This window comes from Trachurus trachurus (genome assembly GCF_905171665.1).
Source record: "Trachurus trachurus genome assembly, chromosome: 19".
Taxonomy (NCBI): Eukaryota; Metazoa; Chordata; class Actinopteri; order Carangiformes; family Carangidae; genus Trachurus; species Trachurus trachurus.
Window position 1 is genome coordinate 6,239,550 of NC_139913.1, and position 246,546 is coordinate 6,486,095.

A 246,546-nucleotide genomic window follows, 5' to 3' on the forward strand; every position below is an offset into this window, starting at 1 on the left:
ATTGGTTAACTTTATAAGCTTAAACTTGTTTAAACTTTTCATTTATTTTTTTATTGTCTAATTTGTGCTATCACATCTAAACCGACCTGGAGCTTTGCCTGCACTTTCATAAGTAACGTATCTATTGTACTTTCTGACCTTTGATACCATAAAGTCAAAGTAGATTTAAGAAGTAAGTCAGATGTAACATGTGCAATAGGTAGAGGAAGTAGGGATGCAAACAATTAATCGACTATCGATTAATTGTCGATAAGAATTTAATCGATTAAATGAAATTACTTGCAATTAATCGTTCCTTTTCAATGGGAGTTTTACTGTGAAATGTAAACAAGCAAAGCCGACATAATGTAGCGGATCTCTGTGTAAACGTGTGCAGCGCAGCGCACTGCAGCACTCAAGGGAGAGAGGGAGAGGAGGTGAAAAGAGACAACAACACCTGTTGTAGCTTTACGGGACTCAGGCTGTACCATCGCTAACACACAGACAACCAGTGAGTAACGAGTCAAAAAGCCGCCGACACGGAGCTGCCTGAGGAGTTGTAATGCAGCCTGAACGCAGCTCAAACCCATGGTGCCTCAGCACGGCGACCAAGCTTTGATAAACACACCGGATCCGCGCTGGTTTTCAGTATCCTTCCGTAGTTTAGCCGGTCGCTACCGGAGCTTAATTTAAAAAAAAAAGAAAAAAGAAAAAAAAAGCGCTCGTTGCGGAGCCGCGGAGAACAGCGCGTGTGTCCACGCTGTGTTGGTTTATGTAACTTCAGGGGACAAATGAACCACATATTTATTGTCATGCATTGCTGACCTGGGCATTGTTTCTCATTAAATTAGAAAACCCTTTCCTATCATTCCCCTTTTCCGTGCATGGTTGAAGGAGACTGGCTCGCATCCACACTCCCACTCCCTCCTGCGCCGACATGTCACCTTAAGTCACATAAACATGTACGGGTGTGTGGACACAACCACCTATATTGTTGTCAGCGCCTCATCACCGCTGGTGTTAAAAGGCTCCGTTCTTTCTGCAGTCAGGTTAAAGCGCACATCCGCCGTGTTGGTAAACAAATAGTCCCTCTGTATCAACGGAGGAAACCGTGCTTGCAGGCTTGGGTTGGAGGTGGTGTGAGTGCGGGCCAGCGAGGGACAGAGGAGGGGGCATTAGAGCTTCAGCGCGGTACAGAACAACTGGCCCTAGTGTGAGTGCGCCCTTATCTGTGGCCGCTGCAGCGCCACACGGGCTTTGCCTTTCAGCAATCAAGCGCTGTTTTCGTCAAAGTTAAAAACAATAACAGCAACAGCTGTCGGCAGCTGAGATCGCTGTGCCGTCACCATAGAAACGCAAGACGCATTACGGCTCATTAGCAAAATACCTTTCAATGGAAACACCCGCAAATGGCAATTGCACTTTTTCGAAGTTTCAGAAATATCGCTTTTATTTTGCAAAAATCTGTAATGGAAACGCAGCGGTGTCTCTCATCTCATCTCATTATGATAGGACTTCAACCTCAGAGCTCTATGTCCCAATAACGTGCTACTTAAACATTTTCATTGTGCTGTGCTCTTAAAATAAACTAACAAATACTAGTGTAAGTCCATAAGGAATGTTGATCTTAAATTTTCCCCTTAAATTTAGGTTCTCAGGAAAATCGCCGCTTATCAATTAATCGATCATCGATCGATAAGGTCTATCAACTATCGATTAATGAATTACTCGATAATTTGCATCCCTAAGAGGAAGGTCTATCCATTTCATCCTTACAAAAAGCCATTACATTATTATTACATTGCATCATGTTATTAATTATAAATAAGTGCTCTAATGACTTTATGTAATATTAAAACAGTTTACAGCCTGTAGGCTACTTGCCATGTTTGAAAATGCAGTTTTGTACTTTTGTGAATAAAAGCCAAAGTTATGTTTAATGTTTAATTGATGATTGATTGATTCTGGTATCAGTGTTGAACATCTTTTGTGCTTAGTTAATCATTTGTTAATGTGATCTTCATCTGCACTTGTCATATTATTCAATTCTGAACTATGAAGCCTCTTGAATATTAAGTGTCACATGTAAACAGGCCCAAACTGCAGCTCTTCTGATTTGCATAGCGTTCTTAAAGCTACATAAGGTACAGTATAAGGCAGAAGGTGAAGCTAAAAATCATCAGGAAGGAACTTAACCCTTAAAACTGAGTCAATACATTTGAATCCATCCGCATTTCCTGCTACAGTTTTAACACACAACTAATCTGCAACAGCAAATACGTTGTGGAGGAAGCTGAGTTAGTTTTTCGATTAGTTGATGAAGTAGTTGTTGATTAACGTATCTGGCAAATGACAAATGTTGACACTGAATATATCACTAAACTGTTTAGAGACAACATGTTTCTTTTGTTTTCTGACAAAATATCTAATGTTATAGATGTGAATCCTCTTGACAACAGCGTTATAAAAGTTTATGGTTTTTATCATTATCAACAATATTTAACCCAAACCACCATCATCATTCAGTCGCCTTAATGAAAGTGCCTCTGTTGCCTAAACCAAGTCACAGTCGGGACTCAGTGATGTGAACCCTGGTCTCTGGTCTCAAAGTCCAGTGAGACGTGTATCGCTTCATTTACTCCAAGAACAGAACTGGGAAACCAAGTTAATCATCTGTAATTATATCATTTCTAGTGAACGGGGTTGTAAAAAACATTTCTCATTTCATGAGCCAAAACATGCAACTTTCAACAGTCCTGCTTTTTTTCTAGTACAAAATCTCAATATGTTTCTTTAGTAAATAAGTAAACACATGATTTCAGTGCTGAGAAAGAAGAAAAAAAGCTGAGAATCACCAGTGAATTTCCCCACAAGACTTCATACACTGGCATCTTTCCCTCCGTCTGTGAGTCCTTATCAATAGCTGCCATTCACAGGCTCTACTACTGTGTATCTGGCTCAGCTAGTCACAGACTAGCACACGCACACACACACAGACACACACACACACACACGGTTGTCCACAGCAATGAATACAATTGCTTCTACACTCACAGTTAGTATATTCTAGTATTTCAGTATTTCAGAAATAAAATGCCCTTTTCATCACAACTGAGATCTGCACAACAAATTAAACCTTGAAGCAGCAGGAGCGGCCACAGCAGCAGTAAGACAACACCAGGAGCCATCGCTCTCAGCTTTGGGTCCCTTAGTACAAACTGAGCATTATTTAAAGGGATAGTTCGACATTTTGGCAAACCGGCCCATTGCCATAATCCCTATAGTCATAGCAGTAGGTTCGTTACCTTTGATTGTCAGTGCAAGCTATTTTTAGAGCGGCGGAGCAGAGTCGCGAGCTGCTCAGAGCTACGCTACGGAGGCTCATGGGATTTCTTGGTTTCCCTCATCAAACTCAACAAATACACAATCCAACAACTCCAAAACGCTCCGGTGGACAAGTTGTGACCTGCACATTCACCACACTATGAGATAATAACGGACCGATACGAGACAGAGTTGTTTTAGAGGTAAATACAGAGACTGCTTGCTGAAAAACTGTCCCTGAAGGCAACGCGCATCAGCTGCTTTGCATGAATTTACCTCTAAAACAACTCTGTCTCGTAACGTTCTGTTATTATCTCATAGTGTGGTGAATGTGCAGGTCACAACTTGTCCACGACAACGTTTTGGAGTTGTTGGATTGTGTATTTGATGAGTTTGATGAGGGAAACCAAGAAATCCCATTAGCCTCCGTAGCGTAGCTCTGAGCAGCTCGCGGCTCTGCTCCGCCGTTCTAAAAATAGCTTGCACCAACAATTAAAGGTAATGAACCTACTGCTATGACTATAGGGATTATGGCAATGGGCCATGAGCCAACTTGACCATGTATATATCGTTTTATAACCACAGTGTACCTTCATCTGATGGTTACTTGCAGCAGGAGAACGCACCACGTCACAAAAATACTAACCTAATAAAGTGGCGAGAGAGAGTACTGTATATTAACATATACTAATATAGATTTGCACATTCCACTGTGCATGCAAATAAGCACTGATACTTGAACTAACCCGTCATGCTGTATATCCACGGCCTCAGGGTCATGATACTGTGACAGAGGCCGGGCGCGATGCCAGACGCCAGTGTTTACCAAATAACAAGTCATCTTGTCCACAAACAAACACTAATTCAGTGACTTGATGTGACCTCATCACAGCTGAGATCGTGTTTACTCGCCTCAGTCATTACAATACCCTGCACTGAGTCAGCTCAACTGGAGCTTTCTCACTATACAATGACATTAATTCATAGAAGCACGATTAACCAACTGTGCTGGTGGTCACATGACCTTTCATAGTTGTTATTAGTCATCATCATACATAACTACACATACTGTGTGCGTAAAGTTTGATTTGTTGCCATGTTTCACTGCAGTACATCAAAGATCATAATTTACAACGATCATATTATAATCAGAATTAAAATCAGCTGTTTGTGTCTGATCAACAGAGTAAACCTGGAAATATTTGACTTAGTTTGCATTGATCAACTACATTAATTTAACATTAGCTCAACCTGAAGTATCTCACAGCCTGATCTGACCTTGGCAAGAGCTGCGGCATGAGCCTTGGTTGTTAATTATAAATCTAAAACACACTAAGCATTGTAATAGTGAAACTACATTTATACTGTAAGGGATTAGTGTGTTTGTTGGACGATAAGATACAGTACAGTAGGAAGATAACAAGGCTTCAAGGCTTCAAACAGCATCAACATGACATAGTTTATCCACAAAACAGCAAAGACCAGGATATTTTTCAACTATAGAAAACGCTGATATACAAATATATATGATCCTCTTCATTTCTGTTGATGCAGCTAATTGATTCTTTAACAAATTGTTGCTGCTCTACTAACAACACAAACATGACACTGACAAATACGACACTCTCTCTCACTGTTTGTAGAGAGGATTAACCACCTCTCAGCCTCTTTGCAGGTGAAACAGGCCATGTAACCGGTCATCAATAATCCTGACAGCACAAAAATATGTTCCTAATTATTTAGCATTTACACAGCAATTAAAATAGTTACATTTCTGTGCTGCTCTGCCTTTTAATCCGGTCAGACTGGCTGCACAGTAACGCTCACATCCAGGCTGTGGCGTCCATTTACTTTAGTCCAGGACCTGGGTGGAGTCTCGCTGTGTTTGCTCAGCCACAATAAAAACCTCCTGCACAGCGTCGTCTTTGACAACAGGTGGTTATTATTACTACCACTACAACAACCACTACTGAGAAACTGAACCGCCGTCCATTTCCCATTGCACTCTGTGGTCAAACATTAATGGACCGATGGGAGGAAGCACAGATAGAGAGGTGCACAAACAACAGGCTGAGATATACACACATTTATAGACACACACACAGGCATCAGTCGTCTCTCAAGTGGTTTTTTATGAAATATTTTCAAATGTGCAAAAGATTGACCAAATAAAATTCCCTCATGGGACTCAAACCAATGACATCCCATTACAAAAGTCAAACAAACAAGATATCTGCCAATTCCAGCTGTTAAAATATGCTTTAGTTCATTATGCACCACATTATTTTATATTTTATTACATCTATATATTACATCTATATCTACATAAAACAAAAGTGAAACTAATCTGTCGTTAGAAATGCATATTTCATCTGCTGATCATGACACACTCACAATTTATAATGGAGCTACAATCTTCTGCTGTTGCTAGTTTATTCATGACTGACAGTGCACACGCCATTTCCTGATAACACAACAATGCAGTCTATCAAGTTCTTGTGTGCTTGATGTCAAAGTGGCGCATAAATACTGGCACAGCTGGCCCTGACTTCAGAAACATTTTCATATCTTGTCTTCACACTTTTTCCTCAGAGGTGCATCATAATCTACAACCATTAGACCGCCATTCAAAGCAGCATGTTCCTCTTAGTTTGTGGACAGGTTTCATTCATAAAAAAAAGGAGAATTTCACACCATAGAGCTACAGCAAACAAAGTATGCACTGTGCAGTGTCACAAACTGGCCAGTATCCTGCTGCTTATGATAAAAAGGTTATGCAACACTCTCAAATATTAGGTTTATATACTGTATATTAGCCCACAAAAGGTCATGATACTGAGGAAAGACGTACATAAACATCCTGAAGCAGCTGTGAAAGTTTTCCAACGACTACTGACATGTAAAAGTTGTTGTACCTCAGAGAAATGCACAGAGCCTGTATTTAGAAACTGAGCCTTAAAATCAGCTGTCAGGACCTCTGTAACTCTGTGATGTCACAAGTTAACGAATCAGCCACCACGCCACAAGCCCTGTCCCCCTGGAGACACCATCCAACACTTGCAGGATTTGGTTTTACCTGAGCATCAGAGCCTCTGGAGTTGCTCATTTAATTTAATTCATTTAATTCATTCATTCAACCATGCATTCATTCATAATGGCAATGTATTTAAAGGGATAGTTCAACATTTTGGCAAACTGGTCCATTGCCATAATTCCTATAGTCTTAGGAGTAAATTCGTCATCTTTAATTGTTGCTGCATGCTATTTTTAGAACAGTGGAGCCGAGTCTCGAGCTGCTCAGAGCTATACTACGTAGCTACGTTACGAGACGGTGTTGATTTTGAGGTAAATTCATGCAAAACCGCTGAAGCGCGTTCCCGTCGGGGCAGTTTTTCAGCAAGCAGTCTCTGTATTTGCCTCTAAAACAACTCTGTCTGGTAACGTTCTGTTATTATATCATAGTGTGGTGAATGTGCAGGTCACAACTTGTCCACCAGAGCGTTTTGGAGTTGTTGGATTGTGTATTTGATGAGTTTGATGAGGGAAACCAAGAAATCCCATTAGCCTCCGTAGCGTAGCTCTGAGCAGCTCACGGCTCTGCTCCGCCGTTCTAAAAATAGCTTGCACCGACAATTAAAGGTAACAAACCTACTGCTATGACTATAGGGATTATGGCCAATTCGCCAAAATGTTGAACTATCCCTTTAAATGACCTATATGTGCTAAAATAATAATTATTAGACACAAGTCAAAAGTGTTCAGCTAAGGAAATGTGAGCTGAGAAAAGACAAGAATCAGTCAGAGTGAAGGACACGCCGGCGAAGCAGAAAGACAGGTACTACAATATTTACAGACTGGTTGTGACATATTGTTGATTCTTTGTAAACACTGATAACAAGGGTCAACATGGCAACGCCTGCTTGTTATATTGCACCTGCTATAAAAACAGCTCCTCACTCGGGGTCAAGGCTGAGGCCAGGACGGTTTCACACAGTCTGGGCCGGTGCATTGGTCAGAGACTGAGGGGAGATTTATGCAGAGCGGCTGCAGACGATGACATCGGTCACCTGAAATGCACCACTATTGTGAAGAAGGACAACCAAAACACACCCACTCGCAAAACCACAAAGACAAAACACAACGTGTATCTTATAATTTCAGTTTCATTTTAGTGAACAGGAGGGTGTTCATAAGAAAATATAGAAAATGTCAGAGCATGTTATGAGAAATGTTTTGCCCCTGCAGCATTTATATCTTAGATAGATCTAGTCCAGATAATCTCTGATCCAAATCTCATCTAAAACATGAGGACAGTAGATTATGAGACACCACACTCAAAGATCACACCAGCGGTTTCTGCATTAATGCATACACAAGAAACCATATACTAAAAGCTTTAGATAACTGTTCAAGTGTTTAAGAAATGTAGATCCATCTTTCCACTACTGTTTCTGGCAGCCACTGGTTTCCATTCATTCCTGGATGAGATGAAAACTAACAGCTCATCATAGTGAACATTAAATTAGTTTTTCTCACTTTGATTATCAAGTACTAATTCATTACAGTGTGCAGGACTGCAGGTCAAGTTATTATTTCCTTACTGGATCCTCTAGGAAGAGCAAAAACAATCCTTACATTTGTTATTAAGGCTTCTAAAGTGTAATGATATATTGATCCGATGACTGTAGTCAGGCTAAAAGCAAGGTAACTAATTGCAGATTTGAACAATTATTCATCTTAGCTCTCAAATGAATGGAAATCAAAAGGCTGTCTGGAAAGATAGGGATAAGAAACCATCAAAAAAATCTATAAAAGTATGAAAAAGATGAGCAAAGGTGTTTTGTGTACATGATTTCTAAAAATAGACCAGTAAAATATTCATATGGCCTTTTAATGTCAATATTCTAGTTAATGCACAACTTTTTTATGAGAAAGTCTCTGGTTAACTGGCCTCAACATGTGATATATGTGTGTTTAGATGAGGACAGATGCTTCCAGGGTCATTTTTTATGGAGTCATATCGATTAACTCTAAGAGGATAAGCTGTTATGTCATATGAATTAATCATGATATCACAACAAACTGTGGCTCTGCAGGCTCCATAACTGCAGACTTAACGCGGGTGTCAGAGTATTTGCATACCAGAGTAAATGAGCCATACAGGCAGACCTGTAATGAAATCCTTTGCTTGCTTGCTTTCCCGGTTATTTCTCTGCAGGCTGCAGCAGAGAAATAAAACTTTATGCTTCCACCGGCAGGGACTTGGCGGTTCACGAGGAAATACAGACAAGCTCCTCTCCACTTTGTGGTTCAACTGTATCAACAAACTCTTGACACACACCACACCACACCACACCACAGGAGAAAACTCTCCGCTTTGGAGCTGGAAACTTATTTAAAAACAGCAGAAAGAGTTGTAAAAAGTCTGCTTACCTGTTCTTCGCAGTCACCTGTGGCGGAAGAAGCCATGTTGAAGTGTGCCGTGCAGCTGCTGCGGTTCTCAGGTGAGCTCGATCACAGGAGTTGAGGAGTCCTAATAATGAGCCAAAAAATCCTCGCACCGACTGTGAAGTTGACGCCGTAGAAACGCATAAGAGGAGCCCGACATTTATTTATTCACAGCTTTCTTTCTCTCACTCCTCTGGGTCTGGGAGGACTTGTTCCCTCGGTTGCTTCCTCTGCAGCCGGAGAAAGCGTCGGTTTGTCCCCGTGGAAACTCCAGGTGAAGCGGAGGAGCAGTAGCCGCCTATCCAGCTGCTGCAGGCAGTCCCGGAGCGACTCCCAGTGAACCCGGCGGGGAAACTCAACGCAAGGTGGCAGCATGGTCCCCTCCTTCACTCCTTCAGTCCACAGTATCACTTGGTGTAGGCCTACTTCTAGGCCTACTAGAAAAAAAGAAAAGAAAAAAAGAATGCAACATAGGTCTATTTGAGAGTGTATGTAAATTTGAATACAATAAAGTTTTTTTTTTAAAGGCCTACCCATAGACTGTAAAAAGAGGGCCTACCCCATGCATGCCCCATTGTCCAAAGCCTGTGGATTGACAAATAAAGGTTTAAAAAAAAAAAAAATCACTTGGTGCACTATTTGTTTGTTTGCAAAAATATAGCTTAAATATATAAAAGCAAGGTTTAAAGGAGAATTCCGGGCATTTTTGACCCCTAAATCGTTTTCCTAATGGTCACCCAGTGTCGGGGGGAGCAAAATGCTGCTCATTCATTTCCTGTCTCACATTATTGGACAAACTGATTAGCCTAATCCAGGTGTGTCTGAGGAGTCACAATGGTCAGACACACCTGGATTAATCAGGTTGTCCAATAATGTAAGACAGGAAATGAAGGAGCAGCATTAAGTTCAGGAAGTAGTGGAGCTGTGCAAAAAAGAGCCCAAACCGGAGTTAGCCTGGCCCTACATCATGGCTAACTTAGATGGCGCTAGCGATAGCAACAAGCTAAACTATGGGGGCACATTTTTCAACCACAACAAACACTCAAAAAACAATCAAATATCTATGGTACATGACTCGAATCCTTATGACACATCACTGAACTCATATAGTGTACAAGTATAAACTTTGTGTTTTTGCAAGTAGGTAGGTATCACCATAGAGGTATCACTCACCTCAGACAGCCGAACTCTGGTCCTAGAAAGACATTACTATCCGATCACAGAGCGCCTTCTCTTCCCGCCACAGAAACAAACGTTTTTTCCCTATGCAGAGGCGTTTCTAGACATTCCAGAGGCCCCAGGCAGGAAGCACCTTGGAGGGCCCCCCTACCCCCACCCCAACCGTGGTCACAAACACATTCCGCCAAAAGAGTGCCATTTGCTCATTGTAACTCTTAAAAATTAAACTTCATTTTTCATTCCATTTCAGTATAGAATTTTTTAATATACACATTTACTCATTCAAAATGAGTAGTGGTCAATCTCAGGCTACTTTATTTAATTTATTGCTGCTTTTATCATTGCATTTTTGAAGAAAAAGTAACAGCAATGAGGGTAACAGCAATGAGTTTTTAGCATAAAATCAGCAATTGTGTGAAATCTAGCCAAATAGCATCTATACTAATAGCTTGAGCACACAGAGCACATTCTTAGGATTTAACTGAATATTTTACTTTTGATATCAACAAACACTGTCTAGAGATAATTTAGGTAACAGGAATGAGTTTTAAGAGTGACGGACCCTGACATAGCTACAATATCATTCAATTTCAGGAAAAATAAATTACAGAATTTAATGTTGGTCTTCCCATGACTTTCAAAAGACCTAAATGACGTCACTTCCAGCAGAACATGTCACTGGTGGAATGTTCCAAAACTTTTAGAGTTAGTCGGGGAGCCACAGGCTCAAAAGCTCAAGGAAATGGGTTGAACCTGACATCGTCCGTTATACTTTTTATTTGTGTTTTTTCTGTTAAATTTGACACTAAGGAACAATAATTGAGGGGTCTGCTCTGCCGGAAATATCGCGAAAAAAAATTGTGGCCATTTCACTGTATGCACCCTTTATTTTTCGACAGGAAATTGTAAAAAATGATTTTTTTCTTCAAATCCTCAGTAGACTGGGTAGGCTGTCAATTAATGCATTTCAGATACACAGAACACATGTGGTGACAACATCCACTGAAAAAATAACTCTTAAAACACATTTCTACATGATTTTGTATCAATTTTATGGAAAAAAATTAGGCGTTTTCTCACTTTTTCCCAATATTTTCATCTTTACTTCATTGGCAATCAACTATGGGTCCAGGTTATGACATCAGTCAATGTGTCATCATTTTCAGCAAACAGTATACTCATTCCAGTGAAAAAATTATAGAAATCCAACCAAAATCATTGGTTCTATGATAATTTCACTACTAGCTGGCGATCAACAGGCTCAGAGCCTCAATGGAATTTTAGGCTAGGCCTACTCTCGAAATTCCAAAAGACATACTGGATGTTTAGCATCATGGTACACTCACAAACACCAGCTTAGTATTTGAATGAGTTTGAAACAACCAACAGTTACCAGTGTTTCTAGTTTAGCTGTTAGTTGAAATTCAACTCCCGTGGGAAACCCCCTAAAAAAAGTAGTTGGGGTACCTGTAACCAGACTTTCAAAAATTCCGAAATTTTTAATTTGGCCTTAAGTAAGTTGTGAGGGGTCAAACTAGGGGTTTTTCACGATTCTGAGTTGATTGCAAGCATTAGCTTTTCATCCAAAACACTCCTTGGTGTAAAAAAAAACAAAAAACAGCCACACCCACTTTTCCTGTTCATCGGAAAGGAACAACCCCCTCCCCCCACCAATAGAATGTATTAGAAGTTATTCCTTAGCATGGCACAGGTTGTCTTTAATGTCACATATACTCAATATAATATAACTTACATTCTACCCCTTTTTCTTGGTAGGACCCTCCAGGATTTTACAATGTTTTAATTGCAACTATTAACGCAAATTCAACCAGTCCTCATGTATTCTCTTCCGCCACGCAATATATCACCACAACCTCTCTTTAATTTTGCTATCATAGACCACTGTGGCTAGTTATGGTCACAGGAATTAATGATGTGATGTTGTCAATAGCTATGTGATTTTTTTTTAAATTAATAATAATTTTTAATTATTGTTTTCATATATTAAGCTATTATGCGGATTGGGAGTGTGAGAGAGAAAAAAAACACTGGGTGCACACCAGATTTCACATACCAGTAAAAGCTGAAATGCACACACACATCTCACTGCTGGGTATACATGTAAATTAAAAAGTTGCTTTATTGGTTTCTTTTTTTATTATTTGCCATGGTAAATAGGCCTAAATGTTGCTTAGTGGTAGTTAGTTGGTTGACAATATACAACTTTTTACGTCTGATACATTAATATTATCTACATCTTTTTTGAAGAACTTGATGTTTTTCATGCCACTACATTAAAGCAGAAGTAAGCGATCCGGTCGTTTTGGCCAATGCTGCGTTCCAGGCAGGTTTTTGAAACCGTAAATTACAGCTTCAAGTCACAACTTACGACTTTGTAGCGTTCCAGGCAACCCACTCGTGTTTCTCCGACCTGTTTTACCTGTGAAAGTCACTATAACGGCCACTCGTAACTTCCGACCCGTGAACTCGTACCAGATCGAACTGGTACGACTTCACAGGTCGGAAAAACACGAGTTACGAGCTGCCTTGAACGCACCATAACAGTCCTCGTCCCTACGTCACCACATTCACGGCGTCCCTTGGCTGCACACACAGCCCTGCATGCCGTTCTCTCTCCTCATTGGATAAAAACTGTAGGATATGATAAATGTTTTCTCCTCGGCTCAGAGCAGAGCAGAGTGACTGAGAGACCCGTGTTTCGGTCCAAACACTCTATAGAAGTGATTGCTGTCGGAAGATTTAACTATTTAAGACTTATATTAACACAAATATATCACTTACTTCTGCTTTATAACATGCATAAGAAACCTATTGTCAACTTAGCTTAATTGTTAGTTGACACAGGTACAGGTTCCTTCCAAACATTTAACTCATTGAGTGCCAACCACGTAATTTTACGTTTTTCGTTCCCATGTGTTGTGTGCCAAAAAACTAATTTTGCGTGCCCTCTAGGAGACAAAACGCGTTCTCAAGTGCGCTCATGGCAGCCAAAACATGTGCTAAAGTGCCCACTAGGAGCCAAAACGTGTGCTCAAGTACCCTCTAGGAGCCAAAACGCGTGCTTAAGTGCCCTCATGGCAGCTAAAACATGTGCTAAAGTGCCCACTAGGAGCCAAAACGTGTGCTAAAGTGCCCTCTTGGGAGCCAAAAACGCACACTGAAGTGCCCTCTAGGAGCCAAAACGTGTGCTAAAGTGCCCTCTAGGAGCCAAAACGCGTGCTTAAGTGCCCTCTAGGAGCCAAAACGTGTGCTAAAGTGCCCTCTTGGGAGCCAAAAATGCACACTTAAGTGCCCTCTAGGAGCCAAAACGCGTGCTTAAGTGCCCTCATGGCAGCCAAAACGTGTGCTCAAGTACCCTCTAGGAGCCAAAACGCGTGCTAAAGTGCCCTTATGACAGCCAAAACATGTGCTAAAGTGCCCTCTTGGGAGCCAAAAACGCACACTTAAGTGCCCTCTAGGAGCCAAAACATGTGCGAAAGTGCCCTCTAGGAGCCAAAACGTGTGCTGAAGTGTCCTCTTGGGAGCCAAAATGCGTGCTAAAGTGCCCTCATGGGAGCCAAAACGCGTGCTAAAGTGCCCTCATGGCAGCCAAAACGTGTGTTAAAGTGCCCTCATAGGGGGCAAAACGTGTGCTAAAGTGCCCTCTAGGAGCCAAAACGTCTGCTAAAGTGCCTTCTTCAGTGGTGAGGACGCGCTATTATGTGCCCTTTTTTTTCCTTTTCGCCCCTGCCCTTGTGCACGCCACTGCTCCAGCAGCTCGGAGCCGAAACAGGAAGCTCTCAGCCGAGAGTCCTGCCCGGTCTTCATCTGGAGCAACACCGTGTCCTCCCGCGGTAAAATGTGATGGTCTCTCGGCCAAAGCAGGCTGGCACCACCGACCCGTACCACAGAAGGACCGCGACCACCGGTGGGACCGGTGTTCCCGACCTGCTTTGGCCGAGAGACCATCACATTCTGCGGCGAGAGGCTGTGACACGGCACGGTGCATCTGTGTTATTGTTGTTTATTTTTAACACCATTTTAACATCACCTTATTTTAATAATAATAATATCTTTTTCTGGAATCACAATAAGGTTTCACCAGCTTTATCATATCTGATATTCTCATTTTGCTTGAAGGCATCATTAATGAAAGAACGTAGTTAATATTATTTTCATTCAATATATTCACATTTTATTTTTATTGAGAAGATTGTATGCTAGCTTTTCAAAATCATATTCCTGTTCTGGACATGTGTGCTGCTCATATGTCAGGAGTCAATGTTGCTATTTACTGGATTGCCAGCCCCAGGTGTTTTACAGTTCTTCTACCTGGCATGTCACTGTTTACATTACAAAATAAAGTTTGTGTAGTGCCTGCATGGAGCTGACCTGCTGACAGATGTGTAGCTGACAGTGACTTTCCTCATCACTAAATCTATTCCTATACCCTCAATCTTAACCCTCAATCTCAAAAATGTGCGCCCCTGCTAGTGCTAGTGCTGTCCTGATTCTCAGAAAAATTAAGTGCAAGTTTAAGGGCTGTATAGCCCTCAATATTGAGATTTTCCGACACCACCCTTGGGAGCAAGGGCTATCCAGAATGCAGTATTTTCTTTGTTAATAGAGATATGAATATTACGAAAACCATTGTATTATCTAAGTCTAGGGCCATTTTATGGAGTATTTACCTCATTGTTACATAACATTTATTTTCTTATTTTAGGGGTATCGGCATTTAAGGGGTGTCCCATTTCTAAGTCACAAAATAGGCCTTAAAGCTGTACAGAAAAGAAAAATTAATTTGAGCCCACTGTGGGTCTTAACATTAGTGTAATAACTCATCTATCAGACGATGTAGCCCAAACTTTGTGCAAAATTCTATTTTCGAGTAAATCTGGGATGAAAGTGTGGTAGTTTTTTTCAGCATTGGATAATGCAGACGCACGGGTTATGCGTCACGCTGCTCACGATTCATCAGCCACTGATATTGGATCCATTATCCGTCAATCAAACGTCTGAGACAACACACACACACCGAGCTTGGTCTCGCCCCAAACATTGAATATCCCGCCCGCTCAATAACGACCAATCAAATTTGTTTTCCTGGCTCGGGTAAACTCGTGTGGCAACTTGTGGAAAATCGTAGAAGGAGGCGACAAACAGGACAAACACAAGCTTGAGGGTTGAGGTTGAGGGTCCTGGAGATATCTGTACAGTGCTCAACATACATCAGCACACATGTTATGAGTTTTTAACTCATAACATTAAAGTAAGGTTAATAACATTACTTAGATTACAAAATCTTTAGCACTCTATTAGTTGATGCAAAGATGTATACACCCCACAACAAAAGCTGGTACCTGACAGCACTATGTGTTTTTTGTGTCCTCTCTTCATTTCTAGCAAACTTGTTTCAGTTTTTGCTGGTATGTGAAATCCGGTGCATGTCCAGTGTCTTTTCTCTTTCATTCACTTGCTACCGATCCATGTAATAAATTACATTTAGCCTATTGTAATTTTTTAATAAATTTTGCGACATTGCAAAATCCTGGAGGGTCTGTATAATGTCCTACAAAGAAAAAAGGGTAGAATATAAGTTATATTATATTGAGTATTTAGTAGTGATATGTGACAGACAACCTGTGTCATGCTACGGAATAACTTCTAATACATTCTATTGGTGGGGGGAGGGGGTTGTTCCTTTCCGATGAACAGGAAAAGTGGGTGTGGCTGTTTTTGTTTTTTTTTACACCAAGGAGTGTTTTGGATGAAAAGCTAATGCTTGCAATCAACTCAGAATCGTGAAAAACCCCTAGTTTGACCCCTCACAACTTACTTAAGGCCAAATTAAAAATTTCGGAATTTTTGAAAGTCTGGTTACAGGTACCCCAACTACTTTTTTTAGGGGGTTTCCCACGGGAGTTGAATTTCAACTAACAGCTAAACTAGAAACACTGGTAACTGTTGGTTGTTTCAAACTCATTCAAATACTAAGCTGGTGTTTGTGAGTGTACCATGATGCTAAACATCCAGTATGTCTTTTGGAATTTCGAGAGTAGGCCTAGCCTAAAATTCCATTGAGGTTCTGAGCCTGTTGATCGCCAGCTAGTAGTGAAATTATCATAGAACCAATGATTTTGGTTGGATTTCTATAATTTTTTCACTGGAATGAGTATACTGTTTGCTGAAAATGATGACACATTGACTGATGTCATAACCTGGACCCATAGTTGATTGCCAATGAAGTAAAGATGAAAATATTGGGAAAAAGTGAGAAAACGCCTAATTTTTTTCCATAAAATTGATACAAAATCATGTAGAAATGTGTTTTAAGAGTTATTTTTTCAGTGGATGTTGTCACCACATGTGTTCTGTGTATCTGAAATGCATTAATTGACAGCCTACCCAGTCTACTGAGGATTTGAAGAAAAAAATCATTTTTTACAATTTCCTGTCGAAAAATAAAGGGTGCATACAGTGAAATGGCCACAATTTTTTTTCGCGATATTTCCGGCAGAGCAGACCCCTCAATTATTGTTCCTTAGTGTCAAATTTAACAGAAAAAACACAAATAAAAAGTATAACGGACGATGTCAGGTTCAACCCATTTTTGAGCCTGTGGCTCCCCGACTAAGTGTAGAATGTGTCCGGGTAACAGCACTGAGTGAAAACCTGGGGACGGGACTAAAATGTGAATTTTAACCAAAATATAATTAGGTTTTAATTTAAAAAATGTTATATAAGTGTAGATATAATATAAAGTCACACTAATATGCAAAAAAAATGAGATTTTAGAAGGATTTTATTCATAATGCATTGTGGTAAACTATAGCGTTTGGCTCTGGGGACATGCAACAAAGGCTATGTTTCAGTGCTTTGAAAGCCTTTTTATAGTAATTAAAATTTATATATCTTTAATTTCTACAGTGATTCATGTGTATGGTGCTTTGTTTATTAATTAAATGCAATTTATATTATATTATTACATGTTTTTATACATTTAATATGCTGGGGACAGAAATGGCACTCTTTTGGTGGAATCGCCCGATGATTGGCTTTTATTTTGCATAATGTTGTGTGTGCACATCCATTAGCAGCACCATGTTGTAATTGATATGGACCAATTTTGGTCCATTTTTTATGGACATTTAATACACTGAACAATAATTGTCAGATGTATTGACATTGTATGTAAAGTGGCTTACACTACTTCTATATAACACATAACACAGTAACACAGTCTTGTCAGAGATTTTCATAACTTGATAGAAACGAACAAATCAGAGCAATATGCACAAAATTGACCCTACTACAAAAAGATGGAGTAACCACCATCATTAGCTATATTGATGTTTAGCCGTGCAAATTTTCTTACATATCTCTGAGCCATATTAGAAAAAACATAGCCTACACCTTGCAGTGAATGTATGAACAGAATTTCATTTATGTGGCTACGACACTAACAAAAACAGGGAATAATAAATTAGAATAGAGCTATATAAAAATATATAAATACATAAAAGACAAAGTATTGGACACCAGAACTGTTTTTGTGCGATGTCCTGGATGGGAGGAAGTGAAGTTCCGATTCTCTCCGCCGTCCTCACCACTCTTCAGAGACTTCCAGGCAGCCGACCAGACAGAGATGCAGCAGCTGGTCAATATGCTCTCTATAGTGCCCAAATAATATGAAATCTGGCATTTGAGGTCACTCGGGTGTCAGGGAAACCTCCAGCCTTAGCTGTAAGTTTTTACAATTTACTTTTCATTGCTGTTAAAGCAGGAAAACTCTTAAAGATAGATGAGATTATGAGAGACCACACGTTACTCTTCATGCAGAGATAATTGACTATCCTGTAATTATGATTCCAAACTTTATTAAACCCTTTCGGCAATGTTTCCATTCATTCCTACAGGTATTGACATGACAGTTAAAAATTGCAAGAGGTCAGAGCAGGTCTTGGCAATGTTTGTACAGAAACACACGAGGGCAGTGTTGAGTCAGAAAAGGCTAAAACCCATTGAAGCAGTTGAACCGATTTATCTCCCATGTTCAGACCAGATTTAATACTTGTAAATCTGGACAACCTTTGTTCTTTATGGTTAGCCTGGCAGATGTAAACTTGCATTGCATTATACAGGTGTTCTGTGTATGCTAGAAATGGATGGACAAAATGGAAACATCTTGGTATGAAATACAATTCAGCAGTAACCTCAAATGGCTGTTGCATTAGTTTTTGCTGGATGTACCTTAATGTGTACTGTATGTCACCATCTGCTTTGAAGAGTCAGAGCACAACCCTGATGATGTGATAAGACAGATTTACGTTCCTCTGGTAAATTCCTGCCTCCTTGTCACCATCCAAGTTATTATTACAACGGCGAAACAGATTTTCCTCAAAAGCACCGATCGATCAGATTTGCCTGCCTTGAAACAAAAAAATACGGAAAGGCCTCACAGCAGCCAACAGTAGTCATTCGTTAATTAATCAAATTTAATTTCTAGTGGCATGTTGATCCAGAGCTTTGAGCGCTCAGCTGCAACTGCTGACGGATGATTCACTCAGGTTGTAGACAAGGAGTCTGTCCAGCTGACCCCGGCTCAGCGCAGCGGGAAGACGAGTTTAACAGAACCTCATTGTCTCAGGTGACTCAGGCCTGATGCCATGAAAGCCAAAAACACAGCAGCTTGGTCTCTTTATGGACATTTAGGAAAGGCTACTGCACAATAGAACCGATTCATGTTTAAAACACAGACAAAAAAAAGAAAAATGGGGGAGTTGGTGGCATTTGTTCGTTCCTTTTTATTAGATGTTGGCATACAGTTTGTCGATCTGAGGCTGGAAGAGAGCTTTGAGCTCGGCCCTCTTGGCCTTGAGTGTGGGAGTTAACAGACCGTTCTCAATGGTGAACTGCTCTGGATGGAGGTACAAATCCTTAACCTGTAGAAAAAAAAGGAGCAAAAACATGAGGATGGGGGACGGATTTGGGGTTGTGAGGAATGTAAATGGGGCAAAGGTCTAAAAAAAAAATAAAAAAAGAGAAAGTCCAAGTTTAAGGCAAAGCTCATTTAAACCACTAGAGGGAGAACTAATACAGGAAATATGTGCTCCAATGTTAATGACCTCTTGAAGTTTCAGTTTACCTATTATGTTGAATGAGAGTAGATGCTTGAACAGACAATTATGCCAATTATTTTCTGTATAATTACAGATAACCATCATGTTTTTCTAATACCATCTGACTTGCATAGAAGCGCTCTTACCTGCTCAAACGACTTGAGCCCCGCTTCTTTACCCAGTTTGGTCAGGTCTGAAAGGATGGCTTTCTTAATTTCCTGTAATGAAAGAGACGAGTTAGAAATCAGTCCAATAAGTAATTCTCGAGCTGAAGAAACAATTCAAACGCTGCTCTACTTTTGAATATTCAATTAGATTTGCAGACATCGTCCCTTATGGGTTTTACAGTGAGCGTGCAGGACCAATCCAACTGGCCTCTTTTAGTGTTAATGACTGGGTTTACTGCAGATATTCTTTCGCAGGAGTTTGAGCATAAAAGCAAACCCGAGGAGACATTTAAATACAGTATTGTAGTTTATAGTGACCCCCAGATTATCTGTTAGAGTTATTCAGAGAAAGAAAGGCCCTTCTAACACATGTGTGAAAGAAAAAGACAAGGCAGAAACATTACTGTGTTTTTGCAGAGGTCTTCAACGGAGCCTTGGCAACCTAGATTTTTGGCAAAACCTGGCAGGACCTCTGGGTCAGGGACTACAACGGCAACCAGGCAAGACTGAAGATGAAAAAAAAGAGAAGAGAAAAAAATAGGTGAGTGCCAGTAGTGATGAACAGTACATGCAGAAGCTGTAAAGATGCCAGCATTAACTTACCTGTAGGCTGTCTCCATGCACAAACACTTGGGCCACAGGTCCACTGCGTACATACACATTCTCAATCTTCTCTGGAGCGATGTACTCGCCCTGAGCCAACTTGAAGATATTCTTCTTTCGGTCAATGATCTTCAGTACTCCACTCTGTCGCAAAACAGATTACAGAAAAATAATATAAACCTCTTTGCTGTAACTTTCAGACATTGCAAAACACACACTTATTTTTGTTTAGATTAGTTAAATCATGAAGTGTCAGGATCAAGTTAAGAGGCCATTTCCTAACCTACTTGAATTAAACTCTTGGGAAAAATCACTTATTTATCAATTTATCCTACCTAAATCTTATCTGAATCTTTAAAAGCATGTTGTTTGAATATTGCAAAATCGAAAAAGAAAACAGGGCAATATGTGTTCCCATGGGCCAGATGATGCCCGTCCCTTCCACAGCTAAGACATTTCCTTCCAGGGAACTCAAAAACTAATGATTCCCAAATAAAGATAAAGTCATCTGTTTTGCAAAACCTCAATTATGAAACTCAGATTCCACTTGATATCCTCTTTACTTCAAGCACTGAACTTGATACACTCTGCCAGGCGGCCTCATCCACAAAGAGTGTGTGCATCTGGTACTGAGAAGCTTGTGGTTGTACTTAAGTCAGTGGTTATGATGAAAAAGTTGCTTGATTCATTTACATGTAGCGGGGAGAGGGAGGAGGGGGGATTTGCCTTGCATTGGCTTTTCTTACCGGAAGCCATTTCCCAATGTCTCCAGTGTGGAGCCAACCATCTTCATCCAAGGCCTCTGCAGTCTTCTCTGGGTCTTTCAAGTACCCTTTGAACACATTTCTACCCTTGATACAGACCTGAATAATTGCAGGGAATAAAAAATAAAACAAACAAGACAATTGGGAACATTACTCAAAAACATAAGCATTGTATATTAAACATGAGAATCTAATCCACAGATTTCAACCTTCATTAACGTTATGACAAAATAATCGGTAATGTCTTTAGTTTGTTAAAGATCAAGTTTATGTGGTTTAATGTTATTTCAAAAAGAAAAACTCTTAATGCGTGATAATTGACCATGTGTGATTATGGTGCAAATTGCACTTCACGAGGATCTCATTAAATGGCCATGAAGGTATAATGAACGCCAGACCTGGCCTAAAAAACCCCAACACATTTTAACATCTTCTGCAGAAGCAAAGTAAAATAGTGCCAATTAACTTCAATGGACACATTGCAAACAAGTAGCTTGGCAACTTAATGGTGTCAGTTTGTCAAAATGTAAAAGAATATAGGCTATACATAAAAGCAAAAATCACAAATCTCCCATATTTACTTCCATAACTTAGCTACATTAACATGATAGTCACGATTAATGGAGGTGTGATCTGTGCACTTTTTGCAGTTGAATCCTGCTCTGACTTTTATGCAGTTGGATAATTACTTGAATGACCCAGATTTACCTCGCCTTCACCATTTGATGCAAAATAGTTCATTTCTTCAACATCCACCAACTTCACAATGTTGCAAGGCAGTGGCGACCCAACATGACCTGTGGTTAAAAAGATAGAAGCAAGTGAAGCATAAAGTTAATTGCTTATTTAACAACACTGATGATCTGCATCATTTGTAACAACAGAAATTAAATGATTTAAATTGTAAAGGCTATAAAGCAAAAGTCAAAATGACAAGTTAAGTTCAAACTGGCGAAGTTGAACTCTGGTTGCCTCTGAACTACGTACCTGAGGTGGCGTCTCCTGGCATGGTGAAGGTGCAGCCGGCCGTGCACTCCGTCTGGCCATACGCCTCAAAGATCTAAAAAAGCATTGCAGTCAAATCAAAGCGGAGTTGAGAGCAATGCGCCCAGGTTATCATGACAACATGGAGCAATCGGCACCAGCTGGTCACTGTTGTGCAACCCTCTTTCTTTACTCCCCAAAAAAACAAGCATTACTGTAGCAGCGTTTTGGTTGCCAACACCTCAGAGTTTACCAAAGTTCAGGCATCGTATGACTGATTTAGAAACTAGGTCAACATTTTCTTGCAAACCTTCCAAAATGTTTGGAGAAGCCAAATTACAACCCAGAAAATAACTTAAGTCCTTAAAGTGAACTGAATTTGGCTTTTGCAAGAGGTTATGTCAAGAATATGTGAATGATGTTCAAAAAAAAAAAAAAAAAAATGGATTTCCTAAAGTGAGATTCAAAATCAAACAAACATGACCTGCTAGTAAAATGAAAAATACCCACAAGTATTATAGGGAGAGGATTTAGTTTATTTATTACCTGACAGCCCAGAGAAGCCCTGAGGAAGTTGAGCACAGGGGGAGAAATGGGAGCTGCTCCAGTCACCATGACCCTCACTCGTCCCCCAAAAGACTCCTACAATCAAGGTGCAGCACTTTAAAAACACTTTGTCATTTGTGTCACATAATCTGTCATTTGTGTCACATAATCTGCATTTACTGTAATAGAGGTAGTACCTGGACTTTGTGGAAGATGAGCTTGTCCCATATGCTGTTCTTCCTGATGATGCCCTCCTGGACTTCAGCATATTTCCTCTCCACGGCAAAGTTCAGAAGCCATTTCTTGAAAGGTGTCTTGGCTCCACTCTGGACCTAGACACATAAAAGAAAAAAAAAAAAAAATTACATATAAAAAGACAGTGGAATTTCTTTTTTTTTTGAGTTGATGTTTAAAGCAGAAAGGAATGATGAGACGGGGATGTTGTGTCTACCAACTTTGTCATAGACACGGTTGAGAAGCCGAGGAACGACTGGGAAAATGGTGGGCTGCAGCGTTTTCATGTCATCTGGCAGCAGCCTGATGTCACCCTGGAAGAATCCCACCTTACCCCCAGCACCATACATCACTGTCTGCAGGATCAGACAGAAAACAAACATTAAGGGATGCTCTGAAGTCTCATTTACAGATCCAAACGACTGTAAACACACTTTTTTTTTTACGATCTGATCAAGTTCTCACCTGGACCACTCTCTCAAACATGTGAGCTAAAGGCAGGAACGAAATGCTGACGTCGTCTGTATTTGGAACAACTGACGACTGTGGGACACACACAGAGGCTCCGTTAGCAAAAGCAAAGCAAAGCTAGCATTTATACACCAAGTGTCCATTTCAGCCGTTTTGGCATGATAATTAATCTGTATTTTGGGACCACGGCTACCTCAAAGCTTTTGATGACACCTGCAGCATCAGACACCACATTCTCATGGGTCAGCATTGCTCCCTTCGGGTCACCTGAGAATGAAATAAAAAAACGTTTTTGTCTATTTACACTTGCATTCAGCTTTAAAATCAGGTTATACAAGAAGAGTGAGAGTAAAACCAGTCACAGGTTCCCACAGATTAATAGCTACAGCAGTCAACCCAATGCCATAAGAAGACACACAAATGTCAACCTGATGGTGGCAATCACCAGAGATGGACAGAGTACTCGACCCCAGTACTTGAGTAAGAGTACAAATACTGCTAAAAAAAAAATAAAAGTAAAGTAAAAGTAGCTCAGTCGACATGTTACTCGAGTAAGAGTAAAAAAGTACTTGCTTTTAAAGGTACTTAAGTATCCAAAAGTACATGCTTTTAAGTAAAAATAAGAGTAAGAGTAAATTTCTTATTTTTCACATCAGTGAATTACTATAATTTTTTCTAAATTACCTTTTAACTCTTGTTTCTGAGAATTAACTCTTTGAAACCAGCTGCACTGATGTGCTGCTTTTAGGGGTTAGGGTTTCCTTCTTTGACAAACACAGCTTATGTCCAATAGGATTTTAGAAAAAAAAAAGAAGAGCAGACCTGAAAGTAATGAGTACTTTTCAGCCTTCCTAGAAATTAACTTGAGTAAAAGTAAAAATATTTGTCTTGGAAATGTATTCAAGTAAGACTAATAAGTACCAAAAAAATCGAATACTCTTGTACTTAAGAACAGTACTCAAGTAAATTTACTCTGTTACTGTCCACCACTGGCGATCACCAGTGTCCTTATAGTAACTCATCCTCTGGAGACCATGAATCTATTTGCTAGATTGAAAAAGGCAATCCATCACAGTGAGATATTTCAATCTGGACCAACCGACAAACACCGGCCTCCCCGACTCAACCGTGACCAAACTGAAACTCAACCATGGCTGCTCTTAGTTTTCATGGTTTTCATCAGTTACATGGTTCATTCTGTGCAGCCACATCTAAGATAGATTCATTTAAACACCATGATTTTCTCTTTTAGTAAAGTGGCGTTACATTCCCTTTGATTAAAAAGAAGAAAAGAAATAAATGAATAGAAATCAAATGCAAAAAATCATCACCTGTTGTGCCACTGGTGAAGCAAACAATGCTGAGGTCCTCTGGCTTTGGTGGCTGTTGGGGACATGAAAGCGGCACCATCAGAACAGCATGCGGCTTGTTAAAGCTCATAAAAATAGATTACATGGATATATTAGAAACTTACAACTGGCTTTTGAAGATTACTCTTCCCCAGAGCCTGAGGAGGGAAAAAAAACAAAAAACATAAAACATGTTTCCAATAACGTTTGTGTTTCTTGTAACAGAAACAGTTGCAAATATAAAAAAAATATATAATAAAAAAACAAAACTTCTTCAATTCTAAAAGTGGCGCCAGCAACGATGAGTCACCAGCAACCGCACTTGTTTGTGTTCGGCGTGCCGTTACCTCCACATCCTGCATGGACACGATGTCCACCCCACACTTGGTTCCTCTCTCGACCAACTCGGAGTTGAAAGAGTCCATGACGACGATGGTTTTGAGGACGGAGCTCTGGCCTTTCTCCCGGTTCTGCAGCAGCGTTTCTGCCTTCTTCTGATCGTCGCACAGCACCGTGGAGATCTCCGCTGAGGGGCGAGAGAAAGTCTGAGTCATATCGCCACCAGTAAAGTTTATGGTGCAAATAACCAGCAAAAAAAGTTGACACCAGTGCTGTTATGAGGCAAGTATGTCAACACTGTTGGGTTAAGATTCATAGAGTAAACAGCAGGATTTATGAAAATAAAGATAAAAACCCAGATCAGCAGTATTTGTAACAGCAGACGTGTTGTTTTAAGTGATCAGATAAAAGAAAATTGGAGCACAGGTTAAAGGAGAGGGTGTAATAAATAAGAGAGAGGAGATTAGAGCACACTTGATATCAATCCCTTTGGAGACCAGCGAGCCACTGGACTCCGACCTGGCTCTGCAATTAGCAGCATTAAGAAGTGCAGAGAGACGCTCCAATTACCTCGGTCGATAATGAACACGAGAGCCTCAGGACCCAGGGTGTCGTACAGGGGAACTGCCACCATGGAGTAGGTGTAACAGGCCAGCTCGCCGATAATCCACTGCCACAAACGACACGAAGACACACGGCAGAGTTAGAGAGAGCAGCCGAGGTGAAGCCAAGATAAACCTCGTCATAAACACACACACACAAACACACAGTTCCCACTTACCTCAGGTCTGTTCTGGGCAAAGATACCAATAAAGGTCTTCTGGCCTTGCTCCAGTCCTCTGTGAATCAGCCCTGACCCGAGGTGCTCCGCCCGGTCAGACACCTTCATCAGGAGGAGGAAGAGGAGTCAGAAGGTCAGACAAAGTGAAGGACAATTTTCTCCACTTTTTTACAAGAGTTGAGGGACTTTTTTTTACCTGCTTGTACTTCAGCCACTGGTATGGTCTTCCTGTTTTCCTGTAGCCCAAGCACGGTCCATTACCTGCAGCAAGACACAGGGCCAACATCAAACTACATGTAATTAAGAAGTATAGAACAGTAGAGCTTCATAGCTTTTGGTCTCAACCCCCCAAAAAAGTTAGGCCTTATCATTTCCCCATCTGAAATCCCATCTTTTTAAACAGGTATTCTCCCTCTAACTTTTCTTTGTTGACCTTTGCTGCTGCAGATTTCTGATTTGTTTTACTTCATCTTGGCTTTTACTGTTGTCTTATTACAAATTTGTTTTATTGTTGAAGTGTTTTACATTGTCTTTAATTGTTTCTGTAAGGTGACCTTGACTGTCAGGAAAGGCGCTTCTACATAAAATGTATTACTATTATATATTTTTTTTAAAGAAACAGTTCAAGATATGAGAACTTCATGTAATGCTGAGTGTAACACGAGAAGATTTATACCATAGCATAAACATACTACAGTGACTGAAAATAAGTCCTCAAGCTCATCATTATACTGTAATGTTTTACAATTTAGCGGTTTATTCCAGCTCTTTACTAAAAACGGTAAGTGAATGCACCAACATTCAGCTCTCATTCTCCTCTACCATGTTGGATGCATCACTACTTCAAGCTGCTACATTCAGTTCAGCCTTTTACAAGCGTCGCACATAAGGTCAACAGCTTTGCTGCAACAATGTCCATGTCAAGGATGTTTTGCTTCCGCAGCTTTCATTAGCCTAACCTTTAAAACAAGTAGATATATGCTGTGTATCCACTGTTTAAAAGCTGGGCACAATGGTGATTCAATGGTCAGATTTTCTAGTACATGTACTCTGATGAAGAAGTTTCAGAAATTGCTGAAAAAAGAGGAAGTTCTCAGTCACCTGAAACTCTGGTCCCCCTCCTAAACACATCATAGAGGGTCTGGGCGTCCACGTAGCAGAAGGACATCAGGTTGTTGTTGCCTTCAAGCAAAGCCGTCTTTCTTGCTCCATCCTGAGGACAATAAGCAGATGCCGGTCACTGGTGAAACCGTGAACTTAACCGCCATAAACATCTATACAACTAACACATTGACAGCACTTTTTTACCTTGATTCCCAGAGTTTGGCAGTTGAGGTCGGTCGGGGTGCGGAGGGGACTGGGCCGAGTGTTGAGGTAGAACAAGGTGGCGGCTGCTAGTGCAAACAGGGAGATGATGGCCGGCGTCGGGAGGGGGGAGAACAGCAACTGGAAAAGGAATTCCATGGTGGTGCCAAATCTGCTGGGATGCAAAGAGAGAGACTAATGAAGTTAGACCTACAATAAAAAATAAATAAAAAGACACCAAAACACCCAATTCTAGTTTAAAACTTCACCGTAGTATAGATATATTGTCCTATTATGCAACTCTCAGCTCCTCGTCACTGATCTTAATGTCATCTCCACAATAACTTGAGGTCAAAGTCAACACAAGTTGTGCAACAGTTTTTCCTCTAATCACTCACGATGACTCCAGCCCATGAAAGATTAGACGAACGACAACATTACAGTCAATACATACAGTAACAGCAGCTTTAAATTCATATTTAAATGAGTTAAACACATTGAGCAGAACAACTGCTTCTGCACAAGATCATGTCTGAAGACAAATTCTTCCATGTCCAATAAGACGGGGAAGAAGGAAAGATTTCTTAACCTTTGAGGCACATTGGTTCAACCACACGGTCAAGGTTAGTTATTTTATGACAACATGGCATGTCAAGGGTCAAACTAGGTGCCAGCATGTTTTATGACATTTGTGTGGCCGTTGATAAATAAGATGAAAACATGGCAACTGCACATTAATATGAAAACAGAAAAGAACATTTCATATGGTACAATTTGGGTATTTAGGCTGCTTAACACGACTGAACTGACAAATCCAGTGTTGGGACACTGCAAATTGGATCCTGGCCATTTAAAGTGAGCGTAATAAGTTGCGTTATTTGGCTGTCCTACCTGCTGCTGGTCCTCTCAGGTGTTCCTCAGCTGCCAGTTGACAGGCAGGTGTGTGTGGTGGTGGTGGTGCTGCCGGTGGTGTGTGCACAGCAGAGCGTCTGCTGAAGCTCTGAATGAAACAAGTCCGACAGTTAAACTCAAACTTTGAACCTTGACCAGCATCACTACTACTGATAAAAAAAAAGCACAAGCACAGAACCCATTCCAGCTTGTATGTCATATTATTAAAGTTTAGATTAGGCAACTTACTAAGATGATTGTGTTTTTTTTGCCTTTGATTTCAGTCCAGGCAGATAAACTTTACACTTTATCTCAGGTAATCAAGTCAGACGGTCAAGATGCTGCAGCTGATGAAAGGTCAATACTTTTAGCTGCCGTTTATCATATCATGTAAATAAGTTGAGTGTCACAACCAGGGCCGTTGCATAGGGGAGACAGGTGATGATAATTCTAGGGGCCCAGCAGGCAGTAGGGCCCACAAAAACCCCAGTAATCTAATCTTTGTATGACTTAATTATTCTGCATAAGACCCTGACTAATACTCATAGTAATGCTGCATTAGCATCAAAACAAAGTAAGCTAAATAAGAAATGATAATACATACGTAGTCTATGAAAAAAAAGTGGAAAAGTCATGGGGCAGGGGCCCACTTTAGTATACTTTCAGGGGGCCCAGAATTCCTAGCAACGGCCCTGGTCACAACCAATCACAGTTCACTCAAATGGTAAAGAAGTTTTTACAGTTGTACACTTTAAAAAATGAAAGCAATGTAAAATCTCTGAGCACTGAAGGTCTGTTGCTTCTCAATGTGACAGGAGTCCAAATTCAGGCCAAGGACAGTTTAAGACACATAAACAACTAACAATGTTCCAGTTCATTAAAAAGCAGGAATCACTAAAGATGAGTCATCAAGTTTTACTTTTTAGGCGTCAAACGACAGTCTTTTTTTTAGTACTGTTACCAAAAGTTTTAATAAAATATCCTTTTAACTGTAGAAACAAGGAGCAACATTTTCTATAAAACCTTCTTAATGTCATTGCAAATAAGTCCCAATTAAGAAGAATCAAAAGATAAAATCAATCTGAGGTCTGATTATTACTTAAGTTTGAAATAAAGCAAAGTCTTTCTCTGGTCTCAGATCTGCACAGATCTCATATTGAAACCAAAACAAAATATGAAACACTGAACATTCACTGATTAATGTGTGTAATCAGTAGATTCTGTACAGTCTCCGTCTGTTATTTGACGTAAAGTACTAGACGGAGATAGAGAAATTAAACAGACATCTAATCACACTGAGACAAAGCTCCAGCAACTAAACCACTCAGGGTATTGATTCGAGTGAATCTGCATTTCATTCATTCGTCAGTGACACTCGCACTGCAGCACAGAAAATACTTTCATTTAGTTGAAAAAGGTTAAGTTGAGTTGCTTTTTCAAACATTTATGTGAATCTGGACAAACACACAAAAGCTGAACTCCCAACATGTCCTCCTGTGTGTGAACGGTTTGATTGTGCAGGTCAGCGAGGTGAGAGAAAGAGAAAAGCTTCATTAGGAGAAGATTTGAGTGGTTACCTGGTGGGATTAGCAGAGCTGGTTTGGGTCCAGGCTGAGCAGGGATCGCCTGGGGGGAAAAAAAGCAAGGTGAAGCCAGCAACACCACTAATGTACAACCTGAACCATCTGTCGTCATTAGCACCTTTAAACTGCACACAGGTGTGAGCAACTCCTCTGCACCCAGCAAGGCTCAGCCTGCCAGCCTCGCCTTGTTCCTGCAGAAAATGCACTCCCTGGAGATCTGCCACACACTTCTTCTCACTTCAGCTTTTGGCTTTAAGTAAAAAACTTAATTAAATTAGCTCGCACTCTGTCAATAAAACAAAAGTCTACAGTCATTTTCCACTCCCACTTCCTCTGTGTGTGTGTATGTGTGTGTGTGTTTGCATGCAGTTGAAGTTAGAGATAAAAAACCTGCGATGAACTTTGACACAGAATTTATGACTGATACCTATCTAGAATTGATAAACTAATCTTTAGTTGATATACTAATCAAGGGCTTATCTTGACAAATCTGACTTCATTATATCAGATGAGTGTCACACCATGAATTCAAAAGATCCATCCTGGAGGTAAAGTTACAGATTAGTGAGTTTTTATAGTCAGTATTTTTGATTTATGTGAGGATTTCCTTCACTTTAATATGTTATAGGATATAAACCTGAATATATTTGAAGATATCATGTTGGGAAGGGAAAATAAAATAAAATTTTATTTAAACATCTTACACATTAACAGAACATTTTATAATCCTCTGTACATGGACCTATTAATGAAGAAAGAAAGTTAAAACACCAGTCCTGCTCTTTGAGAGTGACTCTTTGGCTGCTCTGTGGACGTCCACTGACCATTGTTAACAAGAACATGCAGTCTGGTGTAGGATGCACCCTATAATGAAGAATGAGACCATAGAAAAGAATAGAAAATGATGGACTCGATGCTCCTTTCCTTTGTACCTCCCACTCTCCTCCACATATTTACATTGTCTCCTCCCTGAACAACTTCCCAGCATCAGCACCCAGGATGCTGAGTATTTAAGCCCTGTGGCATCAAACGACTAATAAGATGAGAGGGATGTCAAGGGTGGTGTGTTATTCTGGCATGAGCCACACACTCGTGCTCCACTTCACACTAGTAGTGTTTGCTGCTGCTGCTACTGCTGCTGCTGCGGCGGCCGCGGTCATTAACAACAGCACAAATGGGACTCAGCCTCGCACCCGGCTGCTCGTCGGCTTTCAGGTTCCCTGGAACACGTCCTTCCCGTTCAGCGCCCTGCGGCTGGGCTCGGCCATGCAGATAGCCATGGACAAGGTGAACTCAAATCCCTCCTTCCTGGGAAACTACAGTCTGGACTTTGTGTACATGGACACAGACTGTAATCCCAAAGTTTCCCTGGGAGGATTCATCCACCAGGTGTGGAAAGAAAACGTGTCCGCGCTCTTCGGTCCAGCATGTCCAGGAGAGGCCGAGGTATGAACTCCCTCTGACGGTACATGGTGTTGTTGAACTTGTTTTGTGTCCTTTAATTGGTAGCAGTTTATTATAATAACACACTATTAAGCATAATTGAAATCTAATTAATCATTTATAAAGCATTCTTCCTATATTGATACTAATTAGTCAACCAGGAGTGGTCAGTGTTCATAAGATCATTTGTAAAGAGTCAGTAAATGATTAACAAACTGTTTAGATGAACATTCATGCTGCACTTATACTTAGACATGAACTAATGGTCACTGAGCGTGTTAATACCGTATTTGTTTTATAAACACGTTTATACTGCAATTTGTGATTAATTACTTAACTTAAGCAACATTTTTCATGCAGCATTTTTTATTTGTATTAGAGTATGTTTATATTGAATTGCTGTTACTTTTACTCAGGTACAGAATCTGTATACTTCTTTTAACGCTTTTCAGTTGTCTTTCTTTCTTTCTTTCTTTCTTTCTTTCTTTCTTTCTTTCTTTCTTTCTTTCTTTCTTTTTATTTATTCCAACCAAGGCAATTTCACAATTTGACAATATCATCACAACATTTCTTCCATTGGTTGGAAGGGAGCAGGGAGAAGATACATCTTATATTGCCTGCCCCTCACTCAACAGACACTGAAAAATTACTCTTAACATGTAAAAATACATAGCATTTGTCCATATTAATAACTTGTCTCTGTCGTAATAGGAAAAAACATAAACAGGAAAAAATGAAGGTTAAAGAGACCCCGAGAAGTTTGCTTTTGGTTATAAAAGAGTCTCATATTAATGTAGATGAATCTACATTACCCACACTTGTTAATGGGTCCATTTTCGATAAACATATCGTTTTGTCTTTATAGTTATTTTGATTTTATTTAGTGGTCGACTCGCCCAGCATTTCCTAGTTTCGGTTTCCTGGACGCTGCCCGGCGGGTCATGGGAATAACGGCGCCGGATCGCTAGTTGGCATCGTTTATGGTTGGAACTACGACGGTATCTGATCGTCTTCGAACCTCCGACTTTCGTTCTTGATTAATGAAAACATTCTTGGCAAATGCTTTCGCTTTTGTCCGTCTTTTGTCACCGTGTGCACAGAGGCTCATGGGAAAACACTTCGCTATCCAAAAGTCCTCGTAGTCCCTTTAAATATATGTATTTTGGAGTCTGTTAAAACCTGTAGTTTTTGCACCCAAACATTAGTACTGCTTGTGAAAATATCTCCTTTTATGATAAATGTACATTCCTCGTGCTTCTTAGGTGACTGGTCTCATTGCATCAACATGGAACATCCCCATGTTTGGCTTTGTGGGACAATCTTCCAAAATGGACAACAGCGATATCTACGACTCCTACGTAAAGATCGTGCCCCCTCTCAAGAGAAGCTCAGAGGTCCTGGTGAAGACGTTGGAGTTCTTCGGGTGGAGTCACGTGGCGATGATCGGCGGGGGATTAGAGTCAAACACCTGGGACAAAGTGGACGCGCTGTGGAAAACCGTCGAGACTCCACTGAGGGCCAACTTCAAACTGACGGCAGCGGTCCAGTTCGACACCAGCAATCCTCAGCTCATTTATCGAAACATTAAGTATATCTCAACAGTCGCCAGAGGTGGGGAAAGTATTTCTACCTGCACTTTTTTGTCTCTGTACCACCATCCCCACATATAATCACATTTCTACTTCTGTATGTATTCATAACCATTTCCTGCTGTGTGGTCACCCTGCGTCCTCCAGTGATTGTGGTGCTATCAAACAAAGACGACTCGATGGCTTTGCTGCAGGAGGCTGCACGACAGGGTCTGATGAACGGTGACTATGTGTTCTTCCTGGTGCAGCATTTTGAGGTCAGTGGCACCGTGGTGAGTAAAAACTTAAAAACGCAGTTACACAGGAGCAGGAAACATTTGAATGGCTGTAGTTGTTTTGTGGTATAACGCATCAATATTTGACCTCGTCGTCTTATTAAAACATCTTTATTATCTTATTTTACTACTTTTATATCTTATTTGTTGTAAAATTCGCTGTTCACAACAAGACTTAAAAAAAAAAAAAAAAAAAAAAGACGTGGGGCGGTCCTTTAAAAGATTATTCACAACTAGAAGTCTGGCTGAGATGCGTTGATTCTTGAGGCTGACAAACACAGGCTTCTCATTTCAAGCACTGATTTTTGTCAACTGTTGTTGGCAGATTTTACAAGCTGTAGCCTGCAAGTTAAGTACAGTAAGCTAACATTAGCCCCATTAAGTTGTTTGAAAATGCCACCTCCAGCTGACTCATTTTAAAACGATCTTGTGAAAGTGGACTCAAAATTGCACTTGACATTTTGCTAGAACGCTAAGTATACTGTCGGCTAATGGGTCCCAGGAGAAAAGTCTACACTGCAGCGTAAAGACAGTTTAATTGGACAGCTTGTAATCACTCAATTGCAGTCAATCAAATAACCAAATTGATTTCCTTCTATGTCTATACAGTATACTAACTTGCTCTGTATGTGTATCAAATCTTTTTCCTGAGCAGGATAACTTGTGGAGATATGACATAGACAGCACTGCCACGAGAGCTTTTGACATGGCCTTCATCATAGGCCAGAAATCCTACGAGGGCTACGAGTATTATGACTTCTTTGAACAAGTTTTTGAGAGACTGAAAGGACACCCATTCAGGAGCAACCTGACATCCAAAAGAGAGGTGAGCATCCATCATATACACATGTATGTATGTATTTGTGCTGCAGTGTAAACACTTAAACATTCATTATCCTCTCAGGTGAGTCCATACTCAGCCTACCTGCATGACGCTGTGCTTCTTTATGCCATGGGGGTGAAGGAAGTCCTCAAAGATGGGAAGGACCCTTATGATGGACAGGAGGTGCTACAGAGACTGAAAAATAAAAATAGCATTCGATTTTATGGTTAGTAGCTGCTTTAACAAATACTGCAATGCCTTATATGCAAAGAAACTAAAATTCACTTATTTTATTTTCTTGGTGCAGATTTCTTCTGTTTTTTTTAGCTGGTGTGTTGGATAATGGAGAACATATTCTGTCACCATACCAGTGCAAATACATTTCATTGCATAGCTGCATCAATTAACCCTTTCCCAAACTCAAAATGGTCCTGGGGTCAGTTCATATAATATTTTTCTCTCTTTTTTTTTTTATTCAGAAGTCTTTTGTAATATGCACTGAATCTCTGAAGCCCTGAATCTCCTACCAAACTGTTGGTGGTCGGGTTGCATTTTGGTTCATGTAGGCAACTTGTTTTGATAGGAAGGAAAATGTGTAGAATGGTATATCTGGTTCTACTGCACTGATTGTGTTCCCTATTCAAAAATGTAGCATCCATATCAGTCAAGTAAACTTTTTAAGAAGTATTAATGTAATCCTGTTCTAGCAATCTAAAATTGGGTAATCCAAAGAACAGTTTTCCTATTAGGACTGTTTCTTTGGTTGCAAGCAGTTCTAAGTGGTTCCATCTCTGGTGGTAGTTTCACTCTTTTATTAACTGGTAGTGCCTTAACCCTCTAACCACTAACACTGAAACACAAGGCTAGTACATGACTGTCAGAGTCGGCTTGTCAGCACAGGTGCCTCTGGACTGGTTCACTTTGATGAGGACGGGGAGCGAAATATGGATTACTCCATTTATGACCTGCAGCATACGGGAGTCACCACCAAGTTTGTGCCCATTCTCCATTTTGACAGTCATGCCAAAAATATCCGGTAACAAACACTTTTCTGCCATTATCGATTTCATAATTGACAGCACAGAAAAGTTTCTATCACCAAATACATTACAAAACTCTTTACAGGCCGACATCTATGTTTGCTTCTGTGGTTTGGCCCAAAGGACGACCACCGTCTGATAAACCAGAATGTGGTTTCAACAACGAACTCTGTGAATGGCTGCTCAATGGTAAACTAATACATCTGAGTTAACAGAAATGCTCTGTTTCAAACCAACCCTGCTTTAATATCTATTAAACTACACATCCAGGTCAAGCTAACAACCTTTATTATATATTCTCCTGATGGGGTGTAGACATCACCATGCTGGCCCTGCTTGTGACCTTCCCCGTGATCGGTGTGCTTGCGGTTTTGTGCATCGGCGTGCTCTTTCAGCAGAAGTTACGACTCCAAACGAAGCTTGATGACTCCTGTTGGTGGCTCATCAGCTACAGCGACATCACCATCATCAGGGAGCGCTCGGTATGAGCACTAAAGACAGATGTGTTATATTACTGTATGTGTTTGTTTGTTTTTACAAGCATGTTTGTGTTTCGTTTCGTCCAGGCAATTCATGATTTATCTCTCAGCACCACAAACAGTGGGAGTGGAGGCTCTCAGTCCAATTTCTCCAACAACAGCTATGGCCTAAAGGATAAGACTGGGAAGGAATCTGTCTACACCACCATAGGTCTCTATCAGGTACCGGTGTGACTCAGAGTTTAAGTGACTCTGTTTATCATTTGCAGGAACAGTGGCCACATCTGGCAATTTCAGGTTGATGGTAAAAACAGAGAAGAGTCTTATCAGCCATTTGCATTTCAGGAATGTAAAGACAGCTGTTATTGTGATGGGTTCTGTTTTTGTTTCTTCTTTTTCTTCCTGCAACAAAGAATTTGGGATCGATAAGTGCCTAAAATGTTTGCACAGTGATACTTAACGTCTGGAACATTGTCGTCTGTAAAACAGAACCTTGAACCTAGAATTTAAAGGATTTCACAGGTTCAGGTCACAAAACGATCGAGGCTACATTTTGTTAAGTTGTTGTCTGAGAAAAGGCCTGGGAAAGTCAGCAACATTGGTCTTGAGTGTGTCCGCATCTGAATCCACAAAATAACAAGATTCTCTGTCTATATGTGGTAAAAATCATTAAAATAATGCTCCTGTTTATGTGCCACACTACTTCCTTCTGTCTAATGCAGTTGTTCATTTGTCTACAGGGGAATCAAGTGGCAATCAAGTACATCAAGAGCAATGTTGGGTATAATTTCCAGAAGCCCTCAATCATCATGGAGTTCAGTGTGGTTAAGTTCCTCCCGTTGCAACTAGACCAAACATATTGATTGTTGTTTTGTTTTGTTTTTTTGATTGCAATATATTGCTGTCTAATCACGTGTAACCTCTTTAAGACAGATGAAAGAGATGAAACATGAGAACTTGGTGCAGTTCTTTGGTGCATGTATTGAAGCACCAAATATCTGTTTGGTCACCCAGTACTGCAAGAAGGGCAGCTTGAAGGTCAGTGTTGTAACCTGTGCAGCATGAAATTGGATATTTTATTTATTTATTATTATTTTACATTGTAAACCATCATTGAACAGAACTGTCACTTTTGAATGCTTGATTACGTCTGTTTCATATTGTTACTATATACCATTGTTAATCCTGCAGGATGTTTTAAAGGCTTCAGATGTTGAGCTGGATGGGATGTTCAAACTCTCTTTTGCATACGACATTGTAAATGTGAGTCAGTTCATTTATGCTGCATCTTGTAAAGACACTAAATCAACTATATAGGCCTACTACTATGACTGCTATAGCTATTTTCTGCTTTTATTTAGCATAATTCTGAGAATATATTATAATTTGCAAATTTTCGGTTTGGTTTGGTTTAAATCTGTTTATTTGTCAACCAGGGAATGGAGTTCATTCACAAGAGTAACCTGAAATATCATGGGAACCTGAAGCCCAGCACATGTCTGGTGGATAGTCGACTCCAGATCAAAATCTCTGGCTTTGGACTGTCGGAGTTCAAAAACAAGATGGCCCGACAGGAAAATACCAACTATGACGGTCAGTGTGATTGGGGTAATATCCTCAATATATTTGCATTTATACAAGTAAAATGTTTGAGATCATTGAACCTAACTGTTGTTGTAGAGATGTACTGGACAGCCCCCGAGCTCCTGAGACAAGTTGGTGTTTCATCCAAAGGAACACCTAAAGGTGATATCTACAGCTTTGCTATTATCATGTGGGAGCTCATGTACAACTCTAAGGCTGGCCCATACTGTTCCCTCAACCTGGAGCCCAAAGGTGAGGCAGAAATACTGAAGATAAATCATGAATCTGTTACGTTTACATAGAGGTTTGATCAGAGGACGGTTGATGTTTAGCCGTTAGCTAAATGCATCAGCTAGTTAGCAACTGTTTGAGTTAAAAACAAAGGTCCGAAAATACAGTTGTGGATCATATATTTCCAACATTCAGTAACCTAGTACAATCTAAAAAGGTGCTCAACAAGTCACCAAAAATGCTCGGCTAAGGGTCAAGATAGCTTCTTCAAAATGATCAGAACAGTTAGAGCTAGGCGCAGTGGGGTTTATCCCACTGGGAAATGAGTACAGTATAAACCCGAGCCTGTTCAAGACCAGACTGAGTTGTTAGTCTCTGTACCTCTCTTTTAATGCTTTACAGAAAGCACTACCTTCTATTCAAATTTGGGGAGGTTTCCTCCCCAATTTCTCTTAAATCCAATATAATGTGTCCAAAAATAATGGTGTAATGATATCCCCGCATTGACAATCTATGTCAATTCAACACACCACCATCATTGCTGCTTGCTATATTTTTTCCTGCAGAGATTATTAGGCAGTTGCGGACACCTTTCCAAGGGGAACCACTCCGACCGGTGTTATCTGAGCAGCTTTGTGAAGACAACATCAACACACTGCTGACAGTCTGCTGGAGTGAAAACCCCGACCACCGACCACCGTTTGGGTCGATACGGAGACAGCTGAAGGACATCAGCCCAGACAGGTCAGGTTTTTTCTTACAGAAAATACTGTGCAAAATTAAATTGTTCTCCCTGTCTCTCATTTAGGCTCAAAACTAATTACTTGTCCCGTGACCCAAAGATTTACTTATACCGAATTCAACTAAGATCTAACATTTTGAGATGTCTTGCAAACTAACAAACAAACTTGACAGGAAACTCCTAAATGGAGGTAATAATGATTATCTGTACTGTAGTCATGCAAATATACTGGATAATATGGTGGATAAGTTGGAGAAATATGCAAATCACTTGGAAGAGGTGGTGGAGGAGAGGACCAATCAGCTCACAGCAGAGAAGGCCCGAGCAGACAAGCTTCTGTCCAGCATGTTACCAAGGTACCCCCAGATGTTACTGCACCAAGCACATGAGTTGAATGGGCGTCCATGACTACATCAACAAGCGAGTAGACAACCACACCCTTACCTTGTCAGTGCTCTTCATTCAACGGTTGTAGATACATTGCGGATCAGTTAATGGCGGGGAGGTCAGTGGAGCCGCAAAGCTACGAGATGGTGACCATTTTCTTCTCCGACATCGTGGGTTTCACCTCCATGTGCTCTATGAGCTCTGCAATGGAGGTGGTCACGTTCCTCAACGACCTCTATAGCCTCTTTGACGACATAATCAAGATGTACGATGTCTACAAGGTAAGACTAAACAACACTTTTAATTTTTTTACATTTATCGTAGGTACGAGAGCGGTATCAATCATCTCCCGATTCCCAAATAATGATCTTTTAAAATCTTTGCGTCTTTATCAGGTGGAAACAATTGGTGATGCATATATGGTAGCCAGTGGCCTACCTATCAGCAACGGCAATAAGCACGCATTGGAGATATCCACAATGGCTCTGCATTTCCTGAGTGCCATTAAGGTCTTCAGAATCCGCCATATGCCCACTGACAGCCTTGCCATTCGCATTGGGATACACTCTGGTAAAATACAGTACCATCATCAAAGAAAGAGTTTGTTTCTTGCTGCTTCATTTCTTGATTCCTCATTTAAGACATTAGAGAAATCCAAACATGCATATACACAGTTTTGTCATGGGTTTTGTAGGTCCGGTGGTTGCTGGAGTGGTGGGCACCACTATGCCTCGCTACTGTCTGTTTGGAGACACAGTGAACATGGCTTCTCGGATGGAGAGTAACAGCCTTCGTGAGTAAATAATCCTTCCTTATAAGACCTTAAAGGGGAACTATGCAAGTCCAGTCTTTATTCGCTGTTTTGGGCGCTTATTTTCTATACAGAGCTCCCCCTACAGTTTCAGAGTGCATATTTTCACTGTTTTAAGGTACAAATCTTGCATAGTTCCCCTTTAAAAGTGACTGCCCATTTGTTAAATGGATGGTTGGGCCAACTATTGGATAAAGTGTCATGAAACATTGTATTCATCATCCTACTGATTTGAGGGTTTTCAAGGATCCTCTGAGTTTTATATATCAATCAACATGAACCACCATGAGGCTGCCATTTTTATATTGATTTAACCATCATTACATTTACTACAGCTGAACTATGAGTTTAATGCATTAACAGTGTTGTGTACTATATTGTGTGCAGCCCTGAAGATTCACATTTCTCAGTGCACTGCAGACATTCTTGTCCAGGTCGGATCATTTGAGATGGAGGAAAGAGGAGAAGTCGAAATGAAGGTGAAATCTGGTACCTGTCGGTATGTTTGTTTGTTTTTTAAGTTGAAGTGTTTGACTTTTTTGTGTATGTTTGTGTCCATGACAGGGTAAAGGGAGTCATAAGACCTACTGGTTGCTGAGCAAAGAATCATTTAATCCTCCTCTTATTGCTCACAACTCTCCACCCACTGATGGCCTCAAACTACAAATAGAGGTAAATAATTAACAATAAGTAATGATGTTTGTATAATTTGTAGGTAAACCAGTGTTTTAACCAGTCATTTTTCATTTCTGTTCAAGAAACCAGGGGTGGCCAGGCCTGCTGATAGAAAGGCCCACAAAGCACTGACTAAAAGTCACATGACAGAGACTCAGTTTCCCTCAGTTCACATTTAAAAAACAAGTGGATATTCTGACCACACTTTGACTAAATAAGCATGAACATCTGGGAATATGTCTTGGAGAAGATCCATGCAAAACAAGTTGTGAAGAAGAAGACAAAGAAGACTCAAGACGAACGTAAAGAACGACGTCACATGAAACAATCGAGTCTGGATCATGACAGAGGATGAAGATACTTCTTGATCTAAATCATTTCTTTCACACAGGATCTGATCGATGCTAATATAGAAAACACTGTTAGCTGTTCATTGCAGCATTTGTTTGTGCTTTTATTTCATTATGCAGGAGTAGTTCATTTCTGTTAATTTGTGTTGAGTCCCATCCAGCTACAGGGACATAAACCAGAGGGATATTTCAATATATAAACACTTGCATCTGATTGTTTCGTTTATCAAAATAAAATGTCACAGATAAAAAGGACGTATAAGAACAGGGGTGCAGGGTTTACAACTTGGAAAAATGTATTTTCCATTTCACTGTCTTCAAAAACAGACAGTGATCACATGTATTTATTTATCTTATCTTAAAACATAACATATTCTGGTGAATTTTGGTTTAAGAAGTGATTAAAGCATGAAATGTTGTGTTTTACTGAGTTACTGTCATGTCAAGACTTTTGGTTTTAAATTCTGGGCAGAAAGTGTGGTACAATTTGGTAAAAACATACAGACTATGTAAAAAAATTTTTTTTTTTTTTTTACAAAAGAGATCACACAGATTTTATTATTTTTATTCTTTTAATTTTTAATTCATATTTATTGGAGAAGGCAGTGAAATAATATATGTAACTTTAAAAAAGATGAATAAATGTGCTATAAATGAATAATATCTTGTAGAAAATAAAACAACCATTCATTTCTTTGTGGGGGGAGGACTGTAATCATGTACTCCCTGAGTCCTGGGTTGCACTCCCCTCAGTGTATGTGTGTGTGCGTTTGAGTTAATATAGATGAATATTGTGCGGATGAAAATGAAGCTTTTACTACACTCTTAATCCACTCAGTAGATCACAACATGTGTTTATCAGCACGACCAACAGCACGGACAGTGAGGTGCCTGTGAGGAGGAGAATAATAAAGTCAAACAAAACAGCAAAAGAACATAACTAAATTTCATAATTTTAAAGGAAAAAAAAAAAAAAAAAACTACTAAAGGCAGCACATACAGCATTTAGGAAATAACAGAAAAAGGATAATATATGGAATAAATTAAATGTGAATCACAATCTACAGCTCTGAAAATGACCTTTTATTTGTCCATTATTGGAAGAAGCACGACCTGAAAAAGATAAAGACAACACTACATCACACGACATAAAAGTCGGCTTTCAAGGCAACTTGATTTGAAATAAGATGAGTTTTTTTTTCATAATTAAATAAGATGAATGTCTCAAAAACTTTATTACAGTGTTTCAGAAGCAGAAAGAGAGACATATTTTATTTATCCATAGAGAGAAATTGTTATTCTATTAAAATATACAAATGTATTAATAAAAAATAATAACAGCATTATAACAATATATACATAATTCAATATATTTAGGCCACATGTTGTTCTGTACCTTTAATATGAAACTCGGTGGTGAGGACCCCCCCACTTGGATCTGGCTCAGCTGACAGACTCCTCACAGAGCAGGGGCCCTTCAACAAAGAAACAAAGGAAACGTGGCGTCTTGAATTAAAAATGTCAGTAGATTGACTTCATAATTTAATATTCAGTTGATAGTTTCCTGTAAAGAAAATCTGTGTTTTAACTGAGCTGCTTTGGTTCATGTCATGACTCACTGAGACTCTTGAACCGTTGCTGGTGTTATATAATTTCCACCTGTGACTCTCAGAGGAAGAAGAAACTGAGGACATGTTCCAGCCTGATGCTGTGAAGACGACGTGCGCTACTCACCGGCAGACAGACGAGCCTCTCTCCGTCACACACCTGGACCTCGCAGTGCAGCCACACGGTCGACACCTTCTCCAGCCGCTGGAAGCGAAACGAGTTGAACTTGAACATGGAGCGGCTGTCTTTGGCGTTCTCGAAAATGGTCACGGTGTTGTCGGAGGAGCAGCTGTGGATGTTATTTCATTATTAGTGCAAAAGAAGTGGAACGACTCTAACACGTCTAACTGTCTTTAACTTTACTCAACTCACCTGTTGATGATGAGACTCCACCTCTTCTTGTCTGTGGAGTACGGAGTGGGCGTGGCCCAGCAGTTGTTTATCACAACCTTGAATCTGAAGAGGAGATCGATGAAGATGGATCAGAAATCCTGAAGCATCAAACCTTTAAAATTCAGGATTTATAAACTGTGAATGTTGAAATGATCCCAGGTGATGTGATTCACCTGTTGCTGAGTCCTTTGGCCTCGATGCCGATGAAAACTTCAGAGCCGATCTCAGACGTGTCGATCACATACGGAGCGTCTTTGGCGTACAGGAACTTTGAATTCTAGAAAATATATTTGCTCTTTTTTATTTTCCCTGTGCATCTCATGGCCATTCAAAGTTGTCGCACACACTTTGTACCTGTTTATTCTTATCTAAAACAATCATCACATCATGAAAGTCGCTCCAGCCGGAGACGGAGCAGCTACTCACCGTGAACACGTTCATAGACAACTGTGATCTAAAAGTGCCTAAACTCCCGTTGTTGACATAAACTGTAGCCACTCTGTAAAAAGCAGAGGGTTTAGTAAAAACACTGCAAGTCATTGTGTTAGAAGGCACATGACGTCCACACTGTGACTGCGGCCGCCGCCCGGCCTGGACTGATGCTTACCTTTGGCTGAAGACGGCGTTGTTGACCAGGTAGGCGGCTCGGTACATGCAGCTGAAGGTGTAGTTGACCGGCTGGTTCCTGACGGTGAGCGACGTGTCGTTGGATACGATGGCGTTGTAGAAGACGTACTTGGGGTCTTTGCCGGGCATATACTGCACAGAAGGTCAGAGGTCGACTTTTAAATATATTTATAATTTAAGGTTTAATTTAAGCTTGAAAAATGTTCTTTCTTTCCACTTAAAGAAATACATTGATACCAATTAGTCTCACGTGTGTTTAATGTATTTTTACACTAAATAAATGATGTATTCAGCATTTTTATTATAAATATAATGTCATATCAATGACAAACCAGTTATTTATGAGATGTCAGAGATTGATAAGATCATTAATAATGTAGTAAGTAAATGCTGATATGATAAAGTAAATAATTAATGCATGAACTAATGTCAGTAAATGTGTTAATAGATGTTTTTTAAACACTAATACTGAAATTCATGATAAAAAAAAGCTGCTGGGCGTCGTCTCACCTCGGACTGTGTGCCGCAGTATGAGTGGTTTTTGGGAGTCAGGTCTGGGATGATGAAGCGATAGTAGCCGGGGCTGTGTATCCCAGTGTAACACAAACCACCCAGAGACAACTGATCGATCTCCCAGCCGTACGGACACTCTGGGACGTTGGCGATGATGGCGTTTGGAAAACACGACACCATGACATAATCTGAAAGAAAATAAAAAATACTGCTTTTTATCTTCTTGTGCAGAAAAGCTGAGATTTATTATCTATTGTACATTCTACTTCCTCCTCTTTATTTCTACTTCTACACTTTCCTGATGACAACTTCACTTCAATAATATTGCAATTATGCATTTTATTACAATTATATGGCTGCTGCTTATGTTTACATGAAATCCATCTTTTATTTCCATTGAAAAAAGAGATTTTTCCTCATTTGAATCAAGATAATGTCAACAAACTCTAAATTAATCCTCAACTAACTTACTTATTAATGATAAAATATCGATTGTTTGCAATATATTGGACCATGCAGGACGAAGTGATTTGACTGAATCCTATGAAGCAGCTACGAATCGTTACACTGGAGAGTCGTTACCTGCTTTTTGGGGGGAGCAGGTCCAGGCAACAGGCAGCAGCACCAACAGTGCACCAAGAGAGGCCATAGTGTGAAGCTGCAAGAGAGATGGGAGAACGTAAGAAGAGGAAGAACAAAAAGAAAAAGAAACTGTATTTACATCAGTAAACTGTTGTAAATCGAGTCAGTCGGACTCACCTGTGGGGAGGAAACACCTGGGTCTGGTCTGAGGTCAGAGGATCCTCATGGCTCTTCAACAGGTCACCAGCACCAGTGACTCGTGTTGACAGCTTGTCGAGCTGTTTTATACCGTCACAGGTGAAGGTAATCAACTTTCTCCCCCATTCTTCCATCACGACCACCTCCTCCTCTTCCTCCTCCTCCCTCCTCCCTCCTGCCCCCCGCTCCTGGCTGGACAGGTTTAAGAGCTCTATTGTGGAGCTGCTCACAAAAGCTCTCTGTGCTTCTCAGACATTTGACTTTCAAATGACCAGCGTCTCACAGGATTAACACTCGGGCTGCTTAAGTCACATTCTGTGGAGACGTGTCAGTGTCACAGTCAGTCAGCAACGTAAAGTAATGATTGGTTCGACACAGGAAAGCTCATCAGCACCGTCGTCTTGACAGAAGAAGAAACAGCAGAAAATTCAGATTCAAATAAGAGTCGTAGCTACGTTTTTCATCCTGGTAATGTTTTTGTTCAAAAAGATAATTAACAAAAGTCAATTTTTTAGAAACTGTGTGTATTTATTTAATGGTTGCACAGCGTCTTTACTGAGGTTTTAATACTATTTTTCAACGTTTACTCAAAACAAAGATTTTACATTTTGGGAAATCTGCTCTACTTAGTCAGCAGCTGGTTAGCTTAGCTTAGCATAAAGACTTGAAACAAAGGGAAACAGTTAGCCTGACTAGTGTCCTCTAGGACGTCAGAAGCTGATTTGTTTATACGTTATATGTTGCTTTTTTTTAAATCCGTAAAGAAATGTAAGTGTAGAAATAGGAACTGTTTTGAAGATTGTTTCTTTGAGTGGGTCCATAACTTCCTTGTCCAGGTCATGACCTCATGTAAACCAGGAAATTTCTGATTTTGTACAAATTAAGGACAGAACTTATTAAATTGTGAGTGTTTTTTTTTTTTTTTAACTTTGGAAAGAATAAGTGAAACTATTTTCTGTTTCCATTCTTGCTAAGCTAACAGATGTGAAACTGGTTCATCTAAAACTCCACCGGAAAGTGAATATTTCTCTCAATGTAACTGTCTCGTGCAAATGTCTCTCAACATATTTTTAAGGTCAGATATAACCTCTGAGGACAGAGAATCAGACAACTCTGTTTCTCTTTGTCCTCCTGGTCAAACGGGACAAAACGCCATGCAGGGAACAGAAAACCATTTAGGAAGCTGAACAGTGCAAACAGACATGTATGGATCCCTTCAAAATGTGATGCTAGCTCCGATAAGAGCCGACGTACACTGGTCACCAGTGTCCTGAACGACAGGACATTTAGTTATTCAAGGTTTCTCACGGCCTTGTGCTATTAGATGTCACTTTGGTCTTGTCAGTCTTTTTTTATGTGAGTGAAAAGAGTTCCCTAAAACCTCTGTAGCTTCATCTTTGATCACGATTTAAGTTATTTCTGATGTGAGAGCTTCTTCTGTCTTGTTTTTCTGCTGTAAATCAAATTTAAATTCTCTGGTGAATTTAGCTCGAGTACAAAAAAGTTTCAGCAAAGTTAGACAGGGTCACTCTGGCTCCAATAAAGTTTTAAATCTCTCATTATTAAGATTTAAGAAGTTTCACAGCACCAAATACCTCCTTGCAAAGGACTTGATGATAAGAGCTGTAAACCGATAGCAAAGAGGTTAGACACTAATGTCCTTCACAGAACAATTCAAGTCACCCAGCAATTGAGGGGGCAAACTGCAGGCGATTAGCATCTGAATGGAGCGACGGGGGAATTGGTGAGGGGCAGTCCGAGGAAGATACCGATCTGAGAAGGGGTCAGGGGACAGGTAGCGTTACAGCACCTGGTGATGCTAACAATCGGGAGCCACCAGATTCCTCCACGTTATGTAACGACGGCCCGAGAAAGCACGCAGAGAGGGGACGGAGTTCATGAGTCTGCAGAATCCTGACTCCTGCAAACAGACTGTTTAAAGGTATAAAACACAGAAAAATAAATAAGAGTGTGGAGGTTTTATTACAACTTAACATTAAAATTAAATAAGAGACTCGGTTCAGTGCCAAAGAAAGAGAAAGAAAGAATGTTTTATTCTTGATTTTATCTACAGTATCATCTTCTCAGCAGTAAAATCTTCTCTTCTGTTCACTTGATCGGAGTAGATAATATGAAAAAAAACAACAACTATAGACTCACTGCTTTTGTAAAACTTCTTTTTATTCTTTCAGCTGACAAGGTATCAACATTTATAACAACCACTAAATGCATGAGGAGGTCACTGTAGAAGACATCGAGGCTACGTACAGTACAGTAGTGCTTTAAGAGTGAGGGTAAACAAAAACATCTGTACTGTAAAACAAAAACAAAAACACATCTGGAGATACATACATTTACATTATATACAGTCATATACAACATTTTTACATAATAAATAGAGTCAGTGTTGAGGGCAGATTCAGGCTTTGGGCACCTGACACGTCCAACTGGTTCGTTCAGGTTGATAAGTAAAATCTCTCCTGAAAGACAAAGAAGTTCAGAGTTAATATCATGAAATTAAAAATGAATGAATAAAAAAACAACTAATAGCACATTTTGTACTTCTCAGTTGGGATGAAAGGAATCATGTTTAGGTTTCACACACCTACTATTATAGTGTTAAATATATAAATATATCGATTAAATGTGTCAGTTATGTTGAGAAAATCTGAATAAATATACAGTGGTGGCCAAAATTATTAGAACAGCTGACAGATCTGAAAATACCTGACCTTTTTTGCCTCCAAAACATGATCTCATTTAGTAATGTTCATTAACATATGCAGATGGTTGGTCAGATGAAGTGAGTCCTCCTGTTTTTATCCACTTTCAACTTTAATATTTGGTCCGTCAGTAATTACAGCAGCACATTTATCTGATCAAGATATTTACTGAGAACTTCAACACTAATGTTATCCCATCATGCTTTATGCTACTCAAGCCAAATGTTATCTGCCCAGTTTGCTCCATTGGGTCGAGGTCCAGCTTTGTAAATTATTTGGCTTCTACTGTGAAGGAACATGATTGTGGGACATTGACAGTGAAACAGGCCTAGCTTGTTTATTTATAAGGAAAATTACCTAAATCGTCTCACAATGGCTCTGTTTTATGGTTTATAGAGCATAATGATGATGAATGACCGATTCAACAAAAACAACTGAAACCTCTTAAATATGTCAGGTGATCCAATAATGTTGGCCACCACTGTATATATAAACATTAAATAACTGATGGTTTTCTCTGACTTTTTGTTTGTTTGTCCATTTTAAAAGTCGTCGGTCTTTGAGTTTGTGTGTCGTACTCACTCTCTCCTGCGCGTCGAACCGCTGTCTCGACACAACAGACCTTCGTCGCACGGACAGATCTGGTTGATGCTGAACGCCAGGCCGCCGTCGGGCACGTAGCAGCTTTCTCCGCGGATCAGCCGCCTCTTGCACACCTGTTCACCGTGGTGTCGGGCGCAGCACATGGATGCCCCACAGTCCCTGTCGACTTTACACCTGGCACCTGGGCGAAGAGGAAACTGGTTGATTTTTTTTCGATCAAATTGGTAAAAATCTGATAAAACTGAGATCATCGTTTTCGCTCGTACCTTCTTGTCCGTTGGGGACGTTGCGGTGGCATTTTCCAAACATGCAGCTGAGGCCTCGGACGCACTGGGAGTCCCTCCGACAGTAGAGGCCCTCCCCTCGCAGAGGGACGCACAGACCAAAGTGGCGGTCGCAGGAAAAGCCCCGCCCACAGGCCCGGTCATGCTCGCACACAGCCTGGAGACAAGAAGGCAGATGATGTTTTAATCTTTATTAATCACATGAAGACGTTACAAAATAAAAGCTCCAAAAAAATCTTGCACATGCAGCGGCGTAAAGACTAAATTGTGCTTGTGCAAAAGCATCAACATGTTTTAGTTAAAGGAGAACTATGCAAGTCTGGTCGCTTTTCCTCTGTGTTGCTAACCCTCCTCTCGACCATGTGCATTTGTTTTTAATAAAGCCGGCGAAAAATCAATCAATGGAGCGGTGGATAACGTTACATATCATATCAAATGTTAGGACGTCTATATTTATCTAGACTTATCCGTCATTAACAAGAGATTGCGGGTTACAGGGCGCATTTGTGTCACAGTGCCACCGAGGTTGTTTTTTTTCGGTCAAGAGACGCTAGGTGGAAGGCAGAGAGCCTCCATTCTCCATGGAACAACTCATTTAACCATCACAATTACTCCGAAGCTGTTTAATTAAGCTAAAAGTCTTGTATAGTTCCTCTTTAATTCAGGATATACATGCTCAGTGTCTTACCGTGACTGCTTTGGCGACAGGAGTGTTTTCTCTAAGTGCCTTTGCTCCCTCTTTGGGAGGACTGTGAGGCATGTTGAGCATCCAGGCCCAAATACGAGCTTCAGCCCAAGAGACGCACAGACACAGGCAGAGCATCCACAGATTCTTCGTCATTTCCACCGACCACGAAAAAAAAAAAACCAAATCAGAAAAATAAGAGCAAGACGAGCTGAAAATGTTGTTGATGCAGAGGAAGAGGAAGGGAAAATGAAAAAATCCCAAGCTGAAAAGTCCCAGTGCATGTGTGGAAAGTGAAGTGAAGGTCTTTCTGCAGGCGCCTCCTTCTCCTTCACCAGCAGCTTCACTTTTATAGGTCAGCGGGGCTTGACTTCCCCCCACCGGACTTGTTTGTCCAAGCAGTGGGGTAGGAGGAGGAGACAATTAGTTGTTAATGGATTAACTTAAATTGCCCAGGTTACCCCCCGCAGCCAGAAAATAGTGGCAAAGTGACCAGTCGTGGAGAAGCGGGGAGAGAGAGAGTGGGACAATGGCGCCACCTCGGCCAGACAAACAAACCACGGCCGGGACAAAGGCAGACAAATGCATGACATGTTTCACTGCTCGCTGACTGACAGGTAAAGCCACCACAGGGTCCCCGGCCCCCCCACCCCTCCTTACAAAAAAAAACACTGGGCAAACACTCCTGGCCCCGTTGGCCCCTACCCTATCCCACTTGAGACCCCACGCTGGGAGCAATTTGCAGAAGTGCACCCTGCAGACGACCCCATGATCTCATTAAATGTAATTACCATCAGCCATTAGTTCTCAGGGGGAGAAGGGGAGTGAGTGAGTGAGTGAGTGAGTGAGTGAGTGGAGGGGAGACGAGTTGCTCTGAGGGAAACAGATTCATTTTTAACTGCATCGCACTTTATTTAAAGGGACAACGAGGAGTTTCTATTTGGTTATAAAAAAGTCTCACGTTAATGTGGATGAATCTACGCTACCAACACTTGTTAATGGGCCCATTTTCGATAAATATATCGTTTTGTCTATATCGTTATTTTGTTATTATTAGTGGTGGCGGAAATGCTGGTCGAGCCGACCAGCATTTCTTTACTTTCGGTTTCACGGCGAGTCATGAGAATAACGTCGCCGAATCGCCGTTTATGGTCGGAACTACGACGGTATGTGATCGTCTTCGAACCTCTGACTTTAATTCTTGATGAATGAAAACATGAGTCTGTCTTGCGCCGGTCAAAGAATTTCACGGTGCGCGCGGAGGCTCATACATGTAGTTTGAAAACGCTTCGCTTCTCCAAAACTCCTCGTTGTCCCTTTAAAACACTGAATAAAAAAGTTCACAGCTTCACATTTCACATTTCACCTGGTGACTCCTCAGCATCACGGAGTAGAAGTCAGTGTTGCCAGGTTGGAGACGGTAGGAGTGTGTTTGTCTTTCATTCATGTGGGATTTCTTTTTCTTTAATATTTATAACCTCCTCCTTCCTGCCTGAATTTCACCTTCTGCGTTGAGATTTATAACTTCCCTCACAGCTGCACTTCTACCTGCAGGCGCTGAGGTGACGGCGTGACGATTAAAAACGAATCAGGGCGGCTGGGTGGAGTAATAAATCCAGACTGGGACCAGACTCCACAATGAAGCCCAGATGGTCCACGATACATCGAGAGAGCGGATTTTTACAGGATTTCGATCTTTAAAGATATCATGGAGACAGTTCACTGGGAACGTGCACTTACCTGTATTTGATTAAAACTTTTTAGCTTTGTTTCCCCCACCAAAACATCCAAGTTTAACAGTATAAGTTCATATTTCTGTGGATTTTCTTCTGTCTAGTTTGGCTAAATCTGTCGATCTACATGTACAAATAAAATAAAGATTGAAATAATTAAACAAAAATGCAAACGTTGCCATAACATCAACTCTGAACCCCTTAATTTTACTGTTGAAAGTACTCTTTTCATTCTGCTAAATTAGATAATTAAAGGTTTAAAATATCTACTTTCATCCAAGTTTAGTTTCTACATCACTCATTTGTAGTAGTTGGTAATTAGTGCCTGGATTTTCCAAACTCCCATTTGGTTTAAGTTGGGGATAAATTGTGGTTTTTGTTAATTATTTAACACGTCGTCTCATGTTCCAACTGTTGACTTATTATTTAACCAAACCAATGTTTCCTTGATGTGAACCAGGCGAGTTTAGTGTTGGAATAAACGCACCAATCGAGCTGCAGATGGTAAAAGTGGATATTGTCGTATTGTGGTATTGTATATCATATTTAACTAGAAAATATTGTCAGTGGATGTTTTGTAGCGATATTACTTTCAAAACACTCATCATTATGTTGATAAAATTATAATTCAATCGTGTTTCAGCCAAAATCTGTTTGTTATTTAAAGTTCTGTGGTGCACATTTTAGGAACTGTACATCTTATTTTAAGATTAGAGCCAATTAATTAAAACATATGCACATCTTATTTGTTGATACTTCTAGTGTTGATATTATTCTTGTCTATCATAGCGAACACATTGATGGCGTTAACGTACAGAACCGCACAGTGTGTACGTAATCTTAACTCAAACTGTCTGATTAGCTTTACCTGGCATTAGCATTCACTGTTTCATTAACACTCAGGTTTTTTTTTTATCACACACACACAGGCCGAGATGCCTGGGTAATTGTTGGTCATTTACATGTTCCCAGTGGCAGACAGCAACAGATCGGTTACGTAGATATCGCGGGGTCTGCACCAGTAGTTAAGTCCTTATCACGACAGGCTAACACAGACTAATGACGTAATTGGCGGTCAATTAGTTGGCACAATGGCAGCAACCCGGATCAATTAGCAACATGTAAATAAGTATTGTGTCGTAATTATGCAACCTCAGTTTAATTATTGTTATTCATGTGTATTGAGGGTTTGGTATAGTGTTCTGTTTCGGATTATTTACCATCTCTGTTTGAGTGTTGTGGAGAAATGTTTGATTAAAATGCACTAATGTCAGATTTCTTCTGTCTGAGTCACAAAAATTTATGAGTTGAAGTGTTTGCAAACTCATCATAAGTTTTTATTACTCATAAACAGAACATTTCAAGCCAGTAAACTCCTAATGAGGTTCGCATTGTGTTTTTGTGATGTAAAAAAAGACAAGAAAAACTTCGGCTCCTCCACCTCTTCTCTTATCACGTTAATCCAAGCATGTATTCTTGTTCTACGTCCCTACTTACAGCCAGATATCCCCCCTGTTATTTACCCAGCGCGAGCAGAAAGATAACTGTCTCCAAACAGTCCTGAACATGCTCTCCCAGTGTTAATGACTCTGCTAATGACGTTCGTATTGAATGTGCTCGCTGTCACAATCAACATTGCTGTGGGTCTTACAATTAGGGACAAACAAAAACAATGGGCAGGGTGACGTGTTGTCATTGTAATGGACCTTGACCCCCCGCAGGGAGCTCTGAATGGTGGAGGGCACGAGGAGTCTGTCCTTCCCACAAACCAACAACACACATGTCCAGGGCAGGAGTGGATGGACGGACGGCAGCACAGTGAATGTGTGTGTGTGTGTGTGTGTGTGTGTGTTCAGGGCAACAATGAGGCGTTTCTTCAGGATTCAATGTGCCGTTTTAGTTTTAGTCTGTTAAATGAAATAAAAGTGACTTGTGTTGAAACTAAAATATGTCGGTGTGGATGTAGCTTTAATGGCCTGAAGTTAAGACAGCGTACGAGGGGCACTGTTGATGAAGAAAAACAAAAAAAAGAGAAATTAGTTTTTAAAGTTTAAATCTGAAGTTTGAAAAAAAAGAAAAGAATGCTGGCCAAATAAAAATTCAAAAATCTCAAAAAATTTTACATTCACAAACTTTCACAAATACCAATTTTTTTTTTTTTTTTTTTTTGCAAATTTGAGTTTTTTTCTTGTACGTTAATAAACGTTTTTCTTGCAAATTTGTGAGTTTTTTCTCCATAAATGAGTGTTTTTTTTTGTACATTTGTGATTTTTTTTCTGCCCAATTTGAGTTATTTTCTTGTAAATTAAATATCTCACAAACTTAGTTTACCATGTACATTTCTGAGTTCTTCTGTTGTAAATTTGTTCTTTCTTGTACGTTTCTGATTTTATTTTCTTGCGAGTTTTTTTTCCCAATAAATTTGTTTTTTCTTGTATGTTTGTGATTTTGTTCATGCGAATTTGTGACTTTGTTTTTTTTTTTTGGTGAATTTGTGACTTTTTTCCCACTATATTTGTGTTTTTTCTTGTTGGTTTGTAATTTCGTTCTTGTGAATTTGTGAGCTTTGGGGTTTCGTTTTTTTGCTAATTTGTGCATTTTTTCCCCCATAAATGTTGTTTTTGTCTCACAAATTTGTGAGTCTCTGAGCACTCATCACAACAGAGCACAGCTGAGGCTGTGGAGGATATCAGTCTGTATCTGGTCATAATATTCATTCTGGGAAGATGTTACCCATCCAGTCATATTTCCAAACTTTGTACACATAAAATACGTAAACATTACGTACACAGTAATGGAAAGGAAAACAAAAGCAGAGGTACGCCTGCTGGGACTGGAAGTTAAGTGAGACAAAGTGCTGACACTGGAGCTGCTGAGCTCTGTCATCAACGCACTGATTTGTGTCCAGCTGTGTCCAAGTGTGAGCACACGGTGTTCTAACATTTATTTACTCCTGGCCTTAAATCGAAGTCACATCTTTAAACGAGGTGCTGTAAATACCTCAGAGGCGAATCTCTCTCAGCGTTCGTGGACCAGACGTTGCATGCCCTCCCTCCCTCCCTCCACAGATAGGGTCGAAGTTTTATATCGCTCCTCATGAAGTGAAGTGAAGGGTGAAATGAGGCCAGTAAATGTTAACAGAGAGAAAACACTGCCACAACAAGCTGAATATTGTTAACAGACAGAAAACTGTTTCATTACAAGCTGAATATTGTTAACAGAGCAAAAACATCGCTATTACACGCTGAATATTGTGTCCATTCAAAAATCTGACTGTTATTATCGTCAACTTCAAAGTCATGTAGAGTTGTTTCTAATCAATACATGGAGCAGGGATGTACACACATGACACATGTACTATACAATTTATATACAGTAATAAACTGAAAACCACTGTTTCTTGCTGTATAGTATCTGTTAGTTTCATTTCTGTTATTTCGATCTGCCAGGACCTTTGTTGAAATTAAGTGTCCTCATGGTCATGTGATATTTTTATAATTATAAAATTACCATAAATTAGAACCAGGCCATTGTTGCTGATCATTGTTTGTTTAATCTGCACAAAAACAAAAAGTCTCAATTTTTACGGGGGTTATGTACCGGGCTATTTCTTTGCCTTCTAGGCAACAAGCAGGAACTCAAAGTTACTGCATCTCACCAAGAAAACATCCAACAAATACACCCCCTCATAAAAAATGATTGGTTTTACACTTTGTTTTTTTTATGAGGAGTCTCAAAACTCTCAACATGAAAGTGAATATGAACTTTTTTTTTTTGCAAAGGTCAAACTCTTTCTTTCTTTGCAATAGCTCAAATAACCAGGGATCCTCAGCTGGCCAGTTCTTCATCTTTCTTTTTAAGATCGTAGACATTAGAACAACTAATCCCTCTCCTCATTTTGTCATCAAAGTAAAAAAAAAAAACCATCAGAGAGCAGAGCTGAACTCTCTTCACCCATTTGGCTGGAAAGATGCAGTAACGTCTGCTCCGCTCATTAATTGTGTATTGTCTCAAAAGTGAGGTATCTTTATAGTTGCTGAGACAGATGTGAGCTAATAATAAAGTTAATAATACCACCTACAGTATGTTTATTATGGCTCTTTGTTAATTAGTGCTTGCTGCTTTAGAGCTTTAAAGACCTTTCGTGTAATAAAAGTAATTGGATGCTGGTATTTTAAGGCAGAAAAGGGTCCTGATATTGATTTATTCTGTATTGGTTACGTAACACGTGTGTCCAGCCTAAATAATCAATGGGAAATCTTTTCATATAATTGCCCATGAGCTTCCAATAACCAACTCCATATCTGTCCGGTATGATTATTTAAACACGACGTCCCTGTCAAAGAGTTATTGATTTTAAAATTAATAATAGATTTGTCTTTGTTTTGGGGGTCAACGGACAGAATAAATAGATCCACGTCATCATTAAAAATAACCTCAATCAAAAAGCCAAAGTTGTGTTTCTCAGATGTCTGAGCTGCATTTATGTTAAGGCTTAAATAATGTTCCCTATAACCTGTTTCCAATTGGAAGGAGACAGATGAGTGTGACTCCCTCTGTAATGGGAAACAGCCCCGTGTCTCCTTTGTGCCAGATTACAGAAAAGAAAAAAAAAAGAAAAATAAGGAAACAAGAAAAAAGGGGGCAAGATGAAAAAGTGGAGCAAGGGTCACCAGTGAAAAAAATTCAGGTCATATTATTCCAGTTATTATTATTTATATCTATATTTCTGAATCACAACAAATGTCCTGCGGGGAATCTTGATTTGTGACGTTTTTAAGTTTAAGTTTAAACAGGGGAATTCTCCTGCCTTCTCATTTGGACCTGCATGTTTGTTATTTAGCCTTTTGGCAGTCAACCTCCATGAGAATTACTGACCCCCCACCACCAAAACCACCTCCATCCCTTTCCCCTTTAATACAATTTGACCATATGAATGCCAGACTGAATTACACCCCAGTGCCACTGATGACTCAGTGATGGCAGCTCTGGTAATGGGCTTTGTGTGTGTGTGTGTGTGTGTGTGTGTGTGTGTGTGTGTGTGTGTGTGTGTGTGTGTGTGTGTGTGTGTGTGTGTGTGTGTGTGTGTGTGTGTGTGGCTTCTATTGTTGTTTCCCCCAAAAACGTCTTTATCATAGGCCTGTTCTGGCTAAAGAGGGGGCGACAAATTAAAAGGAGGGAAATAAAATTAAATAAATAAATAAATAAAAGCACATGCATTGTCTGAGTCAGATGTTGATGACGGCCTCCATAACAACTTCAGCCCTGAACACAACAGGAGAAGCTTCAGAAGAGACCACACAGTGCTCACAACTACATGTTTTGTTCTTATTTGGCAACTGGTACAATTTTCTTTTATCTAAACAGATAAATATTTTATTTTACTCAGTTTTTTTGTGTATAATTAACGCTTTTAATACCTTACATTGTCCTGTCTTTATGTTTAATGTGATTGCTCCTTTACTGCCAAATGAATCTGTTCCTATGGGACAATAAAGATGTACAAACTGTTGTGTTTGCATCACGAACATTAGTTTGCGGTAGTCAGTCCTGGGTTTAATTTCTATTTAAAAAAAAGAATTACATAAAAAATATTTCACGAGGAACTTAATCAACATGATTCAAAGTAAGATGTCACCGAGTGTGGCTGCTGTTTATACAACACAAGTATTTAAATACTTTGGTAAAAGGGTTGGTAATGAGTTTAAAGTTCAAGTGACACTTTCTCTCCATCCTCGCGGCTTCGCTCTGACAGCTCGACGACATCATGCGGACATGTGCAGCCCACAGTTTATGTGCGTGGTGGACCGTATGTGCCGGCTGCACACATGTGCGGGACCACATCTGCCTGTTTAGACGCCCAGTGCAGTATAAACAGACTGCAGGCTGCAGGGCTTTGAGCCTTAAAATGTCAGACTCCGTTACTCATGCTGACACCACGTCCTGCTTATTAAAGAACTAATTTGAAGAAGTTCACAGATAACGAGAACAATGAAAGTAAAGGTCGGAGGTCTGGCTGAAATTTAGCAACTCTCAAGGACGTTTTTAAGTAAATCGGCTTTAATGAACTTCTCACATCCATCGACAAACTAAAGGGTTTCTAAGGAAGTCATTTGGTCTTACTGGCCCCATAAAAAAAAAGAATTCCCCCATGAAGTCACTGTGTTTGTTTTTTATCAAATGAAGGAAAACAAACAGTTTATGAGGAAGCACAAGGTGGAGCAGCGTCAGCGTCGTTCCCACCGGATGGTCGGAGCGTGTGTGTTAGATTTAGTCCAATTAGGCCAAGTTGTCGACATGGAAATGGAGCTTCCCCCAAAACAATCCTAGTCCTGTTCAATTTCGAAAAGTTTTTCGCAAAGGAAAGTCTGCGTACATACAAATCCACTGAAAACGACTGAAGTATATCAGGCCTGTAGGTGGCGCTGTAACGCTGCAATACAAACACACCAAAAACAGAGAAGCTGTAAACAAACTTAAAGCAGAAGTAAGCGATCCGGTCGTTTTGGCTAATGCTGCGTTCCAGGCAGGCTTTTGAAACCGTAAATTACAGCTTCACGTCACGACTTACGACTTTGTAGCGTTCCAGGCAACCCACTCATGTTTTTCCGACCTGTTTTACCTGTGAAAGTCACTATAACGGCCACTCGTAACTTCCGACCCGTGAACTCGTACCAGTTCAAACTGGTACGACTTCACAGGTCAGAAAAACACGAGTTACGGGTTGCCTTGAACGCACCATAACGTCTTGTCAGCCGATGGAGTTAGCAGCCCCCGCCCTCGTCATGGATCTATTGGTCGTCGTCCCTACGTCACACAGCCCTTCATGCCGTTCTCTCTCCTCATTGGATAAAAACTGTAGGATACGAGAAAAGTTTTCTCCTCGGCTCAGAGCAGAGCAGAGTGACTGACAGACCCGTGTTTCGGTCCAAACACTCTATGTAAGTGATTGCTGTCAGAAGATAGAACTATTTAAGACTTATTTTAACACAAAAATATCGCTTACTTCTGCTTTAAAATATTATAAGTCGAGCAAATATTGATCGGGAGTCCAAATATGACGATTGATGCCGTTTTCATCACACATTTTAGGTGTGGTGTCCAAAGGACCTGATAGTCGTCCGCCATTGTTGTTGTTGTGACGTTACATCTAGAAGTGTGGCTCAGGTTACAGGCTAAACATCTGTTTCGGTTGTCTACATGAAGATGTTGACATTTACCCACTCTTCTTTCCAAAATATACAGTTTTTCGGCCTCCCAAAACATAGTTTACATGTAAACGAAACACCGAACGATGAAAAAACCAACCCTCAGAAGCAGCAGAAAATAACTGTTTCATTTGCCTTTTTCAATTAAAATGAAGTCTCCTTCATTCAGGTGACAATTTGTCAGTTCTGTCATTCTGACTGGAAGGTGGCTTATAAAATCTCATCTATAATCAGTTATCAATAGGTATTGGAGTTGTTTATACGTTTACTATTCAGTTTTTCCATAAATGACAGTCAAGTATTTGCTCTAATAAACATTTCACGGGACTATCGAAAAGTCTTTGTTTTTACAGTATATTATTGTCCAGAGGATAAACACGAACACACCTCACTCTGCTCCTGAATCCACATGTTTATTCTAAATGTGAAGTCAGAGCCTCAGTGAGTCTGAATAACTCTCACATCTGTGTTGTTAATATCAGGCCCAAACTGCCAAAATCCAGAGTTTTGGCCTTATAATAACAGAGAGGAGCGACTCATGAGAAAGAAAGAAGAGACGATACCTGCTGGCGCAAAGTGGCTGAGACAAAGACATGTGGTGGTTTCGGCTTCATAAATGTGACTTTAGCTTCTTTTCTTTCTTGTATTGTGAGAGTCTCTTTAAGTCTGAAGTTCAGATGGAGCGGCTGAGAACACAATACTTTATCACCTGCAACAGGTGTGCAGCAGTTTAATAAGACTCCTACCTGTGAACATGCACAGAGCATTAAACATTGTGTGAAGATAACAGCAGCAGCAGCAGGGGAGCTCACGACTCATTCAAGAACTATATTTGTCCCAACACTAGCGCGCCCACTGATATTTCATCATCACATCCCACTGTGAGTTATTATCATGAGCATAAAAGCATCAAGCTATTTTTTTTTCTTTCCCAACTGTAAACAATAAAGTGATCGACTAACAAATGTGGTCATGGAGCTTCATTGTTCCTCCTAAAGCGATTAGAAACACATCGATGCACCACAGAGTGAATATTCCCTCATTACAATGAACATGAGGCTGCAGTGTACTCTGAGATAATATACCACTTAAAATACACCGTCCAAGCCACGAGAGTATCTTGTCTGTATTGGTCCGCAGTTGAAAATAGTCCCCAACAAATGTACTTCTCTCAGTCTGAGTAATTATTCAGTCATTTTTTGCAGATTATATCAGAAACCTGTGGCTGTTTTAGATTTAAGAGTGAAACTACTGAGACAATGTTATTAATTGTTGCCGTCAGAAAACATCAGAGTCAAAAAAAAAAGTTGAATTCTTTGATTGATTTGTTTTGTCCAACTAACTGTCCAAACTCCAGAGTTTGCATCCAGTCAATTTTGGGGGGATTTTGCTTTAAAAGCGACTGATTCATTTCCTGTCAATCGACCAATCAATTAATCAGCCTGTCATTTTGACTCCACAACAAGACGAACAGATCATTTCCTGCTGAGGAAACTAACTCATGGTCTCGATTTTAAACTGTATGAACTCTTTAGACTCTGATGGCGTTCAATTTAATTTAGTTTAATTTAATATACAATCTATATTGTTAAAGATGAAGGGGGGGGGGGGGGGGTGTATGATCAATAAAGATATAAAAAAACATGGGACAGACAGAACTTTAACAATGCCAAACAACTAAAACCTCCTTTGCCTTTTCATATCCCAGCTCTATAAACTGCTTCATCATCGTCTTTCAACACAAAAACGCACAAATTGCATGAATCCATGTAAAATGTCTCCACACAAACTGCAGGGGAAGCTCTCCTAAAGATGTCAACCATTTAACTATCACATTTGTTTTGGTTCAACGTGCTTCCACATGGGGGAGACATGCTCCTCCCAACTCCAACCCCCACTTTTCCTTTTTTTTTTAAAGGTTTGAAAGGAGAGAAAAAAAATAGTGAAATACATAAATATTTCCTCTTTGGGGAGGAAAGTCTTACAAAAGTCCAGAGCTGGGTTAGAGACAGAAACAGAACAGAGAGACGGACGAACAGACAGTGACAGTGAGGATATTTAAAGCTGCAGAAAATAATCTGTTAAAAAAAAGAAAAAGAAAAAGAAAAAGAAAACCTCAGCGTTTGAGTCTCGGGTTGTGTCTCAGCTTTTTTTTTACTACCATGGACCAGTCAACCTTGAAGTTGCTCTGAGGGCCAAACAAGGACACAAAGCTGAGAGGAGAGACAGACAGAGGAGGGAGAAAAGCAGCAAACCTTAGCAGAGGTGAAGGAAAAGCAGCTGTGTGGGAGAGCAGAGGCAAAGAGAGAGCGACAACAGGCGGGGGAGTGGAGGAGTGAGGAGCCCCGTTCGTCCTGCAGAGTGAGAGAGAGGGGGAAATAACAGGGGGAAATAATAAAAAAGAAGAAGAAGAAAGAAGAAGAAGGAGGAGAGAGGAGTGATTAAGAGTTGGGTGAAGGAGGGAGAAGAGAAGACAGAGTCGCTGGCTGGACATGGGGCTTTGTGCTGTTCTCCTCATCTGTCTCTCCCAGGCTGAGCTGGGCAGAGTCTGGGCTCAAGAGCACGAAGGTAAGAAACAAAACACACTCAGGTATTCACACACACACTCACACACACAGACACACACACATAGAAACACACACGGTCGAATGTAAACACCATTTTCACTGCTTTTCTTCAGGACAAACATCAGAGCTGCACACCTGACAGGGTTAAAAACCAAAAACCTGACCTGAATTCTTTGCTGCAAATTCTGGCACGAGGCGAACTCAAAAAGTGTTTTTGTTTTTTTAAAAGTATTTTTATGCACTTTTTTTTTCTTCCTATTCTTGGTTCTTGTGTTTATATGTGTGAGTGAAGCTAACAGGTCTCCTGACATTTCTCTGTGTCAGTCGAAGGAAGCACATGATGAAAGGGCGTGTGTGTGTGCAGGTCTGTATTTAAGGTTTAAAAGAAAAAAAAGAAAGAAAGTGTCATCTCAGTGTTGCATCTGTTTTAGAAATACAGGTCACGTGATCGGAAATCCGACGTTTTAGTAAGTAAATGTTTGAGGTTAACCAGTAATTCCAGTGATGATTTACACTTTCATTCCTGTAGGAGTTTTATAGAAGTTTAAAAAAAGAAAAAGTCAACGAGAGCAGCAGCTGAGAGTTTCTGGCATTTTTTTGTTGTTGTTGCTTCATTTCACCTCAGTGTGTTAGTGTGCATCTCCTGTATATGTTCTGTATACTGCTGTCATCCCGTGTGTGTGTGTGTGTGTGTGTGTGTGTGTGTGTGGGGATGTGTATGTGCGTGAATGTATTTTTGTTCTCCTTGGAGATACATTATTTTTAGCCAGCCCCCGTTCTTCCGCTGCCTCTCCTCCTCCTCCTCCTCCTCCTCCTCCTCCTCCAACAATCAGCGCTGCTCCACTTTCTCTGGCCTCTCCTGTGGTCCCAGTTCCTCTGATCAGGGGCCTCGCTCTGCAGAGGACAACCCGGCACACTGTGCACACACACACACACACACACACATACACACACACACCAGAGTGACAGCACACCCACGACATACGGCGACTTTAAAGTCCATGTTCATCTACAAAGCCACTACAAAAAAAAGAAAAAAAACCCACCAAATCCAGTTGATTTGGTTCAAGTTGTCACCCTGACAACTTCATCCTCTCGCTGCAGAAAAAGTGGAACAAGTCTTTGCTAAGTAGGAGCTGCTGGAAGCTGTGGAGATGTTGTGATGAGTGAAGGGAGCAGCGGGTTTTTGTGCCATCCATCTCTGCACGATGCCAAATGTCTTTTGCAGAGCGGCAGAGTTACATAAAAATGGTTTGCATGGCTGCTCCTGTTCCCCCAAAGGTCAGAGCAGCGTCTGCTCTTCATCAGCAGCTCAGGGCGTCAGAGCCAAAATCTTACAAAAGTAGAATTAACTTCCAATGACAGGAACAGATTCTGGCCGGTACGAACGCAGGTGTGGCTCATAATCATTCATGATGAGCAAAGACAGGTTGGGTTGCTGGTTTTTAAAAACAAAAACACCCCTTTAAACACAGTAAAGTGTAAAAGTAATGCTCCTTTGTTGCTGTTGTGTTGATGGTGGCTCCGCCCAGAGCTTTATCTCTAGTTCTCTAGTTCAGTCAGTGTCCTGATATGATCCAATAACAGATATATTATCCAAAAAAGATTGATGGATGTGACTTCATCCTAAAATGCTGGAGTCATATGTTATTGATTCAAATCTAGAAACAGCTCCTTTTAAATCAAACTCAATGTGACGTTTGGTTGAGTGAATGTTAAAGCAGTTTATTTTAGGTGATGACGGCGAAGCTACGATGATTTAACACAAATGTTCCTGGAGTCAACGCAGACCTGAGACGAAGAGGCAAAAGTTCAGGAGAAACATGAGACAATCACACACTGATGGATATTGATGATCACTGATCTGCACCGGGACCATTTTTGATCTAAACCTGCACTGATCAATCGACAAGGTGGGACTGAGGTTCCAGACGAATGACCTAGATGAGCTAAAAAACAAAACACCCATTTTAAACTTTTTCTAGGTTAAAGAGAGAGAAAGTCTTAACGAGCTTCAGTCTGAAGTAGAAGAACCACACACGACAGGAATCTAACAAAGGCCGAAAAGTTCTCAGCTTTCTGGACTATTTGCATTGGAGCTGCTGGGTAAACCACATGTGTTTGAACTTCAGAGCTGCAAAGATTTGCATCAATTAGCCGATACAATCATAAAATAAATCACAACTTCTCTGATAATCATTCGTTAACCGTGTGGTTTTTTGACTCGTATGAAACATTTCCCGGCTCCACTTCCAGTTCCTGTGAGGATTTATTTCTATTCTTCGCCCTTAAGTGTTTTTAGTAAATTTATTATCTTTGGAGAAACTCACTGTTTGTCCAGGTGATCTGATGACATCACCTCAGGCTTTAGGAAACTGTTACACATACTTTTGACAAAGGATTGATCAAGAAAACAACTGGCAGATCAATGAGACGGTCGTTAGTTGCATCACTTTTTCACTTTGAGCCTCAAACTTTCAACTAAACTGCATTTCACTACTGTACTTTTCTTACTTAGAAGATCTATTGTAAAAACTATAAATACCACAGCACTGAAAAAAAGGAAAACATCTGTCCGAGTCCATCTGCAAACCTGATCTACATGTCCTCTACAATAAAAAAAAATGGACCATCGGTTCCAAATGTAAACAAAAAACAACTCAGCGACAGTTCATCACTTAAATCAAACATTTTATAAACTCTAAAATCGGATCCATTCGTTTCATATTTATCTGAACGCAACAATTTTCCCCTTTCTGTTTCGGGTCCTTATCAGTCCAGCTGCCAGTGTTTGTGATTGTGTGTTATGGTTACTGCTGTTCCTCTCGGAGCAAGGTGCCAAATGGCTTCCTCCCACGCCATAAGCTCCGGGCTCTCCGTTTTAACACAGATCATCCTTCTACAATAAAAGCAGTGTATTAAACCAAAACCACAATGACACACATAGCAGTGACCTGGCTCTCTGTGATTACTCTTTCACCAATCGCTCCGTTTGCCAGACGACCGCAGGTGCTTTCGCTAATCCCCCCGTCCTGATACTGACTCTGGGCCTCGTCCTCACAGCACAACACAAAACAACGCAAAACAGGACTGTGACAGTTTGTCCAGACTGTTTGTATCCCCAGATTTAATCACATCTCTCTTCAGCTGTTTGGATGCTACAATATCCTCTCTGCATTGCATCTGTATCTGTCTCTAAAGCAAAGAAGCTTCTACTCTCTCTCTCTCTAGGCCTGATGATAACTTTCCTTCCCTACATGTTACCACGGTGTATCCTCACCTGCAGTTGCACTTTGATGTGTTTTGAAGTTAAACAGAGAAAGATTTTTTTCAGGCGGAAATTTGTTTTTCATAAATGGACTTCATCCAGCTGAACAGACTGAAAAAACATTCAGCTTTTGTCTCCGAGGCCGAGGAACGTGGATTCGATTGCCGCCTAGTCGTCAAATAGTAAAAACGTGACTCAGTGTGTTTCTTAAACGTCTGTCATCAGCGATAAAGAAGAAAAAAATAGAGCTGGAGATTTAAAACCGAGTAACCAATGGGCACGAAGCATCAGTATATTTTGGGAAAAGGACAGAAAGAGACCATGTGAGATCAGTGGGATGAGGTAAAAAAAAAAAAAAAGGTGTGTGTGGGAGACGGTGATGCCATGAATGAAGACAATCTGAACATCCACACAGCAAACAGTATTAGGCTCAAAGCGCTGTGGCCTAGTTCGGTGTGACTCCCAACACCCACTAGATTTGCAAGGTGGTTGCTGCAATGCAGACACATCTGAGGAGGCAGATACGGCGGACACCAGGTGCCATCGCAACCAGAAATAGCCAGTTATATAATTACTGCTATAACGATACAACACAAACCTGCTGGATTAGCGGTTTCTTTCACACCCGGGTCAATGCTCCTGCCGCTGTGAGATACGATGGATTAAACAGTGGGAAATGTGGCATTTTGCAGATGCACCAATGTAAACTGACACCGCTCTGGCAATTGGCAGCAAAACCTCTAAATTTAGAGGAAAAGTCAGTGGATTTTTTATTCTAATATAAGCAGCAGCAGAGTGTGTATTTACAATTAAACCATCTGCTCTTCGCTGGCAAATTCATCACATCTGTTATTCTAGTCGTTCAGGATTTTTTTTGGACCCTGTTTCAAAGTCACCAGGATGTTTTTCTGCACCACTTTGCACATTCCCAGTGCAGGTTCCACACACACACACACACACACTCACACACATGTGTCTGCCAGACCTGACGCTACTGAGGTCGGGCCTGAGTCGAGTCCTTATGTAAAACCCCACCCACTCTTGAACTCTTGTTAGCCCCGCTTTGTTGGAAGTTCATCCAGGCCCACATGCAGACAGTTAGAAAAGGTCAGAGATGTTCCAGGAAAAGAAAAACAAGTTCAACGCTCAGGACGTTGGAAAACCTTAAAAAAAAACTGAATCTGTGGAGAAAGTTGATCATATACGAGTCGTCTTTTACACTTTCTGTGATAATAACTAATGCACAGTCTCTGATCTGCCTCCTCCTCACTGCTCTTCCTTCCCCCCTGCTGTTTGACGCCTCCTCAGCTGTTTAGTAATGATGGCGATGAGTGCTACCAATCTGACCCAATTAGCAGCCTCTTGTTCTGGTGCTGGTGGAAATAGCTTCCACTGCACCATAATCAAACAAGATTCCTCATTAAAAGCCGTCTCCCCTGTGTGTGCGATAACCTCTCGTTGTTTCCGTCTCTTGTCCCATTTTGTCTCTAAAGTCTCTTTGTCAGTCATTTTTTATTTCACTTCACACTAGAAATGATCTTAATTAAAACTTTATGCAATAAGTGCATCGAAGTATCTGATGATAAAACATTACATGACAGCATGAGGAGCAGTGTTCAGCCATAAAATAGTTGGATAAGCGATGACCTGCAAAACTATAACTTGATTACACATTGATTTATTTGTCCTGATTATGTAAATGAGATATAAAAATGTCAATTTGTGAGTTTACCTTTGTTACCTTTAGACAAAGTCAGAGTAGAGGTTTCCCCCCTTTCCCCTGTTTTTATAACTTTAACTAACAAAGAAAGATGATCAACAGGTTTCCATGGTGTTGCACTGCTCCTTTAAAAAGTTAACAACTAATTTGTGTCCACATAACCAACATTCAGGAGAATGTGGTGATAAAAACACTCACTTTTTGACCATGCAGGTCAATATAATGCAGACACCCAAACATCTCAGTCATATGTGACTGTGCTGCTGTAACAGAATCCACTCTTCTGCTTCAGGACTTCAGACCCTGGCTGCAGGAATTCGCTCCCATCGGCCACAGGAGCATTAGTGAGGTCCAATACTGATGTGGCGAGATAAGAACCGGTTCAGTCTGCGTTCAAGTTGCTCTCAGAGATGTTGGATGGGGTTGAGGTTAGGCCTCCGTGGAGGACAGTCACCTTCCTTCACACCAAACCAGTGGGAAAAACAACTTTTTTATTGGGCAGTGGCCACAAGGATGGATGCAAACTGTTGCCTAAACTATAATTAATGGTGCAGCCTTAATTGGCACAAAAAAAGAACAAAAGCTCTGGACCACAACTAGGGAAAAAAAGCCTAAACAGGATCCAGGGTGTCTACAATATCTCTGGTCGTGTGTTAAAAACACAAAAATTCAAAAGTAAGCGGCTGGGAGGTCCGAAACCTCAGGCCAGCTCTCGTCTTTCCCCCTGTCAAGATGTTCATGACATGAACTGTTGCTTCAGTTCAGTGAACTAACAGCTCACATAAAAATCCAGACAGCAAAAAACTGGATATCGTCCCTCGACTTGTTTCCTCGGTAGGAAAACAGCAGAGATCTTCGGCCTCGCTGTTAAACAATCGGTCAGTTCTGCTGATGCAGCATCTCAGCCGACCATAAATGTGCACAGAACTAGTGAGTCATGGATCAATTTACTGTGAACACAGAAAAAAAAAGAAAAAGAAACGAAGGAAATACATTCCTGAAGGCAAATGTGAAAAAATATAAACATCCATCTATGATCTGTTGAGCAGATGACATGAACACCCACACAAATGTAGGTGGTGAGTTGAGGTTTGGCCCCTCCGGGCGGCGCTGGCAACAGATAAAGGACACGTCGCGCTTCGATTAATTAATAACAAGCTAAAACACACGTGACATGTGATTAGTTTAAAATATTTTTAAAAATCATCAAAAGATCATGGCTCTGTATGACAGATGTAAAGAAAAAAGACACTTTCTATATCTGTGAGTTATGGATCAAGAAACTGAAGATGGGTTTCATTTTTTCTGCGTACATGTCTGATTGTTAATGATCCAAATTATGGAAACCAATAAATAACAGATGTGACCGGCGGGTTGAAAGGCAAATACATTTCATTCCTTTCATTCACCAGCTCATTTTCACACATCTTAGAGGTTTCAATAATGCTGATTATTTTCTCAAAAGCATATAAATGCATCATTAACTAACAGTCTTGGATACAGATATCTGGTACTTCATTTGTTGAGGATAGTTTGGCCAGAAGCGATGGTCAACAAGTGGCGAGGGATGACTAAAAAACATGGACAAACAACAGACACCAGTTCAAAGCACATCTGTGTTCATGTGTCTGAGCGTCAGGCCTCCGTGTGAGTGTTGACATTACTCAGTCACCACAATCCCTGTTCCTGTTCTAGATGCACTGAGCCGGACTCCTCTGCGGACAGATGGGGATCCGTCCGGCTTTCACAGAACCAGGAGGGACCAGCAGACCGCACACAAGCACAGAGAAGCCCGCGACGCACCGGCCGAAGGTGGAGGAGCAGGAGGAGGAGTTGATATCAGCCCCCTCCCCGATGACATGACTCGGATACTGGTGAGATCGGTAGTTACTGTGGTGACGCTGTCTGCTCCTGCACGGGACATCTGCAGTTTAATACGATGCTGACATGACAGCAGCTGAACTTTACCACATGATACTGTAATTTTTCAAATTTAATTTGATTTGATTTGATTTAGGGATGTGCACTTACATTAATCATTTAAAATACAAAAAGATGGGATGCACCAGATTTAGCACAGAGCTAATTTCCATCTGTAGTCCATAAAACATAAAATACACACAATGTTTTGTACATTCCCACACACACACCATCCAATATATTCCAAAAAAACAAAAACAAATTACATGTGCAAATAGCATTAAAATTGCACTGTAGAATTGTATAGTAATTAAAATGTGTATGATAAATACCTGGTCCTTTCATTTCCATCTAAAGCAGCTGCTCAGTGTCGACTGAGAGTTGGATTGAATGTAGATTGATGAGAAAGCAATTTCTTAACACAGTAAAGTGTTAAAAAAAGAAGTGAAGGATGCTTTCTGAAGCCTCTTTACATGAGATCATAACTGGACTGAGACTAAAACCACCACAGGTCACCGGTAAAATGTTGGCATCCTCATTATTTGAACTAGTAAAAGACATGGATTTATGTCACAACAGCTGGTATTATGAGAAAAGAGACACATGTAACTTCAGATAATTGAATTGGTCAACTGGTAAATGTAATAATTGATCCTAAACTCTTATAAAGTGTCATGTAACAAGCCTGCTACTCAGGGTAATATGAGCTAGCAGCTAGCAGAGGCTAACTTGCTTTGTGAGAGCCAAGAGACGACCGAATGGGGATTTCCATAAAGATGCTTGATGTGAGTAGTTGGACGTATCAATAGCAGCCTGTAACAACTCATTACAAGCTGTGGTGAAAGTGATTTACAGGCATAATAACCTGATATAAATATGTCAAGAGTATGACATTAAAACGTCTCATCTCTTGAGTTTCATAAGAACGTTTTGTTCACCACTCCTAGCAACTGCTGATGTGGCTTTTGTTTCAACTAAAAATAACATTGGCCTGATGGGTACGTCACACGCTGCTGTTTACTTTGGGAAAAACAAAACATTTCCATCTCCCAACAAGAACCTGGCCAACACCACCAACACCATGTCAGGAGAAACGATTCAAGGGAAACCAATTATTATTATTATTATCTGGTTTCACCTAAATGACACTGCAGGAGCTTTAATACTAACAATGAGTTGTGATACCGCTGTGCAGAAAGGTCAAGCTGGGTTATGATCTTTATTCTCACACAGTTAAGAAGCTTTGAGTGCAGGTCATTGTTATTAGGTGTTTGCCAGTTGGACCTATCCTGTGCCATTTTCCATTCATTACCTTTCAGATCCGTGTGTGTGTGTGTGTATGTATAATGAGGTTTTATTTGTCTTATGTCTCCGACTCGTCTTTCGCTTGAATCAGCCTCAGTAAAATTCAACCCCAAATAAATTGTGTTGTACTTTTTTCCCCCCGCTCTTTCTCTCTCTCTCTTTCTCTCTCCGAACAATTCAAATTGCAAACAGACGACAACCCTGTCCTGCCAACTTACAGTGTTTGTTTAAGCGTGGCTGTGCGTTCGTATGTGCACACGTGTGTGCTCGTGAATGACTCACTTGGACAAGATCACAAGTAGCCCTGTTGTACTGCTGCTGTGGTGGGTTTTTTCTCTCTTTTCTTTTTTTTCTGGGGAGGTCTGATCCCAATTTCCGAGGCCCTCCATCTCTTGTCCAACGGGAATCTCTTCAACAAATCAGTCAGCTGTGAGGGAAAGAAAGAAAAAAAAAAAGTATATGATTGTTCCCATCTCCTCACCTAGAGATCCCACACTCCCCCCTCCTCTCTAGAAAACACAGGCTGGTGTCAGGCAGTAGAGATGGGAGGAAATAAGTGGGTCACTTTCTGTATATGGAGCAGCCGGAGAGGCAGCGAGAGCGCTGCATTTAACTGCTCCACTTTCTGAGCCCACACTAAACCCCAGAACCATTGCTCTCTGTCACCTTCAACCGTGGCATACATTAATAATGGCATCAAGACGAGATATGTGTGGGAAGACGCAGGTCCTCGCTGTCAAAAGCATTGTGTGTAATGTGTAAACAGCTCCCCCAAGTGGAACGGTGTGGACAGAAATAAGAGGACACCAAAGCCTCAGACGCCCCTCTGCAGTGGCTCCCAGTTTAATAACTTATCATGGGTCCATCTCCTCTTATGGTCGGATGGTCACTCTGACCTTCTATTCCTTCTTTTATTTATGCTTATGTTTAGTCTTTTTTATTATTATTTATCATTTATGCTGCCATGATAGGGACTGCTCTCAAAGAAAGCCTTGTATAGAAATATGCAATGACAATAAAACATCTTAATCTTAATAATTAATAGCTCATGAGCAGCTCAATCAAAGACTAAGACTAAGAATAATTTGCATTTAGAAGAATCATTTTTGGGTGAAGACCAGTGTATTTCTTACAATCACTGTCCTGGTGCGATGTCCATCCTGACCCTCTCCGGTTCATCATGTCAAAATGTCTATAAAAAGTCAATTGAATCATATTATTAATGCAGTTCAATAGATTTCAGGCTGCTGACCTCTACAAACATAAATGTATCAAATTAGATTTAAAAAGTGTTTTAAAAAGAGGGTGTACATACATTGAAGGATTATTATGTTCATTATGAATATTATGGCACTTGGAGAGTTGAAAACTGGCAACTTCAATAATTTGCCTGCAGAGGAAAATCATGTGAAAAGGTGACTTTATCAATGAATTAAATGATTGGTTGTCAGAGAGCAGGTTTTCTCACCATGTTCTGACATGTTCGCTTTCCTAACGAGTGCCCTCTGCCTCTCAGGAGGACTCCAACAGGTACTACAGATGGCAGAGCTTCGGTCCCACTGACAAAAAGACTGAGGAATTGTGGGTCGATATGAACACCCTGCACAAGAGCCAAGTCCGAATCCATGGGATCCTGTCCAACACACATCGGCAGGCAGCGGTGAGAAGAGAACATACACACATATACAGTATATACTGTATATACAGTATATATCTGTCTGATTTCACATTAAAACATGTCTGATATTTCTTTTTCCACAGAGAGTGGCACTTTCTTTTGATTTCCCTTTTTACGGACACTACCTGAGACAAATCATCGTAGCGACTGGCGGTGAGTTTTAAATTAATTTACATGACTTGGTATCATGACAGCACTCATCAAACTGCTTTCCTCTTCCAATCAGGAGTCCAAACCTCTACCAATGCACTGAAGGAGACTTTGTCCTACCCTGGGGAAATTTTCAGGCATGCCAGGCCATAGTATATCTAATTAAATGTACATGCCTTCATTTTTTTGTGATGATTTTAATTGCCTAAAGGCCTGATGTGCATGTCCTAAATTTTTAATCCAAAGAAGATTGAGTTGTTTGTTGATCCAACATTGATTGAATGTCCAGTAGTGGAGATAAAAATAGACACTTTCACTGTCTCACAGTGACACATATACAGGTTTACACATTTATAAAGTATTTATCTAAGTAATCTTAACTTATCTATCTATCTATCTATCTATCTATCTATCTATCTATCTATCTATCTATCTATCTATCTATCTATCTATCTATCTATCTATCTGGAGATAATGTGAAATTCAAAGTTCTAATGTGTTTTAACAGAGGTTTAAATACAAGAAAATATTCAATAATTAATAAATTACAATAGTCTCTTTATTTCATATGTTTTCATGGTTAACATTGTTGTAGTAAATAGGAAAAATGCAACATGCATTAGAAGTGTATGTGAAAGCATTTTTAAACACATGTACCTGTGTTTCCGTCACCCTCCTCCACTCTGCAGGGTTCATCTTCATGGGGGAGATTACCCATCGAATGCTGACCGCCACTCAGTACGTTGCCCCGCTCATGGCCAACTTCGACCCCAGCTTCTCCAAAAACTCGACAGTGAGGTACTCGGACAACGGTAAATGGGAGCTCCTCGGTGTCGTGTGTAGAGTCCGGGAGCTCCTGGATGTCTCTGACTGGCCTCTGTGTCTCGCTGTGCTCAGGTAATCTATTCGTGGTACAGTGGGACAAGGTGCGGCTAAAGGACCGAGAGGCCGAGGGGGCTTTTACGTTCCAGGCGGCTCTCCACAGAAATGGAACCATTGTTTTCAACTACAGAGATGTAGGTTATGATTTCCTCACCATCTGTCTTGTGATCAAATTAATCACTTTTATGGTGAAATTGAACAAATCTTATTCAGTGTTAAAACAAACTGCTGCACTTTTTCAGGTCCCTGTGCCTGTGGAGAAGATTAATTCCACCGAGCATCCGGTGAAAGTGGGACTGTCTGATGCTTTCATGGCGTTTTTGACCTCCACACAGGTCACAGGTCAGCTCTAAAAAAAAACATAATAGTCTATTTCTCAGATTTTAAACTCACTTCAAAAACTCTGGATGTCTATTGGTGCCATGGTGACTAAAAAACACATTTCTTCTTCCTCTAATAATAATGCCATATGTTTCCTGTTATTATTACCTATTACATATCAGGTGTTTTCATTGTCAAAACAAACATTTCTTATTGTAACAAACTAGCAGACTGGGATATCAATGCACATGTTGCATGTTTTGTCCATATTCTAACATTTTATAACGTTTCTTTAAATTGTCTTGAAGATCCTAAGCGGCGAACCATCTACGAGTATCATCGTGTGGAGATCGACACGACAAAGATCGTTAGCGGATCTGCTTTTGAGTTCACTCCTCTACCCAGTGAGTGTTCAGATTACCAAGCCTTCAGATGACAACCTGTTTTAATTCATCGTTCTAACTCCAGAACATTGTATCTCTCATTCCTTATAGCTTGTCTTCAGCACACCTCATGTGACCTCTGCCTGACATCAAACCTGACAACCGGCTGTGGCTGGTGCAACACACTTCAACGGTAGGTGTGTAAGTGCTAAAGATTTAGAGAAGAGGAGAACCTGGCTCTTCTCATTATGTTCTTGCTGTTTTCCAGATGTTCTGACGGTATCGACCGGCACAGACAGGAGTGGTTAGATTATAACTGCCCTGAAGAGGTGAGATAAATCTATCCATGTATATACAGCGAAGACATGCTGATGCTTATACCATGTCTCTTGAGTCATTCCTGTGGGAATTCCCTCAGGCCAAAGGAACATGTGAGGACTACAACCCGGTTCTACCTGAGGGATCTATGAGCTCCTTCAACCACTCCTCCCCGGGTCCAACGCCTTCTTCGGCGGTGCTCGAGGACCAGCCGGTCACTAGAGGTGAGTTTCTCCATGGGAAGGATCTAAGGGGAAACACAGAGTGAAGATATGTCAGTAAAGGTTAAAGGGATAGTTAAACATTTTTGGCAAATTGCCCCATTGCCATAATCCCTACAGTTTTAGGAGTAGGTTTGTTACCTTTAATTGTCGGTGCAAGCTATTTTTAGAGTGGCACAGCAGAGCTGTGAGCTGCTCAGAGCTACGCTTCGGAGGCTAATGGGATTTCTTGGTTTCCCTCATCAAACTCATCAAATATAATATAAACAACTCCAAAACGCTTTGGTGGACAAGTTGTGACCTGCACATTCACCACGCTATGAGATAATAACAGAACGTTACCAGAGAGAGTTGTTTTAGAAGTAATTTCATGCAAAGCAGCTGATGCGCGTTTCATAACGTTCCTTTATTATCTCATAGCGTGGTGAATGTGCAGGTCACAACTTGTCCATAACAGCATTTCGAAGTTGTTGGATTGTGTATTTGATGTATTTAGCTAAGTTATCTGAGAGCTCAAGTCTCCTGGGTGTCCCATTCTTTTGCAGGCTGATGCTTTATTTCCCCTTTTCACTCTAAAATTGTGGAAAACAAAAATAATACACTGATATTGCTTAAAATATTGCAAAAGAGACAGAAATTTTGACCAGGGGTGCCCAAACTTTTGCATGCCACTGTACATGTTGAAACGTTTGTACCAGCAGTGCCTCAGCCTTTTTGCCCTAAGAGTCTCTGATTTCCTTCCTCTCAGATTTACAGACGGGTGCTCCAAAGCACAAGGGGATAACAGAGAACACAGCCATCATAGCAGGTGTAGTGGCCGCCCTGGTTCTGCTGGTGGCTCTGACCTTACTGGCTGTCTACTACATCAACACACACCCTACAGTGGCTCCACCGTTCTACCTCATGCAGGTAAGAAAAGACAACCTCAGTTTACACACCTACCACTACCTGGCCTTCAGTAACTTACTGTCTGGTGTTTTGCAGCGACGCACCAATAACTACTGGCCCTCCATGAAGTTCAGAAACCAGGGCTGCCACTCCAGTTACGCTGAGGTCGAGCTCGGGGGTCACGAAAAAGAAGGATTCATTGAAGCTGAGCAGTGTTGCTAGAGAGTCCTTGCAGGACTTGCAGGACTCAAGTCAGAAGAAGAAAGGACACCATCTTGAGGATTGTAGCGGCACTACAGGAGGAAGAACATGGACGACAAGGATCAGGCAGACCATCAACACAGGATGCCCCCCAACTACTCCAACCTTGGCGGCTGGACAGTGTTTTTACTGTAACCCGCTCTTGTAGCTCTTGCCAGCTTTCTCTGTGTATCTTGCTCTTTGCCATCACATACAGGAGATTAGCCATATCGGCCAAAGGTTGGAGGGTCTGAGAGGAAGTCGACTGTACAGAAACGATGAGATGCAAAATGTGTAACTGTACAAAAACCCATCGATCCAAGGGGATGTCAGGGAATGTATTGAACTAGCCTTCATACTGCAAACCAATGTACAGCTCAACTTAACAATGTGTTTTGTTTTGGTTTTTTTGTTTGTTTGTTCATTTTTATCCAGTCTATGGAGTTATTTTTTTGTTTCTTGAAACTTCTACGCGAGCAACGATTGGTTCATAAAATGTTATATCTCTGGACTACAACAGATATTTAGCTATATAACTGATAGTGATTATAATGATCATCTCGAAACATCTCTGGAGAAACTGTTTGGATGAATTTTAGAGACATCAAGTTGTTATGACAGTTTTCTTTGGGACCTTTCTGTTTAAATGTCTTCTAATAAAAGCTGGTGGTGAGTGTCGGTATTTATCCTGTGGTTGGTGAGGAGATGAAAACGAATGGCACACAGATCACCTTCAGGTTATTACAATGAATATGTCAGACACACATGTTAGCAATAGTCAAGGCTGTAACTTTGGGCTAAACATTGTTAATCAGTTGTGGTGATTAACACGTTTATTCTGACAGGACTAATGTTTATTCATTAGTTTATCACTACATACCACTGTGTAGCTACTGTATTTCTCACAAGGCAGGTAAACTAATGGCACAATTTGTGATTTAAGAAGCCTGTCTGCAGAGGAATTATGAACATAGCACACCTTACCATGTCATTAATACAATGCAAAGACATTTATTCTGTGGCCTCCTCTCCTAGCTTTACCTCCAGCCACTAGCAAACGAGAAACCCAACAATTCACTTGCAAACTGAATCAAATGACTGTTACCTCCTTTGGACAGTGCTTCTCCTTTTATGTGAGGAACCAACTATTTAAAATTATTTTTGGCCTTTTGGCCTCTTTTCATTATGTTTCTGAGCAGAATATGGGCTTGGATTTGATTTTGGGGGGTTATAAACCTCCTAAACCCCGCATAAATTACAACCTTGGTTACAGTTATAGCATCTATATCAATATGCTGCTCTATCACTGAGGTAAATGACCTGGGGGGAAGAAACTGCCTCCACTGTAACTAACAAATCACTGCCACATGGTGGAGCCATGAGAATACAGTAGTTACAAAAAGCACACAGTTATTCCACACGACAGATTAAGCTAAACCTAAATCATTATACAGTATATCCCAGAGCATATTGAGGATGAACAAATGGAGCTAAATAGCAAGCAGAAAGTCCTGTAGCTAGTGTTTCTTTAGCTATTACAGACATATCAAGTTTAATATTTACATACGAACATGCTGACTTCTTATAACTAATATATAATTATTGGTTAACCAGGTCAAACAAGTTTTCTCATCCGTTGATTTAACAATGAAAACGTCCTGTTAGCTAACGTTAGGTTCTTCTTATTAGCATAAATTAACCAATGCTGGCAGGCCACAAAATACAAATCAAATTATCTTAATTAATGACACACAAACAAGTAATTATGTTAGAATATGGATTACAGGTCGATGAAGAAACATTAAGAGGCAAAACAAAGGTAGTACTGACTTACTGTGACCTCATTTTGCCAATTTAAATTCACTTTTGTAACTTACTTTACCATTGTTACCATTAGGTAGATCAAGCTAGCGCAGGTGGAGCACGTCATGTTAACATTAGCTCTTGTGGGTTCTTCTAATTAGCATAACCAATGCTGGCACTGCAGGCCACAAAATAGTCAAATTATCTTAATTAATGACACACAAACAAGTAATTATGTTAGAATATGGATTACAAGTCGATGAAGGAGCATTAAGAGGCGAAACAAAGGTAGTACTGACTTACTGTGACCTCATTTTGCCAATTTAAATTCACTTTTGTACTTTACCATCAGGTAGCCTAGATCAAGCTAGTAACGTTACAGGTGGAACATACCATTTCCAGGGAGGGGGGGCATGAGTGGGGTCGACGACCAAGTTATGATAACTTTAGTGATTAAATATTTAGTTTCAATGAATAATAAAACAACGAAACAACGTAAATATTAAATATATGTGTTTGGGGTTTGGTTCAAAAGCTTAAAATGTAACAATTCAACCAATGTAACATGGTACGGCTGCGTTTGTTGCAGCGGTTAACCACAAAAAAAACATCTTAACGGCTAATGTTACTTCACGTTAGCTACAGGTTACGGTGAAAACAAAATGTTGATTTACTACGGCGGTACAGAAAAGAGGGGGCACCCGGATTTGAACCGGGGACCTCTTGATCTGCAGTCAAATGCTCTACCACTGAGCTATACCCCCGATGCGTTGACATGGAGCTGTAATCTGTATATATCTTGAGATGGGATCAACATTTTCTGGTATGATATTGCTTTTTGGTGTTATTGTAACGTTAACCCTAACGTTAGCATTGTCACTAAACGCTGTAGTTTATCACATAACGTTAACGTTAATTTAGCATTTTGCTAACGTCCGGATTACACGTTGGTTGTGATTTATCTTAGTGTCCAGCAGAGACCGCCAACCACACACAGTTTTAGACCGTGTCCATCCAAAGTTACAACAGATTTATCGTTTATTCAACCATTTTTATCACTAGTGTGTCTTTTTTTTTAACCTACAGCCATTGTTTCTGACCTAGTTAACATGAGCGTTTCACACCTGACGAAGAACTTCATAACGGGGTTGTATTAACTTCTCGTGGGGAAACAACCTCAGACATCACAACTAAATTAAACTTTTGTGGCCATGAACGGGTATTATAAAGTCTTTAATGTATTTTAAACGGCATTAACTTACTTTGTGGTATCGTTTGTGTCTCCTTTTAAGGTTATTGTAGGCTACACATCCTAATGCATTTTAAGCCATCTTCAGGTACCTCGCAGAAACTCGTAATTCACAACCTCTCAGTCTTATGTGGAAATATCGCTCAATTGTAAACATAAACAGCCTTTGTTATTGTTGTGATCTGTTTAACAGTTACACAGTTCCCATGAAATCACTACTACAGTCATTCGGCGTTTATCTACACACTATTTCGAGGCCCATTTTGTAACTTATTAGCGCACATTCAAAATAAATGTTCCTAAATCCGACTGTTCCTGAAGGCGTCACGCTGCACGCTTGACTCCTCCTGCCTTTAGGTCGCCTCTGTATATTAATGAAATGCCTGAAGGCGCAGAGGAGGACGGTCCCTGTCCCAGCTGCTCATCACTGCCTGTACTTCACTTCTCAGAACTTTTATTCTGGTGAATCAGTGATTTTTTTTTTTTTAACTTTTTTTTCTTTTTCTATTTTCTATTTTTTTGGTTTGTGAAGACTCCCTTCGCCATCATGAATCCGCCCTGTGGAAGATGCAGAAAACCAGTTTACCCCACAGAGAAAATAAACTGCCTTGATAAGGTAAGGTCACACCGGGTTAACCCCATGCAACGATAAAAGAAAGAACGAAAGAAAAAAAAGGTTTTCCTGATGACACTAAGATTTAACCTGTGATATTCGTAAAATATAATAAAACCATTTCATTTTTCTAAGTTGAATATTCTCACATAAGGTGACACTTGATTACAGTAGAAGTTACTTTTCTCTTTAGTCATGTTTACTTTCATGCTAGACCTGTTGTTATTGTTATAATTTAATTTTAGCCCCCCAAAAAAGTTGTATTTTTGTTCACTTGTGCACAACCAATATAAGTAAACAATTATACCATATTCACACACACAAGGGAGTGATGGGAAGTAAAACCACATCCGGTAGATAAACATGGGTCAGAATAAACCTCTAAAATATGAAAATAAAGAAAGGAAAATGATAGGCAGGCTACAGTGTGTGTGTGCCTGTGTGATTGTGTGTCTCTTATTATCTGCAACAGTGAGATGTGATAATGTATCTGTAGCAGATAAAAGCAAATCTCAGTCTTGGTTAATTTAATCAATTTAATCAAAGATACAATAAGAGCAGATTAACCTGACTCCACTGAGCTGGATTACTCTCTAATGTTTTAAATTTCTGATTTCTTCCAAGATATTGAATGCACCACAAAGGTCAGACAGTACACCTCACTGCACAATGTTTCTACTATGCACAGTTGCACAGGGGACAGACATTTGTTAAAGTATTGCACATGTTTTTGCACAAACAGCCCAACAACATAGTTTTATAAGAAAAGTCAGAATCATGCAATTCATATTTTTAGATATTTATCAGTGCAAATCACTGACAAATTGAGGATTTTATTCTTTTTTTGAGTTATGTTCCCTTAAGGTTCATCGTTTTGGACATAAACCCAAACAAAAAAATCATATACAACATTTTTTTGATTAGATCAAAAATGCTATTCTCTTGCCTCTATACTGTAATTAATATTAATCTAAATTTACATTATTCATTCTCATATTGACATTTTTGCAGTGTAACTGTCGCTTATTGGCAGCCGCTCAGTGCAGCTGTGGTCTCAGGGATTTTCCCACTGTGTCCTGTGTGTTCTTTTCCTTTCTTTTTTTTTACCATGTGCATCAATTTAAAGTATCAGCAAAACCAAATGAGAATTCAGTATTAAGAGTTCACCGCAGGCCTCCAGGATGTTTATTTTCTAGTGGCTAGAACTTCAACCTGTTGAACTCAGAATCAGATTTTAATACATTTTCATATTTTATCCCTTTCTCTCTCTCTCTAGTATTGGCACAAAGGTTGTTTCAGCTGTGAGGTTTGTAAGATGGCCCTGAGCATGAACAACTACAAAGGATTTGAGAAGAAACCCTACTGCAGTATGTGAGTGTCCACACCACACTGACCTCCACATTATTATTCAGAGTTTTGGTAGTTTCACGTCAAACACAACCTGTCACAACACGAGTAATCATCAGGGTTCGTGTGTGGACGTGACAGAAAAGAGAAGTGTGAACAGACGGACTGAGTCATGTGATACCAACATCTCTACAGTCCAAGTCCTGCCAGATGTTTGCCACATTTGTCTTTTCTCAGATGTCATCGTCCATAAATTGACAACAGGCAAAATTAAATTTCATCCATTTCAATCTGTTATGAAACTTACAAAGATACAAAAAACAAAATGATGCAATAATACAGTAAACAGGGCTCAACAAACTGCCCATGTGAACGCCTAGAGGTCTTGGATATTACAAAATCAGTCAGATTATCGCTTTGTGCCTTTAATAGCAGAAATAATGATAATAGAATCAAGTGGAAAAAATACAAATAATGAGATATTAGTTGCTTATATGAACATTAAAAACAAACGCAACTGAATTTTTCAGAAAATATCTGCAGTTTTGTTTCTTTCCTGGATTGAAAATAATAATTTTAAAGTGTGGAATCACAATTGTTTCCAATCTTTTCATATTATGATGCTATAAAACAAAGTACACCCTCTTCATTCAATATCCAGAGTTGACTTAAGTCAGATTTTTCTTCTGTTTTTGCATTTTTCTATTTGAATATTAATGTAAAAGTAAAAATAAGTGTTAATTTGTGCAGCAGGATTTAAATACTTGTGCCAATCTGTTGAAGAAATTACGTTTTAGTTTGGAAAATTTCTTGCCAAAAAATGATTTCATCTATTTTCTGTTGTTTTTGTTTTCAATCGAACAAGGAGATGGAGACATTTAAGTATTTATGTTGTTCCTGTGTTTTCAGGCATTATCCCAAAACCTCCTTCACCATAGTGACCGACACCCCCGAGAACCTGCGCCTCAAACAACAGACCATGTTGAACAGTCAGGTGAGCGATCCCCCGGCTGATCCGTCCTATCTCGTCTGTGCTATATCACTGCAGCAGATATTCGTCCTAATCTGGTTTGCGTCACCGTGGCTCGGTGTATCGTCTGTCTCCTCCGCTCAGCCCTCTGTCTGTCTCACAGCAGGAGACTGGGACGCTCCTCTCAGCTCTGCACTCGTGACAATTGGATTCCTCCGATTAAATCAAACGAGCCCTTTGAGCAAATACCAAAAAAAAAAAGGAAAAACCCACAACAGAGCTTCGGTTTAACTGTGGTATGAAGATTTGAGAGCTTCAGTGAAACCAAACTGAGCTTCATGTAGTGTGAATGTTCCTCCTGACTGATCAGAAAGTGGACAGTAGTTTTGATTAAAAAAAACCCCACCAGTCTCTCATGTGGCACCGGCTCAACTCGGCCTCCTTGGCTGCCTTCACTGTTCTTAATCTCTAATCTACTCACACTGTTCACGCCAGCACCTTAACCTGATCAAAGGGATAAAGTCCTGCAAGTCACGCAAAATTAAACAACTATCTAAATGATGAGAACAAATCTCATCCTACTTTTCTGTTATTTTCTAACAGAAAAGTACTTGCACATCCAAAAGGTTACATGCAGGTTCGTAGGAAAGCGTCACTCACGTCTCTAGTCATTTAAAGGTCCAGTGTGTAAAATGGAGGGAAAACCGTGACATCTAGCGTTCAGATTCTAGATTGCAGCACTCGCTCGCTCACTCGCACAAACGTCTCTGCTCGCACTCACCCCAAAAAAACTTGTGGTCCATTCGCAGACTTTCAGGTTTATAACTTCTCACTATTCTCTACCGACTAACTATCAACTCACTCTCTCTGCTGTTTCCTTCTGCCTATGGTTTATTTAGGCACGCAAAACTCACAAATCTTGCTCTCCGGCTGGCTGGATTTTCCGTTCGGGCTGCCGTGTAAACATGGTGGTGCAAGATGGCGACACTCTCTAAGCAAAACCCTATAAAAGAACAATTATAAGGACACAAAAACCAAACAAATTTTATTTTATAGCGATTATACACTTAAACAAATATATTCATTGGTAGTATATTCAGATTTTGCCAATAAATCGTGCCAATTATTACACACTGGACCTTTAAAATACATTTTAGAAAAATTCTCAAATGTTGCACAAAAAAAATTGCACACACTTTAGGGCTCTTAAAATTAATCCGATAATGTTATGCAAAGTTGCGATAAAAATTGTGCAACTGGAGCATCTGTTGAAACTTGAAATCAGCTGGTGTTAGCCAACAATGCTAACAACAACAACGATAGCTAAGAGAACAGTTGCGTTTCCAGCTTGTTAGCAACTCGTAACACGGTCGGTCAACTCAGATGTGACGTCATTGTAACTTTGCAAAACGTCTTTGTGCATCGACGTGCACAAAGAAAACAGAACCACTCGTGTAACATTTGAGCCCAGTATGTGATGGGAACAGTTTGAACCGCCTCCGGTGAATTAGAAGCATTTCAGGAACCAAATGATTTTCATGAAACACAAGATTACAGTGAGGTCACTTTTCAAAACAGTCACGTTAATCTCATTAAAAACCTCTAAGCTGTTTTTCTTGGACCGCTGCACCCTGACTGTCCATTTTTGGGTAAAACCATTTGAAAGCATCATGTAACATAAGTAACTATATCACTGCTACATGGTTGTTATGATAACATCATGATCACATTTACACCCAGAGCCGTTTCCTCCTCCTCTGTCGGTCCTCTCCTCTGGTCTCATCCAACCAACCCTGTTCATTGTTTATAACCATAAAAGTCTCGGCAGTCCAGCTCTCTCACCGAGACAGCATATTCCCCATAGCAAGAACATGACTCACTTGTGTGTGTGTGTGTATGTGCATGGGTTTGTGTGTGTATGTGTGCAATGTGTGGGGATCTCAGATTTACTTTCAAATAAACATTTCAGCGTTGTTTAATGTTGCAACTGTTTCCTGCAGGCATGAACCTACAAGGAAGTAGCTGCACGAGTGTGTTTATGTATATTTGTGAGTCAGGTTTAGCAGAAGTGTGCGTGCGTGCAGCACAATCAACAACATCTGACCTTTATCATCAGGTCCTTTTTAAGAAGTCGACCTCAGGTGTCTTGTCTCTCTCTGTCTCATCTTGAAAATGGTGAACGGTTGAAGTTTCCTGAATCCGTGAATGATGAGTTATAAATTCACAGGCGCTCTATAAGGAGGACTTTGAAAAGAGCAAGGGGAAAGGTTTCAGCGTGGTGGCCGACACTCCGGAGATGCAGAGAGTGAAGAAGACGCAGGACCAGATCAGTAATGTACGCCTGGTTCGCCTCCAAAACCCGCCGAGCCGACGAACCCCCCCTACCCCTCCTACCAAAAAAAACAACAACAACCCACTAAACTCAACTAAAAACTCAACTTCAGCTCTTTATAACGTCTCCACACGAATCCATCGACTGTGATCTTACCTTTCAGAGGCATCATGGGAGTTTTAGATGCAACTTTACTATGTGCCGTGTCTCCAGCCTCTAACTGTGTTTGTGTTTATGTGTCTGCATGTCTGCATTCACTTCCAGAGCAATCTGTCTCTTTACACTTCAGTCTTGTTTGCTAAATCCTTCCCAAGTGGTTTCAATCTGATGCTGCATTCAGGGTGTGGTGGACTTTTGGTTTCTGAATGACTGCGAGTGCAGTTGTTCCCAAACTAGACAAATAAGACGCATGAGTAAGAAATTGACAGTTTTTGGCTTAAAATTATATTTATTTTTCTGATTTTTCTCTAATCTTTTAGTTTTCTGTTTGAAATAGCGTCAATTTTTACTTTGTCAGGTCTCTAAAAGTGGAACTTTTCATGAAAAGGAAATCAATAAAGATGTCTATTTAGGAAAAACGGTTTGGAAAACACTGAGGTGACTCTTACTTACCATCTCGTAACAGACAGATGTGTGAATCACCTGGTCCATACACCATGAATGCAGCTCTCATCTCCCTGTTTTCAACTAGAATGAAGATTAAAGTCATGCATGAATCAAAACATATAACAAATGTAATTAAATTGTTCCTGCCATTTAACATAAATGTCAGCAACTTACTTTTTGCTAATTTATTTTAACTTGCAGGCTCTTTACAAGGAGGACTTTGAAAAGAGCAAGGGGAAAGGGTTCAGCGTGGTCGTCGACACTCCAGAGATGCAGAGAGTGAAGAAGACACAAGACCAGATCAGTAACGTAAGTGCAGCTTCTTAATGAAGAAACATTTTGTTATTTCTCAGTGATGATTGTTCACACATAGGTCTCATTGCCATGTTCCATCCGGCAGGGGGACTGCCAACGGAAATTAGCCTATTGGCTATAATTGGGTGCATTTACATTTTATCCTTTTAAAATGTTCATTAATGTACACTGTCCCTCTCAAACAAATAAAGGAAAATGAAATGAAAAAATTTAACATTTTCATGATCCAGTTTTTCTGGGCTAGAATAACACATATCTTATTGCTGGATCCAAATCAAAAACAAAACAATTTGATCAGATCTCCCACTGCAGACAAGCAACATTTGTCCAACTTCTTTGTTTTTAAATTACAAATGAATCATGGATTATCCAATGATGTCGACACTATCGAAAACCGGGTTTTAACCACAGATCACTAGTGTTGTAGTCAAGACCACCTAACCCGAGGCCGAGACCAAACCAATGCAAGACCATTTTAAAGACCATTTGTGTATTCAGTGCCAGTACTCATAATAATCATTCCTCAGCTAAAAGGAAAAGATAATTTTATATAAAATCTACACTATATTTGATTAAAACAAAGTTTGGATTGAACAGAAAACTCCCATTGTTGACACTGGTGTGGTGCAACCAGATGGTTACACAAGCATATTTTAATTATCTTAAAGTTATTGAATTACATTACATAAATGACAGAGATCCATTTGTGGTTAAGAAAAAAAAAAGAAAGATGTCACTGCAGCTGTGGTCTTGACTGGTATTCAGAAAAAATCTAGAGTTCAGCTCGACCGAGACAAGACCAAGACCTTGAAAATGTAGCACTCAAGACCAGTCTGTAGTGTTGTGGCACTCAAGACCGGTCTTGAGTGCCATAACACTACAGATAACAGTTTATATCTTTCCAAGGAGAGCATGTTTCTAACGGGGGGTTAAGAAGTTTTCGCTACAAAACAAATTCCTGTTGCTAACTAACTTCACATTATAACCTCTAGAGAAGCAGCTCGTCCTGAATCTAACTTCCCAGCAGTGCAACATCTGGTCGATCTGTCACTGTAACAACACTTATAAACAGAGCGGACCGATTATTTCCTGTGAGGGATAAAAAACAAAACAAAAAAACAAACACGACATGACATGACCAGATGGAAGCAGCAACCGGGTCGACGAGTCGGTGCAACGTCTGATTCTGGTTCTGCAGCAGCGAGAAACAAAACTGTGTGAGGGACGTCGGAGAACGATCCTGCAGAGACACACAGGCGCATTTCAGACATTTCTCCTCGTCCACCGAGGAGCAGCTGCCCTATATGGTCAAAGTCTCTCAGCTGTGGACACAAAGTGAACGTCCGCTCTCTGCTGCACACACACACGCACACACACACACACACTGGTAGACACATGCATACCACACTGAAACACAAACTTTCTCTTTTTTTCTCTCATGAGAGCAGCAGTTGCAGAAAGGAATGACGGGTGATAAGTTGCATGTCAAAAGGCCAAAATCTAGCAACTTATTTTTCCACGAGCTGCCTCCGTCTTTCTGTCTTTCCTTAACTGCGTGTTTCAAGTCGCTCTTTTTTCCCACCATCCGCTCCCGATCTGTTTGCTCCTCTTGAGGTCTGCTGAGGACACAGGAGGCTCCTTCTGTTTCCTAAATCCACGTCCAGTTTCCTCTTCCATCCATCCACTGAAAGCTGGAAACATTCACTTCATTTCACAGAGCCTGGGTCATCCCGTCTGTCTCCCATCTCTGTCTCCTCCTGTGGCCTCGATACATGTTGCAAAAACATCTCACTGCTGGAGTTTCTCCATGTAACTGACATAAAGCCACATTTCTTTTAACAATTTTACAAGTTTAATCATCATAGATTATCCCACAGCACAGCTAACACAATATGTTGTTTTGAGTAAAATAGAAAAAGTCGTCAAAGACGGAGCTGCACTAAAAAAAAAAGAAAAACCGCAGAGAACCAGTGAATTATAGAAACCATTTATTGCGTATTAAAGCTCTAAATGCTCAATAAAGGAAATTATGAGTGAACAAACATGTCTTTTACACTGAATAGGCAATAAAAGTCCAAAAGAGATGAAGACTATAATGGGTTTTGCACATTATCTGAGTTAAATCACAGATTTGTCATAAAAGACAAATCAAAACAAAGCATTTTTTGTCACACTAGGCAGAGAGAAAGATGCAACAACAAATGCTGCATCAGAGAAAAACATTTGTTAACGATTCGTATTTGTTTCTGTTGGTGCCTTTTTCTGCTTTTTGTTTCTGTGAAGTTTTATTACAAGAGGTTTCCCTCGTGTGAGAGTTTAAGATCAGTCAGAAGATGTTCAGCTGTTTGACTGTGAGAAACGTCCTCCCCACTAAAAATCTGTTGCCTCTGTAAATCCTCATCATCTCCCAGAGCCACCTCCTAAAATGGTGAGCTGCTTCTCACAGAGGGGGGAAACCTCCAGGGTTGCTGTTCAACTCCAGAGCACTGCGCCCTCTAGTGGGTTAAATGTGTGTGTGTTTAATGTGTTAACATGTGTATACTGTATGTGTGTGTAGATAAAGTACCACGAGGAGTTTGAGAAGAGCAAAGTCCGAAGTGATGCACCTCCTCCTGAAAACAGACAAGGTGAGACACACATACGTTTAGAGCAAAGTCCGAATACACAGGTTTACCTCTGCATGTTTGTGTTAACATGTGTGTGTGTGTTTGTGTGTGTGTGTAGACTATGAGGAGCAACAACCCAACCCTGACAGATTCAGGCAGCAGCCAGCTGGACAGATGAACCCTGCTGCCGTAGCGCCACCTTGTGGAGGGGTAAGGCTGCTACATACACTGCAAAAAACTTAAAACTCTTACCAAGAATATTTGTCTTATTTTTTGTCAAAATGTAACTTCTAGTCAAAACAAATCTCATTATAGCCTACTTGAAATAAGACTATCACATAAAAAGTAGCATGTTTTTTTTTTATTTCTTTCAAGCATATTTTCACTTGAAATAAGTAGAAACATCTGATAGTGGAACAAGTTTTTCTTTCTTATTACGAGCACAAAAAACCTGCTTTCACTGGCAGATTTTTCTACTTATTTCAAGTGAAAGTTTGTTTGAACCAAGTGAGAAGTATCTAAAAACAAGGACATTTTTAGGTGATGAGTCTTATTTTAAGTGGAAAGAGATTAGTTTTGACTAGAAATGAGACATGTTGACAAGAAATAAGACAAATATTCTTGGAAAGATTTTGAGTTTTTGCAGTGTAATGTCTGATATTATGGCCAAAAGTATGTGGCTATGTGGATGGATATTAATGTGCTGTGTTGCTATAAAAGCTTACAAAAGGTTTTGCAGCAGATATTAAAACCCAAATTGGCAGCTATTGATTGATTATTTGTCTTTTTGTCACTTTCCTGTTGTTCTAAACTGAACATCTTTGGTTTGAGACTGTTGGTTGGACAATATGATACACGTGAAGACATCACTTAGGACTCCCATGAAAAATTATTGAAATACGGTAAATAAAGAATAAATTGGTTAAAAAAAAAGAAGAACAGAAATTACCAGATTAATCAATAATTAAAATAATTAGAGGCATCAAGATTCAAAGAGACGACAGTGTCCACATATTTTTGGCCAGGTGCATTAATTTGTACATAGCATGAGGTTACCTATAGGATTTTTAATGTATTGTATGTAGTCTTTTACATTATTTTTTATGTTCATTGTATAATTTATATGAATTTATTCAGTTCATAATGTTTGATCATAGTTTCAGTTTCATGTTGTGTCAGTGCAGCTGTTACATGTGTTTGTATATCAGATGTTACGAGTGTGTTTATGCCTCCAGGAGGGAAATTCAATGCAAAGTAATCAGTTTGAACTTTGCATGTTTTGCTCTACATATTATATTACATCTCTATGTGTGTGTGTCTATGTGTGTGTGTGTGTCAGAAGCGCTACCAGGCCATGTACAGCTACACGGCAGCAGAGCAGGATGAGGTTTCTCTCCTAGAGGGCGACCTGATCCTGGACGTGGAGCCGATCGACGAGGGATGGGTGTTTGGATTCAACCAGCGCACGGGGCAGCGGGGGATGCTGCCCGCCAACTACGTGCGACCAGTGTGATAAACAGACATTAGGCCGTCGACCAGCAGCAGCAGCAGCAGCAGCAGCAGCACGAGCTACGCTGTGAAAGAAAAAGAATATGTTGTAAAATCTTCCCTGTCTGGTTCAGCTTGGCCTTTTTGAGATTAATGATGAAATTTCACTTTCAATGATAAAGGTTTAAGTGGTGGGAAAACAGGACAAATAAAAAATATTTAACAAATTAATCTTATAATTTACCACTCAGGTAATATTTACCTTTTTATGTGCAGGTGCAGCCTTTAGCCTTTAGCTTTGGACCGACAGGGAACAGCAACAGCTTCCTGTTTGTATCACCAACTGCTTAGAAATCCCTTAAAACACTTGTCTGATATATCGAATGAGGAAAAACTCAGATGATTAAATCCATTTAAGCTGATTTTGATTAAAGAAACGTGGAATATTTAAGTTTCTGCATTGTGCGACTCCAATGACTTCTGCTACATTGATCATGAAATACACACCAAACTTAAAGTACAACATATCAACACCTTTATTCAAAAACATATTGCACATAAATCACTACATGTAAAATTTCACCTAAATCAAACTTGTTTAAAATGAGACAAAAACACTTTATTTACACATGATAGTTCCTTAAGTTAAAAATAATCACACTTTAGCACCATGTTTTTCTTTTAAATTCTCCTGATGTGGAGAAAACATGAGGGTTTTCTTTTTTTAATAACCATCTGGCTCAGAATCACGTGGCTCTAAAAACAGTCACCGTTGTCGTCGTCAGGCTGTGACGAGTGGGTTCAGGCTGGAGAAAAACGCCACTCTCTTCTCCACCCGGCTTCTCAGCTTCGAAGGCAGCGACTCCAGCTGCCTCCTGAACAGCTCCGGGTTTTTACCCATGAAGTCCTCACAGAGTCTGCAGAAGAACAGAAACATGCAGCTGGTTGTTAAGATAAAAAATACTTAATGCAAATATCTAATAGACCAATAACATGGCAGCAACTCAATGCATTTAGACATGGTCTGCTGAGGACTCAAACTTAAGCATTTGAACGAGGACGAAAGGTAATTTAATGTGATAGTTCAACTTTTTGTCAAACTGGCCCATTGCCATAATCCCTATAGTCATAGCAGTAGGTTCGTTTCCTTTAATTGTTGGTGCAATCTATTTTTAGAACGGCGGAGCAGAGCCGAGAGCTGCTCAGAGCTACGCAACGGAGGCTAATGGGATTTATTGGATTCCATCAAACTCATCAAATACACAATCCAACAACTCAAACGCTCGCGTGGACAAGTTGTGACCTGCACATTCACCACGCTATGAGATAATAACAGAACGTTACCAGACAGAGTTGTTTTCGAGGCAAATGCAGAGACTGCTTGATGAAAAACTGCCCTCGATGGGAACGTGCATCAGTGGTTTTGCATGAATTTACCTCCAAAACAACTCTGTCTGGTAATGTTCTGTTATTATCTCATAGCGTGGTGAACCAAGAAATCCCATGAGCCTCCGTAGCGTAGCTCTGAGCAGCTCGCGGCTCTGCTCCGTCGTTCTAAAAATAGCTTGCACCGACAATTAAAGGTAACAAACCTACTGCTAAGACTATAGGGATTATGGCAATGGGCCAATTTACCAAAATGTTGAATGAACTATCCCTTTAAGGTTTTGTGTTTTTTTTTTCTTTTTTTTTCTTAAAAGCAACTACAAAGAACTTTCATTTTGTGTTGATTTTAGTGACCCCTGTGGACAAAAGCGGTAGCGTTTTGCTGCAACGAAGACTACCGACCCGATCACTGCCTCCTGAAGGTAAAGAGTTACACTATTTAGAAACAGCTTATCTTCCCACCGGTGGCCTCGTTTGCTGTTGTAGGTCAAACAGAGACATCAGCAGAAAAGAGAGACTTTTGCATATCCAGTAACATCCAGTTCTTTAAAGTTTAACAACCACACCACTTAAAGCAACTGCAGAGATTGTTGTTTGAGAAAATTCTAGTAGATCAACAGAGACACAATAGTGAGCTGCTGCAGCTCTCTGGCAAGAAATGGCTTGTTGTCAGAGGAAAACAACAGGCAAATTGGTTCAAGCTGATTGAATGGCCGCAGTGAGTCAAATAACCACTTGTTACAGCCAAGGTCTTACAATTACAAGCCACTAATTGACCAAGTGAGCGTGTGTTTGGACTGAGGGAGGAAGCTGGCGAACCAAGAGATAACCCACAGGCATAGGGAGAACATGCAACCTCCAATATTATTTATCAGACTGTTATGGGAAAAAAAACAAAATAAAATGGTTTAGAGACGTCTTCTAAAATCTGGACTGTGATATTATCTACAGAGGATGAACCCTAATGAGTTTGGTTTTCATTATTTAGCTCAGAGCTGTGCCGTGTGCAGCCTCTCAGAGCTGCTAATGAGGCGATGCAGTAAACTCCTCTGCTGTTTTTATGACCTGCTTCCTGCTACACCTCTGCCCTCGCACAGAGCAATTATTTATATTTAGTTCCCGTTTCCTGAAGAGCACCATCCAAGAGCTAAACATCCACACACAGCCTGAACTTTAAACCTCACACACCAAAACAAAATGTATATAAAACATGATGACTCCTTTAATCGGGTGTGAAGTTTTCAGTGTCAAATGAACACTTTACTTACTCTAATTTGAGTAACTTTAATCCAACAATGTTAGTTGGCATTGTGTTTACCCTACCCATATATAACATAAAGGTAAAGCTCATTAACATAACACTGTGTCCCTCTGTTGTGCGTGAGCTGGCACACACACACACTGCAGGGCCAACTGGGAGCCGTGCAGGGGAATAAATAGCTCAGAGTGTTAAACGGGTCCTTGTGGACTTTGTTAAAACTGCTTAATCATGTGTGAACGGCGAGGACACACAAAGCAAACACGCTCTCACACGTAGACGCCGGTGTACGTGATGTGCTGCACGGGACCGGCAGACACACAGACAACAGGCAGCGATCGTACATGATGGGTTCATCATCATCATCATCATCATCCTCACCTGAAGAGGGAGTAGGGCTGAGTCTGGAAGACGATCACGTCGCTGCAGTGATGCTGCGATGGCGCCCTCAGTACAGCCACCTGACGACAAGAGGGTTGACAATAATTAATCACATGAGGATGGATGATAATTAGCTACACAATCTTTCCTCTAATGCCACCATGAGGTCAGTAAGAGTGATCTTATAAATGTGAAATATCTTAACTACAATTGAATGGCTCACTGTGAGGTTTGGTATTAGGTGTCCATGTTGAAATCTACATTCGGATTGGGATTAAATACAACTATTACACCCTCCAAGAGATTCCCAAACCTTTTCCAACTCATGGCCTACTTAAAAAAAAAAAAATCTCAAAAAATATTGGTGGCTTGGCTCCAACCCTTTTAATTGTTCCCACTGCTAACAAGCCATCACTTTTTGATGCTTCAATTAGCCTACATAAACTGGTCCAGCAGCAACCAGTGCTCCTCTCATGTCTGGCTGCATACTAGATGATTTTCAAATAATCACTTTCAATAAATAAATAGTTTCAATCGATTTCAATCAGAATTTCATTTAAATTATATGAATGAATATTATAAGTTCATATAATGCATCCCTGCATTAGCTGGCTGTCCTGGCGTGTGCTCTTTTATGCAGCGAAAAACAACAGTAGAAAAGAAAGTATAGACATTTAAGTACGCAACATCTAGTTGGTGGCGCTTCCCGGTTTGCTCGCTCTCACGGTTGTTAACTCTAACTTGTTTACTCTGATGTCACTGATTCGATCGGATTATTTCACAAGGCAGCGACATTTTCACACTCTGAACACGACCTCGTGCACACTGTTGGTAATCCAGCCCAGTTTCGTTAACATTCTTCAGCTGCACATGTGAAATCATTACATTAGCACATAAGTGCACTTTGAGCCCCTAAACCACTTAAGATTTTATGACGCAACAGTTTTTTACTGGACAAAAACAACAACAGTCTATAATTAGTTCACTGAATCAAATGACATTTACATGGGAATAAAGCTGCAATGGGGAAAAAACAACACAGTGCAACTAAAAATAAACCTGTAATCTAAAGCACGGTTGGAGGTTAATTTCTAAATCCTTGAAACTATTCGCAAAACAAACTATTCACAAATAGCTCATTAAAGTCGTGACTGGACAAAATCAAAAGAACAAAGTGAAATCGTAAAAACTTTTGTCATCACATACCGAGTCCATGAGGATGCAGAGGTGGCTGCTTCCCCCGAACACCACAACGTCGTCGTCGTTCCCCAGGCACGCCGTGTGACACACCCTGAGGAACCAACACGGGTTTAAAAATACAATTTGTTTTTGACTGGCTGGTATAGAAATTTAGTTTCCTGTTTTTTTATGCACATCATCTGGTTTTATTCTCAACTCGACTGTGCATCATTTTTCTGTATATTTAACAGTTTTTCCTACCTGGGCTTGTCCTTGTGTGGGTGTGTCATCTTGGTCCACTCTCTTTTAACCGTGTTAAACTGCCAGGCGTCATCTGGAGGAAAATGGGGTCAGAGATAAAAAAACGTCAAGCAACTTCACTTTCACATCTCTGGGAAAAACTAAAACCACAGTGACGATATCTCTTGTTTCCACAGATGCACTGAAACAGAAACGTCCTTCAACCTTGTGCATATTTGTCCGAGGCAGATAAGGGGTAATGAAAATTATATAATGCAGATAAAAACGTTTTTCCCTGATAATTTTAATACGTTAAAAATCCTTGAAGTTAATTCCTCAACGGCTCTGTTGCCGTCCTCATTTTGGGCCTTAAACGCACACTTCCTGAAAGTCTGCATTTCTGCAAAATTTGCCTGAGGAAACTACCCATAGTTCATAGCTGTTGTTGTGATGTTAAACAAAAAGGTAAACATCCGCTATGCAAACAGAAAAGATAAGAGAATCTGTTTCCAAACAAGCACAAAAAGGAGGAACCGAAACGTTAACAAAAAAAGTTGACATGATTTAAATATAAACACAAAGGTCACGGATGATTCAAAACCAGAACTGTGTTTTACCATCTGAACTCTTATCGCTCAAATATTCATCAACTTTCTACTCATTTTCTTGTACAAAAACAGAAAACTGCAAAAATGCAAAAATCTAAACCTTGTAGGAACGTGTTCTGCCAAGTATGTTGAATTTGACTCGGTTTGCACAGCTCTCAAATAAAAGACGTACAACAAGAAGTGAACAATAAGTTAAGAATAAGAATATAAAAAAATAGTTAAATAAGATAAGATAAATAAGGTAAAGTGGTCAGATTGTACTGTAATCTGACCATTAAAGATGCAGATAACCGAGACTCACTCAGAGTGTTTCCGTCCGTGCCGAGGCCTCCGTACACGAAGAGCGCGTGATCTGAGACGGGCGTCATGGTGTGCATGGAGCGTCCCAGAGGTGAACAGGACGACGAGATGTCACTGGTGAAGAGAGCAATAAATACAAAGATAGGGAGAGACAGAAAGAGATGAATCAGTGGAAGAGAAAACAAGAAGCAGTGTGGGAATGAAATGTGTCCATTACGAGTGTGTGAGTTTTACAATTGAGTCCAGGTCCAGGTCTCCAGGTCTAAACAGAACAGGTCCAACTCTGCCGTCTCCTGTAAACAACCACACACACACACACACACACATTAGGTTTTATCTGTGTTTAGTAAACAGACTGCAACCTGTTTACAGATGCACTGCATGGCCAAAAGTTTGCAGACACTCGTTCCCACTGTTAAAGTCTACTGGACGTGTGCTGCTCTGGTCTCTGTGCAGCTCCGGTCACGTTCTCCTTCACCAAACTCAAAAGAAAATTTTAAATAAAAGAGTCTGACTTTGAGCTCAAGGGCATTGTCATCACGTCAGAAGAACAGGAAAGGGATGTTGAAACAGGAAAGTGCCTCCCAAAACTGTTACCACAAAGATGGAAACGCGCTATTGTCTGCAGAATACTCCCTTCCAGAATTAAAAAATTCCTTTAATTAGAAACTGCGTGCGGACGCCCAAATTAAACCACGGAGCAACACGACTGCACACATGACATGTCCACATACTTTTGGCTACGCTGTGCTCACACAAGTGTAGAAAAGCTTCTCAACAACTCACCACACCACCGGAGATGTAACCTTTGTTCCCCAGCAGGGCGGCGGCGTGGCAGCCTCTGGGGCCGGGGGCCGGACCCTGCACGTCAAGGAAAAAAACCAAAACCACAGTCGCACCAGAAAACTCACATCGTCGTTACCAAAAGGTGGATAAATTAATATTAAACCCCGTTATTGTTAGACTCACTCGTGTCTCTGGCAGGCTCCATGTGGCGGTGTGCGTGTCAAAAACATTGACTTCATTGTTCCAGCCCCAGCACCTGAATAACGTGTCTCCAATTGTCGTCTTTACAAAAAAACAAAGTAAATAAAAGCATCAATCATGTTTCCATATGAGTTTGTTTTGATTTGGGCTCAAACTTTTTGAATTTATTTCTTACCCAAGACATCTCCTCCACGACGAAGCTTGCCGACGATGTGTTTCGTACTTCCCCGATGGTTTTACACCCATATCCACCAAAATAGATTAATCTGCAAAGCACAAAATGATGATTTCTTGTACATAATTCACACATCAAACAGCAAAACACACAGCAAATAATGTGGACACTCCTCCAAAAACCACCCATTTTGACATTAAAAAGTTAATTTGAGTGTATAATTAAACCACTGACCTGTCTCTGTGGACCCAGCAGGAGTGTTTGTTTCGTGGCGACGGCGTCGTTCCTCTGGTGTCGGTCACTTTCTTCCACGTGCAGCTCGGCTCTGTGAGGTCGACGCTGAACATCTACAAATTAAAACAAGAGAATCATCAAATAAGAATAAAAAAAAAAAACATATATACATAAAATGATCCTATGATAGAAAAGCACAAAGATTCCTGCTGTGCATCTTTATCCGACTTCCTGTCTGAATGTCTGTCTGTGTCACGTTTCAGTATCGGTTATCAGAGCAGATGATCAGTCTGGATTATCTGCAGAGTCCACAGTCTGGTATGAGCTCCATGTGAAAACACAGCCTTCAATACCGGCCGTTCAAACCGCGTCTTATGAAGATGACACTGCAGTTTTTCTAGCCCATTTTCAGGTTGTACCACCATGTAGCCGTGAATTAAAAACGTATATCCTCTCTCATTTTGTCGTACAATAAAAACAAAGCTAAAAACTGTGTCAAGTTGCAGTTTTTACATCCATGTCTGTCTGTTCACACTCTCTGAACCGTGTGATGTCACAGTGGGGTGGACCTTTGACATCCAGGATATTAATAAAACCCATTTTAAAGTGCAGTTTTGTGAAGCACTTTGCAAACTTGCAACATTTGTGTAATTTCATTGCAATTGTTGTACAATTTTTCTTGAGTTATGGCTCAAAAATGTGTATTGTGAGGTCACGTTGCCCTTGATCTTTAATCTTGCACCATGAAAGTCAAGATCAGCTCATCTTCAAGTTCAAAAGGACAATTCAAAAAGGGAATTTCCTTTAGGATTCTCTGGATAATTGTGTTAAAAAAGTTAAATTAATGTTTTGTGAGGTGACTGCGACCTTTGACCACTGAGTTCTTATAAATTTGTCCTGGAGATGAGTGAAAAAGTGGAATATTTTTGTAAAATGTCATATTTATCGTTTGAATTCTTGAATTATGGCCCCAAAACTGTGTATGGTGAGCTCACAACCCCTCTGACCTTTGACCTTACACCACTAAAATCTGTTTCTTCCTCAGGTCTCATTGGACGTTTGTGCCAAATGTGATGAAGCATCCCTCGAACAAGGAGTCGGCTGCTTTAGAAACGTCCGCAGCAACCCACCTGGTTGGTGTATCCGGCGGAGTCGCATCCCGCAAAGATGTAGAGCGTGCCGTTGACGTGGGCGCCGCATGAGCCTTCCAAGACTGGAGGGACGTCGCCGGTGATCTGAGTCCGCCGCCTTCACACACACAGAGAGAAAAGGCCACAGAGAGAGAGAAAGAGAATATGTAAATGTAAAACACACATAGAAAACAAATAAACACAGGAGTGTGAAGCACATGATCATAACTAGAACAAAAACACCTCGTGGTTTCAGGTCAGGTCACATCCGTGTTTGATTAAGCATTTGTTGTTGTGAGTGACCTGCAAAGTCCAACCAGCTCTTCCTCAAGTCCAAATGAACATTTAAAAAAGGAAATTTCCTTGGAGATAATTGTGGTAAAAAGCCAAATTTTGCCAACATTTCATTTCATTTGTGGAGGTTTGTGCCAATGCTTGTGCACAAGTGAACTACAGGAGTTAAAGATGGAGCCCGACCAATATGGGATTTGATGTGAGAGTAAAACAATTCTGATAATTAATCTGTCGATATTCCTCATGTTTATACTAACCTACTTCTTTTTTTTTGCACTGATTGAACACTTGTGATAAAGTTTGAAGACACAAAGAAAATCAAAAAGTACGTTTTTATTAACGCAGACACTGATCATTTTGAATCTTTGTGATGTCACTACACCCTTGACCTTTGACTTCCAAAATCCATGAGTTCATGTGGAGGTTTGTGACAAACTTGAGGAGCTTTATAGTGAAAAAAAATGGGACAGGCAACCTACAGTATGAAACAGTACGAGCAAAACTTCTCATCTTCTCCCTTCAACCGTCTTTATTTCTAATCAGACCTGCGTGGTCACTGTATCTGGTTGTTACCGTTTTATCAGAAGCAACACACACACACACACACGCTATGAGGCCCTCAACCACTGCTACAGGGTCAGGGTGACATGTTGCGATAAACAGTTCTTACCACGTCCCGCTGTCTAAATCGCAGAGCCATATCTCATCGCTGGGCAACATGACGTCCTCTCGGTTGACCACCTGTCAGGGAAACATGGAGGACATGGAAATGAACATTATACATTTCAGAAAATCAAAAACTGTGACTTCACAGCTCATGTTCATGTGCATCTTTTGAGTCTGTGCCTATAGCAACAACCAGGATGCAACCAGATATAGAGGGACACATGTTTTCCCTGTTCAAACATGTTCCTGCACTGAGCTTTCTTTCTTTCTCACACTCACAGGTTGTTATTTGGAGTTCCTGCACAGCTGAACACTGGTCTCCAAATCCATTTTACACATACATATAGATACTTACACACTATAACTACCAGCAAAACTAAAGTCAGCCCCAACTGTAAGCACTTTTAAATCCAGGTTAAAACATTTCTCTTTTCATGTGCTTATAGCTGAGCTCTTTTTAAGAACTTTTAACTTTATTTATTTTCTTTTATTTAACTTTTTTATTCCTCTTTGCTCCTGCTTTTAACTGTGTTTTTTGTTTTTAATGCCTGTTTTGTCTTTATGTAAAGCACATTGAGTTGCCTTGGTATGAAATGCGCTATATAAATAAAGATGCCTTGCCTTGCCTTGCCTATAAAGCAAAAATAATTCAACAGCCCTGAAATAAACTGCAGTTTTTCCAGTAGTTTGTCCCCCACACTTTTAAAATTGTCAATAAAAGTTGACAAAAACGCACCTTTTAGTGTAATTTAATGTCATGCAAAGTGACCACAAAGTTCAATCAACAGGTTAAAAAGCTCCTATGAGTCAGTAAGTTATAAGCTGCACTGGCTGACTCAGGTGTACCTAATAAAGGGGTGACGTGGCTCCTCTCTACCTGCCGTGCTGTGCAGTGCAGTCTCTCACCTGGTAGCCTCCCCACACATGCAGGGTGTTGTTGTCGATGAAAGCCGTGTGGCTGCTCCTCTCCTGCGGGCACAGCGGCGCGTCTCCCTCGGTGGCAGCAGCATCCATCATCCCTCTCTCCGGGCTCTGCGCACTGGCTCTCCCAGTCGGCGACGCTCAAATAAAAACAAACTAAAATGGATTACCAGCGTGGAGCAGCAGGAGGAGGAGGAGGAGGAGGAATGTGGTGGAGCTGGTGCAGCAGCTGAGATCTGATCCGACGCTCTTGCTCCGGCTGCTGCTGCTGCTGCTGTGGAGGAAGAGGAGGAGGAGGAAGCCGACTGGTCCGGCCGCCCTGAGAAACGTGTTTTTCAGGCTTGTTGTCGTTGTTTACTCCTCCCCATTACCATGATCCTCTTTGTTATGCGACTTCACCTCCACCAGCAAATCATAGCTAATACACAGAGAGGGAGGGAGGGAGGAGGAGGAGGAGGAGGAAGAGGGAAGGGAGACTCTACAAACTTTTTATTAAACATCTTTAAAAGTTGCAGGATATTTGATTTAAACGTGGAAAAAGGGAACAACATACAATATAAATTATGAAACTACATTTTCTAATTTCTGCTTCTTCAAGTTTGCATCTAATAAAGTAACACGTGATCTCACCAGTGTCATTAATTACTGATGTGATTGGATGTGATTCACTGCACCTGAGCGTTTTCTGCTCTGAAGACAATGGGAGAAGCAGAAGAACAGAAACTCACCACCTCCTCCTCCTCCACCCACCTCTGTCACAAAGGAGTGAGACACCCACAATAATCAGTTTTGGTTGCATAAAAAGAAAAAAAAGTGCTATATTAAAGTGTGAAAATATGCATTTAAAAACACAAAACTCAATTAAATGATAATTTACATGTGCAAATTCAAATTAAAAATGATTATTGCATTTTATCCACCCAGAGAAGAGGTGTCTGCTTCAATTAGTTGTCTTTGTGTCTTTATGTGTCACATTACTTCTGTTTTGAGTCTTTGGAGCAATGATGATGATGAGCAACGCTGCTGAACAAACAGCAGCAGCAGTGAAGGAGGTGATATAAGCAACGCGACTGAGAGAAAGCGTCACGCCCATGAAATCCAGACTAATCATCTCTAATCCAGATTAACTTTGGTCTAAAAGTGTCTGAACATCAACAACACGGAAGCACACACACAATGTGACACTGACATTGATTTTATTGTATAATAGTCATTTATACAACATACATACTGAACGAGATGGTGACAGTTCAAATCAAGAATAAATGAACAAACAGACAAACAAACCAGGAATAACAGTACTGAAGTATTTCTTGCATGTGATATGTTCTGCATATATCAAAATTAATTTGATAAGTAAACTTTTAGTTATCTACACTATACTTTTTATTCCTTTTGATGCAAAAATGAATCTCCCATCGTCTCGTTTGTTGCTTTGTTTCGGGGTAATTTAAATGTGCTAGTGGATATTTCAGCTAAACTGTGGTTGAAATATCCATTTAACAGTCAAAGCTTTAGTGCAAATGTGCAAAAATATGTTATGTTTTCACTTCAGAATCACTGTGAAATGCGTCCGCCACCCACACACCTTAATAAGCATGTTTATGATTTATTTACTTTATGAAGTTTCTCAAATCTTTGACTATTATTTTGTAAGTATCCCCTTTAGATCTTAAATCAAACACACCGACCGACGCCTGATTGTAAGTTTAAACTGAGTTAATATACAAAGAGAAACATTCAACAAAGTCTTAATGGCGACTGATTTCTACAAATCTGTATCTGTGTAATTTCCAACCTACTGATTATGGCGATTTAAATAAAAAAAAACACAAAGAAACAGCCTGTGTGAAGCTTTTTGGCCCCGTCTTCGTGACACACACAAGAGGAAACTAGTGTAAAGCTTAAATTATAACAAAGGCACGATTAAAAATGTGAGTTAGAACATTTCAAGTGCTGTGTTCATCGGCGTGCGACGTTCGCAGCCTCCGCTATTCTGTTCTGTTTAAATACGCAACTTTTTCTCTGTGCATCCGACACAAATTCTGGTAAACATGATGCTTCAGGAAGTTTTTGTCCTCACAATGAAGACAAACAAAGTAAAAAAAGAAAAGAAAACAATAAAACCCACAATGTGAAAATGTTTCGGAGTCGACTCTGGGCGGCGGCCGTCACCGGCATCCTGTCCTCCCCCTCCTCCTCCTCTTCCTCCTCCTCCTGGTCATCGATGCCGTGGCTGAGTGAGAGTTCAGAGAGGTATTGAAGTCGGTAACATTTGGCTGCAGCGCTTCAGCATCACGACGTAAACTCTGAACTAGTGCAGGAGAGTGGAGCTGCTGCTGCTGCTTCCTCCCCGGCTCTAAGGTCAGCTGGGTCAGTCAGGTGGTTAATTCTCTTCATAATCGCGCTCATAATTGCACTTGAGGTTACTTCATGTAAAAGCTAGATTTTGTTTTTTGTTCTTTCTTTAAGTTTTCCTCCTCTTTTCCTTCTTCTCCGTCAGACGCCGGCGTCCTGCTGCCTGCAGCCGCTCAGTCGTCCTTCAGGTCCCGCTCCAGGTATTTCTTCATGCGGAGGCAGCGAGGACACGAGTCCTCTGGAGATTTACAGGCCCGGTGAAACACGGCTTTACAATCTTTACACCTGAGACGGAGACACAGAAGACAAATTTAATCAGTAATTGATACAATATCATCAACATATCTAGAGAAGTTGATTGTGATATTGAATCACCTATGAATCACAATCGTCTTTTATTTGTTCATGTGTTTATAAATGGACAAATATGCTGCTTAATGCAAATGTAACTATACTAATATTATATATCAACCAAAAACAAGTAAGTATTGTCCAGAAACCCACAAAGGCTTCACTGTATTTAGTAAATAACACGACGCTGCCATCCAAGTGGAAACTGAGGCTGCAGCCAATTCAAACTATGGGTCAAAATGAGAGAATAACATATTATAAAATCTCATTAACTTTAACAGATATACTGTAAATCTGTCCAAAAGTTGGTGTCTGCTTCATCTCAGAGATGAAATATAAAACATAAAACAAACATGTTCTCATTCTGTTTTCTGGTTTTAATACCTCATGTAAAAATTAGGACCAAATCAACATTAAAAAAAATTAAGCATCATAAATGTTCTTCAATATATCGTTTCCATTTAAATATGATACTTCAAATCAATTTTTATGGGAATGTGTATGGTATTTTATCTATTTATTGCTTCCTATATTGTTTTCACAGCAGAAATATGAATTCATTTGTTGCATAACTCTTAAACAAACAGGCCAATAATGTTTTTTTATGTGAGAGAAACTTGACTTAATACTGGAAAGGAAATGAAAGCGTTTTCATCTCTGAGGCAAAGAAGTGAAGTAAACAGCTGGATCTTATGTGTGAGATAAAAACAACGGTGAACAGGTGAAGCAGTGAGTGAGTGCGTGAGGACTTTTACCTGGTGGTGCTGTCGAACTGGAAGGGGAAGATGGTGTCGTCGGCGTGGCAGATCTGACAGATGAAGCCGCGCTGCGTGCACAGGTCACAGTGGAACACGTGGTTGGAGGCGAACTGAGTCAGCGTCGTCAGGTACGGTGAATACTGACCCTCGGCGATCTGGAGGAACAGCAACACACAGGAGTTATTAGGACGTTTATAATGAATGAAATAACGACACGATCAAACCGGTGGAGGGAGGGAGGATACCTGTCGTAGGTCTGCGACACTGTACAGGTGGCTGGACTCAAACAGGTACGTTCGCTGCCCCACTCTGCACCGGACAAACACAAACACAAACACATTTTAGTTACATAAAAGCAAAATATTAAAGAGTTTCTGCAGTTTCTGTTTCTGCTGAGTTCAAGGGGTAGAATTACAAAGTGTGATGAGTAAACTGTAGGAACAATATGGCCTTTAATCATATCACAGGTGAATTAATTCTCAATTATATAAATATTTACTTCAAGTGTCCAGGTGTAAAATAATCCACAGACAGTTTTTGGTTAAAAATCGATGCTAAAAAGACACAGATATACAAACACGGTGCAATGTAGGTCCATGGAGAGAATAACATATGTCTTCACAAATAAATTGGATTCTTGAGTGGAAACACCTGGAGCTAATTTGAAAATAATGGTGAACCCTGGTATGTTTTGAAGCTGCAGTCTAACAGTGTTTGTGTGTTTTTGTGTGTGTAAATGTGTATTATTTATTGATATTTGTGGTAGTGGTATTCAAAACTGAATGAGCTTGTTACACAAAGAGAGAGAAGTTAAGCTACATATCTGTAACGTTTATAAAATGAAAATCCAATAAGTCTCTCAGCCACAGAAGCTACTTTTAGCGCTAAAATGCTTCTTTAATCACTGTGACTAAAGACTTTGTTGATTTTGTAAAAACATACCATGACATAACCAACAGTTTTAAAATTGCTTCGTCTAATTAGGAGCTACTTTTAACCTTCTTCAACATTATTCACTTTTGCTGTTTCTGGTCACTTCTCTCACCGTCTCCCTGCAGGATTTATATCTGTTACGTTTATAAATATATATATATATATATATATATATATATATATATATATATATATATATATATATATATATATATATATATATATATATATATATATATATATATATAAATATTTTAGTTACATAAAGCAAAATATTAAAGAGTTTCAGTTTCTGCTGAGTTCAAGGGGTAGAATTACAAAGTATGATGAGTAAACTGTATGAACAATATGACCTTTAATCATATCACAGGTGAATTAATTCTCTAATATTTTCTTAAAGTGTCCAGGTGTAAAATAATCTACAGACTGATTCACCAGTTAGAAACCATTGGTTCTTTTGAGTTCAGTTTAAAGGGATAGTTCAACATTTTGGCAAATTGGCCCGTTGTCATAATCCCTATAGTCATAGCAGTAGGTTTGTTACCTTTAATTGTCGGTGCAAGCTATTTTTAGAACGGCGGAGCAGAGCCGCGAGCTGCTCAGAGTATTTGATGAGTTTGATGAGGGAAACCAAGAAATCCCATTAGCCTCCGTAGTAGGGATGGGTATCGAAAACCGGTTCCTCTTCGGAACCGGTTCCAGCTTGGATCAATTCTTGGAATCGTGTGCGTGTCTGCTTTAACGATTCCCTTATCGATTCCGTTTGGTTCAGAAACTCGCGCATTAATTGATTAATTACGTGACGTTACGTTAAAACCAATCATCATTATAAATGAGGGTGCTTAGTGTTTATATCCACATGTCACCGTTTGTTCTCACAAAATAAAGTTAGTGAGGTGTCTGCGTGGAGCGGAGCTGCTGACAGATGCAGCTGACAGTGACGTTTCCTCATCACTAACCTGTGAGCCAGAGCCACCCTCCGGTCCTCCCTCCCTCACGTCGTGAGGACAGGACAACGTCTCCTGAACAGGCTACATGTCTATTCTTTGTGTTTTTCTCTCTTTATTATAACCACGTCCTTTCAGGTTTCGTCGTAGCCACGTGAAACGGTGCGCCGTGTCTATTCTCTCGCGCGCTCTCTCTCTCTTTCGCTCGCTCGCTCGCTCACTCCGCATAAAAACGAACGTTATGAAAACAATAACTAGTGAGAAGATACAGATGCGTGAAAACCATGTAATGGAAACATTGTTAAATTCCTCCTGTGAGCACAGCTGCCCCACAGCCACAGTGGTCTAGTGTTAACCTGTCCAGGCAGGTCGGTCCTGTCCACTTTTTTAATGTTAGAGCCATTAATGCAGTGTTTTCAACCTTGGGGTTGGGACCCCATGTGGGGTCGCCTGGAATTCAAATGGGATCGCCTTAAATGTCTAGTAATTGATTTTTTTTTTTTTTTTAAATAAACTAATTATTTTTCACAATCTTAAACAACTATATTCTTTATACATTCCACTTTCTTGAATATAAATCAAGATCAAATAAAATGCAGCATATACAAATATCTGAGCTTGCTCATCTTGAATGAGGGTCACCAGAAATTTGTGATGTCAAAAGGGGTCATGAGCCAAAAAAGGTTGGGAACCACTGCATTAATGCAAACAAACCCATTTCTCTTTTACTCCCTCACCCAATGAGAATCGATAAGAGAATTGATAAGGAATCGAATCGATAAGCAATATCGATAATGGAATTGGAATCGCTAAATTCTTATCAATACCCATCCCTACTCCGTAGCGTAGCTCTGAGCAGCTCGCGGCTCTGCTCCTCCGTTCTAAAAATAGCTTGCAACGACAATTAAAGGTAACGAACCTACTGCTAAAACTATAAGGATTATAAATTGTAAACTGTAAATTGTTAAACTGAATAAAAATACCTTGATCAAAAAAAAAAACTATAGGGATTATGGCAATGGGACAATTTGCCAAAATGTTGAACTATCCCTTTAAACTGTAGTCTAACAGCGTATGTATGTTAAGTGGTATCATCAAACTGTTTGACTGAATATGTCAAATTTGAATGAGCTGTTTATGAAGAGAGTTACTGTAAGTTACACATCTCTCTCTCAAAATTCAATAAAGAAATTATAAAGATACACAAAGACTTTACACATAGAGCAGCACACACACAGACACACACACACCTGGCCTGGAGCTTCTTGTAGGCGCCGCTGCGACAGGTGAGCAGGTAGTCGCCGAGGAGACGCAGCCGCTGCCGCAGGTCGTCGGCCTCGGCCATCGGCTCGGCGTGTCGCACCAACTCAGGGTTCAACTGCTCCACGTTCAGAAGAGGCTCATGCTCCACCTGAGCCAGCAGCCGCACGGCCTTCTTACACACCTACACACACACACACACACACACACAGAGTATGTAAGTAGTAAGTAAGTCTAACAGCCTGACAACAGTATTTTGTGATCTCTGTGTGTTTGTGTGTGTGTGGCACCCACTTCTCGTTGCGTGACGTCCCAGTTGTGAACCATGCGTGAGGGGATGATGGAGGTGTCGCCCTGGTGACAGGAGTCGCAGTAGTACTGGCCAGAGAAGTGGCACAGCCGGGCTCTGCCCCGGGACGGACCGATCTGCTGAGGACACCCTGCGTACAACACACACACACAGACAACAAACCTCAGCCTCTGACTTATAAACACACAAACACACACACACACACACACACACACACTGCTGCTGCCGAGTGGAGTTAAATTAATTTTGGCCACTTGAGGGCAAAGACGGTTTATAAACCAAGACCTTTCATGACGAGTCAGCTTCCTGTATGCATGTCACGTGGGCTTCTGCACGGCCACGCCCCTTTAGAGAGACCAGAGGCAGCTTGGATTGTATTGATTCCTATGGGACAATTTAATGTGAACACCGATTATGGTCGGGTCTTTCTCCCCACGGTCACTGAAGCAAATTTTGGACTCATTTTTCACAAGCCACATCTCTTCTGAACAGTTTGACACCAAAATGGTAATTTTCAGACGGAGAGATCCGGAGAAAATCCACTTTGTTCCAGACCTGTCTCTGTCTCTACGACACACTCTCGCGAGATTTGGCACCGATCTCCTAGGCAACGTCAAACAAACGGCCGCGAACTCCCGTGAAAATGATTTAAATTATTTTTGTCATGCTAAATATTACTGTTAGTAGTGTAAATATTTAATGTTATCATAAGAAAATATAAATATCTCACTTTCATCTACGTAAAAATTGTATAAATCCACACACACGTTCACAGACGAGGTGGGGTGACGGTTGGCCACGCCCATTTAGAGAGACAGGAAGTGTATACCATTTCATATCATTGGAGCAGCCGCTCATGGAGTATCTTTCCATTTATTGAATATCTTTGTTGAGGGCAGTGGAAACAAGATGTGATGACAACTCTGACACATCAAGTTGAATCTGGGGCAACAAAAAATTCAATACAAAAGAGGAACTATACAATTTTTTCCCGGTTTAGTTCTGCTTTTTATGTTTATGTTTTATGTTTTTTTTTTTTTTATACTTTATTTTATGTTTGTAGTGTTGATAGTTGTATTAAATGATGACTGACTGAATAAAGACTGAAGTCAATTAGTCCAGATGCTTTTTCACTGTTTTGCTAATCCTCCTCCCTCCCTGATCATGTGGATTTGTTTTCAACGTAACCGGTGAGAAATCAATCCATGGAGCGGTGGATAACTATATTTATCATATACCATGTTATCATGTGTATATTTGTGTAGTCTTATCTGTCATAAACAAAAGATTATGGTTACGGGGTGCGTTTGTGTGGCGGTGCCGCAGAGACGAGAGCTGGGACACCGGGTCGGAGGCTCTGATCTTACACGGTTGGTTTTCAGCCAAGAGACGCTAGGTGGAAGGCAGAGAGCCTCCATTCTCCCTGGAACTAGTTACAAGTCATTCAGTACATTTACATGATACCGTAGTTGAAAAATGAATCATTGCCTTAATCCAACTATGACTGGACAACTTGAGTGCATGTTTTTTGTGGGGTTTTTTGTGATTGCTATGATGCAAGGAGGGCAGCATTACAATGGCCGGCGTAAATCAAGAAGAAGAAGATGAAGAGAAAAAAATTCTGGGTTGTATGCAGGCGTGTGTGTTGTGTGGCACACTGCCACCTAGACGCCTGGCGTGCATACAACATTGAATTCCACAGACTTTTGCGTCACTGTATGCACGCAGATTGACCACCCCAAAAACGCTCATCTAAACGCGATATGAAAAGTGAGAACGCAACGCCACTTTTACGTTTTCTGTTCAGATCGTTTCCGTGTAAACGTAGCCCGAGACCCATGATTTTCAGGCGGACCAGCGTTCGCTTGTTTGATCCGCTCCAGAGTTCAAATGAGCTTTCACACCTGAACAAAAGAAGCGGAGTATCACAGGAAACGAACCCTGGTCCATTTAAAGTGGACCAAACAGCTCTGGTGTGAAAGTGGCCTTAGCTTCATTTTGGGTCTCCACCAGCATATCCTGAGGGAAACATCTGGCTGCTAAATGTAAACACAGCGATGAGATGGAGCCAAATGAATCCAACACCTGAGTTTTTTTTTACCTGCACACTTGAAGCTCTGGGCGTCGAGGCCTTTCTCCGAGGCCACGGTGCAGAGATGAACCAGCAGAGCTCCGTTCTCCTTCAGTCTGTGCTGCACCAGTCTGTACAGGTTCCCCGTCGTCCCCGTGTGCACCGCCGCCGCCGGTTCCTCCGCGCCCTCGTCCTCGCCGCTCTCCAGGTACGAGTCCAGAGCGCCGCGGATGAAAACCCTCCAGCACTGAGCCTCCTGCGGGCTCTCCGCCCTCAGCCTCAGCGTGTCCTTCACCGTCAACAGTTTGAAAAACGCCGGCCCGCCCAGCGACACGTCGGGCACCACGTCGCGGATCTCCTCGATGGGATGCGTCAGCTGCAGCAGCTTCCTGTCGCCCTGAGTCCTGAAGCCTTTCAACGCCTCCAAGGAGAGCGAGAAGATCAGAGGCGACCACGTCCGAGCCTCGGCGTCTGTGGAGAAATACAAAACCGCTTCTTTGATGGCGTCCGTTTCCAGATCGCCGGTTCGAGTCCAGTTGAACACCTGGTTGGGAACGGGAGGAGGAGCCTCTGGCGCCGCACACGTCCCCGCGTTTAAGGAGGCTGATGATGATGAACCTTTCTCCGGGCTGGATGGCGCCGGGGACGGAGAGAAGGAGCGTTCATCCACGCCGTTCTCCACGGTCGGCGTCAGCACCTCCCACAGCTCGTCGTTCCGAGACGCCGGCCGACATTTGTTGACGGCCTCGAGGATCCGGTCCACCCAGTCCTCGGCCTCGTCGCGGTTGGCCGCCCGCAGGTACAGCCGCTTGCCGGGGAAGGCGAGCTCGAAGCGGCCCTCGGGCGAGGTGACGCGCGCCTCTTCGCAGCGCACCAGGGAGCAGTTCTCGCTGCACGTGCGCTCCTCGGCGTTGACGTACAGCCGGAACTCGAAGGGCGACAGCTCGCAGTAGTTGTCGCGCCACATCCCCATGGCGCTTCGTCTCTCCAGGTGTCCGAGCTTCAGCAGGCCGCGGAACGGGTTGAACAGCCCTGAAAGAGACGAGAGACGATTATATATTATATTTTTAACTTTGAAGTCACAAGATAAACGTGGCGACAGCGGTGAACAGGAAACAGATAAGGTTTTAATTCTGTGAAGAGGAACTCAACTGATTATCTCAGTTGTTATTCATTCTCTCTTTGCACGACACTCAAGATTCAAATTAGCAGATAAATAACTGCACACAAGCTTTTATGTGTCATATACAGCGGGGAAAATAAGTATTTTTCTCAGAAAATATATTTCTAATAGAGCTAGTGACATGAAATTTTCACCAGATGTTCGACAACAACCCAAGTAATGCACACATACAAAGAAATCCAAACATGTATGTCCATAAATGAAGTGCAATAAGGTGAAAAGACACAGGAAATAAGTATTGAACACATGAAGAAAAGCAGGGGGTGCAAAAAAGGTCTGGAAAGCCAAGAAAGCAGCTGGAGTCTGTCTGAATTTAGAAAGTAATCCTGTCTCCTATCAGTGCAAAGTAATATCAGCTGGTTTAGTCCAGTTGGCGCCTATAAAAAGGTTTCTCATCACCAAGGTGTCACACAAGAGGCATCTCATGATGGGGAAAAGCAAAGAGCTCCTCAAGACCTTCAGAAACTGATGTTGCAGAACAAACTGACGGCATCGGTTACAGACGTGCCTGAATGCACCGTTTTATCCATTAGTGCCGTTAATCTGAAACTAAAAAGAACAACATTTCACCATAAACTGGCCACAACCAGGTCCTCACTAGATTTCTGACAGTCAAAAGAAAACTAAGAAGAGTTGTCCATGAGCCGAGGAGACTGACAGAGAGCTTTAGAGAGCAGGGAGAATTATAAAAAAAAAAGCATCTGATAAGATTCACTTTATTATTATTCGTCACAAAAACAGTGAAATGTGCCCTAAGACTGCGCAATAAAGTTCACAAATAAATTGAGTAGAGAAATGCAAAAAGCTAATTTAAAAGAAAGAAATAATTTTTTCAAAAACCTGCGTTGAATCAAGCTGATTATAGTTTGAAATGTTCATTATCATTATAGTTTAAAAAAAATTACAAAATGAGATGCTTCACTTGCAGCACGTTACTGACTGAGGGTCAAAGTGATTTAATAATCCTCCTGACTCACGTCTCTCAGCCTCAGAAGCTACTTTTAGCGCTAAAATGCTTCTTGATTCACACTGTGACTAAAGACAGTTGTAGTTCCTGGAATAAAGCCGACAATCGATTCTCTGTCGCCCGAGAACTTCCTCACAATTATTCACTGTTGCTGTTTCTGGTCACTTGCAGGATTTTTTCACTGTGAACTTCTGCAGCAGCAGCAGCACGTTTGCTTTCCCTTCATTTCCTCTTCATAATGAGCCGACTGACTCATTCCCAAGTGACGTCTCACAAGAACCAGTAGTGGTATTACGTTTACGTTCCTGTGAGATCTGGCCACAGCCCAAGACGTGATGCAACAGTAGGTGTGTTTTCCCACTTTACAGCTGATGGGCAAAACACTCGCTGTGTCAGTGGGGAGAGGCCTGAAATGCAACAGGCTTCGGTTTCCAGAGCTGCAGGAAGTTCTTGCTGTGCTCAGCTGACGCACATGTCAACGATGTTGTTTGCCTTTTGGATTAATTCATTTGTAACTACATCACCTTTGCTGCTGAGGTGTGTTTACAGTGTTTAACCACAAGAAGCACTACAGCACAGAAGCACTACAGCACAGAGAAACATCAGGAAAATAATGTAAAGTAAAAAAAATTGTCTGTTTTGCTTGAGTTACACTGATGTTGATGAGAAAATTAAACAAAGTGCCTTCAAATGATTGAAATTATTATATTTTTATTTATTCCTATTGTATTTTATCTTATTTTATTCTGCTTTTAATAATAATAATATTTTATTTATCTATGTATATCTCGCTTTGTGTTGATTTCTCTTACTATTCAGGAGTTTGAAACAAAGAAAAGAAATTCCATCTGGGGATAAATGAAGTAATTCTGAATCTGAATTTCAGTAAAACATCGTTTTCAACAACCTGAATCCGGCCTGAGGCTGCGACTGAACATTTTTCAAAGTCAAACTGTAAGAAAAATGCCGATCACAGCCTCCAAGAGTCTAATGTGACATCTTCGAATATCTTGTTTCGCTTGAGTAACAGTCCAAAATTTCAAATATATCCAGATTAAAATAGCGTGTGATGGAGAAAAGTGAGAAATTCTCTCATTTGAGAAGCTGAAATCACTATTTTTACTTCAGACATGATCTAAAAACAATGAATCGATCATTTGAACAGCTGTCAATCCTTCTATCAACTACTTATTTCAGATTTATGGAGGCGGGCGGTAAAAACCCTGTGACAGATAAAAAATAATCATTTCACACATGGAGATGGTTTATAAATACCGATCTGCCTGCGATGGACGACGCTGGGAGGGGACGGGGAGACACTGGGCTCAGGCGTGGCGGCAGAAGGAGGCGTCGTCTCGTCGTTGTCCGACACCTCCTCCAGATGTGGCTTGTAGATGTCGTCCTCGGAGATCCAGCAGAGGGAATGCTGCAAAGGAAAACGACAACAAGACAAAGCTTTAGCTGGAGCACACATGGGAGTAAAATGTTTTCAAACATGTTGGTCCACTCAGCGGCTAGTTGGTGACATATTTTTGGCAGATGCTGCGACTCAAACGCACATTTTTTTCCATGACTCATCAAAAAGCATGTGTTGATTTTCCACCACGGTGACACAGCAGGTTTGTCATTTTTCCTCAGAGGGAAAAAACCCAGATAGCAACACATGGGCGAGGCCGGTCCTGCATTTAACCATCTGTGAGATCATCACTGAGTAATTGTGAGGAATTATTAGTCGTCAATGACCAGAATCAGTCGCGTTTTTGTTGCTGTTTGTAGATTTTCCTTTCTGATACTGATCCAATCCAATAGCTTTGCGAACATGAAGGTCCATTATCTAATTTGACTGTAAAATAAACTAATTTACGGATAAATAACACATCATAACACTAGAGACATGCATTGAAATAAAATACATGCTGCACAAATTGTCTATTAACCGTTGGGACTTTCCAATGTAACATTTGGCCAAATTGCTTTTACACTATTCAGCAGACATCGTCAGCTGTTTTAGTAACAAAAATGCAAAGAAAACAGGATTTTTTTCCAGATGCGAAACTATAAAATATTAATAAACCTGATCCAGTATTTAAGATCGTATCAGGGACATTTCAAATACTAGAACTGGTGTTGGACCAAATCTAGTACAGAACAGTTTAGATGCAGATTACATTTGTTTACACTGTATTTTCATTTTGCCTCTGAAGGTTTGTATTTATAAGAAATGTTCCTGCTTTGTTAAAGTGGGATTACTCATGTTCATATGACACAAAATGGATTTGTGAGTAAAGGTGGAAGTAGAAACTACAGACAGAGTAGAGACAAAAAGCATCGATCCACTCTGAGCAGCTTGCAACTGTGTACAGAGCTGAAAACTTTACGAACTTGACTGTTGTCTTTAAAAAAAAAACGACCACAGCCACAGAACTGACCACAGTGGAAGTGGAGACGTGTGAAGGAAACGCAGATCAGTACATCACCGACTTGTTTCAGTTCTGTTCAGTTTCATTTGGCCGCTCAGTGGGAACCTCTTTGTTTTCACATCCCAGATTGTGAACAGGGACGTTCAAAACATGAGCTTTGAGTTTTGTTTGTGTGAAGACAGGAGCCTCAGTGGTAATAATAAGGCCTGTGGTTATCTGGATCAAGGGATGTCACGATTACTTGTTTTCACAATTAACCGCAGTATAGTAGTAACAGCACAATTAATTAATTGTAAAGATTCCTAAATAACGTCACTTTCCAAACAAGTAGTAACTTTGTTTTCGTTCTATCCGAGTTGCAGAACAGAGACGTGACTGAGTGGTAAAGTTTGGCAAAGGAAGACATATTCTCTCTAAACAAACGTATTAAGTCGACAACAGATCTCCAGGATACCCACCCGGCTTTGTTCACCAAAGTAAATGTAAATACACACTGTAAATGCATTTGATTTTACAATTCATAGTGTTGTGAAAATAATCAATGCAAATTAATCATGATAATTGTAAACCGTGATTATTCGCTGACAACAATTGTACCAAGAAAATCTATAATGGTGACATCCCTCTCTGGATTTTTAAACTATTCATGTGTGAATTTTTTACTTTTTTTATTCTTATTTTTTAATTTATTCATTCCTTTTTATTCTTTTTAAATTATTATTACTTTATCCTCATTACATTTTCTTACCATTTTGGGCTCTATGCAAATCACTGTGCAGCACCTTGGTAAACTTTTATGTTTTGAAAATGTGCTGTATAAATAAAATGGATTGAACTGGATTTAATCTACTCACACATGTGGAGTCGTTGGACAGGTTCCTGCTCAGGATGCTGGAGGAGCGGCGTGGAGCTGGATGCACCGGCGGCTCGGGGACGCTCTTCTTCTTCTTCTCCTCCTCCTCTTCTTCCTTCTCTCTCCTCTTTGTGTTCACCGTGTTCACCACCTCCACAGACTTCACAGACTCCACAGGGTCGCTCGCTGCGGGGAGCACGTCAGCGTTCGAGCGCCACTCATCAGACGGGCTGCGACGTGCTTCAGAGGGGGCGTGGTTAACGTGGCGCTCGTCCTGCTGCACAGAGGAGGAGGAGGATGATGGTGGCGGTGGTGGTGGTTGTGGTTCTGAGTCGGACAGAGCAGAGTCTGTGGGCTGGTCTGCGAAGTCCTGCGAGGGCGTAGCGGGACCCTGGGTCTCGCTGTCGGAGCTGCTGAACACGGCCGTCTCCGACAACTGATCGGGACCCGAGCTGGAGACGAAGGAGTCCTCGCGCATCGAGTCCTGACTGCAGTGACCGCTTTCCCTGAACTCAGTCAGCGAACTGCAAACAGATAAAACACAAGACGTTACTAACTACACATTGCATTATGAGTTTAAGATTAAAAATAGTTAAAAAATCTATTATCAATTCTTTTCATTGATCTTATTTTGAAGAAATCAGTGGCGGGGATGAAATGAAATGCACAAAATGGTCACGTCAGCAAATCAAAGGAAAAGAAAAGACCAGAATAATCTGTCACTGTTCTTATCAGTACTTTCGCTTCCCCATTTTCTGTGCAGATACACATCTTAAGAAACGACTCATACACACACACGTGTACATATATACAGTTTCATTATTATTTCCGTTTAAGTTAGGATACTTAATTTGTTCCTCAAGAAGCAATTTGAGAGAGAAAATCCTCGACCGAAACTCATGCAAACACGACAAGATGAATAGTCGACATACTGAAGGATGAGGCTGAACATTTCTTCAACTATGACCTTAAAATATAAGTAAAACCAACCTCCCTCCAGTTTATTCATTGGTTAACAGTTGGTTGCTGTTGTTTTTAGAAAAAGATTTATACAGCAGGAGTAAACAGTGTTTGTTGGAGACTATTCTCAGCTGCAGATTAGTACACGTACAGTGCTGTAGTAAGTATTTACAGCAACAGGGCGGAGTGTGTGGGATTATCCTCAGATAAAACTACAGTGTGTGTGTGTTTATTTCTGGTTTTGTTTTGTTTTTTTAATGGGATTTGTTGCCAATTTGAAAAATCTAGAGACTTACGACACTAAATTGTTAAAATACTTCAGTGACGACACAATATTATTGCTATTTTGTGATAATTTTATGATCTCCGTATGATCTGAACTGTGAATTATGTCTTTAAAAGAAAACTTTGGTCACATCTGTGTAATGCATCGTTTAGGAGGAGATTAGATTGGACTTTTCTTACCTGCTTTCTTTTATCTACCTCTTGCTTTTAATTATCTATGTTTTCTCTGTGATTTTTGTTCTTCTGCTGCCTTGTAAAGCACTTTGTAACGCTGTTGTAATGCTGATGGCTGTTAAATTCTTAAGTGCACTTTAAAAAGTAGGCATATGTGCAATATAATGATTTTTAGGTATCAGACTTTTCATAATAAATCTCTTTGAGATATTTATTTATCATTGTAACGAATTTATATATTTATTGGACATATTGGTCTGTGTTTTTTCTGAATTTTTACTTTAGTGATTGTTCTGTCTTCTGCCTTGTGTCTTTCGTAATTTTGTTCCAGTACATGCAAATTTACTATGAATGACAATAAAATGAACTCTGAAGTGCTCCATAATAAAGATTATTATTATTATTATGATGATGATAATTATTATAAGATAAAGTTCTCAGTCTGTCATCTCACTTAATTGATGTTACTCCGGCAGGGTGACACAGTTGAAGCAAACAGACTGACCAACACAGTCAGAAAAAACACTCGTAAAACTAATACTACAGATTTGAGCATCCAGCAGATGAACTCACTCTTTCTGTGGCCTCTTGCCGCTGTGGGTGAAGTCCAGGTCACACGAGGACCACTGCTCTCCGGGGGGGCTGCGGAGGTCCTGCCCCTGCAGCAGGCTGTCGGAGCTCAGGCTGGAGGAGAGCTGAGAGGAGCCGGTGGTGTCCAGGCTCAGGTTAGACGAGTTCAGCGCCGTCCTTCCCCCTTGCAAAGCGTTCGACCCCCTCCCCGCCAGCGAGCCCCGCGTGTCCTGAGCGTCGGATGAGCCCGACGACTGAGACACGGTGTCCCAGGAGTCCTTGCACGAGGACTTGGAGGTGGGATGGTCGCCGCCGCCGCCGTTGCCGTTCAGCGTCAGGTCGAGAGCTTCCATCTGGAGGAAGGGGCAGAGCCCGGCGAGAGCCAGCGGGGTGGTGGTCCACTCGTTGAGAACGGCCGACTTGTAGGACAGGTTGAAGGTCAGCGAGGCCAGGCCCTGCAGGTAGCTGAGCAGAACCTCCCGCTCCTCGGCGTCCAGCAGCAGGGCGCAGGGCTGGTAGTGCCCCCGCAGCTTGGAGTCCTCCCGGAACAGCGAGGCCAGGTAGCACTCCAGCAGGCCGTGGTTGAGGGCGAGCCGCAGCCACGCCCGACAGCGGCCGACGTCCGTGCCCACGAAGCTGATCTTCTCCAGCTCGGTGATGACGTCACTGGGGATCAAACACAATGGACGATGACACTTCAAATCAACTTGGAAATGATCCTGATACCAAAAACTGATCATGTTAGAGGTTCAAATTGGTGAATAGGTGTAGGGAATAGGGATAGACCCATTATCGACATGACAGATAATATCGGCCAATATTCTGCATTTTTTTCGATAATCGGTATCGGATATGTTGGAAATTAAAAGTCTTTTTATCACAGATTTTCACGATGTACAAAAAAGAAACTGTTTACTGTATTCGGTCTAACCCCAGCTGTGTTATTCTAAACTCTGACACTTTTACTGCGAATGAATATCGTTCTAAATATCAGATTACTAACAGAGGTGGGTAGAGTAGCCAAAACTTGTACTCAAGTAAGAGTATTGTTACTTTAGAATAATATTAAAAAGTCCCCATCCAAATATTTACTTGCGTAAGACTAAGAAAGTACTTGGTAAAAAAAACAACTACTCAAGTACTGAGTAACTGCTGAGTAACCTCTGATTTATTTGTTAAATAATCAGGGCGTGAATGTAAATGTAAATACACAAAAAAATTAAAAAGCAATGAACAAATTCAGATGTTGCCAAAGAATAACACTTAACAACTACTTGCATACAGAGGTCCATGAACTGTCCATAAACTGTGTGGATAACAGATCAATAAAAAATAAGTCACGAGTAGCGAGCAAACTGTACTGTAGCTCAACGTCACAGAGTAAAAGTACGGCTTCTTCTTCACAAATATACTCAAGTAAAAGTAAAAAGTTTGCTGCAATAAAACTTCTCTTACAAGTACAGTTTATCTGAAAAGTTACTCGAGTAAATGTAGTGCATTATTATCACTAATAATCACTACTTGTAGAAGCTAAAATATATTTTTGCCTGCCATTTTGCTTTAAGTTTTACGTCATTGCGTTGATGGCATCATTGCATTGTCACATTGAGAGGGTGTGGTTATTTTTCTTCACTTATTGTGTGTGGTGGCGGGAGTTTTGAACACAAAGAGAGAGAGAGAACTAGAAGCTCATATATTTTTTGTCTCACCATTATCGTCATTATCATTATTTATCGAAAGGGCACGTATTATTTTCCCTTTTGATATAGGACTGCTTGTTGGCTCCTTTTGATTTTTGTCACAATAAACACTTTAAATTGATCGTGGACTCATGGAGTTTTTGGACGCGTCACAAAAGAGCTTTAAGTTCCTCGGTGGCTGAAGTATGTTGAAAGACAGCCGCGCAACACTACTAATAATTTTGTTTTACTCTAGTATGGAATGATGGAGTAGTTATTAAGGGGTGGGAACTGATAAGCTCGGCTTCTTCCTGCTCCTTTTCGAGCGTTCTTCGTTTACCGATTTGAATATTGAACTTGTTCTTTGGGACACTATAATGTGTTACTAATTTTATATGCCTTTTTTTCTCCTCTCTCTTTTTTTAATATGTTTGAAATAAAGAATAATCAATCAATCAATCAATCAATCAATGTGTCCTACCGGTGGGTGACGGTCTTGAGGAGGCTCCAGAAGAACGGCTGAGGGAGGGGCCCCCGGAGGTCGCCCTTCCTGCCCCGGCCCCCGGCCTCGGAGCGGATGAACTTGCTCTTGATGCCGTGGATGAAGATGGCCTCCAGGGCACAGCAGAGCACGTTGGCGTCGCCGTCCTCGCTGGTCACCACGGCGTCGGACGTCACGTAGCGTTTCTGCAGCGCCTTGAGCGACTGCGCCAGCTTCTCTTTGATCTACATGCAACAACACACACAGACACAGCGACAGTTGTGAGGGAACAGGAAATGTTGATCAACTTCCTCGTTCTTTCACTGGAGACGGGTCAAACTGAATCTGGGTCCCACGTTTTAATGAGAACTATAAAATACAGACAGAGCGAGGTCAGCGGCCCCGAACGTAGCCCACTGTCACATGATGACGCCTAAATCATAAAACAAGCAGCACGTTATGCAACAGCCTGCAGAATAAGAGCCCTTAAGTTCTCCTCACTAGACACTGAAGCACCCGTATTTTACTGTGCTTGAATAAGCAGCTATAAAACTTCTACGGGGACAAACCCTCACCTCATCAACCCAGCAGAACAATGTGCGCTGTCTGCAAAGCTGCACTGTTAATACACTGTGTTAAAACTGCTAAAACTATTACCTGAACAAGGTCTGTGCTCCATCTCTCTTATAGAAGCTGTTCAGAGGTTTGGAACGATTTTCAATCATATATTGAATTTCCCCTCTAACTTCTCATTTCATTGCTTTGCTGACTGCACAGTGCACCTTGATGACATGTTACATAATAAAACTTTGAACTGGTGTTTATGGGCAGCATCATTCACTGAAACACAGAGTATTTCTTTTTAAAGCTTTGTAAAACTGTGCCACCCAAGTCACATTTCACCCGAGAAGGACAATAAATTATCTATGTATTGATCTAATATGAGAATACAGGTCGAGCTCAATAGATTAGAATATCATGTAAAAGTTTATGTCAGTAATTCAATTCAAAAAGTGAAACTAATATATTATATAGCTCCATTACACACAGAATGAAACATTTCATGCCTTTTATTTATTTTAATTGTAATGATTATGGCTTACATTTAATGAAGACCTAAAATTATCTTTAAAAGTTTTTATTTAATAGTTATAAAATTTAATATTGCAAAAGACAAATAAAAAAAAAGCATTTTTAATATGGAAATGGCCTTCTGAAAAGTATATGTCCATCTATATGCACACTTGAACTACTGGAAATTGACTTTTCCATTATATTCTAATGTATTGAGCTCCACCTGTATAATAACATTATTTAAAAAAATATATAAGATATAATCTACAAATCAGAAGATGAAACCCACTCCATCTGCAATAAATTCAATTAAATAAATGGACAATAGAGGAAGATCTGATCTTGTCTCTTTAAAAGCACCAGACAGTCTGCTCTAAATACACTGCAATAAGACACTCAAGCAATTACAACACTCAAAGTGTAATGTAATGTTGAACCCTGCTCTGCACAGCTGAAACAGTATAACTACAACATACATTATTATTATCCTGCTTCAGTGGCACAGATTGAACCATGTTAGGCAAAGATCCATTATGCAAATTTCAGAGCCCATCCCCAGGACATCATAAGCTTTGCTGGATTGTTTTTTGTTGTGTTCGCCTGATTGTTTGTATATTCTGTTTGTCTATGGTGTTTTCTAATGTTTGGCACGAGGAAACATTGAGAAACGAATGAACACAGAAGCTGAGGATAAATGGCCGTGAAAAGAGAAACAAACCAGAGAGAGAAGAGGAAACTACAGGGCGACAACAACAACAGGAGGTGGTAGTTTTACAGTTGTAGTTTTACCTGTTTGACATCTTTAGCCTCAGGTGGCGCGTCCGGCATCTGTGTGGCTAACATGGCACCGTCCCGGCAGCTTCACTCCCACATGGCACGCCGACTGGAGGAGCATAAAAACAATGTCATCTCATCTGCAATTAAAGCACTCGTCTACTCTACTCTGCACTGAGCTCTGTTTTCCTGTTCAAATGACATTTGACACTTGTGATGGGCCAAACAAGTAAGACGAGGTTGTATGTGTGAGTGTGAGTGTGTCTGGGTGGAGCAACAAGACATGTGATGGTGGAAACAGTTTCTTCCTCCTCTGCTACTGCTTCTTCTTCTTCATGGTAGCAGCATATTTTCCATCTATAGTTACATTCGCTCCATCACAAGACTGTATTCTTCTCTATGGCATATCTGCAATTTCATGGTTTCAGTGTGTAACCACTTCTAAGTGAGTCATGTGAGCAGCTGATTATACAGCGGGTGTCTGCAGGGAAGTAGCTACACAGGCTTAACAGCTAACTTCCCCAATCAAAACAAAAAACAAACAAAACAAAGAGAGATAGAGAAGAAATCAGGATGCAAACAGCATGACACTCACTCTGTGACACAATCACAGTCAGATACTTAACCTCTGTCCACAGTAAAATGACTGAAACACATGAAAAGAGTGAAATCTTTTGTTATCTTTGCTCTCATTTCACTAAGCAAACAAACTCAGCTACTTCACATAGTAAACTGCCTCCAGCGAGCAGTGGGACAGAAGACGCAGCTCATTATCTCACACTGTGATTTATTCATTTATTTTTTGTTATTTACAGGATAATAAGACGTATTATTAAGTTTTCCTCTTTGGCACTGCAGCACAACCAACTCCCATTCAATCTCTTCCTGCTTTCTGTGGTCACCTACATTGTGCTTTACTGCAGCAGAAGTGACAATACAGTTTTTCTCATTGTCATATTTTTCTTTTTTGTTATCGTTGTTGATAGATTAATATATATTTTATTTATCCCCACAGGTAAAGTATTGTGTATGAATGCAGAGACTATACAGTCGGTTTACCTGCAGCTATTTCAGACCTGCATTGAGAAAATACTACATTGGTAAAAAGGTGTAGATAGATAGATAGATAGATAGATAGATAGATAGATAGATAGATAGATAGATAGATAGATAGATAGATAGATAGATAGATAGATATAACCATGAGAGTAAAACACATACAGGATAGAAACATATATATTATTGACTTGTTTTCGGCTATTTTGGCATTCAGAGTGATCGATGACAGAGGAAGTTAGAGGTCACTAAACAAGGTTGTCTGCAGCTTTCAGTGCCAAGCTACTGTCAAAAATAGACTTAACAGGGAGGTAAAGTGGGTTAAGTATAACTTGTAAAGGACAGTTTGTTTATATATTGAACCCGTTCTCGGCTTAATTATCTAATACTACAAGTCAAGTCCTTTCTAATCTCCTACATTACCTGGCAGCAAGTGAAGTAGACACTGTTAACCGTTAACGTTAGCTGGGCGTGAAGGCAACTAACGTTACCGAGGAGACCGACACATCTTGACTGAAATAAACTAAAATAAAACGAAAAGACACATGTTGTAAACTTAACTACGACCTGTGCAGCTGTTATCAACCTGAATGTGTTGTTAGTTATTTAGTTAGTAGCGTGTTAACCTGATAATAACATCATGTTGTGTTAAGTTAGCCTGTTAGCTCCGCCGTCCTTACCCGACACAGCTCGGCGGACTTTTGGCACTCAGCGTCCGAAGACAGCAGCGTCTCCGCCGGGCAGCGACAGTGAGACCAGTCGGTGTCTCAGTCAGTGGTCCGTACAGTCGCTCTCCATTGTTTCCGATAAAACGTCGAAAAATGAACAAAAATCAAACGTGAACGAGCATTTGTTCCGCCTCGGAGGAGCTGGAGTGTGTGTATGTTGTATATATGTCTGTGTGTGAACGTACAGCTGAGCAGCAGAGTGAGCACAAATGCATCATGGGAACTTGATTAGCCTATGCGCGGTGCGTTCACGGATATAACGTAAATCTGTATTACGAGCTTTTACCGTCTTTTTTTTTTACCTTTAAAAAGCAGATTGAATCCTACATTACATTACACCTGCAACACAAAAGCAGTGAAAACGTCAAGTGTGTGCTCCAAATTCAATGTTTTCCTGTATCCTTATTACACAGATTTTTTTCTTTATGTTTTATTTGCACCATTTATTTTCTTTTCATTTCTATGCAATATACATCTGTGTTTAATATGTTCTCTTCCCATTTATGTTGTTCTGTGATTTCCCATTAATTCAGAACAAATAAAGTTTATTGTTTAAAAAAAATTTATTCAACACTGTTCAATTCAACGAGATTAAGCTGATTTTAACACCTCAATCACTTTTAGTCTTTCAAACAACAAAATCTGATGATTGACATTAGAAAACACAGCAAAGTAGCAAAATATTGAAAGTAATTACCAAATTGAAATAGCCTACTTTTTTTTTTAAAGCCATATAGGATGTCTGAAAAGCCAGCAAAATCCTGGACGGAGCAAGTTGTTTTCCCTATATTTTCCTAATGCCAACATTTTAACGCCTAAACCTTTAACAGTATGATACTGTTAAAGTTGATAGTTGCTTTCACAAATAAACTTCCTTCACCATCGGTAAGGCTGTTTTTTACGAGCTGCACCTAAAGGCAGCGGAGTTTTCAGGCGTGCTGATGTTGTTGCTTTTGCAGACATGTGAGAACGTGATGTTCTGTCCCCTCTCTCTGCTCTGCAACAGCCCCGGTCCCCCAACACCACTAAAACAGGGTTTAATTACACACACACACTTCACCTTAAAACGATGCAGAAACTCCTGTACATTGCTGCTAATTTTAGAAATCAACCTAGAAGGGTGAGACACATAATAATAAACAGCAGTTTGTTTACTTGTTTGTGTGTTTAATGAAGTAAACACGTTACACGAGGGAAACACTGCGGTCAAGCCAGCCCACAACTAGAAACACTTGGTCAAGCCAACCCACACGTTTTGCATTAATGCACATAGAGAGAAAAGACAATCGTTTCAAATCATAGACTGTATGTTTCAAATAAAAAGTGACCTTTCAAAATAAAAGCCCGTTCCACGTTCATATTTCATTTACATTAAGGTTAACGTTTTATAAAAGAAAACCCCGTTATTACTCGACCATTCCACTTCAGACTGGTAGTACTAGACCTCAGGATGACACCCAGAAAAAATCAGGTCAATCTGATGTGGAATTTCAGAATAAAAGCCCTCTGAACTTGCATATTTTGCCGTATTCTATGAACATTAGGATTCATGACTAAATTTAGCTTTGTGTATGTGATATTTCCCTCATATTATTATGACATACTGTTCTTTCTGTTTCTTACTTTTGACATTGTGGACACCAAAAAGTATATTGTTCCAATCTTAAGAAAAATCAGAGTCAGTCAATCTTCAATGTGATGTAACGCATTACTACTTCTTTCCAGAAGGTGGCAGTGGAGTGACAGTGCCAAAACAGATAGCCTACATCACAGTTTCAGGCTCAGACTCACACAGAGAACAGTTCGCACATGAATCTTTCTTCAATTTTAACAAACAATGTTTGGCAGGGTAATATCTATGAATTAGTTTGTAAGACACTTCTCTCACTTTATTTGTAATTAGGTATTTGTATGGAAGGTTCCATATATGGATTCAGTTCAGTCCATTAACAATATTAGACCAGTACTGTAGCCTACAGCAGATGGCGTAGTGGTTATATCAGTTTGAAACAGTGATCTGATGAGATAATTCCTTTTTTTTTTTAGTTTTAACAGAGAAACACATATGCCCCACTGGTGTTAATATGGGATCTAAAGGAGGACAAACTGGATTTCCAGCACCTCTTAATAGAGTTAGGATACCAGAAGGACATCTATCATTTTCTAGTTTGTTTTAATATTCAATTTTCATAGATAGATTTTGTAAAGTTTACATTTGCATCTTGTATGTTATCTAACTTCTAAATGTCTGAGTCAAATTCATACCGCTGACTTATCTACCTATAAAAAAGTGAGCCCTGTGAATTTCAGCCTAATATTCCCAAAATTCAGCATTATCACAGTGGGGAATGACCTGAGCTGCTGAACATGTAATGAATCCTTTTTTTTTTTTTTTGCCTCTGGCTATACATTAGTCCACAGAAACCCCTTCATCATCTCTGCTCCTCAGAACCTGCAAAAGATCAGAGAGAAGACTGAAACCTTTGATGCTGCCGGACTGTAGTGGAAACCATCAGTCAGGGACATTTGCAGTTCACTCACCTGTTTCATTTCCACGGTTACAGCTGTTCATGAAAGAAGGTCGGACATAAATTATGTGGTGATCATGAAATAATGATTTTCTTTACTGTACGTCTTTGTATTTCTTATTTTAATTTAGACCAACCTGCCCAGGACGAGGGTAACACCAATAAGGGTCCATCAACGGACACGCCATGGACCAGCTCAGCCAGCCACAGCATCTCAGCCGGGTCGTCAACGAAAACCTCCTCTGGTTCCTCAGTGTACCACTCAAACTCTGTCACAGTAACATTAAGGGGAGACACTACAGGTGAATAGGGTAAACATTTTAAATACCAGATATTGCCATGAAATTTCCCAAGTTTATCACTTACATTAAGACAAATATTTTTTGTATTACAAGTTTTGTCAAATTTTATGTTTAAATATGTAAATGAGGCAATATCTGATGAAATATGTGCTAATTTGCATACATTTCCAGAACCGAAATCTGAAAAATGGATAAAGCCCCTTTCAAAATTCTTGTTTTATTTTGTTGACATATTAGAGTCAGAAGTTTTTACAGAGGGGATTTTGGATATCTCTTTTTTATCACTTTGAGAAATGAGAAAATACTGTCACCAGCCCTAAAAAATCCAATTTCGCCATGTTTTTAGGAATAAAATGTTGTATAAATCAGGCTTTGAATGATATATCAACAATCCCCTCTGTAAAAACCTTCAGAATATAGACAGGAATAAAACTGGAAGGTTTGGTGTCTGTAGGTGCTACTGAAGTGGAGATTTTGCACCCAGAGTATGAGGAAAAACTAATTTTGAGAAAACGGCCTTTAAAGGCTTGTACTGTAAAATCCCATAGATTGTTAATGTAAATCGTACTTTGACGATTGGTTGCAGATACGGAGGAGATGATAATTTTTGGAGCCTACATAATTGTTCAGGAGAGAGAGAGGTTTACAGTGATACCTGACATGACATGGGTCAGACAACAGACATAGCACAGTATGTCACAGTAACATGCTAACTTTTGGCGAATTTAGGAGAAATCTACCAACAAATGAGACAAAATAAAGTAAAATAACCACTTTAATGTGGATTTATTACCATTTCGTTTGACTTTTCTGAAAGAATACATGTTAAGGAAGAAAAATAGCCAAAAATGTCAAAATTGATCAGTGCATGAAAAAACAGTGTTTTTGCCTCGGGTGTCTCGCCCACAGAGATGCTCAAGGACTCTATAGCCAGTTTATGTGATTGATTTATTGAGTTTTCTTTAACCAAAACCCTTTGTGGAATAGAATATGCAAGATGGGAAGTAGCTGCCAAACATATGACATAATGTAAAGCTGCAGTGCTACATATGCTTCTTCCCTGCTGACCTGTGACAGAGCCATCATCTTCCTCTTCCTCCTCCTCCTCTTCTTTGGACCAGGCTGTGCTTTCTCCCACTGCAGCACTGCAGTCAGACATGGAGGATGTGAGGCTGCCACATAGAAGTCTCTGTCTCAAGCGCGCCATGTTGCAGATGTAAGCCTCTTTGTACAGCTGAGAAGCTGCAGATAACACACCAAGGAGAAGAAAGAGGCACCTTTGCATTGTGATTTTGTGAGAAACAGGTTTAAATGTTGGCCCCACATTGGCCAGCTTTTCCCAAAGATACTGTACAGTTTGAAATGAAAAAACAGGTGTTGCGTAAGTTGAGTGTAGGTTTGTTACCTTTAATTGTCGGTGCGAGCTATTTTTTAGAATGGCCGAGCAGAGCTGCGAGCTGCTCAGAGCTATGCTACGGAGGCTCATGGGATTTCTTGGTTTCCCTCATCAAATACACAATCCAACAACTCCAAAACGCTCTAGTGGACAAGTTGTGACCTGCACATTCACCACGCTATGAGATAATAACAGAACGAATACGAGGCAGAGTTGTTTTAGAGGTAAATTCATGCAAAACCGCTGATGCGCGTCCCAGTCAGGTGCAGTTTTTCGGCAAGCAGTCTCTGCATTTGCCTCGAAAACAACTGTGTTCCGTAATGTTCTGTTATTATCTCATAGCGTGGTGAATGTGCAGGTCACAACTTGTCCACGAGAGCATTTTGGAGTTCTTGGATTGTGTATTTGATGATTTTGATGGGGGAAACCAAAAAAAATCCCATTAGCCTCCGTAGCGTAGCTCTGAGCAGCTCACGGCTCTGCTCCGCCGTTCTAAAAACAGCTTGCACCGACAATTAAAGGTAACAAACCTACTGCCAAAACTATAGGGATTATGGCAATGGGCCAATTTGCCAAAAATGTCGAACTATCCCTTTAAAATTGAGTCTGTTTCCTTGTGGATATACAGTATAAAGCAGAAAGAAAACCCTGGGGTGTTAGAGAAGAGTAGGATGAGCCCTGCTTGCTGACCCTGCAGGTTTTCCAGCTGTTGGATGTGGCTGACTGCATCTCTGGTGTTGATGTGGAGCCGGTGACTGTCGCCGAGGTGCTTCAGGACGTGTTTGGAGTGAAAGGCTGAATGAGTGTAATACACCAGCTTAGGGAGGCACAGGGAGCCGACTGCAGCTATTTCAAATCTGCTGCCCTGTTGGACAGCAACAGAAAAGTAAAAAGAACAGAGCTTGTGTGACGACAATATGGAGATTTACGTGAATATAAGTGCACCTAGACTAAGGACCAACCTGGAAAGTGAAGCGGTCAATATCAGTCCAGGAAAAATGATACATGAGACACAGTTTCCCCTCCACTGCCTGGAGAGAAATCAGATTAATTCACATTTACAACACAAACTACCTTGATTCACTTCTCCAGAAAGGTTATTACTGTAACAAACCTGTCATGAATTAATGTGCATATGCAAAAAAAATGAATTCCTGAACTATGTAAAGCCACTGAGCAGGAGCCACCTGATAAATATGGACGCCTTTCACTGCCACACCAAGAAGGATTGAACTTCTCAGCTCCTTTTTTTCCTGCATGTGAAAGAAGAGATGAAGAAGCAGAGTTTAACATTCCTGTTGTCCTCCTGAATCAAAGAAAGAAGGAAGGAAGGAAGGAAGGAAAGAAGGAAGATAGGTAGGAAGGAAGGCAGGAAGGATGAAGGGAAAGAAGAAAGGAAGGACAAAGGGAAAGATGGGAGGAAAAAAGGAAGGAAAGATGGATGGAGGGAGGGAACAGATTAGGTCAATTGGGTCAAAAAGGAAGGAAGAAGTAAGGACGAAGGGAAGGAAGGAAGGAAGGAAGGAAGGAAGGGAAGGAAGGAAGGAAGGAAGGAAGGAAGGAAGGAAGGAAGGAAGGAAGGAAGGAAGGAAGGAAGAAGGGAAGAAAGGAAGGGAAAAGGGATTGTGGAAAGAAGGAAGGAAAGAAAGATAGAACAGATTAATTCAAGGAAGGAAGAAGGGAAGGAAGGAAGGGAGGAAAGAAGGAACAGAAAAGGGAAGGAAAGAAAGATGGAGGGAGGGAGGGAACAGATCAGGTCATTTGGATCAAAAGAAGGAAGAAGTAAGGACGAGAAGAAGGAAGGGAAAAAGGATTGTGGAAAGAAGGAAGGGAAAAAGGAAGGAAAGAAAGATGGAACAGATTCATTCAAGGAAGGAAGAAGGGAAAAAGGAAGGAAGGGAAAGGGGAAGGAAAGAAAGATGGATGGGGGAACAAATTCATTCAAGGTAGGAAGAAGAAGGAAGGAAGAAGGGAGGAAAGAAGGAACAGAAAAGGGAAGGAAAGAAAGATGGAGGGAGGGAACAGACCAGGTCAATTGGATCAAAAGAAGGAAGAAGAAGTAAGGACGACAAGAAGGAAGGGAAAAAGGATTGTGGAAAGAAGGAAGGAAGGAAGGAGGGAGGGAACAGAGAAGGACAACAGGAGGGTTAACATAATGATAAAGGTTTAAAACTGGTGATGTTTTGGGTTATTTGGGCCTATATTTGTTGTGGTTTTTCCTCATTTCGCTCATTCATGTGACCTGTCTCATCCGGTAGAAGGTGACCGGTCCGTCCTGCAGGCTGCCGGCCTCTTTTAGAAACTGCAGGACGGCCTGACTGCGTGACACACCTCTCAGCTCAGCATGCAGCACAGGGCAGTGCTGCAGCAGGAAGTCTCGTCCACGATGCCTAATCAGCTGGAACACACACACACACACACACAAAAGAAAATCATTAAAGGGATAGTTCAACATTTTGGCAAATTGGCCCATTGCCATAATCCCTATAGTCATAGCAGTAGGTTCGTTACCTTTATTTGTCGGTGCAAGCTATTTTTAGAACGGCGGAGCAGAGCCACGAGCTGCTCAGAGCTACGCTACGGAGGCTAATGGGATTTCTCGATTTCCCTCATCAAACTCATCAAATACACAATCCAACAACTCCAAAACGCTCTGGTGGACAAGTTGTGACCTGCACATTCACCACGCTATGAGATAATAACAGAACGTTACCAGACAGAGTTGTTTTAGAGGTAAATGCAGAGACTGCTTGCCAAAAAACTGCCCCTGAACTCCGCCGTTCTAAAAATAGCTTGCACCGACAATTAAAGGTAACAAACCTACTGCTATGACTATAGAGATTATGGCAATGGGCAAATTTGCCAAAATGTTGAACTATCCCATTTCCGAGGATTAGGTTTATAGCAGCGTCACACTAATTATCTATTTTTGTTACCCAGGAGGGGAAGTAATCTTCAGGAAGAAAGTAACATCTGTGTTTTCTTTCTTGTGTTTTTTCCTCCTCTTCCTCGTTCCCCTCAGTCTGCTGCTGCTCCAGATCCCCGACTTCAGCTTGGAGAGCAGAAGCTGCCAGCTGGAAGAACAAAGCTTCCTGGTGGCGGCTCTGTGAGCGCAGCACCTTCTGCCTCAGCTCGGTGTAGTAGAGCTGCTGCACTTTGCTGCTGCTGCTGGAACAAAATGGAGAAGGAATCCCAAAGGTGTCATCTTTGTTTCACAGAGGTTTGAGGTCTAACCTTTCATTTTACCATCCGCTTTATATAAAATAAATAAAATATTGATGGTAATGCTGAATAATACTTGATGATGATATACAGAGGGCAGGACATCTGGTTTGTATATGGGAGGACAACTCACAATATCAGCTGTCCATTCTCCACATAATACCACACTCTCAGAAATACAATGAATGGGACCTGAAAATATAGAATAAAAGTAATGAAAATAACATAATAATCACCAAAAACATCAATATATATTCATTATGTTTTGATGCTAATTATTCTAGTTAATCTTTGAAAACAAAAAAAAACAACAACCCAGAAATGTTTACAAGATAATAATAATTTAAAAAAAAAACTCACAGTTGTGGAGCCTCTGCTCCATCTTTTGCCAAAGTACTTGCTCAGCTTTTGGTCCAAATCAAGAAAGAGATATTCATTATCTAATGAAGAAGATAGAACAACATCAAGCCCATGTAAAACATGTTAGTATCAAATCATTAGGTTTAATTAATGTTGTTTAACTAAAGGGGATGATAAGAAAGCTCATTCAGTGTGAGCTGCCTCCCTAAGTCTCAGCGTTCCTCAGCAAATGAAGCGTAAATATTTTCTATTGCGCTCCCACACACACACATACACACACACACACACACTGACTGACCTCTGAGAACAGCCAGGCCGAACACTTGGAGATCGCTGACACCGAGCTGCCTCAACACACTGGTCAGCACCTCACAGCTCCTGGCTTTTACCTGAAACACACACACACACACACAGTGAGGATACGAGGCACAGCAGAGCTACATGGCATATTCAGAGTCTGATGCAGTAGCGACACATACAAGTGCACTTTATTTTTCCTTGTAGCCTATTTTATAATTTAATTTAATAGTTGTGAATACTGAATTTGAAGATGTATGCCATTCACTCACTCTTAAAAAGCTGTGAGCCATGATTGAGAGGGCTCAGGTCAAAATAATAAAAGTTATAAAAGTTTAAGCACAGTAAGATTAATAGTACCAGTCTTCACTCAATTCACTGACTCACACAGAAGAGAAGCCTTTTGTGGAAGTAAATGTGGCAGTATGGTGTGTGAGAATACAAAAAAAGAAAAAAAACAGATTAATAAAATGATTTTCAAAAGTCACGCAGTCACTCACCCCGACAGTGCAGTCCAGATGCTGCTTGTTGGGTAGAAGAACACACACTTGTCGCCTCTTTCTCGTCCTCATGGTCACAGCGGTTTCTGAGCATCTCCATCCTGCATACACATACAGTAGGCTATATCCTCCTCCTGTCTGTCCTCCCCCTGGACTCAATACACAAGTCCCTCCTCAACTTGACTCCTATACTGATCTAATGTTATTCTGTCATAGAGGCATCAAATTAATCTGTGAAAATAAAGATTAGTAGTTGATGGATTCATTTAAATCAATCCATAATTTCATAAATTTTTCAAGGAAAAGTTTTTAAAAGACAGAAGTTAATCACACCAAATACTGATTTAAGATGTTTTTTTTTTCTGTTTCTTGCATGTTATAAAAAGTTACCTGATCAATAAACTGTTAAGGGACATTCTTTATATATTTGAGAGTCGACAGGGGCAAACTGGAAACACAGGGAGAGAGTGGGATGCAACAAAGGCTGCATCAAAAGGTGCACACTTTGGTGACAGTTTAAAGGGATAGTTCAACATTTTGGCAAACTGGCCCATTGCCATAATCCCTATAGTCATAGCAGTAGGTTCGTTACCTTTAATTGTTGGTGCAAGCTATTTTTAGAATGGCGGAGCGTGATGAATGTGCAGGTCACAACTTGTCCACCAGAGCGTTGTGGAGTTGTTGGATTGTGTATTTGATGAGTTTGATGAGGGAAACCAAGAAATCCCATGAGCCTCCGTAGCGTAGCTCTGAGCAGCTCGCAGCTCTGCTCCGCCGTTCTAAAAATAGCTTGCACCGACAAATAAAGGTAACGAACCTACTGCTATGACTATAGGGATTATGGCAATGGACAAATTTGTCAAAATGTTGAACTATCCCTTTAAGATCCTTAATTGTCTAGGTCTTGTTTGTCTTAATTGACGATGAGGGAAGCGCATACGTTTTCACCACTTATTATCAATAATTCTACAGATGTTATCGTATGTAGCTGTACGCAAGTTAAACAGTTACTGTCCCATCCACAAAGAAAGAAAACGACAGACAACAGACCTTTGTTAATCTATCATTAATTTATTTAAAAACAAAATCTAATAATAATAATAATAATAATGCCAATTGTGCTTTGCTTTGAGAAGCAATAACAAAAAAGTGACATTGTTTTTTTGTTTTTTTTTAGTAGCTGGTGATTCTTCTCATAGCAACCACAAGTTTTCTCTCCACTTGTGTGTGTGTGTATTTTTTTCTTTTAAGTTACAATCTACAGCGTTCTCACAGGTTTCTACATGAAATAATTCGTTAACATGCACAAAAACACAACAACAACAAAAAAACACAACCAAAGAACACTACAGTGCATTCAAAAGGCACCTGCTCCCCAGATACAGGCAATGTATTACTTTTTTTTTTTTTTATTCTACAAAGTCGTACATACATAGTTGTTGTTGTTGTAGCGGGATGTTGCAGCTTCAGTAGCGGTGAGTCTCAACAACCCCGCCCCAACGAGCAGTTCATAAAAACTATAGATCACATCTGTACCGATTTCTACTGAGTGAGTAACTCGACAATATCACACGCTGACCTTTTTTGTGGGACAGATGAGATACATTCAAGAGGTAACAACTTTTAATATCTCCTACCTACACCAACAACTGTTTTTGCTCATCCACATTAACTCACACTAAGATTGTAAAATACAATTCGCAGATTTAAGCAAAGTTCACATTGAAGAGTCGATGATTAAAGGCGATCAGAGATAACATGCAGTACAGTACGTATAGTGGTTTTAGTCCTGGCGGGAGAGGGGGAGGGGTGCTAAACGGATCTCATGGGCTCAGAAATGCTTTCAGTGTCAGTGAACACAGGTTTCTTTCTGTGCTTAACATCACATTCCCACTTCAATAACATACTTTTTCTGTTCCGTCAACATGCTGCGGGCACCATTTATCAGTCCACAAACAGGTAACCTTATTATTTCTTACACAGATTTGAAAATGCTGCATTAAAATATGCAGAGTTTTAATATTAAATAAAGCTGTATGATCAGAAAAAGCATTTTTAAGTTAATTTTTAACAAGCAGCGTTGGAGACCATCGTCAACTCCTTCAGTATAAATATTCTTTTTTTTCTTCTTTTTTTTAAGACCCAATCCCCACTTTTGTTTCCATTTTTTCACATTGTCAGTCCGAGGTACTGGGTTTGCGGCCCATCCAGTCGATTCATCAGACTTCCTTTAACCTTTTCAAACACACACACTTCCTCCTTTTTTTTTTTCCCCCTCCATCATCAGCTATGTCTCACACACTTGCATTAAACAGAACGTTAACCCTTTCTGTTCACGATTAGATGTCGAATTAAACAAATCAGACCAGAGTCCTTGTTGTGTTACTAAGTTATATAAAACTGCAGCTAAATGTGCAGTGACTATTAGGTTTTAATTTCACTCGTGTTTTACTTTGGTAGTTTTGTTATTAATTTCCATCGTTAGCACATTTCTGTTACAGGAGAGTTTCACGAATTGAATGAACAGGATCTACGTACTTACAGGTAGACAAACTGTGTGTGTTTAAACTACATTTGTAGAATACGGTTTTGAAAAGCTAAGACATAGTAAGAGGTGAAATATTATCTTAACGGAGAAAAAACGTATAGGTAAACCTGACAGTAAACGCTGACAGCATAACTTCTGCTGCTGCTGCTGCTCACGGCAGTCTAAACATAGAAGTAAACAACTCAACAGAGAAAAATGTCCTCCTTTTGCTTTTTTACAAAAAGTTTCTCGACTATACAACAGACACAACACCTGGTTCTCACGAATAGCCAACTTTCTCACAAACTGACCTACTGTTGAAATGAATTACATGGTGGACTCTGCAGTTCCTTTGACGAATGCCCAACCAGCAAAAGCTGCTTTCTCAGCACTGGCGCTATAAAGGCTTTATACTGTGTCTAAATTATACAGGAAAAAAAAAAATCCAAAAACCTCTGCTGCTGTCTCTAAAAAGCTTGACCAAAGAGTTTCTGAGCTCGTTGCTGCATTTGAACCTAAATGGATGTGATGGCTGGTATTAGGTATTTTCTTAAGTGCTGTGCTATGTAACATTCATTGAAAAGTGAAAATGGTGTTGGCGCAAAAACACAAAGATCAAAGTCACTCTTCATCAAAACGCATGATGAAATGTGTAACTGAATGCACTTAAATGTTAGTGGTTTAAATGCACTTAACTGTACGCTTGCTCGTGACTTTAGGCTTCGACTACACTTTGAACAGCTCCGTTTCATGTTTGTTAATAATTGTTTGAATAGCTGAACTGGTATTCTACTTATGGTTTTGATATTTTAAACCAGTATATCTGCGGAGTAACTGACCATAACTTGATTTGATTTTTACAAATATTTTTGTAGATGAAAATTTGGATATGTACGCATTAGCAGGGGACACTGCATTATTTCTATTTTATTTTCTTATATTAGTTCATTTGTTGACAACAGAGTGCTTGTATTTAAATGCACTGCATATGAGAGGTTTTGCTTTTGTGGCTTATGTACAGGAATTTGTTCTTGAAATTTCATCACACTACTTTTTGTTTTCTACTGTATAATAACATAGTGCACTGGAGAGAATACTGCAGTTTTACAAACAAGCAGAAAGAGTCAACATAAAAAAAATCTTGGTTGTTGGCTATGTTTACCATTATTTTCTATGCATATTTTGCTCGTTAACTTGTATAGACGAAAGGCAGCTTGTTTTGTTTAGATGCTGTAAAAGTTAATTTTTATTGACTAACCTGCTTCAGTTTTTTTTTTTTGATTGTTTAAAATCTTGATCATATTAAAACCTCTCGACGTCACTGGTAAAGTTCACAAAGAGGGGAGTGACTCCTAGAAGTACCTCTTCAAAGTAACAATACATGTGTTTTTATCAGCTGCACAGTTCTAAGACAGGGAGTCGTAGACTGGAACGAAAAAAAAAAGAAAAAAGGGAAGACTGGCTTCAAGTCTCTTCCAGCTAACGGCTAACAGTTAGCGGCTTTTACGTGAAGGCACTTCCTGGTAAAGCTTTCCACAGAGTAGCACCTGGGATTGTTTAGAAGTAACCAGTAGAAGCCCTTTATTGGAAGGAGCCTGGGGTCTGAGCTGGTCTGAAAGGTGTCTTGGTCACAGCAGTGTAAAACCTAAGATGTACTGCAGGAGTTTGTTCCGATTGGCCTGAGGTAGAAAGGTGCTGCTCAGCTCCAGAGTGTTCACCTTGTTCTCTCTCCTCTCCTTTAGGACCTACGGTACAGGAAGACGACAACACAGGAAGAAAACCACTTATATTAAATCCAGCTGGAGGAACCTGAACTGCACTGGTGAAATGCATTTCAATAATCTTTATTTATCATTTTTATTTTTTTTATTTCACACTCTTACCCCAAGCTCTTTGAATGTCCTCACTGTGTTCTTCACCAGGTAATGGGTTGCACTTTCACCTGCAAATGAAGAACATCGATTACAAAGGATTCAGAGAGAAATTTTCAATTCGTCATCAAGGTCCACATCTCTGGAATCAGCTACCTGACTATCTGAAAAAAAAAAATTCATTTAACATCATTTAAAAAGGCTCTCAAAAAGTACCTCATCAGTCAAACCATGTACCATCAAACATGACATGACATACAGGTATATTGTCAGGTTTTTCTTTTTTTTTCATCATCTCATTCATTATTATTGCTTTGTATTATCCATCCATGTGTATTTTTCCTTACTTCCTTATATTTGCTGTTTAATCACTTACTTTTCTACTTATTTTTCGTTATTGTTTAATTATTTCCTATGTTCTTGTTTTTAACCTGTAACAAATTTGGTTTTTGAATATGTGGGTGAGGTTTTTAGCCCTTTTGAGCCCTTTTTGGGGTTTCATACCTCCCCTTTGCACATCCCAGTCATGATGATTGTCCATGCAAATGATATGTTCGTGCAAAATAAATAAATAAATCATACTTAGGAAAAATGTCCCTAGTTACTTCATTACGTAATATGCAGTGAATTTGATAAATTTGAGTTATTTTTGTCCTGGGACCTGAGTCAGTCCACACTTCTGTCTTGGGTCAGTGCATTAGCTCCAGTACTTATGGTTTAATACACAGGGCTCTATTTTAGTTATATATATTTATAAGTGCATGGTCCTAAGTGCACGGAGCTTATGCACTTAGGGTGTGTCCTAACAGGTCCAGGTGGATGGTTCAAGAGATGAACTCAGTCTCTTAATTAATTATGGGCCTTTTAATTGTCCCTTTCCCCATCATTTTCCCCATTCCCTGAGGAAAACTGAGTAAGGCTTTAAAACGTATTTTCCAAGAATCCAAAGAAGGGTATATACAGGAATCTTGAAGTTAAATTTAATACCTTATCAATATTTTTTAATACCTCACCACCACTTCAAGCTATAACCATTTACATCAATGACACTTTTAACTTAACAGTTTTAGTTTGTGATAAAGTCTATAGACCACTATGATACAACAGAATTCAAAGTAGGTTGGGATAATAAATCAAAGGCAAATTTTATCAATTTACAAACAATTTACGAACACACCCACAATAGCCTAGTTTTCTATGTACCGGTTCATCTTTGTTTTTTAATAAAACTAATAAATTCACACACTTTCACAATGTTTTTTTAGGACTCTAGCTAATTCAGCTGATTCAGAAAAAATACCTTCAAAATGTAAGACTTTTAAGGGTCTTAATTTTCCAAAAATTGATTCATCACCTTTTAATACCCCGCGGATACCCTGCAAAGGAGACTGAGGAGCCTCTCTTAAACCATGTGCAGTGCCTTTAATTCGTTAGGCTGAATAATGAATTGTGCATGTCTGAGCAGGTTTGTGGTGCTACATCATCATTGTTACCGTAAGCAGCCACTCCTCTCTCTGTGCGCGTGAGCAGGTATCTGAAGAGCCTCCCGGTGTAGTCGGACTCGGCCATGGGCTGACTCAGACTGTGGACGAAGATGGCGGCCCCGCTGTAGGCCTCCAGCACTGGGCTGAGCAGTCGCTGAAGGAAGATGAAGAACTCCTGGTGCTCTGCGGAAACGCTCACCTGATTGACAGGAATCAAAACAAACAAACAAACAGAGAGAGAGAGACGGTCAGTGACTGGATGCTGCCTGATCGAACACAGATTGAAAAGCATTAGGGCTTGGACAGAGCACATTTAAAAAAAAAAAAAATTTGCTGTGTCTGTGTTGGCTTAAATTAAATTGTTCAATGAAGTTTTTGAGTTTAAGTTTAAGTCAGACCTTCAGGTAGCGATCTCTCTGCTCCTCTCCAAAGTCACTGTCCTCATCCTCCTCGTCACTTCTCCAGGACAGGGGCTCTGGGAACTTTTTGGGCCAAGGTTCATCTGTGGGGCTGGGGCTCAGCTCCTCCTGGTCCTCCTGACACACACACAAACACACACACAAACACACAAACAAATTAGACCATCTGACTGACGGAAAGTCCCACTTTTGATTATACTTCCAACAGAGTGGTAACTTCCAACACAGTGGTAACTGCCATCTTTATCCACCAGGAGTGATGTTTGTGTGTAAACTGACCTCTGCTACGTACAGGACTCCATACTGGATCAGCCGGGTCACTGCATCATGGAGAACTTGGTAAATGGTCAGGCAAGGCTGTGGAGTGGAGAAGGGGAGAGACAGGGAAACATGAAAAAATGTTTAGCTCTGTTATCTCTTAAAATCTCAGCCAAAAACAGCTAACACTTTATCAGATCTGAATTTCAACAGTAAGACCCTGAATACCTTGAAACTCTTGACTGAAGCTGCCAATAAGTTATCATTTACCATTTTCAGATAAATAACACATACAATAATTTAATGTTGTACTATTTTACAATTACTATTTACTACTACAAGAAACACTGGCACTAAGTATAGCATTTTCTTCCTAAATGTCTTATAGTCCAGTCATTTTATGAGAAAAGGTTAAACAAATTGCAACAGAAGCAAACTCAACTGATTTTGTATCCTCAGCATGTCCTGATTGAGGGAAAAAAAGCCCCGAAGAATCCCATTAGGGGAAAGTTTCGAAAAACACCCAAACATATCCCATTTATACGCATATAAAACATTTTTTTCACATTAGTAGGGTAAAAATTTTAACCTTTAGATATCTCCATGAAAATTACTGAGTTGATTACTTACATTAAGACAAACAAAAAATGTATTACAAGTTTTTTGAAATTCTTTGTTAACATGAGCAAATTTGCATAAATTTGCATAAATCTGCATAAATTGTACCGTTTTGACGGCACATGTATATATGAAGTTGCTGTGGTGGTACCGGCATGGAAATTGGAGTGAGTTGACTCCATCGGTCAACCGACAAGTTGACCACTTAAAATTTCAAGATGACTGTAAAAATTTTTAAGATTCGCACAAACTGAAATATGCTGCTATGGCCGGGTTTTGGTTGATTTTTCAAGACAGCCACATCCTTAGTAGAGCAGGTATGACATGAGCCAACAGTGCATAATCCAATTACGTATGGCTAATTTGCATACATACAGCACCTGATCTAAACATTGGGTAGAGCAGGTGAAAATGTCTTGTTCAATCTTGTTAATATTACAGTTAAAAAGCTTAAGGAATGGAACCAATTTAGGCCCATGAGCAATAGAGGCGGAGCATGTCATATCTGCTCTACTAAGGATGTGGCTGTCTTGAAAAATTGCAGTCATCTTGAAATTTAAAGTGGTTTCGTGTTGGTTGACCGATGGAGTCAACTCATTCCAATTTTCATGCCGGTACCACCACAGCAACTTCATCTATACATGTGCCGTCAAAACGGTGCAATTTATGCAAATTTATGCAGATTTATGCAAATTGTCTCATGTTAACAAATAATTTCAAAAAACTTGTAATACATTTTTTGTTTGTCTTAATGTAAGTAATCAACTCAGTAATTTTCATGGAGATATCTAAAGGTTAAAAATTTTACCCTATTCATGTGAAAATTTTTTTTTATATGCGTATAAATGGGATATGTTTGGGTGTTTTTCAAAACTTTCCCCTAATGGGATTCTTCGGGGCTTTTTTTCCCTCACTCAGGACATGTTGAGGATACAAAATCAGTTGAGTTTGCTTCTGTTGCAATTTGTTTAACGTTGACCCCTTTTTTGGCCTAAAATTACTGGACTATTACTACATGACCCATTATGATCAGTTCACACAGTCCACTAAAGTGGTGAGAGACGGTGGGACTTACAGGTGCCACTGCCACCTCATTGATAAGGAAGTGGGAGAGCCCGGCAGCCTTACGGATGAGTCTCTCCTGACTGAGAAGGAGGCTACTGTGACCACCGGACTGATTACTGGACTCTGACTCCACGACCAGCTCCCGCTGCAGTGACAGGATGCTGCAGGCTGCAGGAACATGAATGATGACAGGAATTTAGCGCAGGAATAAACTGTAATACTCGGACCGGGAGATGCAAATCTCATCGGCTAATCTGCATATTTCTTTCAAAAGCATTGCAGCGTTGTTATCTAGGTAAGGGGCAGAGGAAGAGGAAGAGTTTGTGACACTGATCAAGAACAAAATGTCTCAACGTACCAATGATTGCATCAGAAATAAAGACGTGGAAAAGGCCATTGCTGTAGAAGTTGAGCTCGAATAGCGCTGGCACGGTTTGGCTGGGGGCGATCGTGAACTCTCCGTTGCGATTTGCACTGCTGGTCACGTTGACACAGTTCCCCAGGAGGTGGAGGGCGCGCATGACTACATCCTCAGAGTTCCCTGAAAAGCCCAGGTCAAAGTCTCGTGAGAGGATCTCCTCTTTCATGTTGAAGAAATCTTCCACCAACTTAGACAGCGCCACCCCCTGGAGCGAAGAGGAGAGAAAAACACAAGCTCAGAAAACCTGCATGACACTAGTGACTCCATAAACTAATTAGAGCCAAGATTCAGCAAAACAAAAACTTTGGCTTAAGTTGGTTATATGCAGCTCTTGCCAATTCCTAAGGACAAGAAAGACGGTTTCTGCTAATCGTTTCCACTGTCACGCACTTACATCAGTGAGCCTGCAGAGGGCAGAGGCCCACCACTAATGTACAGAGATGATGAGAGCGAACGCAGGAAGAGAGAGAGCTCTAACAGAGGGAGACACTCATCTCCCACCATGCAGGTGTATGAGACATCTGGGTCACCTTGATGTGAGAAAGGGAGTGTGATGAGCATGAGGCAGATGAATGGGGGGGGGGGGGGGGGGGAGAGGAGCAATAAGGAAAGAAAAAAAGGAGGAGGAAGAAGAGGAAGATGTGAGCAACAGAAGATGAGATAGAGGAGAAATGAAAAACAGCCAAACGTACCTGCCGGTGTCTGTACAGCAGCAGACAGGCCACGATGTGGGTGGACATGATCGCTGATGACTTATTAGCCGCTGTGGGGTAGATACAGAAGACGGCATCATGAGAAACACACAACCAACACACAACAGTAACATAATAATATCACAGCAAGAATAGTCTTAATTGTGCAGGGAGCTCATAACTCTGATTTTATAATATAATATGAATAAAATATGATATAATATGAATTCATGCAGCTCTTTTAAACATGGTAGTGTCTAAACCTTTGTATTTTTCTTTATTTCTAAGACAATAACAACCAGCCAGGCGTCACTGATGATAGATAATATTGACATAATTGGGGATGAGAGTTTCTTTCAAGAATCACAGGAATTTAAAAGATCCAAAAGAGTTGATTATATTGATCACATATTAGCGAGGAAGAGAAAACAATATAATATAATATAATAAGTGTGTCCAAGGACAAAGGTTAAAAGTGACCACCACTTTGATCTTAGCGCAGGTTCAAGGGTGTAGAGCATTAGTGAGCACTGGTACTGCATTCCTCGCTCTCCTGCTTCTCTATCCTCCCCTTCATCCTATTGGCTCAAAACAACATGCCATCCAGCTGGAGGCTCTGTGATTGGCCGAGCGTTTTTAAAGGGGGAGAGAAGAAAAAAAAAAGAAAGAAAGCAGCTGAATGAGCTGGGGAGAACCGGTTTGCGTAGTGCCACCCTGGGGCAAAACGCCTTGAGTGATGTGAAGCGGATGGACTGTAGCGGTGCTGTGTTGGATTTCAATTAAAGAGGCAGCATGATGGATGGCATTTCACGAGAGCTGCCTTTTCTCTACTTAGCAGGTGCACTTTTAACACGAGATGAAAAGGAGAGCCATGTGCTGATAAAAGATGAGGGGGGGTTGCAGGCAGCACAGAGCAGGAACCATGTGCTCTGACCATTTCCTTGTGGGTTTTGCGGTAGCTCAACATTACATTACATCGTCTCTAATCAATATAGAAAAATCATTTGATGTTGTGACGGTGAATTTCTTACTGAAGAGGACGTGCTTGGCCAAATTGTTGATGAGTTGTCGTCTGAAGATGTCTTCGGGCAGCTCTCTGTTCATCTGCTCCTCCTGGCCCTCGAATAGCTGAGCATCAGGCCTGAAATAATAACAGTTAACAGCTTAACATGTACAGTACACACACACACACACACACACACACACACTCTGACAACTGTTTCATTTTCTTGACTTACTGTAAGATCGTGTGCAAAATTTCAAAAGGTGGTTTTGATGTCACAACAAACACCGGCTCATTTCCCTCATCAGTTCCCTTATTTCACTTTTGTACCACTGAGGCTTTATAGTAAATATGCTGTGACCCATCATAAGCTCTAATGATTAACAAAAGTATACATTTTGATCTATTATTAAAATGACTGTAGAGACTCTCCGACTGTAAATACAGGGGCACAAAAAAGGCATCAACCTGTGTTACTACTTTTCTGCACAGTATCTGCAACCGCATTGTACCTTGTGTTTTAAGTGAGCACAAGTCTGAACCAAAGTACAACTCATATCTTGAAAATGTTAATAATTCATTATCAATTTACCACTACTGTATGTGGCCATTTCTGGGATACAAAAGAAAGGAGTGTTACTTGATGTGCTGATCATGTTAATCATGTTAATCATGTTAGTTTTATTATGAAGGGACGGGGCTGAACTGAAGTGACCCCACACTGCTGATGAAGTCTAGCGCTGTGCTCAGATGTCAGATAGTCTTCTATCTTGACCACAGTGTGAATTAGCAAGAGGGAGAAGTGTGGAAACGAGAGCTCATGATCTTACAGGTGCAGGTGCACTTCGAGGAGGACGGTTTCCAGTGACGTTTAGGGAGTGCATGTGTGTGTGTGTGTGTGTGTTTCCACTTACTGTGCAGAAATGATGGTGGGCATCAAGGTGTGTTCCAGGGACTCTGGTGGTGGAATATGGCGGCTTCTCTGAGTGCCCAGGTATTCCTTTATTTAATACAGACAAAGTTCAACACTTTAAACCTACAGTATCTGGCACCAATGATTACAGCTTTTCATTTTCAAGTAATAGATGAGACCGTCATAGCAGCACTTCTATTGGGATACTGGATCTGAGATCAGTCACCTTCAAGGAGAAAGGCTGGTTGAAGTCAACTCTGACACAGCCGTAGTTCTTCCTCAGCATCCTGAACACGCCACACGCTATCCCCCACAAACTCTCATTCTTCTTGGGCTTCCCCTGGAGGGAGAAGAGTTGTTACGAAATATGAAGTACTTTCATTAATTACTTAAAATAATTAAACACCTCTATTCCCTTATTTCCCTTGTAAGTCATAAATTTAAAAGCCAAATAAACTGAGTGAATGTGTGTGTGTTTTTCTTTGGATGACAAAGCAAAAGTGCACACAAACAAGAGGCACCATCCAAGCACTTACCAGCTGCTCACTGTTGTAGTTGCCCTCGATAATGCGGTCATACGAGATGCCAACTGGCACCACCAGTACATCTGGGATGGAACCAGTGCGCAACGTGTCCACCACAATAGACAGCATGCCTGCACGTGCTGTGGACGGCTTGCCGCTGCGGGAGCGGGTACCCTCCAGGTAGACCTCCAAAAACTGCTGCTGACGCAACAACTCCTCTGTGTACTGAAGGACAACGGAGAGAGAGAAAGGGCAGGGACAGGGGGAGAAGAGGTGAGACGAAAGTGTCACTAGTAGATTCTAAGAGTAAGACAAATGCTGTGTGTAAAGGTCATAACTCGTATGTCTGCAAAATCTTTGACAATGATACACAAAATTGACTCTTTTTTACAAGGTGGAGGTCAAGTAATGTCAAGGCTGTGCAGCTGCTGTACAGTACATGCATTGCATTCTGAACACAGGTTAAATAAGGGTGGTGGTCACCGACAGCTCGACCCCCCCCACCCCCACCCCATCACATTGCAAAAACGGGGCACGTGCCAGAGAAGACGTGGGGTGCAACGGTATCCTCCTGAGTACAGTGTGTACACAGCTGTCTCTTGCTATGTAGACACTTTTGAGGAGAGACACTTTGTCCTGAAATAGCCTCTGGGCTCTGGCATTTAGAGTAAGCTGTGCGGAGGACAGACATTCGGGTATGGCTTTCACTGGTGCTGCCAGACTTAGAAATGCACAGTACTTTTTTTTTTCTTTTCTTTTCTTTTAACTCCTTGATCTTCTGCCTTTGGAGGAGTTTGGCTAATTACATTTCTGTGAGCGACAGAGGACTGCCAGAATGAAATCTTATCTTCTATCGCAGCAAAGTTCTGCTCGGTCCACTTTCCATAATTGCAGCAGCAAACTTGTATACTCTGTTTGGCAGGATGTGTGGTAAACTATAGCAGCACAATGAGCAATGGAAGTACAATGGGATAAAATAGGGTCATCATTTCTGACAGCTGCCCACGTCTCCAGCTGATAACGCTTATCTCACAGGGACAATACAAACTTATAGGGAGGGAAAGGACACAGTCTGTTTTACTTCCATTATGCTCAACTCCCTCCCACAAACTCAAAAAGTATTGAGTACAGTACAGTATTCAACAGCTATTCTTCATTCTGATAGACTGGTACAATTAAGAAAATTCATTAAGCTGCCAAGTTATTCGTACAAAGAACACTTAGTCCTCATGCTACAAGCAGCTTATGATAATAACACAGTATTAATATTTACATTAACAGTCTTTTACATTAGTTCTACTTCACGTTTTCTCATTAGCTGAGGCTTGTTAAGCCCCATTATCCAAATGCTAGTGCTGAGTAAAAGGTTCAGATTCCAGTTTTAATCAGCCTCTAATTTCTAATGCAGCCAACTTGTAAAAAAAAAAAGCTTGTACCCCCAGTGCTTTTCTCAAAAACATAAGGATGAAAGTACATTTCAACACGTGTCACAGTTGGAAAGGCTTTAGTGTTTGCACTGACACTGCAAAAAACACAACATATTTGGAAAGTTGAAAGGCCACTTATGTGACAGTGTATACCAATAGTCTAGTTACTGACAATGGATTCAAGTGAAGAAAACCTATATAAGATTAGAAAGAGGAAAAAAAACGTCACATAACAACAAGAGCTTTTAACTCTCCCTGTCCATCACTCAGGAATGAAAAGAACGCAGAGGAGAAAAGCATGAAGACAACCTGCAGTTACATAACGACGAATTATAAACACAAAGAACCCAGTGGACCCACAAGCAATAACTGAATTCAGGGATATTATGTAAACCAGACTCTTACTTGAAAAGACAAATAGACTCAGGGGGAACTTACTGCGTGTAAAAGTGATCTGTACAAAACATCTTTCTTCCCATCTCCTGTCTCCTCCATTCTCCGTCTTATGAAGAACCCTCCCAGTTTACGGATCAGAGTGCTGCAAAGGTGAAAAAAAAAGAAGTTTGCATCTACACATTTTCTGCCATTGAGTCTAGATTTCTACTAAGTAGTCAGTCAGTTTTATATCTTACTATGACATTCCCTTTCAGTGTGTTTTCAAAAACATTTCTAACATCTTTATTTCCTTTTTCCCCCCTCTCCTGTACCCTGGTTCAGTTTGATACCATAACCACCTTTAAGAAGAATTTGATCCCGTCTTAACCCAGAAAGCATGAGGTGGGAAATTTTGTATTTCTGTTGTATTAAATAAAGATGGATCTGGTTAATACTCTCCTCTATCATTAATACCCTTGTACCGTAGAGGATCAGTGTGCTTGGAGGCAGTTTAAGATAAAACTGTTGTCAGGACAGCTGTCTGGCTATTTAAATTCCCTAAATGTAAAAACCAGTGCTTTAGTTAATCTGATGTTCCTCTGTGGTCTATTTCCAGGGAATTCCCTTTCTTCCGATATCAAACTCATTTTTGTCTTTTCACCTACAGAAAACAGAAATGTGCTTGATTTCTAGATCAAACTTGACACAAAGCTGCATGGGCATTTTACCTGAGGATGGGGATGCTTAGGTTGTTTCCAGCGGCGATGTGCGGGGCTTTGATGTTGTGACAGAACAGGATCAAGGTGATGAGCAGGTAGTCGATGTGGGATTTGTGAACGGGGAGGAAGACCATGGGCACATTTTGCTGTAAAGACAAGATAAAGACGATTCTTAAATAACCACGAGCCATTACTCGATGCAAAAAGAACCTGCGTTTGATGTGTCAGAATTATTTATTCCCTGAAATCTGATCTAATATCATGTAATGTATCCCTGGGAAATGTGTTAGCTGTGAAAAATGTATGACTATTTGCAAAGAAAGCACTTTTCTCTGTGTGTGTGTGTGTGTGTGTGTGTGTGTGGGTGTGTGTGTGTGTGCACTGCGTACTGACCTCTGTAGCAGCTTTTTTGACCATTTCCAGCTGACCTTTATGGATCTGGATGCTCCAGAAGAAACCATTAAACAGCCTGAGGAGGACCCATCCTGTCATCCTGAACCACAAGAAAAACAAAGATATAGAAAATAAACACATAAAATGCTATTGTTGTTTTCTGTATGTGTTAATGTGCAGTGATATTCCTATGTGTACGGATTAATTAATCAGTAGCTGAGGTAAGAAATCTGTTGTGCATGTTGTACCTGATGAAGGCTGGAGAGATGTTGGCTACCATCTCCTGGAGGAAGGCCCTGGCTTTCTGCTTCACTTTACTGACAGCTTTGTGCTCCTGGCCAGACTGGCTGGCTGCAGCATCCAAATCCGTGGCTACCTCCTCAATAGCCGTCTCAACCCTGCAAGCAACAAAAGCAATTCACAAACATGATGCTGCATTTTCCGGTCGACAGACGCCATCATTTGAAAAACGCGCCGGAAATGCCGGATTTCTCTTATCAAAGGACACTTAATCTCCAGCTGCTATTACTGAAGTGTTTTTCACTTCCTGTATTAGAAAGACAGGAGGTTTACTCACGTCACGTGTCTTTATTATAACTCAGCATGCTCCAGATAGAGTTTTCCTACAAATATCTCATGTTACATTGACTCTTACCTGCTATTGTTGAGCACATTGTCCACCACGTTCCTGGTGAACATGTCCTTGTTGACATCTCGCTCCATAACGAACAGCACATAGCTCAGCCTGCGTGCCAGCCAGCCCCGCTGTCTGCATGAGCACATAGTACATACAGGGGTCAATGAATAGGAACATGTCAAACATCAGTCTGTAAACACACCTCAATTTTGTCTCACACACACACACAAGCATGCACAAACATGAAACAGCAGGTACAAGTGAACTCGCCAGTTAAATAAATGACTCCCAGTGGTGTTTGGTTACACAGATTTCCTGACAATTTACCAGCAACCAGAGAGAAGACTGACACATCCATTACCTTGAGGTTTCACAACAATGAGGAAGGCTGCGTTAAAAGTCAGTTAACGCGATACTGATACTGATGTGCAAGACAAAAACAAACAATACTAACTTATCCACATTGATTACAGCCTATCTTGTCTCCAGGATGTCTCTATCTATATGTGCTAACACAAAGCAGAAAAAAACAACACATTAATTTATTTCAGCTGCAATTTGGTCCATGATGATAAATGCATCTTCATTAAGGTGCTCATACTGTATCTATATAGGATAGGATTTGTATTGTTTGCATTTGAGGCATCGAGATGTGTTTTTGTGTGTTGCTTGCTAAGGTCAGTCACTGGATGCATGTGTCCAGTGTCCACTGACAAATACTTTAAATTATTCATCAGTCTACCTTTCCACTGTTTCACAGATCAGTCTTCTTGACATATTATACACAGGCTGTTAGGAAGGCCAGCCCCTGTCTGTGATATATTTTCTATCCCTTGCAGGAGGAGTTGCAGCCTTTGCTCTTGTTGCGAGGGGCAATTAAAGAGTCATCAGATGTCAAAGCAAAGCAACATGGAAAAGGTAAAAGCCTGGTATTGATGTGTATATTCAATAGCTGAATATGTTCCTCTGGCCAGGCCAATGGACTGCACGGAAATACTATTGTAAGGAAGTAGTGATGCTGTAGCGACAGATTTGGGGGTGGTTACCTGGTGTGGGTCTCATTGATGTAGATGACATTGCGTAATCCCAGAGATGGAATACTGGGGTTGAACAACTTCTCCTGCAACGTAATAAAAGACGATCACTAACAGGTAGAAATAAACTTGAAACCAGCAACATAATTTCAATTCACAGCCTTCGAAACACCGACGGGTTCAAGAAATATGTTCATGATGTTTAAAATGCCTTTTAAAAGTGTCAATAGCATCTTTTAGGCAAACAAACACCAAGCCGGCTTTTCAGTCTGATGATGCAAATATTATGAAAACAACCAAACTGTTGCAAATCTTGCATCTTAGAAAATGTGCAGATTGTTTCTCCAAACTTCATTTAAATGTTCAATAGATTTCAGCCAATGAACGACACTAAAATTGTAATTGGCAGGTGCTGTCTAGAGCGTATTGATCTCTTCATTTTTAACAATAGGGAAAAACAGTTAACCGGACGTAAGTAAGGCCCAGCAAATAAACTCATGTTAGAGTTAATTAGCTGTGGTGTAACATTACCCAGCTCTGTGGTGTGCAGGAGTGGCAGCAGCGGCCGACAAAGGGCCTCTTTCTGTTCAGCAGACCCTCCTTCCACGTGCTGGTTACACAGCGCAGGACTGAGGGGCTGGTGCTGCGGTCCTTGAAAACAAAGCCAAACACAAAAAGTCAGTGAGTGAAGGTAAAGGAAACACACACCACACACACACATCAAAGGGGCCTGTTCTATATACGCACATGCAACGCTAAGACAAGATTAAACGGCTATGATCTGACAAGACGTGCATTGCAACGCTGCTGATCCTATAATGGCATTACGAAGATGAAGAGTTGATCTGGGTCTGGTGTGGCTTACCGAGTCATCGTTGGGATGTTTCCAGCGGTTACACCATTGTTCTCCATTGTTGACCTGCAGCAACAAGCCGTCTGACATCTCCATGTTCTCTGCTGTCCTTTACTCTCCCTCCAGATCACACACCACTAGCTGGTAAGCTGTCAAGACACAGAAATATCATCAGATATATCATATATTTGAAATCATTTTAGACAGTGCACTATCTCTAGCAAACAGAATAGTCACCACCATTGTAGATGGAGCGCTCCAACATCTGCTCCCAGATGTCACACCAGCCTTAAGATCTTACAACGAGAGCTAAATAAAGAACTGTGAGCCCCACCCACATGATGCATCACCCTGCTATTATGAGGTGGTACCCAAACACCTGTTTGTTCCAGTTAGGCCTGATTTTCCAAGTACTGTCATGGTCACATTGTTTCATTTATCCCTACTGTAAATATCCTCAGTGCATTTCACTGGCTTGTCTGCTGTGGTTCGAATACCTGACAACAATACATACAATACATACACACTATACACAGCTATTATGCAACCACAAGGCCTGGATTCACTTAAACTGGTTTTACCTTTTGTGTAATCCTTTTTAGGACATGTCATTTGTTGAAGTCTTTGTCAGGTTTTGGTTGCACTTCCTCTTTTGAACTATTATAAATACAAGGGTGCTTGAATTCACAAGACTTCCTCATTTTAACAACCACAAAAACATCTTCAGACATCAAACAACTGACTTGACACATGTTATTGCAACAAAAGCAAAACAGTAAACACAGAAGCTGCAGTTACATTACACTTAAAGGTTGCCTGCTGTGAGTTCTCAGTGTTTAATTTGATGAACTTTTCTGAATCTGATGTGCCAAACTGTCAAAATAATGTCTCCAAATCATGGCTGGGATGTTTTTATATGTTAATTCTGAGGCCACCATAACAGTAAGTAATGTGTAGTATAAGGTTTAAGTACAGTAATTACCAAACAAAGGTACTTCTAGGATACTGTAACATAGGCCTACATCTTTGGCTAATGGCTTCCAAAATAGAAATAGCAAGGGGAAGCCCTTTCACTTGTCTAACAAAGAATGTTTTTATCTCTATCTGTGACATTCTCTTTAGACTTATTAGTACTATTGGTTTATCTATTTTTGTTTTAGTTTAGTTGCATAACTTATTTGTTCGACTGATTTTCTGAGGATGAAAATTCAAATTCAGGTCATTATTTGACCTGCACTGACCACACTAACACAACCTACAGTGTGCAGGTTATTGTCTTGCTGACCCTTTGTCACGCTGGAGGTGTGCAGAACCATTGGGCCCCAAATACCTGCCAACACAATAAAAACATTGCTGTGGACTGCCTGTGGTTTCCCTGTTGTTTTCTGTCAATCTATAAGCAGGTTACCGAGGTGGTCTGACACACTGGACTTGGTTTGTTTATCCCCCCTTTCTAAGCATTTCAGTGTTTTTGTAAAGACACTTCTCTGAAACCATGTGTAGTAATGGCTACAGGCCAGAACTGACACATGCATCTTTAGATAACGATAAGACTTTATCTTCTACCAACACGTTACCTGTAATATCTACCAGTGCACTTTAATCAGGTCAGGCTTCATATAGGTCAGGCTTCATATAGGTTTAAAAACTACTGAAAACAAGTCAAAAGTTTCATGACAGGGATTATTTATAACAGAGAACTGAAGCCGCTGCTTTACTAGACCATTTGCAAATTAACAATAAATGCCAGATTGTCTAGTGTCCTATAATACAAGGTGCACAGACAGTGCAAAAGTAATTAACAGAAAACACTGCAGCTAGTGCCCCTCATTAGTTTGGAAATAGGTTAGTGAGTCATTCTATGAATGAAGGCTCTCACTTGTTGTACAGCATGTACGTACATCAGTTAAGGGACAGTGAGTGCAGCCCGACCTTTTTTTTTTTTTTTTTTTTTGAATAATAAGCCCAAAGGAGACGGCTGACGTGCATTCCTCTTGACAAAAATGTTCCTGTCTAACCGGTGTCCAGCAGTGAGTGAATAGATGCACTTTGAACTGCTGTCTTCTTGTAGTGTAGTGGTGGAAGTACGGTAGGTGATATGCACACTGATGAGGGAAACTGGGGTTGGGTGAATGACCGGGAGTACTACACTTGATGGGGTGACTTTGTTGGAAGCATAACAAAGAAGATGAAGAATGAGAAGCAGTGGGTAGGCTATTAGGTAACAGGTGATGATAGCCTGAATAAGACACTAATGTTTCCATGCAAGTAAAATAGACTGACAATTGTACTGTAATATTAAGACGATAATATTGTCACTTTTCTGTTTTTTATAGGATAAAAAAAGATAATGTGAAATCAATTTTATTACTCAAATCATATCCAATCCCAAGAGCATGATCAAGTTTGCTGCTTATTAGGAATGCACCAGTAATGCTTTTGAAGCACATACCACTAGTATTAATCCACCGCATCAGCTGATATAGCCTAGGCTTGGATCATCTTTACACACAGGCACACATTAAGAAAACAACGGCTTTAAGATTAGGATTACCCGATCCCGATACAATTTCCGCCATATAAGGATAATAAAGATGCCACAATCTGACAGCGATCTATTCACAGTGGTCAAATATCCGCATTCATTTTTTAAAGCTATTGTCAGGGTAGGGTAGGGTAGGGTGGGGTGGGATGGGGGGTGGTCAGCCCATCTTCAAAACAATCAGATTTAATTTTTTCCCCTATAACCCAGAGAATCACCCCTATTCATAAACACTGCACACGACTAGGCTAATCCGTCTCACACGCTGTAAGCATCGGCCGCCTGCCTGCAAGCTGTCTGCAATAAGCAGGTCAAACAGGAGAAGTCTCTGTGTGACAGATGGGGTGTGCAAATAACTAGCAGCGCAGACAACAATGACACAGTCGGGGCAGCCCTAATGTACTGTAATGTCTCGTTTTATGGATAAAGCTGCACATCTCCACTTATATATATATAAAAAAAATCTGGTTAGGAAGCTTTCATGATAAGTTACTAAACCAAAACCATGCCCTAAAGCGGTATTTTTCTATCACTGCCTGCCTCTCATTCCTCTCTGCACACTGCATGGCATGCTGCCGAGCACGACTCACGGTGAAGTCCATTTAGCCCTGACGCTGGATAGCCTAGTTAGTTACTTATAAGTATAAGCGGTTAACGTTAATTTAATTTGTGCTAATGAAGCAAACATGGCTTCGTCAAGGTTAGATGCAGGCAGGGTCCCATTAAATTAACTTAAACGAAGGGTCCTCATGAACTCAATGTCGATGTAAAGTTAACCCGGCGGCTAACGTCACATTGAAGCAGTCGAATCAGCCCTAATGTAGCCTTTTTTCTTTTTAAATTAATTATATTTTATCACTGGGGATAAACGTGTTCACAGCGAGGTTTATCTAACATCACAAAGCAGCCACTGTTTCCATGACAATAACCGCGCGGCGTTAGAAACTACAGTTACTTGTAACGTTAACACATTGGCGAGGTAAGTTAGCTAGCAACTAGCTCGATTTAGCCGGGTATCTCCGGAGAGCGAAATCTCACTTACCTTGAATATTGTGTTACGCTGACTCATATCTCAAAAATAAACCCCACGTCGACTGAATTGCGGCCAGTAGTTAAAGGGCTCCAATGCCCTTGAGTCTACATAGGCTAGAGTAGCTAGCTGCTGGCTGCTCCTCTCTCCTCTGAAGGCTCTGGCTCTGCTCTGACAGAGAGAGAGAGATGTGTGACAAGAGGAAGGAGGCAGCGTTGTTGTTTTGGGACAGCGGCCAAGTGCCGACAAACGTAGTTCAGCCAGCCGCCTGTGGAGGGCACTGGCCCGGCCACCACCACCACTAGCCCCCCCGCTCACCACATCATCTTAGAACCATAAACAGCTGGGAATTGTGTTTATTGTCGAGAACAGCTGGATTAAACATGTCTATGTTTTTGGTTACATTAAATATATAAATCATGGGTGTTTTAGTGTGAGGTCGATGATGGTCGTGTTTTCGAAATACGCTTTTATTTTGAAGGGCTGTTACAATTGGTTTTTTTGAGAGCAGAACTGAAACAAAAAAAGAGGTTTCAACAAGCAACATTTGGCAAAACGCAAGCACATACCAATTAAGTAAATAAATAAATAAATTTGAGGTAAAAAACGGTAATTGAAAACACAGTTTTAGTGCGTCCTCTCGTGGTCATATATTTAGCCTGCATCCTCCTAGTCTACGGCCTGCGTCCATGTTATTGGACCGTACCACTGTTTTGGAGGGGCGCATTCATAAATTTAAGGATTACTTTGAGGGAATAGAAGGCTACGCTATGAAAATAAAATAAAAAATGCATTTATATTGAACAGATATCTAAATAGTTGCCACGATTACTCAACTGATGCCTGTGTTAACCGATTTTTATGATACCGCTACAATAGAGTCACCCATGACAACAGCTATAATGGTAGGGTCTCAGACGTTCTATTACCTACGATTATATCAAGCTAGCGGCAGCCATGAGGTGAGCCACACATTTGTTGTTTAAATGTGTCTTTGTTCCTCACGAATAGTTGTAGGGTTGTTGAGTTCGTTATTTCGAACAAGAGGGGCAGGGTGGTTCCGGTCCATGTGGAGTGAATCCCCTCCTTTTCAACCAGACTGTGCATAGGGCCTGTGTTTGGTATGCTAACGTAACGGTAGCTCTAACCTAGCTAACGTAAGTTAATCAGGACATGTCACAACACAACACGTTAGTGAAATACGCCACAAGGCTTTTCCGGCGAATCAGCTGACAATAAACATGGTGTTTTGTTTTACAGTGATTGTCATATATTGTTAGCCTAACAAGCTGGTCAAATATAAACTAAATTGATCTAGGTCTTGTAATAGGCAGTCACATACTCGCATCAACAACAACATTCACCTGTCTACTACCTGCAATGAAAACTGATGATTGCCATTTGACAAACGAACGAAGAGGAGGAAAACATTAGATGTCTGAGATTATTAAACATTATATCGATACCAAGGAATACTTTAACTTATTCCACTAGTACTGTCTTATGGGTACAGCATAATGTCATCCAATAACAAAGGTAGAATACCATACCTGATATTGAGTAAGCTTACTTGTCAATAAACATTTCTTGTAGCACTAAAGGGAATGAGCATTGCAGCCAGAAACTGAACATAGTTTAATTCAGTCTGAAACCTGGCTCTCACTTATTAGTGGGGTGATTTTTAGTAAACATAAAAACTACATACAGAGAGAGAGGTCTGACATTTATGCAAAGAGATGAAAATGCCAAATTACTGAGATGGTACCACTTTCTAGATTGTGTTTGATCACTATGTATATATAATGTCCTGTTTAATTTAACTAACATTTTCTTTGTCTGTCAAGCATGCTCAGGCTCCAGAAGCGCTTGGCCTCTAGCGTCTTGCGCTGTGGCAAGAAGAAGGTTTGGCTCGACCCCAACGAGACCAATGAGATTGCCAATGCAAACTCTCGTGAGTTTTTTGTTTTGTTTTGCCATAGACAGGGGTCTCTCTGTAGATTTATGATCTGAACTCACTGAAAATGCTCATCCTCTGCCTTTTTATCTAATGATATTTATGCTACAGGCCAGCAGATTCGAAAACTGGTTAAGGATGGCTTGATCATCAGGAAACCTGTGACAGTTCACTCCCGTGCTCGCTGCCGCAAGAACACACTGGCACGTCGCAAGGGACGTCACACTGGATACGGTACATAATGGCTTCATAAGTAATGTTACTTTCCATTTAAAACAGTTATTTAAAACACATCACTTCAACATATATGATACCATTATCTTCTGGTTTAGGAAAAAGTCGACTCAACACAGGGTATTTTGTTAATTTCATAATTTACTTACCACTTTCTTTCTGCCTTTAGGTAAGAGAAAGGGTACAGCCAATGCTCGTATGCCAGAAAAGCTGACGTGGATGAGGCGCATGAGAATCCTGCGTCGTCTTCTCCGTCGCTACAGGGAGTCCAAGAAAATTGACAGGCACATGTGAGTATGAACTTTGGCACTTTGCTCCACATGAACGTGAACAAAGTGCAGTATGAATTTCAGTTTCAAGAAGAGATCTTCGTCTTTGAGCCACTCTGACAAATTTTCTGTTTCCTCCAGGTACCACAGTCTGTACCTGAGGGCTAAGGGTAACGTCTTCAAGAACAAACGCATCCTGATGGAGCACATCCACAAACTGAAGGCAGATAAGGCTCGCAAGAAGCTTCTAGCGTAAGTTTAGAGTTTATTTATTTAGCACACATTTAAATTCAATGGTGCATGGAGGGAATGAAGCTGGTTGGCTTGTACATAAATTCCACCCCTATAACAAATTACAACAAGACAAATTTCTATGGCTAACAAATAAACATAGAAAAAAAAGGAGATAAAGTGCATACATAATCAACGTTATATGAGCAAAATGAACAAAAATGAGAAAAAAAAGGAGAGATGAAGAGCAAAGTGATTCAGTAACAAATAGAGACAAGTTCTTGTTACAATTTTATTCACTGGAGCTTTCCGGATAAAGTCTGTGTCTAATGTCGCTCTTGGGACGTTGGACGCAAATTAGCTGCCTGGCTATAATCCGGCATATTTACAGCAGTATTTCTTTTAGTTATACTAATGTTCATTAATATGCACTGTCCCTATTCAAATAAATGCTATTATTAATTTCACAATTTCATCATAGTGAACTAATTTTCCTCCGTTCCCCACCTTCCTTTACTTATTCAGTGACCAAGCTGAGGCTCGCCGCTCAAAGACAAAGGAAGCCCGCAAACGCAGAGAAGAGCGTCTCCTGGCCAAGAAAGAAGAGATCATCAAGAACCTGTCAAAGGAGGAGGAAACTGCAAAGAAGTGAATCTAATCTGAAATATATTGTCAAATTCCTCTTTTTGTTGTTAATAAATTTGAATAAAAGTAACTGTCAGTGCTCTGTGATTACTATTGTCTGTCTTGGTATTCAGTGACCTGACATAAGGGGATGGAAGATGCAGAAGAGTAGCACACTGTTGTTGTACTATAACATCCTCTAGTGTAGTATATGGCAAACTGCTGTTTTTTGGTGAACTTTTCCTGAGGATTTATATTTCCATGTTTTCAAGTCAGTATCAGAGTTTAAAGCTCAACAAAATAAGATGATAAAGGCCTTTCCAAACATGGCCCTTAACTTTTATTGTGTGTTAGTGAAGGAATTTGTTTATGGTTAAGAAGGAGCTGTCCATACTTCACTTTACTGATAGTGCCCTCAATGGGCCAACAGGTGGCAGCACAGCACAAGTACCAAACTTAGATGTCTACATTTCAGTCATCCAGATGTGTGAGATGTAAAATGTTTCTTCTGATTTGATAATTGGCCGAATAATCTGTTTTTCCACTTGTTGCAGGATTCGCACTTTTACCTTTTCTATGACCACACCAGCAGTGTCCCGTCAGACTTGTACAGTTTTGGGGCAATAGATTATTGACAATGGATACAGAAGAAAAAAAAAAAGAAAGCATTTCATCGTGATTAGTGATTTATACAAACTTTAGGAAAACCTTAATCAGCTTATTCGGCTATTTGTGTATTGCTAGGGTGTAACTGCAACAGCTTTACTACTCTGTTGACAAATCTTTTATGAAGCACTTTCAAAAACATCCATATGTAGTAGTTACTCCTTTGCTGAGGCAACTATGATGGAAGTTTGCTAATCAGAGTTTTCTTTTTATGTTAGACCTTCACTTTTTGCCTGTCAACCACCACTTCAAGTCAACATCCACACTTTTAAGAGCATACACGGTTTGGTGCTGTACAAACCTCTCTCTATGCTGCATTAAAAAAAAAGAGTATCTATCAATATTTAATGCACTTTCCTGGCATGTTAAAACAAAATTAATCAAAAACAATGTCAGTAAAGTGATTGATTTCAATGTGGACTAATGAATTATTGTCTATTGCTAATTTTTCCCCCCCATACTGGCACAGATGAACCCAAACAACAAGTTAATTTCTCTATTGAATAATCTTTGACTATGAACTATTTTCTCCACTTCACTTTTTCCTGCCAGCAGGTAACAAAGCCATGCAGAGCAGCCGAAACAGCTGGATCACAGCAACCACCTGTGCAGCTGCATGCTCCAGTCATTCAGGCGTTTCCACTTCCTGCTCAGGCCTTGAAGGAGTCTTGTCTTTCATGATCCCAGGAGAAAAGTGTGACTGAAGTGTTTGCAGACGCATTCATCGCTAACTGGTGCAGACAGGCTGCTGTGTGTGTGTGTGTGTGTGTGTGTGTGTGTGTGTGTGTGTGTGTGTGTGTGTGTGTGTGTGTGTGTGTGACAGAGAGAGTTAGGGGAATTCTCCTCAGGTCTATGCAAAGCAGATTATATTCAGCAATGCAGAGCATAATAGAAATCACACTTTTGTTTTAACGGCTTGAATGTCATGATAGCTGATGGATGTAATTTATGTAGATGGGTAGATTAATGGCATATTATGGTCTAGAAATATAAAATACACTTAAGTATTAAGGGTAGTATTAACTTCTGTTTGTGTTTCACTTAGAATCATGCATAAACAATAGGCCACTCATGCTTTAGAGGCTGACAGTGAAGAGCCTTCATGTTTAAAATCTGGGTTTCAAAGGCCTTGAGGAGTTGCAATGAAGGCTTACACAGCATAATGCATCTGCTTACCTTGACACCCTGATTTAATTTTGTTGCACAGTGGCTTCACTTAGTGTTATCATACTAAGAATGCAGTTTTCCTGAATGCAATCATCGCTGCAGTGCATCTGCAGCAGCGTTCGTGTAGGCTACGTATATATAAAGACAAAACCAGCCGTGTAAATCAATGGGAGATCTACAGAAAGATGTTGCAGGGATTACTGAAGGAGAAAACAGGCTTTGTGCAGTGGGGCCATTTTGTGGCTCAGTTAATGTATTTCTTCATTACCAGGAGGCACTCCTATTTCCTGAAGCGTGAGCCTTAATGGGATTAGATAAGGAGAGGAATATGATCTGAAATGAAGCAGCGCTCTTTATTACACTTGGCCTTCAACCCAGGCAAAACAAATGGAGCAAACTCCTGAGTTCAGGAGATCTTTAATAACAATTGAGAAGAGGAGATGAAAGTAATTACAGGAAGATTATTTTTGAACGTGAAAACACTTATCTAACATATGAAAGAATTACCCCTGCACATGCTAGTTGATGACCTCATTTATAGCCTACTGTGTTGGGCTGGGCCTTGATGAGAAGCTATAATTCCTAACCTACCAACAGAAGTCACATAGTTACTGTAATCTTCTTCTCTATCTTTCTTATCCTTCTCATAACTATCATAAATATTTTTTTTTATTGATTTACTCTTTTCTCGCAGTATCATTTCATTCACCCCAAGTTAGTTCTTTGCTTTCGTTCATAAATGAGATTTCCTCTCTTGAGGAAAGGCGCAAGAGGCACTGGTTTTTATATATTTTTAAAGCTCTTTCAGGCAAATTACCAAGACTGCTTTTTGTTATGATGCCCCTATAGCTCTTGGAACGCGTTACAGCACATCCTGAGATTGGACGCGCTCCCTACACTCACTGAGTTTAGGTACTTGGTCATGGATAACTGTGTTTCCATTTGTAGCTGTTTCAGATGACTGTCTTTCTTGTTTCTTGTTAACTGTATATTGTCATGTAATCACTTCAAATGACTGTAACCACTGTCAATATTTTTAATTGGTTTGTAAACTCAATGACATTGAAAATGAGGGGGGCAACCTCAATGTCTCTCGAGAATAAATAAAGGTTATAATAAATGTGTAGATGACACCATCAGAGAGTGTGGGGACGATTCGGGAAGTGGAATTCTCTCCCTCTAATGTTTGTCTATCTTCTAGGAGCTGATTGAAAGAGGGACTGATACTGTGATACTCAGTGATACTGATCACAGATCAGTCGGACAGTGTTATCAGATCAGATCTGATGTCCAGATAAACGTCTTTCTTAAAACCCTGGTCTTGTGCTTTTACACTTTTACACAGCTTCACACTCGTCCTGTTAACTGCTCAGTGCTTAAACACAACTAAAATCAAAGAACTCAATAGATCTCAAAGAATGATAGTCAAGGGCGTCTTGAAAAGGTTATATAACATTAACATACAAGGGGAATGATATCACTATAGTTTCTCGGATCAGCGAATGAGTGGTTTGGTCACAATGAACTTGGCAGCCTCTAATTAACTGAATCATTCTCACTATAAATTATTAATTTGAAGGCTTTTTTTCTTTTTGTCAGCTGTATGATGAGGAGCAAAAGCTGAACGCACATCACTAAATAGGCTACACATGGTTCGTATCAGCCCTGTAAAACACATGCTAGTCCCTGTTTGTGCTGGTTGTTCTGGATTTAAGATGTAATATACAATATAATAAGTTTATAATCTAGGTTGTTGCTGAACAAATGACCAACGGGGGTGTCTTTTTTTCTTCTTTTTTTCCTTCACAGGACAGTGAGCATGTAGACGTGCCATCTTTTTTCTGTTTCTGCCTCCATTGTTTTGGTTGATATTAAAACCTGCCTGCTATAAGCGTTATCAATCAATAATCGGTCCATTTTCAGATGTTGTGTCTTTTATTTGATGTTCTTCTCTATTCTTCTCTTCTGTGGCAGCAGAGAAAATTTCCCTTTGCTTCATTTCCCTTTGCAAGAAATACATATTCATTTTCACTTAGCTACCAATTCCCACCTTATTTGACATCTTTTATTTCCTCTTCTTTGACTATCTCTTTCTGTGCTTGCCCCTTTTCTCCATTTTTCCCCACAGGCAACTTCTGAACTCTTTTCTGTCTTCATAGATAGAGCGCTTAAGGAACAAGTTGGCTTTAATAAGGTGCAGCCATGCTCATCTGTTACGCCAGGTACTGCGTGTAAAAATCTCATTATTTCCCCAATCACTGAGTTATTGGGGTGTCGAGATTTATTACATTTCAGACACGTGAGATACAAAAGATGCAGACAGCGAGTTGAGTTCAGCAAATTGCCGTCTCCCCTTTCGGCACACGAGGAAGGGCGGAAGTTCATGACTGTTGACGAGTTGTATGGCATGAAAATAACCTCCCTGCTTATCCTGTAGATAAGCAAGCAAGAAGGGGAGGGGAGGGCAGTCATTTGCTAGTTAGTTAAGCTTTATAGCTGCACGCACTCAGCACTGGGGAGGGAAAGAAGAGGGGTGAAAAGAAGGGGAAGTAAGAATAAAGGCAAAGGAAGGAGGGAGGAGAAGAGCATAGATGTATTTTCAGCCAGAGAGTGCTGCATCCCTAAGTAAGGATATTATTATAGCATGAGAGCCACAGACATACTCCATCGTAGGCTCTCTGGAGTACAGCAGCAGCTTATAGTACAGCATGGAGGAACATTTCATCTTTATTCGACAGTTGCTGTTTGAGCAAGTGGGGGTTTTCAATTAAATAACAATTTCCTTGGTTTTGCAGAGCAGTGATCGAAAAGCATTGGTGTCGCTCTGCCACTAATTTGTATTTTTGTGTGCGTGGTCATGTACATAGATCAGCAGCGGCCACCACCGAGTCCTCCTTTCAGTTTCATCAGCAGTTCAGACTACAACAGAATTGAATTATTCTGGTTTTGAAAAGGGAATATAACAAAAAAGGCAGATTCATATTCTCATTCACCCGCCTTCAGGACCTCACTTGCTTTGTGGGGACAGTTTACGGTCATGTGGCATTGCAGGTTCTTTTTTTAAAATGTGCTGCACCATGGCAAATTTCCCTAACTGTATCAAAGTTTAAAGTTATGCAGAGGCAGACTGAAGGGAAGTGGCTGCAGAACTGAATTGCGTGCAAAACGTCAGCAAAACTAAAAGCACTGAAGGTATACACGCAAGTTCACAGTTGTGGTTTGTCAACAAGGCAAAACCCTTATTATATGTGGAAAAACTTGGCAGTAAGTCAGCCTGATTCTGATTCTGACAAATCATTTTCATTTGAGGATTTTGGAATTAAAACCACTGTAAGAAATGGTAGGGAGAAAAAACTAGCCCACATGTAAAATATAAATGTCCCTCCATACCTAAACCAAAAGTGCAAGTGTTTTATTCTGAAGGGCTTGTGCCAGAGTGGGTCATTTGGCCCGTGTCCTCCACTCGTTTCTCCTGTCAGTGGCTGTTTCCCTGCATAACGATATGTCTGTAAGGCTATCTGTAGCTCTCATTAAAAAGAAATGGGAGGCTATTGTGCTTATAATCCCTGTGGGGCCGGGGTGTGAGTCAGCGGACGGCAGTGCCAACCCCTTTTGGCATGTTGAACACAAACCCCAATGTCATTCTGGCCACTAGCCCGTCCCTCTCTGCCCGTTCCTCTCGTTTTCCATCTCTCTCGCAGAATCATTGCTGCTGATAATCCATCTTTTAATGACTCTCGAAAAAAAAAAAAAAAAAATATTGGTGTATAACTCAGGCAGACACTTATTGGGACACATTGTGATGCTGTTGCTCATAGGTTTATATACAGAAAGACTGTTTTTTTCTTTATGGGACGAGACTCTAATACATTACTTTTTATAGAATTGAAAGTTTTGATCTAACAGAATCTTGAAATGTAACACTGCCATCAACTTGTTTTAACCCTCCTGTTGTCCTTCTGGGTCAAATTGACCCAATCTGTTCCCTTCCTCCATCCTTCCTCCTTTCTCTCTTCCTTCTTTCCACAATCCTTTTTCCCTTCCTTCCTTCCTTCCTTCCTTCCTTCCTTCCTTCCTTCCTTCCTTCCTTCCTTCCTTCCTTCCTCGTTTGATCCAATTGACCCTCCATCTTTCTTTCCTTCCTTTTTCCCTCCTTCTTTTCTCCCTTCTTTCCCTTCTTCCTTCCTTGAACGACTCTGTTCCCTCCCTCCCTCCATCTTTCTTTCCTTCCTTTTTTCCCCACAATCCTTTTTACCTCCCTCCCTCCCCTCCTTCCTTCCTTCCTTCCTTTTTGACCCAACCTGTTCCCTCCCTCCATCCCTCAGTCTTTCCTTCCTTTTCCCTTCCTTCCTTCCTTCTTTCCCTTTGTCCTTCCTTCATTCCTTCCTCCCTTCTTCCTCTTTGTCCTTCCTCCCTTCCTTCCTTCCTTCCTTCCTTCCTTCCTTCCTTCCTTCCTTCCTTCCTTCCTTCCTTCCTTCCTTCCTTCCTTCCTTCCTTCCTTCCTTCCTTCCTGCCAATTCCTTCCTTCCTTGACCCAGGTGGACAACAGGAGGGTTAGAAGTGTTATAATACTAATGATAATGATTATCCTAACTGTTCTATTGAATCAAGTCTTGAGACATTTCCATCATAAAATCTAATTTGGGTTTATTTACTTGTGATGTTTTTATTCTTCTGTTTAATCAGTTTTTATCTCATCCTTTTTATTTCTGTCCTCTATTTTGTTTCCCTCCCTTTAAATATGTCTTTTTGTATTCCCTTGTGTTTCTTTAATATGCCCCTTTTACAGTAATTCTCGTGTAAACCCCTTTGAATTTACATTTCTGGATTGGGTTTCCCCGCCCCCAGGCAACCAGTGCTTTATATTCATTTCAATACAATATGAAAATGAACTTACTCATAATGTACTTGACACAGATTCATGATCTATAAATGTTTTTGTCGTCTCTTATTGTTGATTTTGTTGTGTATCATTGCAGCTCAGAGGGGGTGCTACACTGAAACAAGTGTAAAACACCTGAAACCATGTGGTGTTGAGGTGGAGTCCAAACTAAAAATGGTTGCATGATGTCAAAAATATGCAAATATTACCACGAATACACAATGTGAAGTAATTGCAGTAAATACACTGTTGTATCTTCCATAAGGGAGATAGAGTGGTTGTATGATGTGGATATTGTGAATGTTGTCCTCACTTATGGCTTTGTTATGATGCAGAGATGTAATTTTGCTATACACATATATATGCACACACAATTTCCTAAAATGAACTGCTGCCTTTAAACCCGTAAAGCAGTAGCCTACACACCAAACCAAAGGGGTTGAATAACTGTGACACATGTATCCACTGGCATGTAGTATGCTGTCATAGCATTCACCAAAACTTTGACAAACAGCCATATGTTCATACACACACACACAAACACCGTCAGACGCCGACAGGCTGTTAACAGACACCACTTGGCGCAGCAGATCTGCCTCTGGAGCTAAATATAGTAGCTGTCACGTTTGTTAGGCAAATTGTTTTCACTCTGGCACTGCGAGTGAATCTGGTTTTCTGTCCCACTTGTGTCAAAATCTGCAGGAACTTATTAACATGCATTGGTGAAAACTAAATCTCTCTCTATGAGGTGTTGCAGAATGGAAAACAGATGGAGCGAAGCACAAATGCACCAAACACACACATTACACAAGGTCAAGATTTAAAAGGACGTTCATTTAGGACCAAATACAACAAAAACAAACTGATAACATTCCCAGTCTTTATACTCTGTGTTAATACCAGTCTGCAAATGGTGAATAATGGTAAAGTGCAGCAGCATGTTACTGTATGCACACATTAGCATTTAGTTCAAAGCACGATGGCGCCTGAGCCTGGCATGGATGTACTGTAGAAATTATTCTAGCGAAGTCTCAGGAGTGTTTTGGTGTAAACAAGGCTAAACCCAAGGCACAGTTCCACTTGTCACAGTAACCTAAATTGAGGGGGGGAAGAAATCTACATTATCATGCAGTCTACTACTGCAAGGCTAACATTAAAGCACAACTGCAAAGACTTTCTTAATTGATTTGATCATATGTAAATGATAAATCCTCCCTCACATAAAAGGGAAGTGTATTTTAATCTCAGCCTTATTATAGAGTAGCCACATGTTCTCTTGGTTAACTACTGAGTGTTTATCAGTGTTGGACTGCCCTCTGTGCCTGTAATGATGTTATTCAGCGCGTGGGGCAGCATGAATTATTTTCACATAATCGAGTTAGGGTCAGACAATTTGATTTCATATTTTTTATTAAGTTAAAATCATTTTATTTTGTTCTAATCAGGGGTTGGGCTTGCTTCTCCACCTGTCTCTGCGCCTCACAGTTTGCTTCCTCATCATAATCCAAACACACTCTCACGATCTTTGATTTATCTCACTGTTAAATGTAACGCTCACATTTTCTCTTCTATTTCTGTGGTCACATGAGGGTTTTTGTATATATATAATTCTACAAATGATAAAGCTCCATCTTTCTTTTTCTTCTATCTTGGTTGTCTCATTTTTCGGACACCCTGAGAGATTGATCGCACCGTTTTGCGTTAGCTCACGCCTTAATACATTTCATAATTCACAGCTACCCTGCTGGAAGGGGTCTGTCATCAGCTTTACAATAGGGATTCAGTTTTTCACATTGTCATTGGTTTCTGACAAACTGTAAAAAAAAAAATGTTTCTTGTCATGAAAAAAGCTGAACATCCGAATAATAGTAATAGAAAAACATAGACGCACTGCACATCCACACACAATAAATCCATGTGGACAAAAAGTGGGCCATGTATTCCACATGGAGTGGGCTTATGGTGAAAAAGTCTTCAAAGTGATAAATAAAAAACAAGGCTGTTTTCGCACATGAGCAAACGTTTGCTTGTTACATCATGAAAGAGATTTGTCTCCTATCAGGAATTAGTAGGTTAACGTTTGACCCAGATACAGCAGGGATCTGTGGATGTTCATTACATCAAAGAGTTTAAATTAAGCTTTCTCATTTAAATAGAAAAGGATCTTTAGAATAACATGCTTTTTCCCACCTAGTGGGCTTACAACAGCTTCTAGTAAGGCTGAGTGACTTCAGCTTTTTTTTCTTTTGCACCCATGAGACAACAACAATATGTAGCTCTTGGATTTTTTGCTTAAAACACATGTTGCTGTTGGCAACTCATCACAATGTCAATGTCAACATTGTTATTTCCACCACTTAACATTGAGTGTGTCAATTTTTCAGTCTATGGACGTTGAGTCAAGTCAAATTGATACTCATGTCACAATAAAAAAAACTGCTGACTAATGGTAATTAATCAAAATGTGTTTAAGGGACAAGCTACAAGATGGAATGATAAAGTAGATAGGGTAAGTTTGTTTTTTTAATCATTAAGTACATAATAGGACAAGTTTATAATGGATCAAAATACTCAAATTTGATCAAATATTGTGATAATATACTCAAACTGAAGAGCAATATTGACAACTTTCTGAGTATGACACACTTTAAGCACATTTAATGATTGGTTTTGTTCACATTTCCACCATAAAACAACCAAAAAAAAAAGGAGGATTGTGAACAGATTTGTCTCTATTCCAGTCACGATGTTGAGACTGTAACAGCTCCGACTGCTCCGAGGCTCAATTTGGGAGGCAGGAGATTTGCATCCTTGCTGCACACGACAAGATAAACTGTTTCGACTGTCCTCGGTGACCTGCCTGATTTCACACAAACCCGTTCTCACTCCCTCAAGATCTTGTAAATCAGCTGTCACAGCCAAACTCAGGATTATAATCACAATCTGAGTCATACAGTGTGTTTTGGATGTGAGCATTTTAAAGTTTCTGGCACACGGCCAACAACAGTCCTCCTCCTCCTCCTTGTCAAAATCAGTGCCTACATCTGCCAAAGTGCAACTCGACTACCGACAGTTTGGTGGGAGATTTAGGTGTTTTATTCAAGTTGTAGCTACAGTATAGACTCAAGCTGCCACACTAAAGCAGAGAAAAGGATCAAACTGTTTGAGCAGAACTAACAAACCCCTCTAAAGAACATCTAATGTGTCAAACTGAGTTTTGACCTTTGACCACTACTCAACTCCCTGCCAAGATAAAGGCCACTTCTCCAACAGGAAAAGCTGTAGCCTACGAAGAATTTTAAACAACGATAAAAACCTATTTCACTCTTATAATCTCATTCTATTCAGAAATTTGGTTTTAAAAAAACAACAAAAAAAACATTTGGTTGTTTTATTAGATTCCTATAGTGCCTAAAGTCAGGATTGTGGGTGCATTAAGTGATGTAAATGAGGGTGATCGTCTGATTTATTTATACATTCATCCACTATTTATATGTATTACAATCATCCTTGTTGATTGTGTTTTGACTTCTGACACGTCCCACGTTTTTAAGCCGTTTCCTGTAGTTTGTGTCCTGTGTATTACTTTGCACTCAACACATTAATTGTCTGCGAACCAAAGTCACTAACATTTCTGTAGCTTTTACAGTAAGTTGTTGCCTCCCACTGTTAATAATTATGTTATATATATATACAGGTTTATGAAGCTCCACTCCTACCTCCTACCTTTACATTTATCACTACATCACATTTTTTTTTTTTACACTGTCAGGATATTTTCCTTTTGAGACCAGTGCCATATGTGAGTTGCCAAGGTCAGCAGCTGACTGATGCATTTATGACAACTTGATGTTACCCAGATGAATTCTGTGGTTATAATTGCAGTTTCATAAAATCTGTTGGCCCCATGCAGGGAAGATGGAAAGAAGAGCCCCAGGTGAGATGTGCACACACTTCATCCTGCACTTTCTTTTGAAGTTGGGGACAAGATGATCGAGAGATAACTAATATTTGCATTAGCAAGGTCACTCCCCCAGTACTGTGTTATAATTATGGCCTTTATGTCTCTCTCAGTGGGGTATTAATGCATATGATGAATAAAACATTTGGACTGTGAAGGAGTTTTCATTATTATGATATTATGTGCTACATATAGGTATACACCTCATTCAAATTTAGATAGATACTGCAACCCATTCTTCCTCTGTTATCACTTTTAGGAGGGATCCGCGCATTGAACTGTGGCCAAACGACACCACATGGGAATCCGCTGGACTCCAGATAAAGCAAAACACGAGCAGAACCAAACTAAATCATCTGAAAGTAAAAAAAAAACAACCTCTCTGACCACCCTGCGCTGAGAAACAGCTGACGTCAGCTGCCTCGCCGCCGGACTGCCCGCTGCGTGGTGGCTCCTTCTCCACTGGAAGTAGATGGGAGACAAAGTTTTGGCATAGAGGACAGGCGATAACGAGCAAACAAGAGGGACTGTGTGTGGAGTGATGGATTTCAAAATGAGAGAAGAGGAGAAGAAGGGAGGATGGATGGAGGGGAGCAGAGTGGAGGGGAGGAGAGGAGAGGCAGAGAAGAGAACAGCGTTATGCTAATTTAAGCGGATGGGGAGATTAAATAGAGTCATATCAGGTCATGTGCCTTCTAGAGATGGGACCCTAATCCTCTACTCTTTCTCCTGGCAGCTCTCCACTTTACATAGAGAGAGAGAGAGAGAGAGAGGCAAGTGCAATGACTGGTGCAATTTTTAAAGTGAGTGACAGAAATTCAGTAAAACACCTGCAGCTTCAGGGCATGTAAATGATTTTTCTAATGAGTTTCACAATGCATGTTGTGTTATATGTGTTTTTCTTTATTGCCAATTAAACCTTTTGTGGCCAACGTGACAATGTTTATCTCTGAAAAATGTTATATTTATCTCTTTTGTGCTGTTCTCATACTGTAAGTATGTCCAACACAGCTTGATGTCTGTGTCTGTATTTGAGTATGTGTGAGAGAATAGAAGGATGGAGGGAGGTGTATTGTAAGTAGAGCGAGAGAGAAAGAAAAATAGTTCCCCCGAGCTGTTAATAAAAGATGATGCTGCAAAATGGATACTAGCTAGAGCTCCAACATGACGTTAGACAAAAAGATACCACTGTTTTTTTTTTCTTGTAGTTTGTCTTCTTTGTGCTTTGCTGTCAAAGATTGATGCTGTGTTGTGATGTTTGTCAATGACCAACAGTTATGAAATGTGTTTGCATCATACACAAAAGGCCATGAAGACAGCCAATTGAATACATGCACAACACTAAACATTTATGTGGTTTTTACAATGCAAAATGAACACAAATCAGATATGTCACTTAGAAACAAATGCTGTTAGTGCATATAGGAAATTACTGTGTGCATACTAAGAGCTGTGCTGGGTTAGAGCTACAGTAGGTTAGTAGTAGATCACACTGCCTTCACTTCTAGTTAAATTTTTAAAGCTGATAGTAGCTCTGCTTCTGCCTCGCATACACAGTTACACCGAAAAGCCCTTGATAAGTCCTTACTGTCTTTTTTATGCATTTATGATAAAAGTAAGATGGTCTTTCATTTGCATAATTACCTGCTGCACTGCAACACATTATTGTTTCAGTGATGGAGAATGGCAGAGGCTCTTATTGCACTGTCACGCTGCTCAAGGCCAAAGCACTGGGTCATTGTGTAAAGAGCTGTTCTTCTCTGTGCATGTGTCTCTCAACAGTTAGAGGAAAGTCTATACTCAAATTTTACACCCTAGATTTAAAACAAAAAAAGAAGTGCACAGATAAAACCATCCTGTTAACTTACTTCCACATATCTGCCTGGGTGAGAAACAGAAATCATTAGTAGTCAGTGCGATTTCTTTGTTCTATACTTAGCTCACAGTGGTGGAAAACACTTCATATTGTAAACAAGCTGTTAATGTAACAAGCAAAAAATATGCCTGTGTGATGAGAGGGATTCTATCATTAAAAATAGACATAATTTGGAGCATGTGCAATTTTACATGCAAGGAAGGCTGATAATTAGTGATACACACACACACTCACACACACACACACACACAAATACACGCACACACAGACACAAACGCACTCAAAGGCAGGCAGGCAGAGAGGAGCTGTCCTTGGTGCTGAATCAGCCGCTCCTGCTTGGTTGTTCATGCTCTATTTTGTGAACTGTTGCATCTGTCTAATCACCTATGGCTCTCAGATATTGTTCGGTGTAATTTCAATCTGAATTGATATTAATTTCAGCAGCAGTATTGATGCTAAAGGGAGTTGTAGGGGCTAATACTCTTGACATGTGCATTATTGACACAACCGGTTAGTATATGCACCATGGTATCATTGCTCTAGTAATACCCAGAGACAAATAAACCAGTTGTAAACTATTAAAATGACTTGTTTTTCATTTAATAGGGCAGTATTAGTGTCATTCTATTATAGGTTAATTCAAGTTATCCTTGAATTATGGCCAAATGACCATCCACCACCATCAGATCAGACTCACATGACTGCACACAGTGAACACAAACTACAACTCAGCATGCATTAAAAAGACATTAAATCAATGTAGACACTGATCATTAAAGTAGGAAGCTTTACATTTCTTTGCTGCAGTACTGCTCTATGTTTTTCAACAAGTAAAGCTACTCAGATGGGTTGTCAATTATTGGGAAAACTTGGAAAAATGAAGGCAGAAACATGATGAAGGCAGACATTATATATAAAAGTAGCAATAAACCATGTAAATATACCACCAAAATGGTAACACACACCACAGTAACATGCCTTTTTGTCCTTCAAATAAGTGTAGTGGACTGTAAAGTTATCATTATCCACTTTAGTTGTTGGAAATAGAAATGAAGAGTTCATTTGCAAAAGCAGATAACTCCGTTTTTAAAAAATTCTAGAATCTTCATTTTTAATTTTTAATTTACATAAGGTTATATCAGTCAAACCAAAGTTGAGTGACTTTGAGATGTAACAAAACAGACATATCTCAAAAAAATATAGTTTTATTGAAAACAACACTATGCAAAGAATAATTACAAAGCCTCAGCTCATTTTTTTCAAAATGGCACTTATCTGCTTTTGCAAATGAACTCTTCAAATATATAAGGAGTAATTCAAATAATGTGACTAAATTCGTCTACTAAATGTGCTGAGTTACATTCTGTTATATTCATATTGTTATGTGTGTCCTATTTATTACAGGTGTAAACAGCAGCAGCGCTTTTACAGCTGCATTGCTGAAGTTTTTTGGATCTCATACTCATCTGCTCTTGGTTGAGGTTGATACACCTGCAACTCGATCCACCCCGCGAGCATCCGAGCGTCATCGCGGTCTCAGCCAATCAGGACGCGCTTCACCGCATCCTTGGTCGGCGCTATTTTAAGACGTGTGGACCAATCAGGAGGAGCCGGGGCACTTTGTCAACGGCGAAATCAAAGTTGTTGTAGAGAAGCGCGCGTGAGTGCTGTGTGTCTATGTGTATGTGTGCGCGAGGGGAGGAAAACGCTGGTGGCCGGTTGGTGGATGAGAGAGGCGCGAGGCGGCGGAGACAAGTGGGCAAAACCGTCCGGGCTGCTGCTACTGGATATTTACCTCCACAACATGCACGTTCATAATTAATTAGCTGCTCTGGCACAATTTAGAGCCTGGCAGCGGAAAACAAAAGGCAACATTTCGACGGAATATCTTATTATTTCACTTAGAAACAAATCCCCAGATGGACGCTGCTGCTGCTGCTGCTGCCGACGGAAAATGCCTTGACAGTCGAAACTAGCTCTGGATGAGAGACTGTAGCGATGTTTAAACATCTGTGAGCTGAGTTTCCTCATTCCTCTGCTCTGTCGAAGTGGACTTATCAATTTGTGCAAGTTTTGCGGCTGAAGGAGCATTTTCTGTCTTTCTTTTTTCTTTTATTTTCTTTTTTTTTTGAATATCCGAGATGACGGAAATCAGCGAGAAGGAGAATGAACCACAAAACCTTCACCGACCCCAGGCGACCGTGCCCAGCCAACCTGAATCAAAGGTAACAATTAACACACCTGTGCAGATATGGAGCCTTGCTGTTTCTCTATCTCTATCTTGCTTAAAACGAATAGATATCTGTATTTTCTGAGGCTGAATGTAAGTTTTAGTGGAGAATTTTAAACATATGTAGTAATCTTTATTTATGTCTGGGACTTTCTACCTCATGCTGTGTGTGTAGCCTAAATGAAAGTATTTTTTATCATGGGAATCCACGACTTGCGGCTTCATCTAAGTAGTTTCCTCTCCCCCACGAAGCTAATTCTGAAGTGGCTGCATGTCTTGCATAACAACCCTAAGCCGATTTACTTCTTGTAACTACGTTGACCTCAGAGTTACGCCGGGTTCACACCGGACGCCGAAGCGCCGCGAAGCGGAGCGGCCGCGGAAATCGCGCGCGAGCCGCGTCCCTCCAGTTCACACCAGACGCTGATTTCTCCGCGGCGGTCGCGAGCGCCTCTGCTCCTCAGCTGTTGTTCACTCACATTCAGAGCTGTGTTTTTTACATCATGGATAAGTAAATAACCTCATATAATTATAACACCATGTGCTGTGGGTCACACAACTCCCTGTACTTCACTTCCAAGATTAATTTCACGTCCTCCTTTTTTTTCCCACTTTACAACAACTCGTCTCTGCCTCTCTCTCTCTCTCTCTCTTTCCCTGTTTGTTTGTGTGTTTTGACCCCCCCTCCTCCTCCCTGCAGCCAGCCCACTCCGTGTCTCCCTATCCTGTGTGTGTGTTTTCATCTCTCTTGCTCTCTGTTGAGAGTCTGACAAATATAAATACGGTCGCATTTGTCAATCGCTGTATTTTATTTTGAAAAGTGTTTTATTTTGAAAATTGACCGGATTCTCTCGTTGTTTCATGTGTGACTTCCTGCCAAGATTGACGCGATTGCTCGCGGCTCGCGCACAAAATAGAACAGACGCCGAAACTGGCGCTCCACGGCGCGAGCCGACCGCGGAGGACCGCGACGCTCCGCGTCTAGTCTGAACTACAACACCAGTTAACGAGGGCGCCGAATGGAAGCGGACTCCGCTCCGCGGCTATTCGCGGCGCTTCGGCGTCCGGTGTGAACCCGGCGTTAAAGGGCAAAGATTAGGTGAAGGTGCATGTGTAGGCTACAGTACGTGTGTTTGTTTGTCTGTGTGGCGTGTGTGTAGAGGTTGCACTACACAGTGTTGTGTGTTTGAGGCAACAGTTCAAAAGAGCATGGTGTTTGAAATGAACACCTCTAACTACCATCATCCCCTGGCTCTCTTCAGTAAAGAAATTCAGACAGAGGTGGACAATGCAGATGGTGTGCATACAAGAGGCTGCAGTTTGATTTCTACTTTTGTACCCAGGCTTTTGTGCACATAGATTTAATTTCACAGCGTCCCAGCAGAGGAGTGATGAGGCTGGTGGTGGCCTTGCATCTCCTCCACTGAGAAAACCACTGGGACCACCAGAAGGCAAATAAGGCCAATGTTAGAAGCATAACCTGCTGTGGGACTCTAAGCAAAAAAAAACCAAACAAAACAGGAGCTGGTTCTCTCTAATCTCCCTCCACAGTCTTTTAAATACTGCTTCTCTGATTGAATATTATTTAGTATCAGAGTTGCGGCAGGAAAACTGCATTATTTGATCCTCATCTCAGATCAAAAGACTACACACTGTCCCATGATGGCAAAAGAAAGCCGTCATGTTTTCTGCACCAGTTGTCGGCAAAAGAAAGTTCAATTGTTGAATCTCAGATGGTGAATGCCTCTTTGTCACCGATCCTAGTATACTTTTGTTTAAGCCTTTTATTCATTTTAAGTGATGTTTCATCTTTCAGGTTTCCTACCTCAGTGGGACTTAGACACAAAATTAAAGTATGATTTAAAGCTAAAACTACATTTTACCTCCTTCAATGTAGGACCTTAACAGAACCCACCACATTACAACTGTTACAATGTGTTTTAATGTTGCATATTCCCTGACAAATTTTCAATTAACTTAGTGCAAAATAGCAAACACCGTATTGTTTAGGCTCCCTGGAGTTCTTGTGTCCCAGGGCAATGGAGAGGTGTATAAATAACCTCAGCACCATAATGAACTATTAAAAAAAAAAGATGGGCCTTTTGTTGCTGACTGATCTTTCTTGATTAAAAAAAAACAAAAACAGAATTGAACTGAACTTCAGACTGAGCCCACTTATTTTCTGACTTGACCTAAATCTCCAGCATTGCCATTATTTATTTTTTTACAAAATGAGTTTCAGAACAGCCTTAATTGCAGCCGCAATCACAGCAAGAAATCACATTATGGCAATCCTTCGCCAGTCATCGCCACAGGGACCTGGAACAAGCCTGGCAGAGCAGGCCTCGTGTTGTTTCTGTTTGACTACAGACAAACACAATGGATGGTGGGCGTTAGGGGGGGGGGCTGCGTGAATTTATGAGCCAATCAGCTAGCAGATGTTTGCTGTGTCTAGCTAGGGGCCTGGTCATAATTCACACAAATGGCTGTCCAGACAAAACAGAACTGGGAAGAAACAATCCACCAAACTGCGTCAGCCATGTAGCTCTGTGTTTGCCAAGCTCCTGCTGGCAGCCGCGACCGCTTCACATCCCACAGAGGAAGAAGAAGAAGAAGGATGAGGAGGGGAAAAGGGGGAGGGAAAGATCAAATATGTGTTACAACCTGAACCAAGGTCTCTTTTATAGTAGTCTGCTCGGGGGTGTCTCTCTCTAGGGCTTCACTTGTTTCTTTCTGTCACTTGCAATCAATTCGCTTGCATATCGCTCTACAGTATTTGTTTCGTAACAATTTCCACCTCTTGCTTTCCCTCTTCTGCTGCGTCCGTGTCCTATTCTTCTTTCTGAGTTCCACTTAATGCCTCTTCCTGCGATCCTTCTCGTCTCTTCATCAGCTCTCCTTCATCGCTCACTTTCCTCTCCTTCCTTGTCTCTCTCTGCCGTCCCTCGGCTCTCAGAGTATTTATTACAGAGCTAAGTGGGCCCACCAGCTTTCTAGAGTGTTTCTAATAGAGACCGTGACAGAGGATGGATAGTTATTCCACCTCCTCCACCTACAGGCAAGGTGATAGCTCCAATAGTATTATCATTTCTCTCTAACTCTCACTTTGAGCAGATCCTGTTCAGGCGTCTTGCATTCAGTGGCATGCGGTAAAATGTGATGATGACAAAGAAAGTTTGGAGTATGCAGAGCTTAGAAGAATAATTGTGCTAATTCACTTTTTTCTTGTTGAAAGTTGGGTCGGAAGATTGACACAACTCTCTAAATCTAAAGCTGTTGAGCAGTTGATCAAGAAATGGTCCAATACACAACTCCTATTCACTGCAAATTGTCATTTTTACACTTTGTAAAAACACCATCATATGTTAGGCTAATTCTTGAGCTTTAGGTGAGTATGCTACCTTATTTGTACCGCTTGGTTTGCAGTAAAAAGATCTTAAACACATCTCAGACGACACCGAAGAAGCTGAAATTCAATCGAGCTATCTGTTGAATGGGGGGATGTTTGGTTAAGGCTGTGCCTGTGACTCAGCAAACAAAACCATTTAACAATTCTAGTCAGATAAGAGAACTCCTGCTCTTTAAAGATAGGGTTTCCAAAAAGAAAAAAATTGATTGAACAAATTGAACAAGAGCACAGGAGAGTAAGGACCGTTTCCACGATAAAACAAACACCGGTGCACAGCTAGTTTGCCTCAAAATTAAGTTTGTGTGAATTGTCTCAGGGTATTTGTAAGACTCTAAACTACCACTGTCTCACTAAATGTAGTATAGAATAGAATAAAATATCCTTTATTGTCATTGTAACATGTACAACTGAATTAAAATGTCAAACCTGTCATTGCACCCCTTCGATGTAAAAACTATAAGGACTTAGATATGTTTAAATTGGACTCATCATACCACTTCATCATTAACAGTAGGACAATCATTTGCATATATTTACTTTTATGCTTACTTTTTTTTGTGGAGGATAAATAAAAGTGTTAAAACAACTCACACCCCAAAGAGGAGACGGCTCGTGACTAAACTCGGTCAGACAGAAGTCCATTTATCTGTTTCCCCCTGTTTCTAGTCTCTATGCTAAGCTAAGCTAACCAGCTGCAGGCTATTGCTCAATATTTACCTTACGCACATGAGAGTGATCTCTCAGCAGCAAAAAAGTGATTAAGCATATTTCCCCAAATGTCAACCGGTCCATTTAAGCTACATGTTGGCAGAATCTGCAGCTACATAAAGTTTATTATTCACAAGAGACAGTGGGTTTAAATGCTGATAGTGCAAGGTGGTGCTGCGGCCCGGTCCGCAGGGTCTTCACACGGCCCATCACGTTTTCAGCCAACACAAAGACATTTTTACGAGGTGAAAATGATGGTAACGGTTTCTCTCTGGCTTTGCCCTTCACACTTTCTTCCCAGAGCTCTCTTTTCTCACTAACCTTCCTATCAGCATCCATTCTCCTCTTATCTAATTAATTTCTTGCTCCACACTTAGAGTATGTATTCCCTATCTCTTTTCCATTGACTGCCCCATTTAAATTAAAACCAAAACCTTTTCTTTTTCCACCTACACTTAACCTCTCCTCATCTTTCTCTCTTCTTGTCTCCTCCTTCCTCTCTAACTTTGTCTGCTGGCTCTGCACAGTGTTTTGAAAGGATGAAAACTGTTTAAAACCATTGCCAAACTATATTATTTATTAATTAAGATCCTATTTCACACCTTTCTTAAAGTTTTACTGACTTGTGATGATTATGCAAATGTAAAATTGATATTTTTACAGTTCACAAACAAATAATTTTACACAGATGTTAAGCTGTACAACTGGAAAATGATACTGTGTCAAATAAGATTTGAACGAGCGTTAACAGTTGAGACACATTTCCTCCTCCTGTGTCAGTAGGTAACTAAGCGTAAAATTTAATACGTTTGCTGATGTGTGCCAGCATGCATCTACTCTGTGCTATTCATGTGATCACACCGTGTGTAGATGACATTCCCGAACAAAGCCTCTGCTCAGCCTCCTTCTGCTTGTTTCCCTCCGTATCGCCGTTAGCGGCATAAGATACATCAGTCACTCGCCCAACTTCTGACAGACCATGATATGTTTGTGTTTCGCCTGTCACAATGATTGACTTGTACTGCTGACCTTTTGAAACAAACCGTAGTCAAGACTCTGAAAACAGACGAGCAGTTTGAAGGAGATAACGACGACACAATGAGAGAGAGATGGAATATTACAGAAAATAGTCACAAAGACCTGCAGCACCTGAACGCTTGCATCATCCATGAAAGAAGGCGAGCTGATAAACCAACTAGGCTTGGGCGGTATCCAAATTTTGATACCTTCAAATTTCCTCCACATTTCACCGCGGTAGCCTATACGGTATTACTGTGACTTAATTAAAAATTATGACATAAGCCTCAGGTGGCATTACCAAACTGTTGGCTTGTGTCTTCACTGTTCAGAAACTGAATACTATAGAGCTGCCCCCAAATAGTCGACCAAGCACTGGTCAACCAAAAAAACATTAGCGGACCAAAATCTCATTGGTCGATTGGTCAGGAAAAAAAAAAAGTAGGCTGAAACATATTAAACTAACCGAAAATTCAACCACACATAAGTGCTACTGGACATATAATCAATTTTACGCATTAAAGCAGAAGTAAGCGGAATATTTGTGTTAATATAAGTCTTAAATAGTTATATCTTCCGACAGCAATCACTTGTATAGAGTGTTTGGTCTGAAACACGGGTCTGTCAGTCACTCTGCTCTGCTGTAAGCCGAGGAGAAAACTTTCCTTGTATCCTACAACCTTTATCCAATGAGGAGAGAGAACGGCATAAAGGGGCGGTCCTCTCTGTGTGTGCAGCCAAGGGATGCGCGTGAATGTGGTGACGTAGGGACGAGGGCGGGGACTGCTAACTCCATCTGCTGACAAGAAGCTAGCCAAAACCACCGGATCGCTTACTTCTGCTTTAAATGACTTTTATTTAATATTTAATCCTCTCCTATATAAGCGCATTGCATTTTTTTATGACGGTATTGAAACTGATACCGTTGCTATTTTTGAACACCTGCAGTATACGGCATTACCATAATACCGCCCAAGCCTAAAACCAACTTTACTTTACAGCGTCACTGACTGTTCTTCTGCTCGTGTGTCCAGTGTTGTTGACCCAGCACAGTTTGATTAATAGTGAAGCCATTGAATTACTGTCCTTGATTGAGATCTAAAATGCTGCTGATCCAGCAGAGTCCCTTGTGCAGTGTCAGGGTATAAGAGCGGAGTCTGTGGGGAGTAAGTATGGACTTTGTTTAGTCCTTTGTTTAGTACTGACCTTTGGTTGCTGCTTCAGTGACAGTGATGGTATTCTCTCTGTCTCTCTCTCTCTGTGTTGATGTAGTGCAGTCGGGGGAAATAAAGTTTTTAGAGTGGATCTTAGAGTTCGGATCTCCAGAGAGTCACCTTGAAAAAAAAACTTGGAACAACCTTTGACTGCATCAACACCTGTTCATTCATAAAGGCCGTCTGTTGCCTAGCAACCGTGACGTAATTTCATTGTCAACTCTTCGAGAGCGCACAGTTGGCAAGTCATTGAGATAAAATTGAATTATTAATATGTTTTCTCTTTGAGTGTGAGACTGGTTTATAAACTGAATATTTCAACCTACTTAGAAGATTTTCTCCTCTCACATTCGTCCCTCATTTGTCTGGGAGAAAGATTCCTGAACACATGGATCAATAAAGAAGGTTATACTTTGAATTCCATTATAACGATCGTACATCCTGTACCTCTTATTGTTTCTTTGTGCTTGTGTATGTTAGTTGATTCCCAAGGACTTTGGGTTGGGAGTATGACTGTAAAAGAAAAGCCTCCAGTGAGTGAAACAAGTCATCTAGCTGAAATTATAAACGGGAGATCTTTCAAAAAAACATCTGGATTTCTGTATTTTATCTACAGAATCTACAGGAAAAACTATTATGGGTTTGTTTAATGTAAGACAGTAAATGCAATCATTTAATCAAAGGTAACCAAGTGGTTGTCAGTGTGCCAATGAGTGTTGGTCTTTAACCATTGTGTGTAACATCAAAGAGTCTTTGTGACAGTCACCTAATGCTAACTGCAAAAGCTCCTTGTGCAGTTAAGCCCTTTAAAGGGCTGGATTTGGAAATGCAAGCTCCTTTTGCTGCTGCACACTCGGGCAGACAGCCGGTGAGCCGGTGGAGACTTTGCTAGCAGGAGGCTCATGTATCACTAAGAAACAGCCTGTCAGACAATAGCCTGATGTTTGGTAGGTACATAGAGTGAGCTGTGAAAGTGACAAGATGGAAGCACTGGAACATTTTACCTTGATTCACACTTAGACTTTCACCTAATGTTTTAACATGCAGTGTAAAAAAATCAGAGGGACACCTTGGGTAGGCTTTCTCTTTTATAAAACCCTAAAGAAATGCTTTTTTGGGATGCTCTGATTGGCTGATTACAAATGCAAGATCGGTAAATTGGAATTAATCTTGTCACTGATCAGATCATGAATTTAAAGCTCTGGTCTCTGCAGCTTGTTCAGTGCTCCAGCATGTGACTGGCTACCTAAATAAGACAGCATGTTGGCTGCTTGGAACTTTTACAATGCATGTGAATGATGTATGCAATCTGCAATGCATGCCAAAAATAATCAGTGTTGGCCTGTCTCCCTTACAAATGATAGATGATTCTCCTGCAGTGTCTGAGTTTGTAATTTTCTTGATATAGTGTTGACAGAATCTATAATATGCTTCGTCACAAAGCTTTGATATGTCATTGATTTGGTGTGAAGTCAGTGGAGTGCAGTTTGTCTGTAAAAGAGCACATGAACCTCTCAAATAATTAAAACTCTTCTGACATCAAAGTTAATGTCATTCAATGTGAATGTAGTTTTTAATACTTGTCATTTTTCTATGGAATTAATCACAATAATAACAACTTCACTCCTCACAAGTGCTTTTTGGATAGTGTGAGAAGACTGTAAATGTCTTAGCTACTTAAAATCCCCCAAATCCCTCTTAGATACAGTAGACCTACATAGAAATAGAAGGAGAGAGGAGGATATGTTATATTTTCTGTAGGGAAAACTGTAGTTAAACTGTCGTCTTCACTCTGTTCCAGGAAGTCATCAATTTGCTCCAAGCCCTATCACCTGCAGTGCAGCTTGTGCAGCGAGGCCTTACAACTTTATGTTGGCACAAAAGGTCGCTTCAGTGGGTGAACTTTTACCTAACAAGGTCCCGCTGGATCTGCGCCTAATGGGGTCACTTTTATTTCAAGGCAGGGGGTCAGTGTGAGAAGAATACCAAAACTTAATCAGCTTCCTGCGAGTCCAGTAACATTTTAAACACCACAAGAAGCTATAGAGAAAAACTCTGCAGTAGATGCCGTGCCGTCGCCGTTGTGTGAGAGCAGGCAGATACTGGGGAGTCGCTCAGCTGTGTCCTAACTGCAGATAAAGCTTCTGCAGAGAGGAAAGAGACCATCCTGGATCTGGGAATACATATAGGAATAATAGAGAGACACTAAGATCACATACCTTTCACATTGAAACTGATATTTATTTAAAAAGTAATTTCACGTGTAAATTTGAACTAATAAAATCATCTTTGTGACGCCATGTTTGGGGACTGTTCCAGAGAGGAGACATATGTTTTCTTTTGTAAAAGTTAATTGTTTCAACGAGGCTTAACCTGAACGGAATATGTTAAAGGGATAGTTCAACATTTTGGCAAATTGGCCCATTGCTTCTCATTCTCATAGCGTGGTGAATGTGCAGGTCACAACTTGTCCACGAAAGCATTTTGGAGTTCTTGGATTGTGTATTTGATGAGTTTGATGAGGAAAACCAAGAAATCCCATTAGCCTCTGTAGCGTAGCTCTGAGCAGCTCGCGGCTCTGCTCCGCCGTTCTAGAAATGGCTTGCACCGACAATTAAAAGTAACGAACCTACTGCTATGATTATAGGGATTATGGCAATGGGCCAATTTGCCAAAATGTTGAACTATCCCTTTAATTGTTTCAACGAGGCTTAACCTGAACAGAATATGTTAACAGAGATTTGATTTTCTCTCACGGTGCTTTTCGTCAACAGTCGCCTCACCACATCTCCTCCGTTTGGTTAAAAAAAAAAAAAGGAAAGACGACGGCGTAGAAAAACTAGAGGAGTTGCATCTGCATCGTAGTGGCAGCTGGATGACTTTTCGCCTTTCACAGGCATCTTGTGTGAACATGCACCCACCCCACTTCTTAATCATTAATTTATCCAAGCAGTCCTCACAACAGCCTATTTATAGAAGCCTTCACCAAACAACTCACCGCTCTGTGCTCGTTTTCAAACAGCCAGAAGAACAAGGCAGACACGTCTACTCTGTCTTTTCCTCCGTCAGAGCGGTGATCGAGAAAAGGCCTCGGTGCATTATTGGGCTTTCAAAGACAAGAGTGTTGATAGTGGCGATGTGGTATTTTCAGACTACGTTGTCTTTTCATGATGTTCTTTTTCCCCATTTCTTTCCTCTGTTTTACCTGTTCTCCCTTCACCCTGCACCACCACCATACTTTCCTTCTCTTTTATTCTTTGCTTCATCCTCTTCCTCAAACCACAGACTGTTCTAGTACGCCGCACCATTTGCACTGTGATGAGCTAATTGCTGTCAGTAGTTCAGAGTGTGATGGGTCTCCAGTTCTGTGATCCATAAATAGACTTTTCAAAACCTTACAGAGACACAAGAGAACGGAGAAATATAGAGATTTGCATTCATTAGAACTCCGCTTTTGACTTTTGGAGGACGTCATGGGATGTAAGAGAACACAGTATTAACTAGCAGCTATGCTTAACATATTATAACACAAAGCTACGCATGTATAATAAGAGCAACCACAAAGACAAGGAGATAATTAAGATAGTGATGTGTGTGTGTGTGTAGGTCCATAATTTCAGAGGCTCAGACAGCTCTCATTATTTTTTGTTCTGTTAGCAATTGTATTTTGCACGTAAATCAAATGAAATATCAATGAATGGATTTATTTAGTGCTTCTCTCTCTCAATAAACTTGCCTATATGTGTTGGAGACCACAGGTTAAACCCGGGTTTTATGATCACATCCTTTTCAACAAGCTTTATAGACTCTGTGGGCTTCACTTCACCACAGTGGAATCAGAATGAAAGCTCCTCTGCTGGTGATGATATGGGTCTGTATTACTATATATAATGCAGTAAATTCAGTTTACAGTGCACAGTTATAGAGCAGAATATTCGCAAAACAGTCTGTCAGATACACTGCAGTTGGAGGCATTCGTTTCAACAACACATGTATTAACCTGTCCCCACTTTTCTGTTGTGGTTTTACATAAGAACCTCTACATAAGGATTTCTCCCAGTGTTACTGAGGTTGGGCTTCAAGTTTTTATACCCCAAACTGAAAAAACATTATGGATCAACTGTTCCTATAAAGTTGGGTTAAAACTTTTGAGTTAAAATTCTGTGTAAATTCAGGAACAAGTTTTTCTTATTGGATTTTTGAGGTGGAAAAAGTGTATTTTCTGTTAAAGAAGAAACATTTAATTCCGTGGAGCTTCTGTTGTAATCCTGTGCAGCTGCTGCACTACACTACACCTGTAAAAACCACAGAGAAGAAAAATGTTGTTGTGCCGAAGTAAAACGGTGCAAATTGTTTGTAAGGCAGTCTTCTTCTGTTCATCCTTCAGATGTGGTTGTTGACAGAAATGCAGAAATGAGCAAAGGAAAAGAAAAGAAAAGAACAGCAAGATGTACAGAGAGCAACCACAGGATGTGAGGGTCCAAACCAAAACCTGAAGGAAAAAAAAAACATCTATAAAAAGGACAAAAATTTGACGAGGATTCACATTCTCTCTGCTGTGTAGCGCATTTTATCTTCGGCTAATGTTAAACCATGAAAGTGTCCAGAACAGTTGCCAGGCTGCAAAAATTATACTGCATCTTTGCACACGTGGAGAACAGTCATAAAACACTTTTGCTGCTCAATTTCATTGACGGCACTTAAGCATAAACTTTATAGGTTAGGTTAAATGGGATCATGTAGATACAGAAGCTGTTGCATAATAAGCGCTCTGAAGTGTGTAAAACCGTCCACTTACGTCTTATTCATGTAACTTTTTATTAGTATTTTCATTCATGCAGAACATACAGACTGTGATGGATATTGACCAAATGTTGCACACTGCCACTGTAGTAGTGCCCATTTATATCTAAAGCTTACAAAATACATTTGGCATTGAACTATTATATTTTAATGTTCACATCAGCCTTATTTAAATTCCCATTTATGTCTTTGTTTCTTTAATCTTTGTAAAAGCTCAAGGAGGTGTATTAACCTATTGATTATCAGCCATGTGTGGCCTAGTTTGTGGCTGAAGAAATTGTTCCCGTTCCTTTGAAACTGAAGCAGAGGTAGGCTTTCACCATAGAGAAGATTAACAAAGCAAGGCAAGTAAAAAAAAAATCTAATAGAGAGGAACATCCATTACTGAATGGGCCACCAGTCGAGCCAAGAAAAGGCCATTAAGGAAAGCATGGACTCAGCTCCCTGTAGAAAACATTTATGAGAAGCACTCACTAATGGGTCAACAGAGAGGACTCTTTTCATCACTCAAACTAATTGGCATCTGTGAATCTGTAGCTTAAAGAAGAAAAAGAGGAAGCTGCTCAATGCTATTGATCAAATTTTGTGCGAGGCAGTGCAGATGGGCGATGTGGTGGCTCTCCAGGCTCAGAGGTGCAATTGACATGATGAGGATGCACACATAAAAAAAAACGTACATTAAATGGCGATAGAAGTATATACAGTTTTTTTCCCTGCAGAGAAAACATAAGTTTCTCCTACATATTATTGCTGCTAAATAAACAGATGTAGGTTTTGGGGGCTGATTTTCATAACAACGTCCTTAACTCAGTCACAACCACACACGGCTAATGAGCTCTTTGAAAATCGAAGAGGTACTCTTCTGTCCGAGGGACCTATTACGGCCTTGCCCTCATTCTCCAGGCCATTCTCGAGCGTAGCAGCAGTTATTATTTCCATATATCGGGCGCCGTTGCTCCTAAGTCCCTGTAATTGTTTGTCATTATCAGTTCCCCTTTATTGGGGCCGGGAGGGCCGGATGGCAGGCATGTGGGAAATGGAGGCAGGCAGAGTCACAGATAAACCCGATGTTTGCCATGCATCACTGACAGCGTCAAATGCGAAGGTGCAGGCCGCTCAATAAAACTAATCAAATGTGAATTTTAAGGGGTATTGACTCCAGTGGATCTAAAAGAACAAGGGGTGGGGTGTGAAGCCTGAGATGGAAGATCAGAAGGCAGCGCGGCAGGGGCAAGGACAGTCAGAGGGTAGAACAAACAGACCGATTTTTAACAGACCGATTTCTCAAGCAGTCCATGAGATGCAGTAATTAATGGGAAAGTTTCTCTTGTTTTAACGAATCGAGTCACTTTTGGCAGCCCTACGAAGAAAAAAAAATTTGGGGTGGCAATGTTTCTGTGTGTGAATGTGGAAAATAAGCAGCTGTTTGCTAACAAGTTTGCAGTGCCAACTTAAAAGGCGATAATTTGTTAATGTTGTGGTCATGGTGTGTTTCTGCTGCACATCACTGGCTTCAAAACAGCACAAAATAACATCATTAATTAGCGTTTAACACTCCAAAACTTCACTGACCAGAATTTTTTTCACCATACATCATTACTATGAGGTGTCCAGAACAACATACTAAAAGTCCTAAGAAATCCTAGTTGGGGAAATATGTTTAATTCTCATCAATCCAAGATTGATTTACTGTATATAAAGTCTATGGTGCCAATAAGGCCAGAAAACAATAATACACCCCAATGGGGCTATTTTTTTCTCTTTACTGCTATCACAATGAAACTTTACACAATGAAAGTATCCATGAAATGTAACATTTTTTGTATTACAAGTTTCTTTGAAAATTAATTTGAATATGCAGATGAGCCATTAGGGTTGCAAAGGGGTGGAAAATTTCCAGTAAATTTCCGGAAAATTTCCAGAAACTTTCCATGGGAAGTTAAGCTGGGGAATTTTGGAAATATTCCAAATTGGAAACTTTCCATGGGAATTATAGGAATTTATGGGAATTATGGAAATTTATGGTAATTATTGGGAATTTATGGAAATTAACTGGAAATTGGGGGTAATTAATTTAGACAAACTGTATCATATCCAAACATAAATGTAAATATTTTGTTTTGTCATAAGCAGACATCGATGCAAAATAACACAATTAAAAAACATTTCAACAGATTTATTTGTGAGTAGAACTTTATCAAGTTTTAATTCAATAAATAAAGAAATGAAAATGAAATGAAATAATTCTTGTATGAACAATCAATTATTTTACTGAACCACAAAAACATGAATGTTGAGTAAAATTTTACTCACCCTCACCAATCAATTTTGTAAATTTCTGATTTATTCCCGTTTATTCCCATATATTCCCATTAATTTCCATATATGCCCGTTAATTCCCATATATTCCCGTTAATTCCCATGGAAAGTTTCCAACTTTGAAAATTCCCGGAATTTTGCAACCCTATGAGCTATACACTACTGCCCAATGCCCAAAATACACCTGAATAGGCTTTTTTTTTTTTCCTTTACTCCTACCACAATGAAACTTCATACAATAAAAATATACATGAAAAGTACATTTTTTTTTGTATTACAAGTTTCTTGGAAAATGAATTTAAGTATCTATGAATTTAAGTAATCTAAGTATCCTTGTGTTTTCTTCTCTCAGCTGCAGCGGCTGAAGCGCTCCCTGTCCTTCAAGTCAGTCATGCGCAGCAAGAGCGTGGACAACTTTTTCCAGCGCAGCAACGGCGAAACCCGCCCACCACCACCCTCCTCAGGCCTCATCACCACGCCACCGCTGCCGCAGCCTCAGCCTCAGCCTCCTCCATCGTCTCCTCCCCCCTTCTTCTCGGAGACGCCCCTGGCTTACGAACGCTCTCCCTCCATGTCTCCGTCGATCAGCCCCAACCCTTCCCTGTCGTCGTCGCACTCGCCGTCGTCCATCAGCAGCCCCTCGCTGTCCGTCGCCTCCAAAGCCCAGCCAAAGACTCAGGCCCTGACGGTGCATCCGGTCAAGACCCACTGTTTCCAGGAGCACGTCTTCCGTCGGCCCGCCAGCTGCCAGCGATGCAAACACATGATTCAAGGTGGGTCGGTTAATCCAGGTTAGGACTGGCTTAGATGTATCGAAAGGTTTAATTCATGGAAAAAAGAGGCAGATGTTGGCCAGGTGTGTGGAATCACTCCCATGGCGAATGTGAAGGGCAAATGGTGGCTTTTAAATGGTCAGGTCACACAAACCAGAAAACTGTATCTAGATATGATGTTTGTGGTTTAACCATCTTTACTCAAGAGTGATCCACAAATCTCACAGTGGAAATGCTACATTGGGACAATTTCCTGCTGAAGAAATACCCCCCAGTGTGGCTTGTGGTCATGCCCACAGAGTTTTATTGCCTTTTCCTTTTTCATTGCTATGTGGATATTTCTCAGCTGTGCCGTTAAAAGATTTAATATTTTGCATTAAACTGTTTCCTAAAAACAAACCAGTAAGAACTGAACTCCAAAATGACTACTCATAATGTTGAAACACCTCTTGCCTCTTGGACGAGAAACGTCTTCCTAGACAAAAGTCAAGTCCAGTTGCTTTTGACTAAAATTCCTTTGAGATACTATGACCTGGACAAATGAGAATATGCACAGGCTTACCTACAAGTAAACTTTACAATCCACAGAAGGGATTGTGTAGCATGTACTGTACAGCAATAAAAGTCTTTCCTCACAAATTGTGACAGATAAAACCTCGCTGGAGGGGACACAGGTAACACTGTCTGTATCCTTGGCAAACCTAATGTTGGAGTTTACTGTGGGTTTAAATGGTTTAAATGGAGGTTTTGGTAGTTTTCCAGCTGAGCTATACATCTCAAAGTAAATGTTGGTGTCTTTGCAGGGAACTCGAAGCAGGGTCTGCGCTGTAAAGCCTGTAAGATGGCGGCCCACCTCTGGTGCTCGTCGGAGCTCTCCCAGCAGCCCTGTAACGGCAAGGTAAGAACATTTGAGACCGACTTCCAGCATCATCAAGTTTCACTGCCGTACACCATCCACCTTCATGAAGGCAACAGCTTCATGTAAATGTAAATGTACTTTATTTATACAGCCCTTTACAACAATCCTTTCGGTGTACCAAAGTGCTTTACAGCGGGTAATAAAAAAAGAAAGAAGAAGAAATAGAAACAATTTAAAAACAATAAAAACAGTGAAATCAATAAAATACAGCAAAGTCCAATAAGTTAAAATAAGATAAAAGTGTCATCACGCTATGCATCCCCTCATAAATGGGAACACAGACATCTGACACACAGAGATGTTCAATCATCTCGTGTTAACACGGGTTTGAAACTGTCTCAGATTTTCCTAAAAGTCTCACAAAAGTGGTCGGTTTTGCAAATTTCTGCAATTACATACATCTAACTTATTATATTGTCTTATTGTCATGTTTTATAACTGTATTTTCTCAACTCTGTCACTGTCTTGGGGAAGGAAACACTGCCACCCTTGAGGAGACGACTCTCATTAGGATAAAAAGCTTAATTACCGGTCAGGTTGGCTCTGTTATTAATTAATAATATTAAATTCAAATTAAATTCACTCAGCTAATCAGCTTACTGTGGTAAAAAAAAAAAATCTTTCAAAGTTTATTACTTTTTTTTTCTTACATTTTGTGTACTTGTTTTAACACATACAGGAAATGCAGGTTCTCTGCAGGGCAGAGACTAAGCCCGAATGCATTGTGTCAGCAGAATTAAACAGCAACTGGATGCTGTAATTGTCTCTCTCAGTCAGTTGGCATAGCCTTTAGTGCTGGTAATATGCTTAGCCTCAAAGCCCCCCATCTTGTTAAAAGAGGATAAATCCCTTTTCAAACCAGCAGACACACAAAGGTACGGGGTTATAAATGGGATGCGGATTGACCACAGCTTTTGCAAAGTCGACCAAGACACCGAGAATGTGTGAAAGAGTAGCAATGGGATAGAATTATCCTTCGGCCATAAATGCCGTAAGAGGAACAAAAACCGCTGAGGAGGAGGATGACACTGATAAAGTTACGGCGGTCCAGGTCCCCACATTTTTTCACTCAGCCCTTTTTGTCCTTCCTGTCGCATGAGCTGCTCCTCTTCTCACATAACGGCCTCCTCTCTTCCTCTTGTCTTGTCTGGGCGCTATGTACATTTCCTTTTTCCCCTCTCCACCCTCCTCTCAACTCTGTTGGAAAATCAATATCTCCCTGTACCAGCTGGTCTGGCTAATTCAGTGTGAAATTCAGTGTGTTTGAGGCGCTCACAATCCCTGGAGGATATGACACGGCGGGCTCTCGCCAAGCCTTCGGCAGTGTCCTTTTCGATCACTGCACACTCATCAAAGCAAGGATTAGGCATTTTACAGGAACCGGATGGAGTTCGAGGCGCTACTTCTTCTTATAAATCTACCTAACTTAAGGTCTTGGGCGTCACTGACACCCAAGTGCGTCATCGACTGCGTTTGTGTGCAGATCGTTTACATGTGAAATTTCATTTGGATTGATTTTAAAGCGCAAAGTGTAATTTATCCAGGTGCCATTTTCAAAATATGGACTAGAGGTCATACACACGTGAACTCAAAAGGACAAGGCTGTAAAAGTCGATGGTGCTGCAGAAATATTCAGCTTTCCTTCGTGATGATATTATTTAATCCATGTGATGTGATTGGAGGGGGAATCTTGCTGAGTCAAAATGCCAGCCACAGTCTCAGGAGGACTTATGGCCAGACGGAGCAGCAGCGTAGTGGAGACCAGTCGGAGCAGAACGTCTTAGTGCGACAAACCGTGAATCTGTCAGCACGCATATGACACAATAGATATTTCTTTTCTTTTCAGATACCTGCGCTTCACTCGGGTATTTCCTATTTTATGCGTCAGTATACAAACACTCGCTTTTCCCTTCATCCTATTTATTGGAGAGATTTAGTAACTGGTTATCATGTAGATTTACATTTTACTTAGCGCACAAACTCTCCATCAAAGTTTTAATTTTCTTACAACTTCCTCTATGGTGAGATAAGTTAGAAGTTGCCTTGTTCTATGAACTTTAGAGAATAATGTCAAATTGCAATTGTGGCAGTTTTTTTTTTTAAAGATTCTCATACTTATTTTCTACAAAACCCTTGATACAGGTTGATTTCTATAAGAAACAATAAGAATCTAATTATATTATTGTGAGATGTCATAATTTAACACCTCGATAGCTAATGTATAATCTCTAATCATCATATAAAGTAGTTAAATGAGTTCCTGCATTGGTGAATGCACAGGTGGAATAAAATATCATATAATATTCAAACAAAAAGAAAGAGGCAATTGTGCTTACTGAGGATATTTACTTTGAAATGGTTTAGTTTTATTGTAAGATTTTAATAAACAATTTTCCATGTAACAGGTGTTGGCATAGTGTTGTATTGCTAACTTTACTTGAGTTAAAGATCTGAGCGAGCACTTCCTCCACCTCTGGTCAATCATAGCCAAACAATTCAGGATGGGAAAAGGAATATCGATGACTACGGATCCTCTGGCGCTCCGCTCAGTTGCTGAGCTCACTCACATATGACCAATTGTTTTAAAACGTCCTCAGAATCGAGCGGCTTTAAATTACTTTGGAATCATGACAACCTTCTGGTAATCGATGTTAATTAAACCTAAAGATGTATTACATTACAGCTTGATTGAAGAAATAGGGCTGCTGAGCTCGGCACAAAATAATTGCTGCTGCAGGAGAGTTGCGCACACACAAAAACACACACACACACACACACACACACACACACACACACACACACACACACACACACACACACACACACACACACACACACACACACACACACACACACACACACACCTTACTAGACTTTGTGTGAGTCTTCTCTGTTGTATTCAGTAGAGTCCAGTCTGTCTTTCTCTGAATTTCAACTGTGCAAAGAGTTGGACGATGGTTTTACACGTCGTCTCACTATCACCGATCTGCCGTGATGTAAACACAGTGGTAGCGTATGGCTATTTGATGTTAAAGGGATAGTTCAGCATTTTGGCAAACTGGCCCATTGCCACTGACATAATCCCTGTAGTCTTAGGAGTAGGTTTGTTACCTTTAATTGTCGGTGCAAGCTATTTTTAGAACGGCAGAGCAGAGCCGTGAGCTGCTCAGAGCTACGCTACGGAGGCTCATGGGATTTCTTGGTTTTTCCTCATCAAACTCATCAAATACACAATCCAACAACTCCAAAACGCTCTGGTGGACAAGTTGTGACCTGCACATTCACCACGCTATGAGATAATAACAGAACATTACCAAAAACTGCTGATGCGTGAGTTTTTTGGCAAGCAGTCTCTGCATTTGCCTCAAAAACAACTCTGTCTTGTAATGTTCCGTTACTCTGTTGTTCTAAAAATAGCTTGCACTGACAATTAAAAGTAAGAATCTACTCCTAAAACTATAGGGATTATGGTAATGGGCCAATTTGAAAAACAATGTTGAACTATCCCTTTAAAGCGAAGGTGTGTGATGCTGAGGAAATGATTCTACTACCAGTTCTGACTGAGCACATTAGTTTGTCTCAGTTTGGTCTCAGCACCGGCAGAGGAGATGAAGCCGATCATCACTCATTAATTAGCATAATGTGAAATGAGTGAAGCATCTGCCAAGTTTGTTTACACGGAGATCTTTTACTTCGTTTGTGTCCTGTGTTTCCTCTGAAGCATTTTGTGACAAACAGATTAAAACAAACAAGGAGAATGAACAATATTCAGATAAAAGCAGCACAAACTCCAAGACTCTCGGCTCTGAGCTGTATGTCTCCGCTGAGCTGCTACAATTATATAATATAGTAAGGTAGTCGTAGTCGACAAAGTTTTGTAACAGTTTAATCCAGCCAGCCTGCCTGTCAGTCCCATTAATCAAGAATATAATCAATAATGGAGCACATTTATGTCAGCACATGTGTTTTCTAAATGGTAGATGTCATAACAACTTTGGGTAACACTTTAGGCAAGGCAAGGCAAGTTTATTTGTATAGCACATTTCCGCAACAAGACAACTCAAGGTGCTTTACATATTAGCAAAATAAGAACATAAAAAGCAAACATTATTTAAAAACAGACAAGAGAAAGAATTAAAACAGATATAAAAAGAAGTAAAATAGAAAGGGAGACAGAACAACTAAAACATAGTAAAAAAGATATAAAATAACAGAATAATGTTATGTTGCAGTGCTTTAGATTAGGGAACACATATTCACAATTAACTAGGTGCTTATTAATATGCATATAAGTAGCTTACTAGCTCCTTATTAGTAATTAATAAGCACGTATTAACACCTTATTCTACCTCTATTACACCATGAATTAAGATTTTTCCTGATATTAACTCCTAATTATCGCTTATTCATTGTAAATTAATGCATTAATGCTATAGTAATTCAGAGTGATAAAGGAAGAGTTACTGTTCTTGTGCTGCTGCCCCTGTACAAGGCCCCAATAACCCACTGGTTATTCACATCATTATTCAGAAACAACAATGCATTAATTTACAATGAATAAGCGATAATTAGGAGTTAATATCAGGAAAAATCTTCATTCATGGTGTAATAGAGGTAGAATAAGGCTATGTAGAATAAGGTGTTAATATGTGCTTAATAATTACTAATAAGGAGCTAGTAAGCTACTTATATGCATATTAATAAGCAACTAGTTAATGGTGAATATGTGTTCCCTAATCTAAAGTGTTACCATGTTAGTCTACATTATAATTAATTTTTTTTTTCTTTCTGTGATACAACTCTTATATAATCACACAACACTTCAGTGTAGAGGTGAAGTTTTTCCCTCTGTGATCGAGATAAAGATGTGATTTTGTGCTGTCAGTCCTGACGGCAGCCAACACGCTCCCTCAGTACCTCAAAGCAGCGTTTCACTTTGGAACGACTTCTGTAGTTTTCAGACAGTCCGCACCCACAGTATATCTCTCATGTCGCCATGGTAGCCATTTATTTCCTTCACATGAATATATCCCTTTATTATAACTGTCATAAATTTGTGATGATAAATCGGCTAAATGCTCAAAAATTCAGATGGAGGGAGGAAAGTGTTTCCTTCAATCGTTGACAGACGACGGCTAAATTATTCATCAATGATTTCTCATAGGCTTTGTGGAATATGAGAGATGTTTCGTCAGCAAAATAGCACATGTCCATGTAAATGCCGTCTTATTTCTGCTTATTTCTGGAGATAGCTCTACCACTGAATGTACCACAGGATGGCACGAAGATTTGTCTGATGGCACGTGCGTCACTTCCAGATGAAAATAGATAAATAAAGCCGAGATACTATCTTTATAAACCGTTTCTATTTGCAGAACACAGATCAGATCTATCACAGCCCCTCTGTCAAAAACAAGACTTTGTAATGTTATCTCTCAGTCTGATGAGTCATGTACTGTAGCTAAACATATTCCGCCTGCTAAATAAAGCAACACAATCAGATATCAAAGGTGGTACAGTACCTGATCTGCACTGTGACAGAGGCACACACCTTTGTCGTGTCTCGGTACGCACAACCATGCAGATGAATGAGCTTGAAGGCAGAGGAGACAAAAAAAGAGTTTTCACACTCCATTAAGCGTAATGCAATGAGAGGCATTTCTTCATGGAATTCAGTGTTAAACCCAATGGTGAGTGTATTATTGCCACCATAATGGATCATATCAGGTATCTAACCTACATGCGTCAAGATGGAAAAGTGTGTCAGAGTCTGAGAGATTTATTTTGGGCACTGAAACAGTTCCTACAGCCGTCCATAATCTGAAGGGTGCGGATTAAAACACAACTACAGTACAACTACAACACGGCTTCATGTTAAAAAAAATGAGAGAAATGTTCTTGGTAGTGACCCAACGGAGACGCAGTGCAGCCGCCCCGCTGCCTCCTACAAACTACTTTCATATGCAGCTTTTCTGCATTAGTGATTTCCTTTCAGAGTGTGAAACGCAGTCATGTAAAAGTAAAAAGTTAAGGCGACAGAGGTCAGGGATGGAGGGTGGGCATTAATATTTTTTCCTTAGACCGATGTCCCGAGTTCACACGCTGTTCCATACTATTAAAAAGCATTGACTTTTTCATTATTTAATCATGACCTCAATGTCTTCTATCTGTAAAAAGTGGATTTGCTAAAAACGTGACTTCTGTGTAGTGAAAGCATACATTTCTAGATGTTGTAGGAATAACTGGATCTGTTACAAACACGGTGCCTCCAAATATTGGTGTCAATTTGTTAGGGGTGGGAGAAAAAATCGATTCACATACTGTAAGTATTTTTAAATATATTTTTCTTTTCAAATAACAATTATTATTTTTTTAGATTTTTTTTTTTTTTTAAATATTGTGCAATGTGCATTTGTTCACCATTTTTATTTATTTATTTATTTTTAAATACAGAGAGTTCAGGTTTTGAAAAGGGTTTATGGAGTATGTTAATTTATAGGCTCCTACAGTATTTGTGTGCAGATAAATGTTAAAATGTAGCATTTTACCTCAGTCTATATCTCATTTTGTCAGAAAGGTTTCAGAAGCCTGTTTTTTCTATACTCTTTTATTTTTGCCTCTTTTATGCAGTCCAGGCTTTTGAAAAGAGAGTAAACACATATATTGCTGCTGAATAAATCTTAAAAACTGACTTACATGTGATATTCCTGGAATAGTCTGTAGACAATCATAATCATTCAACTGTTTCACTGGTGTTAAAAATGCATACTAAAAATCGAGAAAATCTGCAATATCGTAGAATCGCAATTTAAATCGTGCAATTTATAGGAAGATTCACCAGAGCTGAAACACTGAAAGAACACCCAGACTCTCATCACATACTGTACTGTACGCTAACTCACCCAGATGAAACCACAGGTATTGTCTTACATTTACCCTTATGTGTTGTGTAACATTTCTCCTTCTCCCTGTCCTCCCACTTCTCCTTCTGTCCTCCCGTCTCCCCCGTCAGTCAGGAGCTTTCAAGAGAAACTTCAGCTCGCCTCTGCTCACCATCGATCCGCTGGGTGTGGTCAGAGAGGCTCCCGCAGCTCAGGGTGAGTGATGGAAAACGCCGGCTGATTCATCACAGCACCAAACATCTGAAATCTCAGGATGACGAATGACCACGTCTGTGGCCTTCAGGTTGCTGTGTAGTATAGGCTATATATGCACAGGGGAGGGGAGGGGGCATGTGTCTGTGTCCAGTATGTTGTCAGCTATAAAACCGCCACATATGTTGCTCTGCTCCACCCCTGTCTCGCCACGTGTAGAAGCAGATAATGGCGTTCTCGACCCGGTGTACGAGGCGCTGCGCTACGGGACGTCACTGGCTCAGATGAGTCGCTCCAGCTTCGGCAGTATCTCAGAGTCGCCCTGTCATGAGGTATAAAAAAAACTGCACACGCACATAAAAATACTCCGTCAGCCCCCTGTCATTCATATCAATTCAAAGTGACATGAATCATACCTAGAATATTTTTGACTTTGCTTGCTGCAACCGTTTTCTTTCTTCCAGACAGAAAAACCTCAAGACAAACTAGAAAACCAGCCAATAGCTGAAGAAGAGCACATCCCGGGAAGTAAGTCCAATCGTTTTCCTTTGACTTTCCAAATGATAAATGATAGTGTCAGAAAATTAATGCTGACATGCCATTAGATCCTTTTTTCCCACTGGTGGACATTTTTCATTTTTGATGGTCGCCTATTCTATATTTTTTGCTCCCCTACCTGCCTCATACTGTATATAATTCCTGTTTCTGTACTGGAAAGAAATAGTGAAATGCATTGTATGGTAAAAAGTAAGTTAGAATTTACACAGTATGCAATACCCAGTTATTCTAATTATATTAAAGAAAACCAGGTGAAAGGGAACGTTTTTACACACCACCAGTAACAGATCTAAGACGTAGCTGCATTGCATTCTGGTCTCGCTCTTCTGCAGCACATTTCTCCCCCTGTGAGGCCAGCTGTGTCCCCCTGTATCCAGTCTTTGTGCTAAGCCAAGCTTAGCTAAGCTAACCACCATCTGGTCAGAGCTTCATGTTTAACATAGAGACACACACACAGTTTCATCAATATTCTCTTCTAAATAACAGCAAATACGCACTTCACCCGAAATGTCAAAGTACTGTTTTAAATGTCATCGTCATCTGTCATTTTGACCAATGACGACGACATTTAACCATCAGACACTTTGACTGATAAACTTACATCAACATTGTAATGGAGGGTTCATCGTCAATGTATTGTTCATATTATAGTGAACGTTTTCTTCATGTTTTCTAAATAAAACCTCTGTTATTTTTTGCATGAGTATGAATTAGGAGGATGTTCAGTGCAAAATACCACGAGTCTTTCCATAATGTGAGCAGTCAGAGGAGCAATGCAAATCAAATGTCCAAGAGTTAAAGAAGCGTATTACCATAAGCCACAGTACAGTGGAGGTGGTGTGTGTGTGTGTGTGTGTGTGTGTGTGTGTGTGTGTCTGTGTGTGTGTGTGTGACGTGTGTGTGTGTGTGTCTATCCAGTACTTTTCCCTGTCGGTCTTTAGTCCCAGGAGAGTGGATCATCTCTGTTTGTACTGCTGCCACTTTACGGTTGACGACCTTGACTTTGGCCTTCCTTCTGTTTGCGGCACAGTGACAAGGCCTCTCTCTCTCTCTCTCTTTCACTACTCTCTCTCTCTCTCTCTCTCTCCCTCTCTCTCCCCCTCCTTCTTTCTTTCTCTCACTCATTTTGTCTATATCTCATCTGTTCTTTCTTTCTTTCTTTCTTTCTTTCTTTCTTTCTCTTGCACCCCTTCTCTTTTCTCTTTCCCTCTCTCTCTCTCTGTTTTGCATGTGACATTTCTGTCTCTCACACATATTGTGTTTCTCTCTCTCTCCCTCTCTCTCTCTCTCTCTCTCTCTCTCTCTCTCTCTGTCTCTTTCTCTTCTGCCTCTCCAGTGCTCACCCCTCCTGAAAGCGAGAAGGCTGATTCAGAAGACAGGGTCAGCCTGAAGGTGTGTAATCAGCACTCCTCTCATCTCTCAGCTTTTATTTCTCTTGATGAAACTCCACTCTTGCCAGCCAGCCAGCCTGCCTCCTTCAAGCTCTCCTTCTCCTTTCACTCACTTTCACACTTACTGCCTCCACTATAGAGGAAAAGATATCGATACCAATCTTTAAAATCTCTCTCTGTGCATTTGTGTTTGTTGTCAGACTCCCAAACGAGTAGAGGTCCACTCCATCCACACCTACGTGGCTCTCTACAAGTTCCTGCCTCAGGAGAAGAACGATCTGGAGCTACAGTCAGTCCGCTTTTCTTTCTTTGTACAGTACACCCTGTTTGAGTGTAATCGGTTCAGATAGGAGGAAGTGTTCACCTGGCCAAATTTTTCACTGACACTCACACACCATCTGCCTCCTCAGCGGGACGATTGTGGGGGGGGCTGAAGGGTTTGGGGTTGGAGGAGGAGGAGGAGGAGGAGGAGTGGGGAGGAGGAGGAGGAGGATGCTGGGAGGCCGGGAGGGACAAACAGCTGCAAGTGTGTGACAGAGGAAAAAAGAGTGTGTATGTTAGTAGGTGCAGGAAACCGCTGAGTGTGATAAGGCACCCACCACTTACTTGTCTGAAGGAAATGCATCACGCCACATGGACTTAGTAAAGGGCATTTCCAGTCGTAATCAATGTTTACCTCAGATATCAGGTAAATGTCAATGTCAACTTTTATTTATATAGGACATTTAAAGGCCTATGGCCAGCCAAAGTGCTTTACAGGATAAAAGAATCCGCCAACAATAAACAATACAAGCAAAACAGTAAAACAGTGAAAAAGAAAACAGATAAAAGAGCCAATACAGGTGACTTAACTCAGCCAAAGGAGAACACAATAGTAGAGGGACTCTACTACTCTTGTTTTCTGACCTGGAAAGGAACAACGCAGAAGCCGCAGCAAGTCTGAATTTTGATTTGATTTAATTTAATTGTAATGCGAATTTTAAAATTTAAATGATGGTCAAAAGGACTATTTTAAAATTAGTCCGGAGCCCATTAATGAACATTGAAAAAACTATAGATTCTTGAACAAAAACGAATATAAATGTCCACACGCTGCACTTGGGAGTATGGATGGTATGAAATGAACTGATCATAGGTGACCTGATATCTGAGGTAAACATTGATTACAACTGGAAATACCCTTTAAAGGACAATTCCAGGCAAATTCAACCTGGAGCTATAGTTTCCTAATATTTTAGGTCTAAAAGAATGTATCTGAAAATGTTCTTTTTAATTGCTCCTGTTATGCAGTAGTTCTGTCTGTCCTCGCATCGCCACAGCAGCGTATAATGTTAGCGGACGGATCTTAGGCTGTTTACATCCCACAAAACCGCATTTTTGTCAGACAGTGTCAGATGGCTATTCAAACATACACCAAGGGGTTTGTTTTTACTTCAAGAAAGCCGACATGTTTGTAAACGGAGCTGTAATACAAAGTCTCGCGCGATCTCGCGAAGTCTCACGTGAGAGTCAAGTTGATGGTTTACTATGTTTACAGGTAGTCTGAAGCTCCCGTTTGTTTAATCAACAAAGGAATATCAACTCAGAGGCACGACATTTTCATAGGAGTAAGAGTAAATCTGGCTATTGTTTATACAGCCTAAGATCCGTCCGCTCCCATTATACGCTGCTGTGGCGATGCGAGGACAGACAGAACTACTGCATAACAGGAGCAATTTAAAAAGAAAATATTCAGATTCATTCTTTTAGACCTAAAATATTAGGAACTATTAGCTACAGGTTGAATTTGCCTGGAATTGTCCTTTAAAACCATCCAGTAGCCTAGTTTTCTAACTCATGTGAGAAAAATATCTTGTAACTACTCCGCCAGTGCGAAAAAGACTTGAATCTTAAATATAACTTGATATGAAAGGAGTAAAAAATGATCTTTAAAGGATGCTCACTGGATTATTAATCACTTTGTCTTCCTTTTCTTCAGGCCTGGCGACAGAGTTCAAGTTACTGACGACTCCAACGAGGATTGGTGGAAGGTGGGCTGCGCAAAAAAAAAAAAAATCCTTTCTGTGTCCATATATCATCTCTTCTATCTTTCTCTCTTCCTTTTTTCTGTCTGTCTTTGTGCTGAGAGAGAGAGAGAGTGCGTAGGTGAATAAAAAATTCCCTCACCAAGAATGAATAGATACACACACACAGTCCCACACAGATATATAGCGTTTACGCACACATTGACAGAGTCTGTTCTTCCATTCAGAGCCGAGACAATGACACAGAAGAGGTGGTGGATGTGCTCGAAGGACACCGGGTGTGGATGTTAGTCGAGCTAGTTAGAGAAGAGAAAATCAGAGGAAGACAGATTGCAGTCGTGCTTAATGAGGCAGCTGAAGATCTTAACCTTCACCTGCCACAGGACAGACAGGTCTTTACATAAACGAAGCACCGGGGGGAAAAACGGTCAGATATATATATACAGTACACCTCAGTGAAATGACACGAGAAGGAGACAACATGTCTACAGAATTTAGATAAACACAATTTTAATGTTTTTTTTTGCTGCTGAAGCTATAGGTCAAACCTGATTACACTGTCTAAAACAATACAACTATTGTTTTAGACATTGTAGGATACATTTTATCATATACTTCCCCTTTGTATCCTATTTATCTCCCTTGCACATTCCCATTTGGAGCATCCTGGCAGAAGAATTTCCTTCGGGATGAACAAAGATCTATCTATCTATCTATCTATCTATCTATCTATCTATCTATCTATCTATCTATCTATCTATCTATCTATCTATCTATCTATCTATCTATCTATCTATCTATCTATCTATCTATCTATCTATCTATCTATCTATCTATCTATCTATGAAGAAATGCCTTAGATATATTATCTATATCTATCCATCTATTACTGGAGACAACAAAACAAGCAAACACAAAAAGCCAGTTTACTGTAGGACAGTTCATACTTCAATGTAACAAAACACATAGCATTACAAATGATTTAAAGCTAACCCATTACTCTTTCATTCAAAATACATGTACATTTATGCAAGAATTAAACCAACAATACAACTGTTAAAGCACTAAGATAAATTTGTAATTTCAAACCTTGCAAACCACAATTAGAAAAGTGTCATTTCAGGCCACAGAAATCAGCTGTTTCACTATAAGCATGTGTTTGCTTGATGTGGAGGAGCCGCTATGTGGATGTAAGCAAAACATGTGACTCTGAAACTCATGGGCTTTGTGCGCTTGCTTGCCAGAGTCTCTGAGGAGAATAGAGGAGGATTAGGGCTAAGCAAATACAGATGCTTTTTGGTCGAGTAGTACTGATGTTGTTAATTAGGGAACAAAACCATTTCCCTGCTAATTGTTACCGGTTCATTCGGATTTCGTTTTGTTACAGTGACAGAAACACGATGCATACAGTATTTACTGTAGGCAACTGGTCAAGTAAACGAAAACGAAAAATGCAAACTATCTAATTGTGTATGCGCAGCCAAGGACTGTCAAGGACCGGAGCGGGAGACTTCGCCTGTGTTGGTTTTTTGTCGTTTTGTGTTGAAACGTAAGCAGCAGATGATTGAAGTGTAGTGGTTTCTTTTCTGTCAACAAGGCAGCAAAGTGTGGCTTATTCCACAGAGGGTGAGTTTTACTCAGAGTGAGGAGGATCGTCATCACTGTTTTTTTGTACTGTGGTTCAAACAAAGCAATTGGGAACATTTTTTATTTATTATAATTTTTTTTTTTACTATTTTCGTCTCAGTTCAGAACAGAAAATATCTATTTATACTGTGTCAGTCAGAGACTAACTGTGTGTGTGTGTGTGTCCCTGTTTGTGTGTTTTAACCAGGGGAAAAGCAAAGACAAGGTAGGATTTTTCCCAGCCAACTTTGTGCAGCGCGTACGCCCTGGCGAGCGGGTGTGGAAGGTCACCGACGGTTTCCACGGCAACCGAGACAAAGGCCAGATGACTGTAAAAGAGGCCCAGGTGAACACGCATAAAATTCACATTTTTTCTCTCTCTCTCTCACACACATAACACACACACACAGATTGCATTTATTTTTAAATAGATGCAAATGAATGCAGAAAACTGCTGAGATTACAGAGGACGACATGTTATGGCTTCCAATGCAGCTCACTTTTAGCCTCAGTCCACAAACTCTCTCACATCATTGAATGTCACTTGCCCCTCCTCCTGCTCAATACTCCTCTCTCCCTTCTCCCTCCCCTCTCCCTCCCTCCCTCCCTCTGCAGATCTGTGTGGGGAAGAACGAGGAGATTGACGACTTCCTCCGGCTGACGAGCGGGAAGAAGAGAGGCTTGGTCCCTGTGAAGTGTCTGCTGGAAATATGATGGCGGCCCTCGACCCCCTTCAGTCTGATAGAGAAGTTCACTACGACGGCGACGGAGGAGGAAGGAATACTCAGGAGTGTTTTCCACAGCACCTCACTGACCGCCAGCCACCCCTCCCCACCCCACCCCCCTCTCCACCCACCCTCTCTCTCTGAAATCTGGCAGCGAAGTAGCAGCAACTTTTTTGCTTTTTTTTCCTGCAGAGGATTTTTGAAAGGTCGAGACTTAAAGGAGCGGCGGGGTGGTGGGATGGTGGTGGGGGGGGGGCGGCTTCTTTAGAGCTACTTTTCTTGTAGCACAACTTTTACTTTGTGTGGTTTTTATACACATTCACAACAGATATGATATGTAGCATCATAAAGCAGAGGATAAACAACGCGCAGGAAGTCTGGCTACCTCACTAGCCATCTCCATCAGCTGTCCGTCCATACTTAAGAAAAAAAAAAGAGGAGAGGACTACTTTATGATGTCAAGGCGTGCTCGAGCCTAAGGGGACTTTGTGAGCAGACTTGTCTTCATTTCATCGTTTGCGTAGAAAAAGCAAGACGGAAGAGATTGTGTGAACGATTGTAGCTGTTTATTGTAGTTTGCTTGTGCCAACGTGTTTTCGGTCGGTTGTTTCAAACCCTTAGACAGGATTTGGTTTAGTAAATCCAACTGAGGATATAAACCATGACTGTCAAGTTTTTGGATGACATGCACGCCTCTGCTGTTGTGATATGGATCCATGATGTGCATATGTGTCACTTCTGTTATGTTCTGACTAGGAAATGATTCAGGTATTACATTACTGTATGTAAAAACCCAAAAGTCTTCTCTGCTACATTTTGAGTTAAATGAAAGTCACACACACACTCAAACACACACAGGAGGGGGTTGTGTTTATCACACTGCTCTCTAGTGATTAGATTACAGTTCATTTTTTGCTCTTCACAGCTCTGACGTGACAAATGCTCTCCGCGCACCTCGGGGAACATCTTCCTCAGTGTGCCCTTCAATCACACTCTTTTTACACACACACTAACTCACACAGATGTTACAGTTCACTCCGCTCCATGTAACTCTAAAATCAATCACCAGAATCTGCTCCCTGTCACTGTATTTTCTCAGCGTTGTTTATCTGTATGTAATGTCCTGTAATATTCGCCTCTCATAATCTGGTTGTGTGCTATGACGTGAGGACGGTGCGTCGTCTCGACTTTCTGGTCTACATGCTTTTTTTTTTTTCCCGAGGGGAAGAGCAAAGCAAAGAAAAACTGCAATTCAGGACCATGAATCCAAAACCAAACTCAGTGTTTTTCTTCTCTTTTTTTTTTGTCAAAGTGAGAAAGGCTGTTAAAGGGGGGGAAAAAAAGAACCTGTCAGACGTGTTGAATTTTTGATGAATGGCTACTTTATCTCCCAGCACATACGGTTACTTTAAAGTGACACTGAGGGACTGTTAATTGTTGCTGTAATTAAAGGTGATAAAAGGCAAGAACTCACCTCACACCACCTGATCTATTGCTGTCATTATAAACCAAAAGGCAGTGACAAACTGCCTTCTTTGCAGCAATAAATGTAAATACAAATATGACAGTATTTGTAAATAGCCTTATGAAGATACTATACTGTATATACTGGCTCTGAATAGCACTCTGAGCAAGAGGTGTGCAGTTATCCAGGCGCCAACTAAGGGCATTAACTTCACAGTTATAAATAACAGGAGATTATTGTTTATTGTCCCACTTACCGATGTATGCACCTCAATGCTCAATTAACACCTAGCCCTGTCAGCACAAATCTTCTCCAATACTATGCACAACAGTTCTAGTCACTCACTTTATTTTGTACTCTGCTTATTTTCAGCGTAGCCACACATATACACACACACACATACACGCGCGTTAGTGTAAACCTGTGCTTCTGCAGTGTGGCTAAAGATTTGACTTTGAACTCCAGCCTCCAGGAGCGTCCCGGCTTCTGCATCGTGTCCATCTTGGAAAGTTTCTGCACCGTGTTAAATCCCCAAACATTACCGTCACTGACTAGAACCAAGATTGGCTCAGGATCAGTATTACCCAGGTGAATTCCCTTTCTCACTTTAATGCACACGACCAGGCTAGTTCTCTGCATGGCCAGCTGCCCTGTGAGCCTCACGTCCCTCAATAAAGTCAAGACCAACTCTCAAAGCTGTGTGCTCTTTTCTTTTAATTGAGAAATCATTCACACTTTGTTCCTCGGCTGGTGCGCCTTTCGGTTTCTCTCAGAAAGGCTGAAAAGGATGAAATGGAGATTTAGTTTGCAAAGAGCTTATGGTATTATCAGTAAAGGCAGAACATTGCAGCTTTAATTTCAGAGCTTCAGCTACAAGTCTGCACTCGTGATTATTTCCTCAATTTGTCAAAGACGGTAAAAGTATCTTTCTCCTGAGGGTCGTGACAATAAAGAAAAGAGGATTCATTTGTCAAATCTTGCTACAATGTTCAAAATACAACAGAAACCTTACACTGTGTTTTTCTTTTCATAAATGCTGGAAATCCTGTACAGTACACAAAAACAAACAAAATATCAAAATGATTACAACGTTAATGCATTGACATATCCAAGAAGATCTTAAATGTTGTAGTTGGAGCTAATATCAGCTGTTTCTTATACAGTTGTGTAGTTATGATAAGCACAGTACACAAAGTACTTGAGTAAATGTTCTTTTCAGCCATATACTCATGACTAAAGTGTCACAGGAGACTTGTATCTGGAGTTACTTCTTCATCTGCATCCTTCACCACTTTCAGGGTGTTTTCTTTTACTCCATAATCAGACAGTGACCCTGGCTAAAGGTTCATTAGTCACACTGTCACCCACATTTTATCAGATAACGTGTTTAATCAGTGTGTCGAAGACGAGAACCTCGGACCTCACAGAGAAGGCTATGCCATTTTAAACACTACCGGTCAAAAGTTTGGACACATCTTCTCATTCGATGGTTTTTCTTTATTTTTTATAACTTTCTACCTTGTATATTCATACTGAAGACATCAAAACAAAAGTTAACTGACATAAAATCCAATGTAGATGGTTTGGGATGAGTTGGGCCACAGAGTGAAGGCAAAACAAGAGCTCGGCACCTCTGGGAACTCCTTCAAGACTGTTGGAAAACCGTTCGACCTCATGAAGCTGAGTGTGCAAAAAGCTGTCATCAAAGCAAAAGGTGGCCACTTCGAATAATCTAAAATACAAAACATATTCTGCTTTGTTTAACACTTTTTTGTTTACTATCTAATTCCACACGTGTTCCTTCATAGTTTTGAAGTCTTCAATATGAATTTACAATGTAGAAAGTAATAAAAATGAAGAAAAAACATTGAATGAGAAGGTGTGTCCAAACTTTTGACCGGTAAGATAATGCTAATCACAAATCAGCTACAACAGCCAATCAATGTTGTTGTTCAGAGAGATTATTGGAGCTGATGGGGGGTGAATAGAAAATCCATCCAATAGTTGTAGAGATATTTCAGTCTGGATTGAAAAAAAAAGCAAACATGAAATGCTCCTTTTTCATCCACCCACTGTTGCAATGCTAAATACTGAACAGCACCGGTTTTAAGGCTGCACTTTAGCTTCGTATTCAATGTGTAATTTCACACCTAAATTCATAAGCCAGAGAATCCAAACAGGAAACGTCTCCCTTCACGGCCGCGAGATTCAAGTACACTGAGATCTTTTCTTTGAGTTGACAGTGCAGAGCCTGAAAAGACTGCTCGTTCCTAATGACCATAAATAATATGATTAACTCCCAATAAAATTAATTGGCAACGGAGGGGCCGCTGGCAGACCGTAGACCAAGAGCTGGCAAGGAGAGTGTTGTGTGTCTCTCTGCGTGTGATGTGTGCGTCCCTGCTGTGGTGCGAGGAACATTTCTCAAATCATGACCCAGTTCTGTTATCAAATTGAATCAAATGTGATTTTCGTCTCTGTAGAGAAAGAGAGAGAAAGAGACAGACAGAAATGTGTGCGACTGGCAGAACATCAAGCGACTCGTACATTTTATAGAATTGCTGACTTTGGTGCTCAAGATGGCGTGGCGCTCCCCACTTCCTGTGTTTCTCTCTCTCTCTCTTTCATGACAATGAGCAGAGGAATTTGAAATCCTACGCTTATGTTTGTTCCTTAGCAAATCATTTTTCACCCTTCTTTCACGCTACATCCATCAACATCATGACGACGGGACACTGAAGCGTTTAGTTTGGGGCAACAAATCCTAACCAAGAGTATCAAAGCGACCGGTCCTGAGCATATCACGCCTGCACCAGAATATGTTATAAAATGCCTCATTAAATGTGTGATTTGTTACACATTCATTTTCCCGTCCTATAATGTTCACACTGGCTTCTTCTGCAGCAGCAGCAGCAGAAGCAGCAGCAGCTGGACGGACTCACAGCAGGGGTGATGATCGCAGCACAAAGGGCGTTAACCGGCAGCAGAATATATAGCAACAATGCAAATTCTGGAAGAAAATCCCTGCTGAAAATAGCACTTGATTATAGGCAGGGATGGGGAAGGAGAGGAAAGCACTGTCAGAGGGAAATAAAGCTTTCTGGTGCATGGCAGACCAAAAAAAGACACCTCAGTCACAGACCCCTGAATCAAAAACATGCAAATAAAAATAATCTCCTGTCCTGTCCCTCGCTTCCTCTTACTGTCTATTTCTCTTCCCCCAGTGTAATATGAAAACGTCACTTTATGGAATATACATTATGTGAGTGTTTGTGCAGCACTGTTAATCGGCTCATGGCGCAGCTTTAATATGTAAACATGGGTATGTAGGAGTGCTGATATCTGCTGGTTAGGCCTCGGCCTCGTCACTCCCGGCAGGTATGCAAAAAGCTATAAAAAAAAAAAACAGACACAGAAACTGAGGTGTGACGATGATAAAATTCCCACATGGGGAACATAGAGCCAGCGGGTGGATTCTTCAGTTGGAGACTGGGTTTATGAAACGCTGTATGAGCAGCAAATTATTAGTGTGGCAGCAATATATCAAAGCAAAAGAGTGCGGGGAGAGAACTGACACCTTGAAATTACCTTACTGCGATCCTGTTATCACACACTAACTCCAGCAGATACAGAGAAACATTAGCAATCATTTGGAGTCTTTTATCTGACCACCTGATGGACATAAGTTCAATCTACACTGTCATTTCACATTTTGTCTGGCCTCCAGGAACTCCTGTGGCGAAATATATTTGTACTGTTCAGCCACTAAATGCTCCACCTGCTCCACTGCTGGGAGCTGGGAGACTGAACCAAAACAGTAAAGGTGCAGGCAATGAAACCAAAACAAGAAACTAGAAGATGCTAAAAAGAAAAGAAAAGAAAAAAGCAGCAACTGCTTGTATATAATGATGTGACTGTTTTTTTCAGGTTCTTTCAAACGACTGCGAAACATTGATCAGCTTTAGTTGTGGGCAGCTGTGCTCATTGGGTTAGGGCTGGGGTTAGGTCAAGGCAGTGTTTTTCAACCTTGGGGTCGGGACCCCACGCGGGGTCACCTGGAATTTAAATGGGGTCACCTAAAACAATACTGATAAAAATATGTTTTTAAAGGGACAACGAGGAGTTTTGGAAAAGCAAAGCATTTTCACACTACATTTATGAGCCTCCGCGCGCACCGTGAAATTCTTTGACCGGCGCAAGACAGACTCATGTTTTCATTCATCAAGAATTAAAGTCAGAGGTTCGAAGACGATCAGATACCGTCATAGTTTCGACCATAAACGGTTATTCGGCGGCGTTATTCTCATGACTCGCCACGAAACCGAAAGTAAAGAAACGCTGGTCAGCTCGACCAGCATTTCCGCCACCACTAATAATAACAAAATAACGATAGAGACAAAACGATATATTTATCGAAAATGGGTCCATTACCAAGTGTGGGTAGCGTAGATTCATCCACATTAAAGCAGAAGTGAGTGATATATTTGTGTTAATATAAGTCTTAAATAGTTGTATCTTCCGACAGCAATCACTTACATAGAGTGTTTGGACTGAAACACGGGTCTCTCAGTCCCTCTGCTCTGCTCTGAGCCGAAGAGAAAACATTTATCGTATCCTACAGTTTTTATCCAATGAGGAGAGAGAACGGCATGCAGGGCTGTGTGTGCAGCCAAGGAACGCCGTGAATGTGGTGACGTAGCGACGAGGACTGTTATGGTGCGTTCAAGGAAACTCGTATTTTTCCGACCGTGAAGTGGTACCAGTTCGATCTGGTACGAGTTCACCGGTCGGAAGTTACGAGTGGCCGTTATAGTGACTTTCACCGGTAAAACAGGTCGGAAAAACACGAGTGGGTTGCCTGAAACGCTACAAAGTCGTAAGTTGTGACTTGAAGCTGTAATTTACGATTTCAAAAGCCTGCCTGGAACGCAGCATTAGCGAAAACGACCGGACCACTCACTTCTGCTTTAACGTGAGACTTTTTTATAACCAAATAGAAACTCCTCGTTGTCCCTTTAACTGATTATTATTCTTTTTAAAATACTAATTTAAAAAAACACATAATCTTAAACAACTGTATACTATACTTTTACTTTCTCGAATATAAATCCAGTTCAAATAAAATGCAGCATATAAAAATATCTGAGCTGAGTTGACGCATCTTGATTGACGACCGCGATCGCATGTGATCGGGGGGTCGCCAGAAATTTGAGATGTCAAGATGGGGTGGGGGTGGGGTCTAATATCCTCACTACATCAGCTAAGCAACTAGCAACTAAAGAACTACAGTATGGTCAGGATTAAATAAATACAAGTAAAAGCTAAAGGCTAGGTTTAGGGGCTAGGTAAAACGGGTTAGAATAAGAGATTAGGGCTAGAACTAAAGATTCAAGACTAAGGTCGGGGTTATAGTAAAAAAGAAGAGGTGGGTTATGTGTTTTAATCACTATTAAACCTAGGAAGTCTGTGAATATTTAATATGATGATGTGGAATGAATTTAATGAGCTTTTAAATGGACTAAACCACTCACAGCTGTGCATTAATTGCCAGCCCAGAGGAATTATTAGTATTTATTTGATCAGACTTGATTTGGTTGACTCCTTATTAAACCACAGACAGTATCAACACATCCCGCTCCAGCTGTGTGGCCTTTGAGGACCACCTTGACTTCTGGACTTTTCAGTTCTGTGTAAGGTGTTACTTGCCGCTTCCTCCCTTTCGTCTTATGTCGTCACAATCCTCAAGTTCCTGTTATGTTTACATTCTTATTCCAGACCCCCCGGCCGACTGGACCATTAAAAATGAAGGAGATACACGGACACGGCATGTTTAATGCATGGTCTCATCTCCTGCCGCCCAGGCTTACCTCCGCTTTTTCAGGATGCTGCCTGCACAAACACACACTCTGTGACAGAAATGAGCACAACATGGCACAGGCCAGAGGTAAAAAGACGGTACTCTGAGTTCCAGTAGTATAGCAGAAAGCCATCGGGTATGCTCTGAGTAGTTGATATTAGAGGTTGAATAGGACAGAGAAAGTAGACCCCGGGGTGTATGAAAGCTGTCTTTGAAGCATAGCTACACTGGGAATGGCAGATTTGAGGAATCACATATGCTTCTTTGCTTCTATAGAATAAGTATTTTAGGGGTTGCCCTGGGTGATTTACTGTTTATTCTGACACACAAGAGTTTTATTTTATTTATGAGGATGGATTAGCTTCAAACCATCTGAACAGTTTTCAGAATTGTCTTTTTATCATAAAAATGGAAAAGTTGTATGAATAAAACCTTTGTGGAATAGAGTGACCTGGTAGAAAACTAAGTAGAGCTCAATTCTTCTCTGTGTTCAATAAAAAATATGTTAAAATACAAATCAAAGCAATCCTATCAGGCAAGTCTAATTTATCTAACACTTGGTATATGATGCCCTGTGACGCTGGAAATCTGTGTGTATGTTGCTGCCAAATTAGCTCTTTAGCGAACAGAATTGGCAGCATCCTGTACTATCTTCAGCATTACTGTAATTATTAGAGAAATGTAGAGGATATACAGTATAGGACACTAGTTTTATAGTCCAGATCCAGTTCCAAAAATTCCACCTTTTTTTTTCTTTTCCAGAACATAATCGACTAATTTATTAGATGACCCTTTAAATCATGTGATTGGGGGGAAAAGCTGCTTTCCACCATTGTTAAGTTGAGTGTTATTTTGATTTGATTGCTTCAGAGCAATCATGGCCACAAGTACAATTCTCACTCACATAAGTATAAACGCATTTACTCTACAAATTAGGGCCTCCAATCAAAATGACCAACAATCTTGAATCAACCCTTCAGTCTATATTTATTTATTGTCATGTAACCATCACTGTCTGTACCTTATCCTAATAAACTGAGATGACACAGGAAGTTGGCCTGGATGCCAGATGGATGTTTCGCTGGTAATCACAGATGTTTCTCCGAATTAAGCCCATGACACCTCATGAAAACACAACACTAAGTTCCACTCTTGCAGATCCTCTCCACCTCCACACCTGCTCTCGGTGCCTTTAATTCACGCCACACAGTCGCAACACAAACTCCAAACTGCAATCGGATTAAACTCCACAGCACTTCACCCAATGCTTCCTTTCATCAGTGATGACCACTTACATGGTTCTCCTCTCCTTGCTCTTCATCTTTAACCTTTCATCCCCTACTTCGCATCACTTTGATGTTATTGTTGGCCACTCTACTCCAAAGGGAAATCAAGAGAGGTCAAGCAGTAGCCTATACAATTAAAGGACAAGGTCATGAGGATGTGACTCTTTGCTTCACGTATCCAAGGCTGAGGCTCTACTTCACTGTTGCTTTGATCAAGAGGGTTAAAAAGGTTCGTTTGCTTTAATGGCGATTCTTGTTAGTTTATGACTGCAGGGCCTCTGGTGATAAATCTTCACACCAGCCTGTTACTTTCCATTAGCTACACGGTCAAAGTGGAGTTAACGTCCCCATCATTGCTGTGTAAACACACTTTTTGTCACTTAAGTGTGCTGGTTTCCTGGTTACTACTGCTTTCTCGTTACATATTCACACCGCCGGCCTGACACATGGAACCATCTGAGGACAGTGAGGCACAGAACAACATGCTGCATTTAAAAGACCGACACCAGCAGTGTTATCTCGGCTAATGTTGAAGTTTTGTGGTGAAATTCAGGACAGATTAAAACTGTAAATTGAAACCAATGATGAATCTTGAATTTGATATACTTAAAGGGATAGTTGTTCACCCAAAATTGAAATTTCACACATTATCTACTCACCCTCATGTCGACTAAGGGCTGGGAGAAGTTTCAGAGTCCTCCGTGGCTTCTCTGAGTTACAGGGGGTCTCGGCGTAGCAGTGCATGTCCATATAATGGTTGTCAATGGATACCAACTGTCTTCGTAACAAAAAGACACACCAAAAAACATCCAAATACCTCAATGCTGCTCGTATGTAATGTCCATCTTGTATTGAAGCCCCGAAATGCGAAATTGTTCCGAAAAAAATTAAATAAGTCTATTTTTCAAGCTTGTTTGTAGCGGAAGCTCCTCTTCCTGGTTCGTCCAATTTGGACAGACCAGGTACCAACTTGAATTTTGAGTGAACTATCCCTTTAAATATTATTACTGTAAAAAGTTGCAGGTTGCTGCTCTGCAATAGCTTTCAGTGGGACTAGCTAGCTGGTACTATGTTTTAGTTGTCATTGCCTAATTTAGGTAGCCTTGCTAGAAACCTCAAACTAATATGTTTAATTATTAGGATGGTTTTTTATTTATTTATTTATTTTTTTACTGGTGAATTTATCCACAACTAAAGTGGAGGCTATATTTTGCAGTAACTTAGCATTTTGTCTTAAATACCAGCAGCAGTTTGATTTTAGATGTCTTATTGAAATTTTGTTACGCAATTTTCTCAGAAACAACACATTGCATAAGTATATTCTGACACGTGGTCAGTACATTTAAGACACAGTTGAACTGCAGACCTCGTCTCTGCAGCATCCTTGTCTGAGCTGGATAGTTGCGTGTTTCCTCTCAGGCATACATGATTTGAAAGTGAGTTGCCACAGGTAGTTCTTATGCCTTATCTCCCCACCCTCAGCAGTCACTGACCTCAAATGGTTTCCAAATCCAACATGCTTTCAAATCTTGAAAGCATACTTCAAAATCCATTAAGTCACTAAGAAAAGGATTTGAAATCCAAGGGAGAGGTTTCCTTTACGCTCTCTCTCCCCACGGCTCATATCACGCTGCATTTGTGGATCAGAAGATATTAATTTTTCAACTACTCCGCCTGGGCTCTTTTCCCTGCCTATATATACAGACATACGCAGACACACGTCACATTCCACCAGTCTTTTGTTTTCCTCAACTTAGTCCTCCTAACCCCCAAAGGACCATCCTAAAATGTCCTGTCCTGGTATGAAGAGCATATAGGCAAAACTAATCTATTGAATTTAAAGCGTGTCACAGACTTTGGGATTTCTGCCTTCAAGGTGAAGGGATTAGAGGATAATTGGAGCTGCTCTGTTTTGCTAAAGATGCTTTGCTTGCTATCATCAGTTGAAGCTACTTTTTTCCCCTCTTGACGCTCAAGTCAACAACTCTGATAACAAACAAGAAAATGAAGATGTCAGGATATTCAGCATAGTGAGGAATCAGCAAGTCAGGTGAGCTGTTGGTAATAAGTCTTGCCTTGCATGGTGTGTTTTTACAAGGGAAAAGTGCAAACTCTTGCGAAAAAGGGCAGAAGAGGACATGGAGGAGAGAGGAAGAGACATTACAGTAAGAAGACAGATTGATATACCAGTAGAATATGAGCATCTTCCTCCAATAATGCTGAATAGAGGACAAAACAAATAAAACAACAATCAATAGGTGAATACATAGATATAAAACCATGATATTATTAATATCAAATCTTTGATTGTGTGACAGCGACTGCAAGTTTTCAAATCACCAATACTGTTTTCTTCCTATTTTTAAGCATATGTATTTTACATGTCACCCAGTTAGACTAAAGTAATAAATGACTCACTGTCTCATTGAGCAGAAAAGAAAAAAAATCCAGACTTATTTAACATTTTTATCAGTTCCTCATGAATGAGCGTAGCTGACTCATTATTATTAAACGAAGCGTTTAGTTCAGTGCTGGATCTGCCTATAGGAGTATTGATTCAATCTGCTTGGTTTTCCTGTTAAGCTTTGTCTGCATTTACTGTAATCTATGGCAATCCTTTACTAATTGTAAATCCAATTGTGTTTTGAATAACTCTTATAGTCTCTTTGGGGTGAAATCCAAACATTACGTAAGAGCCTTCAGCAGTGTATGAAAAGCATAGCACTCATTGATCTAATTTTATAGAAAGGTTTTTTTTTTTTTTTTTTAATTTTTTTTAATTCAATCAGCTGCACCAGGACAGCTCACAGATCACCAGAAAACCAAATGCAAAAGTAATTCCCTATAATGCAGGTGTTAATGTTTTCACATTTTCTGATAATGACACCAAAACCCAATTCATTGTGATTACAGCAAATACTTTTCACATCTATTCATTATTTTAAAAAACAAAATAGCTTTCCTTCACCCAAGTAACATGATACCCATACCTGGGAGTTGAAACCGAAACCTCCCAATCCATTATCAGCACCATTACCCACTGAGCTATCCAGCAGGATAAAGTCCTTAGCTTCTTCATACTATTATCTTACATTACAATTCCTATGAAAAATTAATAAGATTCATCCTCTGGCAACCATGACTGTAGTTTTTGACTAACGTAAGTAGCCATCATCAGAACTGTCATGCTCACCTCGTTATAAGTTTTCCAGTTGATTTAAATAGATATAAACATTGTAGTCTCCAACCAAATTCTGGGTGGAAAGAAATTTGAAAACGACAGAACTTCAAATTATTTTTGTCGTGAGCACATGCAAGAGAGTGAGTACTACAAAGACAATCAGATTTTATATAGCGGAAATCATTACGTAAAAGTGTTTTTTAAAAGCAGTAGCTATTACTGTCACCTGACTAGATCTGAAATGGCTCAGTAACATCACAGAGCCACCCTGTGTCACGCTTGTGTTTGAGGAATGATGAAAGAGTACGCACAGGATGAAAGGACGACCAAAAAAAATAACAACATGGATGTATTCCAGGCAGTATGACTGAGTGTAAAGGAAGGGAGGCAGAAAGTTTGAGTGGCAGGGTCGACAATAGAGAAATTAGCTGTGCACAGGGGAAGAGCACACATCAGCAGTTTGAAAAGGTTGACAGGGAGTAGAGAGTCAAGCAGCTGAAATAGGGAGAGGAGAGGAGAGGAGAGGAGAGGAGAGGAGCATGCAGTCTCAGGCTTTCTTTTATTTTCCTGCCATTTGACAAAGTGGTTGGAAAGGCCTGGCAGAAATTAGCACACTGACTGTAATGAAGTCCTGGGTAGTAAAGTACGTAACTAGGTTTGTCCTTGTAAAGAAGACTACAAATAATCCGCACATAACACCATTAGACAAAGATGGCCAGTTCTGGTCAGTTGTTAATTAACAGACGTTCAGTGGCTAAAGTCTGCTTCCTGCTGTTATCTTAATGTAAGTCAAGGAGATTGTGGTAATATTGATTCAGACTAAAATGGAGATTTTTGCATCCATTTCATGCACCATTTAAGACATAGCAAAAAAAAGGAGAGAAAAAAAAAAGTTAAGGCCCCTGTACAGTAGGCTGCTTTGTGTCTATTACAACCTGCATAAAAAGATTGAGGGAAGGGTTAAGAAACTGAGGAAGTAGCAGGGAATAAAATACCAGTGCATAGACTACAAACCCTACTGAACATATTTAACATTGTTTTATCATCTTGGCACCAAATTCTGTTTCCAGATACTCTAAGATTTACTTTTAAATGTGATTTTAACAAATTACACATCAGACATCAATGTAGTCACTTTAAAATGTTAAGTGTAAGTAAGTAAGTTTTTTTACACAGCACATGTCCCAAATTGATTTAATTTCATATATATTTGATTTGATGTGAATAAGATGTTTAGTTTTTTCAGTAAGTGACACAGGAACAAACAAAACAATATATGCAATTATCAATACTAATGCAAATAGATCAACTCCTCCCAAAATAATTGTTCGCTGATGTTAATTTTTACCAGTCAGTCACAGTGAAAAAGATAAGGTATAGACTGTGCTGCAGCTCAATGGCAGTATGTAATGACATTCAAGCAACTTCCTGTGGTGCTGTTGTATACTATTTAGCTGAATATGACACTTTTCTGCATCCATCCTTAGGGCAAGTTAGTACATACAGTACAAAGGGTTAGATGACCTCCCCCAGAGGCCCTTCAAGCTGGGCCTTTGGGGACAGACAGGAATGGGAAGCGAACCAACTACAAAGCAGCTGCCCTGAGCCAGCAACTGCCTATTAAAGTGCACATGGTTGAAGATAATGCTTGCACCGTTTCAGCTGAGAGTCACGTTTCTACATTGCAGTGGACGTAATAGATTTTTTTTCTTCTAATCATTAAGAGACTTCGTTCATAAGCAGTTTATCAGCAGCTTCTGGAGAAAAAAAAATGCAGAGTCAGCTGAGCAGGAGAAAAGTGAGGTTATGGGTCAGAGGACCAGTTGGCAGGGTGGCTTGGAGCCACATTTGTTTTCATGTGTTGTCATTTTGGACATGAAGGCGGACAAAGGTTATTATGTCTTTCCTTATTCTGCTAGGAATACATGTCATGTGTTATGTTTTGGTTTGCAGGAAAAACCAAATACCTATTAACGGTATGACCAGAATCAAATAGAAATCATGATACTTCACAATAGCTATAAGAAAAAGAAGCAAGTAGCATTACATTTGAAATTTTACATCTGAAAACACTGCTGTAAAGGTTGGTCACATTAGGTGGCCTGCCAACCATATTATCATTTCCTTATTGTTTAGAATTGTAACTCATCTGTGGACCTATCTGTATTACATTCACGTAAAGGTCTCATAGCTGAGGGCCTTGTTGACAGATGACACCTATTTCATGGCATTTAACCTAATATGAGTCACATTTGTAGCAGTTTAGACTGTTTACTCATCAATTTCTCTTTACTTTTGATGATTTTGTTTTTTAAAACTAATCTAAATTGTTTTTGTCACCTTCACCTTCTTGATTTCTTTAGTTACATCACAATTTCACAAAGCTGCTTCTGTAATAACTGTGAATAGAGGTGTGAAATTTTATTTAACCTCTATGTATTACCTCTGGGACTGTGCAGCTCATTACAAAGCACCAATTTGTTAACAGGGGTTGGTGGTGCTTTGCTGCCATCTAGTGTAAGATTGTAGCTATCTACTAGGTGAGGGAAAATACGTCACACCTGCTTATTCATGCAACCGAAATGAAGTGAAATATATTGTGCATAATTAGTTTGCATAGATACGAAAATACTTCCATAGACACACTGATGATCCATCTTTCCTTACAAACTTATCACAGGATCAGTTTGCTAAAATAAAAGAATAAAAACAGGAACTCTATTTCTAGAAGTGAAATGTTTATTTCAAGCTTCCAAAACTTCTACAGTTAAAAAAAAATACCAGCATGTCTCTCCCTCCCCCCTTTATGATCACATCGTCTGGTGCTCTTTACCTTCGCTAATTTACACATCAACAGTTTAAAATGTATCAAAATCTAAAAATTCTCAGTTACATCCGATAAACAAGGCAACTGAACACTGTACCCTTCTTGCTTTACAATACTTTTTTTTTTTAACAGACATACTTATTTTTGACAACATACAGTATACAAGTGGCATTCTGGTATGAACAACGAAGATATGAACAGCGATGAGAGTATTACATTTGAAAAGCAAAATTTACTGACAGAAAATATGTTCTGATGTGACTGGAAGAACAAAAATACATTTTCTTTCCCCCAAAATATACTGGTTAAAGCCATTTCCTTAATGAACCTTAAGGAAGTTGGTATTCTGAGGTGGATTTGGATTACAGTGTGGCATAATTTTACACTGATATCTGAACAGTAAAATGTAACATTAAAATACAGCTTTAACAGGTCAATGATCATTCAGAAGGCCACAATATTCTCATATCCAGTTTCAATGTGTGGCTCAAGTTAAATAAATATAAGTTTGATTTGTATGTAAAAAGGCATGTGTTAAAATTGTGAGAACGAAAGAGCAAAATAAAGACAATTTCTGAATAAATCTAAAGATTGCCAGTGAGAGCAGAGTCCATGAGGTCGTCGTCTTCATTTCTCATATACATTGGACTGGGCCTTGATGGACGCTCTGAGCTCAGCATTGACAAAGATGAATCTGAAGCCGAAATGGGGGACCGAGACCAGCTGTCTGCTTTTATTGGGTGCGAGGACGGCCCCATGGACATTGACGACTTCTTTTTCTCTTTGTCCCTGTCCCGTTCTCTGTCTCTGTCCCTTTCCCGTTCCCTCTCTTTCTGCTTCTTCTTCTCTTTCTTGTGTTTCTTGTGCTTCTCCCCTGAGCTCAGGGGGATGGAGCTCATGTAGTCCTGGGGGGGAAGCGGGCGCATGGTCTGGTCATCATCGGAGCTGGGGCTGTTCTGGTGCGACTTCTCAGCTACCGAGCTGCTGCCCGATTCGCTCTCACTGTCGTGGTTGAGCGGGGTGTATCCTGGTGAGCGGCTATGGCTCGGGGAGGAGCGGTCATGCTTGGGAGTAGAGCCACTGAAAAGGGGGGATGCTTTGAGGCTGGAGATCTGGGGACGCATAGAGTCACCAGATCCCTCCCCTGCTTTCTGAAGGGTCACTTTAGCCTTGATGCTTGGTGAGCCACCATCAGGTTTGCTAATGATAATTTTGGCCAGACCAGTCGTGCTTACCCCTCCTGTTTTTGGGTCCATCAACTTTTTATCCCCACTGCTCCCTCCAGATACAGACACTTTGGCTTTTGCCTCTTTGTCAGACTTTTCCCGTTTGTACTCCCCACTTTGGGAGGATGAGCCATGCTTGGAAGGACCCATATTAGAAGATCCACTATTGGGAACATTTCCAGGCCCACCACCTGGAGCAGATCCTGAACCAGGACCCCCTACTGGTGGCCCAACTTCACACCCATCCTCTCCCACTCCTCCTCCGCCTACACTCTTCAGTTTGTCTATGACAGCTGTAAGAGAGGGCTTCTTGTTTCTACTGGGAGACTTCCCTTTGGCGTTGGGGTTGTTCGCATTGTTCTGACCAGCCCCTCCACTGCTTCCACCTCCACTCCCGCTTCCGCCACCTCCTCCCCCTCCACCACTGCCTCCGCCTCCACTTCCTCCTCCTGAACCGCCACCTCCTCCGCCTCCACCTCCACCACTGCCATACTGAGACTGGGACCCTCCAGAGAAAGTCATGGAACCAGATGAAGAGGAGGAGCTGGATGATGAGGATGATGTGGAACCAGAAGAGGAGCCCCCACCCATAGGCTTCTGGGAGCTCATACCTCCACCAGAGGAAGACTTGGACCCTCCAGAACTGCCACCTCCTGAGCCCATTGGTGATTTTGCCTTGGAAGAAGGAGGCGTTCCTGGAACCTGGGACTGCTGCATTTTCATAGGGGAGGACAATTTGTCACCAGAGCTACTAGAGCGGGAGTGCGAAGGGGAGATGTTAGGCTTTATGCTGGGATTCATAAGAGACCCAGAAGGCTTGCCCCCCTGAGGTTTGATTTTATTGCCACTACCAATTCCACCTCCGCTAACTCCAGGTCCAGACAGCCCATGTTTCGTGATTGGGGAGGATCCCGGTTTGCCAACACCCATTCCTTGAGAGGAGCTTTTAGACTGGGATGGCCCACTTCCACCGCCTACTCCAGTACTCCCTGGCTTGGAGCTGTTACCTTGTGTCATGGAGCCCTCCTTGGACTTTATCTTCCCTGAGGAAGATGAGTGAGAATGGTGGCTTTTACTACTGCTGGTTCCCCCTGATCCTCCTGTGCTGCTTGTGGATGAGGTGCTGGAGGTGTATCCACTATGGGATGAAGTCTTCCCCCCTGTTATAGTTCCTTTTTGGATCTGAATTGTGATTTTGGGAATCGGTGGTGTGGCACCACCGGGAGGGGTTTGCGAACGTCCTGAACTACCGGGGGACTTGGAACCTCCTCCACTTAAACTGCCCCCAGAACCTGAGCCACCACTAGGAGGCGTGTATGGTCGTCCACCTGAGCTGTGAGAGGGCGACTTTCCATCAGGGTCGAGCTTTTTGCGTTTAGGAGGCTTATCTTTAGATTTCCCCTCACTGGATGGGGTTCTGCTACGTTTGACCTGCTTGCTCTCTGTAGAGCTGCTTCCCATGCCCATCCCTGAACTGCTCCCTCCACTACCCCCATTCTCATCCTTTGGCCGCATGATTCCCTGTTGCTGTTTAACTTTGGGTTCAACACTTTTAAAGTCACTGCAAGCTGCTGCAAGGCCCATCATGAGGGGGCTCTGCGACCCTCCGCCATGTGTGTCTCCGAGATCGGGAGCTTGCCCCAGAAGTGGTTTTCCACCACCACTACTGCCTCCAAAAACTATTCCCATATCAAAAGGGTCCTTCAGTGAGGGCTCTGGGGTGCTCTGTCCATGTGGAGTAGGATTCTGTGGTGTTCCTGATGGGGTATTTTGTTGGCTGCTTCCCCCAAACCCCTTGACCAAATCCATATCTGCATCGGCACTTGGAGAGCTGTCATCAAAATAATTCTGGGAAAAGGTATGGTCTGAGGTTAGGAGGTCAGGGTTGAAGTCCGCAGCATCTGGAAAAAAGTTGGTCGAGGAGGAATCACTGGTGGGGGTGGCAGCAGTCGCAGCTGCTTCTGCAATCAGATCGGCAGCGTCTGTGAAAGGATTCTCGTTGCTGTTGGTATTGAAAATGTCTGCTGAGTCGAAGACTGCGCTGCCCTGGCCCGAACTGGAGGAGTCACGGATTGGAGTGCCAAGGGGACCTCCATCCTCCCCACCACTGCCCATGGGGTGTTGCCCATGGCTGCCGCCACTGCCTTTGCCTGTCTGCTCAGGCAAATCTGACAGGATTTCGGTGATATCAGGTCCAATGCTATCAGAGCTAGAGAGGCGGACCATTCTGGGGGGTGCAGTGCCCGGTGGTTGCTGTTGTTGAGACTGCACATGAGACTGTGAATAAGGCATGCCAGGGCCAGAGGGGGGTGTTCCACATTGGCTAGGTGCTGGGGTGATACTATGGGGCGTATCTAAGCCATCACCAGTCAGGTTGACATCAAAGATAGAATTTTGAGCGTCCACATCCATAGAGAGGAGCTCACGGTGGAAATCATCTTCGTGTGTGACTTGATGGTGCTGGTGGGGATGCTGCATGGAAGATCCTTGTTGTGATTTCATGCCTAAACCACCACCTGGAGCAGCTCCTGGCATGCCACCTTTTTCTGCTGTCCGTGGGCGCTTTTTCTTCACTTTTGCGCTACCTGAAGGGCAGGCTCCACTCGTGCCCTCTGTCCGTGGGGAACCAGACGAGGAATTTTGCCTCTCCAATGGACTCGAACCATACAGTGTAGCGAAATCTTGGGTGGGGTTGTCTTTCAACAAATTCATCAACATAGGATGATTTTTGGTGTTGCTGGCTGGGGAGGATGTTGGTGGTGGGGTTTGGTGGGGAGGTGGTGCATTTTGGGAGCTGGGACTAGAACCCACACTTCCAGTTATCTGTAATAGACTTGTCAGTATGGGATTCTGGGTAACTTTGCTGTAGTCATCTCCATGGGCCTGGCCTTGCTGTTGTTGCTGCAACTGCTGTTGGCCAGCCACCCCTCCTTGGGATAGGCACTCTCCTCCTTGGCCTTGCCTCTCTGTTCGTGAAATGCCAAACAGAGAAGTAATCGGACCTGCAAAATTGGGTCCTCCGGGGGGTCCACCTGTGGGTGTGTTGCCCCCTGTCAATCCAGGTAATCCCATTGGGTTACTTCCATCACCTGCTCCCATGTTGTAGGTGGGACTACCAGAGGGTGGCAGGTTATTCTTCACCATGATTTCCACTGTCTGGGCAATCAGTGACAGAGCTGGAGTGTCTGCCTGGATGGTCTCTGCTTTCCGCCGAATGGCTCTCATGGTAACAGGGATGGACATGCATCTAGGGGATGGAAAAAAAACAATGTCCTACATTACTACTAGAAAACATAATTTAAAGTGATGCATTTTCAGAGGATAGTAAAAACCGCACCTCTGGACCACTTTGGTGATGAACTCATCGGTGCAGATCAGAGCATCTGAAAGTCCTTTATATAGCTTGCAGGATACTTGTCTGGAGTCAATCACCTCCATCACCACTAGGGGTCAAGAGAGAAAAGGACTAATCAGCAACAGACTGCCATTGAAACTGATTGTGACTTAAACTGCATTCACAGTAGTACCTACATATGTTGGATTACTGAGATTGGAAGTGGAAATGGAAGCTCACCACAAACAAGTGATTCATTGACTGGATGCTGGAAAGAAACACTGAAACTGGAGTCAGTAAGAGGGCATACTTCAAACTGCAGCAGGCCTGCAGTGTCTGAGGGGAACAACAGCAGATATACATTTGTTAATAAATGCTATGTGTTACTGACTGACCGCATAATCTAAACCAGAATCCAAATTCACACCTTCTTTGACGGAAGTTCGTTTAACACAGCTGCCAATCAAAGTGTTATAGGCTGCCTGGTGCCGGATGATATCCAACAGGACTGGCACTTGTCCTGGGTGGCGGAAGGGGATCTTGGACACCAGCGCTCCTTGGAGTGAACGACCATCTTGCACTGGGGCATCACCATTCAGATAATAACAGTGCTGCTGATCTGGCAACACCTGTGAATGAATGAATATATTGTTTTATGTTTGTGTGCATGCATAGTTTTTTTTCATACTTACTGTTTCCCTCCCAAAAATTTAGGACCCTGAATGTAGCTCTTTTTTTGAATTGGAATGACATTTCATCACCTTCTTTGTTTAAATGTGTATCAAAAAAGGACAGCAGAGGGAACCAGAGACAGTGTCTTTGATAGTAAAGTGCAGTATGAAATTTTCTGTGATAGCAATCCAATCATTAAAGCAGAAGTGAGTGATATATTTGTGTTAATATAAGTCTTAAATAGTTATATCTTCTGACAGCAATCACTTACATAGAGTGTTTGGACTGAAACACGGGTCTCTCAGTCCCTCTGCTCTGCTCTGAGCCGAAGAGAAAACATTTATCGTATCCTACAGTTTTTATCCAATGAGGAGAGAGAACGGCATGCAGGGCTGTGTGTGCAGCCAAGGAACGCCGTGACTGTTATGGTGCGTTCAAGGAAACTCGTATTTTTCCGACCGTGAAGTGGTACCAGTTCGATCTGGTACGAGTTCACCGGTCGGAAGTTACGAGTGGCCGTTATAGTGACTTTCACCGGTAAAACAGGTCGGAAAAACACGAGTGGGTTGCCTGGAACGCTACAAAGTCGTAAGTTGTGACTTGAAGCTGTAATTTACGATTTCAAAAGCCTGCCTGGAAGGCAGCATTAGCGAAAACGACCGGATCACTCACTTCTGCTTTAATAGTTGACAGTTTAGAATTGTAATACTGAATGAAATTATTAGAATTAATCTTAAATCACAACAAGACAAAACAGAGGTTAAAACTCTGGTGGGTGAAAAAAAGCTTCAAGAAACCAATGGAAGTGTCTGCTTACAGAATAGAAGTGCATGTTGTGTGAAGGTGGTGGTGTGGAGCTGCCCTCCTCCAAGACATGGAGCTGGCTCTGGACAACTAACTGGCAGAGAGGCGAGAGGCTCGGCGAGGTCTCAAACACTGGGATTGCTGAGGGGGGAAACAGACGGGGAAGTCCAAATTAAAAACAAAAAAGAGGAAAAATTATTATTAATTACTGATGGTCATATTTATGAATTCAGAGTAGTGTTCCTAAGGTCAGCTTACTAGTAGCATTTCCCATCCTCTGAATAAAGGACAGTGAGAAGGGCATGGGGCGGTTCATCTTGAGGAAAAAACAAGCTGGCAGGTCCACACAGTTGGAGTTCGTCACAGTGGAGAAGGAGGGTGTCCTGAAATGAACCAAAGCCAAAATCATCAGCCGTCTCTCTCCACTCTAAACTAACATATCCCCAGATGACTAACAGGAGCTACACTTCCTTACCCCTTGTTGTCCACCGGGTGGGATCCAGTAATGAGTGGAGCGATTGGGAGCTTGTAAACGGCAGAGGTTCCTTCAATTGTCACAGAGACACTGACGCCCAAAGAGCGAGGAACTGTGAAGAAAACACACACACGAGTCACTTCAGGATAACTACGACCCTTCAGCTGATGTATCCATCCTCCTTCCTGTGGACACTTGTCGGCGACGTCCACCACGCACTCACCGTTGTTGTCTGTTAAGTTGAGCTGCGTGCCTGTTCCCTCCTCAAATATGTCATAAGGTGACACATAACACTGAAGAGTAACAAGATGGCCACCGCTCCTGGCTGTCAGCAAGCCCACACCGCCGTGAAGAATAGTCTCCACTGTATTTGCATTTGTTGCTATCCTGGAAAACACACAATTACAAATCATTCAAGAGATGCTCAAATTTGGCTCTTTGAAATCAAATGTCTTATTTATACTACAAATTCAGTAAGTTTATATTTTACACAGTGTACTTACTATTGCATTGGTTTTATTATGACATACACAAAGATAAAATTCACCCCATTCAAAATTAGCAGCTCTACTTTTGGCACCTTTCCTGAGTTTATATTTAATATTCTGATCAGGTCTCCTCCCCCTCCATAACTCTGCGCAGCTTAAACAATCAAATGATATTTCAACCAGCAGCTATAACATCTTAATGGAGATGATAGGTGCCTGTGTCAGTACCAGTAACAGTTCCACACTCTTTATCATTTATAATCTCCTTTGACATAATTAGCCTTTAGCATGAGAACACAAACCACAAGATACTACGGTTGATGTGCAAGGTAACAAAAAGACATTTTGTGAACTTACCGAAACATGTGCATCATCTTGGTGAGATCAAGCTCCAAAGACTGCAGTGCTATATACATCTTGGTTTTTAGCTTACTGGAAAAGAAGCAAAGAAAGGTCATTAGATATAATTGACAGCAAAAGAAAAACTGTTTCCCCTCTCTCTCGGGAATAGACTGATGTAACGTCAAAGCAATTCAAAAATTTGTGGAGTAAAACGTCCACTTACTTGTCCCCAGGGAGCTTGTACAACTCGACCAGTCCCTTCAGATGTTTGGAAAACTCTTCAAAGTTTTTCTCCCTGATTAGAGGCAGGGGGGGAAGTGGTTTAGACAAACATTATTCCACACATCTCAAATAAGACAAGGGCGTGTGCTGTAAAGCGTGAGGGTTCTACTCACCTTAGATGCTGAATCAGCTCAGGACAACTCTGTAGCCGACAAATGAGATAAAGAAATTGTAAAATACACCGATCAATAAAGCCTTTACTAAGGGTGCATAGATGAAAATGAAATGAAGAGAAGAAAGGCTCTGATTTATAAAGGATAATGGAAGTTTGAGTAAACTGACCGTGGGATTTTCCCCCTGATGAGCCACCTTGACGTCTACTAGCTGCCCAGTGGTGTCCAGCTGCACCTCCACATAAAACATGTCTGATGTGATGTAGCACTCGGTCCCTGATGGGCTGAGGTGAGAGCCCAGCCTGTGCAGCGGAGACAAACAGAGGGAAATTACATTAAAATACATTAATTTTCCTTTGTGTGTGCAGGACCACCTGCTCACCTGCTTCTCTTCGGCCAATTTGAAAATGGTTTGTGTAGCAGACAGGCAAGTCATTATCCTTGCTGACTAATGTCCCTTTTCCACTAACGCTCCTCGGCTCTACTGGACTTTTTTGATTTTCCACTAGGGGTAGTACCTGGTATCTGGTACCTTTATTTGGCATCGCCTCTGGCAATGTTCCAAGCGAGCTGAGCCGATACTGAATGTGACTGTTTTTAAAAACACACCGGCAACAGCGACTACTGATCTGTTCTGCCACTGCTGTTGTTCCTTCACGCAAGTTACATGGCTGCTGTGTAGGTCAGCAACGAGGTGCATCCACAATGGATACTTGGAAGGAATGACAAGAATCTGTGTTTTGGGTAACCCACCCAGGAACTTTGTTCTCACTGAATTTAGTAAAAAAATAATAATTTACTTAAGAGATTTCATCATTCATACCCCTCTATCTCCTTTACTTAGGTTTGCAGAAACAGATCTAGTAAGGGGATGAGAGAACATGCGCAAATGAGAAAGAACTCACATGTTTTGTCGAGCAATGGATTCTAGACGATCTGTCATGGAGGGCAGAGAGGAGACTGAAAACGAAGGTAGAGAAGAATATGAAATTTTGAAAAATCACATAATGTAACCAGCCTCAGACACAGGTATGATACCATTTCTAATGATTATGACAGCAACATGCTCTTGTGTCTCTGTATGAGTTGACAGACTCACCTTTCAGCGCTCTCTGCAGGGTCTCCAGACAGGTGAGCAGGAGCTGATGACCTGCAGCGTTCATCGCACCGCGTTTCTCCTGGGATACAGCGTGAAGAAAAACAGAAAATGTGTGAGGACTTCAGAAAAATTAAAAGTCACTTATCAATGAGATCAGATGTAATACTTGGTTTTGTATTTTCACTGGCTAAGTCAGCACAAGGTCAGACATTTAAATATCACTACTATAATATAATTAGCCTGAGAGATATGTAATATCAGGGAAAACCTTGTTGGTGCAGTACAGTGATTCATTGCTATAATGTACGTTAAATTGGTTTGTAGTGAGCCTCTCTTGTGGGCTTGTTATTTCCAGTGCAGGGGAATAAACATTCAGTTTTAATTTTGACACTTACTAGTAATACCTGATGTGATGTTGCTCATGTAAATGTCCATTAACTTTTACAAAAAACAGCACAACTGCATCCCATCATAAACACTTTGTATATGTTTCGACTAATGTAGAGTTCAATCTGACAAAACCTTGGAATAAAAGCACCTAATTCGACTACTGGTCCCAGACTTCCTGGCATCTTCAATGTTGAACCCTGTCCAAGGTTGTTGTTTTTTTAAGTGCTGGTTTGAGAATACAAACAGATTATTTTCTCTCACAGAATGGTGGCTCTGTCTCACCATGGCTTGACGCACAACTTTGCAGGTTTCCTGCCACGGCCGTGAGGCATTGTGTTTGGCATGAAGCTTCTCGAGCAGAGCAGCCATGCGACTCTGCCTTTCTGCTTCTGAAAAAAGATATAATACACATTCATGTAAATTTATTTAATTTCAGATTCAATGCTCTAGTTTTTTGGATACCTATAATCTCACTACACCTCTACACCAACTTAATCTCTTTCCATGCACTATTACACATGTATTGCTGTACATCTACTGTGACAACAGGATTATGACAGAAACAGAAGTTTAACAAAAAAAAAAAATGTATACAGCTAATTATAAACAATCTAACAATACATGTACATATTACATACAGAGAAAATTCCACAAAGAAGAAAATTAAGGGGCAATACGGTGAACAATAAATATTGCATTTTCTGTAATGCCAGTTTTTACATGAATAGTAGCACTGAATGTACTATTGTGTACTACTATTGAATCGCTTCATTTAAATCCGTGTGTAAATGTAATATACATGTATATTCTTCACTAGTAGTGCTCTTGTGGACAGACTTCTCGTATTGCACGCTGACCTCCCCTTCTGGTTTCTGAATGAAAAATAGGTTGTGCTTCCTTAATACGTGGGTATGTGTATTTTACCTGTCATTTGCACTAAAAGATACAGTTCTTCTTCAAACAAATTATAATTGAAAAATCACAAGGTTTTAATCAATCAAGTCTCGTGACAGCCATCAAATAACCAGGGGGATGCGCTCCGCATATCATGTCTGGTCAATGAGAGGTTAATGTTTTGTTGTTATAACCTGTCAGAAAAGAGCTAGGTGCTGCAGTGCTACTTAGTTTATATCCTGTAAACATGGAAATTGCACTTTTACTCCAGCACGACAAGTCAAAATAAGACAAATCTATGTGACACCAATTAGTATTTTCAGAGACATTATGGTTATAGAACAACATCAGCGCTGGCGTTATCTACAAAGTTGGAAGTTAGCAATTTGCTAACGTTAGCCACAAGTTAGTTAGCTTATACTCTCCTAAAAACAAACTCTGGACACTGTCACCACTTTTATTATTCACGGATGATTGTTGACAAGTTTTAAAGGTGCTCGCATACACGTAAACTCACTCACGTATCACGTCAAAGACCTACATAGGAAGCTTTCGTTCATGTTACTTTAGCCGTTAGCTGTTAGCCATCGTTAGCAGGACAGATCATTATAATAACAAATCAACATTAAAAAAAATAAAAAACAAAACACGGGTCATGTTCTTACCTGTTACCTCTTCGGTTTTGACCCGATCCCCATGAGTCTGATTCCCTCCTTGTTGGACCGAGATAGACAGCTCTCTTGCGGGGCTGCCGCTCTGCATAGCAACACCAGGCCCCGCCGCCATTGTTACCCACTTCGGCTGCAGCTGCTCTGCTGCTCTGCCTCTGCTGCTGCTCACCCGCTTCGGTTTCCCTTTCCCCGCTTCGCCATCCGGGGATCCGTAGTGTCTGTCCCGGGGAATGACAAACCCACTTTGATAGTGGGGTTTGTTTCCACTTCACATTTCAGACATTCAACACTGAATTGACTCAGTTTTTGACTTCATAATAACATATTTTGTATTTTATTATTTCTGATTCTAATTTATGCAAAAAAGAAAGAAAAAAGAAAGAAATCAATAAATTAAAATGTGGAAAAGCCTATTCGATTTGTAGGCCAATATGTTATTAATTATTTGTGAATAGCCTACTTATTAATAATTTTAGAAGAAACATATATTTGTCGATATTCCAACAAAACCAATATCCAAATCTCTTGACTGGACTTCTTAAATTAAAGTCAATGGTCTGCTTATGACTCCAGATGGCGTGCGATCACCGCAAGTAAATGATTCATCATTTGCCAAGAGCAACTAACCGCGAAAATCCAAAGGAAGGTTGAAATAATCATGTTAATTGTCTTAAAAAACCAGAACAATGCAGTGGTGATAGTATTTTCCTACAAAATCCTATTCTGTAGGTAAATACCCCATTGCATAAAAACAATCCCATGAAGCAATAGGTAATCAAGCAATACAGATAAAGATATTTCAAACAACAAACGCAGCCATGGGCCTGCCCAAGCTGCCACACACACACACACACACACACACACACCCAAACCCAAACCCACACACACATACACACACACACCTGAGCCTATTGTACAGCTGAGCCTGTGGCAATGAGTGCTCTCTGGGGAGGATTTTCCCACCAACCATTATGACCTGCAGGAGAAGAGGGAGCGGGAGTGTGTGCATGAATACATGTGCATTTGTGCATATGCAAAAATATATTTGTGAACATGGGTTTAAAAACCTCACGCACACACACGCGCGCGCACACACACACACACACACACACACCCAAACACACACAAACGAGAGATAGCTTTAGACAGCAGTGGAGATGGAGAGGGACCAGATTGGCATCGTCTGAGACAGTAGGCAGACCCACAGATAGACATGAGAAAAGAGGGGAGGTGCCGCTATGTAATTGATGTGCCCACCAGGAGCTTTAGCTGGCTGCCTGGCATGGAAGAGAAGGTGGGCACCGCTGCCAAGACAGCAGTAGGAGAAAGGAAAGGGAGGCACGGGCCTTGGGGAGCACAGTAGCGGGCTGAAACCATGCCCATCAATCAGAGGCTAGTTCACCTTGCCATGCCAAGCGGGACCCCCCTCTGTGCCGAGGGATGGGGTGGCACGGGGAGCGAGGCTGGCACAGGGGCTAAAGCTCCCCTAATCCTCCTGGTGGGTGTATCAGTGCCACGTCCGAATGGCAGTATAGAGTGGGCAGAGCCAGACATGACAGGAAAAGAAAAGAAAGTTCAGCCCCTGTGCAGAAAGAGGTGTCACTGCATGTTGTTAACATTGTGATATGGAAATGTTAATATCGTTTCAGATAAGGACTGACAAATGCCTCAGCTTCGCATAGAAATAAGGCATAGCTACATGGAAGGGGTATACCGTGTCTAATTACCAAATATTACAGCTTTGGAACAGACTACCGTGTCAAAAATTGAAACCAATGGATTTAATGGTACATGCATCCTGTGATTAGTTGGATTGTTATTTTGAGTTTTTGATGGTGTCGTTAAAATGTCACATATTTTACATTATTGCATGGTCACAAATAAATGTAAGTAGATGATATCACAAAACAAGAGGCCCATAGGCATTATTGTTGCAATGTAGTTCTTCTACTGTATCTTCTTTATATTATATTGAAAGAAAGTAATCATTATTAATATAATATACAGCCATACGTGCATATTATATACACTGTCATACGGTATATAGGGATCTGCATAGTTATAGTCACACATATGCACCTGTGCACAAACACCTCCATATAAACACTGTATCTCACACATGTCCTTCCCACGTATACATAAGCAAAACAACACTAATCTAACCCCTTTTTTTTCAAGCCTTCCATATTTTCACAGTATTATGGTGAGGTATAGGAGATGACTGTGTAACATCTGTATAAACACATTTGATTTCTTCTGCATGTTTCCAGTTTTAACACAGGGGACGGTGATGTGTGAACAGCTTGGCAACCTTATTGAGTGCTTTGAAGTTGACTACCCTCCTTTTCTCACCATCCCTCTAGGTGAGCTCACATTTTACCTGCAGCGAGTAAAGATAGCCTATTTGATGCGTACGTACATACCTCACATTTCGTGGCTGCAAGACAAATTAACCATACAATGAAAACAACAGATTTGCTCGACACTTTTGTACATTATCAAGCCGACTCTTGTGTGAAAAGTGCCCAACAAAAGAAATCAACCGACCCTTTTTCTTTCTTTTCACCAGGCATACAAGTTTGAGATCATTGAGCCTGAAGACTGGAAACATCCAGAAAACAGTGAAGCATTATCAGGGATCACAGTTTCTGCTTCTTTGGCACCGAGTGCCTTGAAGTGCAAGGGCAGCTGGGAAGAGGAGCTGGGAGGGTGGTGGAGGGAGGAGGGAAGAGCAAGAGACAGGGGGGAGAGGGAGAGAGGAAGGAGGGGTCGGCCCTATAGGACCATTTGTGATGAGGCTCATTTGCACAACGGCACTTAATTGGCTACAACAATTAATTAATGCGTTGGAAAGTTGGCACAAAAAGTTCATTTAAGAGGGTTTTAATAAGCAATTAGGGAGAAGTAACCAGTGAGGTAGAAGCGACTGCGAAAAAGATGCTGAAACTCTGAAAGTATCAACTCCAGCAAGGGCTTTTTTTTGGAGGAGGGGGGGAGAATAATGTGCCATATCTGGAAACCAGGATGTGGTTTGCTGTTATGGGTAGTTACTATGCGTCCCATTGCGAGCACTGATGACATTAAGCAACATTATTTTTACCCCATACTTTTACAACCCCAACTGTTCATGGCACCCACTTTCCAAAAACAGCATTGTCTCCTCTCCCCTTCATCCTCCCTCCCACTGTCTGCCTCCATCTCTCTCTCTCTCTCACTCTGTGTATGAAATATCGCATGTCTAATGAGTGGAGCAGGTTGAAATCCTGGGGAAGATGTCCTTGGAAGACGAATGCATTTTCAGCAGAATAATTAACTTAATTAACAAATTCACATGCATATTCATCAGCCTATTAATGTCTCTTCTGCGCGGCTTGATGAGCAGTGGGGTAATAACCATCTCATTTGCATAGCCTGTTCACACGACTCCCCGTTTAAAGACAAAATAAGGGAAGGAAGAGCACGGGAGGAAGAAGGAAGAGAGAAATTGGACAAGGAGACAACAAATAGAAAACAAGGGAGAGGCGCAGCGGGGTAACACGCCGAGGTGAGGAAGTGACGTGGTGCTGGTTGGAAATAGGCAAACAGTTTATCTGATAGATGGGTGACACGAGAAGGGACGGCAAACATGAGCCCCAACAGATTGTCTCAATCTCCCTCTCTCTCTCTTTCTCATCCCTCCAGTCAACCTTGTAAGCCATCTTCCCCCTCCTGCTGTTCCATCATCACCATTTCCTTGCATCCATGCCATAATATCCTCCTCCCTCAAAGCTGAAATAAGTGTTTTTCTTTCTCTTTTTGTTGCTTTTTTAATGACCCTCTATATCTGATCTGCCTTATATCCAAGTCATTACCCATTAGATGTTTGTCTTGGTAAATTGTTCTTGTAGCATTCAGCTGAAAACACACGATCATAACAGCGTGCCCTCTCCATGTTTCTCTGCCTCTCTGTCTGTCTCGTTCTCTCCTTCCTACGGTCTCTCAGGGGGAATCTTCTTGGCATTGCTCCACTCCTTTCTTCTCCACTGCCAGGCTGCTGCTGCCGCCGTCTCTACTCTGTTACCACTGTCTGCACACAACCTGGTGCTCCTAGCAACACCACCTCTCTCACATACACTCCACATGGCGGTCCGAATGGCAAGTGTGTGCATATGTACTAAACACACACACACTCACACACTCACACACACCATGTTTGTTGTAGATTTATGGAAAATCTTATATTTGTGACAATAGAATCATAAATCTTTGGTTTACGACATAAGCTGAATATTTACTCTTCCAGTTTTAATGATTTGCTAATTAAAACAATGTTATTCATGAGTTCATCAGACATTTATATGTCTTTATTCTCTATTCATTGCAATATATTACATGTTGTCAGAATATTTCTTCACCATGAACTATAAGCGTATGCTTTTATAAATGACTTTCTTTGCAGTTCCTTTCAGGTTTTAGGTCTTAAAATGTGCTTTATTTGTTTTATTCTCATTTTTACCACTCAATTTTGCCGTCACTTACATAATGCAATGTGGCTACTTGGGTATCTGCAGCCTGTCACAATGTGCTGTCATGGCAGGCAGGCTTCTTTATGCATCATGCACTCTGTCCTTATACGATTTTATTTTTGCCAAGACAATGTGCAACATCATGTATGTGAAAATGCGGCAACGTCAAATTGTTCCTTATAGCACCAGAGGTAGGCTTTTACAGTAATGTATCTACATAGATAACTGACAATCAAATCTAATGCAACTCAGTTCACTTAACCTGTGACAGGAAACACACAGCACAAAATATTCTTAAAAAATGTATCACACAACAAAGCCCTGAACACTGAACATTTCATTGACATGATTATTTGTTCTTCTCTCAGCAAATTCTGAAGCTTTCTTGGGAGAGTGCTGTGCTCTGAAGTCTTTTATGTCTTCTGTCCTTATGATTCATTTCAGCATGCAAAGATGTGCAAAAACATAAAATGAGAAAGTTGTCAGTCTCATCAACAATTACAATTGTGCCTTTGTGTCGCAGACAGGGTAGAACATCCCTTTTTCTTCACTAAATTGATGTGTTACTCTCTGTATCATACTGTATGCTCTTCCTACCTTTCTACTTTCTCTTCTGTTCTCATCAATCTGTTCACAATGAGGAGCGAGGATCAAGTTCTACAACTGAGCTGTGGGTGCTCAAGAGGACCCAGAGGAAGTCAATTTGATTTTGCTGTCACTTACTGTTATGTCAGAGCAATATGTGCAATTGCCCTCTTTGCATACAGCCTATTGGTTTGTGTGACACTGATATGGTTTCTGTGTCCACCCACGTTACAATTTCTGCAACTGGATTGATGCAAAGGACATTGACACTAGTTACTGTAAATGTCTTTCTTAGTTTTTGCTAATTTTATCCAGGGAGCCAAATTCTGCTCACACACCAAGTCTCATTGAATATCATCAACACATAAAAGAGTTATTTATAAGTTTTGCTGATAGCAAACGTTGGCATTATGTTATTTTAGCTATCGGCCTAGAAACATTTAGAGTTGAACATCAAATTTCATTCCCTTTTCTTGCCAATGGCTGTCTCCAGAAGATAAAAAACATAATTGTTTACCCCTGTCTCTTTCATGTATTTTATTCATCTGAAGTTAGCATGTTAATAAGTTAGCCCCAGTCTGGCCTCTCAACACTTTTACTAAATGCTAAATCTCTGTAGCACCATGACACCTAACGTTCCTGGCAGGAAATCGTTCAGCAGCAGAGAAAACTTACGAAGCCATTGCAGTGGCATAACAAAACTGTATGGTAGCCTATTGTGACATTTCCCAGAGTTTTTGTTAACCAAGGTTTCAGGTTTGAGTTGTGTCCGGCTGACTAAATCACTGGATTTTCAGATTTTTCATTTTACTTATTTATTTATTTATTTATTTTTTGTAATGCATCTCTTACACTTCTTAAGTCATTTTTCTCTGTGCTGATTGGCTGAGCTCAGGCTGATGCCGGCTATCGTGAGGAGATTGCACACACACAACGGAGGAAGAGGAGAAAGGCGATTGAGATACAGAGCATTAGCCGGTGTCAGGAGGAAATTAAAGGCCGGATCGTTTTCTTAATCAGTGCACAAGCACTGCGTTAAGAAGGAATTAGGTCGACAGCTGCTGTGTCGCTGCTTACCTTGCTCCTGCTCTCCCCTTTCCTCATATGCACACATGCTCTTCACACACTCACACTCATTGTCATTCTCCTTTTTGTTTCACTCCTTCACCCTCTCTTGCTCTAAACTTTTTTTTTTGTTTAGCTGCGCTCCTGTTCTTGTCCCCCAGGGTTACCACTTTTTGTTTCCCTGTCTACACACAACACACACACACATAAGACTGAGCTTTGGTCACTTGTTTCATACCACACACACACGCACATCCAAATAAGAGAAGAAAGAGAGAAGAGAAGAGAAGAGAAGAGAAGAGAAGAGAAGAGAAGAGAAGAGAAGCATGATGGATAGAGATGGTTTTTGGTTCGGTTCCAGGAGGCTCGGTAGTACCCCTGTGGCTGATGGATGAGCTGTCATTGTTGAGCTCTTCCACGTTCACCTGAGATGAATGGACAAACAGCAGTGGCCCTTTCCCTGTCTATCCATCTTCTTCTGTTTAGATACCTTCTGCTGTCCACACTTGTCCCCCATCCACACACCCCCCCCTCTCTCACACACACACACACAAGGGGCCCATCAGATGAGTTTCTAAAGACTATCACTGTTATTTTTAGACTCAAGTTGCCAATAGCCAGTATTTTGTGCCAGTGTTAACTGTATTTTTAATTTGACTACATAATGCCAATACGTGGCAAGTGCTCAGTGTTTCTTAGATTTGTAGCCTATTGTTGAAAAAAAAAAAGAAAAATCCAGTAATCGCTCCAAAATCATTTACATTACTGGAAATGAAACCCTCCAGTGAGACATATAGGGACGTAAAAAAAAAAAAAGAGGATATGTATTGTCAGTCTAAATGAGCGAAAACAGAGGAACAGCACTGACTGACTAGATAATGGTAGGTAAACAGCCAGCATTGGCTCTGTGCTAATCAATATGTCGGTCTAAATTTTATGGACAAACATGGATATTTGAATGTCTTTGCAATCAAACTCTGTCGGTCTGTATTTCCATCTCCCACATGTCTGTTCATAGCACATGTCAGAAAATAGGGAAGACTGGTCACTGAGGTCAGGAGTCTCTCCACTTTTTAATTTGGCAAATGCAGCGTATAAATTTTAATTTGTTGCTTTAATCAGTTGAATCAACTGGAATGACCCTGAGCCTGATTGCCAGCGTCTTTCGGGCCTTTCCGTTTTTCTGGCATACTGCGAAGGTCACGACTGTATGGAAAGTGGCAGGACTCAACATGGAGGGATGGACTTCCAGTTTTTAAGTTCTGTGGTAGTGATTTGGCTGTTAATATCCAGTACAAGTTGTGTGAGTTAAGTGAATTACAGGGAATTAATCTGAAACTATTATAACTCTGAAAGGATAAAATATCAGTGGCAGGAAAATGCAGAGTATGTGAAAATATATAGGTTTCGAAAGGTAGAAAAACATTGAGATGTAATGCGTTGTCATGCGTTTAACACATCATGTTTTATACATTCCTTTAAATATTGGATATTCAGTCAACATGTTTAATATAAAATTAAGTTGCATTGCTTACTGTAACTATGTGTTTTTGGGTGTTTTACATCCCTCAAATATAAACTGAAATCCTCACTTCATTTTGCTGCTAGTTTAAAATGTGAAAAATTGCCCGTGGTGCTCATGTTTTGTGCATGTCGCATGGGGGAGTTGTCAAATTGCATAAACACACTCAGCATATAACACAGATACACAAGAATACCACAAACTGCCTTTATGAAGTTGGTTATAGGTGCATGCAGTCCATGTGGCAGAAGCACACTTAGGGGTGAAACTACTCTGTGTCCTCTCCAAGGGGAAAGGTTTAAAAAACATTTAATTAGGCTTTTGGCATGGCTTCACTTTTAGCCTGGAGGTGTTGGAGGGGGTTTTACAGACTTCATCCCTATTAGAGCCTCGCAGATTAAACATTCATGAGAGCAATCAGCAGACCCTATGTGTTCTCTCCTGCTGTACAACTTCATCTGTAGTTTGTCTGTATAGCGTCATGTTCGAGCAGCTTTATGTAACTGAACGCTGCATTTACTTTGTGTCCGCATTGTGTCGTAGCTTTACTCTCACCTTGTCGTACCACTGATGCAATAATGAACTTGTTTGTGAAACATGGGACATAAAGGTTTTATTTGAATGTGTGTGTGTGTGTGTTTAAAAAAAAAAAAAAAAAAAATCAAAACTGGTGTGTGTGTGTGTGTAGTGAATCCATAACTCCTCCTGCTTGGTGGTGCCGTGATCCGGCTTAGAGAGGTGAGGAGGATGGCACCGGAAGGAGGAGGAGGTTTGGGGGGAAAAAAAAGAAGAAGATGATGATGAAGAAGAAGAAGAAGAAGAAGAAGAGGAAGAAGAAAAAAGAAGAAGAAGAGTGGGATGGTGTTGGGGCGGGGGTGAGGTGTAGAAGGGGGTGTGTGGGGGGGGCAACAGATGGTACGCCACGCTGCGAGGGACGTCGGCTGCCACGGGTGGGGGGGGGGTGGGGGGGTGGGGTGGTGGGGTTGGTGGAGGAGAAGAGGGGGCAGATAAATGGGGGGTGGGAGGGGTGTGTGTGTGTGTGTGTGTGTGTGTGTGTGTGTGTGGGGTGGGGGGGCTTCTCCCCACAGTGCCAGCAGGGATGACGAGGAGGGGGCACTATAGCTGCATGTGAGTGTGCTGTTTGCATGTTTTTTTTTGTCCGCGTGTTCTGTGCTCTCAGATTCTCCAGTTTCTCATCATCGAGTGAGGTGAGAGGCCTTTTGCCCCCGCGCGCTTGCTTCATGCCCACTCAGTGTCTGACTGTCCGTCTGTGGATCTCCAATGTTGGAGAGGAGGAGAGGAGGAGAGGAGGAGAGCGATGATGATGACTCTCCCACTCTCCCACCCACCCCACACACGGGCCACTACACAGCTAGTTCACATGCAGGCGTATTAAAACAACACTGTATGTGTGTACGAAGAGAGGAAGATGATGCCGAAATTGCTCGTAACCCAGTTGTTGTGATGAACTACAAATTGTGATCCTCACGTCAGATGCCATAAATCAGCCTCGAGCAAAAACGGCCATATGTGAGGGGAATTTAATAGCTCTCGTTTGATTTTTTGACTTTTTGCTTTCTTGACCAAGGCTGTGTATATTTCATGCACCGAAAAGCTGCTGAGCCAAGGGTAGAAAAATTGAAACTTACCCTCAATATCGCTGCATCCCCTCCCTCCCTCCCTCCCCATCATCATCATCATGGCTCTCCCACCCTCCTCTCTCGTCTCTCTCCCCTCCTCTCCTCTCCTCTCCTCTACCTATGCATGCACAGACAGACGGCACACATGCTCACACACACACACACACACACATGCACATAAATACACACACACCAACCAACCAACCCCCAGTCATAGTGGCTGCCTGTAAACACACCAGCTTTCCGTGGTATATATGGTGCTGCCTATTGAACAGATGTTGTGGAATTTAAGATGCAAATGCACCCACCCCACCGCACCCGACACACACACACACACACACACACAAACACTCACTCACTCACTCACTCACGCACGCACACACACACAAAACCCCTCACCGACTCCCTCCTCCCCCCCAGCTGGCCCTGCCATGAACGTGCCATGTGGCGCTCCATTCCCCCTGGCACTCCGACTCTGGCTGTGCCAACTCTGCCGCGTCTGGCCGCCGCCAACTGGAAAGACCAAGAAAACAGCAGACTCAAAGTGGACTGTTTCTTTGTGTGTCTGGAAGTGTGTATGTGTGTGTATGTGTGTACCTATAGATATACAAAACTTGAGCTGTCAGTCACAGCAACAGTTATTTATTTAGAAGTGAAGAGACAATTATCTGATATTAGCGTTTTTTCTGTGTGAAAAATGACTCAAATATCCAGGATGATTAAGTAGAAGTGTGTGTTTGTGTGTCTTTTGTATGCCCGTGCAGGTGTACTAGTGTATGCGATGGTGTGTGCAGCATGTCACACTGTCAGTCCGTAGCATGTCGGTTTGTGAAATCCACATGGGAATGGCGGTGGAATTCCTGTTACCATGGAGATGTCCAAGCTCATCTGTAATAAAATTTCAACTTGAGAGAGATTAATTCAGGGGAAAGTGTTGATTTATTCATCCTGGTGGTGGATACAGATGCACTTCCTCATTCGCTCTGATGTTTCACTATATGCGATGGGCGATGGCTGCCCATTCGCTGACTGGTTTTCATTTTTCAAACTATATGTCTGAGACTAACTGCTGCGCTTTTCTATCTTCACTGCTGGATACGTAGCTACAAAGACAAGTCTGGTGATGTTTTCTATTTTTGGTTCGGCCTATAGTAGCTATGATCCCTCTCTTGCAGTCTGATGTAGCTTTACTGTTTTACTGTTACACTGGTTCATTGTGCTTTAATGACAAAGGGAGATGGACATCCTCATCAATCCCACACTGTCCTGCTGTCTGAATATACTCTCCAACACATCTACAACTCACTCCTATTTAAATAATGCTTGCTGAAACCTACAGGTCCCAGCTGCTTTAGGTTAATTACAGGATCTTATTTAAAAATGAAAGTGTAGCCTACATTTGTGCCTTTTTAAAAAATATATAATTTGCCTCACAGGGAGGATCCAGTGATCTTGATGTTGTGAGTCATAAAGTGAAAGGAGAAGACAGAAAGTACTGATTTATGGACTTACGTTATTGACTTTGGTATTCTCCAAATGATATTAGATAAAGACATTAATGTTCACCAAATGGTTGCATCATTTAAAGGGACAACGAGGTGTTTCGGAAAGCGAAGTGTTTTCACACTACGTTGCCCATGAGCCTCCGCGCACACAGTGAAATTCTTGGACGGGGCGCAAAACGGACAAAAGCGAAAACATTTGCCAAGAATGTTTTCATTAATCCAGAAAGAAAGTCAAAGGTTAGAAGACGATCAGATACCGTCGTAGTTCCGACCATAAATGATGCCAACTAGCGATGCAGCAGTGTTATTCCCATGACAGGGAAACCAAAACTAGGAAATGCTAGGGCGAGTCGACCACTAAATAATAATATCAAAATAACTATATAAAAAAAAACGATATAATTATCGAAAATGGACCCATTAACAAGTGTGGTAACGTAGATTCATCCACATTAATATGAGACTCTTTTATAACCAAAAGCGAACTCCTCTGGGTCTCTTTAAATCACAATTTTTTTTAAAAATGATGTAGTTCCAGGTGAAGATTAGTGCCGGAGTTTCTGAGTTACGGTCAGTTCCTCAATTTAGATTTACATCATTCCAATGACATAAGACAATCATGTCAATTTAAACATGTAACATAAACATGTTTTTTTTTTTTCATACTGGATCAATAGAAATTGAATGTCACCAGCCCCGTGCTATACTGTTTACCTTGACGTACACATTGACGCACTCATGTGTGCATATGCATGAGCATGTGTTCAATATCAGCATGTCTGTATGAGACCCTCAAGTCTCCCTTTCATTTAATGGCTGAATCCCCCCTCCTCCCCTCCCTCCCATGTGGCGATAGGAAGTGAGAGCTCCTCTCCTCATTCCTCTTCTGATAATCTCTTTTAATCTGATAAAGCAGTTGTGGGCTGCTATGTCAATACTTCATCTCAAGGCTGCCACCGGGACACACACTCCATTTTGTTTACTCCTTCTTAGCATCCAAGGAGCAGCCGAGGGAGATGGATCAGCAGGCGAGAAGAGAGAAAGAGGGGGACAGGCCGAGCATAAGGAGGAGAGAGGGATAAAAAAGAAGAGAGGACGGGGAAGTGGGCGCCAGACTCACGGGATTTGGTTACAAGGATGAGAAAGGCGGTGACATATAGATTTTACTTACATAAGAGAGCTGAGATAACATTAAGAAAGGTCAACAATACCGACTCGTTATCATGACATGGTTGCCAGTCGTTAGTCATTTGCCTCTCTACGCATAAATCTTGAGTTACTGAGCTTTGTCTTGCTCATCATACTCAGATTCAATCAGATTTTTAATCAAAGAACAATACAGATTTGTATTTGTTTCATCTAATTATATTTTGTTTCATGTAGACGTTTACTTGTTTTAATCCCCTGGTCCATTTGCTTTGAGGAAAAAGACCCCTTTGTGGATAATTCGGCTGTGGCAAAAAAGCCTGTTTAATGGCTGATTCATAAGTTATTCAAGAAACATGATTTAGAAATTATTTGTTTGGGTATTTTGAGGCCATGGGTCATGCTTCAGACTGGATCCCAAGCCATAGCAGGAGGGTGTCCGGCCACTTTCAGATATTTAATGGAGAAGAGGACACCTCTGTGACTAATGGGACTGTCAGCAAAAACCTCCTTAACATCTGGTTCATAAGTTATCAAAGAAACAATCAAAACAAAGGTCACCAGCAGCAGTCTTGACTCCACCGTAGCCTATACAGTGTTGTCAAGACACTAACATTAAATAGGAAACTGCTTTATTAAATAGGTTACTTTAATGGTTAGGTCTATAGTAGAGCACTGGAATAAGAGAGTAACGACACGCATTGGTCAAATGGAAGCGCCTCCTGATGGCGGAATATGGGTAGCCTACATAGACTGTAGTAGTAGCCTATTGCAAAAGTGCCCAAGAACTGACATCTCTGCATTGTTGGTGAATGAGCAAGTGCGATATTTTCAATAATTAAAGGACATTTCTAGATCACCCACGTTAATAGCATCATTGTGGACCCCTTACAGATAAACATAAACATATATAGGCTAGTAAAAAACAACAAAAAACAGTTTTTTACATGAATGTTTCAATCTACATTTTATAATAAACAAATTATAAGTGTAATTTGATATGACCAAGACACCTAAAAACAAAAACACGGCCGTTTTCATCAATTTACAAGCAAGTGGGCAACACACATTAGTGAATGGGTTTTCTGGGCACTTTTGCAATACCCATATCCTGCCACTCGGGGCGCATAATGCTTACCACGGGAGTCATACATCCATGTGGACTAGGTTCTCTGTCTTTCAATCCACAGGTAGGCTACCATAAAGACTCACCTTTAAACTCTTAAACTGCTTCTAAAACTTCGTAGCAGCAGTCAGTTGTTGTGAAGTAATTTGTCTTGAGGTGTTTTCCGATGTGTCACGTTCTGCCATGGGTGTTTGCCAGAGGTAGGTAGCTGCCTATTATCAAAGATACTCTATATATAGACTATGCGCATGCGCGGCGCAGACGCAAAACAGCTGTCGACGTGCACGAGATGTCTGGTCCGGTTCTCTGTCTTTCAATCCACAGGTACCGTAAAAACTCACCTTTATACTGCTTCTAAAACTTCGTAGCAGCAATCTGTTGTTGTGAAGTAATTTGTCTTGAGGTGTTTTCCGATGTGTCACTTGCTGCATGTTTGTTTTTGTAGCAGTCAGATGATATCTCATCGTCATTGACGCTAATAAGCGGTAAATGCGTCGCAAATTGTTTAACCCGGAAGTAGCAAATCAACAGTGGAGTGGAAATTTTGTCTCACAGTAGCCTGCATCTAGGCCTAATATTATAACTTTAGTGTTCAAACTTTCACGACCATGTAGTAGTTGCTTGCTCAGCTGTGGCCAGGGTGTGTTGTGAGGGAGTGTGTGAGGATGTTGAGAGAAAGGTTATGGAGGAGGTTTTTTTTTTTTCTTTTTTCTTTTTTTAATGCAGTCTATGGGTTGAACGAGTGTAAACAGATTTGAATGTGTAAATGTGTCAGCAATAGGAGAAAGGAGAATTAGGCCTACTTTGCACCTGTTAGTGTTTTTGAGAAGAGGAACTTCTGTTTATATTGAACATGATTTAAGTTATTTTGAATTCATGTCCGCTCATTTTTATTTAATATTTTTGTCAGAATTTTTATGTCAACATTTGTGTTTTTGCATTTGTGTCATAATTTGCTTCATAGTCTAATAGTCTATGGAAAATTTTAATCTTTAGAGTGTAAGAATCTGGGTGAAATTGAATCGGCTAAATAAGGTCTAACCTGTTCAAGACACGAACTGCAGGCCTCTCTTTCTCAGTCTCGATCTTTATAGTTTCCTTATAATGGCTACACATGCTCCCAAGCATTTGTGCATCATGCTGCTGGTTCATTGTTTTACCTAAATATGTCTTCATAGTGCCAGTAACACAGACTATCACTGACATTTAATATTATAGTGTAAAGACAGTGTCTGTTTTTTTCTTTTTCTTGAAGGAGTTTCTATAAAACATTACATGGAACTTTTTCTAAATTAACATCAACCCTTGTCTGCACACATAAGAAAATACACACATGAACAAATGCACACTTAGAGGTCAGACCTGCACAAAGTCGAAACCTGTGGGTGGCTGCTATGTCAAGGCCAGCGACTAAAGAGATGCATGTGTGAGTGTGTGAGTGTGTGTGAGCGTGTGTGTGTGTGTGTGAGTTGCGAGCATCTGCATGATGTGCGAGGCCGTGCTCGTCTCTGTGTGTGTGAGAGAGAGTTTAAATTCAGTGACAGCTGTTCATTAGTCCATTACAACCCCACACTGCTGATTCCTCAAAGCAGCAGACAGCAGCAGAAAGACACGCTGGTGATGGCACCAGCTCCACAGGAAGGGACGAGACATGTTCAATCGATGCAGAAAAAAAGTGTTATTTTCAGTTTGTTAACCTTTATTTAGATTTTCTATTTTTTCAATCACATTTCTATTCATAAAAGCTTCTTGATGATTTACTGGTTACTAGAATCATTACATTCAGCAGCACCCATTCTGTAATATTGCAACAATGATCTCTCTAATTCTTTCTTATCTTTAGTTTATGTTCATTTTGGGCTGTGTTTTATCTTTGCCGCTCAGCTCACCCTAAATTGTGAGCGGTTACTGACCCAATCATATCCTATTAGCCAAATAACGCTCTATGCAGCAGTAGATTTTGCAGCAGTCGATTTTGCTATGAAAGATTGTATTGTTCCAATTAAATATGCACTAGTTTCTCCCCTGTGGCTGAGACATTGTGGAAACATATGGACAGTGGCCTGCATGGGTGTATTTCTCTGAACTTAACATGAAATCTACACATCTGGGGCAACGTACATACATGTTATACTGTATCTACAATCAGGTCTCTCGTAGTTGCACCATATTCTGACTTGGATATTCTTCTCTCAGAAAAAACCCCTCTAGGAAGAAAAGTGAAATCCAATTTTCACATAACCATCCTGTTACCAATTTGAACATTTGCTGTTTTTCATTTTTCTCGCTTACTTCTCAATCAAATTCTTACAAGGGAACTCCCCCGAGAGTTGGAGCATAAAGACACACCTGTGAACAAGTGCTTGGCTTTTTGTTTTCTCCACGTTTTTGCTCCATATTCGGAAATCATCGGATTGAAACGTGTTGGCAGCAGCGATGAAGCTTTTACAGAGTTGTGTATTGTTTTTGCATTCCCACCTTTTTAAACTCACAGACACCAATTCACTTATTTAATCTCTGCACTGCATCACCTCTTGTAACACCGAACAAGCACCACCATCCTTAAAGTCATGATACAAGCAATTTATATATTAGCAGCAGGCCTGGAGAGATATTCTTCTTTTTTACAAATCTAATAATTATAGTATAAGGTAACTATATTTCATCTCATGCAGCACTGTTTTGTCATAATATAACCCCACGTTTTCTCACCTGATGTCCTCTTAGTTAAAACGATTACATGTTAAATACTTATGTGAAAAAAAATGCACCAGCTGTTTTCTCAACCTCTAACTTGACCTACACCAGTATGTAGCAAAAAAAGACTCTTAACTACATTAGGCTCAAGCAATAAAACCTTTTCTAGAGTGATGATGAGTATCAGAGTCAGAGCTTTTTCTGAGTTAGACACAATCGTAGTGGTGGGAACCGGGGATCTGCATGTCTTTGGATGAGCTCGTATTTATGAGTGAGTGCCTGTGGGTGACCAGCGATAAAGAAGCAAGGCGAGGGTGTGATGTACTTTATAAGAAGTTGAACGTGTTAGATAGAAGTGACCATGTTCCATCATGAGTGAGAAAAACTGGCGGGAAGTAAAGTAAAGAGATGAGAAAGGTGAGGAAAAAAGTGATATACTGGGAGGGAGACGTGGAAAAAAAAAGTGCTAAGTGTGTGATTAAAGAAAAGAGGGAGTTTAGTGTAAGTTTGTGTGTGGGATGAATCAGAGATGGCGAAGATGGGTAAAAGGGCAGCGAGAGGAGGAGTGGAGTGGGGTGGGGTGAGAGTGGGGGGGGACAAAAAGAAGCAAACATGCCAGAGAAGAAGTGGAGACAGAGGGAAAGAGAGGAGAAAGGAGCAGAGAAGCGAGGGCAATGAGCTGGATTGAATACCATCTGACAGGTCCAGCTGGGAGTTTGCCCACCCCGCAGCACCGCAAAACCCCTCAATATGGAGGCCAATTACTGCTGCCCGCGTGACCGTGGCATGGCAGCATCAGAGATGCAACCCTCCTCCTCGCCTCTCCTTTCCCTTTTCCTCTCCCCCCCTTCTCCCTCACCCCTACTCTCCCCCCCAAAAAAATAAATAAAAAAATAAAAAAAACACTCCCACCATCTGTGCAGAGTGACAACAACCTCTATACCCTATCATGCACAACACAGACTGTATACTGCACACACACACTTGGGGCAAACACACACATCAAACATGACAAATCCTCACTCATGGGCTCTGTGTGCTTTTATACTCGACAGCAAGTCTGTGAGTGGTTTGGGTTTTGTGTGAGTGTGCGTGCGTACGTGCGTTTGTGTGTATGTATGTTTTATAGCCAAAAAGAAAAAACTGTTACCTAGTTACTTTCACACCCTCATCATGTATGTAACACACATAGACAGTTATACAGAAGCACAGATGGACACTCAGGTAGTAGGCTATACACAATTACATACACACACATGCACAAATGCAGCATGCATGCACACACCACTACCATTGTTTCCACAGATGCAGTGGAATTTTGCGCCCCATGCCAGCTTCGTCTCTTTTCACAGAGCTGGGCGTGGCGCGCGGGCTGGCAGGGTGGTAATGGTGGGAGGGTGCAAGGTGGGCGAGCATGATGCAGTGGCTGCCGGTGCCCAGTGTGGTGGAGGTGACTCCCAAATTTAGCTCCATGTGCAGCCAGACATGCTCATCTAAATGGTGTTTTTTGTTTTTGTGCCCTCTGCTCAAAAAAAAAGGGGCGTAAGTGACAAATAAAGCATGTTGCATATGCATCATGGAGATTTTTCCTGCCTCTCACACACACACACAACACACACACACTCTCTCTGCAGGGATATTATCACTCATCTTTTAATATTTAAATTTCTGTTTTGAGGCTGGTTTATTTCCACTCCCTGCCTCTATCACTGCCCTCTCCCGCACAACAAACCACTCTGTGTCATAATTATGACACTGATTAGTCCAATGAAATATTTTTCCAGATTAATCCCATAATAATGAATCCAATAAATGTTTACCTAATCTGATAAATGGGAGTAAAAACTCTCCAGATGGAGATTTATGTACAGTAGGGCCTGGGCCTACTTTGTGTCGTGTTTGCTGTGATGCGGCTGCATGCGAGTTTTTTTGCGGATCAGCTGATCGGTTTTAAAGCAGTTCAGCGTGAGTTCTGTGCGGGATTATTTCATCACAGTAATTGCATGGTGTTTTATAAACACTCATTTGAACAATTAATCTCGAACAGGATCCCAGATAATTGATTTTATGGACTTTAGTCAGGACAGTTGAGCCCATTTGTCACAGATATTTAGAATGGCCGTGTTAGTCCTATGTCGATGTTATCTGTTGAACTGTGGCATCCTTGTGTGTTATTGATTAAAATACATTATATCAATCAGTAAAGCGACTTAATCATAATTATTACGTAGGTAATGCGTCAAGTAATGCGTTTAATTAATTATAGGCCTATTGAAAGGTTAATTGACCAATGTATGTTAATAATAATAGGCTAATAATAATATAATAAAAGGATAGTTTGGATAAAACAATTTTCTAAGTGGAGCGTGAAGGTGAACTACTCCAGTTACAGCAGGAGTTTAAAACCACCTCTTTAACCCTGTGGTAATGTCCGGTCAGTCTCTCTCGCGCACTAGCTGGTTTTCTGGTTTTCCTGCAGTCTCGTGCGAAAAAAAAAGTGCTTGACCTCGCGGACGTGTCTCTTTTTGTTTGGGGCACGTGGACCCTCATCCAGCCTCCTTTACCGGCGGAGAATAATGAACAGATGCTGAGTGAATTAGGAAAGAAATACTGGGTCCCTCCCACAAGGGCCACTTTGGCAGGGGCCGCCTGGCTGCCACGTGGCGCAGCTGGCAGCGGGGCTGGTGATGGTGGTGGTGGTGGGCTCGGGTGGGCTTTACTGGTCTCTGGCGTTACTGGTGCTCAGACATTTAGCGACTTGGCACCGCAGCTCCGCCATCAAATCCTCTGCCAGCCGCCGCCCCTCCTCACTAAAAGCTCCACAGGCTAAGTGAGAGGTTAGAGCCGAAATAAAACCAGAAACGTGTCTCTCACCTTGCCCTCCGAGGCCTGCCCTTCACCCGGGACAAGAGAGACACTAAAGTAGACTAATCCCCCCATCCGAAAGACCATTCTCACTATTTATGCATCATATACGTTTTATTATAGTATATAGCTGCCCAAATGTTCCAGTTTTTAAAAGGCTCCTCTCGCTTTTGATCATTGCACCACTCATACAAGTGTTCAGAGATTTTTCGTTTGTGATTATTTTCATTCTTTTAAAGTAGGCAGTTGTCCATCTGTAGAGAAAAACGTCAAACCTCAAGACTTTTACTAAAGCAAAGTGTCTATAAAGGCCCGTAAAAATGATGCACAATAATATAAATGAATTATATTATTAAAGAAATAAATTCGCAGTTGTCTCTAAATAATTAACGTTTTTCTTTTTTTAATTGGGCCATATTAGTAGCTACTATATTCAAGATAAGCCCACTTAATTTAAAACTTGATTTTTATTTTTGAGTTTATAAACAGAGAATAACAAGAAAAGAAAAGGATAATTGTAGACCATGAATGTTTAATATGAAATGATGAAAGATTTCCTGTTAATGCTGCAGAGGAGCAAACGGCTCATTTGAGAAGTGTCTTTCAAAATAAAAGTATACAAGGTTGGTGATAGGTATAAAAAAAAAAAGCAGCTTTGTGTTTGTTTCTCTTTGATGATTATAAAAATGGCAGCCTTTCCCATCATTACACCAGCTTTTCAAATTTATCATCTGTGGGGCGAGTGTGTGTGTGTGAGAGAGAGAGGGAGAGAGTGTGTGTTCATGATGCCATCCCTGGGCTTCTTCATTTCAAACCAACGGGCCATTGATTCACCTGATTTTGCACCTGCAGCTCTTCCACTGATGTGATGACTCAAATAGGCCTTATTGGCAAAAAATGTAATCAAATTCAAAAATGTAAAGGAAAAAAAATCCTGTTACTGTAATAAATTTACATTTTTTTTATATTTCCTTGTAGAATTTGCTGACATGTCTCCTCCTGCTCTGTTTTTGTCCTGCATGGGTCAGCGTTGGATGGGACAGCTTCCACCCTGCAGTGCCCGGTGCTGATTTCCCCTGGATGTCTGCAACGACATATGGGACCCAGGGCAGTGGTCCAAAGACGGTACTGGGCTCCACTATTGATTTGAGAAATGTGAGGTAGCCATAAGCTCAAACCATCATTGCAAATATTCAAACGGTCTCTAAACCGGGAAAACCTACTTTATGTCCATTTGGACCAAGGTGTGTTTTGTATTTCCAGGTTATTTTCTCTGCAGTTAAAACAGGTTTTGCAACAAATCTTTTATTTTTATTTATTTATTTTGGATCAGGAAAAAAATATATAGTTTCATGTATTCCTATGTGGAGGTCCTGTATTTAATTGTCTTCTAAAACACACTCACCTGCTGTGACCAGACTCAGCTCCACCTCAACTGTGTAAACAAACTCATTCACTATCTTCTAAAAAAACTACACTTCATTCATAAAGAATATCAAGTGTTGGCACTTTTCTCCCATGTCTTGTTGCTGTGGTAAAACTGTGGCCTTTTTCTCACTCTTCATCATTAACATTATCGACTATGTCTGAAAGCTTAGAGTCAGAAACACACTGTTAAGTGTCCAATTGCTTTTTGATTGGGCTTTAAGCCTCTATTGATCTCTGAGACCTCATTCAGGCTTATTGTGGTGTGGTTTGCTGAGCACATGTTCTATCTATTAAAACAGGGATATAAACAGAAAAATATTTAATGTACCTAGTGACAGTTCACTCATTAAAAGATATGGAATATTAATAGACTTTCAACGTATATAGACTGTCGTTGGCAGGTTTTTATAGAGCATGTTTGTTTATTCTCACTTGTTATTTAATAATAACCAAGTCTTTTCATATCAGGTTTATATGATTCATATAAGCACGGTATCTCACTCTCACTAAACTCGAGTCATTTCATCCAAACTGATCTGTATGGGAGCAGCAAGGCCGCTCTCTGTTTGGTTTAGTCAAAACAATGTTTTACCCCCTCACAAGTATGTGATAGTTGGTGCATTTTTACTTTTCATTTATATCAGTAGTACATTTATATAATTACCAATAATATAACTTTAATTTGTTTGTTTAAATTCTATATCTTCACTGCCCAATATCCAGGATTTACTTAGATTATCAAAATGAAGGCATTTTGTCAGATTTATTTTAAAATGATTACCCTCATTAGCAAAATCACAGGTCTAAATCAGTTGCCCCTCACAATATTATTCAGCTGTTTCGATGCAACAGGCCAAAATTATTTATTCATAACCACGGTCAATCTCATCTTAAAACATTTGCTATTAAATGTTTTGTGTGTCATCACCAGTTTTGTTGCCAGTCTTTGTTAAATTCTAAAAAATAGTATAAAAGACTGAAATGAGAGAGCTTTTACATTTGTGCATGAGACAGAACATTATTAATAGAATTAAAACTGTCTAGTTTTACCAGAGAACCAAAATTACTTTTATGACAGACAGGCTGCACAGTTGACATGTAGCCTATTCTATGACATAAACATCTGAAAAAACGCTTTTAATGTTTGGTAGAAAATATAAACAGATAAATAAAGTAATACAACTGAACGTAATTATGTTTGACATGCCTGTATGTCTTAAAGATAAATAGGATCCCTGAAAAGATGGAAAAGAATTATACTCATATTATTTCAAATGAGGTTATTAATTTAAGTGGAGACTTTTATTTTTTGTATTTTCAACACTTTTATTCTAAGATTATTTCCGGGAAACATAATTGATGCTCACATGATAAATTCCATCATTTCAGACAATTATAAAACATTTTTTATTTCTGTTGTTCGTGTCATAACATGTTTCTCGTGGGCCTATACATCGTTTTTGTCAATTGCACTCGTTCTGCATACAGGATAATAGTGGACACACTGTGATAGGATGTACAACAGTATAGGGATGACATCAGTAGAATACAGAAGGAAATCAGAGGACTCTCTCCATCACGTCCAGCTCTCATCCTTTCAGAGACACTTCTTCTTCTTTTTCCAAAACAATATTACACGTTATAGGATTGTCAATAGAAGGTCAATGAGCCTGACAGACTGACTGGGCCGCAGTGCACCGGCTCAGTTGTGGAAAAAAGCGTTGAGATCCTCGTACTGAGGAGCCCTGTCGTGGTGCAAGTGCACGTCGTGGAAAGGGGGAATGTTTTCCGAATGCGCAGCACCGCCACTGCGCGCACTCGAGGGCCCAAAAGGTAGGCTGTGGCCGGGCCGAGACGTGGTCAGTCCGGAGTAATGCATAGAGTAGTGATAGTTCCTGTCTGTCTCCGAGGACTCCTGCTGCCTCCCGGACAGACCGCTGTTCAGGCACACGGGCGGGCTGTGCTGGCCTTCGTAGTCCGGGCTGCTGTAGTCCGGAGAGGTCCCTCCCGGCGGGTACGCGGCCTCGTACCCGGGTCCGTACGCGTGGCTCCGCAGGTTGAGCGCGCCGGCGCCGGGCTGGTAGTGCGGGCTGGAGATGCGCGAGCAGCGGTAGGAGTAGGGGTGCACGGAGAACGGAGAGCTGGGCATGTGGAAGCGCGCTCCGTCTGAGCACGGTTCAGTCAGGAAGTTCCTGGTGTTGAGCTGCAGGCAGCCCGCCACCAGGTTGGTGGTGGGCTGGGACAGGCCCTTGCACAACATCTGCACGTAGGCCACCACATCTGGACGTTTCCCGTTGCGTAAAATCTCCCCGAGAGCTAAGATGTAGTTCTTGGCCAGCCGCAGAGTCTCGATCTTGGACAGTTTCTGGGTTTTGGAGTAGCAGGGCACCACTTTGCGCAGATTGTCCAGCGCGGAATTCAAGTCGTGCATGCGCGTGCGCTCCCTCGCGTTCGCCTTGGTCCGACGCACTTTGGAGCGCTCCGCGCGCGCCGGTGTCATTTTGCGTTTCTTTGGGCCGCGCTTCTTGGGCTTGTCTCCGCTGTTCTCATCTTCGCACTCTTCCTCCTCGGCCTCATCGTCGTCGTCGTCGTCGTCATCGTCGTCCCCGGCCATCTCGGACTCCGCGCGGCTGCTTCCCTCCAGCGGCCCGTCCAGGTTGTCATCCCCCAGGTGACAGCGCTCGTGCTCATCGTCCTTGTTAGGCTTGCAGTCCTCGCTCTCGTTGTCCTCCACCCAGTCGGCCGCGAGCCTCTGGACGTCCGGCAGCACCTCGCTGAACAGACGGCTCAACATTGTGGCAAGCAACCTGCAAGAGACGAGCAACACTTCAATCAGACCTGCTGTTCTGCATCTCCTGCTGCTGTTCACGCGCCTATAGGTGCAGGGGGGAGCGAGAGACCCCGCATCAAGAAGAGATCCCACAGGAGCCCAGGTTGTCCAGAGGGAAACAGACGATTATTCCGTTAAAGTTTAATGCACCATTCAAAGTGTGCGTGGTTTTATTCTGTGTTTAAATTTTAAGGCCAAGTCAGAAATTCATCCCTCTTTTTTTTTTAAATTTCAGCCTATAACCTGGTTAAATATTAACTGTACATATGCATAAGACACTGACATCCCTTTCATCCCCTGGGGAATAAGGCTGGTCCAATAAGTCCAATGTCCGGGTGAGGACAGAGTGAACCAAGATAGGAAATACTGGATTTGTCACCGGAGGAATTATTGAAATAACAGTTTTACTCATAAATCTGATGAGGATCCGGATAATTCATAATGCAGTTAAACTGAACTTTCTTCATATATTTGGGCCTTTAAATGTCTAAATATTGTAGATGTTTTTTGTAGACTGTAGAGCATGTTGTTTGAAATATCCTGTAGTAAAATCTGATCATTTTTAATGGAGTGCAGCAACAGTCTGCATGCATGGGCCACCGGCCTCGGCCTCCACATGAGCCTCGGTCTGTCCCCTCTAGCAGTCCGGCACAGGGAGCGGTGCTGCCCCCCAGGGACGCATTAAGGGTGCGGTCCCTCCCCCGTCCTATAAATTACCAACCTGGAGGAATTCCAGCACAGGGGTGGGGGGCTTTATACACTGCACACTATATACACTCCCAAACATTTCTACCTCTGTCCATTAAGTTTTATTTTATAGAGCCCCTATACAACTAAACCTCTTTAATTATCTAATACACATAATTCAGTTAGAGACATTTCAGAAATCATAATATTGAAACGTGCAGATCAGAATCTCATATTGGAAACCACTCAGGTTCACGCAGGCCACAGATTAAATGTCACCTGACGTTTTCCTTTGCTCAAACTCACGTTTGAGGAACAGGACATGCAGTGATCAAGATCTTTTTTAATTTCACAGACGCCTTTGATTTCTTTAAATAAAATATATTGATAGAAAGCTAAAATGCCATGTTTTAACATCACATTTTAGGGTTCTTTTGGTGTGTTTTCCGGTTCAAATCCACGGTGTCTTGTTGACCAGTGATCCCCCCCTAAATAGACTAGTTTAATTTAAAAGGTATAATCCCATCCCATCATATTCCCCTGTATTCTGGGCTCAGCTGTGCGCGTGGAGGCCGTAGGAGGACGTATTTTTTTTCTAATCTTGTAAGCACAATGTAATTAATGCCAACCAATACCTTGTCAATTAGCCTGTGTATCTCTACGGAGAATTCAACCCCCACGGTGCTCTGAAGCGCGTCGTGCGCACACACACATACACACACATACATACACACACACACGCACATGCATGCATGCACTCTTTTTCACACACACAGAGACACACGCACACACACACGCACGCACACACACAAACACGCACGCACGCACATACAAGAGCGTGCGCGTACACACAAATAAAACATTATAAAATACAATGTCCGGCTCTGTTTTTCTAAAGTGACCCAGTGCAAGTGGCAATAAAAGGCGCCAGACATAGGGATGAATATGGATTTATATAAAATTAGGCTATCAAGTCAAATTAAACGTTAGTGAATCAATGTCAACGATAAAACCATCGATAAAGAGCCTGAAGGGATTAAAAAAAACCTCTTTGAGCGCGTCGCCTGCGAAGAGAAACAGTCCCTTATTCTTAAACAGATTAAACGCATGCAATTAGACTGTCCCTGCATGTCTATAAGTGAAACACTATCAGAACAGGCATCAACACAAAGACAAACACAAACCTAGATCTGTATCTGTATGTGGTGTAATTGTGTTGGAAATGTGCGTGTAGCCTTACCTCCGTGGTGGGGCTCAGTGACGGGGCGAAGCGGGTTTGTTTACACCATCTCTCTCCGGGTGGGCATCACATCCACACGCCCTGCACGGATGCTTGTGCAGGCGAGGCAGGCGCTGCTGTGTATAGTTGAGCTCTCACACCTCTCTCTCCTCCTCTGCCACCCTGCTCTGTCTCTATACTGCTGCTGATGCTGCTGATGCTGCTGCTGCTGCTATCCCCAGCCCAAACGCGTGGAGGGAGCCGTGTGGCACGTCAGAGGCAGGACTGGATGGGTTACATACCAGCTCTGATGCCAGGCCCATATGGCTGGCACGTCATTGGCAAGAGCCATCACATGAGAGCCGGTGATTGACATGCGGCCGCATTCACAGAGACTGGCTTCCCCTGGGGGAGAGGGACTCGCCATCTGTCACTGAGCTGAAAGAGAAAATGGAATAAGGAGTGAATGGCACAAAAAAAAAAAAAACCGCACTGGATTCAAACCGCTTCTGTTAGCCTCCATCTTTGGGAAAAAAAACGGGGTTAATCTCATATAGAAGGTTTAGGAAAACAATCCCTTTATGGGAAATAATTATAGTAATCCCGTAATAATACATTTACAGTGATATCATTCAAATTTTAGGCTACAGCAGAAACGAAAATCCTCCAACTGGATTGTTATAGGATTATTTATAGGCTAATGATTTTGTTGGATAAGAAAAAAACGGATGCATAAAGCTACAAATAATCCAGATAAGCCCTATGGGAAAATTAATTAAATGTTTTAGTGATAAATAGGCTAAAGGGATCAGCTAAATAACTGTAAATCCCTATAGAAATATCATAAGGAAAGGCCAAGTTTACAACAGCAAGAAATATAGACAGTTAACGCTGCTGCATGGGTCCACAAAAAGGCCTGGGATAAATAGAGGACCCGCCATAAAGATCAGAGTCAGGGTGCAATTGCCTAAACGAGTCATTTGAACTGAGCTAAGCAGAGCGTCTTGGTTTGGGTTGCCAGGCTTGGCACAGGTGCCTGTGGGCGGGCTGATGCCAAAGGTGGCAGAGGCACAGATTGCAGAGAGGGGCCAGAAGATGGGGCAAGACAAGAAAGAGTGAGAGAGAGAAAGAGAGGGAGGAATAAGAGTGAAAGAGACAGAGGGGAAGAGGGAGCAGTGCTTGTCATTACCACCGGGCTACAGTTTGTTGGACACAGACTGTCCCTGCGCAGTTTTCTCTGTTTTCAGTGAAACAACCAAAAAAAAAAAAAAATGCTTGAATGGGAAGAGAATGGCAACATTTCCTCTCTCCCATCCTCACACGAAGACCTAAAGCCAAGGTCATAGCCCAACATGGTGTCCCAGAGACAGGGATGTAGAAGAGAGTGGGCAAAATGAGTCAACATAATCTTTTTGACCACTGTGAATCAGACTTTAATCTGAATGTGACATTTTGACCACAGATTTCAGATTATAGGTGATGCATTGATAACCATTCATCTCCAGAGGTCATGTACATTTCCAAAGTGTAACAACAATGAAGATGCAAATGCATTTCCTGCAATTATGCATGTTAAATCCATGTATGAAAAACAAAGAAGTGAAGATGTTGTCCAATAAAATAATGATGATGATGATTAATTTGCCCTCTAATTTTAAGGTTTTCATTATGATTTATGTTTTATGCAACAAATCACTATGCAGTTCCTTCCTCAGCTTAGTTAAAATTTAGTAGCAACCCAAGAGCGACTGCTTTCAAATCCAGGGAAATCTGGTTTGTGGTATTGTTTCATATGAGTTGGTGTTTAGTTTTTTTTTGATTGAAGTGAGAAAGGTCAAAAGGAGGTTTGAGGTTTAAAAACAACCATCAAACCTAAACTTGATCTCATTATGTTTAAGGCTTGGATTTTTTTTTTTATATATAAAAGCAATTCTCTGCACATTATCACTCAACTGTGTGATTAGGTTCCCAGGAGCAGCCAATTCTCATTTCATGTGATTTCTCAGGCGACATGTGGGCGACATCTACTGGTTATAACAGGCTGGTGCAAGACTGAGAAATACAAATTACAGTAGTTCCTTAAATCCTTTTACAGGATGTGGAGTAAGGATTTTTGTAGTATACCCATTCTCTAGAGTCAATAGAATATGACAACCAAAATATGTCCATCTTCCACATACACAGCGAATCTTGATTGTTGTCATATGAATACTGCCCTGCAAAGGCAAAGTGCAGTATCTGCATTTTTTCAAATTTTTTTTAACCAATCAAAAGTGTGGCATATTCTCTTCAATCTGGTAGAATTTGATATTGATACTGCTAAAATTTCCAGAGTTATTGGGCTTTTTATTTTGCTGTCCATCAAAAAAAAAGCACTGGGAAACCAAGGCAAAGTGCAGTATCTGCAAAGAGTACTGTACGCCCTACTTCTATAATTTAC

General features: G+C 40.9%; 14 protein-coding genes across 16 annotated transcripts in view; 5 read left to right on the forward strand and 9 right to left on the reverse strand.

Annotated features, from left to right (window-relative positions):
- The window catches only part of LOC311002319 (ankyrin-1-like), a 173,589-nt gene extending 164,420 nt beyond the window's left edge, over positions 1-9,169 (reverse strand). The window contains exon 1 of the mRNA XM_083993649.1: positions 8,737-9,169. Coding sequence (XP_083849775.1) covers positions 8,737-8,772 — 36 coding nt within the window. The 5' untranslated portion in view covers positions 8,773-9,169. The remainder of the gene's footprint in view (positions 1-8,736) is intronic.
- A 9,548-nt stretch (positions 9,170-18,717) lies between these two features.
- On the reverse strand, positions 18,718-27,627 carry acsl5 (acyl-CoA synthetase long chain family member 5). Of its 2 annotated transcripts, none has more exons than XM_083994712.1 (21): positions 27,487-27,627; positions 26,599-26,767; positions 26,392-26,503; positions 25,487-25,551; positions 25,291-25,392; positions 25,080-25,179; positions 24,518-24,696; positions 24,296-24,328; positions 24,153-24,204; positions 23,015-23,088; positions 22,816-22,893; positions 22,572-22,706; positions 22,314-22,448; positions 22,117-22,212; positions 21,574-21,646; positions 21,295-21,383; positions 20,569-20,685; positions 19,823-19,966; positions 19,624-19,725; positions 19,199-19,270; positions 18,718-18,875 (listed from the first exon to the last, which is right to left on the reverse strand). In XM_083994712.1, exons 2-21 carry the CDS (start codon positions 26,752-26,754, stop codon positions 18,741-18,743), a joined length of 2,049 nt encoding a protein of 682 aa, XP_083850838.1. In that variant the 5' UTR covers positions 26,755-26,767; positions 27,487-27,627; the 3' UTR covers positions 18,718-18,740. The 2 variants fall into 2 exon arrangements, with proteins under 2 accessions (XP_083850838.1, XP_083850837.1); XM_083994711.1 differs by having other exon boundaries at positions 26,599-26,770.
- Positions 27,628-30,146: 2,519 nt separating this feature from the next.
- On the forward strand, positions 30,147-39,157 carry gucy2g (guanylate cyclase 2g; the record flags this gene model as incomplete). Its single annotated transcript, XM_083994834.1, has 21 exons — positions 30,147-30,515; positions 31,775-32,123; positions 32,249-32,373; positions 33,032-33,202; positions 33,281-33,425; positions 34,100-34,235; positions 34,325-34,428; positions 34,555-34,721; positions 34,806-34,940; positions 35,459-35,542; positions 35,652-35,756; positions 35,910-35,981; positions 36,155-36,311; positions 36,399-36,554; positions 37,100-37,277; positions 37,491-37,631; positions 37,751-37,943; positions 38,058-38,232; positions 38,357-38,455; positions 38,861-38,952; positions 39,038-39,157. 21 exons carry the CDS (start codon positions 30,147-30,149, stop codon positions 39,155-39,157), a joined length of 3,273 nt encoding a protein of 1,090 aa, XP_083850960.1.
- A 1,714-nt stretch (positions 39,158-40,871) lies between these two features.
- Positions 40,872-43,300, reverse strand: tectb (tectorin beta; the record flags this gene model as incomplete). Its single annotated transcript, XM_083994835.1, has 8 exons — positions 43,222-43,300; positions 42,637-42,827; positions 42,107-42,258; positions 41,926-41,998; positions 41,673-41,776; positions 41,479-41,562; positions 41,233-41,395; positions 40,872-40,973 (listed from the first exon to the last, which is right to left on the reverse strand). The coding sequence occupies exons 1-8, from the start codon at positions 43,286-43,288 to the stop codon at positions 40,872-40,874; spliced, it is 936 nt and encodes a 311-aa protein (XP_083850961.1). The 5' UTR covers positions 43,289-43,300.
- A 15,421-nt stretch (positions 43,301-58,721) lies between these two features.
- On the forward strand, positions 58,722-73,177 carry plxdc1 (plexin domain containing 1). Its single transcript, XM_083993843.1, has 13 exons — positions 58,722-59,223; positions 65,906-66,084; positions 68,952-69,095; positions 69,197-69,266; positions 69,953-70,075; positions 70,161-70,279; positions 70,388-70,487; positions 70,775-70,870; positions 70,961-71,042; positions 71,118-71,178; positions 71,268-71,391; positions 72,137-72,297; positions 72,373-73,177. The coding sequence occupies exons 1-13, from the start codon at positions 59,148-59,150 to the stop codon at positions 72,496-72,498; spliced, it is 1,461 nt and encodes a 486-aa protein (XP_083849969.1). The 5' UTR covers positions 58,722-59,147; the 3' UTR covers positions 72,499-73,177.
- Positions 73,178-75,951: 2,774 nt separating this feature from the next.
- Positions 75,952-86,086, forward strand: LOC311002298 (LIM and SH3 domain protein 1-like). Of its 2 annotated transcripts, XM_083993622.1 has the most exons (8): positions 75,952-76,184; positions 77,458-77,552; positions 78,438-78,522; positions 80,726-80,833; positions 81,638-81,745; positions 84,309-84,378; positions 84,476-84,567; positions 85,697-86,086. In XM_083993622.1, the coding sequence occupies exons 1-8, from the start codon at positions 76,116-76,118 to the stop codon at positions 85,868-85,870; spliced, it is 801 nt and encodes a 266-aa protein (XP_083849748.1). In that variant the 5' UTR covers positions 75,952-76,115; the 3' UTR covers positions 85,871-86,086. The 2 variants fall into 2 exon arrangements, with proteins under 2 accessions (XP_083849748.1, XP_083849749.1); XM_083993623.1 differs by lacking the exon at positions 80,726-80,833.
- A 540-nt stretch (positions 86,087-86,626) lies between these two features.
- Positions 86,627-95,697, reverse strand: LOC311003151 (kelch domain-containing protein 1-like; the record flags this gene model as incomplete). The annotated part of the gene is made up of 13 exons (XM_083994836.1): positions 86,627-86,762; positions 88,871-88,950; positions 90,077-90,161; positions 90,311-90,383; positions 91,199-91,311; positions 91,432-91,490; positions 91,984-92,058; positions 92,167-92,265; positions 92,360-92,450; positions 92,594-92,706; positions 93,724-93,841; positions 94,688-94,758; positions 95,590-95,697. The coding sequence occupies 13 exons, from the start codon at positions 95,695-95,697 to the stop codon at positions 86,627-86,629; spliced, it is 1,221 nt and encodes a 406-aa protein (XP_083850962.1).
- A 1,086-nt stretch (positions 95,698-96,783) lies between these two features.
- On the reverse strand, positions 96,784-117,991 carry plekhm1 (pleckstrin homology domain containing, family M (with RUN domain) member 1). The gene is made up of 12 exons (XM_083993650.1): positions 117,749-117,991; positions 116,028-116,121; positions 114,165-114,409; positions 112,008-112,670; positions 110,017-110,539; positions 108,018-108,168; positions 104,623-105,624; positions 102,506-102,651; positions 102,202-102,395; positions 99,317-99,380; positions 99,069-99,226; positions 96,784-98,247 (listed from the first exon to the last, which is right to left on the reverse strand). Exons 2-12 carry the CDS (start codon positions 116,079-116,081, stop codon positions 98,136-98,138), a joined length of 3,312 nt encoding a protein of 1,103 aa, XP_083849776.1. The 5' UTR covers positions 116,082-116,121; positions 117,749-117,991; the 3' UTR covers positions 96,784-98,135.
- Positions 117,992-118,967: 976 nt separating this feature from the next.
- On the reverse strand, positions 118,968-126,473 carry LOC311002393 (FERM domain-containing protein 6; the record flags this gene model as incomplete). The annotated part of the gene is given in 13 exon segments (XM_083993745.1): positions 118,968-120,248; positions 120,338-120,360; positions 120,462-120,591; positions 121,675-121,868; positions 122,713-122,887; positions 122,985-123,053; positions 123,210-123,275; positions 124,265-124,420; positions 124,959-125,187; positions 125,378-125,436; positions 125,605-125,684; positions 125,903-125,993; positions 126,402-126,473. Coding segments are annotated over 13 exon segments (1,386 nt in total). The 3' UTR covers positions 118,968-120,206.
- Positions 126,474-127,451: 978 nt separating this feature from the next.
- gpam (glycerol-3-phosphate acyltransferase, mitochondrial) lies at positions 127,452-147,377 on the reverse strand. The gene is made up of 21 exons (XM_083993673.1): positions 147,219-147,377; positions 143,647-143,783; positions 143,313-143,432; positions 142,794-142,867; positions 141,766-141,879; positions 141,359-141,508; positions 141,111-141,210; positions 140,727-140,863; positions 140,062-140,161; positions 138,209-138,421; positions 137,899-138,012; positions 137,674-137,759; positions 136,788-136,897; positions 135,757-135,827; positions 135,002-135,269; positions 134,654-134,811; positions 132,982-133,059; positions 132,682-132,819; positions 132,293-132,482; positions 130,812-130,870; positions 127,452-130,673 (listed from the first exon to the last, which is right to left on the reverse strand). The coding sequence occupies exons 2-21, from the start codon at positions 143,728-143,730 to the stop codon at positions 130,557-130,559; spliced, it is 2,481 nt and encodes an 826-aa protein (XP_083849799.1). The 5' UTR covers positions 143,731-143,783; positions 147,219-147,377; the 3' UTR covers positions 127,452-130,556.
- Positions 147,378-148,116: 739 nt separating this feature from the next.
- Positions 148,117-150,626, forward strand: LOC311002486 (large ribosomal subunit protein eL19-like). The gene is made up of 6 exons (XM_083993871.1): positions 148,117-148,168; positions 149,051-149,157; positions 149,272-149,394; positions 149,564-149,684; positions 149,805-149,915; positions 150,420-150,626. The coding sequence occupies exons 1-6, from the start codon at positions 148,164-148,166 to the stop codon at positions 150,544-150,546; spliced, it is 594 nt and encodes a 197-aa protein (XP_083849997.1). The 5' UTR covers positions 148,117-148,163; the 3' UTR covers positions 150,547-150,626.
- A 14,585-nt stretch (positions 150,627-165,211) lies between these two features.
- LOC311002274 (SH3 and cysteine-rich domain-containing protein 2-like) lies at positions 165,212-193,869 on the forward strand (the record flags this gene model as incomplete). Its single annotated transcript, XM_083993592.1, has 11 exons — positions 165,212-165,295; positions 179,123-179,543; positions 180,347-180,441; positions 187,475-187,559; positions 187,776-187,888; positions 188,021-188,084; positions 189,451-189,506; positions 189,706-189,794; positions 191,484-191,535; positions 193,364-193,501; positions 193,771-193,869. The coding sequence occupies 11 exons, from the start codon at positions 165,212-165,214 to the stop codon at positions 193,867-193,869; spliced, it is 1,296 nt and encodes a 431-aa protein (XP_083849718.1).
- Positions 193,870-208,423: 14,554 nt separating this feature from the next.
- med1 (mediator complex subunit 1) lies at positions 208,424-219,439 on the reverse strand. Its single transcript, XM_083993791.1, has 16 exons — positions 219,281-219,439; positions 218,004-218,110; positions 217,332-217,410; positions 217,138-217,192; positions 216,402-216,534; positions 216,233-216,261; positions 216,061-216,132; positions 215,853-215,927; positions 215,231-215,394; positions 215,008-215,119; positions 214,791-214,915; positions 214,546-214,673; positions 213,484-213,685; positions 213,297-213,392; positions 213,060-213,165; positions 208,424-212,969 (listed from the first exon to the last, which is right to left on the reverse strand). The coding sequence occupies exons 1-16, from the start codon at positions 219,399-219,401 to the stop codon at positions 209,081-209,083; spliced, it is 5,493 nt and encodes a 1,830-aa protein (XP_083849917.1). The 5' UTR covers positions 219,402-219,439; the 3' UTR covers positions 208,424-209,080.
- Positions 219,440-241,072: 21,633 nt separating this feature from the next.
- On the reverse strand, positions 241,073-244,429 carry LOC311002281 (neurogenic differentiation factor 2-like; the record flags this gene model as incomplete). Its single annotated transcript, XM_083993600.1, is given in 6 exon segments — positions 241,073-242,171; positions 242,173-242,177; positions 244,128-244,193; positions 244,197-244,209; positions 244,211-244,323; positions 244,325-244,429. Coding segments are annotated over 6 exon segments (1,401 nt in total).
- Between the last annotated feature and the right edge of the window lie 2,117 nt (positions 244,430-246,546).

What these genes read in the sequence shown, in the direction of transcription:
- med1 (XM_083993791.1), bottom strand. Translation starts at nt 219,401, where the DNA reads ATGGCGGCGGGGCCTGGTGTTGCTATGCAGAGCGGCAGCCCCGCAAGA. An exon ending in CAAAACCGAAGAGGTAACAG is followed by an intron (nt 218,111 to 219,280) that starts GTAAGAACATGA and finishes ATCTTTTTTCAG; the next exon opens with AAGCAGAAAGGCAGAGTCGC. An exon ending in ACAACATGCACTTCTATTCT is followed by an intron (nt 213,686 to 214,545) that starts GTAAGCAGACAC and finishes ATTCATTCACAG; the next exon opens with GTGTTGCCAGATCAGCAGCA.
- acsl5 (XM_083994712.1), bottom strand. Translation starts at nt 26,754, where the DNA reads ATGGAATTCCTTTTCCAGTTGCTGTTCTCCCCCCTCCCGACGCCGGCC. An exon ending in TTGCCCAGAACAGACCTGAG is followed by an intron (nt 25,180 to 25,290) that starts GTAAGTGGGAAC and finishes CGTTTGTGGCAG; the next exon opens with TGGATTATCGGCGAGCTGGC. An exon ending in TCAACCGTGTCTATGACAAA is followed by an intron (nt 22,449 to 22,571) that starts GTTGGTAGACAC and finishes TTATGTGTCTAG; the next exon opens with GTCCAGAGTGGAGCCAAGAC.
- gpam (XM_083993673.1), bottom strand. Translation starts at nt 143,730, where the DNA reads ATGGAGATGTCAGACGGCTTGTTGCTGCAGGTCAACAATGGAGAACAA. An exon ending in ACAGATCACTTTTACACGCA is followed by an intron (nt 138,422 to 140,061) that starts GTAAGTTCCCCC and finishes GTTGTCCTTCAG; the next exon opens with TACACAGAGGAGTTGTTGCG. An exon ending in TATTTCTGATGCAATCATTG is followed by an intron (nt 134,812 to 135,001) that starts GTACGTTGAGAC and finishes ATGTTCCTGCAG; the next exon opens with CCTGCAGCATCCTGTCACTG.
- LOC311002298 (XM_083993622.1), top strand. Translation starts at nt 76,116, where the DNA reads ATGAATCCGCCCTGTGGAAGATGCAGAAAACCAGTTTACCCCACAGAG. An exon ending in AAATAAACTGCCTTGATAAG is followed by an intron (nt 76,185 to 77,457) that starts GTAAGGTCACAC and finishes CTCTCTCTCTAG; the next exon opens with TATTGGCACAAAGGTTGTTT. An exon ending in AGACCATGTTGAACAGTCAG is followed by an intron (nt 78,523 to 80,725) that starts GTGAGCGATCCC and finishes ATAAATTCACAG; the next exon opens with GCGCTCTATAAGGAGGACTT.
- LOC311002486 (XM_083993871.1), top strand. An exon ending in GGGACGTCACACTGGATACG is followed by an intron (nt 149,395 to 149,563) that starts GTACATAATGGC and finishes TTCTGCCTTTAG; the next exon opens with GTAAGAGAAAGGGTACAGCC. An exon ending in GCTCGCAAGAAGCTTCTAGC is followed by an intron (nt 149,916 to 150,419) that starts GTAAGTTTAGAG and finishes TTACTTATTCAG; the next exon opens with TGACCAAGCTGAGGCTCGCC.
- plekhm1 (XM_083993650.1), bottom strand. Translation starts at nt 116,081, where the DNA reads ATGTTAGCCACACAGATGCCGGACGCGCCACCTGAGGCTAAAGATGTC. An exon ending in GGCAAGAGGCCACAGAAAGA is followed by an intron (nt 110,540 to 112,007) that starts GTGAGTTCATCT and finishes ATCTGTTTGCAG; the next exon opens with TTCGCTGACTGAGTTCAGGG. An exon ending in CCAGAGCTTCAAGTGTGCAG is followed by an intron (nt 102,652 to 104,622) that starts GTAAAAAAAAAC and finishes TGTTGTACGCAG; the next exon opens with GGTGTCCTCAGCAGATCGGT.
- plxdc1 (XM_083993843.1), top strand. Translation starts at nt 59,148, where the DNA reads ATGGGGCTTTGTGCTGTTCTCCTCATCTGTCTCTCCCAGGCTGAGCTG. An exon ending in CTGGGCTCAAGAGCACGAAG is followed by an intron (nt 59,224 to 65,905) that starts GTAAGAAACAAA and finishes TTCCTGTTCTAG; the next exon opens with ATGCACTGAGCCGGACTCCT. An exon ending in TTGTTTTCAACTACAGAGAT is followed by an intron (nt 70,280 to 70,387) that starts GTAGGTTATGAT and finishes GCACTTTTTCAG; the next exon opens with GTCCCTGTGCCTGTGGAGAA.